The sequence below is a fragment of the Symphodus melops genome (genome assembly GCF_947650265.1).
Source record: "Symphodus melops genome assembly, chromosome: 16".
Lineage (NCBI taxonomy): Eukaryota > Metazoa > Chordata > Actinopteri > Labriformes > Labridae > Symphodus > Symphodus melops.
This window is the reverse complement of record NC_136706.1, coordinates 16,443,440-16,668,031: the sequence shown is the minus strand read 5'-3', so window position 1 is coordinate 16,668,031 and position 224,592 is coordinate 16,443,440. Positions and strand designations below refer to the sequence as shown.

At 38.1% G+C, this 224,592-nt stretch overlaps 1 protein-coding gene and 1 long non-coding RNA gene across 4 annotated transcripts; one reads left to right on the top strand and one right to left on the bottom strand.

Annotated features, from left to right (window-relative positions):
• Window positions 1-3,514: 3,514 nt before the first annotated feature.
• Window positions 3,515-218,232, bottom strand: cntfr (ciliary neurotrophic factor receptor). 3 transcript variants are annotated; one of them, XM_079363681.1, is made up of 11 exons: window positions 218,011-218,232; window positions 185,101-185,141; window positions 133,384-133,465; window positions 101,110-101,343; window positions 44,642-44,759; window positions 42,148-42,314; window positions 32,482-32,645; window positions 18,117-18,185; window positions 17,819-17,939; window positions 8,000-8,126; window positions 3,515-5,129 (listed from the first exon to the last, which is right to left on the bottom strand). In XM_079363681.1, coding segments are annotated over exons 3-11 (1,083 nt in total). In that variant the 5' UTR covers window positions 185,101-185,141; window positions 218,011-218,232; the 3' UTR covers window positions 3,515-5,128. The 3 variants fall into 3 exon arrangements, with proteins under 3 accessions (XP_079219807.1, XP_079219806.1, XP_079219805.1); XM_079363680.1 differs by lacking the exon at window positions 3,515-5,129 and having other exon boundaries at window positions 7,264-8,126; window positions 217,912-218,232; XM_079363679.1 differs by lacking the exon at window positions 3,515-5,129 and having other exon boundaries at window positions 7,264-8,126.
• On the top strand, window positions 8,004-9,419 carry LOC306836540. The gene is made up of 2 exons (XR_013780795.1): window positions 8,004-8,090; window positions 8,250-9,419. It is a non-coding gene; the product is annotated as an uncharacterized lncRNA (long non-coding RNA).
• Window positions 218,233-224,592: the final 6,360 nt, after the last annotated feature.

Here is a 224,592-nt window from a genome sequence, read left to right as displayed (position 1 = left end):
GCAAGTTGAGTGTTTAAAAAGGCGAGAGCCAGCCGCCAGGGCAGAAGTGAGAGTGGAGGAGAGATCGTGTCACTCATCCAGTTATCAGCGAAAGGTCAAACTGGTCATTAGAGCAGAGCAGGGCTGCTGGAACTGACAGGTTCAGATGGACACACACAGACACACACACAGAGAGAAAGACTGACAGACACACTTTCCTATATTTGAGGTTATAGTGTATCACACGTGGTAGAAGTTAAAGCATGGCTTAACCTTTCAGTTGTTATTAAATGGAATGTGGTTGCAGTAAAAAAAAAAAAAAAGTAAAAGGTTACAATTCTATGTATTAAATATCATTTTTCTTATACTTAAAACATAGACAGCTATTATCTATTTTCAACACACAAAAAATGGAAATGACATCAGCTTGTTGTTGTCTTTTTACCCTCCTTGTTCATGTCATACCGTGTCATTGTTAATATTTATCGGATTCTTATCGACAAGCTCATTTAAAAAAGAAAGGATGAGCTAATGTAAGCAAGTGAAGAAGGGAGGCAGGAAAGAGTAATGAATGCAATACCCTAAGCAGCAGCTACACTCTAGTCAGCAAACCAACACACACACACACACACACACACACACACACACACACACACACACACACACAGAAGACTCCAGCTGACAGCTGTTAGATGGTGTATTGATTTGTCCTCGCTCTACAGAACAGCCTGCCAGAACTTGTCAGAATATTGAAGGAAAGAGAGCTTGAGAAGGAGTGTGTGACAGTGAGACAGATTTAAGAGAGAGAGAGGCTCGGAGAGTAAGCACTAAAGGTCAAATAGGAAATCTTGACCATACATGTGTAATTGAGTCATATTTTGTTATTGAATGTATGATAATGAACATCAATATAGTATTTAAATGTGACATGTTAGATGGCAACACATGTCTGGCCCTGCAGTATCTGTGGGTTTACAGAGAGGAGTATGATGGTTAACCACAGCTTGAATTGTGCTTTTGCCTAAGACAGACCTCTTTTCCACAAGGCTTAATGACCTCATACTCATCAAGTTTACTGCTTGGACGTTGAGATTTTAAACAAAGCTTTAAATACCAATCTTATTGGTTAGGGAAAATAAACAGTAAACATTTCCAAAACGTTCTCTTGAAAGTATTCACAGTGTCAAGGTCAACATTTGGCTTGTTTTAAACCTGTTTGATGATGTGAATATATGTGTCTGGCTCAATTAGAGATCTAAGACCAAAGCTATTCAGAAATTATGGCCAAAGCAGTATAAACGATGACCAAAGTCCCAATAAAGCACAATTATCCTTTCAGGTTAGGCAAAGACCGTTAAAATTCCAAGAGGCACACGCATGTCCATGTGTTTTGCAGGTGTTGGGTAACAAGCAGGAAGACTATAAAAAAGAAAGAATGACTTCATGCTGCTGTCACATCCTCCTTTTGTATGAAGTGAGCCTGACTGACAAGGCTTGGTCAAAGTCTGTCTTCATCACTGGAAGAAACTCTTGTAGTGCACTCTCTGTATAAAACTAGGAACCTGAATGCTGAGAACCAAGTTAAAAAGCTACAGAATATAAGTTGTTTTTACTCGATGGGAGCAGTAGGGATTCTTGTGTTTTTAAAAAGCTCAGAGTTTTTGATGCATTCACGAACAGTATGGAGCTGACTCTCCTGTTGTCTTTATTATTGAACTTACTTCTCAAGCAAGCTATTTTTTTTGGCTCACTACAAGACTTTGGGAGTTGCAGACAGGAACAGTTTAGACTTGAGTTAGGACCCAGGGGGTTGCAAGTTTAAATCCTAGCTGCATATGGAATTTTGGACTTACTGTAGCCTATCATTTACTTCCCAAGTGCTGCCGAATGGACTTGGTATTTTGTGAATGGACTTGAACTTGTGCAGCACTCTATGTATGGTTGTGACGACTCAAAGTGCTTTTTTACACCACATGTCACACCTACCCATTCACACACTTATGGCAGATGAGAAATGGTTAATCCTTTCATACGCCAAAGACCATGCAGTGGGACCAATTTGGGGTTAAGTGGATACCCCAGGCCAAGGATGCATTGGACATGTTGCTGTAGGAGCTGGGTATCAAACCCTCAACCTACCGGTTGAGACACGACAACTGTACCTAAGCCTCAGTCTCCCCGAAGTGACCTTGTCAAAGGAATTCAACCCTCGACTGCTTGGGGCACCAATTCCTGTGCAGCCAACTTACCCTGATCAGTCACATCTATAGGTCCCAGTTTGTGCTTTCAGGCTCTCAGGTTTGAGTTTACAAAGCCCGTCTCACAAACAGAGTGAAACTTGTCATTTCTCGTGGGATTAATAAAGTGTATAAAATAAAAATGGACTTGAGCTTGTATAATTTCTTCTAGTCTTCTTACTACTTACTAAATGTTTTCACACCACATGCCAGCTGCTTTGCAGGACCAGAAACGTGTGTCTTGTCCAAGGACACTTGAACATGTGGCTACAGGAGCTGGGAATCGAATCCACAACCTTCTGGTTGACCAACTCTATACCTGAGCCTGAGCTGCAACTGAAAATGTTGTCACAGAAATATCGCAACAACTGTTTAATGCATTAAGTGAATTATGATGGACAGTCATATTCATATAAATAAAAATATGATGTCTTTCACCCATCATCAGGTCAAAGCGGCCTTTTTAAAATACAACCTTGTACTTACAAAATGATTGATAACCCCATTTGTTTGTGTGTGTGTTGTGTATGTAAGCCAATTTAGCATGCTTAACCTGAGGCATGGTATTGATTGTACCTGCTTAACATTGTCACTAATTGTAAGCATGCCATCACACGGTTAAAACATTTGCCTCAAAGCACAGCTGAGCCTAAGAACAGCCTCAGTTCTTCCTAAAAGCAGAGTACGATTTAACTCTAAGAACCGTCTTCCACAGTAAGCTCATGTTTGCTTGACATTATACATCTCACACAATGATTGTTTGAAGAATAATGAAATGAGTTGAAAAGAGTAGTAGTTATACCCACTGGAGATATATCTCAGGTGTCACAGTGAAACAAAGAAGTAAAGAGAGAATGATGCATCATGCTTAGAGTACTTAAGCCCAAAAGATAGAATCAGCCTTTCTGGTAACCCTTGAAATGCCAATATTGCTTATTTTCATCTGTAAATATACTTTCTCACCAAGAAAAAAAAAAGAAAAGCTAACCTTCCCTTCAAGCTTACAAGTATTGATTTTCATAATTAGAAAAGAAGCTGATTTGTTGTCGGGCAGAACCTGAGAGGTAATCAATGTGTCATCACCGTTATTAGACTGGGAAGTAATTGCACCTGTGACTCCTTGTCTATTTAAAAAATGAACATCCTTTAGCCAACCTAAAGCCACTCTGCCTCCATGAAGTGTTGCATGTTTGAGGAAAGAAACTAATTAAGATAACCAGTTGAGAGCAGCAAGAACAGATATGTTGTGTTCTTGATGAGAGAAGGGAGGACGGCAAAATGAGTAAGAGGCCAGCATGTCATCGTTCATTGTGAAATGGTCACATTTAATGGTTGAAACCTGTCATTGTATATACATCTATAAAAAAGACCCCAGGTACAGGTTACGACATTCTACTGCTAATACATACATTATTATTATTATTAAATAATAAACCTTTTGTTCAATGTTAAAGTTACATATCATAGTTTACAAAATAGGATCAAGGAGAATTAAGCCATTATGAATGTCTGAAAAAAAACTAAAATCCTCTATGTGTTTTTAAAAATAAAATTAAAAACAATAAGACACATCAAAATTCCTTTGAATAACATAATATTAACGAGTGATATTGGCTATTGAAATGTAAACTGCAAAAAGACTTCTTTAAATGTTTTTTAAAGGCTTTAGAAAGCAAACTGTTTGTGTTATTGTATTTTACAGCACAGAGCAGAATGAAAAACCAACAAAGCTTGTAAAATGTTCCGATTAAACAACTTCGTCATCCTTATTACAAAGCGGAACCGAAAACAATGTGTGGGAAAAGAATTGTTCAGTCTCAATTCCACTTTATTATTATTATTTGTACAATCCAGGTCTTCCTTTCCAGTTGCTGAAAGCAGAGTGTAAAGCTAACTGTCTAAATAAGCCAAGCTATGGTTACTGAATTCTTCAGTGTTAGTCCTCATATTAAAAAAAAAGAAGACTCGCTCCGTCTGTTTCATTCGGTCATCCAAGTTGACAGATTCAGTCAGATTGAGTATTTCTGTGGCCTCTTTGATTAATCTTTTATACAAACAGGAGCTGCAGAGTTCCTCGGGTCCATCCCAAGTTTCATTTGTATCCCTTGTGAGTTGATGGCAATCAGGTGTCAAACACACACACACACACACACACACAAACATACACACCATATACGCACTCACTCACACAACTTTCTTGGGTTTTTTTTTTAAACCCATGATGAAGGCAGACACAGGCTTCAGGAAGCTCAGTGAAATGTTTGGGAATCTTTGTTGGGGGTTAAGTTGAGTCTTTGGCATGATGATTTAGCTGTATGGGGACTGCTACGGTAACTACACACACAAACACACATGCAAATGCTTGTAATAGTGTGTTTGTCTGTACAGTGCTGAAGTTTCAGAAGAAAGCAAAAATTAAGACTAGCAATTAATAATGAAAAAAAATAAGAATACAAAGGTCATGAAGAGATCTTTTTCCGTTGCCTCAGGAGTTGATTTTCTTGTTCCGAAGAGGAGATTCCCAAACTGTTGTCTGCCAAACAAAGTCTGCTGTGGCCCATCAAAACCACCAGAGGGTATTCTAAGTCTGCCTTTACTGCACACTACTGTTGTTACGGTTGTTGTTGCTCCTGTTGCTGCTGTGTTTGTAGTTCCGGATGATGATGATGATGATGTTCATGATGATGGCGTTTCCAAAAGTTCCTCTGAAGAATTTCTTTGTCACCAAAATCAAAAACTGCTCGATGGCATTATCATCGTCTGATTTTATGTCTAAGTAATCTTGGTGAGTAACGGCAAGTAGGACAGATATGATCAATGCACTGTATCCTTGAAACATGTGCAAAATAGAAAGAATAGCCTCTCCCCCTCCTCTTCTTCCTCCTGCTCCCTTCAGGAATACGGCATTCACATCTGGAGAAGGAGACAGAAGCACAAATTAGGCACTCCATCAAACACTCAGTTCTTTCTATCTTTTTTAAAGACATTTTTGGGCTATTTTGCCTTTAAGGAATAGGACAGCTGAAGAGGAACAGGAACCGCTAGGAGGAGAGGGTTCGAGATGATATGCACCAAAGGGCCAAGGTCGGACATGAACCCATGGCATCTGCGATGAGAACCTAAGCTCCGCACATGCGGCACACGACATGATGCCCCAATTATTTCTGTCTTTTAAAGTTGTAAAAGTCCAAATCAATTTTTGAAATTTACTTATTCTGCCAAAATGTCCCCTATAACCTATATATTATCAATCCTTCCAACATGTTTTTTCTCATTTGGGCTCGTAGGGTCCTGGAGCCGATCCCAGCTCCCATTGGGCGAGGGGGGTACACCAAGGACTGTTCCCCGCTCATTCCCAGGGCTGACATGTAGACACAGACAAATTTCCACATAATATTAAAGCTATTATCGTTTTTTAAATCCTGTCCTGAAGACTGGGTCATTTGAAAATGACAGGACCATGTTCAGCTACACAGTGTACATGCTGTGGCGACTGGTCATTAGGGGCAGGTGGGGCACAGCCCCACCTATTAGCGTCAGAAAGAACTGTGCAAACAAATCAAGTTATCATTATTTGTTACATATTATGTCATAATGTATTAGCTATGATAAGCATGTTCGTAATTTGTATCGGATTATTTCTATTTTATTTCATTCTTAACTAAAAATAAAGTTTAAATACTCCGTTTTGTGAACTACGCTGGCTGAAGGGGTTGGTACAGTGCAATGTGTATTACACAGGGAAAGTGCTAATACACATGCACAGAGTTTGTATATGTAATGTAAATCAGATTAAAAATATGACAAGTGGGGCTCACAGCTCGTAGCCCCTCATGTTCTTTTAGATTTGATTGGCTGACTATTCAGAAGGGACCAAATGACTGTCTGTCTGTGACTGTATCGATGAATTAGTCCGCAAGCGGGAGGATTTAAAAGCTAGCAAAGTTGTGAAGATAAATAAAGTGGATTTCCTATTGGAGCGAGAGAAGTTGGAGGTAAAATGCAATGGAGCATTCCAACCGATGGATATTGTCATCAACCAAAAACAAATTGCGGATTTAATGTGGACTGGTTCTCAAAGAAAAAGTGGCTAACAGTTAGCTACCGAGAAGAAGGCGCTCTACTGTTTTCCGTGTTTGCTATTCGGCGAGGATGGGGTTCAAAGATTTGAAACATCTTTCTGAAAGGATCTCAAAACATGAAAGCAGCGGGAGTCAGCTGGACTGTGTGCTGAAACTGGGAGTACTTCGAACGGTAAACGTGGCCGCTCAAATTGACAGGGTTGACAGGCGTTACAGGCGATCCATTGGGCAGCATAACGACAGGTGGAGGAGAACAGGTATGTGCTCATTCGGATAATCACATGTATTAAACTTTGTAGAAAATGCAAAGCTGCATTGCGGGTCCATGACGAATTGGCGGACAGGCATTTTCCGTTTTATTTTTGAGACCATGAGTGAGGGCGATTGGAGGCTTCAGAGGCACTATGATGCTCAGCCCATCTTCAAAGGGACATCCAGCACCATTCAAAACAAACTGTTAGACTGCATGTATGAAGTGTACAGGGAGGAGACAGTCAAACAAATAAGCGAGACATCCTTTGTTGCTGTAAAGACTGACGAGACAACTGATGAGAGTGTGAGAGAGAGTTTGTGTCAAAGAAAGAGTGTGTATATGAGGGTTTGTGTGTGTGTGAGAGAGTGTGCTGTTTGTGTATGTATGTAAGATTTGACAAGACACTATGCATAGTATTTTTAAAACCATAAATGACCCCTTGACATGTGTGAAATTAAAAGAAGGGCATCAGTCCAGAGAGTAATTCAATTTCCTTGTTTATCTTATCATAATCGGGTTGTGCCCCACCAATTTTTCGCACACAGAAACGCCACTATGTACGTGTATAGTGCCCAAGCAGTAAATTGATTTAAACTTTTCCAGAAGTTAAGAGAGATTCATCTTTTTTGTGGCATTAGTTTAAGCTTTACTGTGCATGGTACCTTAGTACCTTATCATGTTTTTTTTGTCATTTGCAATTCTTAATGACTAAATGAACTATTTAACTTAATTACTTTAAAGTTAAATAGCATTTAGCAATTAAGGAGCAAGAAAAGGGCAGTACCGTGTGGTACTCTCTGTTGCTGTGTTCACATTTAAATGTTACTGTTTCAAAAACGATACAATCAAAAATGTCTTTCATTATCTGGAGATATGATCTCCAGATAATAATATGATCTGGAGATATGACGTTCTAAGGAGCAGCAGGTGTTTAGTTGGATATGAATCAATGTTTAATGTCATTTGGCTTAAGATCATTATAGTGTGTTGTTTGTCATGTTTCTTCTTTGCTTTAAAGGTGCAAAAACCAATCCCTGTTTTCACACGTTTCCATAAGATTTGCTTTGACATTCAGCTTTTCAGTATTCATTGTTCGACATCTACTTCCTCGACAGCACACGTACTTTTACAACATGATTTACACTGTAGAACTATAAAATTAATGAGATGGGACAGCTTTGAATTGGATTTTACCCCAAACCCTTCAGGGGATCTGCAGAGAAATATGAAGAAAGACTCCCCGCTGGGTCATAAAACAAACTCACCCAATCGTTGTTGCTCTTGTTAATATTAAACCTGCTCTTGACATCAATAGACATGCATGGACTTGCCAATATGTGACTGAATGGCTGAGCTCATAATCAATTCAAAGATGAGGGTTTGCAGACTCATTATAAGTGTTGTGTGTGTGTGTGTGTGTGTGTGTGTGTGTGTGTGTGTTTGCTCACCACATGAACAGCAGCAGCATTCCTAACAGCAAAGGGGAGAAAAATGTGAGGAGTCTTGCAGCTCTGCCGACTGGAGGTTCAGCTTTTTGTGGTGCGTTGGAGGATGGTATGGGGGAGGTCTTTGTTTCTGGAAAACAATCACAAAACACAATAAACCTGACTGAGCATATTTTTTTAATAGAACCCTGGCATCAAATTTTACATCTTTTTCTTTTTTTCTTGCTGTGTTGCACAATCGTTTGTCCCTAAGGGATGAAGCATCAACCAAAATGTCGCTCTGATGAATGGCCGCCGAAAAGTGCTCATCATACAAGGAAGAATCCAGCAGAAAGGAAAACACAGCACAGAGTGGAATCAATTCTAATCAGCAAGCAAAATCAATACAGGACTTATCAAGGCAGTTATGAAGTGAACTGGGCAAAGAAATCTCTTTATTCTGGAGCCGCAGGGAAACGTAGGCAGACAGGAGGGAAGAGACTGAGCAAGAAAGACTTTTCAGTTATGGAGATTCAAAAAAGAACAGTGAGGAGGAGGTAAAGAGCCAGAAACCATATGATTAGAGGTCGAGTCAGAATATGAACTGTGACAGTCACGTTCCATGAAATTGTTATATCCCAATAATTTTTGACAGAGAATACAAAATAGTATCAGTCACAATCATTACTGTCGACTGATTTCTGCACTGCCCGAAAACTTGGCACAATTACAACATCACAAAAACTGACCTTTGAAGCAAAAAGATTAATTCTATAATTGTGACTTGTTAAAACAGTAAACATGTGAAAACATGTATTATTTAAGACAATGAGGAGCAGTTAGGGTCCAGCTAGCACTATCATGTCTTTCAACTTGACGTATAATGCAGCCCAAATAGACCTGAAACTGTATCCACAAATACTCCCCACAAATCATTAAAATATATACGTGATTTATATTTGTATGTGAGACATGTATACAAGTTTAAAAAAAAAAGTTCCACTCTCATTCATATTCTGTGGATACAATCATTTTCAAGTTTATGAGGTTGGCTCCACAAAGCTTGCGGCTAACATAAATATGCTGAAAATTACAATGTGCTCTTCCTTATGCTGTTTCTAGTATTTCAGTGTGGTTTAACATTGCCTGACAAATAAAAATATCACAGTTTAATGTTTTATAAAACAGGGCTATTGCTACAGCTGCAGGCAGCGCAGTAGATATTAACTTGTGCACACTGTATTCAGCTTAGTCGACAACCAACTGAATTTTTTTTTTATAACTGGAGTGAGAATATGATTTCCCTATCCTTTCAATTAATGACTGCACTGCAGCACAGTGTTGGGAGTGGGGAGATATTAGGAGAAAGCAGCCAGGTGTGAAATAGCTATAGAGAGAGAGAGAGAGAGAGAGAGAGAGAGAGAGAGAGAGAGAGAGAAAGAGAGAGAGAGAGGGAGGGAGAACTACAACACATTTAACTTGATCAGCATCTCAAGTGCAATACTTCCCTTTCTGCAGAAAAAAAAACATTTTGCTTTAGAGAGGTGGAGAAAATAAAAATTATGCATGACAAATATGATGGTGATGACAAGAGACAGTTATTGGATGCCATGTTCATGTTACAAGCTCATTGGGGACGAGAAAAGACAGGGCGACAAGACAATGATGTCAGGAGGAAAGAGGATTGATAGAAACAATAGCAGAGCAGAAAAATATGTAAAGGAGCAGGAAAAGAGAAGTGAAGGGGAAATCTGAAACATTTTGATGGATGAAAAAATTGTGCACATTGTGAAAGGGGAAGTAATATGATTCAATCCAATGAATGATTTGAACTTCAACTACCCTGCCTGTTCATCTGTTCTTTTTTTGGCTGCTATATGATGTTTTGATTCCATGTAAGTTTCGATCTTGCCATCATTGTCATTCAAAGATGACGTCTAAAAAGCACAAAGCTAAAGGAGCTACTACACTACAGGAAATTCCATTTTCAAGTTTCAAAACAGATAAACAGTCTGTTGCATGGCCGCCGGACGTGGTGAGAGGGAGATTTGTTTTTTTAATGTATCAAAAAAAATTTGCACAATTGATCAATTCCTTATGAATATTTTGGTAAATGATTTTAACACATGTAGGCTATTATGTGTGTTTTGTTTTCAGGCATAATTAGCACAGGTACACGGATACGTTGGACACGTTTACATTGTCAATGTTAGGCAGGCTCGTGGTCACAGAGTAAAGTAAAAAGGTTTCCCGCTCGCTCCATGCTCCATTCTTATCAGCAGCAGGCTAGTAAATTGTAACGACAGAAATGAGGAGGAAATATGGCACAGAAACACATCTGGAAGCAGTTACCACAAGCTTGCAGAGTGCCACAGCAAGTGCGCAAGGTGCACCGGAATGCACGGGTGTGATGATAGAACAAATAGCCACACTTTGGGATGATGTTGTTGAAGACGGGCTGATCCACAAGGTTGAATACTGCGCATCACAAACCTCTCTGAAAATGCCAGACACCACCAGCAAAACCCCAGCTCGCCAAAAACGAGAGAGCCAGAGGCAGTGGTGCATGGCGCACAAACAATGGATTGGCGACCTAGCTTTTTCGAGGCTAATGGTTGATATCGGAAATGGACAGAAGATTTGATCAAGCCAGTGTTTAACTTGGCGCAAAGTGAGAGCGGTCTGTTATCAAAGCAGCAGAGGGAAAGAGCATCAATCTGGAGGCCCTTCATCTACCGAAGCTGGCTACCGAAGGAGTTTGACACAGACCGCCTTCAACTCCAACTCAAAATGCTTGGACCAGGGATCACCAAGCAGCTTGTCGATGTCACAAAAAACAAGGTGGCTCTACGTGTGTCACAGTTTAAGGTGTAGCATCATGTTTGACAAAGCTTCAGTCACTTAAAAGAGCCATGTTTTCAGAGACAGAAAAATTGATTGAGTTATGTCTGTGCCTACCCGTCTCTGTGGTCTCATCCGAGCACACTTTCTCAGCCTTGCATCTTTTGAAGACATGGGTGCACCAGCATGCATCGGTATGCATGCCCGCACAGACATTTTGAACTCCCTGGACATTCGTCCCCTTATGAGAGACTTTATCTCCACGACCCCAGAGCCCGTCTCAACATTTGGACACCTGTAACCAGGGCAACCTGTCTGTAGCTCAAAGTAAGCTCATGGTGCCACAGCGCTCTTTCATATCCATTCATGCAGTTTAACATCAAACTGTAGTATTTTTGCAATGTGGTGGGGATGGAGATGGAGAGTGATATTTTGATCGTGTGTTCTGTGCATAATGGATGTGGAGAACTGTTCAATGAAGTTTAAATAGTTAGAGATTATTTCCTTGTGGTTTTGTAAAAAGGTTGGAGACGGAGAAAGAAGAGTGTTATTTTGTGTGTGTGTTTGCGTATAGGCGATGTGGAGAGCTGTTCAATAACATGCTGAAGTTGTCTGAAATTATTTCCTTGTGGTGTGCGATATAAATAGGTGCAGTGACTCGGGTTCATACCAGCTGACCAAATCTATTGCATTGTAGCGTTATTGTTTAAGTAATACTATATTCCTCTGAGAGCTGATGATGTCAGTGTGTTACAGACCCTGGCTGTGTGCACTGAAGTGTATAAGACAATAGAGTGGTGAATCTCAATTATTTTCAACTATTTAAATGTATGTATTATAAATGTATTTTTTTAATAGACCTATAGGCTCGTATGTTTTTTTTTTGTCTAGCACCCCCTGTTCAAAATTACTTCCAGCAGCCATGCTCTGTTGCATGACTGAAATACACTGTAGGTGTATTTATTTTCTCTGGGCAAAAAGCTTTTTACAAACATGCATCAAATGACAGGATTATAAAAGACGCAGAGCTTACAGGTCAAGAAATATGAAAAAAAAAAAAAGCTCTGAGCTGAGGATGCCAATATTTATCGTAATGAATCCATACAATCAATTACATAAGTGGATTATGTGCAATGGATGCATTTAAGAAAGTTTAGAAAATGCAGAACTTAGACTGAGTGTGCACGTGATAGTGCTTAGAAAAAACATTCAGATTCTGCTTTTCAGAGTCATTGCCATATTCTGTCCTTGTACTTTTATGTTGGATTTTATTTTTTCTTAAAAAATAAAGTTCTTATCAGATATAACAAAATTCTCCTGTCAATGATTGAGCAGGACCAATTCATGCATGTGCAGTACTTTAGATTGCTCATACAATTAAAAGCACCTTTTTGTATTTATTTAGGGTTTTAATTGCCTTTATTTGAAGGGACCCTTGATAGAGTAGGAAATCGAGGAGAGAGTGGGACATAATTCGCATGCAGGAAAAGGAGCCAAGGGTCTGAACTGAACCTGAGCTGCCTGCTTGGAGGACTCCCTACATGGAACGTGACCTAACTGCTTGTCCACCAGCGGCCCACACCTCATACCTTTAGAACCCTCAATGTCTAAAATACTGTATCACCTCCAATTCAACACTCCATGTCTTAATGAAAAAATAAGAGATTTTTTCCCCCGATGGATTAGATCCAGCATACAGCAGAGGCAGAACCTTAACACAGCTCAGCAGAGAAGGGGACTTGAACGAGCAACTGAGCACTTATAAATAGTTGTCGACATTGAGAATATAAGACATGATATCTAGTTTGGTGCTAGACAGTATCCACTTTCTGTCTCACAAAGTGGGTGAGGCTGATACTTATATGTTTGATGATTGCAACATTTGGGGTGGCTGCAACTTTTTAAAGCCTCAACTGATCTACTTTATACTTCCTGGAATGTGGTTGCTAAGCAATAGTCCTATAACTGAGGATGGGATTTCGAACAGTCGTCCGTCTGTCACTGTGTTATCCACTTGATGTGAAATGAGGTTGTTGATGCCAGGACACAGAACAGACATTTAACTACAAAACAGCTACTATTTTTGTTCATCTCCTTTGGGTAGGGTGAACTGCTGTTACTGATATGAACTGAGAAAACAAATTAATACAAAAGATGAGGAAGAGGCAATGTGGCAGGCTTGACAGGAGAAGGACAAGGAGAAAACAGAGAATGTGTACCTGTGTGTTTTTGGACTGTAAGCCACACAATCAATAAGTCACAGGAAGTCTGTTCATTTCCTATGCGGCTGAGTGATCAGGGAATATTGGTCAGTGTGGTAATGTTAACAAGCTGGTCAGGTGAAAAAAGTTGGCCTGACTGGACTGTTTGTGTTTATTGGACAGAAAATCTGTTATTTTCACTGTTTCTCTGCTGACGTGATTCTGCCTCACATATAATTGTTTTATTTGTCGAGTGCATACTAAAATATATCTTCATTGATTTGTATTTTTCCATCTAATTTGAAAGTGTGTATCACTTTAATCAACTAGCTTTTAAGCAAAACATATTTAAAGGGCATATCATTACAAAGTTAATTGAGCACCGGAGACTCAACAAAGAACTCGGGCAAATGTTTGGCCATGAACAAATAATGTTAAAGTCAGTTATCCTCTGATATGGCAGCTCTATTTATCTGTAATGACTTCCTGGTAAAGAGGTTGCAAGCAACGTTTGTATATAAGGATGCCTTGTCAACTATGACACGAGTGTCTACTAATAAAGCACATCTCTGTGCCAGCGCCAATAGTCTCGCAGTTGTATGGTGCACCCCTTTTACCAAGGGCTACTGTAATGACATACAAGATTTTACGTTAGATTTTTTTGACAATATTTGTTAAACAATTTTCACAATATTGTTTGCATTACATTTAAAGTGCACAAAAAAAATGCTTGGTTTCTATTGTTTCTTACTCTTCTCATCTACCTGGACCAGGTTGACAAAATCCACATTGATAAACTGCGTCCTGAGTTATGGAAACTGCAGCAAATCCTGAAGTCCCTTAAAACTGATATTAACAAAACAGTTGTACTTTTGTTTAGGCCTAGGAAAAGAGATAGATACAAAGCACGAGGTGACAAAGTTAGAGAAAGAGTGATGGATCAATAGAGAGAGAAGTCAGAGGAAACGGAAAGGACAAAGACTGAAAAGGTGAAAGAGAGAGCTGCAGGTTAAAGAGAGAATAAGATGGAACGACAGAACAGGACAAGCAGAGAGAGAAGGGAAGCAGAGAAGCCGCAGCTGGATCGAGAGGATGCATGAGGAGAATCCCAATAACCTCCTGTTCTTGTGCTGAGAACAAGACAAATACACTGGGTACTGACTCAGTGATAGCGTGTGTGCGATCACTTGTTTGTGTGTCAATGTGATATTATCCTGGATGTGTTTTTTTGTGTCAGGCAATATTAAAGCAGGCTTCATTTTCTGTGCGAGCTGTTTAGCGTGTGTGTTGTATGTTTCTCAGCATGCATGGGCTGTTTCACTGAGTGCTCATCACGTGTGCAGTACACCTTATGACAGATAGGAGTCACTGTTGCACCTTAAAACTGTTGAGACACGTCACTGATCAGGTAAAAAGACAAAAGAGGACAGGTCTACCGGGGATTTCAAATTAGGTTCAGATTTTAAGTAAGTCATGATTTTGAGTTAGATTTTTTTCATCTTTGCTGAGCTATTTGATGTGAAATAGTGTTGCATAGTTGAATAATAAAAAACCTCAGCCCATGCTAAAGTTACTTTCAATGTGTGGTAATACAATGATTACATTACTCACACTGAGATAGAGGCTTTCATCAGTGTACAAGTGCAACAACACAACCATTTAGCAAAATCCGGACAACAAAACAAACACAAAAAGGCCAAAAGTCTGAAGTTTGTGAAGTCTGAATTTTGTTCCTGTTTTTATTCTGTATATATGGCCAACTATGACATTGAACAACAAAATTCACCAACAAAATGTTTTAAGGTTTCCTTTTCATTAATGAATTGACCATTTGGACATTAGATCCACTTGGATGCCTGAGTGACAATAATACTGTGGCGCAGTCTGCAGAACACAGTCATACATTATGGGTTTTTAATTGTAACAGTAAGATGGGCAACAGAAGAGACAAGATGTAAATCTTTAGTTAAGAAGTTCTACCCTGTATATGAAAATGTAAAAAAACTGTGAACTGTTATGTGTCTAAGTTATTGTCAGATGTGGGCTGTACTCGGCCGATTGCGAGCCAGAAGGGATTTATTTTTGACATACTGACAGATCGTAATGTCGGACATTTTTAAACTTGAAGCGGTCAAACAGATATTTGACCGAAGATTTATTTCTCCACATATGATTTAAAAATGTTTTTTTTCCCCGAGTAAAAAACATTACAGACAAGAGTTGCATGAATCCCAGTGAGAATGTGGGACATGTTTTAAGATTCAGATTTTCTTTTCTTTGTCTTTCGAAAATGGAGAGAGCAATCAATTGTCTAACTTCCACAACTTGAAACTCTCAGCTTTTTGATGAAGAAACGTGTCTAGGGGGTGGTCCCAATTAAACCACTGTTAGATTGGCTTATGGAAGAGTAGAGCAAACTGCAATCCTTAAATCACTTTATAACCATAAACACAGACCTTCATGTTCAGAAACAGTATTTTTCATTAATATACTTCTTGCTGTTTCAAAGTAAGTATTCAGCAGCCTGTTATGAAGATGCTGATGCTGAGCATGAACACTCCCACATTCGCAAGATCACAGCAGGATTGCAATTTAGAAAGTGCAAATGAGTCAAATTCACTTTAAAAACTGTCAATCTATTTTCAGTGTTTATTCATTCAAATGATGTCCTTCCATTCGGGGGTTACTATTCCAGAGTGGTCAGAGAGACATGCTCAGAAGAGTGTTCAGGCTTGGAATGGATGTCTTATTTTTCAGAGATCATCAGTGCGTTGAGAGATTTCGATTTGACAAGCGAGCCGCCCTTGATCTCTGCCACATGCTGAAGGGGTGACAACTAGATAACTCCCAGAGATAGCTTTTGTGTTTGTGTGGTTGTATGTGTATGCATGTGCATGAGCGTGTGCATGTGTGTGAGTGTGGTGTGTCTTTGGAAAGACTTGAAGATGTAAAAATCTACAATGAATTTAAGTAAGATTACCATTTCTCATGCATACAAAATGATAGAAAACGTGGTGTTGTTGCAGTGTAAGTGAGCCAATCTCAGCTTGTAGGAGAGACGTGAGCATTTTTAAAAAGATGTTTTTCCCTGAGGCGATGTTCAGGCGCTCAGGTTGATGTGAGCCGATTTGTCTCGAGGCTGCTGGATCTTATTGCTCAAGCTGCGATAAAAGTTCAAGGCTATCAAACGCTTAACGTGTACTCAATTTAATGATAAAGAAAGTTATTAGCTAAACTTAATTTCATACCTAAGTGGTTTAGGAAATGTAGTGTGTGACAGCTGCAAGCACAATGAACAATGGTTTAAAAAACAACAACATTATAGTGATTTTTACAGCTGATGGACAAAGGGACAAAAAATGAAAATGATCAATTCTGCTAACTCTGTTGATGTCTTTTCCTCTAATGTCACGTTTCTAAGCTTTACCATTGAAACAGACATACATCTAGAACCACCATCAATAGGATAAACTCTTACAAGTAACTTGGGGTTCACATAAACAATTAACTGGACAGTGCAAGCTGTTCTTCCGGAAGAGACTCAGATCTTTCAGTGTCTCCTTAAGACCTTCTACCATGCAGAAGAGTGTGGCCAGCACTCTTCTTAGATGTGGTGTGCTGGTGGGGTGGCATAAAGACTGGTGAGGCAAGCAGGAAAAACAAGCTGATTAAGAAGGCCCGCTCTGTCGTTGGCCTCAAACTAGACACTTTGGAAACACTTGCTGAGAGGAGGATGAAGGACAAAATCATCTCCATCCTGGATAACTCCTCATACCCTCTTCACGACGAGCTGCAGCAGATGAGCAGCTTCTTTAGCCAACGCTTCGTCCTCCGGAGTAAAACAGAACGCTTCAGGCGCTCCTTTGTTCCGACAACCATCAGGCTGTACAACAGCAGGAGGAGTGGGTCTGTTTTCAGCATGAATATGAACATCAACCCCATCATGCCAGACCACGTAGCTAACTAATATTGTTTACAATTTATTGTTACTACTATTATAAAACTCTAAACTTTATACATTGCACTGTAGTACATAATGTTATTTATGGTTGATAATGTTATCATACTATTGTATTATATTTTTTATTATATTTATATTCTATACATTGCACTGCAGTATATAACTGAATATTGTATCTATTGCACTATATTATATGATAATGTTGTTTACATAACTCAATGCTTCTGAAAACACAACACCTTAAATCATAACTGGCTTTTCCCTAATCAATACATTTTCCAACCTCTATGACTTAATACCGGTAAAAACCACAAAAGTAATATGGTCAACCAGTTTAAATGTCACCGGCTTAGCATTAGCATGTTAGCATTGTCATTTTTCAGAATACTAGCACTGAACTAAAGTCATCACTGTTCTGAAAATACAGCACAGCAGCTATGTCAGAAAAAATGTGCCTCATGTTTTTGTATCGTTGTTCTATTTTCATTTTATTATAATTTTGCAATGTGAATGGAAGGCATTTCTGTCAGCCTGACTTTTTTCCACAATATTTCTTGACTGAAGCAGGGTGATTTTGAAAGTAGATACAGTATCTTGTATGCATAAAACAAAACTTTATCCCTGAGAGCTCAACTAAAAAAAAAAAAAGAAGTTCTTTGTAACATTGGCAGTGAGGACTGAATGCTGTTTCCAGAAATCTGAATGTTCAGCTCTGAAAGTTCTGGTTCCAAGAGTAATAACTTTCTTTGCATTTATTTTGAGGCTCTAAAAATATGTAGCTGGGCTAACTCACCAACTTTAAAAGCAACCCTTAGGCAAAAATAAAAAGTAGAGACCTACCAGTAGGAAAGTCCACTTCAGTTGTTGAAGTGATTGGCAGAGGATCTTCAATCCAGGGTGTAGCGTGGACAGCCACACTCCAGTCACTCCATGTTCCAATCTCTGTGTCCTTTGCAGCCACCTTTTTAACACCAAAAGAAATCAAGTAAGTTGATACCAGATTCAATCTATGGAATTAAAAATCTATTTTAGATTGAATTCATTGGTGATTCAAACAGTTGGGTTAAAGGGTGACATTCATGCCATTTTATCCCTCCCTTAGCTTTGACAAGCTAATTTTGAACCAAACTTTTTTCACCTGGATAATGTACTCCTTCCCAGCATAGGCATCGGTTATGGTATGGAAGGTGCTATCAGATAACTCCACCTAAACAACAGATGAAAAGAGATTGTGTGGTAAGTTTAAATCAGGAAGAAGGATACTTTAAAGTTTGCAATACATTGGCAAATTTAAGTTATCCTTGAAATTTTAGAGTAGTAACAGTGACAACATAATTTATAACTTAAATTAACTCATTTCATAAGGCTACAGAGCGACCTCTATGTGGGATCCATGGTTCTTTTAGGATATCAAAAGTTCCATCATGATCAATTATAAAAATTGTTGGCTATAAAAGCAATGCAGTCTGGAAGTCCAACCCTCAGCCCATAGAGGTCTAACCATAAATTATGTGCTCAGTATAGCATTCCTAGCCTGAGACTTTAATGTTTTATGGGTGGTGGATGCAGCTGCGCAGTGAAGGATATGATTTTATTCAGTGTTCATTTATTTACCACACACCCTTTATTATTGTCCGAGCATAGTTCAAGTTTGTTACTTTATCCTTGCAGCGTTTTACATCTTACTTTTCAATTGATTAAACATCCTTGGCCTTGCAGCCCTTCACACATACAGTACCACGACTCAGGCACACATACAAAATACCAGTGGCATAATTGATGATTATACCAGAAAGCCTTGGCATCAATGCTACATAATTTTGTAACACAATACAATGCATGCCAACATTTAAAAGCCTTTTGTGCACACTTTAATTTGCAGAGCGCAACATAGAATGAACTAAATGTTGAGTCATCGAGAAGAGCATGGGAGAATGATTTGCTTCCTCCCTGTAATTTATGGTTACTGGTGTGTGTGTGTGTGTGTGTGTGTGTGTGTGTGTGTGTTTGCCTTAGGCCCGTGTCTGATTGACTGGAGGGAAAAAAACGGAGAATGACGGTGCTGCCTTTCTACTCCTGAAGTTGTATTTAATGATTTACTGACATGCCTGTTGCCTCCTGCAGTCTCCCACAGCCGGAAGCATGTGCGCGCGCGCGCACACACACACACACACACACACACACACACCTACACACACGTCTTGGGTATTTGGGCTGATTCAAGAGCCTGGAGTTATATGTAATAATTTACTGTTTTAACTTAGGAAGATGTTTGTTTATTGTGTCAGCTGGACAAAATTAAATGGGCACACACACAATCAAGCATTTTCAACATTTAATAAATATTTTAACATTTTACTGACCGGCAGTGGTGATTGAGGTGTTAATGTGACTGAATCACTTTGTTAAGTTATCTTAGATTATGCTGCTTAATGTAATAGTGTAATGCCTTTTATTACATCAACTAATTTCAAATTCTTGTATGGCTCTGCACGTGTTCTTCGCATTGACGGACTGTGAACAAAGAAACACGAGTTATAGCTTTAATTTTCAGTCATAATTTGTTCTCTTTATCAGAGAACAAACAAAGATGGTGCCCAATTGGTAACTTTTTCTTTAGTCTTAACAAAATGTAACCCTCATTTTACTAGATTTCTCACTGTATAATGACATCCAGCAATTTATTGGATGAAGTTGTTTCTTTTTAAACCTTCCCATAACTCCAGACTTTGTGGGGCCCCTGGACACCATTTTTATTGGTTATAATAAAATGGTGCCCTACAGGTCGTAAAAAAGCAAACAGTTCAACTAGATTATCCTACCTGCGTCGTTTGTTAGTAAATTGAAACAGAGAGCCCATTAATGTCTCTAATTATACCTTGTTGTATGGATAAATCTCACCTGCACAACTGTAGTAAATACAGTACAAGAGATTCAAAACAGCAAATATTGGACTTTTACAACTTACAGTTTTGGTCAAAAGAGTGATGAAATGTAAAAAGAATGATGTAATGTAAGTAATGTATATTATGGAAACTACAACAACGTATATAAATGAATCCTTTAAAGAATAGTATGTGATTTGATCCAAAAAACTCCACACCACTATCTGATTTTTTCCAACTACCCTCTGTAACCAAAGCCTCCAACTGGAGTTTCCCTTTCAGCTGTTCAAAATGCAAATCTGGAGTAGATCTGGTAAATAAACCCTCCGTACATCCCCAGCATCTGTGCTTCCTCTGTCTTCCTGTAATCTTTGTCTCATCGCTCACCCGCTCAGTAAACTTGACCGTTCTTTTTTCAACTCTGCCTTGATCTCTGCAGCCTCGCTCGATCTGCTGTAATTCATGTCTCTCACCGTCTCTCTCTATTCTTGGAAGGAAGTTCAAGCATTATCTGCCTAACAGAGCGCTACATTAACAGGCTTAATTTCATTAGTGGAATGCAATAACAGTGTCATACGAGCATGTGTGCTTTGCATGTTGGTGTTGAGCACATCGTGCATATCTGGATGCACTTTTGTACACACAGTGTGTGTAAAAGTGTGTTAACAAGCAAGGTTGCAGCCTTTGAGGCTAAATCTTCCACTGTTTATGTGTAGTCCAGTCAGCGTATCCACCCATAGCTTCTATCAGCATTCCTTTCTGCTGTTATGTGCATGTGTATGCAACGTGTGTGTGTGTGTGTGTGTGTGTGTGTGTGTGTGTGTGTGTGTGTGTGTGTGTGTGCGCGCGTGTGTGTAATGTGTGTGTTTGCATACCAATGAATGTAGTGTTGAAGCTTGTGAAAGTTAAGCCAAACACGTTCATCTGATTCTGTTTGTTCACCTTAATCTGGGAATGTACCTTTGAGTGTGTGTGTGTGTGTGTGTGTGTGTGGAAATATGCCTCTCCACACTTGTGTTTGTGATTCTTTGTATGCACATGTTTACACTCATGTCAATACAAGTCTGCTGCAGTGTGTTTTTTTTTGTCTGCATTGCTCAACTTGAACTGGCTTTTGTGTGCTTGCACATGTATGTGAGTATATGAGGAGGAGTATAAGGAGTAAACAGCTTGTAGATAAACATTTCCAGAGAGATGGATGTGCCACTACATTGCTAAGTGGCTAAACAGGGAGCAGAGAAAGCGGCACTTAATATCACGTACTGGAGAGTGGGAGTCAAGGTGAGGGTGTGGGGGGAGAGATATAGAGACAGCTGCCAACAAAACAAAAGTGAGAACTTTCACACTGCAAGACAAAGCCTGTATGTTACTGCATCGGTGTCGAGATGATGTATATACACTTGTTGCACCACTTGCGTATGTCTGTGTATTTATGTTTCATATGTGTCTATAGCTCTGATGAATTGAAACCTAAGCTGATGCAAAAAGCTTCCTTTTATTATATGAAGAATTGTGATTATGCATTCGCATGTTTGACTCATTCGCATATACACATACACAAAGAAGAGCAGGCAAACACTCTCAAACACATTGCCACTCTTCAGTCACAAATATTTACATTGCCATAATCTCATCCCATTGCCTCGGAGTAAATATACTGTTTACTCAACCCAAGGTATAATAACAATAACAAAGATGAAACCAATATGGAATCACTGCAGTTTGCCGTTTCTAAGTAATGATCTTGAAATCTCTCCACCCATGAGAATCCTTCTCAGAAAACACATAAACACCATATGTCAGTAGGCTTTAAACACCATATGTGAGCATGAATATTTGACAATAAACTGGAGAAGTCAATATATTTAGGTGTGCTGCAGAAGTACAGAAATAGCACACTTCATTCATCCCAAGGTCCGAATTCAATAACTTAAAAACGAACAACTCATACCCAAGATGCTGCAAAGGAGTCTTGAAATGGTACTTGGATAAAGATTACTCTCAGCTCTAGACTCAACAGCTGCTATCAAATTTAGTTAGCTTCAAATAACTGAATCAAATAACAAATTATTGCAACAAAACTGCTAAGGTAATTCTTATCAGCCGAGATCTCATTCTGCTGAAAGGAGTTTAAGACTGTTCGTAGATATCTGGGCTACTGGAAACAGTATTTGTGATAAAGGGTAGAAAATATATGGACAGTACATTTTGGGTAACTGTGTTATTTCCAAGTATGTTGGTACAGGGCCAAGATACAACACTGCTCCAAAAACACACAGGAAAAAAAAAAACGACTGGGAGTGAGGAAGATAAGGATGAGAAGCTTAGAAATTCACTCCACACCAACACGCCACACAGAGCCTATTGCTATAAAACGCACACACTCACTTGTACACACTCCCCAAGAGCCCTTACACACAAGACCAGACAATGTGAGGGGCAGAGAGAGGAGATGTGAGCATTCCTCAGGGATTGCATAAGGAACTTTGAGAAAAGGAAGTGACCCTTTACTTTTCACACTTCCTTTTTTTCCCTCCCCTGCCATCCTTCCATTTTCTCTTTCTCACTCCATCTTGATTTTATCTCAGCCCTCCATAACCTTCTTTTTTGAAGTGTTTACGGTTGCAAAATTCTGAAAAAACGTTCCCCTTAAGACCAATGAAGATTCTTCAAATCTTATCTCTAAGAAAAAAGCCTTTGCTGTGATGTTGTCGATAATATGGAAGAAAGGAAGGATAACCAATGGCTGGTCTCACCAAAGGTTCAACACTCCTGTAATGAGATTAAATAATTTAATCATGACTTTTATCAGGCGCATAGAACTTGATATACTTTTTTTTAAAATATATTTTCTTTCCAATATTAACGAGAAACACATTCTTGGTTGAGAGTGGGAGGGGACAATGAGCTCAACAAACCAGTAAGGACTGATGAAAAACAAAAAGAACGACTGGTAATTCGGGGAAAATAAAAGGCAGACAAAATATAGAAACAGAGATGCAAAAAGGAGAGAGCCAAAGAAAGAAGAAAAAGCAGAGACACTTAGACATGGAGAGAACTGGCGTCGGTGGTCAGATCTAATCCAGTGAGCATGTCTGTTGTCCTGGAAAGGAAACCCAATTATATGGCACTTCCACTGGCCCGATGGTGCTCTGTGTGTAAGTGTGTGTATGTGCACGCATTGAGAAGGTTGGTCTCATTAGGTTGACTGACAGCTCCCATTTTTCCGCTCTGCGCACACACATATATATGAGCACACAGAAATGACAAATCCAGGGGTAATTTCTCAGACAGTATTTCCCTCTGTGAAGCCCCAATTGCCATAGCAGCAATTACCGTAAAAGGAAGCTAAACCCCCAGCCAATCCAAAGTCCTGAACTAGACCTAGCACCCTTAAAACACGTGTGGTAGCTTTCAACAACACTGACGTGTAGGTGTCTCTACATTAGCTCTGGTTTGTGCTGTCACGCAGACATGTCCAAAATGTCAGACATGAAAGCGTCGAGAGGGATAAGAATCAAATCTGGATTCAACGCCTACTTCCATCTTCCTCTTCCATAACAAATTTAACATACTGCAGCAGAGATACAAACATTTATTTTCCTTCTGATGACAGCTCCTTGGAGAGGGATATGCAGGCCCTTTTGAATGTATTTTACGTTTAACCATTTGGTTTGAGGAGAACCTCATTAAAAAATTAATTAAAGGTCCCATATTATGCTATTTTGGTGGTTCCTATAATTTATACTAAAGTATGTTCACAATCGCTAATGTTTGAAAAATGTGTTTTCATGTACTGCCGCTCCATGCAGCCTCTCTCATCTGCCTGTATTTTATTTGTTCTCGGATATGTCCCGTTCCTTTTCCCATTTTGGGAATGCTACAGTCAGTCCGAGGGGAGCTTGTGCTTTCCACAACGAGCTTGAGAATGGGCTTGGATCAGTGACATAATGGGTTTGTTACATCACACCCATTTTCAATGAGGGGGGCTAGGGACCAATCATTACATGCAGCTATTGCTAATGCTAACAGTAAGAGGTAAGAGAAGCCACCTAAACAGGCATAAGACACCTGGAAAACACACTAAAGAGCATATAAAACCAGAAAAGGGTCGAATATGGGACCTTTAAATTCAGTAATGATAAAAATGAATACAATAAAATTATCTGATGTTTTTATGCAAACAGTCCTCTATTGTCCATTAAGTAAGCAAAGAATTAACAAGAAAACAATGTAAAGAATGACATAAAGTTGACTCAAGCGGATAGTTACTTGGATCTGTGATTTTTAACAAAGAAGTCTTTCTTAAATATTCTTTTATGATGCTGTGTTCAAGTGGTGGAAAGAAAGTCTGACGTCCAGGACTTCTAAGTGGATGTCTAATTAATTGCCGTTTTAGGCAGATAATCAATCCCATAAGACAAATGACAAAGAACATTAATTGTAATAGATTGTGTTGTGTAATAGGATGTCAGTTTGATAAGCTCTAAAAGCTGGAGAAAAAACATAAATTAAATGAAAGAAGATTGAATCCAATGAAAACAGCTGGCTACAGCAGAGTGAGCACTGTGTAATATCGTACTGGGGCTGAACAGGCTCACAGTGGTAATTTCTACTCAACGGTCTCCAAGGCTGTGTCCTCATTTCAATCATTTGTGAGGAAGACTCTAACACAATCATTAATCTCTTACCCAAATCACCAGATAGACATGTTCTAAAATACCCTCCCACCCCCTTGTTGTTTCCTACAGAACTCTGCATGATAAAGATAAAGATGACGCTGACAGACCATGATGGGCTGTGAAACTGCTGTAAGCCAGCTGAACCGCAGTTCTCCAACGAAAGCTCTGCTGCCCAATGGCAGCTGGCACTGCTCATCACAAGTTGTTGCCTTTGGGCAAAAAAAAAAAAAAAAAAGTTCTCTCATTTTTTTAAACATGTCTTAAAAAAGTAGGTCATTGTTTGCACTTTTAGCATTTAAAGGCAACTTTTATTTGCAGATTTCTTTCAGGATACGTTATATGCATTTTCCCCATCAAATGGGTTCCCTTTTGTTCAGCTAGGGGACAAAATTATATAGACGATTTAAATCCTGGTGAACCACTTAAAAACAATAATTAAATAAATATTGCATGGGAGAAACTATTTAAAATATCCTCCAGTGTTTTCTTGGAAGAAGCTAGCCTTGTAAGTCAAATCTTAACAAGTGCTTTTAGTCTTTCCTGTAGTGTCTGCAATGTTCATTCTATCAACATTTTATTGGCCATGAAACACAAGCTCAGACAGGGATTATCCAAGCAGTGCATGTGTGTGTCCTGATAGTGGATAAAAGAGTATGACAGCACCAAGGATTGACATGATGATATAGGAATCAATAGAGGCAAAGGAGAAGGAAGTGCATCCATTCATCTTCATTCACCCTTACAAAACCAGACATCTGAAGCAGCATAAAAAGTAAACAATGACATATCCCAACTGCAGTGTTGAGAAAAGACACAGGGCAGCTTTTTATATAATGATTTCTAACAGAAAGAAATAGTCCCTCCATGTTGTTCTTGATTCCTGCCTTTCAATATTTTCTCCTACTTTGGCTCCCTTCTCTTAAACTCCTACAGCAATTATTTATACTTTCCTTGTGACTTAATAGTAACAAAAAATGTATTAACATTAAAGGATTTATTTTATATATTGTATTAGATGCTGATCACAGTATGCATCTCAATGTGTATGATTATGTAAATGTGAAAGACACAATTCAACTTTGATCTATCTTGACAGCAGCCCTAAAAGATGGCGGCTTTCATATGTGACAGGATTGGATTTGTCGTGTGTGTGCATGTGTATGTGTGTGTGTTAAAAAAATCGGCTATGATAAATGATCTGTCTTTGGCAGTGTCCTTTCGATGGGATGTTTTTCCCAAAACAAGGTCTTTGCATTTATCATGTTCGCCCACAGTTATAAATGGATGGCTTGAGAAACGGATGGTTAGATAAGCGTGCTGCATGGACAGATGGATGCATGGTTGGAGGGATGGATGGTTGGATGGATGGAAAACTAATGTTTAAGCCATAAATGGCTGATAGATGGAAAAGAGGTAGGTACTGGTAGAGAAGCATATGGAAGTGAAAAGGAAACAACGATGTGAAGAGATGAAGTGAGAATGATAAAAAGATGAGAAGGAGAGAATTAGAGGCACTGTTTTACTTTCATGAACGTCAATGTCAGAGTGAGTTGAAAAGCCTCCTATTCAGGGTCAATCTCTGCTTTTACTCTGCCATGATAACAATTTTGTTCAAAACATTGCACAATACATACGCACACAACATACACAACCGTAAAAAAAAAAAGAAACAGAATCCAAAAGCATGCAAAAAGAATTACATAGGGACACACTTGCACACATTTACATTTGGTTGTTTTTGGTTGAAAATCTACTTATTATGATAAACACACACACACACCTACACACACACACACACACACACACACACACACCTACACACACACACACACACACACACATAGAGCTCCAGCTCAGCATTGATTCATCTAAGTGCTTGCAGGATGAAAATTAATTTTGGCAAACATAAAAAGACCTTTATGGCATGGAAGGAGAGAGAGATAAACCATGTGTTGGAGGGAAAAGAAAAGAGCGATAGGAAAGTGAAAAAACAATGACAAAGAAAGGAAGACATGGGGAGAGTGGATGATGAGGGAGATACGTACAAAACAAGAGTGAAGGAAAATGATAGAGCGAGAAAAGGGACAAAGGCAGTGAGGTGGGGGCGGGAGGGTAAGGGAGATTGATGGCTGAGGGAGGATGCAGCATGTCAGACAGAAGGACAACAGAGAGAAAATGTGGGACAGAAAAATGAATGGAAGGCTGTGATGTGCTGGCCAAGCAGACCAAGATTAAAGAAATATCCTGAGCCCATCTCCCTTCCCTGCTCCGATTGATTAATAGTGTCTCTCTGTTTGTCTGAGTTTTTGTAGGTCTTACGTTATACGTACATTTCTTCTGTTGTGCATATACACAGTGTGTATGTTTTTGACATCTATGGGCATACTGTAGGAGGGCAATTATACAAAGATGTTCTGTGTGGGTCTGTGCATATACCACATTAAAAACAATTTCTCGAGTAAAGTAATCGCCTAGAATGGTTGCACTCTCGAATATTTTCAACACAAATCATTTGTTTCAATCAATTTAAAAAACAAGAGCAAGAAACTTTAAGAGGCAAGACAAAAAAAGTTGATCACCGCTTAACAACTTAGTAAATTCAGATTGATGGCATAACTTTTAAAAAATCCCTGGCGTTGGAAAAAAAAAAATCATCCATGCAAATACAGATTTATGGCGGACGCTTGGGACTCTGTAATGACTTAATGAGATTTAATGACATTTTTTTGGATGCTTCTTTTTTTGCATACATAGAATGCCTGTTTACATAATATGGATAATCTGTGACTGTGCGTTCATTGTTTTCACATGTACACTCATGCATATGCATGTCGGAGCATTTGGAAGCATTTCTATGTATATTAATCTTTACAATTAGAAGAACAAGATTGGTTTCTGTGTACATGCATCTTTGTCTCTATGCATATGATTATTTTTGAGTATAAACATCTGTATGGGCATGTGTCTATTTCTGTCCGTGCATATTTTTGTTCGTGTGAAGATCTGCAAGAAATGTGTGTGTTTTCAGTGGGCTGGAGTTCAGCATCATCCCCAAAGGGCAATTACTGCGTAGCAGATGTAGTTTCATACCACGCAGAGAACGTTGAGCAATCTGAAATTGTTCTTATCATAGTTACTGGACCATCGCTTTAATTGCAGTAAGAGGTTGAATTCTCGCTCAGTGAAGGGAATGCAAGGGCGAGATGGAGACATCACAGCACATGACCATGGGAAACAAAACAAGTGACTAAACCTTTACAAGGATGTAGATTTATCCTGAAGGGATCATTCTTTTGCTTCTTTGTAATTAACTCTCCATTATTCAATAACAGTTCATGGCACAAGAAGTGCAAAGTCATACAGAAAAAAAAGAGTTTCCTATTGAATGTGGGGAGACTGGCTGCCTGTCTTTATTACATTATGTTTATGAATCATTCAAGACAAGGCCTGAAGAAAAGGCATCATCATCTTTACCAAGTTACCCTTTTTATTACTCACTTGGTGGCAGGTAGTGTTTCAGAAGAAATCAAAGTATGGCAGCTGTGCTTGTCTTGGGATTAAATATGATGAAACCTCCCCATGTTTCTAAGGCATCACACACTGGAAGAATACAACCATAGTACTGAAACTGAGCTTGTTTAAACAAAATACAATTCCAGCTGGGCTTAGAGTAGGGGACAAAAAAAAAATCCAAATTCACAGACCTTTGTTAAATTAACTAAAGCTGTGTGACATGGCTAATGACTTTGTGATCATGTTAGTGATATCTGTGTTTTCACCATCCACTATTTTATGCTGATTCCACATCTTCTGTCAATTCCTTATCTATTCTCCTCTTGAACAATTCATTCATCTTCCTATAACGTGAGCAGCATCACATCACAGCATATAATGTGGGCATCTGGCTGTGGTTTTTTAAAATTGTGCTGAATTTCTAGGGTTGTGTCGTTAATGTGGTTTTTCAATGTGTGCGTGATTTTATATGGCCTTGGCCTTGTTTCCCTTGTAAAAGATTAAATCTCAATGTTGCCTCCTTAGTACTTTTTGTCGTTACTCTTGCTTTCCTCCATTTCTTTTTTCCCTCCATACCTCTCATCTGCCATCTATTCCGCGGTATTCTATGATCAAAGAATGTGTCTCAGACTTACATAGATTATTAAACATTACATCTTTTTTGAATGCAATAAGCACTTTCCTTCCCTCAATCCTATTCTTCATCAATCACCTTTGACACTCCATAGCTTAAGTCCAAATGCTCTCAGGTATTAATGTCTGTCATTATACCGCTTCTCTCTCTTTACTTCATCTACCAGAGTCTGCTATCCATTAACATTTTTCTCCTTATGTGATGCACTCCATCCATCTCAGCTTCAAACTTTCCCATATTTTCTCCTTCTGTCTGACTCTCCATCACTCTAAGTATCTGTGCCAGTCATCCCTTCATTCCTCACGAGGATAGATGGTTTCCTCTCAAGATCAGTCTGATCACACCACTGCTTTCATTTCTGACTCAAAACATATTTCAAAATGTTACATGTGAAAGCCATTCTCACCCAGCTCTGTTGCATCTAACCACATTAAAGCTGAATTCCTCAGCAGTAAAAACCACTTCAATTAGCATTCAACCTCTAAGGCTATAATTAATGAAGTATATATGGAGCCAATAAACAGTGTATCTTATTTTGGCAACCTCATTAAACTCCACTTAATGATTTATGTCACGGCTTGAAAGTGTTAAGCTGAATTTATTTTTTTTTTTTCCCCCAAGCAGCAACTGGAGTCAAGTATATACCATGTGGTTAACTGTATTTAGCTATCATGACCTCCAATAGCGTGCACTCACAAGCTGCCATAATTAGCTTAAATGAATGTTGTCCTCTCAAAGTAGAGCAAAGGTACGCTTGATGTTTTAACAGGTATTTGAAAGAAGGAATTATTAATTGTGTGTATTCATCGTCAACTGATACTGAGTTTGCTGATTTTGATTTCTGGTAAAGTTGGATCTGTATATGTTATATCTGATATAATTTATATTGACATAGAGGCTGCAGTAGTAGCAAAGTGCCTTTAGGGAACATAAATATGCATATTTGAAAAGCCTTCTATGACTCAGGTGTACATACAGGGTTAGCTCAGTGGCTCAGTCAATAAACTTGGCCTTTGGAGTCTTCACTGAAAGTTGGTCCTCCACTAACATAGGCTGATGCAGAAATATATGTTGTGGAAGGGGCCACAACATATCTGTATACTTTTACATCTGTATATTTTTTACTTAAAGTGTCCTTATTAGCTTCTACTGAATGTTATTGGCTGTCAGTAAGCACAACATGATTAAATGATTAGACGGATCGACAAGTAACAAGAAAATAAACTTTGTCAGTTGCTTCTAATATATAATTCTCACAAACGTGTTGCAATTGTATTTAGAAATAGTTTACATGAACTTGAAAGTGTCAAATTCAGACCAATTGAACATAGACATTATTTAATTATAAGCAGTGGAGCTATTTATCACTTCTAACCTGTTATTCAAGTATGGAGTTTGACAAATAAAGATTTTCCCTACTCTGAGCCACACTGCTACAAAAAAAATTAAACATGCATGACATCGAGGCATTCATCAAAGAACACGTGTAATGTACAAAAATGTACAATTTTCAGCTGTCATTTATGGCATTTGCTAATTATGTGTTCTTACCCAATCCAAATATTGACTTAAAGTTTCCAACCTTTCACTTAATGCACCAGTTCACATATTGATTGATTAGTCGCGAGGGCAAGAAGGGAACCTGAGAAGGTGTGTCACAGTTAATCATTGAATAATTGACTTATACTGCAAAGATCTAAGGTGTTATTATAACAACCTTTGTATGTGTGTCTGTGTGTGTGCGTGTGTGTGTGTGTGTGTGTGTGTGTTGAGAAAAGGTGTATGTGTGTGTGTGTTGAGAGAAAGTGTATGTGTGTGTGTTGAGAAAAGGTGTATGTGTGTGTGTGGAGAAAAGGTGTATGTGTGTGTGTGTGTGTGTGTGTGTGTGTGTGTGTGGGAGAGGTGGGGAGGGGAAACCCAGGGAGAGCAAAACATGCATATATGTACATGCATAAAGGTTGCACATGTTTGGCCTTTAAGACATTACTATCACACATCTGGAGGGGACAAAATAGCGTTCACTTTGATCATTATGTCAAAAGAGTCAACAAGCCAGTAGCATATAAAATCTAAAGAGGAAATCTACAGATTTGACAAGAAAGAGCCGGTTAATCCTGATACCTGATTAGGCACTTGAGTAATTCAATTAATCATTTCAATAGCTGTACATAATGACTTACAACTTTGTTTGGACTGGGGTAATACAAAAGAAAAGTGGTGATTTTTAATTTTATTTCTATTTTTTTATTATTATTATATTTTGTGTAGTTTTGTATTATCTGTGCTAGTTATTGTCGATTGATGTGTCTACTGAAACCTCATTATTTTGTTTTAACTCATTTAATTATTTTCTATTGTATTTTCTATTGTGTAACTGTTGTCCTATGCCTTTTCTGTTGTGTATTGTCTAATCCCTTCTCCTTGTTTTTGTACTTTATTTGTCATGTATATCTCACCAGTTTGTCACATTTATTATAAAAAGAATTATAATTTAAAAAAAAAAACTTAACAGGAGAAGATTCAGAGAAAACAAAACACAAAAAAGAACAGTGAGAAAGAACAACAAAAAGGGGGATCACTTGATAATTCATGTCAGTGCATGTGTTTCCATTCCAGTACCTAAAACAACACCTTTACAGACCATTGACGTGGATAATAATAATAATGATGCAATGTTAAACCTTGCAGCTTTCATCCCAGGAATCCTATAGTGGACACATGTGCTTTTACTATAGGAAGGCCCCTAAGGAACTGAACCCACAAGAAGTCAACTACAGTAACATACACCAAAGAAGCTGAACGATTATGTCTGTCTCTGAGGGGATCAAACTGAAACATCTACAGGTTGGAACCATTTACTTATAACTGCTTCTCAGTGGCACATCCACAGATACTGTTATTATCCTCAAATTTATTTCACAAAACACAGCTAAAAATCTTATGGTAAATCTAGATTTACTTCCAAACAATTCTAAAAGGAGTACAACAAAATATAATAACAAAACAAACCTGATTGTAGAAATTTCCCATTTCCTTTAAAACAAAAAAAATACTACAGGGAAATCTTGGATGGACTAAGGCCAACACCACTTTTAGGAAAGAAATACCTCACTTGAGGTTAGGAAATACCAGATAACAAATGATACTGTAATAAGGGGTTTGCAATGTTGACTTACAGCTTTTGGTAATGGAGATGTATCTGGACAAATGTTCATGACCATTTATAACTGTCTCTATTTTTGGCTTAGGAAACACTCATTACAAATGTCAGCCAGATATTTTTTTCAGAACTAGCTATGGTACTCATTAGTAAGAGGCTAATTCCAAATCACTGAGCTCCTTTAAATAAGGTGTGATTAATGTGCGTGTGTTCAGTTTTCACAGGAGTTAATTAGTAGGCTCAGACATATGATTTTATTGGCCCCATTGGATCAAATCTTGTTTTTTCTGACTCAGACTTTTACTCCTTCTTAACTGGTCGTAAATCATACAGATAATAATAATAAGTGATTTTTCTTTGCATGAAATACTAATTAAGCTTAATATGTCCCATCTGCACTCAATGTTCTGAATCATGACCTCAAAGATGAATGCCTTACACACACACATACACACACAGACACACAAACACGCACTCACTCACACACACACACACACACACACACACACACACACACACACACACACACACACACACACACACACACACACACACACACACACACACACACACACACACACACACACACACACACACACACACACACACACAGCAACAGCATTACTCACATGCTGCCACTGTTCCCGGATGAGTGGCCGGTATCGAAGGAAGTATTTCAGGGGGAAGTTGTCGATGTCAGGCCACGTGGCAGGGCTGTGCCAGGAAACCTCCAGCCTCCGAGCGTTGAAACGGATCGGAGTCGCCGTCACACGCTCTGGAGGGTCTGGTTTGACTGTTGGGTGACGAAGAAAAAACAAGTTGAAGGGGCATCCCATAAATTTAACAGATAAAGGTCCTCACACTTGTCATGAAGAGTACTACTCAGACAGTTAACGAAATGCCTAATGTCTTCTGTGGCTCTGGAGGGAGAATTCTGAAAAGAATAACCGTGACAGTGTCACAATTACTTAAGACCAAAGGATTTAAGGTTTATTCAGGCAAAGAACACAAGTCCTCGTTATTTGTTCACTTTTAGTTCAAAGAATTGATCTAAGTTCAACACATGTAAACTTCTGCTGCAGCCATGGCAGCCAACTGAGCCATCTCAACACAGCTCATACATAATAATTGAGCAAAGACAGGCTGTTTTCCCATCTAAATATGCCGTAAGGTTTGGAAATTCGAGTATTTAACAAAAAAAACATTGAAAGAACAAAAAATTGTCTCATGAAAGAGGCTATTTAGCACACTCCTGGGTTAACTTAAATCAAACTTTGTATAGCCTAGCCTCTAATACAATGGTCTTAACCATTCTTCTTTATAAGTATTTTCTTTGGTTATCTTTTGTTAAGGCTATCCCGTTTACTAATGGAAACCATTATATAGAGGTTGAATGAGAGTAACATTTGTTAATAGATAGCAAAATTAGGAAAAGAGGACAAAGAAAGACATTAGAGAGAGTTGTGGCAAATTTCAATATGAAAGATTATCAGCCCTCATGAAAGGTGTGTGTAAATGGTGTGTGTCTGAATACATGTCCATTGAGGTAGACAGACATAGAGCTTGAGAATACAATTTGTTGCTTTTCAGGACATATTGAATGACCCAACCTTTGTAAGATCTTCCCCACCAGGAAATACACTGTCCTGCCAATTTAGGTATCCAAAGCAGATACACACATAGCATTACAATACGAAATAGATAGCAGCAATTATAATCTTAATGTCTGATAAAAACAGATATAGATATATAAACCAGATGGTGAAATCCTCTCAGTTCAAAAGCAACTTAAGTACACGGCATGTCAACAGACAGCACACAGGCACAGGAAGAAGCAACAGATATCTCTTTCAGTGTGACCTTCATAGAATAAATGATTATAAATACAAAAAAGATGAAGAAGATAACACAGATAAAAGCACACAGACAGCTTTCTCCCTTGAGAAAAAGATGTTAACTCATTGTGACCTTCTTCAAGTTAATATAAGAAGGAAGGAAAGGACAACAGATAGAGAGAATAGAAAAGAGTCTAAAGACAGTGTGAAACCAAAGTCAGAGGAGACCACAGTTCAGAATGTCTCATCTTTGTCTGCATCCCCTTTGTCCAACAGTGAATAAGAGAGAAGAAACATGTGCAAGCATGGAATAAAACAGAAAGAAATCTGTATGGGTTGGGTGTCTCAACGGCTTTTGAAGTATTCATATCACTTGAGTGTTAGCTTTGTGTTGCATGAGTAATGAACACATCCTTCTTTTGATGACCTGCGGGGGGCACCTGGAGCCTGACCAAGCACTGCTCATAATACTAAAGTGGAAAGAAAGAAGAGAATTTTCTCTTAACCAAGGAATTTAAGATCCAATGAGACTATAGGGGTCTCTTCTTTAGCAGAGCAGAAACCCATTTCAAGGAAATAAAATAATGCAAATGTGCAGAACTGTCCAGGAACAGATCAAGGACTTAAAATGTATAGGACCTGATTCACAAAAGGATTGTGCTAAACTTGTAAAAAAAATTTGAGAAACAGATGGCATGCAATCCACAAAGCACATGCAGAGGGTGAAATGCATGCCAACGTCTGTGAAACCCATGTTTCCGCTTATTCAAATAATCTCAAAAGGTGGGCACATGCCTGGTGGTAACTATGCCACTGTATTTCTCAGAGATGTCACACACAAACTTCAGGTAAAAAAATTCTGTGTATTACTTTAATTTAACTTATTAAATGATACTGTCTATACTGTTAAACTGTATAAACACTATATGAGTTTGGCATTACTATTCTTAATATATCTGAGAGTTAAATTAGTCTTTCAGCAATTCAAAACGTTATCTTTATGCTTATCGGGGCGGCTGTGGCTCAGTGGGTACAGTCGTCGTCTCAAACCGGAAAGTCGAGGGTTCGATCCTCCTGTGAGCAACATGTCCGATGGGTCCCTGGGCAAGACACTTAACCCCAAATTGCTCCCCCTGCTTCATCAGGGTGTGTGCTGCTCCTGTGGTCGACCGCATGGTGCGCTAATTGCCCCAAGGGGATAAATAGAGCTTCAAAAAAAGATTTTAAAAATCCACATCTTTGGAGAGGTTTGCAGCAGTTACGCACAAGGATGAGAGGTTTTTTTTCTCTTTTTTCGAAATGTCCTTGCTTGCTCCATTAACAGAGGAAGTGAAACTAGTTTTACATTTTTCATGTCTGACATCAAAAGAAAAAGTTCCCCATCCACTCCTAGCTCATCCTCTTTATGTGGAAAAAACAGCTATGTTGGCATGAGAGCTCATCCTACACTGGGTAGAGGTGCATACGTTTATTCTCCACAATCATTTGCAAAACAAGAGAAAAGAGACACAACTTTATGGGGGTGTTTGCCCCTAATGTCATTAGCGCTATACTGTATGCTTTGTGAATTACTGTCAAGCCTAGGACAGTGATTTCTCAACTTTTCTTGGCTCATGACCCAAATTTGATTTCGCAAAACTCTGGCAACCCCATACATCCAAAACACATTGCACATTGCAAGTACAAATGTATTTTAAAACACATTCAGGTTATTTCTATTGATTATTTTTATTGATAAAGTATTTTGTAAGGGAGGCGGTTTCACATGTTTGTGATTACTGTAATGTTAACAAAAGAAATGTGTTAAATTTACAACTGTAATTCAATGGGCAGTGTTCAGTGCGTGATAATGCCTGTGATTTGATGAGAGTGTGAGTGGTTGGTTGTGTGTGTGCCTTCTGTGCATGAGCATGTGCTGAGCCATTGATGAGAGAGAGACAGAGACATTGGCTATGGCCCAAGTAGCCTGTGTTCTGTTTGACAATTAAACCCATGCTAAACTTGATAAAGTCTTGTAGCTTCATTGAAGCATAATGCAACAATATGTTTTTTTTATTGATCAATAATTAAATCTTTAAGGCCAACTCCAAATGAATTCCATGCTTGGGAATGCCTGCCTTTAGACAAAGCAAATCACTGGAACAAATGACACACGTTTTTTTGAGCAATTAGTGGCTACAATCCATTCTTAGTAAATAAAGAGTTTCCCCTAGACTTACGTATACATCCCCAAGAATTGATTGAAAAAAATGTAAGTTAAGTCACAAACTATTGCAGAATGAGAAATCACAATGGGAAAGGGGCCTATTGTCCAGCAATGATAGCCCTCGCAATTGCAATTTCACAATCTGGCAATCAACATTAAGTCTTCCCAAGAAAGAAAATAGTTTTCTATTCCTCATCAGTAGTTTCTCTAACCAAAGACGGTACATGAAGCGAACACAACACACGTCTTTGCAGTCTTTGGTTGCACTGCAAACAATTGGTCAACACACAGCTCAGTTCTAAACAAAAGCCCCGGAAAATTCTAAATGAGGGGGAAAATTGTAAAAAGATAATAATAGAATATGGTTGGTTAGAAAAATAAGAAGAACAAACTGTATTCCATTGAGGCATACTTTTAAGTCATCGGGTTGATGTTTTTGCCCATGCTTGGCTTTAGTGTGTTTGTCATGCCTCCCATAGCTCTGCTAAATCAAATTTACATCAACAGTACTGTTCCTCTTTCTTCCTTTTAGTCCCATGTTGCAACAGTCACTCCAGTCCATTCCCACTCTTTGCAGGTGATGCAAGTGAAAAGATGTATGAAACATAAAAGTCTAATCTTTCAAACACGTACTTGCAAGACTATTTTATGCATCGTCTGCTGAGAGTGGAACAATCATTTGGGAGGGAGAGTGGCTAATCTTTCTTGCTATGAGGGAAGAAGACCTTTAAAATCTTTCCTTGTGGCTAAGGACTTTGCAGAAAGCATGCAGTCAAGTAGAAAATACCTGCACAGAATATGTCTTCATTAAGAATCCAATGTACCAATGTATGCCGGAATGGTAATATGAACATTTGATTACAGTTTTTGTTAAACAAGAATTTTGTGTTATGTAGTAATTTCCCTAAATGCATCCAGGTGTGACATTGTGATAAAATTCAGAAATCAGAAATGCTGCACTACAGCTTTCCCCTAGACCATTGGAGAATAAACCATATCCCCATTCACATGAATGGGATTCTATCATGAAAGAACACAAAACACTAAAAAGTGGAATCATTTTAATGTTCTACAGCAATGCAGGTGCAGACTAGCAGCTTCTGACTGTGAACTTGAACACATGGAACCAATCAAAGGCAGTATAACATGTCTGTCTTGAACTGAAATAATTTAATTAACAATTTAACACAAATTGTGAAAAGTGCAGTAAAACTGTTATGTGTTGTGTAAGTACAACAGAAAAGCTACTCTATACACTATTACAATGCCTTTACTCTTTTAAAAGACGGGGGTGAGGGGGCTGGACTCGATCACAACTGTCATTGGGCGAGAGGCAGGGTTAACTGTGGACTGGCCACCTGAAAACCTGTCATACCAGTGGGCAATTTAAAGCCACCAAATAACCAATTAACAACATGTATTTGGACTGTGAGAGGAAGCAGGAGTAGAAAGAACCCATCCATGCAAAATCCATACAGAAAGGACCCTGGGATTCAAACCAGCTGTAAGGCAACATCACTAATCACTGAATCACTGTGCTAGGGTAAAACCCACAAAAGTAATGCCACTGGTAAAATCCCAAATTAAAATCCAACATTAAAGCCTTTAAGTTTAAGTGCTACTTAGCGCTGAAACGATTCCTCGAATAACTCGAATAATTCGATTACAAAAATTCATCGAGGAATTTTCGCTGCCTCAAGGCTTCGTTAAGTTTTTTTTTTTTTTTTTTTTGCGTCATCAAAACTTTGGTATGAGTATAAAACACGTTTAATGTAGCTGCAGCTACCTGCTCCTCTCTCTGACACACAGACACACAGACACTTCAACACGCACACGCGCGCACACACACACACACGAGCGCGGCGCGCCCCTTTTAACTTTTAGTCAGCACACAGTTGATCCGTGATCCATACGACCGAGTCGGGAACACGTGATCCGGTCAAACGTTCGGCTTTTCTCCGTTCACTCTCTCCGTGTTTGCAGCTAACATAGCGATAGCAGCGTCCTCTCACAGTCTCTGTCATAGACACGTCTATGGTCTCTGTAGTCTGTGAGCGCGCTGAATGCATGCGCTGCAGGAGCAGACAGAGATACACTTTTAACAATATACAGGCTGATTATATGAAATGTCTAATGTCTTCAAAGCTAAATCAAGACAGAACTTGTTTGTGGAATAATAATTTAGCAAATATATATTTAAAGTTTCTCAATTTCCTTATCTGACATAATGATTGATTCTGTGATTGATTCAACAGAACATAATGCTTTCTCAATTAAATGTACTGTAATAGATGTGTAGGCTACACAAAACAGTATTTGTTATTTCAGCCATTAAAACGTGTTTGGCCTGTATTTTTAATTTACCTGCCGCCTTGACCAGTGAATCAAAAAGTGAATTTGGGACTCTGTCAGTAATATGGTGAGTGTCAGCAGCTGTAGAGCAGAGGTGGTTGGCTGTAACAAGCAGGCGTTACCACGGTAACTGCAAAGAAGCAGGTTTGTAGGGACGACCCAAGACGAGTTAAAACTTAATTAAGCAAAAGTATGATTTATTCGATTACTCGATTAATCGACAGGATATTCGATAGAATACTCGATTACTAAAATATTCGATAGCTGCAGCTCTAGTGCTACTGTAGATGCATAATCATTTTATGTCTCTGGGAAAGCTATGGTTTGTGCCTTTTAGTGATGAATACATAAAGCATATCAGTGTTAGATTGGCAGCTCAGATGAGTCATTCCTCATTAACCAATATGACACAAAGTCTCACAATTATAGACTTTAATGCTGAGACTTTGATTGTCCCACATCCGCAGCTTATGTAAGATACAGATATAGAAATCAAGGAAAATAATTTTAAGAAGCAACATCTCACATCTTTGCTTTAATGAAATGATAGATTACAGTCCTGATCAAATCAGTTGGGAGACATAAAGACATTCGCCTGGCCTTTATCTTCTGACTAAACTACAATGTGATTCTGAAAAATTTGAAAATAAAAGTAAGAGGTCAAAATCTGACCTTCAACATCCTTTCATTTATTTTTTATTTTGGAACTCATATAATTGGGCTGCCTTTTGCCTTGTGGTTTTTAACATACTGTAGGTTTAAACAATGGTCAACCTTCTCTTAAGGAATCCACTTTTTACTGAAGTTGTATGTTTCATGTTTGGGTATGTCCCTTATTAGTGCATTTCTTAGTCGATAAGCCTCTGCCAAATGCAGTTGTGCTTCTATGCAAGTGCTGACCTCTAAACTCCCGAACACAACAAACTTTTTGGGCAAAATAAAAAGCCTTGAGCAACAAAACAGTTGGTCAGAGCAGTCTTGCCAACGTATTTGGTTATTTCGGGAAGAAAGGTGGAGAGGGCTGTTATATATAGAACCAGGGCGTTATTATTACTTATTGAAGTATTTTTAATTGTGCTATTAACACCCACACTTTGATTGAATGAACCCTTTTATTGGCTGCTCCCAGGACAATGCTCACAGCGTAACCTGTATTATATCCCTCCACTTTGTAAGTATTAACTGAAAGGATGACAGAAGTGACAGACGATTTAATGGTGCTGATGAAAAGCTTGTGCAGCTACGTTTACCCTTTTGAGATTAGGTCATAGTTTATTCATTTTAATCACACTGAATGAGTAATGCAGACCTGGATGACAGCAGTTGCTCATCTGGAGGAATGTCAGAGTAAAAATAAAATCATTGTTGAAACGCTTTAACTGTAGAAACCTTTACACTTAGAAAGCACCAGTGAGTGTTTGATCAGCTTGGCACTATAAAGCTTTAAGTCATCATTTAATGAGTCTGGAGGCTTCTTGAGGGTTCTCTTTGTAACCATACCCACAGCATGCACATCATGTGAGGACACACACACCTACACACACACACACCTACACACACACACACACACACACACACACACACACACACACACACACTATCTCATCTCATCTAATTTCAATCCAGCTTTGGTTGGATGAACAGGGACAGTTGAGAATCGTCTTACTCCCACACAGAATTCAGAAGTGCACCAGGAAGCATGAAATTGTTTTATTTATTTACGATCTGCCTCGTTGTCCCTGATAATGAATGTGACTTACAAGTTAAAATGGCATGAGAAAGACTTTCAACAATGCAGAGAGGAGGGGTTGGGAGGTGTGGGAAGGCAAACAATAAAAATAGAAACAAAAAGGCGAAACAGAAAAAAGCTGGACTACTTATACAATTATTCCGTCTACTTTTAGTCTTCTATATGGCCTTCTTGGTTATAAAAACATCTCTTCAAAGAACCTCAGATAGACTTATGTAGGGTCAAGCCATTAAGTGTGAATAAAAAAAAGTTTCACAGACCTTGAACTCTCGCTGAGAGCCTTTCCATTTAAGACCAGGTGATGATGTCATTTTATTGTAATTAATTATCCAGAACAAAAACAAGTGATCATAAGGCAAGAGTAAGCCTGTTCAGTCCTACCGGTTACTAAAGTCACCCATATAATTGATCAGAAATGTGTCATACACTGTATTACTATTGGACAAATTTTCATAAATAGATAAAACAATTACAAAAAAAATATGGAAATGTTTTTCACTGATCAATTTGAAAGATTACAGTGTGGACAGTAGACGTTTTGTTGTATCACTATCCTTTAAAATGTTATGTGAGAACATTTGGCTGATGAAAGACAAAAAGACAAAAAGACAAAAGGGAGGAAGAAGGACATGAAACCAAAAGAACAAAGTCACCAGAATACCATGCAGGACTGAAAAGGAAATCAAAGGGGAAGAAAGGAACAGTGGGGTATTCTGCTATCACCAATAGTTGAAGGATATTTCCTGAGCCAAGGCGCTAATCCGGCTAGCATTAACATTTTCATGAGTCCTGTGTCCGGGGTTTGGCAGTGCATGTCACTGCCTCATTTGGTTACATATGTACACGCACAGACTACAGGCTACACACACACACACACACACACACACAACAAGAGAAGATTTTCTTCTCACTCTCTTTCTTTCTCTCTCACTCTCTTTCTCTCTCTCTCTCTCTCTCTCTCTCTATATATATATATATATATATATAGAGAGAGAGAGAGATACATATATATATATGTATATGTATCTCTCTCTCTCTCTCTTTTCAATACCTTACCCTCTCCATAGACACACTGCACATAAGCGCTACAGCCTCATTGGAGTCTGTGTGTGTTTATGCGCCATGCACACCCATATCGCACTCTTAGCAATACAACAGAGCCGAGGACCGCTGGCAGCACTTCCCTTATCTATCAAAGTACTCCTCATTCCTTCTTTAAAATGAATTTCTCCTCTTCACTGCTTTCCCGTCTGAGTCACTCATGAATTCTAAGAGTCTTGCTGTTATTATGTGGCCTTCTGCAGCCAAATGAACAACAACTTCAGCAAACTGCATTTCTTTAAACTACTTACCAAATAACCATGAAGGCTGGCTGTACTTTCAAAAATAGGCAATGAAGGTACAAACTTATAAAGCTGATGTTTTTTTCTACATTAAACATGGGTAAAGGTGTGCTTGTATTGCAGATGAGTGTTTATTTGTAGCTGGCCTTTTCACTGAGAAACCAGTGAATTCATGTGGGATATATATTTACTTTTAAGCATTAATTAAATACTTCTAGTGCAGAAACAGTTCAGATGTAATTCCTTGTTTTATTGTCCAATGTATTTGGCACTGGCAGGGTTGCACAGTCAGTGGGTTTCTTGCTAATGGACTATGCTGTTGGTTAAAGACAGATCCTTTCAGCTGGGTAACATTTATTTGGCTGTTTCAGATTTCAAGGTTCTTTGTCTTCCTGGCACTAAACATTTATGCAACAAATCTGAAAATAGAACAAGAAGTGAATCATCTGTGGTCAAACAAAACCATTAAAGCTGCTCAACAGTTGGCAAAAATGAACTTGAATATGTAGTTGATCTTTGATTTAAAAAACATAGTTTTTGAAATAATTATTATTTTGCAGTCTGAGGATACAATTCTAACGTTTTAAAAATGTCAATGACTTATTTAAACCCTTTGAATTTAATTTTTAGAAAATCATCCAAAGGCAGTAGTGCATGTCTGACTTACGAACAATCTCTTCAATGATAAATTTGTATAAAATTTGATTGGAAAAACAAACAAATGACTCTACATAAAAGTGTTACAGGTGTAGAAAGGAAGAATAGAACAGGAGAAAACCTGTAAGCATAATGGCGTATAGCAATCTTACCTATACTGGATTCTTCAAATATTATGGTGGTAGAGGCTTTCCCCAAGGCATTGACTGCTGTCACATTAACTTTGTAGGGGAAGCTGGAAAAGACCTCAGGAAAACGTACACGACAGCGGTTCTTGTGGTCCGGATCTTTCTGCACTTCTAACGAACGCTGGTTATGTCTGGAGAAAAGAAACACAGAGACAAGCTTATTTCAAGTCCACAACGTGTAATGTAAAATGTTTTCTGTGCTTGAAAATTAGTAAAACTATTCGATTGAGCAATTCGATTTCCTTTTTTTTTTTTTTTTGCTTTTAAGACAGTCTGGACGAGAGATACAATAAAATCTTTTGAGTTCCAATACTAAAATTGCTGACTATGCTTCCTGCTACACAGACAAGGGGTGCGTTCGGATTGTCGCTCCTATCCACTTTCACCAGAATTTTTTCCTTTACCCCAGAAGCAGTTAGGTGGCGGCCCTGATTTGAGCGGTTTGAATTCCCTAAGAGTTAAGGGAAGGTGGCTCATTGCTTCCTTTATAACCTCCTTTAGCATAGGAAACACTGGACCATCCTTTACGAAAGGAGATAAGAAAGTGCCGCCCAACAATTCATTGTTTAAAGCGTCTTGCGCATCAGACCCATATCTGAGCGTTCACGAAAACTAGCGATCTGTCAGAGAAGAAATGTGGACACAATCTGCATATTGATTTGTATATAGATGTGACTTATAATTAGTTACAGACTTTGTATTTGTTTCATTTCTTTTTATTTTGTGTGTGAAGAAGGTGAACATTGCTTTTCTACATCCTTGTATCATGTTTGTGGAGATGCTTGCTGTTATTTGATGATGATTTAATATGAGTAATTGTAATATAAAACCTTGTTTATGAAAAAGAAAAGGAAAAGGGTCATAGAAGTTAGCGCTGCAATAATTTGCCTTAAACAACTTGAACAATCTTAAACCCAGAGGTGAACTCTGAACGTGCTGTTGATGTTATGAAACCATTAAAGTGAAATTTCCTGGTATCTAATAAAGCCGACCTTTTATTTTTTGAAGATTATTTCAATGGTAAGAGGGCAAAGGGGAAACATTTTTAGATGAGCTTTTTGTAGTCCATTTTCTGAAAACTGTTGTTCCACCACAGCAGACTCGCGTCACTAACCTCCGCCGCCGTCACATTATTATTACGTCACCTAGTGAAAGTGCGGTCAGATTGTCAAAACAACGTGATCACCTTTTCCTAAGTTCTTTATGTATTCTCCTAACACCTTTACTTAACCCTGTGATGTTTTCATGGGGTTAAGGTAAAGTGGATAGTGAAAGTAGATAGGAGGGAAAATCAGAATGCACCCAAGGACAGCTTGGATTTGGGACATAGGCGGACATGAGTTTTATGGTCGGATTTTATCTTTTGTGCATTTTGGCTCACAGACATACATGGGCCTTAACAACTTTATTTTGCATTTTCTTGAAGGCTAAAAGCACATTTGAATCAGGCACTTTATTTATCATGGGTGAAAGCCAGATGACAGCAACTCTTAAGGACAAATACAATCCTATCCTTAGGGAAGAGAAGAAATAAAAAATAAATACAAAACAACAAAAAACAGGTTAATGTGATGCTGATTGGCTTTATGCTTGCTTATATTTTATTCTCACTGAACAGACACAAGCATGCAAGCACACATACTTCACACACGCACGCACGCACGCACGCACACACACACACACACACACACACACACACACACACACACTGCCTTTACAGTAAGCCTTAGTCCCAATATATTTCCATCTAGCTCTGCTTCTCTTTTTCTCTTCTTATTATTATTCACAAAGCAGAATACAATTGGTGTTACAACATTAATGAAGACGCTGTCTACCTGCTGTGATTTGCGCTGTGGGAGTGTGATCTGGGAATATCAAAGAGAACGTGATGGAGAATGTCCTGCTGTGTTTTCATCCACATTCTGAGTATTTAAGATCTGCCTACTGTTCAATCACACCTGTACATTAGAGGACAGGTAGACAGAATGAGGGGAAATAAAACTAGTTTGTTTCCTCTTCTTCTCTTCTTTATAATTTACATTTCATTTTTTTGTACAGAACCACTAAACTGTCTCAGTGTGGTGTCTTTCTCTCTAAATTGTGATTTTTAAGAAAATATTTCATTATGGGTGATCTGGAGAAAAAAAAAATTTCTTAAACATATGTGGAAAAAAAAAGGTTGTATTTTTTTTTTTCCCAGCAGGTTGACTCCATTTTTGAAACGCTGTATCAAACGGGCTTTGTCCTTGCTGGTCCAATCCAAGTCCTGTAGTCCTGTAAAGTAGCTATGGATGTAGAACTGTGTCTTCATTAATGACACCTGAAGTTATAATATCCTCAGAAAGTGTTCATCAGACTTACACTATAAGTATGTGTGCAATGTACCAATGTAATCGTAAATGTTTGCACTTAGATGTGAATCCTTAAGTTACAACCAGAACAGAAACAAAAGACTTACTGCACATCAACTTCAAAGGTAGTGGGGATGTAGGTGGTGTGCAGCTGATGCCAGCTGCAATAGAAGCCTTTAGGGTAGGTGTTGGATCGACAGATGACTGTGGGTTCCCGAGGAGGAGCTAAAAATAGAATCAACAAGAGACAGGGGGCAGACAGTTAACTGAAACGTACAACTCAGTATGCAATGCATTTAAGAAATAGAGGAGAATACCATAGTTGGGGGGTGGGGGGGTAGAAGTCAACATATCTGAGTAATACAGATCACATTCATCAAATGCAGAGCAGCTGTTCCTAATTACACATTTCCTTAGTGAATAATTCATCCTTGATCAACTATTTTATTAAATACGTCACTGCTACTCACGTTAAATTAAGTTGTGTTCTATTTTTAATAAGATAGGCTTTTAATTTGTTTAGCCTTAATTGTCTCAGTTTTTTTTTCAGCACAAACAAATTAAAATGTGATTCAAAGGGGACGAGTAATTAAAATGTGTGTGTCTGTATGTCCATACTGAAATAAGTTGTTTTATTCCTCCATTATATCCATTATATTCAGGAAGACCTTAAAGAGACAGAATATCTGCCTTGTTTTGTAAGCATCAACACCAGATGCAATCCAATGTTCTGGTTTCATTCAGTGACTCAGCATGAGTAAATGTCTGTTTTCTCATGTTTCAATTTCAGCAGTTTGTTCTCTTGTTGTCCATTGTGACTCATTTTAATTTGATCTGAAAAAGACACTAATTTGCATTAACATTTCTAATTAGTTATCTTAAAACTGCATATGTGGTGCAAATTTCTTCTAGTTAAAGAATAGCTGTGACCAAGGTCAGGCAATTGCAAACATTGTGAATTAGAGAAAAAAAAAGAGATAAATGTGAAGGAAAGAAGATCTGGAGAAACTGGGGGACAGAGGGAGAAAGTAAAGAAGTTGGAAGGGAACCTGCTGTGAGGAGAAAAGAAGGATATTTGAAGCAAAAGAAGAATAAAAGAGGTTGGCCAGGAAAAGTGATGTTCTGCCAACTATGGCCTCCTCTGAGATTAGGGTCTTTTCTTCACAGCAAATCAGCCATGTACTTGTCTACCACTCCCTCTGTCTCCCCATAGCTTTGTATGCTTGTATCCTCACTAGTTCTGCGATATGTAACTGTGACAAACACAGATATAAACACAAATACACATTTTATTTTTTTAAATGTCCGACTTCTTCTACACATATATAGTTCATTATTTGCATGAGTTGCTCCAACATTTAACATTGCAATTTATTTGGGGTTTGCAACATAATCAAATAATGTAAATGTCACTGATATTCATATTTTCTATTGTGAACACAAGTTTGCTGATAACTTCTACATTCAATGGTTTCATATTTAATTTCAGTATGGTACAACATTCAACAAAGTCAAATGGGTGGGATGGGTTTCACTGTCTTGAAGAGCCTCTAACCCATTCAGTGTGGACATGGGAAAAACTGCATATGCTGCTCAGTTGAGCAACATAGCTCTCCCCAGTGGGAAAAATGATAGCTCCTTATGTTTTTGCAGGCCATGGCTTCCAAGGGATGGTCATAGGTAAACATTTTACTGAGGAATATTACAAAGAAAGGATTATTACTTGCTGTACCTCGCGTAGTCAGGAGAAAAACAATACTCTGAAATAATTGTTTTTCCCCAGAGGTTTGATAAAGTTACAGGTAAAACTTAAAGGACACTGCTGGATCCTAGATGTTTAATCCTTTGGGAAGTAAGTGTAATAAACCTTTACTTTAGAGTATCTGTACTTTATGATGTCTAAACACTCTAAAAACACTCTAAAGAATGCTTTGTGCCGGAACGTGTAAGAATTTGGTTGTTTATGATGTGAACCAATAAAACTAGTGAAATATTAGTTTTTGTGCCCTTCTTAATTTGGAACCAGAGATGTGCTGCCTTTATATACTGAATATTTATTTATTTTCACATTTGCAACATAGGTTTAGCACTCTACTGAGAATCATCCTTGCCTATGTACAACCTCCCCCTCCAACAAAGGCAAACAATGTTTATTTAATGCATCTACTGAGAATGCATTACAGCTAGGAAAGTTCCATTTTGGTAGGGATGTTCCTCATACTGACTTCAATCACCCTTAAAAAACACAGTTTAATTCAGGCAGGTCAACTTGACTAAAGTTAAGAAATACTCAACAGTCAACATTGAGCACAATTTATTTAACAATGGTAAACACACAGCATATGTGGTTAAACCATGTCAGTGTTTCTAACATTTTCAGGGCGAGCAAAGCCATGACTGTACGTGGATATAACTTACAGCCTTCATTCAGTGAGACATCATTTTAATTTTTTTGATCAATATGTGGCCAAAACATGGTTCTCCTACAAGACAATGTCCATTCACTGTCCTTGACTGCATCTGCTTAGTGAAGCATTATGGCGGTATGACAGAAGCTATTAACCTAGAGCTACAGTTCTGGCTAGTGGCAACTAGCAAGGATGTCAACTCAAAGTCTTAGTCTAATTGTGGACATCTCTAGTTGCAATTATATTATATTGTTCTGAATATTAACACACCGAAAAAGTCTTCATACACTGTAGCTGAAGCTGTTCATGTCCTTTGTATTATGAATTACATCATTTGATGATCCTGTTCGAGTAGATCACTTGAGATGTGTTTGGTAAAAAATACACACACACACACACACACACACACACACACACACACACCTGCAAACAAAATAGGCTTGATTGGCTGCTATGGGGTCATTTCACTGTCACCCAAGATCAGCTGTGTTTAAGCAGTCACCATGGCAACTAATTATCCTGTCAATAACATCAGCATCGAGGTGCCAGAGACGACATCCAATCACACTCAATTAATCACAGACTAATTGGGGCCGTATCAATCAATTGGCTCCTCATCTGAGAGCTTCAGTCAAAGTCACAAACACAAAATGTGGGAAAACAAACACACTCACACTAACATTAGACCGCCAAACACACACAATTTTTATTCTGAGGCTTTGTAGAATTGGCCACAATCAATCAAACTAGCATATTAAGAGCTTGGACAAAATACAAGTTCAACACTCACAACAGCAGATCATGGCTTCAGCGAGAAGGAAGACACAGAGAGATTATCAAAACTCTTTAAAAAAAATAAATAAAAGAAGCAGATTTGTTGGACTTTTACAAGTTGGAATTGGATGAGCCAGTCATGTTTACAAGGGTTTATTTGATGTCTCGAGAGTTTGATCTTTTATTTCAGCTCATTTTGCCTTGCACGAGTAGACACTACTCATTATTTGGATTGATTGACACAATCAACTAACTCTGAGACGCCTAAGGGCACTTTGCATTCCAGGGTGACTAAAGTGTGGTTTGTTTTAAGGGCAGTGATCTGACCCGATAATACTCAACAATTCTAAAACAGATGAGTTTGCGTGAACAAGGATAGAGCCGCTGACAAACTGTCAAGGCTAAAATTTCAGAGAGAACAAAAACAAAACAAACAGACTGTGTCCATTTGATTTTGTGAATTAGCCCTGCATAGCTTGTATTGACTATGTTCAAGTTAATTGTTTAAATAAAGTTAGAAATTTCTTTTTTATAAGGTCTTCATCATTAATGCCTGTTTGAACCTGAACAGAGGGGAGTACTAAAGCATTTTTCATCATTCATCACTAATGTTCTCCTGAAATTCATTCATGTGTGAATGCAAAATCTACTGCTCAGCTGCTTCAGTAACAATAAAAGTTCAAAAGCTTTCAATATATCTGATGAAAATGGAGGTCAAAACAGGCATGCTGTAAACAAAATAAGAGACGATGCACCTGTAGATGAAAAACAGAACAAAAACACTATGAATATTGAAACAAACAAAACAATAACTCAAATTACAATGACACTTCACATGCATGTGGTTCTTTTCTGTCAACCACTTGTGTGGTGCGACCTGAGTCAGCAGCAGAAAGGGCACTGCTCATGAATAAATGTTATTTGATATTAGTGCACTTTCATCATCTGGTTTGCATTGCTAAATGCTGAATGTGATTTTGAAGATGCTCTTTGTTCGCCTCATGAAACAGACACCTGAACATGTGAACATGTGCATGTGCACAAGTGGTTGTTCAGACTACATTTAAATGCTAATAGATCATGAACTGAACTTACTGAACACTGCAGCTCATTACTTACAAACCCACATTTGGTTAATACTTAAATTCAATCATTATTAATATTTCTATCAATAATTAACAAAAATGCCACAGGACATTTTGGATATAAGATAAAAAGATCAATGCCGAGATGCAATTTTGTACTAACTTTGCTCTCAAATCTCTCAACTTTCATTGTGCCTTCACAAACCCTTACCACAAGTCATACTTCCTTTTCTTCTCTACCGCTATTTTTTTCAAAACCTGTCACACAAACACTTTGAGTCTTGCAAAAAGAGGATCTCTGTGACAAGAGGGCACACACTGACTCACACAAACACGGGCGCACACACAGAAATGTGACGAGGGACAATGACATCCAGTGGCCTGGTTGCTAGGCTGCAGATGCTGTAGTAATAGCTATTTGGTTGTGTTAGCAGCCTCCCTGTTGCTTTGTGTGTCTGTGTGTGTTTCTCTCTGTGTATGTGTGCATGTCTTTATTTTTCAAAATGCATCACTGTGTGTGTGCACATTAATGTCCTTTGTTGCTTGTATGTGTTTGTGGTTGATTCTCTTGCAATGACAACAAGCATGAACGCCTTTTCTTGCCTTGCTCAAAATTTTCTATTCATGCACTTTTTTTACAGCAGAATCTGGGCTTCTCAAATTCAGACTGGACCAACATCGTCCTCCATGCAAGCATAAACAAATCCAACCCTCTTGGCTCAGATTTCCCATTCATGCTGTCCTTGACTCAAATTTTAGTTTCATGGAATCAATTTAACAAACCCACAATCTTTCCCAGACACCACTAAGTGTCAGAAAAATAAAGTAAGGGAGTGGCAACAGCAAATCAAGCATCTCCCTATCTGACTTATTATCATCTATTAACTTCACTCACAATCATGCTCTTTATATACTAAAAATCCTACTCTAAGGGGAAAACGTAGATCCTCTTGGAGTCTATGCTCTGAATGGCATAACTCATTTAGGCAGTTGGCTTTGGTCTTCAGTTCTTTCAGGCTGCCAACACTGGGTTTGCTGCATTTCAGATTAGCTTAGTCATGTGTCATGGAAGAATGAGGAATGTAAATAAAACTATACGACAAAGTCATAGAGAGACAGAGACGTTGTGGTGCCTTTTTGTCCAGACCAGCAGTCGTGGCAAAAAGTAATGTAATTGTGGTGTAATATTTTTATCCGGAGCTCTGAAGCTAATCTGAAGCATGAATGCAGATGTGAGAGTATGTCTAACTGTATGAAATTTGGGGGCTTACTCTAACGGGAATATGCATTTTTAATGTCTGTGTACATTGTACATGTTTAATGTCATGTATATGTGAACATAAATGGGCATGTCTCATTAAAAATATGGATATGGATGCCTATCTGTTTAGAGGGCCCATAACTATATGGATACTTTATTGTAAATAAGCTACATTTTGACATTATATCATTTCACATAAACTCAGAAGGGGAATTCTGTCTCTATAGAATTTTTGGTGCTGTTTCAGCAATATTATGTAGGTACTTTGATTTGATATGCCTCGAACAGAAGGACGCTGACTGTAAAAAACATAGTGCTGTTACGCCTCCCCTTGATAGAAAATTTGCATTTGTTGACAAGCAGAGAGTGGTGAAGAGGAGCTTTTCGTCTGTTGAGAGATGCTTCCTTTGAAATGTTAAACAAAGGTTTTATTGTAGTTTTTAGAACATGCTTCCAGATTCCTTGCAGTTTGAATGCAGCAGGTAGTGGTGTGAGTCTGTACATTATTGGACATGGGATATGGATAGCTTCTGCTATTGTTTTGCAGTATGGTAGCATGTTTGGACATGGCAGAACATCTGGACAGAAAACAAGCAAAGACATTGTGAGAAGCAAAAGAAACATGTTGACTGCCAAGGTCTAATATTTACTCTAGACTTGCTTCTTGCACAGTCAGTCTCTCTTTTTCATGTCTTAGCTTCATCCGTCATTATCCTTTTAAATTGCTTAACCATAGCTATTGTTTCAAAAAGCACAGAAACCGGCAAACTAGCTTCTCTTGAGTTGAACTGTGGATTAGTGCATAAAGACGTGTGTACTTCTCACGTTAGAAGTGTGGCCTATTGCCAAAATTACATAGTGCTGACAGCAGGCGACCTGGGTTATTCTACCATTAAAAGGACTTTTGAAACTTAATTTAAAGTTATAAAGTTACATATTCTTGCTCTAATTAAAAATGAAAATAATAGAAGAAACTGGGACGTAACAGCAGCTAAAGATAGATCTTGGACTTCTGTCAGCTCTGCATGCTGTGTGCAAATGCAAATGGGTGTGCCCTTTAATGCAATACTTTTTGATTACACAGAACTTCCAGTCTGGTTTAAACATTTTCCAAAAATGGATGTACTGACTCAACACTTAAGAATTTAAAAACATGCAAATACACATAAAGCGCTCCTTTCTTCCTTTTGCTTCTTTTCTACTTTTTTTTTCTGTTTCCTCTCTCTGTTGTCATTGGTCCCGAGCTGCTCTTCAACACTAGGGAGCAAACAGGGGGGCAGTGAGTGTGCATGCACACACATATACACACTCTGCACAACACAATGATGCCCTGGCATTCTAGGAATGTCTCCGGGCCAATTGGAAACAGCCGTGTGAGAGATGAATGAATGAAAAGAGGATGAATACCTTATGAAAGCATCAGGAGTGATTATGGGAGAAAGAGACTGAGAGAAATGTGTAAGAAAATGTTAAAATGATTAAATTAAGTGAAATTTGGCAAATGAGCTATTCTTGCTTACTGAAGTTACAATGATCACCAATGTTGAGACCTCTTCAAATAAAAAAAACAAGCTGTATTAAACTGGAAGGCTCCTTTTAAGGGACTGTTGAGACTTATGAAGGAGTTGTTGAAAGGTTTGCATTGACCTCTCCAGCTTGGCAGGTCAGACACAGGAAGGCGACCATTATACCTGGACACATAGATTAGCCCCAGGCTTGTCTCTCACTCTCTCTCTCAATACAACCATGCTCACTTAGCCACCTGACATCACAAATCTGTCTCAAAGCTCAGGGATAACAGCTTATGTTTCACAGGAAATAAAACAAAATTCTCAAGCGGTCTTGCACGTAAAAAACACAATCTCACCTCAAGCACTTATTTCAACTGCTTCCTTCCACACATAAAACCTTGGATGGTAAAGGTTGCTAACCCAATTTGTGTGTGTGGATTTGATAATATTATTCAACTTCAAAAAGAGAAATGCTTTCATTCAAGAATACTGCCCAACAAATAAACATTGCCAAATGTTCAGTGTTTAATATTGTATTACAAAACTGAGTTTCCAAGTCCTAACTGAGGCAAGGGAGTCTGAGTTTGTTTGTTTTTTTGGGAGACAACTATTACCTCTCAGCAGGAGACCAAATTCTTTCACCGCTCCCTAACTACTTTTCTCTCTTCCCTTTTTCTATCTAAGTCTCTGCCATATTTAACCTGTTCCCTTTTCTTTCTATTTTACCACCCTATCTTTCTTTATTATGTTCAGTCAGTATTATTTTAATGAATTCTTCACATCAGAAGGCTGCTATATGAACAGGGATAGGAAAAAATAAATCCTAAATGCCTTTCAGACAAACAAATTAATTTGTTGCTGTTTGTAATTTGTATATGATTAGGTCCTTATGACTGTGCTTGATTTGTCTCAGACCTGTGCACAACCTTGAAGCAATGCATAAAGGAGCTTAAAGAGAGGCAAGGCATTCCTTCTACGCTACTTCATTCTAACCATTTCTCATTATTATTTGACTTGACAGCATGCTGAAGATTGCCAGGAAAGTTGGGAAACAGCACAGTGCCATTCATGAGTGATTTGTTCATTTAAAAGTAATCTTCTTAGTGAAACTGGGAATTTGATATTTGAAGCTGTAGCCTCACATACCCGGACCTTTCTTCACACTTTGTTTCAATCTCTTTCTACTCCCTGCATTATTGCCACAACAAAGGTCTGGCATAAGCCATCGGATGGACAATTAAACTCAATATAAGAAAAAATCATCTAAGAGTTTTGTTTTTCTGACACATAAGCCATAGTCAAGGAGAAAATTGTCTTTAAACTTCAGGGATCAAATGGGCTTTCAATCCCTCGAAATTGGGCCGAGTTAAGTCTTAATTGCATTTTTCAGGGGCACTGCAGCAGGACAAACATTTTGGCTAACAGGGGATCAAGTCTAGCACTCTGTCACCTTGTAATAGAGGGAAACATTAAAAAACTAACATTTCAGTGGTCATTATCTTTCACTTTCCAAGCGGGACATGAAGGGCATGCCAATTATTGCAAGGTATATGACCAATCCTTCATTTTTCTTTGAGGAGGGAGCAGGTCATGTCATTGCACTTACTTTCCCTCTATAGAACCTGGAAGAAAAACAAACTCTCCTTTGAATTTTGCCTCAGTACAACAACATCAGTCACACTTTCCTCAACCCACTGATGCTGATAAGAAACTAGGAAATGTGTTTCTTTTTGTGAAAGGAAGGGAGAAAGGGAAAGCTATTGAGGTTGAAATAATGCCAGCACACTAATGAAACTAGAAATTGGCATTCAATTACAGACAATCGAGTCAGTTATTTTAAGCAGAAGGTAGTGATTTACCGTGCAAAATTGAAATTTGAGTGTGTTAAAGCTGTTGAGTTGAGACGTCTCTCGTTTCACTAAGAGGTAAAGCTCTATGTCACCATGGCAATAATAGCCTGAGGCTCTGTCACAGCCGCGGCAATTGCCTCTTAGCTGCAGTGTCCATGATGGTGACATGAGTGACAGGCTGGGATTGACCAATCAGAGGTGTCAGTCTGCCAAAAGCACAAACAACAATCTGCCATCAGTCAGAGAGAGAGAGAGAGAGAGAAGACAGGCAGGTACCACCCGAATCCCCAACTGAAACAGCTGACTGCTTTAAATTTAGCTGTCAGATTCAAAGCTAGACAGACAGACACACAGAAAGACAGAGAGACTGAGAGAAATCAAAAGTGTCTGGTCTGTAAAGCTTGAGGCCATCAATGTGAATTCAGCCAGCTGCTTTGTGCAGGAGCCCTGTGCTGTCTTTTTACATGCACCATGTTCTCTTTTTGGAGTTATGAAAGGTGTCACATTACTGAAGAGGAAAAAAGACTCGTCTGCACAGTCTGAAACCTTTAGATACACATATCTAGTGATAGAGAAAGGGCAAACAGGCAGCTGCACACACACTGTGACTGCCTTGAAGCAAAAGAGTCGGCTTGGCACCCAGGCAGTTCACAACAGAAAAAAAAAATCCAACAAATAAAAACAGAGACAGTATGTGGGCACTGCAGTTCTGTAAACCTATAACTGCTTGTCTGGGTAATACAGCTGTGTGATTTTAATGGAATGTGTGCCAGAGACTCTTAGCTGCATGGTTTCAATAAGGTCCTCCACACACCTGCTTCTATTAGCTGATGTCATCTAGGTTACCCGACAGAAATTTTACGTCTTAGCTCTTTGTGATACGAAACACAAAGAACTGAAAGCAAAATGTGACACTCACACACTTAGCAGGGTAAAGAAGAACTAGCACATAAGATATTAAGTGCTATCTTCATATGAGTCAGTCAGTTAGCTGGAGATACAATATGAGCTGAATTCAGTTGAACAGCGTATTTAGAAGGCTGTATTTTTACATCAGGGCTGAAGTGAATATATTAGAAACAATAGTAGCCACTGTATTTTGCATTTACAGTAGTTTATTTGGACCCACTTGACAAAGTAATGTGCCCCTCTGTATGTAGGGTCAGGAAGTAAAATTTTACAACAGGAAAAAACAATCCAATCTGTGCCTTCTGAATCCTGTTATATTATATATTGTATGTTTGCAGGAGTTATGTTCAAAACTGGAATGGAATCATTGTTGCCTTGATAATCTTTTCTCCTATTTACACAGAAAGCTTATTTGTGTCTCGTAACAAAGACACCAGGGTGAAAAGATGGTGGTAAAGGTTCATGTTCATGTTCTTGGTCTCAAGCTAACTGCTTTTAATGAACTGAGTAGTTAAAGGTACCATCTTAAATATGTCTTATCAACTTAGCACGTAGAAGATTGTAGACCCTAAGCTGCTCTTTCTTAAATGGGACAGAAACAGCCTTCTCTGTTCAGGGAATCAAAATGGGGAATGCCTTACCTGCAGCGTTCAACCCGTATATGTGCTGGGATCATTTTAAATTCAAACTGAAACTGTTTTTAAAGAGGACTCAGTCCTGTAGTCATGTATGATCTTGTGCTGCCTGGTTTACAGTTTTTAACTGAATATTTGGTAAACTTATATTCTGTCTTTTTTATTGTTGAGCTTGTTTGCTTGTTTTTTGTGCATTTGTAGTAAAGTTGTGTGAATTTTAAAGGGACGGACATTGCAAAGGAGCTTAGGCTATAAATACTGTGTTGTCTGCTAATGGTTTACTTGCTTCATACTTATTACAAAACCTTATTACAAATAAACAGTAAACAAAGAACTTTCTATGCATGATTGTATGTTTGAAAATAACCAAAAAACCTAAACAGAAAAGTAGAAATTAAGTCAATGTACAGAAAAAAAATGTATCCCTGTGAAATGGAAGTTTTGATGCTAAAATTAAATGTAAACTTTTCCCTTCATAGTTGTGAAATTCACTTCAGCTCGGAGCAAAATGACCTGGTCACTGCATCACAGATGTGATTTATTGCTTGTCAACAAAGAGCAAGCTTCACAGCGAGGAAATGACAGCATGAGGGATAAAAGATGCATCCCATCTAATACGCTGTAACATGTCCTCCTGTGAAGATTCTTAAGCAGATAAGTAATCATAATCATAAAATTCAATTCCCTCGTCCTTGAGAGAAAATGTCTCTAACTTTCCAGTCCTGGAGGCACAGTTCGGAGAGAGGGGGAGCTAAATTGAGGCAATAAAGCAAGAAGGAGTTGGTCTACATGGTTAAATGAGGGAACAAACAATGATCTCATCCCTCTGCAGCATTTTTGGCCGAGGCACAACCACAACAGGATGCTCTTATCACACCTATCCTCATTCCTCTGAGTCCTGTTTGGATTTCACAGCCAAGAAACACAAACACACAAGCTGATGCCTTGCTTTTGAGGTCTGAATCAAAGTGATGGTTTGAAGTGATGTTAACTTTTTTTTCCCCCTTGTACTTTTTTCCCCCATCTCTGTCAGCCAAAGCCATCTCCAGGGGCTGACTTTGTGAAATATCAAAATGGAAGTTTGAGGACCGATCGGAGCAGAGAATAAATAATTAAAAATAACACCAGCTTTTTTTTTACTAATTTTCCCTAAAGCATGTCTTATGATGGATGTAGGCTTTTTTTTCTCAATCAAATGAATTTTTAGGGAACCTTTTATTGACTTGGCTCTTGGCCCTCAAAAGTGCATTAGACATTGTTGTGTGTATTACATGAAGATCCATAATTAACTCTCAGATTCAGGAAGGAAGACAGGGAAGAATGTCTTATACCTCAATCCATCTTGCTTTCCTGTGTCTTTTATTGTTGTACATTTTTCTCTTGATTTGTCATCCAAAACTCCCCCTCCCTCTTTCTCTTCCATTCCCACCCTTTCTGTGGTGAGTTTAAAACATGGGTATCATCCAACCTCAACCTCAACCCTCAGAGCTATCATTAGAAAATTACAAACAGCTTTATTGGCACTCTGTATCTCGACTACAGCATTTAGAGATGGCAACCACAACCCGTCATCATATATTACCATTCAAGTTGTTTCAATCATTAGAAAATTATTCTAATCTTTTCAATTTGTTTCTATATTATTTTTGAAAGACTATTCCTTGAGGAATGTCGATGAAACCATTGAAAGAGAAGATGGGGGGTGTGTGTGGGGGGGGAGGGGGGTTAAAGATTAAAAGCAAGGGACTGAGCTAAAAGAGAAAAAGCTAGTAGGCAAGAAAGAGAAAGAGGATAAATGACACTCATTGTTCCTTCCTCTTGCTGTCAGTTCTCAGTAATGCTAATCATTAGGTTAATCTGACAGGATGGTACACACACTCACTCTTACACGCACACGCACACGTGCACACACACACACACACACACACACACACACACACACACACACACACACACACACACACACACACACACACATGAACACCATGTCCTCTGGCCCCCCTGTGCTGCATTCCAGTTCCCAGTGTCAATGAGACGGAACCGCCACATTACATGGCTGTTTGTTCTCTTTGTACGCTCTCCTGCAATGCTATTAGGATCAGTGTGTGTGTGTGTGTGTGTGTGTGTGTGTGTGTGTGTGCATGTATATGCTCATGTGCGCGTGTCTGTCTGTGTGTCTGAGTGCACACTTGGACTTAGCAGTAAATAGCTTACATTTCTAATTAACTTAAAGCGGATATATGGAAGATCATGGGGTTAAACCGATGTTTTAATTTTAATTTTTTGCTACACACTGATATTATTTTCAATACTAAATTGACATTGTGTTTAACTTTTTTAAAGGATGATGCTATTATTCCATCATGAGAATTTGATTAAAGTCAGGCTTGGACGAAAACTGTTGTCTGACTTCTGGCTTTGTTTTAATGAAGGAAGTTATTTAATTAAAAACATTCATGATTTTTTTCCCCTCCTTTTATTTCCTTGAGAGTTGTGGTTTTTGAACATAAACAAGCTTTTAATCTTAACTCTACTGTGCTTTTATCCATGCTCCTTGTCTGGAATGTCGGTAGGTTTAATTCTGTCCTTGCAGGGGCGCTCTCGGTGCATTGTTTGGCTATGAAAGCAAAGAAATTAAGGAGGGACTTCAGGTCAGTGCATCCTCTAGAGTCTGATTTTATTAAAGGAACTCATGTTCTTCATGAATTATTCTACAGCAACAGTGAAAGTCTACCCTTATACGATTCAGCATTTTTAATCACTTCTTATTTTCTACAGATAGAAACAAACTCAATAGAAAGTTCTTAAAAGTCTCCATGGTACTGAATGATTCTTGCTTTCAGTGAAAGTTGAGGAGGCCACACAATCTTGGGCTTAAGTGGGATGCACTACCATTAAATAAGTGTGTGTCCATGTGTATGTGTTTGCATGTGTGTGTGTGTATCCTGAGGGAAAAGAAGGATCATGGGATAGAATAGGTAACAGTGGAATGTAATTGAGCTGAAAATTGAAAAGCGAAGCCGTAGCAAAGCCAGGCTGGTGTGCACGTATGTGTGTGCAAGTTAGAGTGCACGTTTTGCAGGTATACTTTGGAATGTGCATGTGTGTTTGCATTTGAGTGCATGATTTTCTGTGTGTGTATGTGTGTTTGTTTGTGTTTTAAAACCAGAATGGGATGCCTGTGTAATCCTCACACAGCTGGACCCCCAAGGATAACAGACTTTACTGCTGCGTGGGTGAGCCACATAGGCATGAATATGTTAGCACACCCTCACACACACATAGCCAGCCCCATGCCAACTACCTGAGAGAGTAAAGAAGAGTAGGGATGAGAGCCTGCTGAGTCCCACTCTCCTTCTCCCCAGAAACACTCACTTGGAAAATTGGAAAGAGCTTTGCGTTTTCCTCTGGGCATCACTTATTATGGTTCATTTTACAAAGTATATCTATAATATACTGTGCATAGAAATATGTGACATATACTGTCACCTTACAGAACATAGTTAATAGACCACACTTCCAAGTTGGTCTCTTAAATAAATGAATAAATAGCATCATTAATCATAACAAACTACACCCCAATGGAAAACATTACACGGAAAAAGAGCGATTTAAATAAGGAAACTGAGTGAATAGAGAGGGGGCTTCTAGCAGATTTGCACTGAAGAAGTAAAAGTAGTAGACTGAGATAGATAGGACAGTGTGAGAATTTGTTACTGAATACTGCCTTAGTGTTCTACTCAGATAAGCGGATCCTTAAAATTCAGTTACTGGATACCTTGACAACTCTTCTCAGAATGACACAGTGTAGGTATAATTGGTTTGAATTGTTCTCTATACGAGTCTTTTTCTGACACTATCACTAGCAGTAGGCTACCTGAGGCCACACATGTTCATGGACATGTGATTTACAACTTCTTCAGCACCTAGATTTGCAATCAAATGTTTTTTTTATGTATGTAATTAAAGTATTATTTTAGGAACTGAGAATATAAAATGAGGCATGAATCGGTAGCTACATATTCTCACCTCAAAAGGGACAATTAAAGAGCAGCCACCATAATTACCTGTTGCAAAATGAGAGGCAAAGACCGATAGTCCTAACCATGTTTCTTTTTTTAGGTAAATTGACTCTATTGACTACGTGTGTGAGTCAATAAGACGTGTAATTTACATAGCAGTATTCTTTGATTTCCATGCACTTTGAAGGAAAATGTGTGCTGTCAACTGCAAACAGCCTAACTATCAACTTGTGTAATGTTCTGGAATAAGATGTTTTGGTGGTGATGCAGTAGTACCAAAAAGGGTCTTACATTGAATTCCTGCAAGACAGAAGTCAAATCCGGGATGGAGCATTACTTCCATTGGCATATCATAATCAGATTTTTTTTTCAGACGTTCTTTGCGTTTTACTGCTTATTAGTTACGCAAGTTTGACACTTTTAAATTGGGCACTGTGCATTAGCTACTTCAAGTCTGTTTGCAGATGACAAGTAATGCCTCATCCTTTACTTCTGTGGAGAAAAGATGCCTCAAAATACACTGATGCTGTTTTGTCACCTCCCTCACGCTCTCCACCCACATTTCCTGTTTCTCTTCATCCAATCTGTACATCTGTCCAATAAAGGGCCCATGAAAGTATGCAAAATATTTGGATGCATCCTTGTCTTTAGAAGTCCATGGTAATGCTTGGCTTACAAACTGCACACAAAAGAGGATGTAACGGACAAATTCAGTGCAAGCGAAAAAAGGTGACACTCATTTCATGGGTTATAATTGGGGCCAGCACTGACTCTGCCATTATACTTGACAACTGATGCAAGTGGTAACCCCCCCCAACCCACCAGGAAGAAACAATCTGCTTCTCTATCCATCTCTTCTTCAATTTACCCCTGTTTACTGATTTCTTTATGGCTCACCTTTTATCTGGTTTGCTTTTCCTCTTATTCTGTGTGTCTCAGTGCTTGTATCTGGGTGAGATTGCGCCTGCTATTTGTGTGTGTGCGTGTGTGGGTGTGGGTGTAGGCTGTCGGGTGGGTGTGGGTGTGCGCGCGCGTGTGCGTATGTGGTCTACAGAGAGGGGCATTTGACTGCCTGATAAGTGAGACACACAGGCACTGACAGCTTCATCCATCAGTGTGTCTGTCTGACGGACAGGCCTCTGTAGAAGGGTCACACTCCACTCGCATGTGTGCGTGTGTGTGTGTGTGTGTGCCTGTATTTGTGTGTGTGAACAGACATACATATCCCTCTATTGGGTCATAAACAATGACTCTGCCTTAGAATATCAATGTGATGCTCTGCTCTCCTATGATGTTAATGTTCCTGTTTTTAGTTGCTCAATGTCTGATTAATATATTTGAGACTTTTCATTACTTCACCACTTCTTTTTTGGTTTTGTCTTGTCTTCTACACCTGACCTATTCGGTCCTTTCCTATGTCTCTTTTACATTGTGTTCCTCCATCCTTTTCAGCTGTTTTTTTGTACCATATCACCCTAACTTTACCCTCTCACTTCACATCAGTTCACGTGAAGAAATCTATGCACCCCATCTGTTACTAACGTGTCTTGCTGGTAAGTGTTTTTTTTCATTCAGCAACTTGACAACCTTGGGAACTTTGTATCCCTCACTCAAACACTTGCACACACAAATGACAACATCGGTATGTGACAACATGCATACCAGTGCAGCGTAGGAAGAAAGACCGCTGTCACTCATTTACTCAGAGGATCAAAATAGTTCCCAAACACTCGACAAGTTAGTGCTCCCTGGCAACAGGAGCTGCTAAGTAGGAAACTGACCCCTAATTTTCAGACAAATTGACCTCCAATTATTTTGAAAGATCTTTGAATGCATATTTCTCTTTCACAGACAACTTTGTTATGGGAACGTGAGGCGTACATAGCAGATACATCATTGTCAATGTAAGATAATGCTTTTGAGGAGAAAAGACCCTTAAGGAACACAGCTCGATCTCATCTAATAACAACTTAACAGAGAATTAAGCCAACCATTAAATTCCAGTACATTTCAGACCATGCATTACATTAAACTTTACCAGTTTGTTGCTTTCTTTGTTTTGTTTTTGTTACGTTCCAATAATTGCACCTAACATCAATAACGTCTTCTTTTTTTCTTTGTCACCTTGGACGAAGTAATATGTAAAGTGGATTTGACAACACCTATCTATCTATGCTAGTACCTCTATGCAATGCAAAGAAGTACAGATATATTTATGGATGCTTGGATCAAATTGATTCCTAAGAAAGAACAATTAAAATCGAATAAATATCTATCTATCTATCTATCTATCTATCTATCTATCTATCTATCTATCTATCTATCTATCTATCTATCTATCTATCTATCTATCTATCTATCTATCTATCTATCTATCTATCTATCTATCTATCTATCTATCTATCTCTGTCTGTCTGTGAATATATACTGTATATATACATATACATATCTATAAATTACATTTTTGTATTATTCCGAGGAATCCATTAGCATGCCTGCATACTATTTACGATTTTGAATATTTTAACATCATTTGGACATTCAAATGAACTCATCTCATCTCTCTCATGCCCTTGACTAAGTTGACATTTTGCATGACATTTTATCTCCCAGTCCCTTTCTCTCTTTAACTTATCTCACCCAGTCCTGAAATTTCTCTCCCCCTGCACCATCTCACTCTCTCTTAGTCAGTCTCACATTCCAGGCAAGCTTGGCTCCTTTGTCCTGAATGACATCACAGACATAAGGCCATGACAGGCAAGACAGGAGGAATGCAGGGAGAGAGAGGGATAGAAACCATAAATGAGCGAGAGACAGAGAGAGAGAATGACCAGATGATGGAGAGAGAGAGACAGAGAGAGAGAGAGAGAGAGAGAGAGAGAGAGAGAGAGAGAGAAAGTAAGTCTGTGAGGGAATGAGAAGAAAAATGGGAAACCAGGGAGAGAGGGAGAAAGAATTCCATTGATTCAGTAGGGCATGAATGGACTTCACAGAGGACTCCCAAACACATACACGCACGCACGCACACACACACACACACACACACATACACAGCTCCCACCACTATAACCCTCCCACCCATCCACTCCCTCCCTTGCGTCTTCCCTCTCATCCCTCAGTCTGTCCCCTCCCTCTCTGTTTGTACTCCTTTCATTAATCTCCTTTAGAGGAATCAGACAAGACCAGCCCCTCCACAAACCCAGACTGAGAACTTTTTCACACATGCAGCAGTTAGTGGGTCCCACTCTGTAATGTTTATGACAACACATAGAGGTCTGATAGGTGTGTTGTTCTGATAGAAAGAATACAACTACAGTCATATTTAACCGACAGTCTAAACGATACTTCTCAGAATGTTGTGAGACCAAACTTTATTTTCATCGAGAAAGATAAACTATGATTTAATAGGTATTTCATTAGAATAGAAAAAGTAGCTGCAAACAATAACTATTATAATCTAACATCTGTTTAAATAACAAAAAAATCAAATTGGAGAATTTACTTTGTTTCATGTCATTTTTAAGTAAAATATTTCAAAATGATGGCATATTAATGGACAAATGTTTACCAATCCACTCACATCTCCTCATTTGTTTTTCCAATACAATCAAAAAATGACTCTTGCCTTGTACACAAGCTGCTGACTTGAGGGCGGTTAGTATTTTGATTATTAGCCGAGAAAACCAAAGGGTGTAACATCTTTAAATATTTGTAAGAGAAAAGGCAAACTTTTACTTCAGTCTGAGCTGCCAGTGGCCTTTTCTGACCCAACAAGCTGATCTGTTGCACAATACAGAATACAGCCTGTGTAGGTATAGGGTTTATGGCTGAGGGGGAAATAAAGAGCTAAAGGGCTCCTTGACTGTAAGGTAAAGCAGTGACAATATTCTCCATATGGCCTACACTTAAAAGTGATATTGATTGTTTTATAGGTTAGCTTTTAAGGCAGGTATACTATGTTTTAATCTTAAAGTCCATGTGGGTGTTGCGCCTGCCTTATCCAAACAGAAGCTGTGCTGACCATCGATCAGGTGAATGTAACACAGTCTACTCACAGTACCACAACGTTACCAGAACATAACACTTGGACATAGTATTAAGACATTGGCTTTAATCAAAGAAAGCCCAATAAACACTTCATGCATAAAAGGTGAAGTTCAAGGTGCGTTCCTGCAGTCCAAACACCTCACTTATTTACATCATGCCTTCGATGCAAACAACTTTAGAAAGCACTTTGTGTAATTAAAGAAGGACACCCTTCAATTATACAAGTTAATCACACATAATATGCAACACATTGAGAAAAGAAAGAAGTCCAGTCATGCTGAACGCCAACAGAATGAAATGATTTAAAGCAAATCCTAATGTGAATTGCCTCAATTTCTCAGAGTGCTATATCTAATGCAACCCTGCTACTCCTAAACTTCATCCTCATGCAGAATTATTTGGAAACAGCTGCGATAATCATGGAGGATAGCTGCAGGATATGGTGGCCTTCCGCAGAGGTTATATGGTAAAGAGAAGAAAAGTGGAATAGATGCAGGATGTGGGGACTGTTACTATGGCTAATGCTGTATGAAACTTTAACTTCTGACCACAAAATCATACAAGACAGATTGCTTTCCCATGGATATCTCACACAACCACATCAAAGTCTGTCATTCTGACGGGGAGAAAGAGAGGGAGACTTACAGAACAGTCAGAGGCCTTTAGGCGCAACAGAAAGTTACTGTGTTTAACAAAGTGAAAATAGAGAAAGAATCATGTCACGCACAAAGTATCAGACAGGCTTCCATGGTGACAAATTAATTTGCCTCCGATCAATAAGTCATTATCACATTTAAAACAGATCTGCACCCACATTCATGCACTGAACACAATGACACACACACACTCTGCAAACACAAAGGGAGGATGCACAAAAAGGACACCGATTTACTGCAGTCACATGCAATTGTCGACACACAGATCCTAACACATACACGCACACAAAGCGTGAGGTTTGAGAGGCTGAATGAACATTTCCAAACCTCTGTGCTGATGTGGTGAAATCATTTCACCCCATTAAAAGCAGCAGAGCAGCCTTGGCAAAACTAATTATTGAGAGTTCTGTCAGACACAAGCTTACAGGGTGGTATATAAAATACTGTGTGAATGCTTTGTGTGTGTGTGTGTGTGTGTGTGTGTGTCTGTAAATGTACCAACGATGAGGTCAACATACACAAAACCCTATAGAATTCCTTCTACTGCAGAATTAAAACCAATAGAGTCCATAATATCTGCAATCAGCATGAATAATCTAAACCAGTCCTCCTTCGTTTTCCAATCAATAACACTTTCCACTCAATAAAAATCTACACAAAGGCTAGGGTGACACAAAATCAAGGACATGTAGACATAGTTGTCAGATAGCGCATTGACAGATGCTAATCTAATCAATAAATACAATGATAAATACATCTTAAATTGGAAACACTAAAATAATTTGTCAGTGGAGGAATTAGCAATTACACTTAGTAATCAATACATACCTTATCATTTCATGGGTAGCGTTTTCATGGGTAGGTTGTAAGCTAAAATGGTAATGTGAGCCTAAGGTGAAAGGTTTATATTTGAATATTTTTTGTAGAAAGTGAAAAAAAGGAGAAATACAACATGTCCCTTAAAGGACAAAAGCCTATTTTATTACAACCGCTAAAGGCTGAAGGCTCAGCACCTCATTCAATGGAGCAAGCAAGCAAAATGGAAATGGTGAAAATGAATACATACACAATCATATCAATGATTTAATCACTCTCAACAGTCCTGCCATGCACCGTGACATATGAATACAAAAACTTCTGCAGTGATATAAAAGTGTGCAATTCATAATGCAAGAATAAAACATGAACTTTGTTTCCATATGTGGGAAAGAGACTGAGTTGGAGAATGAATATGTTCTGTTGATGTGGTGTGTCTTGCGTAACACAGCAGAATACCGAGTCATAATCTCTAAATGTAACTGGATGCTTTGTTGAAGCTTTATTTCATTGTGATTTCCGAAATCTAACACAGTGTTTCGACACACTGCTTTTCAAAGAGGCTGCAAACTACCAACACATCTGTCCTGCTGCTATTGGCCCAGTTCGATGACACTGGGAGAATTGTGTGTGATACTGTTAGACTAACCATTTACATACACAATGCTTTACTCACGTCCTTGCATTAAATGTAACTTTTTTGCAGGAGGTGTTTTAAGCCTTGTTCCACATATACTGCAGAAATAACTTTCTTTTCAAGTTGATAGAATCACTGAAGTGACGGGGATTATATGATACAAGAGAAAAACATTGCTCTGAGATGTCATCTTGTATTTGGTCCGACAATGAAAATGATTTGAAAACATTCCTTTCTACCAAATGCAGCAGTGTAACTACAACAGACCTTCAATACAGACAAATGACTTGATGATTTATATTTAAACACAGTTCTACAGACTAATCATCCATCTATGAGTGATGATGTGTTGTGTTTGAGCAGAATCTTTACTGGATTAGGGCCTAAATGCAATAACAGCGACAAGCACTGATCAACTCCACAGTCACAAATCTCTTTTTCTGCATCTATGCCCGCCACTTTGCCTCTATTTGTCACTTTTTTCATCAACTTCTTTGCTCGCCATCATTTCTGTTCCTCCCGCCTTCGAAATGCAATATCCTCCTTTCAGACTCACTTATTGCCTCTCTTTTTGTTAATTGCTTTGTTGCTCCCTCTTCAACCCTCAAATAGCGTATTTGCTGTGATTTGTAAATCGTTCAAGCCCATTCTCACCTCTGCTTTCAGCGTCTGTTTCAATCTGCTGTCTTCTCCCTTTCCTCCCATCTTACACCTTTCTAATTCCTCTCGCTTTTTATACCTCATCTGCCCCCTTTTTTTTTGGGGGGGGGGGGGGGGGGCATTTTCTAATTCTCTTTTTTATGTGTCTTCTAAGTATCCCCCTTGGATTCTTAATCGCATTCTCCTCCCTTTAGACAGACATCTGGTCCATTTATTCCATCTGATTAATTTGATCAACCAAAACACACCCACCAACACAGCACAATTTAGGGGGGGTACGCACGTTGGAAGGACAAAGACTGTCTGTTTGTTTTAGTTTGTGATTTGAAATATTAAATATTTGGTTTACAATAACGTTAAGTGGCCTGGGCCTGAGTTATGGTGCCGCGGTGGCTTCTCTGTTTGTTTTGTTGTTTATAGTTCTGAAATATTAATCTTTTGTTGTAGACTAATAAGGCTAAGTGGTCTTGGGGAAGGAATTATGGTCTGTGCATCAGCTGCTGTTGCTGAAGCATTGGTCACATTTACATACCCACAAGTTCATGTCCCATTAGGGTATGTATTTGAGACGTGCTGTCTGCATGCATTCTCGTGTGTATTTTGCCAATATTCATTACCATAGGACAGTATCAATAACGCTATGGAGGCTTGGATGCAGCTGTAAGGTTTTATCATACAGTTTAGTTTGTGTTGATATTTAATACATCTGAAATTCAAACTATTTATTCACCTATTCTGCAGCTCCTCTCATGTTTACTTGGTGTTGACCAAATGACTTCCCTCCCCTGTGATAATACACAGACTAGCCAAAATAATAATCAAAAGGCTTTCCACTGACATTTTCCCACCAGGTAAACTTGATTAAACACAAGAAGAAAACGACACCTTGAAGAAGGAAGTGGCGAAGAAACGCAGTAGGAAAGTGAGGTGTAAATGGACAAAATTGCTTTGACATTTTAAACATTTCAAAGAGCATTTTAGTTTTAGCAGAACAACAAACAACTCAGGCTTATCTCTCAAAATTGGTTACTGATGCAAAGAAAAATCCCTGCCCGCTTCTCTCAGCTGCTGACAGCTCCAAAAGCCTCTTTAACACCCACTCAATATCAAAGTGATGAGTTCAAAGTGTTCTTCAGAGATAGAAACATAATTCGGGTTGATTTATGAACATGTATTGTGTGTGTGTGTGTGTGTGTGTGTGTATGTGTGTGTGTGTGTGTGTGTGTGTGTGTGTGTGTGTGAGAGAGTAAACATTTTACCATCTGCCAGAAAATTGAGTTCTACAAATTTGCTTTAACAGAAATTCTAAAATAAAAAAAAGGCATTTCAACTTTTCAAACTTTACTCCAATGTTACAATACTTCCATCTCTCAATGTTTCAGATGCTTAAATGAAGCATACTCAGTTGACGTGTATGTTCTTTTGCAAATGATTTATTTATTGAATCAAATCATTAATTGAAAGCACCTGGAAGCACCTTCAATACTAAATGTGAGCGTCGTTCAATTTGAACAGTGTTTCAGAGACATTTCAATCCTGTTTTTGAGATCAATACATCAAAAAGAACTTGTTAGTGAATAAAGCATGTGCCCCCTAGATCTATCAGTTTCTCAAACATTGCCTGCGTTTCTCTCTCAAAATAAAGCTATTTTCTTTCAGCTGCTGTGCTCCACGAGTGGCAAGTTGTATTACTCTGACTGCATGGCAAGCATGCAAGTTTAAAAACATACCTCACTTCTCTTTCAGCTGATATAAAAAACGTATTTCTTCAAATAAAGGTAATTTTTAACATCTTAATTTATTTCCATCAACCCCTTTACATGATATTAGAATCATAGAGATAACGAAAATCTCTACCAATCTCTACCAATCTCTACCCTTCCCCGTGTGTATAAAGACTTTATTTACATTTGATTTGCTTCATCTGGCATGTTTGTGCAGACCTGCAGATGTCATGCATTGGTTCCTGTCTGTATGTGTGGTGGGTGTCTCTCGGGAGGATTATAGCTGAGTCGAAAAATGGCTGTGTGATAATTAATTGGATTAACAGATTTGACAGAAGATTACAGCTTGGCTGTTTTCATCATTCTTTTATGTGAAATTGACAGAGAGACAAAAAGATTCAATAAATAAGACTAGAAGATAAGTAAAGATAAAAGTCATGAATTGTAAAAACTGCGGCTTGGATTGGTATTTTTCAGTATCCTAAATATGTTCTTTGCACAATTAAAAAAGTTGAAGAGCTTATCTTTTTTATTTAGAATCATATTCAGAATTCATTTGATCATATGCCACTTGAATCTAGCTATCCTCTATCAATCTATCTATTCCAGAATTCATTAAGTCAACATAACATTTAAGTTTTGAAAGGTGTTGTTAAAGTTCTTGTACAGCTGCATTAATACGTGGATTGTATTTGAATGTCGACTTCTTTTTTGGGTGGACATTCCCAAAAAATGTCTCTGTTTCTAAATTGAAAGTCAGGTTTCAAACTGAGACTAATAGTGATATTGTCCTTACAAAAACCTCACTACTAGTATTTTAATACTCTAATACGTATAGAACTTGTTTGTTGAGTTTATAAAAAAAAAAAAAAAAAGTGGGGGGTGCACTGTGCTGTTTAGTGCACGTAGTGATTGAAAATATACCGCCTTCACTACTCATACTATCAGACTTGGCATTTAACATCTGGTGTGAACCCTGGGAGACCTCACTAGAGTTTGATTGAAATGAAGCCCTGCTCACAGTGTTGAGGCGGACAAGTGACAGCTTTTCTGCACAGCATCTGGATATGACAACACCTGTCACATTTCACCAAATGCACAAAACCCTTGGAGAGGACTGGAAAAAATTCTACCTTTCCAAAATGTAAAAAGGACTTTATAGATTTGGCGAAATGCAGACAGCCAAGGTCATTTTGCATTTGTCATAATACTTGTATTTCATGTAAATCCTGAATAAAATTCACCCTACTTACTTGCAGGCTTTCTTCTAAATGCAATAGTTATGTTCTGGCAAAAACATCCTGCAGGAGTTTGTCCTCATGTATTTTTGTCATGCTAACCCTTTATTAAATTTTCATTTTTTTATGGAGCTTTGCCTATCCTACTTTGGGAAGTTGTTATGTTGTTGTTTTTCCAAAAAGTCTGCACTGGATATGGAATACACTGAGGTCTGTGGTTTCAGTGCCCCTGTGGCAAAACACTACCTGCTACCATTAACAACCACTGGAACTAGATACAACCACAACCACACACACACTAACACACACACACACACACCCACACCCACACAAGTATGGTCAATCATTTACCCACACATGGGCAGACTGGACAAGGCCATGGGCAGACCCAGCAAGGCCACAGGTTAACAGATCTCTTGTCATAACAACACAGCATCCTGCCTGTAGTCACACAGGATATGTGGTTATTTTGTCAACTCTAAACATATGATAGACTGTGGTTGAGAAAAAGATTCATTTATTTTTATACATTTTTTTATCTTGATGTGAACCAAAATATTACAAGTAAAATCGGATAATATGGAGGTAATCCTCGGCCACAGCCAGAAAGAATGTAAGGTCCTCTTTTTGGCAAAATGTCATACATGGGAGTAAAAAAGGGTAAGCACATTAAGAAAGCAAACATTAGTAATGATTCACTTGAAATTCATTCTTTGTGACATTAGTCATAATACATTTGTTCCTCATTATAAACACATTAGAGTGTTTCTGGCAGGATGAGAGCCGGTCTGCGTCTGCTCCCCATTACACCGAAACTACTGAGAGAGAAAAGCTCATTGTTCTCAAGTCCACTTACATGCAGAGAGAATATATTCATAATGCACTATTGAAAAGCTTTAATCTGACAGTGAAAAAGAGGCTCAAAAAGGGAAGGGGTAAGAAACTTTGAGAAGAAAGCTTTGAGGACAGCGGACTGAAAAATAAAAGGCTGGATCACATTACAAATGTAAGTCCAGGAAAGAGGAAATTATTCAAAAAATAAATAAAAATAGCTTACAGCCAAGGTGGCACTACATAGAGACGAAGATTTTACTCTCTCTTACAAAACTGTAAATGTTGAGCTTTGCCTATATTGTTTTATTCTTAATAGTATGCTGACTTGTTTGAATGAAAAAAAACAATAAATGCTTAGTATTTCTCAACAAAACACACTCAAGAATGAATTTTCCTCCTCATATAACATTTACAAAGAAAATGTTCAGCCTTGTTTTCTTTGTGCATCCTATAAATCCATGTTTATATTAGCAAACAACGTTTCGTTCCCCACAATTTACAGGCATATTGCCATTCTGCTTAACAGTCATGATGGCCCGTTGACCACTGCCATGGAGAAAAGTGGAAAAAATGAGCTGCATACATAACACATTTGTATTGCTGGGCTCTGCAGTGTATTTCATCACTTGTTTGCTTGTGTGTATACATGTGCGCTCTTGTACTAGAGGTGGTAGGGCTCTTGAACTTGAGCTAATATGCTGCTTGTTGTTCTTCGGTGGAGTGACAAGTTATTTAACCAGCTAGGTCCAGCTCTGTGTATCATGGTATTCATTTTTTTGCTCAAAATAAAATAATAATCATCCTCCTTTCCTCATGTCTTTATTAAACACTCGTCGCTCCCTTTTTTTTGGAAAGAATAAAAAAGGGATATGAAGTCAGTGAGACAGAGGGATGTGTGAGTGTGAGTGTTTCAGCGTATCAAAGGGCAGTCTATGGCGTAAGCTTAAGGAGGAAAGTATGTGACACAACAAACCGCTCTGTGTTGTAGCCCAGAAATACCACCAACGTCACCTGCGAGAGGACCTTTTCACTCCCGTCTGCAATCTCACACACGCCCACACAGAAACAAACCTATAAGACCTACACACCATTACACAGACCACAGTGAGATCACACAGAAACAATCCCATAGCTCTGGAGGGTCCTCAGTCAGAGCTGTGCTGCTGTTGATTGTGCGGTTACTTTGAAGGGCAATTTCATCTGGCCAACGGAAGTGTCTGTATGTGTGCGAGAGAGTGCGCAGAATGTGTGTTTTTTCTGCACTAGGGGGTCAGTCACCTGGGGTGTGAGGGAATTTTCTATCAAAATATCCCTGTGTAATTGTAGAACTCTGTGCATATAGCTGCATGTGTGCAAGTGTGTATGTTCATGTGTCTTTCTTTCTGTATAACCGGCAAGTGCATGTCTGTGAGACCTTATGGGTTGTTCAGAGTGTGTGTGTGTGTGTGTGTGTGTGTGTGTGTGTGTGTGTGTGTGTGTGTGTGTGTGTGTGGCATGAGGTCACAGTGAATAGGAGACTTGTTAGTGTTTTAAATGTCTTCTTGGATCTGACAAGACATGTGCAGGCATATAGGCATGCCAATGAGGTGTGTATACCTGTTTGTGTGTGTGTGTGTGTGTGTGTGTGTGTGTGTGTGTGGTGGAGAGAGAGAAAGAAAGAGAGAGTGTGTTTGCATTAACTGTGGAGAGATGAAGGAAGCCATTCGATCATTCACAAGTTCTTATTGTCCTCTGAGTATGTGTATGTGATGTGTGTGTACAGTACGCTGAGAGAGCCGCGGCAGATGTTAAAGATTTCCAAGAACACATCTGAGTCATTGGTTTGAAGTTTCATTTCAGAGAAAAAAGCCTCATGCACTGACTGCTTTTACATTTCCATATTGTTTTTTAAAAATAGGGCACTTTAACTTTCAAAATTATCCTTTGATGTGCTGCATACAAAGCCAGTACTGAAAGAGTGCTGCTCTTCACTACTTTCCATCAGACAATTTCTGGTGATAATAGAAATGTGCACAGGAGTAGTAGTATATCTAATAGGAATGACCTTTTCATTTCAACTAGGTAAAAAGGTTTGCAAGGTTCCTCTCTGCCTAAAGAGCTAAATTAATTCTATAAAAGCCTGCAAGATTTAATAATTGTCTTTTTTCGTCTCGTTTAAATTATTTTTTCAAGCAAAGTTTGTGCATTGTTTGAAAGGTGGTTTAAGTAGAATGAGTTTTTGTTCTGTATTTTAAGAAGCAAGACAATTTCCACTTGTGCCTTTTTACTAATTGTATTCAAGATTCAAGATCTTTATTTGTCACATGCTCATACAGATGTATCTGGCTGTAACAGTGTTAGTGTTGCAAAGACGCTTAAAAGCATTTGTGACACGCTCTGCTCAGAATAATCTTATGGAATCCTGGCACATATTCAGGTTTCCTTTAGAATTACTGCTTCTTCCAATCACAAAAAAATCTATCTTTCATTTCAGTATAAATTCTTCAAAAAAACAGAAATGTTTGCATGCAACAGCAGAAATGCAATTTCACTGGAAATAACGTAATAAATTGAGTTTGACACAGTCTTGACTGTGGGAGGTTAAAAGGTGAGTTTTTCCAATATCTGTCATCCATAACTGTTTGTAGAATATATAGAAGCTCTCCCTTTTTGTTGATTGCATGCCTGCAGTTATGGCACCAGTAATGGTTTTCTCCATCTGCAACATTTAATTAAAGGGAAGAGGTTCATAAACTCAAAATCACTGTAAATGACTTAGTTGCTATTTGTACCCAGATCACACTTGAAGCAGCTGGTGGGGATTTCTCTTTTGGGCTTTTTCAGCAAAAAAGGTCATGTGTACCTTAGGTAATTGTCGATTAAGGATTCAGACAGAATCAAACCTAGGCATTGAAGTTGCACGTATACAAATAATGTACATCTGAGTAGCAAATAGCAAACTATTATGAATAAGAAAAAAAAGGTAAAGAAATGTGTAACATTCAGGAGAAAAACGTGCACTGGTCAAGTTTATTTATTCAGATTTATTCACCCTTTCAGATTTTAACATGTTTTGAGCCAATACAGCGCTCAAATTTAAGGTGCGTCCAAAACTGCCATCAGACTAAGATGCAGGAGCAAAATCATCAACACCAAACTCGATATACTTGGTAACCCAACAGGATGGAACCAACAAGTAGGACGGTAAAGGGCATTAATTTGCGAATCTTTCCCGGCTTTAGTCTATGGAAATGCCATATAATGTGTGTCGTACTGAGACGAACATATTGTGTTCTTGGTGATACAAGACAGTTTGTTTTTGAGCATGACCTTGTATATACTATATACACACATCTGAAGTTGATTACAATAATCAGGTATATCTTCAAAGAAAGAGAGATAGGGAGAAAAAATGAGAGAAGGACTGACCAGCCTCAAAAAAATGAAGACAGAAAGGGAGCACAAAATACAGGCAAAGAGGGAACACGATAAGAATTTGAGCGCCAAAGTCAAGAGCCAAGGAAAAGAGATGAAGAATAGAGATAAGGGCACAAGTGGTGTTAACCCGCAGAGAAAAGAGAGGGAGCGCATTGACAACGGAGAATGGAAAAAAGTAGAGAGGGCAGAGAAAACACAGTGTGAAGAAGGCTGTAGGAAAGACATGAAAAAGAAAGGGAGCATGGGAAAAAAGTAAGGAGGGGCTGAGAGAAGAAGGAGGAGTGTTTGAGGAAGCTTTATGCAGCGCTTGGGTGATGAAATCATGAATGACCCCCTGCCGTGGACCACTCTTTGAGGATGCGTCCCCTCTCACTCACAGACACACACACACACACACACACACATTGATGGACACAGATTTGCAGACAAACAAACACAAAGACACAAAAGCAGGCTTAAACACACAGAAACCTCACTAATGTATACATCTCCTTTGTGCATAATGGTCAGAAGCACACACATTCACACATGCACACGCGAAACCTTTAACACCAAATCCCGTCTCAACCGCCAACCCAACTCCCAGACTGTTTTCTGGCTTTTTTTTCTCTTTTCCCTCATGCATAGCTTCCTCCTCTCCTCTGCTTCCCCTTCACTTATTTTCCTCCTCCTCATCGCTCTTCACACTAAACCTAAGGTGACAGTCCGTAGCCAGAGCGGGATAGATCTGCACAGAAAGAGAGAAAGAGGAAGACCAGAGGGTAAGCAACCTCTCCACAAGAGGGAACGGGACAAAGAGGTTTAGTTGATGAAATATGGAGGCCAAATCGGGAGACTGCTGCAAAGTTCCTGCTGTGTTTTTGTCCCACTCATTTGTTCTATATAATAGAATTCCCCTGGTGTTTATTTTATACATTATACACACAGCCTGATATGAAAACAATCCCAACTGCAGGTATTTCAAAAAGTATGTTGACACCCATGCTCATGAGCCCTTTTCTGTAAAAGCTCTTGCTTAAAGATTTTGGAGACTGGCAGCAGTTATTTAACAACAGAGAGTCTTTAAGGCAAGCGCCTTAGTGTTCCAATTTGTATGCCGAGCATACGCTGTACGATTGTAGAATAGTTGTGGTGGAATGTCAGCACACACACTCACGATCAAAGCTCACGATTTATGTGCTCACACTGTACGATCCGTTGACAGGCAAAAGCTGAGAGCTCACCCTGTATGAGTAAAATAGGGATGGAGCATTCACTGTTGTCAATATAAGTCCCACAGATGGAGGTGGATTTCAGTTGTTTCATATGTATGGCTCAAAAAGCGATCAAATACGCTCTCACTCTCTAACATACGTGATCTGCACCACCTATAAACAGCTTATTAAAAAAAGCTTATTAGCAGCTAAATCACAACAAATATCCCCTGGAGGTCCACATGTTTCTTTCGGGATCAGAGGGGAAAGACTGTTGTTTCTATAATAATTTCAGACGCTGTCAGTCAGTTTGTGAGTGGAAAATAATACCAAAAACACACTGTCACATTGTCCACAAATCTACTGCAGTTGTACGACCACAACATCAAACAAAAAATCATGAGACTGGTCGGGAGCAGCTGAATGGGCAGTGATCAGCCGCTGCCCGTGTTTGAAGCTACACGACTTACAATGTACGACCAGGCTGAAATTCGGCTCGACTTCAAAATCAGCCAAACAAATATCGGTTCTGAATTGGTTTTGAAATCGCACCGTACAACTGGCTTCAGTTGATGAATGGGGTTGAGGTCAGGTCGTTGAGCAAGGCCGCTCGACTTCTTTCACAGCATTAATCTAGTGAAAACATTTGTTAAAGTCTTTAATTTGTGCAAAAAATCAGGGCCCTTCCTAGTCAATTTGAATCTCACCATAGGGTGTGAAATGGTCCCATTAAATTTTATAGAGTCTTTATTTGGAAATATAGTAGGGATAAAACGGGGGTTCAAATCCTATACCATAAGATTTATGGTGTATAAACTTGCCATTGCCAAAGCCCACCCTTAAATGCTTTAAAAAATGTGCTTTCCACTTCAAAACCCATTTTGTCATATTATATATCTTCGTTATTGTCAGGAGAAGTAGCCAACTGTAGATGAGCTAACGTCAAGATAATTCCATGTCAGCTACACTGGAGTTTATCTCCTACACTGTTTTTCAACAATAACAAGAGAAATCCATCAAAAGAGAGAAAGAGATACCAATTCCTCTGCTTACAATGCAGCTGCAGCCACATCTTGCTCTTTGAATATGAGACTCACTTTCTCTCTACTGGAAAAACTGCTCGATTTATTGCTCGCCCTGTCTAAATATGAAATTTTCTGCTGAATGGAATACATTTGCATATTTTTCTGTGGACTGCAAAGAGGAATTCTGGGAAACATTGGAGAGCGATAGACAAAGTAGAAACAGGTTGAGATGGAGTGTGTGTTCAGAGCAGCCTGACTCTTCTGATAAGCTGCTTAGCTAAGTGCTTAGTACATTACCTCATCACCACATGGCCCAGGAACATGGATAAGGGTCCATACAACAGATGGAATATTCAATTATGGGCTGTATCATAGGTAAAATTAGAGAGGAGTCAGGGAGGAAAAGGAGGAGCAGGAGAGCGATGTGCTGTCACACGATGAAGAGAGGGAGATGTTCCAGTAATGCATCATGGGAAACCACATGCAAAGTCAATAAATACTAGGCTTTCTCAGACAGCAGCTCCTGGGTTTATGGCGTGTTACACTTTCAAGCATGATTAGGAAGTTTGATTTCTTAAGAGGTGGTTTTAACTGAAACACGTTCCTGCAGCTGTGTGATGTTTAAACAGAACCCCTTCTTATGTTACCTTTTGAACGTTTTGAGTTTTTTCAAAAGAGATAGCCATAACTTGTCTGAGCTTGTGGGCTGACATGGTCAGCTGACAACCTCAAGTAGACATCCCACACTTAATTATTAAAATATGGACGTTATGTGCATATATCTGCATTTCTGAATATACATTAAAATAACATGCACAATTTTAAAAAATCATACATTTTAATCTGTTAACATCTTTCAATGTTAATGTTTTTGCTTTTTATGTTAAATATGAGGCAGTTTACATTTAAACATGTCTCCATAATTTGATTTATTTTAAACCTTTTTCTCTTTCTTCATCGAAGAGAGGTAGAAAGTCTATCTTATATAAACCTTTTTATATACTCATATTCTGCTTGTGCAGTAAAAGCAAACAAGTTGGAAGGAGTAGATATGAGAGATTGTAGTAAAACATGGTACCCAGCTCAGTTTCATGTTTTATGATCTACCATCCTTTCAGCTCATAAAAACAACAGCAGCCATTGTCCAAACTAAATCCAGAATATCAATACTGTTTTAAAGAAGAATGGAAAAAAATAAACCAATGTTAATATGGACAATTTTAAGTAGAATAGAGGAGGGAAACAAAGATTGATGTTTTGTACATGTTTTGCCGTCTTAAACCTCTACAATCCTCTTATCAGACGAACACAGACACTGAAAAGACTTTTTATGAGGTATAAACAACAGCATACTAGGTTAAAAAAAATAAAAAAATAAACAGCTTTAATACACCACCAGTGCTGTGGAGTTTAGTGAATGTTTTTATCTTGTTCTCAGGCCTAAAAGGGGTATTTCAGTCGATTTATATTCAGCTTATTTTCCAACAGGGTCAAATGTCTTCTTAAGAGACTCCACCTGCAATATAAATGATATGATCTTTTAAGAGTAATCATGCAACAAACTAAAACGTGGAAGCCAGTGAGAAAGTAAACTGCGTTCATTGCTTTCCTGACCCACAAAACAAGAAAAGCAAACAAACAAACAATGGCTTAATTAAAATGGTTGAACAATTTAATGTATCTAAATGTGCGCTGGCAACGGCTCACAGTCAGGGAAACAAAACTATGTCTGGATGTCTGTTTCAATGTCACCCCTTGCTTAACACACTTCACACAACTGCCAGCTTCCTTTCTTGTGCTTTTATTGCTTGAGTCCATTTTATTTCTGGAATTCAAAGGGTACATTTTCAGCTGTGCTCATTATTTGGAGATGACGATGGTAAACAAATTACCATGGCGCCATTTCAAGGTGTCTGAACCTTAATTACTTTTTTAATAAACTCCCTGGCATGCTTGTGTATGGATGTGTGTGGCTGCTTTTGAGCACAAATTACCCACTAAGAAAAGCATTTTATGTGTGTTTGTGTGGTTGTCTGCTTTTGAGAAAGGGTAATTTGTGGACACAGTCACAGTAACACACCAACAGACGAACAGATACACAACATGCACATACAAACACACACATGCATGGATTGCCAGATGCTAGATGGGCAGTATCTGCTGAACTCTAAGACATGGTGATATTGAAGCCTCTAATGGCCATCATTAATCACATGATACTAAATCACTTAGAAGGTAGGGAGGGAGGGGGTGGGAGATAAGAAAATAAAATGGGAGAGAAGATAAAATACAAAGGTAAGAGAGTGTGTTGTGTGTGTGTGTGTGTGTGTGTGTGTGTGAGAGAGAGAAAGAGAGAGAGAGAGAGAGAGAGAGAGAGAGAGAGAGAGAGAAAATTAATTTAAAAATGAGGCGAACAGAAAGTCAACAACAGAACAGAGAGAGCTGGAGAAAGAGCCTGATGTAGCACTCTGTGAAATGATATGTGTAGCTTGCGAGATAAAAAGACAACCCAGTCTTAAATTCCTATCACTTACAAAAAGAGGAGCACAACACATTGTTACTCCTACTTGTTCCTTCTGTTCACCCAAAACCAAATAAGATGTAGGTGAAGATGCCTTCAAAATGTATCTTTAAATATTCATGCAGTTATAATAATAATAATAATAATAATAATAATAATAATAATAATAATAATAATAATAATAATATATATATTTTTAATTTAAAGTAAATACATTTATTTTCAAGGGCCAAGATCAGCATATAGCTGTACACTGTCAATGCACCAGTGTTGACCAGAGAGTAATTGATTCGGAGGCCTATTTGCAAATGTCCATGGGTTCAGCTTTTCAAAAATATTTCAAGGTTTTCTTTTCAACTGTCTGGATTGCATCATAACTGCCATCCAAGAGCAACATATAATTTAATGTTCACTGTTTTCTGTGATGTAGTTCCATTTTCAGATTATTATTAGATTCTATTTTTGATGTTTTATTTTTTTGCTGTTGCTCTCTTCTACCCTTTTCATTTTCTAAACCTGCTTACTACAGTTTGATATACATGCCTTTTAGATACCATTTCCACTCTGTTCAGGTTGCTAATTGGATCTTTCTTCTCCACAGTGGAGGTTGCAACATTGTTTCTGAGTTACATAATAATGGTGTAAATAACACAAGATATAAGATTTTTAGTCCCTCATTTATAATTTAAGTGGTATTACCATCAGCCATATGATATTACACCAACAGTTTGAAATAGAATACAACATAATATGACAAAATACAACAGACAGAAAGACGAGATTCTCTGTCTTTCCTTTCTCCAGCAGCTTGTGGTTTGCCGTTTGTGTGGCAAGACTAAAGACAGCACCCATCATTAGTCGTGCAGACGTACGGACACATCCCATTTATAAACAGTCAACAACACTGAGGCAAAACACTTCAGCCTTGAATCTGACCCAAAAACCAAAAGGCACACATCAGCATGGCTACAGTCAGAAGACTAGCATCAATGTGTGTTTGTGAGCACATCACATAACCACTGTGTGAAGGGTAAATGACTGGTTTTGATAATGCCAAGGGAAATTCCCCAGTCAGATTATATACAGATCAACTTTCATGCGGGTTTTAGAGGTAACCAAACGTAGCTATGCATTTTACGTGGCTTGTGTTGAGTAAACACAAGTATACTCATAAGCACTTATACATCACGGGGAATATGAACACTGAGACGCACATAGTTTTTTTGCCTTGGACCATATTAGGTAACCCAAATCCAAATCATATTCTATTGGACTATTTTTATTATCATTTACAAAGATACACCTTTTTTTCCCAGCAATCGGTCAGCAATTGGCCTCATTTGCAAAAAAGACATCCCTCTAACAGGCAGAAAGCCAAGAGCAGAACAGGACTCATGGGTGGAAAGCCATCTACCATGGCTCTCCACCATATGCCTCAAGGTCAGCATCTCTGACCTTGAAGCAAGAGGGGATGGTAAGGCATATTTATGTTCATTCAAACTGTTCTAATACTGGGTTTTTTACAATAAGTTACAGAGGATCCGTTTCAAAGTTATGATTCATAATGGAATCGAAAATTGTTTACTTGCAATAACTTATGATAAATTAAGAGTATAAATCCATCACTACAAAACTGTCCTTTGTTTTGAATATAACTGTTTTGAGAGAGGGTTAAATTAAATACTCTCACCATGAAAGTCATTGAAGTTCTTTTGTTGTGTCATTAAAAACTGTTATCTGTTTGACCTTTATTTCTAACGAAAATCAATAAGCTAGTAAACATGGTTATCACAAATGAATCCTTATCAGTAGCACATCGTATCACATGCATATAGATGTTTGTACTGTATATGGTACACAAAAGATACTATATAAGTGATCAGTAACTGCTTTACATTTGCATTAGCATTGTCCACACTGAGTGGATGTTGCTTACACAGGGTGATTTACAATGAGTGTAACACAGAGGCCAGGTAGGAAAATGTTTTTGCTTTAAAGACTAAAGCAAGGTCAGGTGCAGTGGGGATTGGATGGTAGGGGAGAAGAACGTGAAGTGATTCTTCAAGAGCTGCACTTTCTATTCATGAGGGAAGACAGGGAGTGAGTGTCAGTGTGACTGAGCAGAAGAGACGTTCCCCCACTGGAGAGCAGCAGCTGAGAAGAAGTGGAGCAGTGACACAGTCACTACAAGGGAGGTAGACACAAGTGTACAAAGGCAGCAGAGTGGAGCTTTGATTTCACTACAGTACACTGTTGCAACTCAGAAGGCTTGTCTACCTCAACAAGAGCTGTGAATTTGGCAACATAGGGCAAGCAGACGACCCGTAAAGGGAGGAAGAGAAGGTTGAATTATTAACAACAAAAGGTAAAGGTTTTATATGTGGAATCATTATAAGGAACCATGCAGTACAGTATATGTACAGTATATCTGAAATGTTTCATCATGAAGACGCCCCTTCATGTCAAGCAAATATTTTGAGTAACGGTCTGAATTCATTTTTGTCAAACACTGTCTTGTAAAAGTATCTTAAGAGGTTGTAAAAAACAAAAACTGTGGTTTAAGGCATCAACTGAAAGAAGATTGTCTACATTAGTACCAAAATAAGAAAAACAGTGGCTCAACAAATGTGCTGCACTTTTACCAACAATACCGCCCTAGCTCATATAATTTACATTTAAATAGATATACAACAAGATTGAGCATTTGCTATATGTGATGGAAGTCAAAACAGCCATTAAAGCAAAGATCAAATGAATAATGACATTCTACTCCACATTACCCTGGTACCTTCACCCCATGACACCAGTATGTAATCAAATAAATTATGTCCCATTTACCCACGAGGCCATTAATCCCAATTTAATGGCTGAGCTTTGCATCAGCATTCACTTTCAAAAGCCTATATTACCTTCCACCTTTGAGGACAGAGGGGTAAGTCTTGCAGGCTTGATTCCACGTGTTTCAAAAGCTGTACACATTGCCCTTGACTTTGCTATAGCCTGTATTATCAATTTTATAATAGGCATCGACCTGGCTTCCAACATCTGAAGGATGTCTGTAGATATAAAAAAAGTTGTTGCCATGTAGAAACCTCAAATGAATAATTCATTTTTTTCAAACTGCAATATACAGCTGACATCTCCTCCCTGGAAATGTATCTTGAGCCTGGAAACAAGTTAGACCACTGAGATTGAATTCTGTAATGACGCTAGCAGCCAGATCTAATAAGCTCTTCTAATACCATTTCTAAAAGGGTATTTGATGCTAGAGGTGTTTGACGTTAGCCAGTCATTAACCTGGAGGTCACAGAATCAACGAAGTAAGGACAAAGCAGGAATTTTCTGCAGGTGCAGGACACCATGTCCAGAGTGAGGTTGCTGGGTGAATACATGCTTTATCTCTGCTACTTCTATTTCACAGATGTCATTGTTGTGTTTAGTTTGCAGATTATAATTGAACATGTACAAATGATCAGTTAATATGATTTGCTACATTATGAAAAGCTCTAACTCTGAGCAATGCACGGCTTTTACTTGCACAAAACCCCTTGTTTTTATTGTCAGATTGCGACTTTTACTTAAATCAATGTTTTAGCCATTTATTACATCTTACAACTGTTTGATTTTAAGACTTATGTGATACCTCTTGTCATGAGAATTATAGGTATGATAATAAAAGGCCTCTGCACTAGTAATTTAGACACCACATCAGTTCAGAGATATCTCTTCAAAGATGTTTTGTATTTCAAAGTCAGATTTTAAGTCAGGTTCTCTTAAGAGATCAAATATTTTCCACATCTACCTGTAATTAGCAGAATATAATTGCAGGGGGGATCTATAAGAACAAATGGGTATATGTTTAAGTGTGTACACTGTGGGAATGGCTTTGGATGAATTAGTTCTTATGTGTGACAACATGTGCCCAAAACAATCTATCAGAAAGTCTGCTTTGTATTCATACATCTTACATACTGTGTGTATTTGTTCTCAGTTGTGTGTGCGTAAGACTCAATTTGTGTATGTCTCCCTGGGAGTGTTATGTATCTAATTGCTGTATCTTTAATAATTTACATTCCCTACTCTCTGGTGCTTATTATTAAGAAATGAGGGAATTACCCCCAGCTGTGTGTGTGCAAATGTACATGTTGTGTGTGGTAGTGTGTGTGTGTGTGTGTGTGTGTGTGTGCTGTTTTGCCTCACACATCTTCAGGATAGTGTGTTTGAAAGTGAGTAAATTGTTAGAAACGTGTGTTTTTGTACCTTAATAGAGTGCATATCTATCTGAACACATCATCACTGTGTTGCTCTTGAATTTGTATGTTTGTGCATGTGTGTGCATGGATCTCTTCCGACCATTATTGTAAGTGTACATTATTTATCGTAGCCTGCCAAGATCATTGTCAACAGAGTGCAACGATGGATAAGGGGAAAATAAAGGCTAAATGGAGGAGCAATAAAAGTGAATTTTGTACCGTTTTGTGCCTTTCACTATGAACAACTCAGCTTTATTATACATTATTCTGTATTATTAATTTGTAATTACTCGAACACAATAAAATAAATCACTCTTAAATCTGCGCTCAAATCATTTCCCCTTTATTGTTTGACATAAGCTGAGTTATGCCAAATAGGAGCTTGCAGGCAAAGAAACAGGCAAAGTGTTGTTTGTGACAATGACCAAACTGCATGTTGAGCCGAAGTGTATTTAAACTGTAATATCTTAATTTTTGCTATTCCACCAACAAGCCCGAAGAGATATGGTTCATTCTTTGATTCTTTCGCCCTTCATTCCTGCGATATTTCTTCATGATTTCCTTTTTTTTTTTTTAAAGTGTTGTCTTTTTATACTCATAGAATAAGCATAGTGGGCATGCCATTTTTATGAAATAAATCAGAATCAAGCGCTAGGGAAACATGGACAGGCTTTGACATCAGGTGGGTAAAAAATACCAATATGACTCACATATCCACAGGAAAACAAGGATTTTAACATGCAAGGGGAAACAACCTCGCCAAGGATTAATGTTGAACAGATGTTTATGTGGGTCTGGATGTTTTCTCTTTTAATCTCACACTAACACTGAAGAAAAGTATACAAAAAAATAAAAAATCTCCTACACCTTCAAGGAAAATAAGTGCTTAATAATAGTCTCAATAGACCTTTATAATTAAGATTTTAAGTAGAAGGGAAACCAACCACTCATATCATGTAACATCAATACAATAATAAAATGATGGTAAGCACATTAGGTTGTGGTTAACAGGTCAAAAAAAGGGCTTAGTCCATACGTTCATATTTATTGCTTGTGGAGGATCCTACGGAACTTTATTTACTAGAATCAGGGAAGGCTTTCAGAAATGTTTACAATGTTCACATCATCACTCACATTTAATAAAATGAAGGTTCTATTCACGCTTTTGTCCCTGTTCCTTTTATGCCTTTGCTATGTATTTCAAATAAGCAAGTCTTGAACCATGCTATTTTAATATGGTGCATGCCCAGTTGAACAGTGCAATATTAATAATAATTGTGTCTTCATTTCCCAGGAGCATTTTCACATTGTCAACTATCGCTCCTTTTATTGTAAGTCAGTATTATAAAATACCACTGGGAAACTCAGCCTTAAGCACAAGTGAATTAGGTTAATTATTTCTTAATAAGCTTTACTGAGATAATGCGGCTAACTATTGAGGCAAGACAGTGTTTTTCAATTAATGCTTCAGCTGCAGAAAAATCCATAGAATATTACTGCGATTATGAGAGAGATAAGAAGGACTGAAACAGGCCAAGACAGAAAGAGAACACATATGATGTATTTAAGATGACGAAAAAGATTCCCACATAGAGAAATACATAAAAAGCCCAGGCTAATAAATCACATATTGAATCTAATCTTAAATGTTCTGTCTTGCATTGTAATTAACAAACAACTTTTCATTTGGGACATAACACAAAAATAGTAATATATCTGCTCGGTGCTTGTCACTGTAAAAGCACAAGCGAGGATACGTAAAGACAGCAGATGATTGATTAAAGAGTTTTGGTTCTGTACTGTGGATTTGCGTTTATTTTGTGCTCGCATTTTTGAATTGAAATTTTGAATTTTTTTTGGTAATTGAATTTTTGATTGAAATATTAAACGAGAGTAAGATTGCTTTTGTAAAAGAATACATGCACAGAATGAGGCAATTAAAGGGCTTCTCATAAAAACACTGAACACACATACCATTAATTTTTTCAAAGTTAAGATAAAAGATTAGGCAAAAAAGATCCTAAATTAAGAGTAGTTTAGGAGGTCTCTCTGAAAAGAGCCGAACTTCCCATTACCACTGCACAACAGGCAGAGTTTTTTCTCTTGTTGGCTGTACTTTCATTAAGAAATGTAGAAGTCTGATTTAACAAATCGTTGTGTACTACGTTGCTCAGATGTTGGACAAGTAACAAGCTTGAATGGTGAAAGATACATAACAGACAAACTAAGGAATCGACAGGAAAGACCCTCAGAGAATGAGAAAGAGTTGTGTGTAAGAAAACAGACAGGCAGGCTTGGAAAATGGATTGAAGGTGAAGGGTGCAAGAGAAGTGAGAAAGCTGACAGACTTTCATGGCTGTATTTTTAGTCATGGCTGTATTTTATATGACTCAACATAAGTCACAAAGTAGCTTTATGTTCTCTGTGTTGTTCTCTGATGTGTGGACGCGGACTTGACTGCACGTCTCATTTTAATTTTTTTTCTTGAGTCCACCTGTTTGTAAACTGAGCACGCCTCATCATAACGTAAAGCCAAAGTCATCTATGGGTTGTATTATGACACTATGTACAAGTTACAAAAAAGTAGTATTTGAATTATTAAAGGAGAAGTTTCTTGTGGGATGTTAAAGGTAAACTGTCCCTTGAATCAGTTAATAACAACTAACAACTTTCAGCAATAGATGGAGTAACAAATGGTCTCTGCAAATAGGTTAGTAAAGATAGCTAGCATGAGACTTAGAATGCCTACATTTTAATCTGGCAATGGTGAACAACACTTTTAATGATAATGGAAAATGTTCTGAGGTTTTGCTGATTTTTCAGCACAGTATTATAAGTTTCTTGGCTTAGTACGAAGATCAGTAGTGAAAACTGTAAAGTGAATGAAACTAAATGTCCTCGCATTTTTCAAAAACTCAAAGTCGATACATTTTTGTGTCATAAAACAGCAACACTCACGTTGTTAAAAGAATGTTATGTGGGACATTTGTTGAAAACGAGTTAAAAATGTTGAGTTGGAGCTGTGGGAACAAAGTGTCTTAGAACAAAAAAAAAAGAGGTTCTCCATGCCCTGTTTCCCTATTAATCATTTTGGGAGTGCAAATGTGTTTTTCCTCCCTCACCCCAACATGCTAAAAAATGATATGCAGATACTCACTCTGACAGTGAATCAAAGAGTAGTTTCACACCTTTGATTAGCAACAACAGACTTTGGGGGAGCAGAGAGGAAGACATTCCTTGCAAGTGCTGTCAAAATCCAAACTGACAGATTACTTGTTATGTATTATTGAGCAGGCTTTTTCATAACAATGTGCTGTGGTTGGGAATCATTTTCTGAAAAGAGTTTGGGACTATAAACATCCTACACTTATGGTTCAAAAATTAGGACTCTCAACAATTTGCTAGATAAAGAAGTATGACCGTCTTGTCACTGCTTAACATCCATTAGTGTTTTGTTTAATTTAGATTTAACTTTGTTGTTTTAAATGAGTGTACAGTGTGAAGGATGCATTTCGTATCAGTGACTCGGCTTTCATAGGATCTTACAGTGAATTGTAACACATGTAACCAATCAGATCACACAGAAACCAGAGCTTGAACCACATGAATAGGAGTCATGTTTGCTCTTTGGTGTGCCGAACAAAACAAAACCATTTTAAAGGGCTAGGGTGCCAATTTTGGGTTTGGAGAGGAGGAGTTTGAAGAAGAGGTGGATGAGGAAGAGGAGACAGGGGCAAAGGAATAAGAATGGAAACTAATTGTAATGCTGTAAACTTTAGATTGTCTATGTCCTGTCATCTCAAGTTCAGCACAGAGAGCAAATTAACGTTATTTCCCCATTGCATTTGTGTCTATATTTACAGCATGCTACACATTATAATGCTAGAGATGTTTAGTTATAGTGTTTTTATACTTTGTATGTCATAACAAAAATAAGATGTTAAAAGAGTTTGAGCTTGAGCACAGCCTTGAGCATTTGGTGGTGGAACGATTTATTTATTCAGCGTTTGTGTGTAAAGTACAGAAGCAAAGCATAGCCTTCAATGTAGTGGAAGGCAATGCTTGGTTTTGAAAGAAATGTAAATGTTAAGGATTGTGTGTGCTGTTTTGTTTATTATGTTTTTCGTTTTCTGTGTGTGGAGTTTTGAGAAACAGGGTATTAGTTTCTGGAACTGTGTTTTTGCATTAATTAAAAAATGCTCTATTACAAGTATGTTCTTAAAAAATAATTAATTAAGAGCTTATAAGGAATTAGATGAATTCAAGGTAAAAAAATAAATAAAAATAATTAAAGGTTTAGCTTTTCTTTAAAGTTGAATCAGTAAACACTACAAAGCGTTAACTCCACAGTAGTGTTCTATTTGATCAGCTTTTGTTTGGTATGACCTCCCTAACTCAATCCAATCCAATCCAATCCAAATTTAAACAACAAAGAAATGTCTCCAAAGTGCTGTACATATGATAATAAAAACAATTAAACAAAACATTTCAAAGACGATTCCATAAATAAAACAATACAATCAATAAAAGACATAGTAAACTCAAGGCAGCTAAAGGGGAGCTAAAGGGGAATTTTAGGCAGTAAAATGAGCAGATGTGCTTTAGAATGTGAGGAAATAACAGCAGGGGGTTACATGACATTACCTGCTGATTTTTTTTATTGAGAAAAAAGTAATATAATAAAGAGAATCTGACACTGAAATATTTAAATACAGACAACGAATACAGGAATATGGGAGCTAGTGATTAAAAGAAGAAAGAGGAAAAAGTGCACATCCAGGGATGCACACTTCACAATGTGCCTATAACTGCAATGTTCACACATTTCAAAAAAATGTACAATAGATAATTAGGCTTAAACTTCCTTTTTCAATATGTGTCTATGTGGTGGCTGGGATGCGTGTATGCATGTGTGTGTATGTGTATGTTTGTCTGTGTGTGACAGTTTGAAGCTAAGCCTGCACAAATAACTGCAGCACAAACATGGACTTCACTCACGCATACTGAATGCACGTATGCGCGCGCACACACACACACACACACGCAGCACCAATACAGTCCACATTCTTGTCTAGCCAAGACCAATATCTCTATGTTTTTCCACAATAAGAGCAGCTCATTCGACACAGGAGCTATGTTTGTGCGAGACTTCTTTCATCCTCCCAGCGCAACATGTGTGTGTCTGTAAGTGTGTGTGAGCATGCATGTGGCTGAACATCCAGAAGGCAGTGTTTGTTTATCCGAAACACAAGCCGGGTTTCTACTTCCCATAACCCTCTACTTCACATCATGCACCTCAGGCCTTTCTGTCTATGAAACATTTGTGTTAGTTATTATCTCTGGTGTTAGTAACGAGTATTAATAGTAATTGTTCAATCACATTTTAGATACAATGCCAATGTTTTGTTAATAACTTGTGTTTTCTTTTTATTATAACTTTGCAGCTGTCTAGTGAATTTGACTCTTTCCTTTTTCTCCTTTCCTCTTTTTCTTTCCTCTATCCTTCCTTCTTTCTTTCCCATGCTGTTGTGTTCTGTGGGTATATAAGTCCTTTGGGACACGTCCCATTCAGCCACAGTCCATGCTTGCAGCTGCCTGGTCCCCAGAGAGTGGACTAACAAGCTGGTGTAATTGAGACATCTCCAAGAGGATAGGAGTGCTGCAGCTACCCCGAAGTCCTTGGGTTTTTACAAAACACAACAGTCTTTCATTTATCCTTGACAAAGAATGAACCTACACTATTACGGCTCTTGTAAGGGCATATCCAGAGGGGTGGCATGGGACCCAATGAAATCTGATTGGCCACCCCAGATGAATCATAGAGGCGGCTGTGACTCAGTTGGTAGAGTCCTCATCTCTCAACCAGAACGTTGATGGTTTGATCCCCAGCTGAGCAACATGGGCGATTTGTCCTTCAGCAAGGACACTTGCTTTGCTTCCGCTGCTTTGGTGGCGCTGTATGAATGGATTACTTACTTCTGATGGATGATACTATATAGCCATCAGTGTGTGAAAGGGTATGACTCATTAAATAGCTTCCATTAGTACTGTAACTGGTACACATTACTATATTGTGCTACCCTCAGTGTTTGGATGCAGAATCATAAACACTTCAAGTTTAACACTATTCATCGAATTCCTCAGATGGAATAGCTACTGTTGTTTACATTGTTTATTGTGGTAAAATTGTAAAGACAGCTTGATACAGCAGCAAAACATGAAACAAGCTTCCTATTACAAGTATTAAAGCTAGCATATGCTGCAGGTCTTGTCAAGTGCATAAAAGGTGATTATTATGTTGTTTTCATCCTTGTAAAACAGAGGGGATGTGTTATTTCAAGACTAATCCTCTAAGTCAGTCACCACCGAGCAATAACTGCCTGTGTTTATCTGCCATGACATATAGTTTACAATTGCATTGTTATTACTTGCCAACATAACTCGGTTGCAAAGACTAAACTCAAACAGACACTGTAGTCTTGCTCAAAGACACTTTGAATCAAAACATGATCTCTAATGACATAATATTGTCTGTTACTTGGCTACAGTTACCACAGATGTTTTTTCTTTGCTCCGAGAAGTGGTTTGTTGCAGAAAGCATGCCTTCAGCACATCTTAAAGGGATAGCAGAGTGCCTGTATATTACCATTGCTTTAACAAGTCAGTGAGCAAGTAAGAAACAATCTTCTTGGGAAGTGCAGATTAGTTTGCTGAATCAAATCGAAATGGCCGAATATAGACCAAATGGAGAAGTTACTTTTATCCTGAAGCGTGAAATGATGTAAGGGAACACTCCATTACACACATATAGGAAATATACAGAGACAGACAGTGACCATGCTGTTCATGGATGTTCATATATGCTGATTTCTACATGAACACACACACATGCACACAATTGATTCCCTTACTTTACTCTATTAAGTATGTTCATTTTCTTCCACCTTCTTTCCCTTTACACAGACAGACATAGGCTGTCTTTGCCATACACTCCCTTTGTCACACATATGTACCTCCAATCACACCACAGGTTCGTTTACTCCCTCTATCGGGTTTCCAGCTAGAATTCAGAAGGCTTTATTAGGGCATATATGTGCTTACTTGTCCATATCCTACATTTAAATCAGCAATAATAATTTAAACATGAACTTACAACTTTGACAAAGAGAGTGAAATATTTATCTGAGTGCAATAGGAACATATTTTGATGAGTCATGCGCAATGTCTTATGTGGGGCTTGCCAATTGATGCAATACAATTTCAAACATCACAATGATTTATGTCTTTTTGGATAAGTTTCCCTGAATATGAAATGTCATAAAGTCAAACTTCCACCATATCAGACCTGAACAAGATGTCTTTTATTTATTTTCCTGTAACATCAACTGACCTTAGCTCCTCATCACTAGCTTTTTAAACTGCCTGGCAACAGTCTAAAATTACCCTATAGATATATGCTACCCGAAGCTGCTTCACAACCAATGTGTCTTAAATAATAAAAAATGCACATTTGTCAGCATATTAACAGTACTATTATTCACAGGAGGTTTTGTTTTCTCTCCGAGTATTTATGCAGCTTTATTTATAACAGCAAATTATGATTTAGATTTTTTCGTATTTAATTCTATTTAAGTCTCTGTGCATTCTGAATGTCTTGTTGCAAACATTATACTATTTTAAGGCATGTTGTGCCACATCAAAATATCCCTTTATGTCTGCATAAATATAACAAGAAGAAAGAAGGACAGATAATTTTTAAAGATGTCATAATTTTGGTGAGAAATATGAAGATTCCAATGTTCTTCAATAGTCTTAGTCTCTCTCTCTCTCTCTCTCTCTCTCTCTCTCTGTATATATATATATATATATATATATATATATATATATATATATATATATATATATATATGCACACTCACACACACACACACACACACACACACATTTTTTCCCCTATTTTTACTGAACGATAGTTCTGTAAAAAACTTTATTTGTCCCTGGGGTGGCAATTCAAAGGCACACAAAGAAGTAAATGAACGACAGTGCAGCTATACTTTTTTTTTTTTTTTACCAAAGAAAAGTGTCAACGAAAGAATCAAGTGTCAAGATACAAGTATAAAGTAGAAGGTATAAGTGGACATATCTGATATATCTGTTCACTGCTGCATATGTCTGTTTACATCTTTAGTCTGATCATTGTCCACTTATACCTTCTACTTTATACTTGTATCTTGACACTTGATTCTTTCGTTGACACTTTTCTTTGGTAAAAAAAAAAAATAATAATAAAAAAAAAATATATATATATATATATATATATATATATATACATACATACATACACATTATAGCTACACTGTCGTTCATTTACTTCTTTGTGTGCCTTTGAATTGCCACCCCGGGGACAAATAAAGTTTTTTGAATTGAATAAAGAAAAGGACAACACACACTCTCTACATAAATATGCATTACAAGACGTTTTTTTGGGGGGTTGTCAGTGCATTCATTTGACCAAATGTGTCAGGGTTGGTTGAAAGGGTTCAGCAAGACTGGTCTGTTTCACCGCTTTAAACCTTTGATATTTGAATGTTTCTTGAAGCCACATATACAAACACAAAAATGGCCGGTGAGCATGTTTTCATGGATATCTGACCATTTCTCAGTAGCTTGACGTCAATAGAGAAAACTGCTCAACCTCACTGCTGGACACTGAACCAGGGGGAATATTTTATGGTCAAACGCTCTCTTTTCCTCCGTTTATCTCTTTGTCACTTTCTCTCACAGACACACACAGAAAAATACAAACAGAGGATTGTCAAAGTGTTGAGATGGCAAAGAAACGTGTATATGAGTGGACACTAATCAAGAAAGAACAGGCCTTTACCTTCTTTGTACACACATAAAACACACATTGACAGCTACTGACACACAGAACCACACATACGCACACAAAAATGCAGCTGCAAATGTTGGCATAAACAAAGAAGTCTACACACACCCACAGGGACAGAGTGACACATTAATGTGAAGCGCACAACAAAGGCACCCACAAGCAGCAACACATACACAACCAATATATATACAGCACACTCACACAAGGCGCAGTCATTTCTGTTTTGCTGCATGTCAACTGTAGGAAAGCGGAGCGAACAGAAGAGACAAGATAATAATACAGTCAGTCGGTTTATTCCACTACCTCTGGATGGGTAATTAGAGCCCAGAAAGGGAGGGAGACAGGAAAGAGAAAGAAACCGAAAGAGAGAGAAACAGAATGAACCCTTGCAACCTTCAAATTGCCAATTATCTTAGTTTTTCTATATTAAAGAGCTTTTTTTTCACTTTTTATAATACACCGAAGTAATGTAATTTATTTAGTCCTGTTAAACGTATCACTTCAATGTTGGTGTAATTATGCGAAATGAAGAAGGGTTCTACTGAAATGACAGGAAGAACAAGAAGTACATTTTAAAAACTGACACAGAACTAAAACAAACGTGCTGGATAAGTATTAAAAAAAAGGCTTAGGATGGCAACATATTCATCTAACACTACCAATTACCACATACACTTCCATGGTTTTGTTTCATGCAGAGCATTTGAGTGGAACGGAGCTGGAGCATTGCAAATTTAATTGGAGCAAGGAGCAGCATATCAGAAGACGAGATGTGATGCCTCAGCTGCTCAAGTTCAACCGCTAAAGTTTGCTCTGATAGGCTTTAGTGCCACCAAAAACAAAACCCATGAGCCTCATGTTTTTGACATGAACTGTGGGCACTTCCCAGAATGCTTAAGGCTGTCCAAGTTTCAACTTCAGTCTTGTCACACCAGATTCACACAGACACAAAAAGCCAAGCCTTGAGGGGTAGATATGTTAACTTTAAGGGTGTTCTCAAGAGAAAGTAATCAAATGTGTTTAACTTTCTCCCTCAAATATTCTTATTTTTTTAACTTTTAAACAGCTATATATATTTTAGTGCACAAGGTCAGTCGGTTAGAACTGTTATATGGCAACAAAATGTGCACATCACCGCTCTTTGTGTTTTAAGTCTAACCCTCTCTGATCACAACTATGTTTCTATGTCTGGTCTTCCTTTGGTTTCATAATTGCACATACATGTTAGTGTTTGTATTATAATAATATATTTCATATTTGTTTTCTCATCACCACGTCCACAATCACATTTTTTTGCTAAACCCTCACAAAGATCCTGAATCCTACCTTTGATCTACACTGTATCCTGTGTTGGGCTCCTGTTCCTTAAAATAAGCTCATCTGTCTTTAGCTGTGCTTTATCTTACTTAAGTCTCCCTCAACCTCAACTTCTTCCCGGGGAGACTTTCAGTATAGCCAACCTGATCTGCAGACTCCTTATTAACTTCAGCTCTACAGTTTAGCTTCTTTCTTTTTTTTTTCTTCTTTTTTTACCTCTCTGCACTTTAACTCTTTTACACTTGTTCAAAAACGTTATATTACAAATCAGTTGACAAGATATTTACTGTATCAGCATGGGAGCTATAATAAAAATGATACATCCTCTGAGATCATTTTCTGAGTTTTAGATTGAACACATTGAAGAATAAAACTGATTCATTGATGCTCAAAACCATTCATGCACACTGTAGATGGAAATTATTGACATACTTATAGACATTACAGCAAAAGCACACTAGACACAGGTTGTGATGTCACATGAGAATTTGATTTGAAGCTTATATTCACCAAACTATTGAGAGAAAGATGAGAGGAGAAGAAGAGGGAAATATGGGATGGTCCAGGAAGCAGAGTAAGAGGATTAGAGTAGGAGAAAGGAGGGAACCAGGGGAACAGGCTTGCTGGGGCAAAATATGATACATGGTCGAGAATAATGGATGGACAGACTGGTGGTGGGATACAATAAAGAGTGATGTCAAAAAATAAATAATTAAAAGAATACTGGACTCAAGTTTTGAGAAAAGACAACCTTGGCTGAGCTTCAAAGCCACTGGATGGATCCCTGGTAAAGTGCATGAGTATCTGTGTTAGCTAACATTTACTCCTTGATGGTTAACATCTTATCCACAGCAAATGTAGCTTTTAGCCTGATGGGTAAATTTGTATTTCTTAATGCCTCCACATACTTATTTTGCAACCCAGTCTCTCTCTTTGTTGCTCAGAATCAGAAACAACAACAACAACAACAACTGAGAGGAAAAGCTAAACAATTTGTCTTACCAGATCATTCCGGATACCAAACATGCATACCGCAACACATACTTTTTTGGGGGGAAACATTTTTGAGTTTCCCCCATGGCTTCCATTGACTTCTCAAACCAGGCCCATTTTAGCATTTGTTACGGTTGTCTGCTACAGTAAAGTGATGGGAGTTGCTGTTGTCGTGCAAATAGAGCAAAAATAGAAAGGAAAGGAATTGGCGACATGGAGCGGAACAAAAGAGGAGAAACTGTTATGGTAGGAGAAAGACAGAGGGGAGAGAAATGCAGTGACAATATTGCTGAGGATGAATATGCAGAACAAGACATAAGAAACAGAAGACAGTAAGGCCACATTGCAATGGATATCCATTGGTAAAATTAACTTTTGTCAAAAAATCACTTTTTGTGATTGAAAAACTGCAACGTATTGCTACTCACATTACAATTAGCTTTAAGACTCTTCCAGATAAACAGTGTAACGTTACTGAATAATGTGGGAAAGTCATTTTTTCCGTTCATACTTCCCAGGTCAGATATAAAGTGATCTCTGTGGATTATGCTGAAGAAGGCCTCTATATTGCAACATGTCTTTTGACTAAACTTCATCCAAACTAAAAAAAAAAAAAAAAATGTTTAGAAAAGTATTATTGTGAAATTAAATAAATCTGGAACCTGGTCAAAGTTTTGGCCTTTCACTGCATAAAAGGGGCAAGATGTAAATTTCCTTAAGGTCTTTATAAACAAAAGAAGGTTATTCAGGCTTTATGAAGGAATTTCTTTCAATGTGCAGGCTATTTCACAAAACAAAACGACTACATGCTTGCATCATTCAATCCTCCAGGTCTTACCTTTCAAATATGCAATTTCTTTCCAGCTGATATAAATGAAAGCCAAGAGAGCTGAGGGGGACATACTGTTCAATTAGATGTTAAGACTTTGTAAACTGTCAATGTAGGTATTTTCTATTTATTATGATTGACCGAGTACTGGGACAAGCAAGGAAGGTAATTAAAATGGCAGCTGAGTAGTTCTAGCTTTGGCCCTACATGTGAGGCCAAATTCTTCCTGGTTTAAACAGGTCCCAGAGGAGATAGAGCTCTACGTATTCACCAACCTCCATAGTGATCTGTCTGCAAGGAGACAAGACAATTCCATTACCCAGAGATGTAGCACATGTCCCCTGAGTGTGTATGTGTGTGGGGGAAGCTTCCACACAAAAACAAGCTGCCTTGGGAAAGGAAATAGATACCAATTGGTGTTTTGTGTGTGTTTATGTGTGTGTGTGGAAATAAGTTGCCTGAGGGTAAGAGATGTGCATCAATCTAACAAGAGAACTCACTCCTCCTTCAACTCATCCTTAGTGAAGCTCAAGGCGACCAATCAATGTGTGTGCGAGTGTGTGCGCACGTGTGTGTTTTTGTGGTCTTAGATGGACTGCATTTGAGGATAAACATTTGATTTAACCAACAGAGCAGGGATAGATTATCTAAATGTGAACCTAATTAGTGTTCCCAATTTAATTTCACTTAAATGATATCATTGGGTTAAGATAGGAGTCCGGGAAACCCACATATTACTTACAACCAAAGAACAGGGCCCCAGGGAGAGGCCTATACCAATAGGCTGCAGTATCCTTAGATTACACAAAAAATGTGATTGCAGCCTCATTGTTGTTTTGTTGAAATGTTATGTTAATGCAACATGTTTAATGGTGTTTCTCATTTATTTAAAACAAACACAAAAGATAGAAGTTCTCTCAATTGAGGAAAACAAAGACAACTGTTTTCAACAAATTATTTGGAGGAAGTAAGTGTTTCGTAATGATTCCTTTTCTAGCAGGCTGACTCATAAGCTTAATATAAAGATAAGATATCCTTATTGTCACTGTACAAGTACAATGAAATACTGTTAGAGCAATCCTCTAGATGCCATATCAAACAAATATATATACAAAATACAATAACCACATTTTCAAATAAGAAAATAAATATGGATCAATAATGCAGTATAAATAAATAGTATCCATTTAAAATATACAATGAGTTAAAAGTGACATGTGCTGAATAAATATATAATAAACCCTAACAGCAGCTCCCATCAACTAGCACCTGAAGTTATAAGTCTTGCAGGCTGACTGTGTGACAGGTCACAGGGGCTACTGGACGGATATATGAGCAGCTGCAGTTGATGTCGTGTAAGGATAAATATCTGGATGGATCTAAAACATCATGTGATGCTATAAAATGTCTAGCTGTCAGCCATTGAGGATAACAGAGATAGAAGAATGGACAAAGCTTTAAGGCCAGGGCAGTAATAACTAATGTTGTATTTCACTGAAGCACTTCAAGATTTTATGATTGTTTGCTTATTCAATTGTACTGTACCTTTTACCGTCCATGTATTTCCCTTTTTTTCACAGTCTGCCACTTTCTATGTCCCTGTCTGACATCTGTTAAATTTGAAGATTGAGTTCGAGAATGTCATTGAAAACTCTGGGGCTGGAGTGTTTTATTGTGTGATTGTATATGTGCAAGTCTGAGAAGATTGGCACTTTTTCAATATCTAGAGCAAACAAACTTAACTTCCATCCATATATGATCATCATTTCAATTCAAAGTGCCTTAATAAGGTTTTTGTAGTTCATACTTAAGAGTAGCTTTCGTCTACAGTGAAATAAAACAAAAAGTAAGAGAAACAGACAATTCTAAACTCTAATACCCTCAGAAACACGTACTGTGGTCATAGCTATTATGTTGACACAATTCTGGAGAAAGCTCACAAGAGCACTTTCAAATGAGTGTGAAGGGGGGGATAACACAGATACACACAGACACTTTTGGGGTCATAGTTTTACATCCTGTGAACCTACAGAACTGTAAAAAAAACCCAATGTAAACACTCTGTTAACAGATGCTGCTACAAACTACCAACCAAGGTACGAGAAACAAGACAGAGTTTGAGGTAGGTGAATGTAGAATCCAAAGGGAGCATTTTGAAAGATAAGACATAATGATGATGATGATGATGATGATGATGATGATGGGGACAGAGACAGAGGCAGGGAAATGGATGGGTTAAGAGAGGGGAAAGGGGAGGTGGGGGGAGATAGATGACAAGTCCGCAAAGTTTGAGAGAAAAAACAGACAGAGTGAAGGAGAAAAATGAAAAGGGGATAGACAGATGGCTCTGTGCTGTTCTCCTGATAACACTTGTACTGTATTTGTGTAAAACATAACAAGCCCCTAGTGTAAGTAATAAACACTACATAAAATCAAACTATCATCATGATGCTAATCAGAACAAGTGTAGCCTGTTAAGCTGTCATTATTATTATTGCGTTCTGGAAGTTACCACAATGAAAACTTCAGAAAACAATTGTGTGAAAGACAAAGACGGGAGACAAAGAACAAAATAGAAATGTACAAAAATATCAGGCTACAGAAAGGTTGTGATAACCAATACAAAAGACAAGAATGAGACTATGACACATACATCCAGGAATAGTTCTACAAAGATGATCAGTCATTGTAACACTTTGATTTCTCAAACAAAAGAAAGTGACAAATCGAAGCTATGTGTGATTATAGAAAGCATTCCAGCATTTTGAAAGCAAAATAGGCAGGACAAGCATAACGTAAAACCTACATTTACATTTAATACGTCAAGCCAATAACTTCCTTAGCTCTATTACGACATACTGTATGATCAATATGTCTTTAGTGGCAGGACCACAGCCATGTAAAGTAGCCATAACTGAACCGCTTCTTAAAAAGCCTACTCTTTTTTCAGGAACTCTGGCTAACTATAGACCTACCTTTCTTTATTCAAAGATCCTGGAAATAGTTGTAGCTAGAGTCCACCATGGCAATAAGACTGTACTAGTTAAAGTTGTGAATGGCCTTCTTCTAGCCTCAAACAGGGGACTAGATCTGAGTGCTGCTTTTGACACAGTTGCCCATTAAATCCTGTTACAGAGACGAGAACAATTACCTAAAATTACAGGGACGGCTTTAAGTTGGTTTAAATCCTATCTATCAGATCGATCTCAGTTTGTGCCTTTTAATGAGTCCTCAATGCACACCAAAGTTAGCCATGGAGTGCCTCAAGGTTCAGTGCTTGGACCAATTGTCTTTACATTATATATGCATCCCCTGAGTAATTGAGGAAACATTCCATACATTTTCATTGTTATGCAGATAATACTCAGCTGTATGAATGAATTAAGCCTAATGAAACCAATCAGTTACGTAAACTAGAAGGTTGCCTTAAGGACATTACGACTTGGATGACCAGAAAGTGTTTGCTGCTTAACTTAGACAAGACTTAAGTTATTGTACCTAAGAACCTCAGAGAGACTTTTTCTCTAATGTTATAACTGCCCTAAATGTAATCAGCAAAACGATGCATAAAAGTTACAAATCATATCTTTTTCTGGGAGCTCCTGACCCCTTTTAGGTTCCTTGAGAATGTTTGGTGAGGAATGAATTGGCACTGTACAAATAAAGATTGATTAATGGACTACTTGCAATTTCTGCAAAACTGATGTTTCAAGTGGTGGTGTTGGAACAACAAATTCAAGAATGCACTGCAATGTGAGCACACCCACTGAATGCTTCTGTGTTTTGCTGACACACGAAGCGTGGAGAATGCAAGTTAACCCGATTGCACTGCCAATATTCACTTACATCGTAAACACGGACACCTGCACTCACAAGGAAGAGGCAGTGCTGTTTTATCAGTGACAAAGCAAGCTCTGCTCGGAGTATCCAAGTGAAACATGAAAGAATACCCGGGGACTCAACTAAGCCATTGTCTGTGACAAAGCCCTTATTAATGCTACTTTAATTCACCCCCCACTGTGGCCGCTATGCCGCACAATTGGCGATGCCTTGTGTGAGCACTATAACCAAATAGCAAAAATCCATGTTGTGGCAGAAAGTTACACCAGCACAGTTATTGATAATTGTTTACCCCCCACCCCCACTTGCATATAAAATGCATCTAGTAGTCAACAAGCGGTTTGCTGTCACAGCAGAGGGAGACTGATGCTATTGTAAACGTTACACATATTGAAGATTTGGATCACAACATAGTCAGTTTATATGTAATTATTTAAACACAAATGATTCGTCTCATCCTCTATAAGAAGAATATAGGTCATAGTATATCAGATCACAACTCAAAAAGTTGGAGAAGTGCAGCTTTTTAAATCCTCTAATTGTCCACACATCTTACATGTCATCAAATCAATTCGGCTCAGCTTCAGCTTTAAAACATGTCCCATCCCCATCTGGGTTTTTAAGGTTTTATACATGTTCGCCTGGAGAAATAACAGCATCATTTCCCCCATTAACACTCTGTCCAAAAGGCCAGAGAGACACAGTGAAAGAATATGGTAGTATCAGTTTCTGTACTTTGAAAGATAGAATTAAAGTCAATGTTTCCCCAAAGAGTGCCTTGTGTCATAAAATCACCAACTGTTATCGAGGTAATTATATTCACAACCAGGCTAAACCCCAAAGGCATTCTTCTCACAAACATGTAATTGACCCCAAAAGAACAGTTACACAATGCAACTCTGTTTCTCTCTGTCTCTCTCTCTCTTTCTCTTATGTACACACTCACACTGTTTGAGACCACCAAAGTGTCATTATAAAAGAGAAATTACTAATCGTAAAAAAAATTAAAAAAAAACAACCTGCAGACAAATGCATTAGCTTCAACACTGACATGTGGTTCCTTCATCACTTTCTGTACCTGTTTTACTCACACATGCACAGACACACACATACACAGACGTGTGACATAATCTAAGATAACATAAAACTCTGATTAATGCAGTACTTTTTAAGCATTAAGTAATTCATCATTGGCAATATGATTAACCTAACTGTCACCCTCGCATACAGTCTCATTCATCAAACATTTGCATGGAAATGTTACATTTAACATCAGCCTGAAATGCAGCGGTGATAGGTGGCTCCTTAAGCTTTCTTTCTGTTTCTTTCTTTCTGGCAAGTGGACTGGATTACAAGGGGTGGTTCCCTGCTAAACTGAGGAGAATGCACTCCTACACTGCTTTGCTGTTTTTATTTACACTGAAATGTTAAATGTATTCGTATAATTAAGTAATCTTTAATCTTTATTATAGACCTAAGGCTTACTAGAACAGCTTGGGAAAGAAGAAAAACTGCTATAAGCGGACATTTTTTGATGCCAGCAGAGTATCAAATCATGTCACTTTTGGCTCTGTTTTGGGGCCTTCCATAAAATGATGCCAAAGAGATATTCACTTCCACCTGCTAACCAGCTAGCAGTGTGCAGTTAATTTTTTAATTTTTGCTGTTACTTTGACTGCCAACATTCTGACATGGACAGAGATAGAATGTTTTCTCCACTGTGTGAGGAATTGCTGGCCAAAACATGACTTTGAAGACATTCAAACCTGTCAGTTATAGTAGAAGAGAAAGGGAGCTATCAGTCTTACAGTATTAACATTGCATATTCATATAGGTTTGAATTAGAAAATAGCATGTGAATTTGAACACATACTGGTTTAGCCTTCGTTGTAGCCCATGTTGCTTACTGGACTCCAAATGGTGAAATCATTGAACAGACTATTTAAAATAGCTTTAAAGAAAAAGTGTAATAGTGTGAACACAATAATAAAGGTTTGACATTCATTTGATATTACAACAAGCCAAGCAACATCAAGCAATAATAAATTAACACCTTTAATTAATGACCATCAGATAATTTCAGTCCCTGAGTGCTTTTGTAAATTTAGTTTGTTTGCTTCTCGAAATGTTAATCCACTAATTAACAACATCAGTTTAAGGCTAGATTTAAATCCAATTATCTGTAGAGGTACTTGTCGTAACAAGTCTCTTAACACCATTATTATACACCGGCTCAGTGTATAAAACCTTTACCAGAGTATATTGGGTCCCAAAGTGTGCAATTGCCTAAATAAAGTCCATTGTGACACGCCATTAAAGTCCTCCTCCTTTAGCTTTTATATGATTATTTAAATAAAAAGCCATTTCTTTTCTTTTTCGTCATTCTACATTATCAACTGGCAAGCGATCCTTCAATCAGGGTAGCTAATGTGAAAATTTGTGTTTTATTTTTTTAAATTCAAAATGTGATTAAAAAAACTCCTTGAGGTATTACAACTTACAATTAAGTGGCTACAGTAAGGGCTTGATTTTTTTACATCAGTGTTTAATATATGATAAATTATTATGACTCACTTTAACAGTTTCAAGGAATTTTGGTTAAGCTATGCAAAGCTATTTAAAAAAAAAGAAAGTCCAAATGTATCATTTTCAATTTAAAGTACACACCACTATATAACACTATGAGGCTTCACAATGTATACAAACAAACAAAAAACGTAAATAAAAGTAACAATGGTTTCTTCAGTTGAGATGTCAGAAAGGCCTATGGCTGCGAAGAGTAGGCATTTAATTGAAGTCACATCTTCTATTGTCTATAAAAGTTAAAGCATAAAACCCAACTATATGTCCAAGCTGAGCTTGGATTTATTTTGCAATTTACCGATACAAATCTGTGCAGGAAACTCATGGAAGACACATCAAATAATTATGGGCATAACATTACCATTGTCCTTGAAGTAACCACAATTAATAACTGCTGCAGGGCAAGTTTTTTGTTTTTGTCTTTCTTTTTGCACATACTGTACAAGCTGAAATCCATAACATTTCTCATTATTAATACATTGGTTCCGTTCTTTTTGAGATGTAATTGCACTGTGGTAATTTCTATTCTGCCTTTCCTTTTAGTCTGTACTGCTTTAATGACCCAGTTTCCCCTTTGGGATAATAAAAGATTCATCATGTCATATTTGAAGTAATATTCGGCGGGCAATTGTCTGGCTACTTACTGCCGATGTGGAGGTAGATGGTGTCACGTCTCTCTCCATGCGGGTTCTGAAAGCAGCTGTAGAGTCCATTGTGGCCCAAATCTACTTCGTTCAGTATCAATCTGGGACCTTCTAGACGGTGCTGGGCCTTAACATCTGTCCCATTCACCTTCCATGACACTGATGCGTCATTGTCCAGGGAGCCGCACTGCATGGTCACATCACTGCCTATCCGCTCATACTGGTTCCTAGCAACTGGAGACAGACAGAGGCAAAGTGTTAAGGATATTTCAGGAGCTTACAACAAGTGAGAGATCGGTGATTAAAGTACTGCCCTCTGTTCACTTGGCTTCTAGCAATTGTGTGAGGGAGATTTGTATTGATTTAAAGAAACAACACCGAAAACCAACACACGCTAAATAGACAACATATAAATAAATGAAATACGAAAGTATTATACATTAAGCTCGACGTTAAAAAAAACCCTCAGTATGAGCCCCAACAAAAAAACCTTGGACCAAACTGTGATGCTTCTATTTCTTTATCTGTGAACTCACAACACATGTTTTTTGTAACTGGGATAAGAACAAGTTGTAGAGGTCATAACCCCTGGGGCAGAGTGGTATGTGCAAGCTGAATGGGAATTTAAACCAGGGTTAGTAATCTGTTCTGTTTGGAAGTCCCATGGGCCCTGTCATGACCACATGAGGTGAAGACCTCAGATTAACACATACACACTGAGGATCAACAGCAAAACAAAGAACAATGATAAAGTATTGATTTCCATCTGAGGAAAAGTCCTCATCTTGGTAGAAAAGAAAAAAAAAACGCCCCTGTTGCCCTGGGATCAAATGCTGTCAAGTTCTTTGTCTTGATCTGATGTCTCCCACCCTGTCTTTTCCTCTTGTCTTTGTCTCCTCCCTCCTTTCTTTCTTACTACAAAGCCTCTTTGCTGATTTCCACTTTATCTAGCTTCCCTTTCTCGGTCTCCTTAGACAGGCTCTTTAATGCAGCTGATACAGATGTCAACCCTGTGTTTCATGTATATTTCATGTCCCATACCAGAGCCATCTATATTAAATAAGACACGATTCCTCGCCCCATTAACCTGACAGTTTGTTCTCTCACTGTCTCCGTCTCTGTCTGTCGTTCAGTGCCCTCCACCTCCCCATGCCCTGCCTCTGACTTCTTTTCGTACTAATCTTGTTTTTTTGTCACAACTCACATTTTTTCCCTCTGTCCATCCTAGTTATAAGTAAGTAGTTGTCACCAAGCCACCCCTCCCAATTTCACCACGTCCAAATAATGTTGTGCATATGTGTGTTGGTGGCAAGATACACCAGTTCCCTTTGATGTCATCTGTCCAGTTTCTTTGAACGAATGTGATTTTATTTACATAAAAACTTATTTCAATCTTAGCAAAATGACTTTGATGTTAGCTTTGATGATGCTGGAGCCCTTGTGCTTTATGTGACAAATAAGTGTAGAAAATAAGAGCGAAGACATCAGAAACTTTGTTGCAGTATTCTTGCTATTATAAATCACTGAAAATCCATTCATGCAAAGTTTTTAGAAGAAGAAAATCCTACAGGATATAGTTGTCATAGATGTATATACAGTTCCTATACATTATTTTAAAACCTAAGTAAGTCAGAAAATGTACCTTTCTTCATTTTTTTTTTAAATCACCGGGAGATGAAAGAAGGAGACTGATTTCACAATGCTTAATCTGACAAGCAAGCTCCCTGGAATATTTTGCTAAAATGAAGTGTTTCAGCTTCTCCTTGTGGATGTCCTTGAGAGTGTCAACACAACACTCATTCTTTGACCTCCTCTTCTGCCCCTGTCGGCTCCCACATCCCATCGTTCTTATCTTCTCATGTTACATCACTCCTTTTTCTCTAGCTCTGGCCTTTCTAATGGTGATTCATCTTTGCTCCTTGTCCTTCTCTCTGCATTCAATTTCTGTCTACTACCAAAACTTCTTCCTCTCCATGCCGTTTTACGACATCTACTCCTCTGTGGTTCTTTTATCCAGTGTTCTACTTTCAACACTGCAGACACATTAATATCAGTTCATACCGTTCTCTTAACAATTCAAACATGTATGTAAATGTGTGTTTGAAAGATGGTTTGTAAACATATATATCTATTTTCAATAGTTAAAACTAAACAGTACATGTACAGATTAAAAAAGGCTAAACACTCACAATGAGACATTGGTCATTGGTTATAAAAGTGGGAAATAAGCAGAGCATTAAACGGAACTGACACAGCACATATATAGCCAGCTAACATAAAATCCCATCCCAAAAGTGATAACGTTTATAATATGCAAACTAGCTATAAAACAACAGCTATTTCAATAAAGAGACAAAGCCATTACACTACGAAAACATTACAAAAAAACATGAGAGGCTGTATTCCTCATTGGCCAACTGTGTTAAGTGTATAACATTATATAATTATTCTCTTTTCCAACAATTGCAGAACAATGTATTTCCTTCTCTGGGATGGAGAGATTACTTGAATGCCCAGAAATCAGAAAATGATGTATCAGAACCATGGTTTGCAGTGTTTTGATATTTCATACTGTATAGTCCAGACGCCTTTTGGATCCTTCTATATGAGCACCGACTGCCATTCGGGGAGTGGCTTAAGTGTTCCTTCTACTGTATTATTTAGAAATATTTTGGCAGCATTTATTTGTTTTTGTTATCTGTCTTAGAAATCATGAACACCAGATCTTATCTATAATGTCAAGTGTATTTATAAACAATGTGCAAAATGTTCCAAGTACACAACCATAAACCATAAAATTGACTTATTTGCTTATTTGCATTCCATTAGAAAGCCAGAGAATGTAGGTTTGATGTATTCTAACTTGTCCAAAACCCAAAGACGACAATGGTTTACTTAGCTTCTAAATACTTTCTGGCTTACACTAACTGTGGCACTTAACCCAAGCTCATTCATTTCAACTTGCAATATAAACTTAAAAAAACCCCCAGATAAATAGAAACAGCCATTCCCCCCCCCCCCCAAAAAAAAAAAAAAAAACCAACCAGCTGTGGCTTGTTTACTAAGCATTATGGCCAAAAAAGGAAATACATTGAGCTTTTGTTCAAGACTACTTTTTGCTGTGGATAGATGTGACTTGCCTCCCGTATGTGTTTTCAATAATATTTGGACAACAATGAAGCTTTAAGGCAAACAGGAATACGCTTTCAGTGGCTGGACAAACACAACTTACAAGAAGCTATGATTCATTGTTAGTTTTGGTCTTTTCAAATCAAAACTGAATACTGAATAGCCTTGGCTGGCAATTGAGAAGGAATCTTAATGAACCAGAACTCACAATATTTTAAGATCTTTAAGGTTCAGAGATGTGTGTTGTTCGCCATTGCACATTCAGGCACAACAGTTTCTGCTGCTGTTATCATTTGATGTTACCTTTGTGTGCCCTCTTGTCATTCTCAGTGTCAGTGTTTTCCTTATCTCGTACTCTCTCTGTCCTCACCTTTACCACCACCCTCTCCATCAATTTCTCCCCCTCTCACCTTGAAACTACTCACTCCTACTCTCTCCACTGAAGCTACAAGCATTCATCACTGGCATATCACTGATCATAAGTATTCTGCACACATGGCACACATGCATAATACACCTTATAGCAACAGTGGAAACCAAATCAGATACTCTTATGAGTACACTCATGTACTCACTTACACATGCGCTCACACCACTCCTGCATAATGTCCTCGTGCCTCATCACCATACAGACAAGCAGGCCTAATAACCATAATGACATTCAGCTCAAGTGCTATTGATCTCTTGGTAATACACAGTGTTCTAACACTACTTACAACGCCCTGTTATTCCCTACCTCAGAAAACTGAAAATCATCAGTGTCCTTCACTAAGATTTCACATTACTGTTTTTGCTTAATTTATTTGTGTTTATGCAAACTTAAAGGTCCCCTAAGGGAAGAGAAGAGGAACTAAGGGGAAATCATATAATAAAATGTATTAAATTCATATTCAAATTGTTCAGTGGGCAATTAAACATTCATTTAAAAAGGCTATTTAAAATCATATTTTGTGCTTTAGATAAAGAAGAGATCTAGTAAGAGACACCAGAGGTGAGTTCACTTTTAAATACAAAAGAAGGCAATGATTCCATTGAGTATGCAGTACACTGCTGCTGCTTAAAATGTTTAATAATTAATGTCGACTAAATATGAGTTACTGAGTCCAAGCTTTTGACCAAGCTGGATAGTTTTTTTTCCCATACCCTTAAGCTAAATCAATCAATACACCATTTTTTAGACCTCTACCTCCTTAATAAGGTTTTTTTTTACAGCAGTTTATAATGCAATTATGACTAATTCGATGTTTGCATTCGTCACTTGCTCATAACCGTTTAATACTGATTAATGATAACTAAAAACTGATCAAGCTAGAAATTAAATAAGGAATATTATTGTGTGTCAGGGAAATTTTAAGACAGCAAATAAGCTGTGAAACAAAGATGAAAACAACAACAAAACAGGCAATAAAGGCCAAAAGGAAAAGAGGAAATAATCTCAGAGGGGAGAAGATGAAGCTCAGATGTCATTGGGCAAGAGGCAGGGTGCACCCTGGACTGTCCGCTAGTCAATCTCAGTGCTGACATATAGACACAGACAACCAGCCACATTCAAATTCACACATACGGGCAATTAAAACTCACCATTTAACCTAACCAGCATGTCTATGGATTGTGGGAGGATGCTGGAGTACCAGGAGGGAACCAATACATGCAAGTGGAGAACATGCAAACTCCACACAAAGAGGCCCTGTCCGATGGGGATTGAAACCTCCCCGCAGTGAGGCAACTGTGTTAACCACTGCACCAACTCCAGAACTCAAAAAAGAATTTCCTGACAATTATTTGATGGTTTAGGCCTTAAAAAAAATTGTTACTTTGAAAAAAAGCAAACATTTTTTCTCTCTAGAATAGTGTTATTTTTATTCCTTATAACATTCCGCTGGGCACTGAGGGATATTGTGCTGTTTTGTGTTGTGTTTTCGCCACTGTGGAAGCATTCTGAGAAAATAACTTAGTCATTCTGTGAGGTCAACGGGGCTAAGACCTGGGACATAACAAGTGCACATCTTTGTCCTGAAGCTATTTAAAGAATAATGTACATGTGCACATCCACACAATCCCACGGGCAATGAACTGCATATATGGCTCCATGGGCTGTTTACTAAACTGACATAAGTGATGAGCCACAAACCCACAATACACAAGCTCCTATGCACATCTACACAAGGACGCATAAACAAAGGAAAACTCATGGGGTTAATGTTAAGATGTATGGTATAATGTCAGTTACATATGTGCACTGACTAGCAAGTACACATACACACAAAACACACAACATGTACAATGCACATAAAGAGACAGAAACAGAAGAAAAGAAACAAGGATAAAAGTGAGGAAACAGCTTAGACTGATGATGATTTGAGACGAAGACACAAATGTAGGTATAGATTACTGCGAAAAGATATCTGGAAAAATAGATGCCATGTTAAGTGAATTAATGTTTTCATTCTAGATTAACATAAATTAACCCCCCCAAAAAAGAGAATCAGTCAAACCCTGATTTAACATTCAAACATATCGTTAGACTCATTCTTCCACAACTTATCAGACATTCACACAGACTCAGGCATTCATATACTGATATCAATCATACAATTGCACAATCCATAAAGCAAATACAAACATCAGATAACAATGTGTGCAAGCCTCTCATTTTCAGGATATCTGCCTTGTGTGCTTCTGTATCTGACTTCTTTTGCCCGTGTATGCATAGATGTGTTAAAATGTGTGCTGTGTGAGTAACCAACACTAAATTGTGATTTTTGCACAGCAGTAGTGTGGAATTAAATAATTCCATTGTTTGGCATTGTGATTTACTATTTGAAACTGTTCTACTTCCTCTGTCTGTGTGTCTGTCACAGATTCCAGATGTGTTTGTTCACCACCTTATTTGCCTCTATGAAGGTATATTCTCTGATGGGCCCACTGCCCAACAGACATTTAGTTTTGCTTAATATGTAAATTATGTAATCTGATTCTGTGAGGTCAACATACAAACATGCCTGTCACAGGCATGTTTGTATGTTTGTCTGTGACAATGTGCAATGTTCTTCGTGTGTTGTAGCCCTTCATTGGCATGTGTGTGTCAGACTGTGTCACCTTCCAGCCTGGTTGTAACTCAGTGGCACTTTTATCAGTGAATCTCATTTGTATTCCTAAGGGGAATTTTGCCTTTTGAAAGTCCAACAGTGAAGTATTAGATTTGCTGACACACATAGATAGAGCCTGGGAGAATTATCAGTTTAGGTTGAGAAGATCACATTTTTCCACTTGGTGGTCTTTCTTGCTGATGTTGCCTCTGTGAAATAACCTGATAGAAATAAAGAAAATTCACATAGCATGGTCAGGGATTGGTAGAGCAGTGGTTATGGATCAACATCTTCTTTTTTTTGTGATGAATTTGAAAGCCTAAAATTGATCTCTTTAACGTTTTAATAAAACAAAGAGCTACTGTATGTATTTTTTATAAGATATAGACCCTGGGCCATTTTTAAGAACTATCTATTTTTTTTTACTAAGACATTAGCAGAGCCCATCTTTGAACTCTTTCATCAGATAATCAGCTTGATTTGCATTCTTTAGCTTTGTCCAACCATTAACATCTCCCCCATCCCATTTTCAAGCCCAGCACAGTTTAGCAGATGGCTGTTCCGTCATGAGCCCGGGTCTGCTGAAGATTTCTGCCTGTTAAAAGGAAGTTTTTTCTTGCCACGCCATGACGGATTAAGCTGGGCTCTTGTAATATAGCCATCAGTAAGGTCCTTTACCTGCTTTTTGTAAACATAACAATGAGCATGGTCTTGTTACCTGCCCTTTTGTTAATGTTAACAGACAAACAGTAAGGTCCTTTACCTGCTTTTGTAAAGTGTCTTGAGATAACGCCTGTTATGAATTGACGCTATATAAATAAAGATTGATTGATTGATTGATTGAACATAGTGATGCATAGCTAACTGATGGCTGGTGATTGGTGTTAATGTCAAAAGCTTTTGGTCAAAGGTAAATTACCTGAAACATCCTGTATGGAAGTGGAAACATAAAGCTAATTCTCAGAATGAGCTTTAAAAGCTCTGTGAAGAATTTATCAATACAGCTAACTTAACATAAAAATTGTCATGAAATGTCTTCTAATGATACTTGTTTCCACAGACAGAGCTGTTTACAATACTGTGAACTGTTTAAATCAATGCTATTCTCAGGAATACAATGGCTGACAATGACTGATTGGGATTCCTCTGATGAACATCATATTAAGAAGACAAATTAACTTCAAACACGTAGGAGAAGAAGAACATCAGTTTAACTAGACTTTCATGTTGTTAAAAAAAATTGGAATGGATACTCTCTTCCATTGTTCACACACTAGATCAAGGAGCTGAGTTGGATGCTTATAACAATCAACATACAGGTGGATGGTTCTGGTGTGTACAATTAAGTACAATCCTGACGGTGCCACTGCTGGTTTTTACAACACCAATTTCTGTTGAGAAATAACATATCTAAGTATCTCTCAAAAAAACAAACAAGTTTTAAGATTTACATAATTTGAATGATGAGGGAGTAAATAAAACATTTGGAAGTGCTGCAGTAAGGTTAAAGTTCAGATGTTTAGTTAGCATGGCTAAACTAAACAGAAGAGACAAATAATTTACGGGATCACATGCAGATTTTTCATGTCTGATTGGACTGTTGCTCTGGGCCTCAGTTTCTTCACTTCCCCTGCAGGTTTGGCCTTCACTTGTCTTTTCCTTTCCTTGTTAGCACAGACATGCAGTCATTGGTATCATATCTACAATAACTTCATAACATCGCCCAGCAAAAGCCATCCATATTTATTATTTCTGTGCAAATGAGGCTCAGTCTCTTCACCAGCACAAAAGGTTTTTTTTTCAATTTGAATAGCAAGGCAGTAGAGTTAAATGATACAAAAATACAGGCAAAAGAAGAAGGTTGGACATTAACAATCTAGTTAAAACATGTTGACGAGAGATGCAGAAAAAAAAAGTAATGTGGTAGAATGTTGCTATTTTTCTTACTTTTTCGTGTTGCTGAGTTTAATACATTTCATATTCTTAGTAAGAAAAAATGGTCAGCTTTTGTGACTCTAATCGGGATTTTTCTCCATTTTTGACATGTGAGTCACGAGAGGATTCATCAGTTAAATAAAATATTACAAAGTGATGAATGAAAATAATTATCGCTTTCAGCCCTAATAACAAATGTTCACATTAGTATCTGACATTTTTATGCACTGAATAGTGGAGGTTATAATGTGTGCATATATTAGGGTTGGCGCATGATAATTCACACAGGTACTTCTTTTCCCCTGTGTTATAATATATTTATTTTAGAGGCCAGATAGATTTTCTTGCCTCAGTCAGCATTTGGCAGAGCTGGTTAGGCAGGTTCCTCAGATGTTTCTGTGAGGTACGACACAGTAAAATGCTAAATCCCCCCCCCCCCGTGATTTATAACACAGAGATCCGATTAACTGCCGTATGACATAATAAGCAATGCAATAAACTGCTGCTGGCGTTTACATGGTAGTGCACACATTAATACACTGATGCAGTTTCTCAGTAGATCTGGGACCACATGAAGTATATGCTCACAGGCACATTCATACAGGCCACACAGGCGCCAAAAAACAAACTTGGATGGAAGTATGCACGAACATACACAAGTCTGCACCAACCCACACACACGCTCTCACACATACACTTCCTCTGCAAACATCTTGGAATTAAGTTATCACTTTATCCTCTCCTGTCTCTCTTTCCCACAGAGAGATTAACATTCACTCTCTCTCTGCATTTGCCTCTCCTTTCATGTGAGCACTGAGGCAGCTGCAGCTGTAGAAGTGTTGGTGTGTGTGTGTGTTCTGTGCATGTTTGTGCATGAGTCAGGGCACCAACGCTCAAATAAATCAACTTCCTGTTTCCTGCCATCTTATCTCAGCCCCACAGCACATGTACAGTATTGTGTGTTAGTGTGAGCGTGCAGGATTTTGTGTCAGCCTCATAATTTCCCTCATCATCTGGCTTGCGACCGCCACCGGAGAACACTGAAAGATTTGCAAGCGACAGGGTTAATTGATACTTCACATTTTAGATGTCTATGTTCCGGGAGGAACATGGAAGCATAAAGATACGAGAGAGTGTTAAAGGAAAGGAAGAAGTGAAGGAAGTGAGAGATGGGAGGGAGCAGTTAGAGGAAAGGGGGACAGTGCAGGAGGGAGGAAGAATTGTTGAGAGAGAGTAGGGCAGTTAATATTTTACAAGCCTGGATTAGAGGGGTCATGAAATGAGGAATGGTAGAAGGATTCCTGAGAGTCAGCTACAGGAAAAAGGAGCAAAAAGGAGTGGGACAGCTGGATAATAGTGCTTTGATCAGAAACATCTGTAGGTTTTGTGGCAGAAAAAGAAAAACAGTGAGTGGTGAGAGAGACATGAATCGACCCTGCTTTATCTTCATCTGTATGTTTGGCAAGGTTTTAGCCTGACTTATAATTCATGTCCGACACCTTCATTTACTCTTTAACAGACCAAATTAATTATTTCAGGAGCAGTCTTGTGGTTTTGCATGTTACAAAGTACAAATCTCAGATGTATTATTTTTCTTTTAAAATTGTAACAATGATGTTTCCAATTGCAAGAAGAAAATGGTGATGCCAGTTTAAAAAACTATTAATCCTTAAAAATAACTGACCCAAAAGAAAAGATGAAAACAGAATGAAAAACAAAACAGCACCGAGTCTTTTAATAACCCATTTTCACCTAGAAATTGATACAATCATTATTTATCAGAATGATAAACTAATCTTTTTCATCTTTTTATGATTAAAACCAGTTAGACTGAGGCTTGCATAAAGCTTGCACTATGCTGTTGACCTTTTCCCAAATGACACCATAGGTTTTTAAATGGATTTCCAATCCAGAAGGTTTTTTTTTTTATTATTCTTTCCACTATGCTATGAGCAATAAGTCCAACCTGACACTGGTTGTCCACCATGGAACAATTTGCATATCCATTATTTCATCAAATCGAGAAAGTAGCATGCTAAAAGTGTAATTTAGATTTTGTTGACCCATCAGATGTTGTCTTGGCCGACTGGCTGTCTCAGCTCACAGCAGACTGTAATTGTTTGGTTTTGGGAGAAATGTTAGAGCCAAGGCCTCCCTTAGTATCGTGAGATTATTATATAACTGAACCCTGGTGCACCAGAATTTTGTAGACACATATACGTACATATACTGTATATCCTAAAAGGTGCGCTGGAGATCTGTAACAGGACACATGGAATTAGATTGTTCTTAACTGCTTCAATATTAAACCGTGTATCTCATAAATATGTTTTCTGACTCCTCATGGCAAGACTGTATAATGAAGATAATCACACATAAGCCTGTAGAAACCTCCCTGGCAGTCCTAATCTTATTGTTTAATAACATTGCTAACATCCCCCTAAGCCTTCCCAGAGAGCCAAACTCTGAAGGTCAGTGCTAATACCAGGCCGCTAATTTAGAAAACCAAATGGGAAAATACAAAGTGAGATAAAGCAGTTAAATCAAAAAGATAAAAAGAAGTAGAAATAGTGAGGGAAGATGGACGCTGCCAGAGGAAATAGAGAGAGAAAATCGAAGAAATAACAAAGAGAGCAAGAAGGGCGAACAGAAATAGTAAAAGGCAAACGAGAAGGGTTGTGAAGGAAGTTAACAAGTGGAAAAGACGTAGTATGAAAAGATAAGTGGGTGAAATGGGAGATAGAGGAGGGCTGGGTTTCAGAGGGTGAAATGAGAGGAGAGAGGGGGAGGGAAATTGCCACCTTAATTAATGGACTGTAATATATGACAATATTCCTGGGTTCCAAGATAATATCAGCAAAAATTACTGCCTTCATCACGGGCACACTGTGCAAATATACCGTGACCTTGAAAGAGGCTGTGAAGCGGCAAGCAAATTTGAAAAACTTGACAGGAACTAAACGTGTCTTGCCTGCGATAAAAAGTTATGATAGCTCCAATTATGAAAGAGGTAGATAAAAAATGTCGAGCCCACCATCACTATGGTGAAAAACCAGGCCAGCGAAATGTTCTGTTTAAGTGCTGTCATTGGGCTTGCCAAGTTGAATTTAATACATTTATGACAGATTTTTGTATTTATTTATTTTTTGTATTTATTGACCAAAGTCATTTTCTCTAAAAGAGTCAGTGACATTTTTAAAAGGAAGAAACCTGACTTTGATTTATATCTATATAATGGAATAAGTATTCCATTAATGTCCATTTCAGCAGAAGTTTGTCCTGTTCAATCATACACTTGTCACGTAATTTGTTGTTATTTTGGAAAATCAGTTTCGTTAAAGCTGGTGTCTTAATCTGCTAACAAAGTTGTTTGATGTGAAAGTGTGGGAAAAAGAGTTTGAGTGAGGGGTGGGGGTCTTTTGCATAACTATTACAGCTTGTGTCTCTTTTTAAACCATCAATATGCTGCCTATCTGCTTAGAATCAGATCCAGGATTAAAATATTAGCAACATATCTCTCAGATAACAGAATTCAAAAAATATGTAAAATGTACACAATTTATTATGGAGTAAAATCCTGTCCTAGCCTATAAATTAAAATGTACTTGAGAATTGTAATTTAGGGGCACCATACATCCCTAAGCTGTCACTTTGTGTTAAAGTCCTCATTACAGTGGCCGTAGGTTCAAATCTGACCTTAGCTGAATGTCATTCCGTATCCTTCCAACATTTATGTTTCTAATCAGTTGTCCTATCCGGTAACGGCAATAAGGCCCAAAAATAGAACAAAAAAATAATTCTAAATTAGTATTGAAATTGGTAAAGTGAAGAGTAGCAGAAGTGAGAAAATAACCTCTGAGTTTTTTTATGAAACAGCACATCTTTGCATGTGGAAAGCAATTAAGTGATTTCTGCCCTGCTGCTGAACTCCAATGAGCAACCATGAGCCATCAATCACCCGACACTAGGAGCAGCAACCAGCCTGGCTTGCCAAGCTGTTGCTGCGGCAGCTAAATGGAGTGCAGGCACAACTCGACCACACAACAGTGGAGCTTCCAGCATTATTTTCATTGTTATTTGAGTCAGCGATCAAAGGGCCACCATTCCAAGTGGGACTGGAGGCTATTTCCCTGTCGCTGCAGAGGTTCAGAGAAATTCAAGAATAATTTTTCCATGGTGGTGTGCTTCCAGTGTCGGCTGTATGACTGTTTTCCAAGTACTGCTAGCTAGCGAGGGACCTGCACATGAGTAGCTCTGAAGCTGCAATCAATCATGTGTGACTGTGGAAATGTAACAGCCACACACAGACATTACACGCAGTCTATGTACACCAATGTGCAGAGAATCACAGGCACACACACAGATATACACACACTACAACATGCTTAGATGTGTGCATTTCCACCTGCTTTCCTTTTTCCTTGATTCAGTATAAGTGCACTCAGACACACACAACAAGCAAGGTATGATGGGGGAAAAAAATGCTGTCAGGTTCGGTGGTTTCGAAACACACTGTTGGATCTGCAATCCAAGCAGTTGAGACAGCACAGATTACTACACCCTTTCCCGAGCATCAGCTGGTATGAAGGACAAAAAAAAGGTGTTAGACAAATAACTTTAGAGAAGCCCAGCGGTGCAGGCAAACAGATTTATTTAAACTGAAGTATACCCGCAGGGTTGTTGCTTTGTCCTTGATGCTAAAGTTTACTTACAGTTTCATGCTTGTCATTTGTCAGAGGAAAACTAATAAAACTGAGCAGTTGCCATAATAAAAATCATTACCAGCGAGCAATTCAAATCCACCAATTTTTCCAGCAGCCATCAAGCCTACTTCAAAGAGAGACGACACAGAGTAAACAGCACTCGTTCAACTCTTCTTATGGGCTCAAAGGAATGTAGGTTAACTAATGCAACAGTTTATTATAATGACGAGGAATAATGGCTACAATTTCAGATTCCTCAACAAATACAACAAAAATGCATGAGTTTGTCTTATTGGATCACTTAAGGAAATGACAATACAGTTTGATGGTTACATAAATAGTTTGTGAAACATGCAGTTGTGGATGAGTAATAATGTGTGCTTTCCTATGTGTACTTCAGCAAGAACCTCACTAGCACGAAAGAAAGCAACACTTAGCTGTAGACATACAGTACAGCCCACATTCAAAGCATGGGTAGACACTTCACCGTACACTGTCATGTGTCTGTAGGCATCGTATGTGTGTTTGCATGTCTGTGAATTTTGCCAGCACACAAATATGCTAATGTAAAAAAAATTCAAAGTTGTCCATAAAAACACACATGACTATACACAGAACTGCATCAACAGTAATGCATCTTTACACCTGCAGATGTTTTGAGTCAAAGGCATTTTGTCTTCTTTTACCTTGTCCCAAGTGGGTTTGGATCATTGATCACAACCAATCTCCTTATTCGACTTGGGAGATGGGAATAGGAAACATTTGCATTTCATTTTCTTCATCAGGATATATGAGAGTTAATTAAAACATCTTCCCAATGTCCTAAAAATAAACTATTCAGAACATAGCCAGCAGCTTTGGTGAAACAGTGGAGAACAGATGGTCAATAACAAGCGGAAAGAACCAGCCAGTTCAGACACAGCCAGAATCAATAAACGTATTCCTTAATGTAGCAAAAGTCTGTTGTTTCTTCTTTCTATTTGTGTTACTTTCTTCCTCTCTCTCTCTCTCTCTCTCTCTCTCTCTCTCTCTCTCTCTCTCTGTATTTCTTTTCATAAGGCAGGTGGTCCGGTACTGAAAATGTGTCACAGCCACCAAAGGTCTGTGCAATATTATTTTGGCTGGTATTTGTGAGAGTTGAAAGAGCAGGGACATATTAGCACCACAGCATCATCATCATTTTAATCAATGTGATTTCTGGCACAGCAGATCTACACATGTGAAAAAAATCTCTTAATTAACCTTCAGTTTATCTATCTACAATACACACACCTTACAAACACACCCATGCACACACAAACGCAAGATACACACACATTGAGAAAAGAGAGAGAGAAAGAGAATCAAAGATCAGTCTTTTGCCACAGATTGAAACCACACAAATGCCGAATGTCAGAGCTGTAACAACAGGACAACCAAATGGGACAAATTAAGAGGCCTTGTTTGTGCCCAGAAAGAATGTCAAAACACACGTTAAAAATGAGTTTATAAAGTGAGGGCTTTTTGAGTGAGAGAGAGAAAGAGCAGGAAACAAAGTCAAAAGAGAAGTCTAACTGCAATCTAATAATGTCAAAATTATATTCAAGTTAATACACAACAAGTTTCATTTTATAACTAAATCTGGATTTTTCTCTATTGTTTGATCAGATCATTTTAAAACCTGACTAGACTTTATGTTCAAAGTACTTACTTTTAAAACTGACCATATCTTCATCCTAATATTTTGAAGCATATAGCATCAGTGAAATGGCTGTATTTCACAAGTGGTCATAGTTTTATACATTTAAAAAGACTTACATGTATGTGCAGTTTCTTGAATGAATAAAAAACATATGTAGTAAGACTGACATACACAAAGGATTAGTCAGTGGCCCCGTAGCACCAGCAATAAGTCTCTTTGAGTTCTAGCTATAATGACATCCAGGTATGTTTGCTCTACATTTTCATGGCTCATCGCAGCTCCAAAACAAAATATAAGCAAACAGAGATTGCTGCATCTTCATGAGGGTGTGTGCATGTGTGTTTTTGTTTCTTACATGTAGTGAGGTAAGTACACAAAGATCACTGTATCATGTGCACGTTTGTTTGGCAGTATGTACATGTATGCAGCTTTGTGTACACAAAACATACTTTAAATGTCGTTGTTTTTTATTACACATGAGCTCAAGTGTAACTTGTGTGTGTGTGCGCGTGTGTGTGCGTGTGTGTTTGCATGTGTGCGTGCAGAAACAATGTTGCCCACATGTGTAGACAGAGCCTTCACCTCATCTTGTTGACATTCCAGTAGCTCGACCTCTCCGTCTGTTCCAAACTCTCTGTTCATTCAAAACAGACCTCCCCTCTCTACTTTTTCCTTCACACTTACACACACACACAAACACACCTTGATACGTATACACTCTTTTATTACCTTTCGACCTGCTTATTGAAAACACAACTTAGACATAAAGTGCACAAGTTTACCATGTCCTTCATCTGTACAGTTGTGAGTATTAATCCCTGAGTGAAACTAAAGCAGAGTATCTGCTGCACTGTACTTGGATGAGACTAAATATTGGCATTATGTCAATTTCCCTGTTGCCTTGAAAAATGTTAAATTCACTTTCAAAATCCAATATGAAACTATATAAGCAAACCTTTAGAGCGTGCACAGTTTTGGTCACTTTTGCTCTTTAATTTACCCTGCAGTTCTCCCTCTGACTCACAAGACTTTGCCTGAGGTATAACTACTTCAAACAGAAAAAAATATTTCCCTTCTTACTTGACTAACACAAGATAAGATGTCACCAAAATTAGAATCATGCCATTCTAATATGAAACTGGTTTATACCTCAAGCTTAATCTTGATTTTAAATTGAAAACACTGGTAATCTTGTTACAATAAATTAATCCATGAAAACACTTTAGTAATCTCTTTGATTACATGGTCTAAAAATGATTTTGATTGTTTGATCCGTGTCCATGTATTTGTAGCTATGGACAACTTTCATACTTATCATAACAGGTGGCCTTTAGGAATACATTTACAAGACACTATTTTTCTCACAGAAGAAAGGCATGCCCATCCACCTGCTGCAAAGGGTTTGCACACTGTATCATAACACTGACTGCATGAGCGCACATGTTTTTAACCTGTAGCTGAAGACATGAGCATTCATGTCTCCTGTGCTTGTTGAAGAATATTTCCATTCTCCTGTGCATACTAGCACCTGCATGCTTTACCTAATACTTACACTTTTACTTACACTAAAGGTGGAATGCCATTGAATAAAGTTTAAATGAGAGTAATAAGGTGACTTCCAAAAGAAATCCAAAAGTATATAACAAAAGACAATCACAAAGTCAAGGGTCACAAAGTGGCATTGAATACAAGCAATTAGCAACATTAGAAAACTAAAGCTTATAGAATTTTTTTCATTTTTCAACACTAATTCAAATCAATACCTGATTTTCAATGTAGAATTAAATTATATGCACTGTCATTTTATCTAAACCCAAAAGGTTGAATCTGCCAAATGCTTGTTTTAAAAACAGGCTTTTAAATACACTGCTTAAAATGTAACTTAATGAGTTGACAAAACCAACATGGTTGGCTTTCAACAAATGAGATGTTAAAGCTGCAAATAAAAAGAGACAGGTGTGACAGGTGTGCTGAATTTGTGGTAGCAGGTTTGATGATTAAAACCCCAGTGGTCAAAGGGAGCTTATTGTTCTTCTGTTTAGAATTTGAATGACTGTCTTTGGAGAAAAAATGGATGTATGAGCTGTTGTTGTTTGTGCATGAATTGCCTCAAAGTGGACCACACTCTAAAGAGACAAAAGCTCTTACCTGTTGTGTAAACTGCATGTGTCCTGTTTCTATCATGTCCATTTCAGTTAAGTGAGACAGTTCACTTAGAGGATGGGATGAGTCAGAGGAGTCCCACAAAGATAATGCCGCTCAAAGTCAAGAAATTACACGTCAGAGCTGCAGCTTCTAAATGTCAGTTTTTCCATATGAAAGCTGTGATCCACTGTCATAGCTGCTATTGTATCTGTTCTATTATTAAATTTCAGGAGGGTGTGAGAGTGTATAAAAGTCAGGGATTAAACCTGGGGCCTTTTTCATGAAGACCTCATGACCTTCTCAAAGAAGTGAATTTAATGTATGAGAGGGAAAGAAAAGCATGAAGAATGTTGGAAAGGGTGAAAGAAGATGTACTGCATGTCAATATGTGGAAGAGGGCAGAAGCATTTCATGGCTGAATTTGCACATGAAAAGGCAGAAATTGTCACCAAATGTGGGAAGAAATACCATAAAAAGATACCAATTGAGAATCAGAGTGGCCTGAATGAAATGTAAAATGCATTTTTGTATCTGAGAAGAAATGTAACCATGCACTTCAACTTTCACTTTGTATTCATAATTGTATTTTTTTTAATTAAAATGTGTTCACAACTTCCAAACAGGTAACTTGCTTCAGCTTTTCATGCCTGATAGGAAACGTTGGATCTGGTTTCTGAAACAAAATTAATTGATCTCAAACTATGAGAGGAAATAAAATAAAACACGCATAAAAAATAAAAATAAAAAATGCATAATAAATGCATAATTAATTAAGCTCAAAATGATGTTGATATTATGGTCACTCTGTGTGTATTAAGAAAACAAACAGGTGGTCTGACAAATGCAGGGAACACAAGCAGCATGAGACAGTGGGCACACTCACAAAAAGAGAAAATCAATGTTAAAGAGTTAAGCTGGAGCCACTTTAATTCTGTACTGTGTCCGCTTTGTGTCCAGGTTGCAAATAAACATTTACTGCTAAAGACTATTCGTCTTTTTTTTACACTTACGCACGCCATACATGCACAAACAGTCATTCATGCACAAATTTGGTTCAAATTCTAGTTTGAAAAACAACATTTTCCAATGTAAGATTTTGCTTTTTTCTATCATTACAAATTGAGTGGTTCTGTTTTTTTTGCACTGATATAAAAGAAGCAAACAAAGATCTCGCCTTTATGGGAATACGTTTTGCAACATGTATTAAGTTGAAAAATCATCATTACTTACAGCCCTACATCCGCCCTTGCCTCATTTTATAACTTTCCTGCACTCACAGAAACACACAGATGAACACACACACCTTTCAAGAAACACAAGCAGATGAAAACATTATTTTTTAAGGTCAACAGTCTGGGTTTTTTTTCCACATCATATGTAGGATCATAACATGCAACATGCCTTCTTTAGCATAATGAACATGTTGGATTCCCCTTTGGTTATTGTGTATGTTTTTGTCTGTTGTTGTGAAAATGTATTACAGGGAGACAGATTGGATTTTAGCAATGCTGGCCAGCAGTGATAAGAAAAATAAATCCCCTACACATTCTCACATGGATAACCAAGGATATAGGCTTCATCATAAATTGTATCTGCCGTTGACTGACACTGAAGGAGCATGTGGAAGCATGTGGTACACGTGTGATGGGTTAGCGTTAGGTTTTATTTTTCAAATTTAATTTTAATTTTCTTTATCAAGGAAGGAAAAAGTATTAAGCGTAATGATTATCAAGGCTCCAACAACTTCTGATCATTCAATTATGCCCTTAAAATCAGGCTCTGAGCAGACAAAAACAGGGGTTAAAAAAGCAGAGTTCAATTGTGTCCTTACCTGCTGATTCTCATACTTGGACACAAACACACTTGTACAAGATTAGAAAACCACATTTGCAGTGTGTATGAGTGATGAAAGAGCCCTGCCTCAATTCATCACTAAGCATGAACCATGGGTTTTGACACATTTTGTGTGGGGAAAGAGGTAAAGAGAACGTCAGGCAGAAGGTTAATGCAGCATTTACTTGATTACCAAACTGCACAGTTTGTGTCATTGTGTGTGTGTGTATGTGTGTGTGTGTGTGTGTGTGTGTGTGTGTGTGTGTGTGTGTGTGTGTGTGTGTGTGTGTGTGTGTGTGTGTGTGTGTGTGTGTGTGTGTGTGTGTGTGTGTGTGTGTGTGTTTGTGTGCATGTAGGTGTGTGTGGCAGCACTGGTAAGACTAAGACGTTGTCCCTTTAAAATGTAATGTTGCATTAAAACGTTATATGATCATTCTCTATATTTTCTCTTTGATTTTGTCTACCAATTACGGATTTTATGCCATTCTGATTATATATTATATATAGATATAATGACCGTTTTTGCCGATTTAGTTGGACAGGCAGGGAATAGGGGGAGAGAGAACAAGTTCACAAGCCAGGAGTGTCAAACCAACCACATTTGCTTCAAGGACATTGCCTCTGTGCCATCTGAGCTTTAGTACTAAGCATTAATTTCCTTATAAGAATACCATCTGTCTTTACAAACAAAAACAAAAAAAAATCATTTTCTGGGGTTGCAATGGTATAATAACATAAAGGCAGAGTAGGTAGTATGATTTTGAAAGTAAGTGCTAAGTGCTCCGTCTACAATCCCCTCCATGCTCTCACAAAAGCCACGCCCCTCACTTAAATGCACAAGCGCAATTGCTCCAGAAGCGGTCCTCAGCTCATCGCTTGCATTGTGTAAAAACTTTGTCATCTCATGTCTCATTCAGTGGTAGGGTTACAGTTAACATTTATCATGAAAAAAATTTGATGTTTTATGATGTTTTAATGTGCCAGATTTAACCATGCATGCTAATTTTCATCTGCAGTCCCTAGTGTGAGTTAAAACATAACAAATACACAAGGAAACAATTGATAAAACAGCACACAGACATGTGTAACATATAGCACGTTTGAATTCACAATCACTAAAACACAGACAAAAGCGCCATGAACAAAAAAGGAGCATACATTAAGAACAGGCAAGGATAGGCATATACAGGCATATACAAACAAGGAACATTTGCACACAGAGGTATAGGTTCATCAAATTGGAACCTCATGGCCGACATTGGACAAAGTTTTTATATGCTACAGATGATGATTCATTTGTTCCTTTTTCAGAGCACATACACTATTGATTTCTGACGGGACCATATGTGTGTGTATCTGGAGAAAATTACCAACCCTGCCTTTAAGTATGCAAAAAGGAAAATCACAAACACTGCTCCAGATGGAGGAAAATAGGGACTAAACACTTTGTTTCCATTCCATGATTTTATCTTAGTTATTTTACGTCTTTTATTTCTAATCATAATTTATTCTATCAGTAACTAATTGATGATGACTAAAGCTGACAAAGCGAACTTCATGTTGGCAGATATCAGCCAGTTCCAAACATGACATAGTTTGTCATTGTCCCACGGCTGGTCACTTAGAATATGACAGGACATTATATTGTATAAAAGGCTCTTAGCCCTGGTGTATTATGCAATGCAGTATCCCAAGGCAGAGCCTCAGCTGCATGTCTGACAATGACGAAGCAGGCTGGGCTTCTGAGTCCTCCTTAAAGGCACATGGTTATTGTACAGAGCCAGCCTGTTATCTATTAATAATAGAACAATCTCCCAAAACATGCTGCCACTATTAAAAACTGAAGGCAAAAACACTTACTGAAAACTCAGCAACCACTTTCATGTTCAAAAATGTCATTATTTGTGTGAAGTAGTAAACAACTTCCTCTGAATAGGCTTTTAGTTCAGGTGTCTTTTTTTTTGTTTCTATTATTGTAGAAAAAAACAAGTGTTTAAAGCATAGTGCATGAAAAAACACTAAACGTGTGACGATAACAGATCCTTTAAGTGCCACTCTTTGCCTTAAATCTATTGGTGTGATTGAAAGGTTCTCATAAAGCATAAACACCAGAATAAATTAACCAAAAATCAAAAAGTGCACTGAAGGTTAACAACTATAAAATGTTTCTGATTCATTGCTGGATTGGCCTGAAAAGACTACTAATTCAAGAGCAAGAACAAAGTCTTGTTAAAGGTTATCTATCAATAAAGCTGTTCTGCAATGCAAATGCTGCCTATTGAATGAGTCATTGGCTGCACAATAGGTCATACCCAATGCACAGGCTTGTTTAGTAATTAATTCTAGAAAGCAAACCAAGCATGCATGTGTTTAAGTTAACGTGCAGGATATGTGAGCACATATTGTGTCCTATGAGAAGTTTATTGTCTCTGCTACTCTCTGCAATAGTCAGTGTTTTGTCAGAATGATGGACAAGAAAGCTTTGGGAATTTGAATTTGAAAGGAGTGCAGCCAGGCTATTGTCCCCAGACAATACAGTATGACGGTTAGGGGAGCTAATGGTTTTCCTCATATATCCATTTCTGCCCAGGGAATCACACTGCAACAGAGAGAGATAGGACCGTCCTTGCACAATGTCATGTTCAATAAATACAAAATACACCTACATTCACACAAACTCTTGAAGAACCACACATCTATGTGCACTTCTTCTGCTTTAGTCTCCTTTGTAGCTGCTACTATACAAGGGCAAACTTTCTTTCCTTCAAAAACATTAGTGTTGTATTCTATTTTTTTTTAAGTTCAGTCAATGCTTTTCTTTCTTTTCTGCACAGGTATTGGCTTAAAGCTGTAGAACAAACCTAAAAGACATCTTTTCAAAAAGTTTTCAAGAGACATAGAAAAGTGACACCGAAACAAGCACGAAGTGACAGCACAAGAGTTATTATTTCAGACTGCACTGGAACAATCCAGACACAAAAGAAACACCCAAAGTATCCAAGGATAGCATCAACTTTAGGTAATATTTCAAAGACATTTGACATTTTGTTGTTTTTAACTATTAAATGACACTCATATCTCAAGAGGTTAGCAGTTAGCGTTTTGCTGCCGTACCTAAAGCAATGTGTCCTTTATTTTATTTTACTTTTATTTTTTGGGTTTTTTGGCTCTATTGAATACGACAGCTGAAGAGAGACAGGAAAAGTTAAGAGGAGATCGCGGGGGAGACTTTGGAGACTTTGTAGGAGGGCCTACAACAAGGACATAACCATGAGGCCAACAGTGCTCCCCATGTGACAAGGCACTCAGCTCATCTAGCAGTTTTTTATTTACAAAAGGACAAACAATAGAGGTCATTTTTGAATGTATCCAATAATTATCTTGTAATGAACGTCACTACTTTCAGAATGATCATATGTTAACTACCCATGATTTAAATTGTGTATTTTAATGCATCTCAATGAGTCTTCAAAATACATCACATCCTCAATAATCAGTCTTCATGATATATTTATGATTAGAAGTAGCTCATAAGATAAATAATTTGACATTATTTTGTTTATTATTACTTTCTGTGACATTTGGTCATGCAGTGAAGAAGTAATCTTATTGTTCTTCCTGGGGTTTTGTTTTTAGGGATTAGTACCGTTTGAATGACTGACCTACTTGAACCTACCTGCATGTCCACTGAATGTGTGGAGAGAGAGATAGAGAGAGCACATATGCTGTACTCAAATACAGTAATTGTATAAACAGGTTTGTAAACAGCAACACAAGGATTTCTGTTCAGTTTGTGAAACTGTGCCCTGTTTTAAAAACATCAGAAGCCATTATCAGCATAGGTGAGTCTCTTGTAAGGGACTCCAGCGATTTGAATGTTTTGTATAACAGAAGATGCTCTACAACAAATGCATTAAAAGAGACCTAAAATGTACATCAATCCTCTCTGGTCAGCAGCTAAGACCTGCAACTGTACAGTATGTGAGGGCTGCAATTTAGGAGTGATCAATCACTTTGATCTTAAAATGCTGATAGTATGAGTGAAAAAAAACAAAAACAATTCTGGGCAGCCAAAAATATATCTGAACGGCCCACCTATTGGGGAAGAACTTTGCTGAACATGTTTCCAAGGCCAAAAAGTTATTTGCTCTTTAAGCAGTGCTGTGTGCTAAGCCAGGCACAGTGTAAAGAGTTAGTCCCTCGATACAGTAGGTATGCGTATGAGTGTCAGCTCTCATTCTCTTTAAGAGCCAGGTGCGATGGCAGTCTGGCTTGTTGCAATTTACACGTCAGATTTCAGTCTTTATTCTGAAAAAGACAGAACTCCAGCTGGCTCATTTAACTTCTCTTCTTTCATTTTGCCCCTTTGACATATAGAACACACGCAGGACACTGTAAGAAATATGTTGATGGTGGATTTACGTTATTTTATTGTATTATTACCACAACATCATAAACATTAATAAAGAGAGTGTATATGTCCGCATGAGGCCAATAAGACTGGAAAGGATCCATTTTAATTAATGTTCTGTGTGACCTGGATGTGTCCTATTTTAAAAAAGGCAAACAAACAAACAGTAACAGGTCTTAGGAAAAGAACACAGTGAAATATTGTGTAGTGAAAGAACATTTTATTTTAGACTGTAACATGTTTTTGAATAGTAATAATTCATGCAACATTGCACTCTATTTATTCATTCATTACATGCAGGAAAGGTTTTTACTTTTAAAATGTAATCCGCGCATCAACTACTCTTGCTTTATTGTTTATTTTAAGCATTCTTTTTTCATGTCCTTGTTTTAGTTTTTGTCTTGGTATCTATCGTTCTTTCTTTGTCCCACTCTCACTTGCATCATTGCACTCCTATTTTGTCTTCTCTCTGTTCACTTGAGTAAAGTAAAGTGACATAAGTTGAGAGGAATGACGATAAAGTTTAGCTGAATTGAATTAAACTGAAGTTCAAAGTGATAAATGGTAATCTTTTCCTCCTGCCACTCCCCTATTCTCTTCCCACAGTGCGGCGCAGTGAGGTCTTTATGTTCACAATAGATCAAATTAAATGTGTATATTTAGACATGTTGCAACATTGAGGGGGCCAAGACCCCTTTTAAGCCGTTAGGGATTCAGTTCCAATGCCCTGGAACAAAGTTTTATTGCAATTCCACATCAGCCAAAAACTCTGCTCAAACTCTCTGGAATTACATTAAGTTCCTGGCAACATTAACTTATTGAACAGTCTATCAGAAAGGATTGGGAGAACCAGTAGAGGCTCAGTGATTTTAATGGCACAAGTAAACACAACATGAGATTTAATAGGTTGGAATTAACAAAATGGATCTTGAAACAGGAAATCTATCCTGTAAATGGTCACTTAATTCAGTTGAGGGACGTCCTGTTCATTTACAATTGAAATTTATTTTTAATGACTGAAATTAATTGATTGGTTTTTATTTGAATTCTTTGAAAGTTCAGGCAGCTCTTTTGTTCCTAGCATCTACTCTGCTTTTACAACCTGTGTTGGACACAGTGTTGGTTATTTTATTTAAAGACCAAACAGTTTTTACAGGTTTGTTTAGTGTTGTAACCTTTAAAAACAAAAAAGCCCATGTTGTATTTATGGTGATTAACTTCACAGCAAGATCACATTTTAATTTGGTATCAATTAACATCCAAAAATCTATCATTTGTTTGTGTGTTTGTTGAGAAGGCCTTCCACACATGAAGCTATTCAGTAAGAAGTAAAGGACTGAGGGTTCTTTTTACCTGGAGTAGTAATTGAAAATTCAGTGACAGCATTAGAGCCAATCATATTATGTAAGAAGACAGGGTTTATTAACCCTGGGTTTATTAACTTGGTTCTTAAAATAAATCACTGTTTCCCCTTTGCCTCTATAATGCTAAAGTATTGCTACAAAGAAGTACACACTTACACTTATTAGCTGCAACAGGGTAGTGGAAAGTTAATCAGGGCATTATGACAACCACATGGAAAAGGTCACTGACGTAAAAACACAGCCATCATTACACACACACACAAACACACACACACACACAAACACAGCACTACACACTGGTGTTGTAACACTGTCATTACAGAAGATGCAGAAGACTAGAAACCTTTGGTGTCAGGAGTCCCAGACTGACCCATAAGCAAAGCCAAGTATCCACAATAATTAATCAGATTGATAAAGTCCTGATGGGATTAAAATGAGTTTGATTTAACAGCCGCTTAAGGTTGGAAAAACTGAGTGTGTGTGCAAACTAGCCTTAGGAAATATGTTTAAACTTTAAATTCATAATTTCATTGTGAATAGAAAACAATCAGTGTTTTACACAAATATGTGTGTCTTCATGACTGAAAATCTAACTCTCTGAAGCAAAATGTATTGTTTCATCTGAATATGCTAAATGCTGCATGACCTCAAAGCCGTTTGTGGCACTGTGTTCACTATTTATTTGTCATTAACCACAGGCTGGCTGTGACCTGTTGTAAGCCTCATTAGAATACCCTTCCATTAATGACTCACATTAGCAACACAGATAGGCACACGCACACACACGCCAAGGGAGCATCATTTGGTCCTTTTATTGAATTCCACAAGCCCTGAAGAGAGCATATCTGCAGTGCAATGCTGCTCAAGAACACTTTCACCCGTGTGTCTTCCTCGTCCTACCTCCACTTTCATCTTAAAAGCGTGCTTGAAAGGCAGGTAGAAAGATGAAGAAAAGGACTGAAAAAGGCCCTTTGCGCCTTCCACTCTCATGTGTTGAATGCCAAAGATCAATGAAGTTGCTTTTGTTTTTTAAATGTTTTGAAGGAGAGTGATTCTAAGAGAGGAGGGGTGTCGGACAGAGACATGATGAATAAGGATACAGAGTGGCGAGATTAAGCAAGAAAACAGGAAGAGGTTTGCTGCAGCTCTTATCTGTTCGTTGGAACTTCTTCTTTTCTCTTGGCCATTAAGGATTTGGTTGCATAGCCTTAATTTTGTTTTGGCAAGGCAACTTGGGTAATCAGTAAGCTGATAAAATAGATAATTACTCGATAAGATAATAAATACAGGCCTGTCTTTTCTGAAACTACCTCAAACAATAAACAGAGTGAAAATACCTAAAAACACATTTTTAACCTAATTTAAAAATCAACCAATTTTATCCAGATTGAGAAAGGAACTGGTTAAAGAAACCCACCCCATTAGCACCACAGACATAATAAAACAATTTAATGTACATAGTTAGAAAATGGTGATAATACTATCCAATCTTCTTAAAGGTTTTTACCTGCTACAGACTTATGGACAGAAGCCATCAGAGAGGGAGAGAGAGAGAGGGAACCTTGATCAAAGCTTTTACTGGGAATCCCTTTTAAAAAATTAATGATTCAAAGAAGCTGAACAGGACATACACACACAATCATGCTCTCCATGCAAACACTCTGGCTCAGACAATGAGATTCTGAGATTCCATATCTTAGCATAAAGGACTGTGATTGGTTGGAAATGGTCCATTACCAGACAGATGTTATCAGAAAGTCGGGAACACTGCGTCTATACTGAACCAATTATACACTATTCTCCACAAAACAACAATGGATTCCATTTTGTCTTTTTTTATGTCAGTCCAATTAATTTAATATGACACATTTTTGGAAGAAAACATACAGACTGATTGACAAATCTTGATGTGTGTGTGTGTGTATGGTCAGTCTTACCAAAGGGACCAATGTTTTTTATTTGTAAAAATGAGCTAAAATTTGATCAAATTTACCTGAGAATTACGTTAATGCCACTCATATAGCTTTTGGGTTCTGTCATCAGGTTGTGATACCCTCTACAAAATATGTCTCAGCAAAGTCAAACCAGTCTTCAAAGTGAAACACGCAATAGGGTTATCTCGTCAGCAAATCAGACAGGAACAAGGTAAACTCCATTTCTGTGTCAATAAACCTTCCTATCAGCTGCTGAATCTTCTGCAGTTCTTCTGCCATTAGACAGGCACCCAGTCGTTAACCTGCAGCTTGCAGCTCACTCTAATAGGTTGACTAAATCCTTTGCCAGCTGTCAATAATCAGATTATTAAATAATAATAATAATTAATAAATCACGCTTTAAAAAAATGCATACACAAAGTCAGATATCAGAATATTTTGTTACTTCTTGAGTTCAAGAAAAACATTTTTTTTTTTTTTTTTTACCATTTGCAGCAATTTATAAAGGCGTTGTTTGTATGCTCCCATGTTTGGGTTTCTCATTTCTTTTTTTCTTTTTTTCTTTGACAAAGTAGACATGTTTTTTCCTGTTTTCCTTGCAATTCAAAGCCCTGGCTGAACAGGATTAGTATTGCTTAAGTAGCCTCCCTGCCAGTCATCCAGTCAGTCTGACTGTAATCCATCTGCCAATCCAGTCAATCAATCATCTTGTTGAGATCCATCTTGAATTCAATAAAAACAGCGTGCCAAACAGAGACTGTTGATTACACTGAGTGCTACTCAGGGTAATGACTGTGATCAAGGTTTTCTGCCAGTAGATATGGCCTACACACAAAAGACATACAGACAGAGACACATTATTATTATTACTTATTTTAAGATGCTTTTTTGTTTTTGCTGACAGAGAGCAATGAATAACCCAATGAATAAGTTTAAGTAGTCTTGATTTGTTGTGTCAGTTTTCTTCAAATGCACACGCACGTAAATTACAAAGAGGAGTCATTTTATCATAGGAAATTTTAGCATGCTGTGAAACCTTCAGGGGGAATTGTCAACAATAAACCAATGACTTGGTCTTATTGAATTGATTTTCCCACCAAATTTTAATTTGAAAATCTTAAGCTTTCTTTTTTAGGTTCCTTCTGATTTCTCCAATCTCTTTTCCTATTATAAAAATAACATACAGTCAGTCAAATTTGGATAAAATGTTAAACTATTCTACAAAATAGATAATGCAACAGGAAATACAAAATTAAGATACAAGTATGGAAGCAAGATGCTATCAACATTCTACATCCACTTAAATCAAAAACTTCCCATGGGAAAAAAAGTGGTAGCAACTTGCTTTCAACCTAGGGGGATGGGGGAGCTGGGATCACAAGTATATAGTAGTGTGAGTATTAAACATAATCCATTTACAAGGATGTGGGTACATACTGCAGTGTAGCAAAGCCCTGCCGAGTCATGTTAGAAAGTCATAGCAGCACATGTCGAATGCTTAAGAAATAAATACAGCTTTGACAGCTGTAATACCATGGAATTAGTGTGAGTTAACCTCCTACTCTCTTGCTGTCTGTCATTTGCTCCATTTTCTTTCTGTTCAGTTTCCCTCTAGCTCCCCTGTTCCGTGTCATGAGATGGAATTAGTGTGAGGTAAAGAAGCTCGACAAATAGCAGAGATGAAAGACAAGTGACGGTGGCATTGCGTAGCGTCAGCGGCAAATGATGTCATGGGCAATAAATCTGCTGTTGACCACTTAAGAGATGGATTGAAAGATGTATGAGGAGAGATTTAGAGAGAGGAAGCAATTACTAATTAAATAAATAGAGGCAAGGGAAAAATAGAGGGATTGCATATGCAAAAGGAAAAAAGAAGATGAGAGCATGGATGTTGCAGACATTGAAGTGGAGGAGGAGAACAAAGAAGTGAGTGAATTAAAACAGAGATAACGGTACAGAGATGAACAGAGACAAAGAGGCTGAGAGAGAAAGAGGTGAAGGAAATGTTTTTGAGATGACATTTCTGTCTCAATCAGGATATGGACTCCCATAAATAGGATGCCCTCTCAACAGTATGACGTCACCTTGTTAACGCTCTTTGTCTCTTTCTCACACGCACTCACATTACAAGGCGGAGTCAGAGGTGGGTGTGGGGAGGTGGAGGTGGTAACAGACACAGCTTTGCTATTGCAGTCACAAAAATAATTGGAAAATGCACTCACTCTTCCAATAACTGTAACTGCACAATAGTGTGTTGCTCATTATGTGTTTAATTGTTTCAATACATCTTTAAGTTGGAATGAGTAGAAGGCACCGGTAGTATAGGGGTTAGTGCACGCCACATGTATGGAGGTCAACCAAGTGGTTGACTCAGGTTCCTAACTGTCCTGTGCCTCCTTTGCTGCATGCCATTCCCTGATTTCTGACTCTATTCACTGTCCTATCTCTCCAATACAGGCATGAAAAACAAAAACAAATATATTTTTAAAAAATAAGTAAGAGACAAAAAAATCTGAGAGACATGAAAAGATTAGGACGGAGAGGGAGAGAAAACAAAGCTAACATAGCCAAGCATGTGATCAATTTCGAGGTTCAGCAATTAGAATTATATCGCAATTATTATTATGTATGTTAATGTTATTTTAGATATAACCATTCTATTATAAAACTATTGCAAAACCGCTAACATGATGCTGAAAATCATATAAAAGAGAATATTGTGAGGTAAATTTGGTCTCTTGGTCAAATAATGTGATTATACTGTTTATTGAAGGCCGGAAAACTTGTAAATTCCGATAGCTCACCTTTTCACCATGAGTCTTCCTTGCCTCATGGCCTTGCATTTTAAACATGTACTTTTCATTTTGTTCTGCTGGCCCCATTGCCCTCAATCTGAGGCTAATGAATAGAAATTATGTTATTGATCCTTGAAGGTATTTTTTTCCTCCTCTTGAGGTCAGGCACAGAGGTCAAGGCCAGTAGCACAGCATGTCTAAAGATTAGCATCTAGTTCAAAGACATCTGGGAGATATTGAAGTTTAAAATCTGAATATCTTACTGAAACTTCATGAAGACAATTAAACTTTTTCTACTGGTTTGTGCTGGTGGATATGATAGTATTAGAACTGTTGTTGAGATGATGGCAAAATGTATATATTATTTGTATTATACCATAAAAACATCCATTCTGTAGTCATAATATCTGTCTTTTCCACCCACATATTATATTTCTTCTTTTATCTATTTCTCACTGGAAATCAAAAATCAAATTCCCATTCAAGGATGTGCAATTGGCATGACCCCAGAGGCTCATTCCTTTTCTCTCTGGGGGTTGCTAGCTTTCAATTATTATTTGTTTCCTCTGATGTTGAAATCTGTTATTAAGGTGTTGTCCTTTCTGTTGCTTGGACTCCAGTCTGAGTTTGTTGATCAACATGAATCACCTAAATGGCTGAGTCAGTATTAAATGAAAAAAGTAGGAGGGCTGGAGTGTTGTTTATAAAGAACAAAAAACAAAAGAGGATGTGAACACACCAACATGTTATGGTACACTATGTAGGCTCATAGTTTTTCAGACAACAATGCTATTTCATTCATGCAGTAAATACATTTACTGGTTTGTCTTTGGGGTTTGCAAGGTTGCAAGTGTTTCAGTAAATACTCTTGTTACACAATGTTTATTTACTTTTGTTTTTTCCAATATCTCTTCAAACAACTTTCGCTGTCTTTCATTCTGTCATGTCTTTGTCACAGTCCGTGCTTTGGCTGGCTCTCTTTTCAATATCGTCTTCTGCCAGAAAACGTTGATTCCAGTATATGTGGTGCTTGTATTTATTTGTTTGACTTTGTTTTTCGACGTTTTCTAACTCTGGCTATTGTTGCGTCTTTTGCACTCACTTTTAAATAAAGAAATCTCCATTGGATTTGATACTTTCCTAATACTGTGTGTGTGAGTATGTGGGTATGTACATGTGTGAGGGTGCTAGGATAGATAGATAGATAGATAGATAGATAGATAGATAGATAGATAGATAGATAGATAGATAGATAGATAGATAGATAGATAGATAGATAGATAGATAGATAGATAGATAGATAGATAGATAGATAGATAGATAGATAGATAGATAGATAGATAGATAGATAGATAGATAGATAGATAGATAGATAGATAGATAGATAGATAGATAGATAGATAGATTGGATGAGAGTGTACAGGCTGGTAATGCCTGTGCTTTTATGTTGTTATGCAGTGCATGTCTTGACATCTCTGTGCTATGTACATAAGTTTGTGCATTTATGTGCATGCATGCTTGTATGTATGTGGCATGCTGAGCATGAATACTATGACAATGACAGCTACACTGCAGCGATGAGACAGAACTGACAGTTATCTTCCTCTACTCCTGTTATTCATTTTATTCCTCTTTCATATTTGTTATTCCCTTAGGTGTTCCTCTTTCACCTCCCTCTATCCTCTATTTTGCCTGCTCCCTTTCCAAACAGTATCTTCTCGCTTAAAAGCATGTGTAAAAATAGACCAAAATACAGTTAAAGAAAGTTGTTAACTTAAATGTTTGAAAAGATTATATAAAATAATGGCCAACAAATCTATGCACCTGAATCCGAATTAAGAAAATTACTTTTTAAGAAACATTTTAAAGGGAAAATAAAACTTTTACCCTTAACCCATACCAATTTGTTTGTGGCGCAACTCTCATTTTATAGAGCTTTATCCTTTTTAGTTTTCCATCAAAAATCCCCTGTTACTGTTCCTGATTTTCATTCTCATTCCATCTGTTTCCGTTTCACTTCCATTCCCTCACTATTTTCTCAATTTCATCCAGTCTTCAACCACTTCTTGTTTTCTCTCCAACTCCCTTTTACACTTACCTCCTCTGCTGCTTTCACTTTGTCCCCAAAGACAACAAGCCCATTTTCGAACAGACTCTTGCTCTGTTGCTTGTGTGTGTGTGTGTGTGTGTGTGTGTGTGTGTGTGTGTGTGTGTGTGTGTGTGTGTGTGTGTGTGTGTGTGTGTGTGTGTGTGTGTGTGTGTGTGTGTGTGTGTGTGTGTGTGTGAGTGTCTGCGTGTGTCTGTGACACTCGTGACAAAGTGATGTGCGTCACTGGGGACTTATTGAGTCCTTTAGACTCTTTCTTTAGGTCAGCTGACTTAAACAGCCAGAGCTCGTTGGCTAATAAGCCAAGGCCACTCTCCACTAAAAGTCAAGTGACGTATTGACTCCTCTCTTAATCACACTCACCCAGACAACACACAAAAACCACATCCCATGTACACACTGGTCTAATTTAAGGTCATGCATCTTGTGTGAACTCTCGAAAGAAAAGTCACTGCATCATGAAGTTCTTTTCAGTATCTCTTTTCTCCCTCAAAACCTCAGTCCACAGATCAATTGAAACATGCTCATGATCACAATTTGACTGGCTTCTTTGTTGAAATCGTATTTACATTACAGAAGGAAAAGTGAATCTGACTGGGCTTCAACAAAGCAAACTAACTAATTTTCCTGCAGCACCATTGATATCCTGTGAACAACCGGCTGCGGGAGTTCAAGATCTCTAAATCATAGTTAACATCATATTTTCCTAGTCTAACTCCACAAGAGGTCACACTAATAATGTCAAAAGTATAAGCTAAAACTAAGAATAACACAAACTTATAAATACACTTTCATTGTTGTAATTAAAAACAGAAAACACTGAGCTACAGCAGAAACTTGTACATAGTATCATTTTAATAATGATATAATTAAAAACTTGAAGTAGAACCAAGTTGAGGTAGGTCAGAAAAAAGAGAAACGGTAAGTTTTGCGTGGCTAAAATAAATAAAAACTGACACTAACAAGTTGGAAGATTATAGAATAGCAGTGTACAGTGAAAGAAGAGTGACTTAACTGGTGTTTACTTTTCAAGTCTAATTAAGAACACAGTGGATTTGGGCAGGACAAGATAAATGTGACAATCCCCCATGGCCTCAGCTGAGAGGAGGTACAGTACAATAAAGAAGAAGATTAAAATGCATACTCACCAAGCTGACTGCGTCTCTGAGCGTAGGCTACCACCACCGCGGCCAGAACAACACAGCACAGCGATGTCACAAGGTTTGCCATCTGTAGGCACACACACAGCAAAGTCATCAGCGTGAGCGCGTGCAGGAGTCAGACCCGACCAGTGAGTGTGTCCGCCTGTTGCCTTGATTGACTGACAGACCCATAGACGCCTACAACACCATGTAAGAGATGGAGAGATAGCTGCTTCCTGTTTTCTCTGTATTTATCAATGTCTCTTTACCTCCTTTCAGGATTGTAAGCCTATAAGTGGGGGTCTTTAGTGTTTCCAAATCTGCAGACCCCCTTTTTCTTTAAAAAAAAAAAAAGGCAATCCTTTCATTGTTTTACTGTTGTTACACTTTTTACCCCCCCCCCCCCCCCTCTCTGTTCATTAGCTTAATGGGTCCTTCCTCTTTGGGATGGGCTATGGCCAGAAGCTCTTAAAGGTATAGTACACATCTGATATGTAACACACAAGTACTTGTGAGCATTCTGTTGACAAATGGGTTTTGCGAATACATTTTCTGTAAACAGTTATTATATTATATTATATTTTTAAGTAGAGATGAGAAAATAGATAAGCAGTAAAAAAAAATAAAACAGTGCTGTTGAAGCGTAAAGAAAATAGTGTTTTATTTTTGCCACAAATTGCCACAACATGGCAACAGTTGAGTTATTAGTCAATGTTATTAAATTGATTCGCTAATGAATGGATTGTCATTCCAGTAAGATGCCATTTTGAAGCAACACCCAGAAATAGGCTAAAGTAGCCTCCTATCATGATGAAGTAGCAAGCCAACAGCTAACCTGGCACTTTTGGAAGTCTACAAAAGCAACATATATGAGGCTAAGGACTTTATATAGCAGTAATAATGTCCATAAACCAAAGTGTGATTTAGTGAGCACTGACAATTGTCTCTGCTGTAAAAACTCTCTTCTGCTAATAAGTGTAAGGTCAGAGGTCAGAGTAACTTCCAAAATACTCTACAATCTTTGCAGCTTGTAGGGATATGTCATTGAGGTAGTCAAGGACTCTTGAGCTGGACAGATTCCTTCCAAGAGGGGGGCTTGAACTTGGAGACTCCCATTACATTTGTGGCCTCTTTCTCCATGTCTTTTATCCCTGCACCTCTTCTTCTTTCTCTGGGCTCTTCCTCTGTCCCCTACCCTCTGTTCAACTAAAAAAGAGATAGTTGGCTCTCTTACAGACAAAGGTTGTCAAAGGGTCTGCATGCTGCTGAGACATGTGGTGAGTAAGGTGTATGTGTCTGCATGAGGAGAACAGACTGAACACTCTAAATAGAGCCAAGGAGGAAAAGTGCATTTCCTTGTTCTTTTGATGCAACACTCCAGCTGTTACAAACTACTGTCTTCTTCAACTATCACATAGTCTATGTTTAGATTCAGCTTTTTTGTTTTCCATTTTAACCCCTTTTCCCTGCATCATCCTCTACTATCGTTCTCTATTGTCATTATTGTTTTCCTCCCTCCATTGCTCTCCATTATATGTTTACCCTAAACACCTGTCTTTCTTTGTTAAGGTTCAACATGAACACAGCTACACCATGTAAAAGCAGAGAGTTGCGTATCTGTGGTATTGCTGATTGTTCAATAACATGAAAAAGCTTTTACTGTCTGCCTCAAATGTCGCAAGGCTATAAAACAGTCAGGGACACTCAAGTGAATGTTTGCATAAAGAACCAGAGTGTAATGATGGAAGAGAAAAAAAAAACTTTACACTCAAACAGCAACAAAGTTTTTGAAAGAAAATATCTGCTTTATATGTCAAATCAAAACAGTAAATCATGTTTCTCCTTCAGGAAATTGAAAGCAATTATGTTTTTCAGCTACTGTAATTCAACATCATATTATTATTATTATTATTATTATGTATTCTTATTATATATGTTTTAATATTGTATCCTTCATATAAAATTAGTGATGTGGGGCGGCAGTAGCTCAGTCCATAGGGACTTTGGTTGTTAACCAGATGGTTGCTGGTTCAAGTCCCCATCCGGACCACAATATGGAAGTTGGTCTGGTCTGGTAGCTGGAGAGATGCCAGACCACCTCTCGAGCACTGCCAAGGTGCCTTTGAGCAAGACACTGACTCTGACATCTCTCCATTAATGCATGTCCACAGGCGTATGTGTCAGATTCTGGCCTTTGTGTGAGAAGCATTTTTCCCTCTGAGATTAATATAGTATACAAAGTTAAACAAAATAATAATAATTAAATGTAGTATCTTGAAATGAAAAAATAGCCTTAAAACATTCAACAAACATCTTTAAAGTTTAGAAAAACTAGCTTACAGCTATTCTGAATAGTTTGATTCCCCTATTTACAATTCTTCACTCTTTTAAAGTTTTAAGTGATTGTGTTTGAAACCCTTTTTATTTTATTGGGGGTGGCTGTGGCTCAGTAGTAGAGTCGTTTTAGCGCTTTTTCGGTCTTCTGACCACTTGAAGCGTTTTTATATAGCAGGTCACACCAACAATTCACACATTGACTCACAGATGGCAGAGGTTGACATGTAAAGTGACCATCACAAATAACTAATCCCATTCATGCACATTCATACGCTGCCAACAAAGCAGTAAGAGGAACTAGGGGTTAAGTGTCTTGGCCAAACTAACTGACTAAGCCACAGAGAGAGACTCTATTTAAGTTTTTAACATACTAAAAGATCTGTTTGCATGACTATGCAACTGCTAGTGTGACATTGGAAGATAGAATTAAAACTGGAAGTTTGCTTGTATGCATATATGATTGAAGGATAGAATTTGTGTTTGTGTGTGGGCACAGTTCTGTTTCCATTTGTTTTTGTGAGTGATTGGCAGCTCATATGTTTTTCATCTAAGCAGATATTGAGGAGAGTGACAGGGGGTGAAATTAAAATTGCATCCCCTGTCAGAGCATCACAATCCCCCAACTCTGCTCTTCAAGTTCTGGTTTGCCCATCAAAACCAAAAAGCTGTGTGTGTGTATGTGTGTGTGTGTGTGTGTGTGTGTGTGGGGGGGGGGGGGCCTATTTGGCTTCTCTGGGTGCAAATGTTCCAGAGTGTGTGTGTGTGTGTGTGTGTGTGTGTGTGTGTGTGTGCTTGAAACTGTGGGGGTATTTAGCCCGTCTATCAGAATACAATACAGTTTTGAAATCTGACAGCTTCAGATCGCTCACATAATGACAGCCCACGGCCGGTTAACTCTGCAATCACAGAAACTCAATACAAACCCTCCTCCCTTCATCCATCCATCCCTCTCCTAGCCCACCCATTTATTCCCTTTTTTTCTTCTCTTCTTCCATATTTATTTATTCATTTCTTATTGGAGGGGAAAGGGCTGAATAGGCGTGATTCTTTTGGCTGCTTAATTAAAATATATAATTCATCGCTGCGTCAAATGATTTTGCCTCTGCGTCTTTGTGGAGTCCGATTTGGGAACATTTGCATATAAATTGGAAAGCCAGGAGGGAAATACGCTAGGCGAGCCATGGTGTGTGTGAGAGAGAAAGACAGAAAGAAAACAAGTGGCATCCTTCTCTTAAAGTAATGCACATACAGTACATAGTCTCTTCCTTTTTTTTCTTTGGCTTTAATTCATTTTGAAGCATCCACAATTATACACGGAACATACTGTTATCAAAATGGTACAAGAGAATATCCTGTAACGTATAACTTGGAGACCTGTCCCTTAAAAAAGTATTTTGGTCTTCTTACAGTCATACTTATCACTCAATTTCACTTGCCGTAATTTGCTGATTACTCCATATCCATAAATAAAATGACCTAAAGATGTACACAGGTTTTTTTTTTCTTCCGATCTCTCAATAAAAACAAAAAATCCAAACTCCCTCCTTTGAGCAAGCTGTCCGATATAAAATACTTATTTACTAATGTGTCTACAAGGACATAAAGAGAAGCATCCTCATGGTTAATAAATTACCTCTTTGGTTTATAGCCGCAGAATTGTTGACAGCCCTTGAGAACATCAACCATACATTAGCTATCAAATGTACAGAAGAAGCTAACAATAGATGATTTCAATAATTATTCTTCAGGCCACCAAAAAGCTATATCTGTGGAGTTTTCTTAAGAAGTAAACCAGTCTTCGGCATCAGTCCGATGCCGACTTTAAGTCCTCGTAGTTTTGAAACACCGCGAATACAATGTCACCGATACCCCTTTATGGCGGGCGCGCCCCTATTAAGTTGAGCAGGTAGACGGAGAGAAGAGCGATGTCAGCAGTGTGGAGATATTTCAGTTCACAGTTTGTTAGCAGCGTGAGACAGCTACAGCCAACTTTAATGTCAAGAGACAACAACTTAAAAATAAGAGAAGCTCTGACCCATGTCATTGCTCTGGATCACCAGCCGTCGTCAGTTGTCGATAAATACAGGATTTTGTCGTCTTCTAAGTGATTTGGAGCCAAAGTATGATATTCCCAACCATCATTACAGACATCATGCTTGCTAATGTACTCGATCCGAGGTAAAGCACACACTAAGTGTCAGTCAGTCAGTCAGTCAGTCAGTCAGTCAGTCTGTCTGACTTTTATCATCTGATAAACTTAGTTATGCCTCCATTACAGTGGCATTAATAAGTACTCGACAACCCTAGTGGTATCGGTGCAAACTGTGAACTGGGGGGGGGGGGGTGCATCTCTAGTGCCCGGTGAGACTAAATGTTTACAACATAAAAACAAAACATATTAAATAACTTTTAAAGGTTACAGGAAACTGTCTTACTCAGCAACTCCTAGGGTATGTGCTGAATGGAGATTTATGGATCGTAAAGGCAGTAAAAGTGTATATGATGCAGTGACAGTGGTGCATTATCCTCCTGGGATGTAATTGGGGGTCACCTATTTTAAAGATGCTGAAACCAATGTGTCTGGCATCACTGCGCATGTTAAATAGTCTCTAAAATCATACATTCTGCTGCCTGCTTGCTTTATATTCTGACTTACAACAACCCAACTCACCATCTGGAGGAATGGGCTGTGCATACAAACAGGAAAGAGTGCCTTATATAGCAGCCAGTGAAAGTTAAATAGCAGAGCCACACAACACATCGCTTTATGCAAAAAGATAGAATCTCCTCAAGGATTAGTCCCTTTCAAAAGAACTACAGAACCCTGACATTTTCTCAAATGATGGGGAAAACTTGGGACAAGGAGAAAAGGTGAAACAACTCGTAGATTCTTTCAGGGAGGATATTATAATTTCATCATCATGAACAGTAATACCTAGAAAACTCTGACATGAGGCATCCTGTCCACAGGGTTGAGTCTTACATCAAAAGGATCCTCATTGCGGAAATAAGATCTCACTGTACAGAGCACCACTCAATGAAGTGTCTAACTGCCTTTTGAAGCATTGCATTTGCCCTACCTTGGGGCAATGATACACAGGCAACTTTCGAGCAGATGTGGAAGCACTTATTTCAGCATCTTCATATTATTTTGACATTATACTAGGACTAACATTTGAGTTTAAAAAAATTACTGCTTTTCACGACCAAAAACATGCATTTCAAAAAAATAATAATTCTGGTGTTCTCAGCATGAAATAAAGCAAAACTCCAACAACTCTATACTCAATAGAAATATGTTTTCAGAAGTAGTAACATAGTAATGTTTTGGTGGGAGGTGCCGATAGTGCTGTGGCAGTGCACGTGTCCCAATATATGAAGGCTACAGTCATCACTCGAGAGGGCTCAACTCCCTCTCTCTCTCCCTGAATTCTGACATTATTCACCGTCTCTCTCTCTAATAAAGGCAAAAGGCCAAAAATATATTTAACACAAAACAAATAAAATGCCCTAAGTAGGGTCAACAAAAAATATGCAAGTTGTTACAGAGACATGTCACAGTCAAAATTTCCTGTTTTTAATATTGAAAAATTGTATGTTTTTTTTTTTTCCTTTTTATAGAAAACGGTTCTCATTTTCATTTTGAAAATGGGTGTTGAATGGGTGTTGAAGTCATTCCTTCAACACCAAGGAGAGAATTAAGATTTATATTAGCCTCAGCAGCAGCTCAAGTTTACAGACAGGTGTTTATCCACACGGGAATGCGGTATTAATTAGCTCAAATGTTAATGGGTGTACACTTTTAGTGACCTGGACGACCATAATAACAGGAAAAATGAAAATGATGGCACCTCATTCATCAATAACTGTCCTACACATGATCCTTTTGACCAAACACACGCTCACATGAATACACAAACACATAATTGCACATAACGGGTTGCCATTGTAACCTTTAAAGTCATGCTCACGGTCCAATAATACAACTTCCCTATTCCCATAATGCTTTGCTTTTCTTGGCAACACTAATTCTCTCATCAATCATGCAGGATTGCTGCAGATTACCATCAAGCACCGAGTGGGGTGATGTGTTTGTGTGTGTATGTGTGCACGCGCCTAATAGTTGGCTGTTGGCATTTTGGTTACAGCTCATACACATCCAGGGCACACACACACTGATATGCACTGTTGGCATTTGGTTCAGAGTGTTGATAGCTGGATCAGCTGTGACCTTTTTCACAGCCATTGTGGCTATAATTGCTCACTAAAGACAACAGCAATTGTGACTCAAGAGGTAACAGGGGTACACGCCCATAAACACATATGCACATACACATTAATACACACACTTGTTCATTTGTGTGAATGACAGCACTTGGCTCCTGGTGATAAATTCAGTCATTGATCACATGTGACTGCTCTCAGCTGGCTGAGATTTAGGGGACCAGAACACGTCAGCAACTATGTATCATGTGTCAAGAAGCACTGCTGCAGAGGTTCTAGTGTATATGTTCTAGCAGCCAGTTAGAAGACAGTTCTGAAATTGCACACCTCAAGGGGCAGTGATGCAAGCTCATTCTTGGCAGATGGTGTGTGCAATAATCTATCATAAGCATGTATGTCATTAGTATCAAAACTGTAATATTATTAAATATAATGGATTAGAAATAAGTTGACTTGATTCTGATGCTGCATAAACAGCATTAACATCACCTGATACTTAACAGATTAATATGCCTCATCATTCTTATGTCAGGTTACAGATTCCTATGTGGATGTATGAGTGCACATCGTGTGTTTTCGCTTCTTTTTTTTCCATTTCAGCAAGAGTGTGTGTATTTGTGTGTGTGAGGGTGTTTTTTCTCCACCCGGCCATCTGGACCTCCTTGTGTGTGTAGAAGCAGATTTAGGTGGTTAGAAAGCTCTGGAAAAACACGGTGTTACCTCCAGCCCTCTCACCTTTGAACTCTATAAGTGTATCAAAGCTAAGAAAACAGAACACTTTGTGTGTCTGTGTGAGTGTGTATGACTACCGGTGTGTGTGTTAGATTGGTTGTGTGTGTCAGCATTCTTAAAGCCTATGAGGCTTTGAATGATGGGTGTAGACTCCCCTTTGTGAACAGGGAGGCTCCACAAGCTACCCAGCGTGTGTGTGTGTATGATGGAGAGTGTGATGTACGGGCTGTGATGTTCTGATCAGAGGTGTTTTTGCAGGGAGTTAATCAGAACCAGAGTTGAGGACTTGCCCACAGGAGGATGAAATGCGTGCGCACACACACACACACACACACACACACACACACACACACACACACACACACACACACACACACACACACACACACACACACACACACACACACACACACACACACACACACACACACACACACACACAAAAGTCAATGCTGTACTTTTCCTTAGAACAATATCACTGAACCATGGTAAAAAAGCATCCATTTTGTATGAAAAAGTTAAGTAACATCTTGACATATGTGCCATTGCTACACGTATATTGTAGATATGTAGTTTATGTATTTAAAGCTCCATTTGATCTGCAGAGGCCCTTGGTACCTTTAAGAAAAAGCTAAAAACCCAGTTCTTACATCAATAACTGTAACTGAAAATGATGATAATGGTTGTGATATTATTGATGATGATGCTAGGACAATTACCATTGTCATAACTGTGTGTCCGATTGGACTTGAAGCTGTGTGTATTGCCTTTTTAATATTTAACATTAACACAACATAAAAGGTAATGTGTTAATTTGCAGGGTTAAAAGCAAAGTTCTTTCAAATAGATTTTAGACATTGATGCAATAAGACCCTGGCATTCATTATATGCAGGCTATGAAAAACATACAATGGAATATGTAACCTAACCCATTTGTTGCTGACAAAAATGAAAGGGTAAGATTGACTTGAGCTTATATGTGACACTGACGCTCACTTAATAAAACACTTAATAAACTACTGCTCGAAAGATATGTAAGCAGACTTTGATATGTAAAATCATCAAGTTTGCATTTAAAAAAACAACATAGGCGCCTGGCTGATAAAGATAACATCACAAGGAACAAGATCACAAAATGAATATTAGAGGACAATGACTGCAGTGATTATTAACCTGTGAAAAGAAATCTACAAGGTGCATGTTTATACCTATTTGATGTCCCTTAAAAAATCATCAAGATTCCCTTTCACTCAATGGACAATCCCATAGTTTAATATCCAGTCAGCAACAAGCTGAATATTGACCTATGACCCATCCAAGTTAAAGCATTCACTTTGGCCAATGTGATGAACGGTTTTGTTTTCCATACCAAATGATGCTACATAGAGGAAAACAGCCCATTCCTCTGACCAGTGTGTTGGCCTCCTTCAACATGAGGGAGTATTTCTTCCTTCAATAATGAAAATAATTTCATCTGATATCTTGCACACGCTTCAAAGGGTCCAACAGGGTCCTGGCTTTCAAACATGCACATTCTAATGCTATTCTTGTATTTTCTTTAGCACAATTGCTGTTGTAAAGACTCTGAGGGATTACAAACAATTATCTTGGACATCAAATAGAGCCAGCTGTATAAGAGTAAAAGAAGTGTTTTGCATGCAAAAAACTAACTAAAATATAAACAGAAACTAATGATTTTGTAGTGCTGACGAGTGCTTTTCTTCTGTCCAAGTGTGTCTTTACATGCAAGGTCTATTGGTTTTCAAAATTCATTTACTACAAAATGATAAGGTAACCTTGACAACACAAGAAGGCACTTTAACCTCAAATGGATAAAAGATCTTTACATTAAAGACATGGAGCTGAATGGCCACTGTGTTACATGCAAAAGAAATGAATATAAGTCTCATCAGTGATTCCAAAAGCTTACCTGTTTGCCTATTATAAGCAAATGCTCTGAATCTTTATTTTTAAAGATACTTAATTCTAGGTTAAGTATCTTATAAATAAGGCTGTAATGGAGCAAACGGTGTCAACAGTATGCATGTATTAAACACAGACAAAGATTCTCATCAGTTCATTACCACAGCGGCATATATATATATATATATATATATATATATATATATATATATATATATATCAGTTCATTACCACAGCGGCATCTGCTTTAATCTAATCAAAACAAGAGGTTGTTGATTTCAGCTGTGATCAAGGCCTTGGGTAGGCTACGACAGAATTTGAGTGACAGACAAAATGAGAAGACAATTGAGAATATTGTCATAAATCCAAGAGAAATAAAATGTTACGTAGTGTACTGTCTTATTGCATGTGTGTGTGTGTACTCGTGTATGTTTATGAGAAAGAGAGAGGGTTTGTGTCGGCATGCTTCCCTGCATGTGTCGGAAACTAAAAACAGTGTGTTTATTCAACCTGTATGCCAAGCCTCTTTCATAAATATAGAGGATACAGTGGAAGCTGAGACTGGGCTTACACACCCACACTTACACACATGCACTAAAAAACACAAGTTGAACTTTCCACTGGTCTCCACCACAGGACTCTATTTGTAGAGTACATTTCTTATAGCCACCCCGTCTATTGGTTGGGTGGCCATTAACACACATGCAGACAAATATTGTAGAGGCACTAACACATATACATGCTGAAAAAGGAGGATACAATGTCAGTGGTAGATAAAATGCAACAATTATAAAAGGAACCTAAAACACACCCAGGTATACACAGTGTTTATGCATAAACAAGCACACTGTAGTTAAGCACAAAACCTGCATGCACCATAAGATGGGTGGCCCAGAACCTCAGTAACCAGAAAAACAAACTAACTATATGGGAGCATTCACTAAATACAGTTAAGTGTCTGTTGCTTCGTTCTAAGCAAATACGTGACTGAAATAGTCGTTTCTGTGAGTGTGCATGTTTTCAAGTGTGCGTGTGTGTAGGCTATGTGTGTGCTTACAATGACATATTCATCCTTCAAAAATCAGCTTGATATAAAAGTGGTGACGAAAATGTGGGTAATCCTGCAATCTTTGAATTTGTATTTTAATGTTTCACTGCAAGACAAAAGACAAGAAAAGAAGCAAAACAAAAACAGGGAAACAATACAAAAGAAACAATAACACCGAGCATGGATTTTTAGACAAAAACAAAATTTAAAGAGCAGTGGGGTAGCCTGGTGTGTGTTGATGTGGGATCATGAATTTGTATGTGGGGGATAGTTCTCCAGAGTTGCAGCCCTGTGTGCAACTGCTATCTGAATTAAAATGAAGTCCACATACAGTATCCACAAATAAAAGTGAAATGTCAAGCAAAAAGCATGGATTGAACTAAAGTTATAGACTACATTTTCAGCCCTGCACATAACAAGCGCACTGATGCACCTAAACCTGCTGAGCACTCAGGACATCATCTTACATCACACTTGTTTTTAGCCCCAGGAAGAGTCATCTATTGCTGAACAGCACTTCTCTGGAGGACTACTCTTACTCATCGCTGACTTAACACTGTTGTCATTATCTTAGATCACCCTCTGTCTAGTTTGTGTGCATGTGTGTGTGTGTGTGTGTGTGTGTGTGCGTGTTTGCGTGTGTGTGTGTCTGTGTTTGCGTGTGCCACTGAGGAGTATGTCATTCATTATCTCAGTGAACTCTCCATGTTCGCCACAAGCCCTATAGGCAAACATTCTGTCAACCATCCCCTTATTTTCTGTCTCCCCCAGTGAAGCTATATTTCAACATTTTAACTCGAGCTGTCTGTCTCCCTCTCCTTAGATCTCTGTGTCTCATACCACCTCACTTTCCACCTGCTGCCTATCCGTCATTTTCTCGACTTTTTCTCTGCCCCTCTCTGTTCACCTTTCCCACATGCCCACCTCTGTCATTCACGTTCATCCTCTCAAGTCCTGCACTTCTTTTTACCCTTTACCTCCCTTTATATATCTTTTTATCTCTCTCTCTCTCTCTTGTGTCTGCCAGTAAACGCTGATGACAGCATTTCCTATTTTCACACAGCAGAGAGCTATGAACTTCCCAAAGGGATTGCTGTGAAGATGATACACCGATGAATAAGTAGGAACTGTGACTATCTCTGAATGTAAATCTGTTTCAGAGAATTAAAAAAAGGTTAATTTGTCTTCATACAGAATGACTTAGCCTGGCTAACAGCAGACAGGGGGTTTAGTTTCAACGTCGCTGAGCCAAAATTGAAAGTAGATATTTGGCAATGAGCCCTATAAATTACTATTCACGAAAAAATGTTTTTTACTTTTACTTAGCTTGTGAGTTTGAAAGTTGAGCTTGTGTTAAAAAAGGACAATTGATGCCCTCTTACAAACAGGTCCCCCTCTTTTTTGCTTTTTGAGCAAGGCTTTAAAAAACCACCAACTCTCTTGAAGATTCATGACCAACAACAGAAATTTATAATCATGACATAGTTCTAAATTGTTGTTGTTAGTGGCATAAATACACAGAAAAACATGGTATTTTAATACCTGCTGAAATTGGCAGGCACAGTCACCATGACCTGAATCAATGTATTAACGTTAAACATAATCAATCTTCAATCTTGTGTCTAATTCTGTGTATGTACTGTAAGAGCAATGCAAATGTCGACACAAATCTCGCCATTAAAGCCCATTCTTTGAAATGGGACCTCTGTGAAAAATCCAGGATTTTTGCGAGTAAATAGCTATTTGCATGACATATGCAAATAAATTAATTGAAAAATGAAACACATAACTTCCTTTAGCACCACCACAATGTGCTCACCAACAGATCTTTATTTCTTTGATATTTTATATAGCATGTTGAAAACAAGACACTCTGTAGCAGTTTTGTCAGAGTGCATATGCACCAATAAACAAGGTTCATGTTGGTACTATAAGACATAATAATAAAATCAATCTGTATTCAGCAGATTGTTTGCTATCTGTTTGACAGTGCCAGGCCTCTTTATCCACATGCGCTATCATCTTTAATCTTTAATCAGTCATCCCTGTTTCTTCATCATCACAGGTACTTACTTTAATATTAGATTGCTAAGCTGTCCAACATGAGTCTGGTTCTGCTTGAGGTTTCTGGCTCCTGCCTCTCTTTTTTTCTTGCCACTGTAACATTGATAAATATTGCTTGGTGCTATGTTCATGATAGATTAATGTTGGATCTTTGTAAATAATATAACAATGAGTAAGGTCTTTTACCTGCTAAAGTATCATGAGATAACATTTGGTATGAGTTGGCGCTATGCAAATAAAGATTGATTGATCCTAAAACAAGATCTGACTGAACCCTTTCATTTGTGTATTTGTGTGTATTCATGCATAAATGGATAGTTGTGTTTGTGTTGCTGAAGGAAAACATTTGACTCATCAAGGTCTTGACAGAGCTATTAGAGTCCTCTTCCCATTTGCCTCTTTCTACACATTCACATATGCTCATGCAGTCACGCATACACACACACACACACACACACACACACACACACACACACACACACACGCACACACAAACTGTTGGCTTTATTTATGCGCTTTCATTGTTTATTAGGGAGGCAATCCGTTACAAAGGTTCGGCTAAACACCCGCACTGCTCGGCCCCCGAGGCACACACCTTGCATCCACCCTAGCTGCATCTAAATGACCTGCTGTGGGGAAATATCTTATCAATGCTGGTTCGAAGGTCGCGGTCACACTCTTCAGAAAAAAAAAGTCAAAACATAAGAAAATGAGGAACCATAAAAGGTGGTACTGCTACATAAAAATGAAGACAGATATCACGTTTGACAAAAAGAAAATAAGAGAAAAGACAGGGAAAAAAAGATAAAAAAAGAAGGATATGAAGATTTGTTAAGACAACAGGAGGGAGAAGAACTGAATTACTGAATGAAACAGCACGATAGAAAGTAAAGTGAAAAGACAACACCATGAAAAATCTCATCTCCTCACTCCAGCCTCCCTGTGCTGCTTCGAGTACAGTCACACAGCGGCTAAAGCTTATTCACAATCTCTGCAGCACGCACAAATACACACGCATGACCACACACACACACACACACACACACACACACACACACACACACACACACACACAGATGCTTGTGTGCAGTTTATGTAACTCTGTTTGTCTATCAATTATCATGAACTCATTTAAGACGGTTACATAACAGCACTAAGATATTCAACAATCAAATCATTTTTCTCTCATGGGATTTTGGAAAATCTGGTCTCCCGCATTGGTAAACAAAATATCTAACCCGTTAAGCTGAAACAAATCCCTGAACTACACTAACTGAGAGTTGAAACTTTAAGAGCAGGGTGATTAAACAAACACCAACCCTGAGTAGTAATTATAACAGCAATATTCAATCTTTTCCAACAAATAGTCTAAAGATCTGTGGCTGTATCTTATTAGCATGTAAATGTCAAAATAAGAAATTTTAAAAAAAGTTGTGTTGGGGTCTTTATAGTTCATTTCACATGAAAACCCAACACATTATAGCCATTTCCCTCCAGAGGGAACCACTTCTCTGAAATCTCTGGAAAACCATCAAAATGATTAACTGAGCTGTTAACTGAATAACATGGGTGTTACTCATCCAACCAATAGTCAGATTTTGCATGAGAGCATGCATATTTCCAGGGTTATGTACAAGTGGGAGCTTAGACAACTGTTGTCTTTCTTTCACTAAAAAGGAGCTGAACTCATGTCCTTAATTCCCAGACCCTAATGCACCTATACCTAACATACTTATGAAAATTGTTTTAAATAATCAAGTCCATTTTAATAAAGTCTTATATTGCTTGAGAAATGTGTCGTCATTATTGAAAATGGATTAGCCGAAATGATGTAGTTCCACTAAAATTTGTAATTCATTGAATACTCAACATGTGATAAGTTGTTCAACCACTATAACCAATTAATGATTTAATATTAACCATTTGCCCCAAACCAAGGTTAGTTGACTGACTGTGAATTTCAAGGAAAATAACAATTCAAAAGTCACTGGCAATTATTCAAATAAAATTGGAATTTCTCACGAATAGATCTGAATGTTCATCAGAATTTGTCAGCTTGAAATTAACACATGAATTACCTCTCTGACAGATCTATTGCTTTGCTTCGCATTATATCCTAATTCTGTTTCACTGTTTGGGGCGGCTGTGGCTCAGTTGCAGCAACACGTCTGTTGTGAAGTTGGGCAAGACACTTAAGCACAAACTGCTCCCACTGCTTTGTCAGCAGCCTATTCATGTGTATTAATAGTTACTTCTGATAGTCACTTTACACAGCAACTAAATTTGTGTTGTGAATGCATAGATGAGACATACAGTGTAAACATGCTAGGTAGAAGACTAGAAAAACACTATAAAAGCTCAAGTCCATCTACCATCATCTCTTATAATTACAATGGGCTGTATTTTTACTGTAGTTGACTTCACTTGAACTTTAGTCTAATGACTCTAATATCCTCGAGGTTTCAATGGCGGAATCACAGAGTTTAACGATGAAAATAAAATAAAATGTTTCACACAGTACTGTGGGATTGGCCTCAACGTGGGTTTGATTCATTTAAAAAAAAATCAACATTCTTCAAACCAAGTTTTTTGATAAAAATATACCGAGTTTTAAGCCCATTTGGTTTACCTGCAGCTTCTGACTGCTGCCCCTCTGCTGTCTACATTTACCTCAACAGAACACAGTCTGTCGTTTTCACAGTCAGTCATTTTCTGAGTTGGAAACACAAGTGATACTGTGAAATGGTAGTTTCCACTTCTCCCTGTTCACTTTCACCCAGTAAGCATCTATCAACAATCAGTAACAAAACATTAATGATGTTATCTAACAGCCTGCTGTAGTCTGCAGTTCTCTACACAGACTGCTAAACAGTCAAGCGGGCAAGTGGAACATTTTTTCAATCATTTCTTATAAATGATCCAAATATGTGATCTGATCTAATGGAACATATCATTAAACAAAGAATCTACCGTAAATTCCGTACTATTGAGCGCACCTGGATATAAGCCGCACCGGCTAAAAATAAGTAAATAAATGTATTTGTACATATATAAGCCGCACTTGATTATAAGCCGCAGGTGTCCACGCTATAACAAGAGCTATTTACACAGACGTAGGCTACCGGTAACATCCGCAAATACTGTAGCGTCCGTACAGACGTTAAAGGACGACGAGAGCGTTCAAATAATAACTTTTAATAACCCGATCACTGTCGGCCGTGACCACGCCGTTTACAGCAGAGAGCAACACCATAACTTGTCGTAACAATCCAACTCTCTCCCCCAGCGTTCTCTCATACAGCCACTCAACACGTTCTCGCTGGTGCATTCACTGACTCTCCACATAATCGGAATTATGAACACATTATCAACTACTGACTTTACAACATGAACCGTTACAATACGAAGCCTAGCCGACGGTGTCTGTAACACGGCTGATGAAAAAGATGACCGTAATATATTTCACAAGAAAAAGTCCATCCATTCACTGCCTCAGAATGACTTCATTACTCACTTCCTCAGTCTCTCTTGTCGCTGTCAGTGTCATCTTAACGTGCAGCAGCTCTGTTAGCTTCTTTGACAGCCGGGTCGATCGCCTTTAACTTGAAAGCTGCATCATATGTATTTCTCCGTGTGTTTTCCATCATGAGGGTGCGTGCATGAAGCGCAAAATGACTGATATTAAGATCCGACGTGACGAAGTCAAATGTTTTTGCGGCAGAAGCTCATTGTCCCCCATAAAAAATCCATGCATTAGCCGCACCGGAGTAGAAGCCGCAGTGCTCGAAGTGTGAGAAAAAAGTAGCGGCTTATAGTCCGGAATTTACGGTACTTCTTAAGAAAACAAAACATTAAGATTTCATTCATTAATGTTGATTATGGCAACATGCATCAGGTTGATTACAATTAAGTGGGATATTTTGCAAAACCTTGAACTAATCCATTCAAAGTGTACATACCAGTATGAGTTTCTGTTTTTAGTTAGTACTGCATCACCTCTCGTGTCCGTCTGCCACAGATGATGAGACAAAATTTATCCTCATGGACTGACATATTTGAGGAGGACTTTTGAGAGTGAACTTTCTATTTTCCCTTTAGTACCTAATTAGAAATTCCCTGCTAGGGGCTGCACACAGTTAGCTTTAAATATGGGTTCAGTTGGTTAAATATTAAATCCTTAATTGCCATAATTGCATTCCGCTGTCGTTTTTGTCAATTGGCTTACACTCGTGAACATTTCTTACTGCAAATAATCCATGCAAAACACCAGGCTTTAGAAATTCAATTATCTGCATTTGTGTGCTAATATATGTGTTGGTAGTGCAGGCAGTAAATAAATAGCTGTATTGGGGTTATAAACTGAAATGTTAGTATTACATTGAATAAGAATTAATGAATATGATTATATAAATGAATACAGACGAGAGAAAAAAATGAACACCTGCATTACAGGTTTAAAGCTCTAAACGGGAGCAGAACCTTGATAAACAACAAACCTGCAAATAGGGCTTTAAAAATGACATAAAAGGAACACTTAGAGATTCCACTTCATGAAAAATGACTTACAAGGAAATTCTTTGGTAAGAATGGAAACATAAAAGAATGACTAACGGCTGAACAAAAGTAATCTTGCAGTGTTGTTATCCGGCACAATAGGATGACAAACGTTCACTGGTGTAAAGCAATGTGGCTGTAATGGCTTTTATTGTTTGGAGGTTGCTCAGAAAGAGGTGATGCAGAGATGGATGTTAATCAAATGCTTTCTAGCTCCCATACACATACATACTTTATAAACGAGAAGAAGCATATGCACAGCTTTCTGGAGCTTCATTCGAGATCCTATTTCGCAGCTGTGTGAGATGACTGACAATCGCTGTCAAATTCCACTCCATTACTTGCGTGCACACTCAGACACACATCTATCGATTACTGAAGTCTGCAGCCTGTGGAGTGAAGCCAATGTGAGAAGGTAGGGGGAGGGAGGAGGTATACACACATATGATTACATTCATTGGGGCATGCAGGTGCTAGACAAGGACACACTTTATGCACCTGTATCCTGCCAGTCTAGAAATGTGCAGAGACTAACATGCCACACAGATTAAACTAAAGGCAATACCACCTTCTTGCTGTTGTCTCTTTGTATTGGTCACTTCAAAAGAGCAGCAAAGAGAATAGGGTAAATAAGAGGAGAGGTGAGGAGACTTCTTTTTCTATTAAACTTTACCTATCGAATCCTCTTACTAAGATGATTACAATGTAAGGTCAAAGGATTGCTGTAAGAGCACTTACACTCCAACTTTTATGTTTTCTATTTTTCTTGTATTGTTGGTGATCTACTGTAAGACATTCAGCTTTGTCTGCTGTTGCATTAACATCTAGCTGCAGATGGATAAAGCTGTCAGCTTAATGTCTCAAATCTAGAAAGGGAGGGAGAGGTGAAGAGCAAAAGACATGAGAGAACGGGAGAGGAGAGGATAAGATATACAACAAGATGAGAACAAAAAGTGGGAGTGGCAGCCGAAAGGCAGATCAATAATATGAGGAGATGGGTAAAGAAGGAGGGAATTTTGAACTCAAAAGACTTTTCTCATCATTCACCCTCCAAAAATCACAGGCGCTCTCACACATACATACACACACACACACAAAACCCTTCGGGAAGAAGGCAAAATGCACTAGCCACCCAACAATCTAGGTTTCATTTTCCTCCTCAAATCCATTTATTAGGATTCAGCCCTACATTTAAACCTTGTTTTGAAAACCTCTCTGTCACTATTCTTCAATCTATCTATATCTGTTGTCTGTGTCTTCCTGTCTTAGCAATGGAGAACCTTGGTTACACAAGGTGTGAAATGAGACTGTATTGATCTGTCTGCCTGTGTGGATGTGTGTTTGAGCTTGCATTTCTGTCTGCGTGGTGTTTGTGTGTATCTTCAGGTAAGTCAGTTTTTGGTCTTATTTGAGTTTGTGTGCCATGAGCACATAAAAGCCAAAAACAATGAGTCAGATAATGACATCAGAGACCACTAACATATAATATAAATAAGACTAATCACTCAACGAAGGCAGTAAAATCTGCATGCGACTTTGCTTAACTAGGCTGTACATTAGCTTCTAAGGATTGCTAATCTATATCACTAATGAGGTGAAAAATCTAGCTTATCATTTACCCCTACTAAAGCGTTCTAGGAAATCTAGTGAGTGTCATAGCCCACTTGCTTATTTGCCAGCAAGCTGCTAGGTATATTTACAATTTGAAACTGTGGGGAACATCTTATCTTTGTGGTTCATTAATTAAAGCTTCTCTTAACAAAATTGGAGGATAATACAGTCAACCTTGCGCTTAAGTAACTCAAGATGTAATGCAAGGCATGTCATGGTAATGAGAGTTCAGTTGGAAATTCTCTAACTTAGCTCACCTGAAGCCATAATATGAAAAAAAGTTCACCACACAACACAAATTATAAAATCTAATGGCCTAAAGAACTGCAGATTTAGCCTCCACAGGTCAAAAAAATTGGCAATATTTTTTAATGAGGTAAACATTCGCCATCTTTCTCAACAGCTGTGCTTACTTTAATTACTCCCTGTTTGTTCTCCCAAATCATTATTTTGAAAACTTTTGCCATTCCTGTCGTGTCTGCCTGCTCATTTAAAAAAAATAATCCTTCCCCCTCTTACTAACAGAAACTTTCCAACTCTGTCTTTATGTCTGCATTTGAGTTCTTGCTCCTGTTGCTGCCACTACTGAAGTGTGACAAATCTGTGTACAGTCTACTGGCTTGACTGTCACAATTGTACTTCCTTATACAGTCACTGTTACATGCAACCGCTGAAAGGCTTCATTAAACCTAGATTTTATAAGAGGATCAGTTGAAGTAAAACAAGGTGGACCATTCTAGTTGATTTTGAAATGTGCACATTTCACGTGAGCGTTTTAGGACAGTTGTAATGAATAATTTTATAGAAGAACAAAAAAACACTTGAATTCTTAATAAAAATGTACTCAGGATCTTACTCCTTTTGCATCAGAGTTTACATCAAGCTTCTTCTAGCCTCTCCTTCTTTGTTTCTATAACCATTCAGTGGTATTTTACAATTTCAATAACTCTCTACTTATTTGATTGTCCTTTAACTATATATATTTTACTATCCTTAGTAACTACCCATACCCATATATATACATACATATATATAGGGTTAGGGTTATATATATATATATATATATATATATATATATATATATATATATATATATTATATATATAATACTATTTTCTCCCTTGTCTACTCTGGTCAGCTATACTACATTGTCCTCATTCCCTTGTCTGATCCTTTACTTTAAATACATTATTATCTCTCCTTTCGTCTTTCCTTACACTCTCTAGCCTCCTCCCTCCATACCTCCTTTCCTTTCTCTCTCTAGTTCTACATCCTTCTCCACCCATACCACTCTGTCTTCATCCTTCCTCCCTTTCCTCCCTTCTTCCTTTGTAAGATAATACATTTGCAGCCTGAGTGATCTATTGATTCCCTGAACCCCAGCGCCCTTCAGAAAGGTAATTTTTTAAAGGAGGAAAGAAGCTTAGACAGAAACGCAGCAGATTTCAAGGTGAAAGGGGCTCTCCCCACTTTATTTATCGATGGAAAAATCTCTCCTTTTTCAAAAGGGTTGTGTGTGATGGGAAAAAAATGCAAAGAGCTTCATGTTACTTTTCTGTCATCCTACTACCCCTGTTTCTACACCTCATGGGTTTATTTTCCTATTTCCATGTTTCTATTTGTGAAAGAAAGTTTTATGAAATCAAAAATACACAAATTGGCAATGTCAAGCAACCTTTACAGGGTAGTATATTGATACTTAAATAATGTTCCTGATGACCCCATGTCTAGTCATTTAAATTCATCGGTTTCTCCATCTGTCTCTCTCTTGCTTTTACTTGCTACAATTGCCAGTGTTGGTCACTAGTAGATTGAGTTGGGTCTTTTTTAAAATAATGTTACAAATATTATGATGTGCTGATACTATCAAGTGTCACAGATCATTTTTGTTTCAAAAAGTAATACAAGTCTATGCCGTGGTAAAGTGTTTAAAATCCATGGTCCTGATGAGAGGGAAAGTATAGGTAGTCAACAGGTCTAAACCTAATAGGTCAAAGTAATTTAAATGTTAACCAGCTGGGGATATGGCAAAACTACTAATAAAATGATTTTGAAAAAGGATGGAATTTTAAGTAGATGTTTTATTTTAATGAAGTTTATGACATAGCTTCTTCTTCCTTTTCTTTTTTTTGTTTTTTTGCAATATACTGTATATTATTTTTTGTTTCCAAAATTGATAATCATTGATGGCTGTTTTATTCAACATTAACAACCATCAGCTTTGATACAGCAAAGATATGCAACACAACTTAAGGCAATAATGAATGAATTAATTTGTTCTTTTTGCAATCTTTTCCATCTCTGACATTATAGTCCGGGTATTTGTACTAACTTTTGGATGTCAATTTGATTGGCACTTACAAGTCTGTCTTAAAGCCAGCGGGCTAGCTATGCATGGTTTGGTTTCAGTTGAAATGTCCCAAATGGGCAATAAGGCAGAGTCAGGGAAAACAAGTCTCTTAACAGTGCATTTTTATAGTCCAAAACAATCCCAGAAATGGATGAGGGAAGCATGAAAGTGACCGGATGTGGGCAAGAGATGTAAACTGTAATTATTGATGCAGTCTTTAAAAATACCTACAACCACGTTTTTTTTAAGTTTAAAAGACAGAGCTCCAAGCAGTAATTAAAGAGTCAATAAATTATGAGTTGGTTGTAAACAGTTTTTACCACACAATACAGTACATGCCCTTGCAAAGCAACACCTTGGCAGAGTAACACAAGGTCTTATGAAATGCAGGTATACATTTTGTGTAATTGTGTTATGAGCCACATGTACTATTGTTGGAGGGGAATGTTTGTGAACCTTTTCACCACTATTTTCTTGGGTTTGTCAGTCAAAAATATAGAGATAGAGACTTTGTCAAGGAGTTTAACAACCCACTAAATAATATAACAAAGTAGAACTTAACATTTTTGCAAATGTTATGAAAAAAGAAAAAAAAAGATTACATTTAAAATGATAGAGAATGTGTCAGAGAGAGAACGTGTAATTTAGCATTCCAATCAATATATCTAATACCAATGAGAGCCTTCCATCACTCCCTCCATTCTTCTCTGTCTATTTGTTCTCGCTCAGCCTTTTTTCATCTCTCTCCTGGGGAGAGGGATAAGTCTTTATCAAACAAATGGGTCTTTGTGAAAATACTGCACTTATCTGTAATCGCAGGCAATCAAAGAAACTCTTGATGTTTTCTGTCAAGGGCCCAATAGCAACCATCTTGGCTGACTGTCTTTTGCTCTCTGCACCTCAAGAAAACTCTTCTTATTTTCTGTGGTTTTCTCAATTGTCCAGTGTGAATTTTATCGTTGACCTTATTGAGCTGTTTTCTTTGCCATTCAATACATCTTATTTCAAATATTACAAATCACATGTCATATCCTATATATCCGTATCTCCATATATCCTCTTTTTATTGCAGTTTAGTTCTCTTTCATTTCCTTTTACTATCCCTTCGCTGCATCACCCCATCCCCGAAAACAACCTCTCTGAGAAAGATATAACTGCTTAGCTGCTCTATAAAAGTAGCATAATGGATGTCATAACTCAATGATATTGTTGCTGCACACCACTTCATATTTACTCTGTGAATGGAGACATTTGGGTGTGTGATGTGCTTGTGTACTTCTTTGGAAAATAAATCATGAAGTAGGAAACATTTTGCACACAAAAAAATGGGTAAATAAGCCTGAGTTTTACAAGTTAGTGGGTTGATACTCACAGTGTCATTTAAATATAAAATATCTAGTTTTTATTGAGACAGTTTGAAGATGTCTGAGATTTTCTATTTTACCTCAGTACTGAAAGGGTGGTACGAATACCATGACTGTGCCAAAACAATGGTGTTACTTAATCAGACAGAAGCATTGAATTTATTGATGAAAAGAAAAGATGAAAGACTAAAATAAACAAGTGAGCAGACTAGTACAGCAACACAGAGAAGCAGAAAAAAGTGTAAAAGCAAAAATGAGAAACAAGGCACAAGGGGCAGAGTTAGAAATACAAAAAAAAAAAAAGTCAAGTGATAGGGGAAGTTGTCAAACACAATGAATAAAAATACGAAAGCTCAAATAGAAAAAAGAGACAATGTCAAAACAAAGCAATATGGCTGATGGCAGAGAACATAAATTTAGCAGATGGCTGATAATAATTAGCTAGGGGTGAGATCGACAGTGCACCACTGGTTTTGCCTAATTCACAATATGGTAGATTTCATGCACATATTCACTTCCACAAGGTCAATTAGCTTTCACACCCCTTGAGGGCAAGAGGCCTATAGATAACACAAAACAGCTTACGAGCAACCCGAGAGTTGAGGCAAACATTTTAAGAGAGAATGTTAAATGGTAAAGATCAGTGTACTTCATCAAATACACTTGAGATGATATCCCAAACGCTGCTGCCTGTGCATACATTTAATAAAGTGTTGTAACTTTGCAGTCTGACTTATTACCTGTTCTCAATATTAACAGATTTTTCTTCAGCTTAATCTGTTGCACATACAGGAGTGGTCCCTCCTTTTAATTGACATTATTACTCCAGTACATTACTCCTCTGTCATGATGCTTTTGATGTCTTGTGTAAAGCACTTTGATTTGCCTTGTTGTTGAAATGTGCTATATAAATAAAATTGCCTTGCCGTGCCTTACTTCAGGTCCAAGTGAAAAGTGACTAGAACTTCCTGTCTTCACAGATTATTTTTAGGTCACCACTTATATACCTATACTAAGACACATATTAGAAATGCACATTCAGACCATTTGAGAAAATGTGAAGGTACAAGTCTACCTTTCATTGCATTCCTTTACACTCCATAACACCCTCAAATTTACTCATCCAATCTGCTGCTTCTGTAACATTCTGCCTCTAGATTCTCACAATGATCATCCTCCCCTCCAAAACCACTGCCAGAATTAAAATTCTATCCAGAATTTAGCGGCAAGATAGCCAAACTTGAAGTTTTGAAGTTAGCCATTAAAGAGTTCAACCCCATCCCCCATCAACAATTTCAGATGGACTCTTCTGAAATAATGATTTACAGTATGTCTTATCAATAGTTGTCTGTAAACATAAGACAACCCAATAAACGAGCAAAACAAAAGATTGCATCAAAGATACTCTATGTTTGACACAACACAACAGTCCTTCTCAGTGATGCACGTTAACAAGCCCAAGGAGCGAAGCCAGCTAATGTGCACACAGATGTGTGATATGACAATTAAAACGCAACCTTTCAGAAACTAGTCCCTGATGTGGACCAGCTGGTAAATGTCAAAAAGTACAAAAAGTATTTGGTGTTGACAAGCAAGTGAAAATGCCAGTGTTTTCTACTATAAGTCTGTTTTTTTCTCTTTTTTTTACATATATATATCTGTGTTAAGTCATATTGCAAAAAAAGTCAGGCTCCTATAAGGTCTCATAAATAAATGTTGCAACCAACAACATAAAAAGAGTTTTACACCCCTGTTCGAGACTATAATACAAAGCAGACACAATAGACAACCAAATACCGTAAATTCCGGACTATAAGCCGCTACTTTTTTCTCACACTTCGAGCACTGCGGCTTCTACTCCGGTGCGGCTAATGCATGGATTTTTTATGGGGGACAATGAGCTTCTGCCGCAAAAACATTTGACTTCGTCACGTCGGATCTTAATATCAGTCATTTTGCGCTTCATGCACGCACCCTCATGATGGAAAACACACGGAGAAATACATATGATGCAGCTTTCAAGTTAAAGGCGATCGACCCGGCTGTCAAAGAAGCTAACAGAGCTGCTGCACGTTAAGATGACACTGACAGCGACAAGAGAGACTGAGGAAGTGAGTAATGAAGTCATTCTGAGGCAGTGAATGGATGGACTTTTTGTTGTGAAATATATTACGGTCATCTTTTTCATCAGCCGTGTTACAGACACCGTCGGCTAGGCTTCGTATTGTAACGGTTCATGTTGTAAAGTCAGTAGTTGATAATGTGTTCATAATTCCGATTATGTGGAGAGTCAGTGAATGCACCAGCGAGAACGTGTTGAGTGGCTGTATGAGAGAACGCTGGGGGAGAGTATTTGCGGATGTTACCGGTAGCCTACGTCTGTGTAAATAGCTCTTGTTATAGCGTGGACACCTGCGGCTTATAATCAAGTGCGGCTTATATATGTACAAATACATTTATTTACTTATTTTTAGCCGGTGCGGCTTATATCCAGGTGCGCTCAATAGTACGGAATTTACGGTACATTGAATAACTTCAGTACTGCCATAACTGTCTGCATAACTCTGTTGGATGTCTTTCTTTGTAAATTGGCAGCAGTGACTAAGTTCACTGATTTGCTTGGGGATCTAAATTGGCTCACAGTGTGGTTTGAGATATTGGAGTATTACCAAAAGCTTTCAGAGAGAAGACATGGGGGAACACGCGTACACAGAGAGACAGAGGACAACGAAGGAAGACAGAGAAAAGAAAGACCCGAAAGTTCAGTAAATAATTTGCATTTACTAAACGCAAACAGGAAGTGTGCAAGCAGATGATAGAGTGGGCAAAAAGTAAATTGCAATATTATAATACTGAGAAGCATTGGCTGCACTGACAGAATTAAGGCGAGCAATATGAAGCATAGGGAGAGCATAGCCTTTTCGAGCCCTAGCCCAACACATATTCCTCTACCTTCTTCTCCTCCTCCTCCTCCTCCTCCTTCATGGTAAGTGATAGAAGTTAGTACAAAATCGTAGAGCATGCAGTCTGACGGGTGGATTAGCTTTCCTGCTCTTCCGTCATTCTCAAAGCTTGATTCTACCTTGAGTTTACACCAGAAGCAGAAGGCAAGGAGCAGGCGGGCTGATTTCATGGCAGCTTCTTTCGGATTAGACAGGAAGCTGAAGAAGAGTGCCAAAAGAGTTGGGGATATACCTTTCACCCTCTCCATCTTACCCCTGGTGTTCACGTTGTCCATACTAGTGTGCTCAAGTCCCTCGTAATGTCTGCTCAGTTGATTTATATTAGGTGACTTTGCTTGTCTCTTTACAAACTGCAGCTCTCATTATTCCTGTCTCTCCCTGAGTCTCACTGTCTTCAGCTTTAAGACGTTTTTGCCACCATTTAATCACGAGGGAATCTAAATTTTAAAAAATTTAAAAAAGTGCAGTATTGAATTTGTAACGAGCATCTTGTTTCATTTGGAAAGGGTTCAATTGATTGAAATGATTCGATTGAAAAAATCATGCTGAATTTAAATTCAGGCTATTCAGCAATTTATAGCATTTTAACAGTGTGGTAAACAGAAAAATCCTTAGCTACTGCAATGGATGAGACAGTTTGAAGCCTTGTAGTTTAAGTGGTCTCACAAGTCTCACATACTTGCAGACATGTATGCACCCCCTCTGCACACCCTCTGTGAATCAGAGGAGTCTTGCCTGAGACACCGTAAGCTGAAAATCTCTCTTGGCAGGGCTGAATTTCACCTTTGGCTGACTTGTACATGTTTAACTTCCAACATGAGAGAATTTGGTTTGAAACGTGATCTTCTACTTACACTAAGAGAAGAAAGTAAAGTAATGACATAAAAATAAAAGGTTTAAACAAAACTGCTGATGTGAAATAGTTATAAATCAAACGTAAAGTGAATAAATACCTGAGGCCATGTTTACGGGCTTAATGCCTGGATGTTTTATATTCATTCTTGGAAAGGAAACCATTACCTAAAGTGGATAATTTAGCATAGCTAGTGGATCTAGGGCAAGGCTGTTAACATTATTGATGTTGACAAGAGACTTCAATTTCCTCTGTTTTTTTAAAATGTCCCTTTATAATTTATTTTCCTTCAGAGCTTTTACAAGTGAGTAGATGTCACTTTTTACAAATGATAAAAAACAAATTTCAAGAAAAAATCATCTGTCAAACATTTGTCTTGTGTTGTTTCAGTATATCAGCACCCGGTACATAGTACCAGAACAGTAGGTGATTGCACTTGGTAACAGTACTTTATTTTCTCATTTTAACTTGAATAGTCAGCACAAATGTAGCCCTTTACATTTTCTAAGACTTGCAAAGTCTGCCTGTTGTACTTCCAAGCTGATACTCTCATTTTTTAAATGATATTAATACACTGAGGTCCCTAAAGAATAATGCTCAAATGAGCAAATTAAATGTTTATCAGTTTCATATGACAAACACCTGTTATTCATAAGTTTTCCTTTTTACATGCCAAGAGTATCATATTGTTAAAAGCTGTCTTGTCCTGTTTACCAAATACATTCATTCACTGCTGATGTCTAAACATCAAAATCAAACTTCCAGGCATTTCTTTGAATAAAAACAGTATAATAGCCAGGATTAAATTACATTAACCTTCATTGTCTCCCGAACTATGGCAACTAACATGAAGAGTCCAAGTGAAGTTTAGACACATTTTAACTAGAATTATATTACAAGTTTCTCTTTTCAAGAGAAAACAGTCCTTATTTTCTACTTTGCCTTTCTCAATCATTGTACACTATTAAAAATGACAACTCAGCACTTTCTGCAAATATGTTTAAAACATTATTCACATTAATCAAAGCGATTAATGAATCATTTTCCAAGTGGACTTTTTGTTGTAGAACATTTTCATGTATCTTGCATGTATTGAATCATCTTAAAACTGGAAACTATAATGGGGAGAATAAAAAAGGTGAAACGTGGAAAAGGTATTTCCAATAAAAGAAAAAAAAGTACAGCCATTCTGCTTACCAATCTGGTTCACAATGTGTTGTATTTTTAACCTGTACATAATTTAGAACCAGTTCGCTAAAGCCCAGGTATAAAACTAATAACTTCCAACTGGTTGCTGGAGTGGTGCTAGTTCACTTTTGGACCAAGGTCATGCTTTGAGTAAAAGGGTTCCTCACTCGTATGTGTGTCTATCCAATAAAAGAGTTTAAAAATCCTTGGGGATTAACAGACTATTTCTAAATTTGTTCATACAAGTGGTTAAAATTGTATTAAATGATTTGGAGCTGTATAAAGAATCATGCTCACTTTGTGTTCCTATATTTTAGAGTAGCCTGGCCCTGTAAAAATTAAAATATTTTGTTGAAAAATGCCAAACCATAACACTATACATAATCTTTATACATAATGACTATACAGCTATAAAACTCTCTTGAACTCGATGCTAGTGTACCCTCAGCCTTGCCGAAAAAATGTAGCCTTGTCAAATTCATAGCAGAAAATTTGTGACAGCGTTCGCTTGTTGATAAACACGCACTTGTGTTTGGTTATATTTTGTCATGATTTATTGCAGATTCTCCGTAAACAGGCAACCTAATGACTGCAAAATATTACAAACACTGTCAGAATTGTGTAAGACTTAACTATCAAACAGACATGGGGCATGCACACACCCAAACACGAGAAAATGAATTCACTCATTCTGGAGTACACTCACTATTTCACATAGACACGCCAAAAACCCAGACACACACACACACACACACACACACACACACACACACAAAACAACTGCATGATCCAAAGTCAAGAATTCTAAGCTGACTATGTAAAGCAGAGGAAGATTTGAGAAAGAAAGAAAGAAAGAAATCAATATATAGCACACAATGCACCACACATTGTATTTATCATGTGCACATACAGTGTATTTCTGACAGGCCACTCCACATTACCGAGGAACATTGACTACAGCATTTGCATTTGTGTTATTGGGGCATAGCGTATCAGTATACATCAATAGAAGCCATTAACATCACTGAGGATGACTGAGGTTATATAAGGTCACTGTCTGCCCTATAATGGAGCAGTCATTTAAGGGTCAACCTGTATACTGCCTGTATTAAGTTATAGCTATGAGTGATGACGGTCGGGGTGAAAATTATCTGCTTTGGCCTTAGCATAGGTGTCAGGGACATTTTAATGGTTAGGTGCAGTGTCACTACAACTTTGGTGGGTTAAGGTCAGATCAATGCTTACAGCAGTTCTTTGGATGCAAAGATTTACTGTTGAGCCTTGTAGGAAAACTGAAGGTCTGATTTAACCAAACATTTATGATGCCCTCACAATGACCTCAGTGACAAATGTCTTTCTTTGATGAAAGATGAAAATGATTTATCTCCCAGCACAGCTATAGTGCCCACTTAAGGTAGTCAAGGGTTTATTTGAATACTTGTACCTTGGGCTGTCTTTGAACCTTGATGATCCAAGTCATTTCATGGAGTTTTAATACGGTTTAAAAGATAACTGTATGCATTTTCATTGATGTTTTTCTCTTTCTAAAGAACTACACTTATTAGCCAACAAAATATTTAAAGGTCTAAGTTGAGGACACATTTTTTTCTTTTAGCATGGAGCCTAAGAGTACCAACCTTGAATCTTCTAAGAGATTGTGGAGTAAATCATTAATGTGAAAATGTTTCAAAGAGGGTCTTCCATGATGCTCTTATTTTGACTCCTAATAAATGTGTTTTATTGTTCCTGAAGTTGGTATGACTGTCATGTGTTCTGCCCAAAGGGTCTGTCCTTAAAAGGTGAGCTAACAAAAGAGCCATTGAATAAGGATGATGATTTAAAGAAGCACATGGATGTTACAAGAAAAACACAGATTGTCAGTATGATTGCCATGACTAGCTGTGGACAAAAATCAGGCAACAGAGGTAAATAGAAAAATCCAAAACAAAATCAAAACAGCAGAACAGCTGTAAATATTCATTCATATGATTGTGTTTATATTTGGGTGGCCACACTGTTATGGCATGCAGCCCAAACAGTGTTTTTTTGTTCTTTAGGAAGCTTTCACTAACAAAGACAGACATACATTTTCTGAAAAATCCAGAATATATCTCTAGGCGTCTGGGACGGGTTAAAGTGTGTGTGTGTGTGTGTGTGTGTGTGTGTGTGTGTGTGTGTGTGTGTGTGTGTGTGTGTGTGTGTGTGTGTGTGTGTGTGTGTGTGTGTGTGTGTGTGTGTGTGTGTGTGTGTGTGTGTGTGTGTGTGTGTGTGTGTGTGTTCACAAGGGCTGAGGTAAGAGGCTTCTGTGCTATAGAGTGAGACGGACGGCATTAGTCAGATTTGACCAACAAAGAGGCTGCAAGCACACAGCCAGGGGATTAGACCAACACCACAGACTTTCATTAGCCTACAGAGAGGAAGAGGGAAAGAAGGAGCAATAAAACGGTGGAAGTAGAGAGACACTTGATTACAGACAGGAGGGGACTTCCATTAGTCAAGTGTGAGGGAAAGATATAAAAAAAGAAAACAAAAGCTGAGATGTAGGATACAGAAAAAGAAACAACATTGAAAACACCCCACCACTGGATTAGTCCAATACCAGGGGGGCTTACAATGAAATGGAAGAGGGAGATGAATGGTTGAAGAAGGAAAACAAGGGAGTTGGGGGAATAGTGGAAATTAAAATAAATGCGCACCCAGGAGATAAAGAGGATACTTGTAAACAAGTGAAACAGAAGGACAAAAAATAGATGTGTAGAAATAACACTTATATGACATTAGACAACGAAAAAAGAAGCGGAGAAAAGAACAGACATGTAGAGAGAGAGTTGACGGTAAACTGAAAGTATCAGACTGGAAAGGCGAGGCCAAAAGAGGGAAGGAAACAGAAAGGAAGAACAGGCAGAAAGTTAAAGGGGTTGTTGGGGGGATGCATTGATGTAGAACAACAAGTAGCAAGGATTAACCCCTCCAGTGCGCTGACAACACACACCACACGCACACAAAAACACTCAGGGCCTGGGAATATCGCTACTGTGCCAAACTAATTAGCTACTAACTCAACTATAGCTCACAAAGTTGTAGGAGCATTTAGAAAGAAGACCCGCAGGCCAGGTCTCGGAGGTGTGTATGTGTTTTTGTGTATGTGTGTCTGCATCCACAGAAAATCCATAGCATTATGTTTTATGCTGTGACTGTGTGTGGTTTTCTGTGAGACTGTGAGGTTTAGTATTTGTATGCTTGCTCTCCAATAAGACCATAACACACTAAACGTTTCCTCTCAGAGAGGCAAACAATCTACTCAGGCAATTACTGTTTTGTTTCTTCTACTCCCTCTTCCATAAGTCGTTTTAATTTGCATATCCCTCCGTCCTTTTTCTCAAAGCTGATTGAAACACTCATTGCATGCTTTATATTCCTTTTTTTCAGCCTAATTGTCGACAGCTGTATCCTTCTCATAAAGACATGATTATATTATCATTGTTGTTTTCAGTTAATTAGTCAATTGTCTAGTCGATTAAAGGTCAGTCACATCTCTTTAGGGCCAATGACAAAGGAGCATAATTTGGCTTATTTATGCATCCTTACTGGGAGGAAAGCCTGTTAGGCTTACATAGTGTGAATGTAACACCTTTCACCACATTTCACAAAATTCAGTCAAAGGGAGGACAAAAATGCAATTTAGGTGTGATTTTTGTTGATTTATTGTCGCAGGTGAGAACAGTACTGAGTGAGAGGGTGTATCATGGGGAGATGATTTTTATTATTATTATGATAAGTTTAGGGGATAAAAAGCAAGACAGTCTTCTGTTTATTTATGTATTTATTGTTGGGAGTGCCCACTAAGGGGCCTGGCACCTCTCCAGCTACCACACCAATTTCCAGATTTTTGGTCAGCAACGAGTGAGGGGGGGGGGGGGGGGGGGATTGCATGCATTACCTCAAAATATAATCATCATCAGAAATCAAGGCATGTTCTTGACAGTTAAAATGGTTTTCCAAAACAAGACTGTTCGGTGATTATTAACCATAGAATTGAATAAAGTACAGCATTTAATAAATAAGCAAAAAAGTTCACCCTTCAAATTAACCCTCGGTTGTACTTTGTGATTTCCAACAATACAGACCAATTCTGATCCCCATAAGGCAAAATGTCATAAAAATCAGAACACTCACTAAGTCAATACCAATTTTAAAAAAAATGATTGAATGACATCATCTGAAACATTTGCCAAAAACATTTGAAAACAATATATATTTACATTTTTAAATAACTAATTCAGCAGTAACAACAAGCATTTTTGTCTCGAATTATTTGATATTCTGGTAGAAAATGAATAAGATACATTTCAACATAAAAATGTATATTATATATTTTTTTGCCTAATTAAAATATTTAACAACAACATTTTATTAAAATTTACATCTTTTATTTCTCTAAACATTTAATATTGTACAAAGGTAGCAAAATCCTCATGATTCATAGGCTAGAACTACCACATGATTTGGGATAATTTTGCTTTTAAATGATCTATGATTGTCGAATTTTGTCATTGAAACATTTTCTGTTTATTCAAAAATCCAAATAATCAGTTAATATTTAGATACTTCAACTATGGTCTGCTGCTTAATGCTTAATGTGAACTTGTTCCTCTTATCAGTAATGTTAAACTAAGACTGAAACTATATATCTGAACTAAAAATATCTGATATTAGCCTCTTGACATCTTGATGGCACTGAACCAAAAATCTGCAAAAGTAAATATCTCAGAAATGGCATGTCTTCAGAGTGGCTTTAGTTTCCTTTCTTTTTAAGGCAGTTGTTATACTTCCCAAACATTTCCCAATCTCCACAATTTTCTGTAATTTCTTCGACAGATCACATCTGCATGTGATCTCCACCAGTGATGAAGATTCCTGGAAATTTCCAGCTACATTCTGTTGATATGATCTTGGCAGTGTCGTTTTTATGAAGCATAAACATTTCCTTCTTTCTTTCAGACAGTAAGATGGATGATAGATGAAGTAACATTTGAGTCAGCACACAATCATACATATACCACACACATCACGGACTTGTAACACAAAAGCACAGAAGATCAATTGGAGATATTTCAACTTCTACAGCTTTCCTTCGTCTTTTCCACTCCATTTTTTTGGAGTGAAACTTTTAATAATTTCTACAAATTAACTTTGAAGATATTGAGCGCCAAATTTCAAAAGCACAGGGTTTCATTTGCGCCCTGGATGTGTCTATAAATGTTAGTGTATCTAAATCTTACATCATAGGCTGATAACAACATTGGATTACCTAAAACTACATCATAGATTTGCAAATTCACCACAATGGACAGCTTGGGAATCACTGTGGTCAAGTCAATATGAGAAGGTGGGTTGAGAAAGTCTCTCACTGTATTTGTATTGCATTTCAAGAAAGGATTGTTTGGTTTCAAATAACACAGTTCATTTTAACTCAGTGTGAAGTGACAGCCATGCGAAGACAAGTCACAATATTTCATGGTTTAAAGGAAAGAAATGTCACACCTTACTTCTACCTGCACTGACAAAATAGTCAGTTTAATGGTGGGGCGGAAAGATAATATATCGCTTGTTCAATGACAGCTTTTTTTTTTCTTTAAAATACTTTTGAGAACATCAAACAACAATTTATTTTTGCTTCAATACATCATCACAGATTTTTATGATATATACCATCAACTAAAGTTTATTGCCTTTTGTCATGTGTATCCCTTTGAAAGCTATTCTAAATGAGGAGACACTCATTTAGATTAGCTGGCAACATTGCATTATTTCTCTGAATTTTTGTGTATATTCTCCATGTAATTTTCTCTCCTTCAGCTGTCTATCTATCTCTCGAGCGGTGAACTGGATTAACGCTTCAGACTACATTTGATGTTCTTGGTTTGGTTACCCCCCTAGGTGTAATGTTAAAACTTGTGTCATGAAGTAGAATACTGAAATGCTAGGGCACTTTGTAACAGTGAGGTTCAGCATGGAACTTTAATCTTTCCTGTTTTGCTGTCTTCAATTAGTGTAGGTAATTCAAATAGTAAATGGTAAATTGAATTAATCTTCACTCAAAGCACTTTTACACTACAGGTCACACCTATCCATTCAAACCAATTTACACACTGATGGCAGAGGCTCCATTAAAAGCAACTAAATCCATTCATACACAATCATACATCGCTGCCAGAGCAGCGGGAGCAATTTGGGATTAAGTGTCTTGGCCAATGTACTAGAATCTTAGAGAAAAGAATGAAACAGTGATTAAGCATAATGGCATCCCATTATGTTTTAGGGCCAGAGACATCACTATAATATTCAAACATAACAGTCTAAGTCATCTTCACTTATGTCATGTAGACAAACCTGACACTGTGATCCAGAAAGCTGATTAACCTTGACAAAAAGTCATACGATACAGACTAAAATTCTGCCAATCAGCCACGCATGCTGCACTGATCTGACAGCCAGACAGTAGCAGCGCCAGAGCAGATGTTGTCTTTTTGTGTTGTGCCATCAGAGAAAATTGTTCCCATTTGTCATTGTTTATTGGGTTTTAATCACTTTTTATGTGAAACAATCTTACCTTGGAAACGAAAAAAAACTAGGGGGAAGATTTAAGTATATTTTATGAACCTCAGTTGCTTGCAAAATGATGTTTTTTCCATTCCAAAAAAGTTTGTTACAACATGTTTAGATATAGTTCCCATGGCTCATTTTACAGATATCAGCGATATCAAAAGCTTCAAACTAATTTTTTAAATGCATGTCTGGAAAGCAAAAAACAAATACAGCACCAAATTCAAAGACTACTTTAAAAAGAGTAGAACATTTTGCAGATATCAGCTATATCAAAAGCTTCAAACTAATTTTTTAAATGCATGTCTGGAAATCAAAAGCAAAAAACAAATACAGCACCAAATTCAAAGACTACTTTCAAAAGAGTAGATCGTTTAAGAATAAAAGCAATTACTTGGTGGGTGTTTTCATTTCAATCTAAGCATCATCAAAAAATGCCATTTCCTTTTCTTTCTTGTTTGTTTTTCACCTTTCATCACTGGAATCAACTTTTGTGTTTTGCGACACACCTTTCATCTTCTGTGCATGTTCTGCTGGGTAATGTAGCTCTACACTACTGTTCAGCTGATGCTTTGAATGCACCGCCAGATGTTGTCTTTGTCATAATGTGTTTTTAATCACCATACTTGAAGTCAGATGCCAGCAGGCAGCTTCCAATCCGATTTGCATCACTTGTTTCCCCTCATCTCTCCTTAACAGCTGAGAGGGCTGCAGGCATCAATCACTCTTAACTAGCCACGCTGTTAAACATTTCTTACACCAACTTCTTGGACCCCACAGACACTTGCATGCAACAGGGAAAATTGGAATTCACATTTTCAGGATTTTATACAGAAGTGGAGTGCTGGTAGCGCAGTGGGTATCGCGCGCGTCCATGTATGGAGGCTAGAGTACTCTAAGCAGGTGGCTCAGGTTTGAATCCAACCTGTGGCTTGTTGCCTACATGTTAATCCTCACACTCTCTCCCTGATTTTCATTTATATTCAGTCCTATCTCTCCAACAAAAATCACAAAAAGCCCATAAATAAATCTTAAAAAGGATTTGATACTTAAGTTTTATACATAAATCAGATGGATATTGCTAACTACGTGTCCAACAGTAATGTTATACACATTTGCTCACAGAAAAAAAAATGTGGGTTTGAATCATAATTAAATACACATTTACAGAAAAAAAGAAAAAGTTTAATTGACAGAATTTATTTCTTCAATGAAAGTGTGATATCCTGGGGGCGCCAGTAGTGCGGTTGCAGCGCACGCGTCACCATGTTTAGAGGCTAAAGTCCTCACGCGGGTGGCCAGGGTTCTGTTTCCCATCTCCCGTATGTTTATCCCTTCTCTTTCCCCGGTTTCCAACGCTATCCACTTTCTCTCACGCTATCCAAATAAAGGCATAAAATCCCGAATATATATATATATATGTGTGTGTGTGTGTGTGTGTGTGTGTATATATATATGTATGTATGTGTATATATATATATATATATATATATATATATACACATTCTGATCACATAATTTACATATTAAGCAAAACTACATTTCTGTTGGGCAGATTAGAGAATAAACCTTCATAGAGGTGAAACACATCTGGAATGACCTACACAAACACAGCAATGGACATCATGTTCCTCACACCTTCACACCGCCTGGGACGCTATATATATATATATAATTTATTTATTTATTTATTTTAAAGTGTAATATCCTTAAAGTAAGACAAACATTTTGAAGTCTTTACTTCTGTCTGATTCTGACCTATTAGGGAGCACACTATCACAAACAACTATTTTGTTGTTGACAAGTCACCAATAATAGAAACAATCAACTAATCGGATAATGTTTTGTACATATATCTTAAAGTTCAGCTTTTAAATGTCACACTACTTTCAAACTCAAGATATGCCATTATTTAAACTTTAACTTTGTACCCTGAAGATGAATATCAAAGATGATTTGAAAAGACTGAACTTCTTCCAGATCATTTATTAATTCTCTCCTTTCATTGTGCCCCTGAAAACACAGGACAAACAAAGGACATTGTATGAAATACGTTGATGGCAGTTATGTTTTTGTTGTTTTTGATACGTAATTTATTTGGCACAACTGCATTGTCCAATTTTCACCCTCTCCTCCTGTTTCTCAGTTTGCTTTGGTTAAAATTAACATTTTCTTTTACATTATTACAATTATTCTTTAGATTTGTCGTTTCTTTTGATTGTCATTTACATCTCTGCAGGTTGCAGGGACATACCAGGTTTTAGGTAGTCTAAGGCACATTTGATTTCTGTGTCCTCAGGATAGGAATATGCCAACTTTTCTACTGACCACACCTATTTTTTTTTCAACAAACACTCCCCTAGTAACTTGGAAAGCAAGTTGACAACTGCGTCAGAGGCAAACAAGGAAAGACCCATGCGCTGCACACAATGACACTTTGCACTGACTGTATGATAGGGCCCTTCATGTTAGAATTATATACTGTTAGCACATTTTGCATGTATTTGAGTGTGTTTGCATGCTCTATAATGCATTTTGCTGTGTAAGAGTCTATTATAGCAGACAATTGCTCTCTTTTTCTTTCTTTCCTTTCATCTTTCAAACATGAATGTAATACTTCAAAGAGATGCTGTGGTGTTTCAGTCACATAGCGCTTGCTTCATCAGACAGGCAGAAATAGTGCTGGTTCCATTTAAAAATACAATAACAAAGAGTGTAGACAAAAAACATGTAAGGACACGAATGTAAACCCCTTCATCCTTTATCCCTTCATCATTGTCTTTAGTTGTCTACTTCTTATAGACACATAATGTCTATAATTCTTATAGACAAATTCCATTCCATCTAAATTGTGCAAAAAAAAGGAAACAAGGCACTACAAAGACAAAGTATGGATCATTTCTGGTTCTACTTTGGGTCCTAAGTTTCTGCTTTTAATGAAATGTATATCCTATATCCAAATTTTAATCAGAAATGTTTGCATAATGCTGCTAGAGTGTTGCCCTTCATGGAAATAGTCAGGGAAAAAAGGCAGATGCTGCAAATAATAAACATATGGGAGAGACCTATGACAAATGAGACCACTGAGACAGTCTAATAAACACCAACAACCTCCCAGGAAATCAACATGTCTCAAAGGTATTGTATACAATCACAAACCACTGACAGCTATCCTTGAAGAGTGAATAGAAAAGACAGAATTTCATCAAAACATATCTTTGGTAATCCTGGCCTGAAACTTGTTGGATGATTTGAATTCTTGTTTAAAAAAAAAACAAAAAACTATTAGACAATGTGTTTCATTGCAGCCAGCGCAAACCTGCATGTTGTTTGTACCCCTCTCACAAGGCTTTTTGGTTTGTTCCATTCAACAACAGTCTGCCAAACTGCATCTATTGAAGATAAGCACTTCACAACGGTATTCTTTTTATCCTGACTATGTAGAAATTCTAGCAAAGAGAGACACTCAACTTTACATTGATTTAAAACTAATGTATAATCTGCTGATTTATAATTACTGTTCATCAATCTTTCAAAGTGCAGTCGTCTTTCTTTGTTTGTGTTGATGTAACAACTCTATTAACTGACTAATGAGGATGCAGTGAAAGAAGAGCTTAAGGGAATTTAACGTACAGTCGTTCCTTTTCATTTTCAAAGCTCTTTAATCCCATATACCTTCCAACCAAAGCCACTCTTCTCTCACCTCTCCCCTCCTTTCTTCTCCTCTTGCTCTTTTGCTCCTCTAATTTTTTGCCCTCGGCCCCCCCGCACCTCTCTCCACTGGCCTCTTCAAAGGTAAGAGGCCGTCGGCAGGACTTCAGTAGGAGAACTACACCGCGATCAGACATGTCAGCACCTCCATCACACACACACGTGTCAGCACTTCAAAAAACACACACACAAACACACATGTGCACGTCAGCACCTTTAACACACATACACATGCACACACAAACTGGTTCACATGTCATTAGGGAAGTCCACATGGCTCATATAAAAGCCTGTCCAGCAGGAAGGGAGTGGGGCACAGAGGAAGGAGGGGGGTTGGAGGTGAGGGGTGGGGGGTGGAGGAGGGGTGGGGGGTGGGGGGGGGGGGGTGAGGCAGGGAGAAAGAAGAGTGTGTCAGAGCAAAGATATAGGGAGAATGGGGGGAGGAGGTGAAGGAGGAAAGTGTAATGGGAATTGGTGCAGCGAGTATGGGGAAGGAGAAAGAGGGGGCAAAGGAGTGAGGAAGATGAGACAGGATGTACAAAGGGGAAGAGTTCTGAGCATTACCAGTCGCCAGGGAATTTCAGCGGCCGTCACTGAAGTTGCTGTGTTTGTGAGTGTGTGTGTTCACTAAATCACTTCCTCCTGTGCCTGTTTTTACTGGCACAGCTCCAACACCTTTCACAAACAAACTACCTGTCGTTGCTCTCTGTGCTGGTTTCTTTCCGTCTATCCGACTTAATGTGCAGTGTTTCCTCCACCAGTTGGTGCCTCCTCATTGAACAACTACTTAAATTTGCTGGCATCACTAATTTTTTCAACCAATGTTCTCTATTAATCTGTTTAGCCTCCTCTCCCTGTTTCCTTTTGCCTTTTGAATTATTTCATTCTCTCTCTTAAGTTTCTCTGTGTTCAACTTCTCTGCTTACTTCTATGGATGGTGGGGAAATAGAATGGGGAAAAGGGAAGTTGAAGTGAAGTAGAGGGAAAAGCAAATAGAAAGAGAGATGACTTTTGGGTTAAGAAAGAGAACCAGAGACACAGTCAGGAGTGAGAGGAAACATGGTTACCAGATATAAGCTGGCAGAGAGAGTGAAGTAACAGAAATGGTCTAGAGAGAGTGATGATATGGAGAAAGAGGGGGTGGTAGATCACAGGGAGACAAAAACTACATGTAGGAGACTGGAGTGCAGATCCCACACAGAGTAGAGAAAGCGAGGAGTTCAGATAAAAAAAGGCAGACACAGCACAGTGTGGGATAGTAGCAAGAGAGAAAGGAGAATAGTGGCTGAGAGGGAGAGGAGTCTATACTCGGATCAATGGATGGTCTGTCCTCTGCAATGTCTGCATTTCCTCTGGCTCACTCACACAATAAGGTCCTCTCACTAGATCGAGGGGAGAGTGTTTATATGTGCGCATGTTTGTGAGGGAGAGAATGTTATTCAGAGAGAAAATGACCCCGCTTCACTGTGGTGTTCCCTAAATATTTAAGGTCATGGTTGGACTTCCAGTTTAATTTTCTATCAGTACAGCATTCTGTACTTGCACAAGGCCCAAAGGAAGTACATGTTACCTTCACAGAGTGGGATTTATCTCTGTCAGTCTGAATGACTTCTTTGACTTGGTTGATCAGTTAACTATTTCACATTTAGAATAAATTAATCCTAAACTAAATAATGTAAAACCACACCTATGATAAGGGATAGGATTCTAGGTGCCTTCTTCTTTTTTTACGTTTTTTATGCTTAATGCGCCAGTCCAAAATGCAAAGACACTGAAGATCAAAGATTGAGTCAATGAAAAACACATAAATCAATAGGAAGCCTAAATTGTTGATGGATATACGGATAGCGGTTTCTACTTCTGCAGGACTGTTTGTTCTTACAACTGGAAGTGCAAACTTAAAGCATTTGGATGACCAGCTGTTAGGGTTGCAAAGGGGTGGAAGTGTCATGGTTTGGTTTTGTTTCTGGTTCTTCTAGTTCCATTCTGTCCTTAGTGTACTTGTTTCCTAGTGTTGATTGTTTTCCCTTGTGTGCTTTAATGTTTCTTAGTCTTGTGGTTAACTTTAGTCCTTAGTGTGTTTCCCTGTGTCCTTGTGTTCTTCTATGTTGTCTGTAGGATTGTTTTCCTGTTACTTGTGTTTTCAGTTTCTTAGTTTGGTGTTTAATGTTTCCAAGTCTTGTCTTTAGTGTTTCCTGTTTTATTTTTGTAGATCTAGTTTTGGTGGTGTCAGTATCAGGTTTTACTTTGTACTTGTCTTCAGTGTTCTGGTCTTGTGTTCTTTGTTCCTTGTGTTTCCCGCCTTTCTGATTACCCTGATGTTCCTCACCTGTCTCGTTAGTCTCACCTGCGTCTGATTACCCCAGTCTATTTAGTCTCTGTGTTTGCCTCTGTTTCTTGTCGGTTCATTGTATTTGTCATGGTCTCGTGGTTTGTCGTGGTCCTGGTATGTGTTGCTTCTCCCTGCTCCCTGTGTTTTCTCCGTCTTGGTTTTTGGATTTTGGTTTTGCTAAGTAAGTTTTTGTTTTATCTTTTTGTTAAATAATTCTTTAGTTATTTTCTGCAATTGGGTCCTCCTCCCTGTATTCTGCTTGCTCGATCGTGACAGGAAGGTTTCTGATAAAAAATTCATGGGAAGTTAAATTTGGTAAATATTCAAAATCTGAAACTTTCCGTGGGAATTATGGGATTTTATGGGAATTTATGCAAATTTACTGGAACTAACTATCAAAGCCATACATAAATATAAACGTTTTGTTTTGTCCTAAGCAGACATCCATGAAAAATAATACATTTCAAAATAAACATTTCAACACATTTACATCACTTTTTAAAAATATATTACCACATAATATCATCCAAATTTACTTCCCTTTATTTAGTACATGGGCTTTAGGAAATCAATTAATTATGAAAAAAATAAGTGTCAGCACAATCAATTCGTAAACGCATGGATTACATGGGCAAATGTGGCTTTCTCACCAAAAGAAAGTTCTGTTTTGACTTTATAATAATACATGATCAAATAGTAACAGTTTATAATTCTTGCTAAATAACTTTTTTTGGTCTCATTTCTGATATCAAATCCCCTAGATCAACTCCCAGTTTTCTCACAATTTGATTAAAGATATCTTCCAACACAGATATTTTTTCAAAATGTACTGGTCTTCCACTGTTTAACCTCAACCAGGCCTGTAGCAATTGCACATGGCTTCAGTTTATTTTTGGAGACAGGTGATTTTCACAGACAACAGACTGCTTGCAGCTGCAAGGGCACAATAACACAAGGCTGTGTGGTGCTCTGGACATGTAGGGGTATCAACCTTACAAGGGTGGGTGTGTGTGTGTGAGGAGAGAGAGAGAAAGAGACAGAGAGATAGGGTGAGACATTAGGTGACGAGGTGTGTGCATTTGTGTCCTCCAGCAGCCATGATGCATTAGTGTAACCTGAGCCCTCTCCTCCCCTGTGAGCCCTAACCTTGAGTCAGACAGAGAGGCAGGTTCCAAAGCCATATTCTGTTATAAATGAGACTGTTGGTCGTCATCACTGAACTTGTCCAATCTTAGATAACCTAAAGCCTGTAACATCGTTATTGTCAGAAATTTGCTGGGCTTTTTGCAGTTGAGCGCCATTCATTTTCTTGTTTATTTTTTGTTGTTGTGTTTCATTGTTAAGTCACTGAATGTGTTTCATATTTCATGTGACTGATATTTAATAAGTGATAATAAGTGATTTAAATATACACTTGTCTGTGGATGTTTATGAATAAAATGTTTTGATAAAAGTTTCATGATGGAAACAAGCTTTAATATAATACCTAAAATCCTCCACTTTCTTTTGCTAATACATGTATCCTTAATGAGATGTGTAAATCTCATTGTTAATTCACATAACAGTCTAGTTTTCACAAATTGAGTCCTAATCCCAATTATAGTGCTATCTAACTATCTGCATTTACATTGACACTATTTGCACTATAGGTTTTAACAATTGTACCAAAACGAATTGCACTTTAAAAAACGAACCATAAAAAGAATACAATTGAACCTCACCTGTATGACTTTGGCTTGAGTCTCTTGTATTGTCATTAACAATGGTGACCCACTGATTAGATTCAGTAAATCATTCATAAAAAATATCTATTAAAGTATTAAATCCTCCTTTTCCTGTCAGGCTACAATCAGATAAAGCATTAGAGGGGAAAAGAAGTTTCATTACATGCCTCTAATTCATTGTGAAATACTGTGTTATGCCTCAGAGTCTTTTCTTTCATTAACGAACCTGGGTCATTATTGGCCCAAGTAGAATGAAACTCACAATTGAAATTATTCATCTTGAATACATTTAGTTGTAATGGGTATAATTCCCTATCTTATTTCCCTACATTAAAAAATACTATTCCCAGAGCCCATTAAAAAACTTAATCATCAGGGGCTGAAATACACCGTGGAAAGATAATTACAGTTGATGATATTCACAGATAAGTCACGTAAGATCAGATGATTTTTTTTCCCCGTTTTCTTTAATTTTTTACTTTATGCAGTTTCTTCTCTCTACCCCATGCTATCTGTCTCAGTTAAGGTTTTACAGTGTTGAGGAGCCAGTGATGGGGGGGGGGGGGGGGGGGGGGGGGGTGTCAGAAGAAGAAAGCGATAAGCGATGTAACAAGATTAAAAAAAAAAAGAAGCTAAAATAGAATAAAAAATATGGAAAGGTATAAAAATAGACTTGTGGGAGGCAGAACAGTAAATCATTTACAGGGTAAGGTCATCAGGGTTGAAACATTCATAATCAGTGTCAAGTCTAAGCTTGTAGATCTTACAATACGTTTTTATTCTCTCCTCATTTGATGTTTATATTTTGCTGAATTTTGCATTAAAATGAATTTTCTAAAGCCTCTTCGTTTGTTGTTTTTGTTTTGAAAAGGGGGTTCTCTTACATAATGCTGAAGCTTTCAGAGTTTAAATCCCAATAGAGTGCCCCAATAGTAAATGTGCATGGACCCAGGACAATGTGAGGCACACTGGGAATAAACAGAAGATATATTTGTGCAGTATAACAGAAAATACAGATGACATGTGAAAATATGACAGGTTGACATTTACCTTTAAGGCATTTAGTGCACATTGCACAACCAATAGCTACATAATACTTTACATGTGACATTTTGACACCCACTGGTTTTTTTAGGGATCAAATGTGTGATCTCTCATGGGATAGGGTCTCTATAATGAGTAGTTAGGTATTCATACATAGAGATCAGTAAGCAAAAGGTGGCTGTCCAGTCCAATGGAGGAATGCTAGGCTCACTTGTATCACATTACATTTATGCATATCATCATATTTCCTTCCCAGTCTTCTTCCTATTCTTTGCCTATTTTCTTTTTTTCCCCATCTATATTATTCTTTTCTAATCTCCATCCACATCCCATCTCACTTCCATGACATTGTCTACTGTCCATCCATCTAACATCCCCCTTTTTTCATTTTGCCTCTTCCTTTTTCTCTTTGTCTCTCTATTATGTTGTTCTTCCTCTCCTCCCTTTGCTGGGTGTCCTGTTCCCACTCTCTCTGGGAGTAGCAGACCTCCTGACGGCTTAGTATTGATCCCTGTATCTCTCCCTCTTGCTATCTGTCTTTCCCTTGCTCTCGCTTTCTGTTTTACACACGCAAACACACACACACACACACACACACACACACACACACGCACGCACATGCATTAGGGTGACAAGATAAAAGGGTTTGTATGCCCCAAGGCAACACGAGCTAAACATGAGACCAGAGGCTCTGAGCCAGTAGTATATGTATCAAAAACAGAAACATTTAACAAACCCCAGACTGTGAACACATTCCCATATCTCTGAACTGTCTCCCAATTTCCATTAGATTTATTTACAACAAGCTTATTTTTAAGCTCTCTGCATGTGAAATTTCATGAATCTTGTTGAATTGCTGTGGTCGAAACATCCTTCAACTGTTGCCTCACACAGCTTAAGGCAATCAGCACTCTCTAGTCTGTGAAGGAACATTTCCGGATAATAATGCTATTTATAACCCTTGCCTTTGGGGGAATACTTGACTAACTGGAAGAAGTTCCTTGTTTTCCTGTACAAGATTGTTCAGGCAAACCTGTCTTTGGAAAGTCTGTAATTCATATGTAAATATACTTATATACAGGGAGGAGGAAAAATTGGAGACGCAGATCTTCATTTGATCATCTGCTTTATTCCCATTATTTTAACTTCATCTTACTAAGAAGGACCTCAAAGATATTTGATTAAAAAATCTTAAAGTAGTGGGTTTGCAAGTAAAACATAAACAGAATTCTATAAGACCAACACAGTGCCAACCCAATAAAATGTTTTTTTCAGTTTGCCTGTCCTGTAAACTAAGCATGCTTCATAATTACGTGAAACCTTTCATATCAAATATGTTAAATTATATCTTATGAACAAGAGGTAAGCGTGCTCAGGCCTGGGTAGTCCTGGAGCAGTGTGAGTGCAGGCAGTGGGGGAATGGGGGGGAAGGCTATAAAGCAGCGTATTTGTCAAAGTCTGGTTGGAAATTAAATTGGGACCTGAAGACAAGCTGCAAAAAAGACAGTGAAATTATTGTTTAAAAAAAACAATATCAAGGAAAATGCATTTGATATTTAGAATGTATTTTAAAAATAAATTTGACCAAATGTTAAATTAAATTTGCCTCTGAAATAACATACTTACCATTTTAAACATTGTGTTTTGTTCAAAGCAACTCTCATCAGAGTAGCTACATAAATTTCAGATGGAAATACAAGACATAACCATAGCGATGCTATTCTCATGCCATATCCACTGCAGCCCAAAGCTAACAAGGCTGTCAGGAATCAATACCTGGCATGAGAAACGATGTGACTTTCAGCTGCTGTGGCCACATCAATCACACTATTACCATTAGCTCATCTCTAGACACCACCTTGGGCTTTTCTCTCCCACCCTCCATCCTCAGTCTACTTCCATGTCACTGTTTTCCCTCTCCTCCTCTTCAATCTCTTCCTAACTCTGTCCTTCTCTCTTTCCCCGTCCTAGCCAAGCTGCTCAGCGGATGCCCCATGTCGCAGCTCCTATTTCAGCCCTCTGAAGTTTCCTAATTGATCGCAATTAGAGCCACAAAGGGATAGGGTGTGGAGGGGCAGACAAACAGTAATGGGGAGAGAAAGTGTCTATGTATATATGTTTATGACAGAGGATCTCAAGAAGAGAGACAGTGAGCGATTAAAATCAATTAGCCTGTTTTAAGAGTGGTTGTATTAGCAACTGGACTACAATTTGACCGCATATTGTTGGGGTAACAATACAAGACACGGGTTATTACAGTAACACAGACAATAAGGGACACAGTTATTCACCCATAGAAACAACACAAAGTAGTAACGAAAGACACTTAGGTGACACTTAATGAAGGCTAAGGCATAAAGGGTTTAACAGCAGGTTGGAAATTGCATTTTTGACTTACACAATTAAGAGTAAAAACGCATATCACACTACACCATAACAAAAGCCAAATTTCAACCAGGTTGAACCGTTGTGGCAGTCTCTCAACAATGTGAGAGACTATAATATACTATATATAATTTTTTACCTTTTACTGTGGTGTGTATAGCATGTCTGAGATTACCTTCTTCAAATAGAAGTTCTGGATGAAATTACAATTGATGGAAGCATCTCATGGTCATAGTATCGGCCACTTTGTCAGCAAGTAGCAAATTATCCTACAATTCTGCTGTCCTTTCCTCATACATCTTTTCCACTGTACTTTTTCTGCCTTCTCCTTGAACTTTATGCAAGCATAGGAATATCCAGTCACCATTTTTCATAATAAGCTGCCTATTGTTCTCCACTCTTGTATCATCAAAATGCTGTGTTCTAACAGGGCTAGAAACTAATGTGATGTCAGACTGCCTGTTGTTTGTCTGCCTCCACTGGTTTCTCCTTGTGCTTTAAGCACATGTGGTTAAGCATCAAACTTGTGCTTTAATGATGTGCAAGACTACCACAACATATCCTGCGCTACATTTACACTCCTATTTTTATTTTTTATTTCCAGACATAACTTATCCTGGTCACAGTGGATATGGTGCACCTTTTGGATATATGTGTCACTTGAGAGTTAGAGAGCCCCTTGAGAGCTACCGTTGTTGTTATCTGGCTTCCTAGGCGGATGTGTGAATGTTGATCCAAAAATGAAGCCTTGGCCTTGGTTCACGATACGCTTCCCTCACAATTTATTTTACAAAGTAAGACTGTAGACAAATTATGACTGAAGAAGATTCTTTTCGGGGTTTCAAAAAGGGGAGGTGATTGGAGCTTGTTATTGTGATGTTAATTTAACGCTGCATCATGTTGGTTGTTCTATTTGTATAGTTCTCTGTCTTTTTGCAATATTTGCAAGAACTTATCTTCTCACCTCTTTCTTTTTCTGACTCAGGGAAGCCAAAACGCTTCCACACCTCTGATTTAAAAGACTGTGGTGGGTCCTAAATTTCAAAATCTTGATCTCCACCTGCCAACCACAGCTGCTGACTCTCATGAAATTATTATTGCGTATCACTTGGTTTTATAATGACACTGGAAAACAGAACTCAGTTGATTTGTTTGCTTAGCGTTTTTCTTTTAATGAACAGTCAGTGGTTTTTAATACGAAAAGGGATTGTTTTGCATAAAACATGCATGGCTTGTGATTTTTGAGAGCTAAAAGGAAAAAGGAAACTAGAATTGAGGGTGGAATGACACCCTTTTCAGACATGAGTAAGAGAGACGGAGAGCAAAAGATTTGTAATAGAGAGATAGAGAGACAGAATCACAAAGAGGAAGAATAACAATAGTGCAAAAGCCTCTTCCATCCTCCTTGCAAACGTCCCTGATCCCCGTTTTTCTCTCATTTAAATTGCTTTCCATTGTCATTGCAATCCATGCCTAACCCCCCACTGCCAGGCAAACACACACACACACACACACACACACACACACAGACACACACACACAGACACATGCACAGACAAACACTCATAGACATTAGAGTGCACATGCATTGACCTCCAGCAGAAGCCAGGGCGATCCCAGGGAGCCAGGCTACAGATCTTTGCTAATCCCTATCAATGGGCACACACATGCACACACTCACTGTGTTTGCTGGAAAGATAGGCTCAAGTTTCCCCAGACTACAGATGTCAATGTGACCCTAGCCATGCAAACATAGGTGTGGAATAGCAAGCAGCTTGTCACCGAGCATCCAGTGTCTTGTCAGTTACACAAGGCTAGACAGACAAATGCACATACTTGTGCCTTACCAACATGTATGGCCAATATTGTTAGCCCTACTTTGTTTCCTGCCATACCACATCCTGGTCAACAGTGTTTAAGACAACAGTGCACCGACTTGTCAGAAATGGTATCTTACAGAAAGACATATTGCTCTGCTTAGTTTATCCGGCAATGCCTTCAGAGCTGTCTAACAGGCCTTTTAAATAACATATTGTCAGCATGGTCAGGACACGGCTGGGTTAATACAATTCCTTGGCCTTTTCCTTGTCAGCACTTGTAGGTCACAGGGATGGCAACCAGCACTGATCTTAATATTGCCTTGTCAATGTGTATAGGCTAAATCTGGACTGTCAACAGAGATATGCAGTAAAATGATGCCTTCTCTGGTGGTAAGGAAGGACAATGTGTGGTATTATCCCTTGCCTTATTGCTCCCATTTTAACAACAAGCTGAAATGGCTTTGAAGAAAAACAAGTCTTCAGTGTACAGGCTTGTATGTAATAGTTTTTCTTCACAAGGATACTATAGCCATCCAGAATTCTCAGAAAATATCTCAATAGATTGAACCTATAAAAGTTATTTACAGTCACCTTGGGATAAATGTTGAAAAGATTGGGATGGAAAGAGCTCATTAAGACTCAGTAAATGCTATGCCTTACTGTATCCCTATACTTTCCTCATAACTCTAGGTTTTTGCTTAAAAAAAAAAAAAAAAAAACATAACAAAAGCTAAATACGGGTTATTTAGAAATGAGAGGAAAAGCCCAACTAAAACATATTGAAGCCTCACATAATGCATGAACACTGGATTGATATCATGTAATCTCAAATCCATTAAGAGAGAAAATGTTTTTACTAAACAAAGAGACCGACAAGCATATTCTCACGGTCACAACCCTGCACACACTTGGTAGAAATAAGCTGGCATGACGAACTCAAACACCGCCACATTCTAAAAAATCAATTATTGCCCAACTGCAATTGCAAAACAAATCAGGCTCTGGAACAGGGTGCATTAAAACAAGAGTGCATTCTCACATAAAAACAACAAGCCTATGTTTATGTGTGAGTTCTGCAATAGATGAGAGTTAAAGGGAGTGAAGGAGACTGACTGTGTAAAGGTGATTCTGGTGACAAGGCGACCCCAAGGGATCAAAGCTCATGGTCTCAAATTACTGATGGCCCCACTAACATGCACATGATACATATGTTGAACAAGTGTAGATGACATGATGGTGTCTACAAAGCTATGAGCCGACCTGCATACCAGTATAAGAAGTCAGAAAGACTGAGGAAGCTTTCATCTCTGAATGTGGCCTCATAGTTTTTGTCTGTCTTCGTAACTTTTTTTAATTAAATTTGATGAAAAGGCTTGTTTTGTTATGTCTGATTTGAGTTCAGACCGGAAAAACCTGACAGCAATGTAGCCAGATATGAAATTTAAATTGAAATGCATTTAGTGGAATAATGTCAGCAATGATAGGTTATTCTCCAGATGTTTTTGGCAGTTTGTTAAAGTTTATACAGTAGTTGGGAGTAGTTACTCATTGGGAACCTATAGCCATGCTCTAATGAAAATATCAAGGCTAAAAAAAAGAGTTTGGTAATATCAGATTACTTCAAAGTACAACACCGATAATTTTTTGGCCAAAAATGGTTCAACCACACAGTTGATTAGTAAATGATATATTGCAAAAACAATCATCTACTACACACCATTATGTTGACCAAAGAAAAGGAAAAAGTGCCAATTCAAAAGTTCATCAAAAGAGGTGAAACACTTTAAGGTCAGAGGAAAAGTTGACATTTCAGTTTTGAAAGGTCATGCTCTCCATCATGTTTTCTCTACACCATACCCAATCATAAATAAATATACTTTGCCTACCTTACTTTCTGACTTCATTAAGTCATAAAAAGACTGCTAGTACAATACTGACCTTTAAATGCACAGTAGAGATGCACTTCAATTGAGAAAGTGTTGACAACATTCCAGCAATATGAAGAAACATAATATCTGAACAAAATTGTTATATCCGTTTGGAAGTGTAAATTCTTCTCTTTTTTCCCCCAACTTAGATCACAGTTAAAACACAAAATAGTCTATCCAATAACACAGCCAATACTTTCACATAATGTTAAATAATGGATATTCTATCATGGCTTGAATAAAATGACTCCTGATATAATTGATATCTTATTCATTTGACATCTTCTTAACCTTCAACAAACTGATAGACCTACTCTCCTCCATTCAATCTCCTGGGCCTTCCCCCTTTCAAATATATTTAGTACACTTGTATCGGTCCTATTCAGTTCATTGGAATTTTCAACATAACAAATGCCCTTACTGAAGTCTTTGGGAAGAAAACATTTTTGATTCTCTAGTCAGTTACAAGTACAGGATAACTTAATCCTAGAGTAATTTAATTTCATTACACCAAATTGTCAACCGAAGTCTAACCCAGAACTTCAACCAGATAAAACTGTAAAAGGGTTTTATTCTGTAAATTAACCGGATGTTTTAATGTTTGTTTGGTGTTTTACTTCCTGTCCTGCTCAATCTGTACTGTGGTAAATTGATGCGCCATGCTCTGGCATCCGGCAAAAATAGAAGTCTTGCATATCAGCTGCAGAGGGGTCTGGACTGCTGGAGTTGGGATGCAGAGACACAGCACAGTGGAGCCAGTGGAAGCACACACATTGATAAATTATAAACCTATCAGCTCTGCTGCCATGCCGAAGCAGACCGAACACGCATCTGGTGGAAATTAGCACTGAAGTTTCTGCAGGTCCTTAATGTCTGTTTAGATCCCCAGACTGACATGGGGGGAGCGTTCAAATTTTCCTCATGCAGCTGTTGAATGGGCAACCATTTTGACCTTCTTATTTTGCATTAAAATATCATCCACATCTACTGTATGTATTAGAGTTATTTTCTAAAGGCAGAGTTAGTAGTTTTGTTCCTTCAAAAAATATTATAGACCTGTAATAAAAAATAAAATGCCGTGCAAGTAGCACTTATGGGTCTCCATAGATGTGTCGTGGTGACTCTGTCGGCAGAGACCCTTTCCTCTGCCTGTAATTTGATGGGTTTTGGATGACGAGGAAGGTTGGGCAGCGGGGGTATTTCCCCCAGCCAATGACAGTTTGCAGATGAGTTTAGAAGCGGATACAATTCAGAGATTGGCTTGATTCAAACCAGTGAATATGACGGGCACAGATGTAGCCCAAAAAGGAGAAAATAAAATCATAGTGAGGCTGAATGCCAAGCAGATAAAGCTTCTTCCAAAATGAGTGTCAACTTGAAGGCTTTCAAGTGTGAGATGCACCTGCTTTTTGTTGGTACCATCAAATGTAATGTTGCTTTTAGTTTAGCTACGGGCATTAGAAGTCCATGCCAAAGTCCTGCAGTGGGTGTGCTTTTAGTGGTGACGAGCCCAGGAGGCAAGGCCTAGTTTAAATTATGGGTTTACAAGCTGCAACGAACATTTCTACTTCAGCAACCTTTTAGATCAGATGCAGAATTTGATTTTTAAATGTAAATAAGGGTAATTAAACTCAACTGTTAGGTGTTTGTTTATGAAAGTATGTACACACACTATTAGTGTTCAAAGCGTTGCAAGAGGCATAGACTGTCCTGTAAGAAACCCAATAGTCCAGTGCTGTCAATATGGATGCATTGCAGTGGCCTGCATGGAATCTGGATATCTTTCTTCGTGTGTGTCCATTCCGTCTGTGAATTTCCTATATTAGATACTTAAGTGTCTGTGGGGTCCAGTCTGTATTTGCAAGCCCATATATCTAAAGTTTTGGTATCTGAACGTTAACGTGTGCGTGACGCAGGCATTTCTGGACAAGGGAACCCTATCCACCTCTACAGGGTCCTTTCAACACCCGCCACCACACATGCACAAACACACATCACACATCCTACTGCTGACATTTGCATGTCACCACGGCAACCAGATCTAGCCAAAGACATGCTACTGACAGAGAAGCACAGACCACCATACTCGCAGGCCACAGGTTCTCTTAACACATTAAGCCCAACAGCAGCTGTTGGTATCGCTTGGTGATTAGTGACATACATTTTTCTAGCAATATTCTTCAAATAAAACACAGAAAAAGACTGTAAATATTAACTGTTTGAAGGCATTAAACCAGGAGTCTCCAAGAGGGAGCGCGGGAGCTACTGGTAGCTTCCAGTAGCTTGCCTATGGGTTGACCGACTGTGTAAAAAGATTTTAAAAAATATATTCAACATCATTAAATGCACCTCTTCCCACTATTCATATATTTGGTCCATAAAAACAAGAAGAAAGAATTTTCAGTAACATAGCTCACTATGTGGCACAATAAAAAGTGTAAAATATTGTTTTTCTTTTTTTTTTTCTTTTCTTGGACCTTGATGTGAATTTAAGATTATTGATAAGCATTGGCTTATTGCAATTTCACACATGTACAAACAGTAGCCTAATTCAGCGGATGTGTGCTATGAAATAAATGCAAACAATGTGATGCAAGTAACTCTTGGCCATTTTATTATTCTCAAAGAAGCTCTCAGATGAAGACAGGTTGGAGACCTATGCACTAAACAGTCTTGTTGGTTGGATCACCGACAGTAGGAGTGTATTAAGGGCTATTTCATGACTAGCATGCTGCAGATTCACTGTTTATAATAGAAATGATGAGGAAAACATCATGAGAGCAACATTTTAGTCTATAAAAAATAAAATAAACAAGTTTTAACAGAGCCCTGGAGTGTAACACTACAAATAACAATAGCAGAATTTAAAAGAAAATAATAACAATGATTAAATTGTAGTGTGCATCAACTGAAGCAAAGTCATCTACAGTTTATAAAAAACATAAAAGAGAATTGAACTCACCTTGGACAGAACGAAATATCAACACGATCTTCCTCTTCACCCTGTCAAAAAATAACCTGGAGTTAGTGTTTATATCCAAAGACATTTTTAAGCAAATGATTTGAGTTTGGAACGTAACAATTGGAAATAAGAAAAGATTGAGCTCTCAATCAAAACGTAGGTTTGACAGTAAGTGACAGTAAGACTAATCCTCTAATTTTTGGACATCTTGCAAAGTGGAAATGACGCTAAAAAAGGCTGAAATCATTAAGTAATAAATTAGGAGGCAAAACCATATTTAAAAATAATGACCTATTTTTTCTATCTCCTGCTGCTCAATTGATCGTCATAGTTACAATTATCACTTATATTGTCCCTTTGACAATATATTTGAAATGATTTTATTAATCGGATCATATACTCTCTTTATTTGCACTCCCTTGCTGTATCTGACTCTTAAAATTCATGTCTTTCCTTCCTAGATCTCTCCATCTGGTTTCTATTCACTCCACCTGCCCATCAGTCTGCATCAAGGGACAGGTGCGCATATTACACGCTTTTCACTCTGTTACTACACACTCCTACATACGCACACCAAAACATACGAGCTCTGCTTCACGGTAACTTTGCATGCTATGCACATCAGCTAACTCTGCTGTGCTGTAAAACGGTTGTTACCACGTACACGTCATGCTCATGATGAAGTTGCTAGTGCCGAATAAAAAAGCTGCAAAAACTCCCAACACAAAAAGAGACAATATACAATAGAATAAAGCATCTGTGTTCAGCAATGTGATTATATATAATTAAAATGATGGATGTTTAAACTGAAATAAAATAACTATTGAGTGATATGAATACTTTTTTTTTTTTTATAAAATAGCAGAATGAAACCTGAATACAATAAGGGAGTTGCTTTTTGGTGACTTGCAACTGTGTCGTTGGTTTAGGACTTCACTTAAAAAAATGTCTGCCTAGTGATAACCTTGTGACAAATGAGATAACACTTGAGTGATGCCTTGGCCCTCTGGTTAAAGCCCTTGTATTTCAGTATTCTATTGTATTGCAAAATAAGTTTTGAAAAAAACACAAAAATGACAAAAACAAGCAAGGACAATGGCAGAGAAATTAAAAACAGAGTGTTGATGATCTGTACCAGCGAGTTCTCTTTTTTTTACTTTATAAAACCAATTAAGTCAAATACAATAATAATATAGCTTTTCAAGATCAGAGTAAGCCAGAGCATACTGAAAGTGTTCCGATAGACTGAAGTTTAATATAAAACATTGCAAGCTTAGCACCGCTGTGCACAGGGCACCCATTGATCCTTAGAATAATATTCTAATTATCTGTTTCCATTTTTATTGGTGTTTTTCACTTCTCTAGAGTTCTCAGTGGCTGAAAGGCTGTCTGTCTTTTAACCGAAAACCCTTCCTGTCTGCTTGGCCAGGGGAGAGTTAAAAAAAAAAAAAAAGAAAAGTGCGAGATTTAGTGATGTTGCCATGCTGAAACACTGCAGAATGTGCTATCATGTGAAACATCACCTCTTGTTTGGTCCTTATCTGTGTACCACTACCCTTGTCTCAGTCTCCCTTACTCTTTTTGCCTCTACACACGCACAAACACATTCAAACATTTTCCTTTTGTTTTCGCCTGCCTCGGGACCTTGACACCAGCTGTACTTTTCCAATTCAGCAGTTCCTCAACTCTCCAGATGACGTGAATATATTTCATACAAAGAAAGAACACAGAAATAATAATAAAACTATATAGAAAAACAAAATAGGCCAAAACAAATCCAAGTCAATCAGCAAAAACAAATCCCACTGGCCTTTGTGAAGTTCCAGATAGGGGGGTTAACAGTGTTAGCAGGCCGAACTAAAATTATTCATGAGTGAAAGCATCATTACCAAAGAAAGAAAGAACAAAATATACAATAATAACAGACAGAGAAAGCAAAAAAGGATGAGATGTGATGAACACTCAGCATGTATCTTTTCATCATCACCATACAAGGGGCCATGGCTGATCCATAACCACAGATGTCATAACTCTACATTTAATCTCATTTGTTTGTGAAACACAGTCAAAAACACTGTAGTAATGCTGCATTTAGTAATATTTTTACTTCAATGTGCATGTAGCCAAATCCTAAATAAATGTTCATATAATCAGTTTTCACATCAAAGCTTTTGTGGATCAGTGGTAGCGTTGGGGCTTTGATCCCTGTACTCCTATGTCAATCAGTCCTTAGTGAAAGACACTTTACCCCAAGTTGCTTGCGCTGCTTCGTCAGTCTTTGCCATCAGTGTGTGATGGCAATTTTAAATTATCAAAAAAATAAAAGTTGCAAAAATGGCCTGCAAATTTTATTGGGCAGCGCATCCAATGAGGCTATATATCATCTATGTATACGAAACACAGTGCAAGATTAAACTCTAAACTATAGGACTAACACTAAAGATTATATTCATAGGCCATTTGTCAATAAAGCATCACATTTATACACATACGAAAACCAATCAAAAAATGAATTACATGTTTTCATCATGACCACTTTGAGCATTGTAATTGTATGTCATGCCTTTTATGACAAAAAGGCTTCCCCAACTTTATTATCTGAGACCAACAGATTCTTAACCAGAGGGCCTTAAATTAGCAATACAACAAAAGTTGTTGTGTCTTTAAATCTGAAAATTATATTCAGGTCAGAAAGAATGTCCACACAAAAAAATACCTGTTATATCACTTCTTTCTAAAGTACTCACACATTCAGCTTTACTTTTTAAATCTAGGACACCACCAACAAATGCTGAATGTTAACATCACCTAGCACAAACAAACCAAAAATAAACTTGCTAAAATGAAGGGTTACCCAGCTGAATTACAACTTTAAATCAATAGTTGAAAATGTCCTTGGAGTCACTGAAGTGAACATTGCACAAAATCCACAGTGAATCCAGCCAGCAATTTTCCCAATTCCCCTCTTTATGCTTTGTTTTCCTGTCTGTTCTTTTAAAGCTTTCTATTATTAGCAAGCCAGGGAATCAGGTTAAGAAGATGAATTCTATAAGAGCACATAGAGACAGAGAATTTGACTGTTGAGTACATTTGGGGTAAACACTGAGGTGACCTGCCAGTTTATTTGGAATCAATTACCATAGAAATTTAAAGATACCATCTTGAAATGAAGACCTCTATTCCTCCAAAAAGCATGTATGCGGGTTGAATCTGCATGTGTAGTCACAAGACACAGACGAAAAAACCAGGCCTTCTCAGTTTAAAAAGAAAAAAGGCATTCTCAGTTTAAGCATCCCTCATTGCACCCATACATGTAATGAGGCATTGGTATTAGGTTTTCTGAGCAGCGTTCAGAATAACGCCACTACTTTTCCCGATAACGAGCTTATTTAGTTACTTTTCAGATTGAATAATGCCATTACAATTAATTAATTACAGTAATTGTTTCCTCTTCCACTGCAACATCGATTAGCAAAAATGAATGTAAAACTAAAGTTACAGTCACTTTCATGAAGCGGAAACTCAATTAGAAACAGTTACATAGATAGTAGTAACTAGTGGCAGTGAATAATTGGTAATTTTCATTAATTGGCCCAAAACTCGGTTTGTGCAATTGAGGGACAATTACTTTGTTTCACACTTTTTCTAAAAAAAACAAAAGCAAATATAGTGAAAAGCAAGATCAATGGTATGACAAAAATAGAAGGATCATAAAGCAAGGGTGTCAGAAGTTAAAAGAGCAAACTGGAGGCTGAAAGTTCAGACTATACGGCTCATAATCTGCTTCATAGCTGTCCTCTGACATCACTGCAGCAGATGCTTTATCTTGGATGCTCTGTCTGTCTGGGGTCTCTCTGTCATACTGTAATGTAATGAAAACAGAGTGGACAGAGTGAGGAGGGAAGAGACGGATGATTTAGTACAGCAATGTTCATAAAAAGGGAAGTGAGTGAAAAAAAGGTTCTGTACTAAAACAGAAAATGGAGTCGAGAAAGAGGATTCTTGGCAAGATATGTATGTGTGTGTGTGTGTGTGTGCGTGTGTGTGTGTGTGTGTGTGTGTGTGTGTGTGTGTGTGTGTGTGTGTGTGTGTGTGTGTGTGTGTGTGTGTGTGTGTGTGTGTGTGTGTGTGTGCGTGTGTGTGTGTGCGTGTGTGTGTGTGTGTGTGCGTGCGTGTGCGTGTGTGTGATGACCAATAAAGTCATCATACTACAGATGCGCTGGCTGTGAGGTAAGATGGGAGAATTTTGTGTTTACATCGATTGAAAGGCTTGGTATAAGTTTAAAAAGTATATATGAAGGACTGGTCTCTAGTAAGGTATACTTGCCTGATTGTTTTTAGTGTTCATAAAACACAATCATAGGGATTATTCAATATCATTTAGACATTTTTTTTCTCTTTTCTTTCTTTCTATTTTAATTGTTTTATCCTTTCAAGAGCCGACTGTGGACAAGTGTTGTAAATTATATAAAATTGGTACCTACTGTTCGAAGTTTTTACATACTTACAACTGCGGCAGATGACAGATATTGTTTGTTCCTTTTTCAGAGCACATGAATTATTAATTTCTGTAAGGACCTAAAGACAATTTTATTGTGAAGTCCAAAAACACTTGTAGCAAAGTCTGAAAAGAAATGAGAAATGGTTTCAGTTTAAAAGCAAAAGGAGAGACAAATACAGAATAGCAAAGAGAAAAATAATGAACCCTCAAGTCAGTGAAAAGGACAAAGAGAGGAGAGTGAAACCCCTGCGGGATGTTCAGGAGGTACTCACTTCTCTCATTGTATCTGTCCACCTCTGCACCAAAAAATGTAAATGCAGCAAAACCAGAAGGCAGAGAAAACATAGACAGAAAATGAAGCAGGGGGAAAGGAAAAAATCTAGATAGGGTGCTGTCCTCCAGCAGATTGATAACAGTTGTCTGACATGGTTTGAGAATGGAAGGGCAAGGGAGAGAAGGAAGGAATGATATGGGGTGAAATGAATTGAAACACTTCATCTAATAGAAAAAAAGAGGGAGGGAAGCTGACAGTTTAACAAAGATGGTCATATTTGGTGAGATGAAGATAAACACTAAAGGGAGGTGTGGGTTTGAGGAGGACCCAAACGAGCTGAAAGCTTCAGTAATGAATGTGACAGATGGAGTCTGGAAGCAAGTTAAAAATTGTTATTTCCTCAACTTATTTTCCTAAAAACTGCAAAGAAAAAGGAGGGTAATAGCGGTTGAAAATTCTAAATGCTGACCAGTCTAGATGACAAACACATATTATATAAAAAAAATACCATGTAAAATATTTAAATCTAAACATATGTATTTTAATGGAACAAAAGACAACAAAATTGAGATGTATGTATAACCAGCCAACAAATGTAATTTGGCTCATAGGTCACCTTTAGCAATTTCATAAATGTTTAATAATAATAATTGTTTTCTAAAATACACTGGCTACGTTGTCTTTAAAATCACCTGAACTGCTACAAAACATTTAAATGATCGCCTACTGAAAACTGAGTCCGTACGATTGAGGATTGTCGACTACAGAATATAAAAGAGTACGGTCTCGACCCTCTCTTTTTGCGTGTTTTGTGTGTGTTTTGTGAGTGTTTTGACAAAACCGTTGTATGAATTGGCGCTACACAACTAAATATTGACAGATTAAAGATTGATAGGCTGGGAGTGACTAGAGTGTACACGGTTTATAAACAGGAAGAAGGTACAGTGAGAGAGAAAATAAAGAAAATTGCGGGGGAAAAGGTCTGTAAGACACTTAATAGGTGAGGTGTTCTGTTAACATCAAAGTGAATTGTCACCTAACATTTGTAAGACAGCAAGAGAGGTCAGTGATAAGGAGAAAATAATAAATAGGTATGGGAAGAGCAATAAAGGGAAAGGAAATGAAAACTCAGATGTGGGCAAAGACCAAATAAGCAGGAGAGCGAACACTGTCAAAGTTGGCCAAAGATTGGAAAGATTGATCACAAGGCCAAGTGGATTGATACCAAGAAGGATAAAAAGAGCAAGATGATGAAAAGGGGAGTGATAAAGGGAGAACAGAGGAGCAGAACTGGACTAAAATGGGCTTAACTGTCTATGAAAAGAAGGGGGTGGGGGCATTAAGGGGTAAAGACAGCAGGGAGGGAGGGCACAGACTGAGAGACTGCAAAATGGTGTGAAATTGACATGAAAATGAGGGGATGCTTGGGGAAAAGCCAGTGCGCTGTGACACCTGAGGTTTGTAAGGGTTTAGGCTAGGTTGGCTCAGCAAGATAAGATAACTGCCACCTTATCTGTGGCCGTCAGACCGCTAACACACAAACTGACATATCAACACACATGCTGCTCACACAGTTTCCAGTGGCCAGAGGAAAGCAGACATGGACAAATCACTACTGGAAGATTGGCAGACAGGTGTTACGGGCTGTGATTGGAACCGACTCAGCTGTCTGTGTGTGTTCTTCGGCTTATCCATGTGTGTTGTTTTTTTTCTTTTGCTTATGTTGTATGTTTATAACAAACATTTAAGTACCTTTCGTTTTTAGTTTGAAATGTACATGTGGTGATATCATGCATTCACATATAGAAGTATAATTGAGCTGTTAGTTAGTTTGCTCTCGACAGCAAAGTCCTGTCAAACTTTCCCTCACAATAACATGTATGTGCTCAATGTTTCAGGAGTTTGAGAGAGGCAAGGCTGAAGGGAGGAGCAGAAATACAGATTCAAACAAATATGGTAAAAAATAAAGAAATAAAAACAGACTTAGAAAAAATGACCAAGTACAAATAGAAGTGATAACTATCCAAAAGAAGTAATTAAAAAGAGACTTACAAAGGCAAAAACTTGAACCACAACAAGAGTAAGAAAATAGTAACCTGTGAAAAGTTTAAGTACCTAATTTTATACCAGGGCAGCTTTTTTGAAGCATTTTTTAAGCATAAACTTCACCTTTAAAATGTGATACAAAAAGGTTTTAAGTTAAGGTATTTAATTAAAAAATACATTAGAAAATACCTTAACTTTCAACTGTCTTACTTGTATTAGTTCTCTCATTCAGTGTCTGTGCAAAAAGCTTTCTTTAAAAGCCTTCTGAAGATACAACTGATACACTGCCCAAGCGGACAAGCAGATACTCAACCACCTACAGGGAATCTTCTCTTTTAAACTACATTAAAAGACAAACCAACATCATGATTCACCATCATTACTTTGGCAAAGAGTCAGGGACAGAGATTAGATTTTTATACCCTGGTTGCTCTGATGTGAATGTTCTGAGAGCCAGTCTAACGATTCATTGCTCATCTAAGGCCATAAACGTTAATTAACAGCCCTAGCTGCTGGACGTTCATTTCCTGCTATGGCCATAAGGGAGAGCTCATAAAAAAAATGCATGTCACATATGTAAGTATGTACAAGAATGTCACTGTGTGTATCTACCTTTGTGTGTATGTGTGTGTCTATATTTGTATGTGTGTCAATAATTGCTCTTTTTGTGTGTATGTGCAGCATTATGTGTGACAATGTGTGAATGTCTGCATGTTCCAAGGACACACAGTGATGAAAACTGTCCCAAAGGCTCCTCTGTCCTTTTCTAATACAGTAATAAGCCATCAGCACAGACCATATCTAGCTAGTCACACCATGACACCATCATAAAGCTACACAAGGACAAAGTCAGGTTAAAGTCACGCCACTCTAAAAATTAAACATGCACAAACAAGCTACTTTAGGAGCATTACACTGGGACAAATAGAAGATCTATAAAACAGTAAAAACAACTACCGTACAGAATCCTTTCCGATGTCAATCACCAAAGTGATTTAAATGTTACACAATGACATCACCTGCCTTACATGTTCACAGCAAGATATTCACTGTGCTAGTACACAGATTTTGAAATGAAATCAACATAGCACCTAGGTCAAATACCAGCGACCAAGCATTTTTTTAGCAAGCAAAATAATAAACTGCTTTTTTGTGTCTCATTAGTTTCATTGAGATAATAAGGTAACATGTTGTTTAGAGCTGAAACAATTCCTCAAATAACTCAAATAATTCAATTACAAAAATTCATCGAGGAATTTTTGCTGTAGTTTAGTTTTTTTTTTTTTTTTTGGCGTCATCAAAACAATGCGATGAGTATAAAACACGTTTAATGTAGTACACACGATATCGGCATGCCCCTTTTAACTTTTAGTCAGCACACAGTTGATCCGTGGTCGGGAACACGTGATCCGGTCAAACGGTTGGCTTTTCTCCGTTCACTCTCTCTAATGTTGTCAAAGCTAAATCAATAGAGAACTTGTTTTGTGGATTAATTATTATTCTCTGATGGATTTTAGTTTTTAGTCTGCAATGTTGCGGTGGGAGGGGCAAGCAAATATATATTTAAAGTTTCTCAATTTCCTGATTTGATAGAATGATTGAATTTGTACTTGATTCAACAGAACATAATGCTTTCTCAATTAAATGTACTGTAACACAAAAATACTATTTGTTATTATAGCCATTAAAACTTGTTTGGCGTGTATTTTTCCATTTTTGTATTTTTCCTGCCACCTTGACCAGTCAATCAAAAAGTTTATTTGGGACCCTGTCAATAATATGGTGAATGTCAGCAGCTGTAGAGCAGAGGTGGTTGTTTGTAACAAGCAGGCGTTACCATGGTAGTTGCAAAGACCATAAGCAGGTTTGTAGGGACAACCCGAGACAAGTTAAACCTTAATTAAGCAAAAGTATGATTTAATCGATTACTCAATTAATCGATTGGGATATTCGATAGAATACTCGATTACTAAAATATTCGATAGTTGCAGCTCTAATGTTGTTTAAACTAAAAGAGGAAGCCAGAGTGGAAAAAAAAAAAAGATGAATGTGTGTGTGTGTCATTTCACTTGACATGCAGACAGCAGAGGATCAGGAGCACAATGCAGTAAAAACTTATCCTAATTATTTGAGTTGTGCAAAAGTGTATACAAGGGATAAAGCAATAAGTACAAGTGTTGAAGATTCAAAGCTATGTACCGAGTGCATGTTATAGAAGAATAATTTATGTATAAAGCGCAGATTATCAGAAGTTAAAGAAAGAAAAAAGCTATGTACAAAGCGCTGATTTGAAAAAAATAAGCAATCAGAGTAGTTTGTGGTATTCCAACAGTCAGCTCAGCATCTTTTGACCTGATCAGTTTCTGGTTGCATGCTATGATAAATAATAAATAATGGAGGAGTTGTCAGTGAGAAACAGTCCAAGAACAGACAAGTGTTTGACTTTCAGAGGGAGAAGTTGTAATGGTTGATGTCACTGGTAGTAATGACTTCCTGTGACGGTCTGTAGTCTCTCAAGGGGAAATCAGTCGAGCACCGAATGTGCTCCTACTACTGACCAGCACATTGTGGAGGCGGTGGAAAACATTGTCCAAGATGACATGCAACTTATACACCATCCTCTTACCTGACACATCTTCTGAGAGTCCAGCTCAAACCCCTCACTTGTCTTGTGGATCATTTTGTTGTCTCTGTTGGAGTTTACTACTCTTAGCTGACTTTCCCAGCACACAACAACAGACAAGACAGCAATGATCGGCACAGAGTTAGAAAATATCATTGCCTGCACATGTTAAAGGACCTCAGCCTCTTCAGGACATCTTGGTCTTTTTAATTCTGAAGATGTTAATCCAAGAGAAAACAATAAAACAGCTGATTTAATCATGAATACAATGGTATGTCTTTATTTTCGTCAAATCCTGTGTTGACAATGGATGTAGGGCTTCTCTGGAAAATACTTTTCTACTGTTTTATATATATATATATATATATATATATATATATATATATATATATATATATATATATATATATATATATATGTATACGCAATATGTATTGTAAACATCCTGCTTTGGGGTTTGTGACTGTTGTCACCTTCAGCTTTTTAAATTTTCAAAGAACATATACAATAATGCAAGATTAAATCAGTTATATACTTTCTTTGAAGTACCTGTATTGCTAGTTTGTCATACTGAATTATTTTCATGGTTAGTCCTTTCTTTCCTTTCAATTAATAATGCGGAAAACTAAATAATGAACCAGTTTTAGTGTTGGCTGGGAAAAAACAGAGCTAATGGAAACAAGCCATAACTATCTGTTTCCATCTCTCTGTTGATGCCTCCCATCTTCTCTTCCTTTCTCCTTGATGCCCCATCTATCAATCCATTTATCCATTTTGGCTCATCCTCCTTCTCCTCCTCTCTCCTCTTATCTATCTAAATGTATTGTATGACACCACTATTTCAGACTGATGTCATATTCTTACTATGATGATATTTTACAACCCCCATCCCTCTCTCTCTTTGTCTCCTAAAACCCCCTTCCCCAAACAGATAGGAGAAAAGCCCCCATGTTGGAGTCATGGTTCAGCAGTGAGTAATTATGTGTTCACTATTGAAGTCTGGTCAGAATATTTCATATAGACATATGAGAGGGAGTGATAAGAGAAGTAGGAGGAAATAAAGGAGGGAAGGAAAGACAGGGAGGCCAGAAGAAAAAAGAGTTTGAGAGAGAGAGAGGTGCTTTCCTAGAAAGCCATTAGTCTACACTGATAGACAAAAGAATTAAGGAAGATTAGAACAAAACATGTTGGTTAGAGCAGGGAAAGTTAATGGAAGTACATAGTACATACGAACTGTTCTAAAAAAGGTTTTACATTTATATTATAAATACTGTACCCAACATCTATTTAAGGGCTCCTACTGTGACACTTAATATAAATGTTTAATTAGGATTAGGTTAGGGTTGTTATTTATAAAACACTAAACCAATAAAACATTTAATAATTGTTTTGAATGTTTATGTCTTCAAAAACAGCTTGATCTATTCTATATATATATATATATATATATATATATATAAAACATCTCTTTAGATCTATTCCAGTAAATGGAAGTGCAGCTCTACTTCATTTACTGAGGGAAAGATTGCAAGCAAAACCAATCTCAGCTTTTTCATAGCATTGCAGCATTGTTTTGATCGACTTTCTCATGTAACTGCTCAACATTTACCTTGTGGGCAGATTCACAAACATAGGTTTGCCTAAACCCTAACCTACAGCTTTTCAATCAGACTTCTTAAGGTTAGCATGTCACCAGACTTTGCCTTTTCATAATTATACAATAATTAGAAGAATTATCTACGACCTTGGAGTTCAGTTAACTGTGCCACACACACACACAGGATAATGTGCACACATACACTGTGGCTCTTCTTGGGGCACTTAAATGACTGGTGTCATTAATGTTGGTGAGCGGTTGCCAACTGTAATATTTCCTGTGGTCATTAGACCATCTGGTGGCCTCACTCCTCTCATATCTCTATCTGTCTCTCTCTCTTTTTTCGACGCTTTTTATGATTCTTACTCAATTCTATATTTGTCTTAGTATTTCTTGTATATTGTATATTTTGCTTACACTACATCTCACTTAATAGTTGTTTCTGTCTGTCTGCCCCTTAAATCTAATCTAAATCTAAATCTATCAAATCTGTATGTGTACCCATGTTTTAAAATCATTTCCACTTATGCTCACCATCTCAAAGCCCCTCACAGCTGGTTGCCCTCAGCCACTTCACCTATCTCTCTGTAATGGAATCCCATTGATGTATTCAGCCATTTCAGTGTTCCAATATGTTAATTGGAGTGATCTGGAGCCTCATTTATTGTGGGATCAACATCCTTTCAAATTAAAGCTTAATCATTGCTGTAGTTATACTGTTATTGGGTACTATTATTTAACCCGTATAGTTAAATCAAAATGCTCGTGATTTCACAAAGGCTGCTGAGATTTCCTATTTTTAAAACCTTCTTTCCCAACCTTTTCTTCTTTAGAAGCCAGGCTGCACTGAAAAAAGGCAATTTCTGATATGTTTAAACTTACTGAAACAAATGCAATTATTTCCAGGAACACATCAGCTTCTTTTATGTAGTCTTCTGAGCTGATTGAGTTTGTTTTATTATTTTTAAATTTAAGTTGAGCATCAGATGAAATTAACTTACAGTTATACCTTCATTTACTGTGAAGAACATTGTAGCACATAACAGCTATAATAGCTTGAAAGAGAAGAAAATGTGCCCTTGCATGAAACTAGTTGGTATACACCTATATGTAGCTGTCGAAGAACGTCTGTTGCATATTCATTTAAATTTGTATAATAACCGTTAAAGCTTAGGCAAGCTATCACAATTATGGGGCACATAATGATGCCATCAATTTAATCATCCCTAGTAGATGTTATAATGGAAGCAGCTTTAATGTAGAGTCCATGATTAACATAGGCCTGATTTCAGTTATGTGCAAACTTCTACTTCAAGATAAAATCAGCAAGCAATATGGTAACATAAAGGACGTACACAGCAAATAGCCATGGACATTTATTAAGTAGGTCTGAGAGAGATCGAATCGAGTTTTGCAAAGGCAAACATTCCTCACCTTAGCTATAGCTTAATACACAACTTTCATTGATTTTTGTATTCAAATCAGTTAGTTAATAGCCGCCATGGTACATTAGTACCATTTGAATCAGGGAGTATATCCTATTTAGATTTTGTTAACAAATAAATCTGAAATACAGGAGAAAATGTTATGATATTCTGAAACTGGGATTATGTGCACCTGGCTATATCATCTCTCAATGCTGCTGTCATTGCAGTTTAAATTTGTTATTAACTAATCACTTTAACTAAATTAATTAAAAAAAAATCATTTTCCATCCAAAAGTTACTTGAGAAGACCAAAGATGTGTGAAAAATTAGCTTACTCAAATAAACCAAAAATAAATACAATTAAGCAGTAAAATACAGTGATGTATTCTGTAAACAACAGACTAGATAAAAATAAAAATAATAAAAATAGAAAAGTGTCTCTTTAAGTTTATGCAACATGGGCATCCAGAGGGCAATTTGTTCTTATTGTGGGCAGGGAAATTATTCTTCCCTTTTACTTAAAATGCTAAAATCTATAAAAGACTTAAGGGTTGTTATCTACATCGACAGTCCTTTCACCTCTGAGACAGCAGTAAGACTCACACCTGTATGCATCTTTCAGGTCCAACTAGAACAAAGTGCCAAAACTTAAGGCTATTTAAATTTATTTTCACAAGGACACCAATTGATTTGACAGTTGTCTTGCATGTGTTACTTCAATGGAAAAAAAACCCCAATATATTATTGTTATCAATCTAAAATGATTTTTATTGAAGTTGCAATGCTCTGTACAAGAAATTAAATCAGCTGCAGAAAGCTATATTCCCATAACTTTAAAATAAATTCTACCCAATAATCCCCATCCTTTGGTGAGTCTGGTCAAACATATATGCCTTAGCTTGACAGAGCGTCAATGTAATAATACTGCTATAAAACTTTGTACCTTTAAGACAACAATAACAAGCACAGGCTGCCTTGTATTGCTCTTATAGGCAGGATGTCCTAGGCTCTGTGTAATAAAGCTGCATTAAGGAAAGAATGTGCATCAAGTATATCCTTTTTTAAATGCCAGAGAAACATGAGTAAGAAGCGTGAGTCCCACCAGCTGTGTTGTTGTGGGGCCGTGTTTACATCATGTTTACATTGACGCAAACTAACTCACCGGCTGATTCACCAGCCTCGCCTATAAAGCTGTTTTAGGACTAGATAAAACTTTTTTTTTTTTTTTTACCAATTTATGAAAAATAAAATACTATGCATACAGGGCCTGCCCTGAATATAGCCATGATAAAAAACATTTTTATTCCTCACAGCGCCATCTGTTGACAAAGTTACTGTTTCTGAATTAGCACTAGCTACAGCTACAAAGTCCATTGTATCCTCCTTGTTGGTGTTCTGCTTGTTATTGTTGTTGTTTTTTTTTATAAGACCAAAGACGAATTTCCACACCGTGAACAATAAATGAAACTAACTAACTAAACAGGGGTGTGGACCCCTAAGACTGTGGCCATTCAACCGTTTCAAGCTCAAACATCTACGTCAAACACTTTCCCCGTACAGACGAGTCGTTCACCCCAAACAGAAAGTCATTTTTTGATTGGCACATGTGCCACACACACGATCCCAGTAGGAAAGTAAAACTTGTCATGTGGGTATACTAAGTGGGCGTGGCTAAACACCTTTAAATTTTCAAAAAGGCCTCACCACAGATGTTTTTTGTCCTACATGCATGACCATTTTTATGCACATTAACAATGTCAGGACTTAAATAAAACCATCTTACAAACATAGTCAAAACATTGACACGTTGAAGATCCAAAGTTATGTAAAACCAAGATTCTACATAAAGTGTCGTGGCCACGACATACTGTCAAACCTTGATATCTAGGTGCACCCTCATGAAATTCTTTCAAAAGGCCTGCTATGGCCCCAGCCACACCCCTTGTCCTTAGTTTGTGACTCACTTTTGTTTTGGAGTGTTTGTGTGTGTGTGACTGTCTAATTAGGACTAATCTTGATCACCTGGTGCTGCCTGCAGGAAAAGCAGGAGGCAATCAGCCAGTCCTGCAGCTACACACTTTAAAAGAACCTGGTCAGCCAGCAGTTGGGCCGCAGCTCTGTTTGTTTTAAGCTCGCCACTGTGCCTCTTTGTTTTGTCTGTGTGTTAATGTTTCTTTGAGTAATTTATTGTCTTTTGTTTAGTAACACTAGGTTTTTGGGGTGCTGTTTGTTTATTGTTCGATTCGGATTGCTTCTGTTAACTTTTATTTACCAAAAAGCATCTGGTTTTATGTTGCTTCTCTTTCCCTCCACGAGCCGGGTCATAACAAGGCCCCCCTCAAGAGGTTTTTTCCCATTTTTTTTCCTGCATATTCAGACTTATATAAAATGCTAGGGTGCCCTTTGTCAAAACTCTACAGGAAGTCCACCATAATTTTTTGAATATATAAATAATTACCCAATTTTGCATGTTCAGACTTCCTATTTGAACATACGTCCTTGAGACGTATGTTCATGCGATCATTGCCAACTCAATGTCAGCGTGTTCTAGACATGTACAGTATGTATCCCGTTATGCTCCACGCAATGCTACACAAAAAGGGCATGGCCCTCTCGCTGTTGCACTCCTGTGGTTGCACTCCTGTGGTCGCAACACACCCCGACATGCACAGGGTGCTTCAGGCCCTTCATCATCGCTTGCAGCTTTAATGTTGGAATTGAGCCCCGTTTTCACACAGCAGTATGGTACGGATTGGCACAGTTTGTTTAGGTAAAGCCTGATCCCGTTTGTCTTTCCGCAGCCATTGTGGCCTGTAAGTAGGCAGTAAGCCAGATGCCGGTAGCCGCGTCAGCTACGTGTCACATGATATCAGCTAATCGCTACCTAATAAATTCAACAAAGGACAAAAATGTGACACAAACAAAACCAACGCTGGAAGACATCCAGCAGTTCATCTACTCTCTCACTGACATGTGGCTCTTTATTACAAAACTCAATCAAGCTTTATTTCAGTGAAGGCTGTGGGCTGTGAGGACAAATGAACAGACGTAAACAATCAACTGTATATTTAAACACGTCTGGGTTTTGTTTACTGCTGTCACATGGGAAGTGACAATTCTTTTGACCAATCAACGGACTGCTGTGTTTAGCTGGACATTTGAGGAACAGCTCAATATTCTTGGCACCCCAACAGAAGGGTCCCCAAAAGTAGGACTGTACGGGTCGGTTATTTGGGAATCTTTCCTGGGATTTGTCTATAGAAATTCCGCAAAATGTGTGCCGTACTGAGGAGAACCAAACTGGACCGCTTGGTGGAAACAGGGCTTTGTAGTCCTAATGGGAGAGTCACAGTCCCATGAGAATCTCTTATGCTCTCTTATGAATATAAAGCCCTTCAAAAGCCTCTTGCGTCTGGAAAATGTTTGGGAGAGCTAAGTCAAGCACAGCCGCAAGCACAAAGCAGGATTTGTCATCAGAAAAAAGGTGTTTTTATTCCAACAATATTCATTATCCCCCCCTCCCCAGTCCAATGTGTTTTGAGGTGTGTGTGTGTGTGTGTGTGTGTGTGTGTAATTGTATTTTTAAACAGTGTTATCATGTACTGTACATCAAAAGTACTTTTAGGTAGCCTTGGGTGTATTAGTTGTCTAATGTGAACAATGTCAAAAAGAAAAAATATGTAATTTGCTTAACATTTCAGCTTTTTATTTGACTGATTTTAAAAGGCTGTGCTAATATTACTCTGACCCATATCCTCTGGCGTTTTCTATTGTTTTTGTCTTTGCTTGTCGCACAAATGATCTTCAAATAGCAGTGCTGATCTATAACTGGCTTTTGTCATATTGTTCAGCCCATAACAAGTTCCAGGCTATATAGATGGATAATATGTTTAGAGAATTCATGTACAGTCAATTAAATTGTCACCCAAGCTTGACTAGCATTTCAATATCAGTCAAATTAAGTCAGACCAAAATCCATCTATTAACTCTGAATAAGAAGCACTCTTATGGGTCAGTAACGTGTGAATGTTAAGACATTTGATATTAAGACCAGAGAGTTTAAGATTTGGGGTGGCTGTGGATCAGTGGTGGAGTCAGCTGTCACTGGACCAGAAGTTGGGTGGTTTGATCCCCAGCTCCAGCAGCCACAATTGACTTGAGTTTCCTTGGGCAAGACATTTAACCCTAAGTTACTACACATTTAGGAGCCTCTTTGCTGTGAGCATTGCGGAGCATACTGAGACACACCAACATACCTATTAGCGCAAACGCACACACATACCCACACACTGGAGCGGCATCCACCATGCACAGTGCGCCCATTTTAACTTTTAGTGCATCAGCACACGGCTGATCCGTGATCCATCCAGACCGAGTTGGGAGCATTTGATCTGGTCAAACGGTCGGTTCAACTTTTCTCCGTTTACCCTCACCATGTCTGCACTTAACATAACGATAGCAATGTCATCTCACAGCTTCTATGAATGTCTCGCTGAGTTACAAAGCCTGCAGGTATAGTGTGTGCTAAATGCACACACAGCAGGAGCAGTCAGAAACACACACACTCTAATGATGAGCAAGCTGATTATATTATGTTTAATAATGTCAAAGCTAAATGAAGCGAAAACTTTTTTGTGGAATGATAACTTATTATTTTCTGATGAATTTTAGGTTTAAGTCTTTAGTGTTGTAATGCAGGGGCGGTTCAAAGGGGAGCAGGGGGGTCTGGGAACCAGCTTTAAAAAAGAGCTTGCAAATATATTTTTTCATATTTCTAAATTTCCTGCTCTGATAAAAATATTGAATTTGTGACTTAAATCTGATTGATCCAACAGACCATAATGCCTTCTCAATTAAATGTACTGTGACAGATGTGTCATGATCCCATCATAGCAGGTCCCTCCTTCCCCGTTGTGTGTTGTTTGTATTCCCGCTGATTCTTCTAGGGAGGAACTTCACCACAGGATTGGAAACTCACGCCACACTCGGACCGAGTGTTCACCTCACCGTTGGGATCCCTGGATGCATCACCCCCTCCCCCTCACTGTCACTTACTTGTTCATTAAATTTGACACTTGCTTGAACCTGGTTTGCGAGTTGTGCTTTTGGGTCCGATCCAGTAGGAGATCGTAACAAGATGTGTACGCAACTCAAAAACAGAATGTTATATCTGCAGTTGAAAAATACCTTTGGCTGGTGAATTTTTTTCATCACTTTATCTGGTGAGTCAGAATGTTAATTTCGGACCCTGTGATCTCAATATGGTGAGCGTCAGCAACTGTAGAGCAAGGCGTTTGGTTATAACAAGCAGACATTGTCATGGCAGCTGCAGAGACCAAACCATAATAATAAACTGGTTCATAACCCTGCTTGCCCAAACGAATGTAAGAGCCAAAGAGATTACGAATAAGAGATAAAAAAAATTGAAGGAATCTTCAGTCATAATTTGTCTTTATTCTCATTTTGTAAAATAAATAGTGATCGTGAATCTTATATCAGGAGTTGAGTGAATAGTTACATCCCTACTTAATAAGCATTCTCATATTTCAGCAAGGTTTTTATGGAAAAGGTTTGAGGCCGTATTACTTCTAAGTGGGAAATTAGAGCAAACTGCTTTTGCTAATTTTGAAATATGGTCACTTATGGTAACTTCCATATGGACTTTTTTTTACATTTGTTATTTGAAGCTGCCATTCCTTGCTATATTGGAGGGTCCAACATTTTCTACAGATACAAAGTTTTAAATAGAAACATCAGTGTGATACACTCATACCAATGTAGAGAGCCATATATTCTATAATACACATAAAGGAAGTATCGTAAGCAGGCATGTGCGCGCGCACACACACACACACACACACACACACACACACACACACACACACACACACAGACGGATTTACAGACATGTAATTCGCCCAGTCGAGCATAACCGAAGGGCTTCAATATGGATTTCACACTTGAGCTAAACCTCCTTAACTTTCCTTAACATGGACGCCTCAAGCCATGTCAGTTCACCCACTGCCACTAAAACATTCACTTATTCTTCACAGACAACATTTTCCCTCTGGTTTTTGAGCTTATTTTAGCACACCATCTATAGAGAAAGGTCTGACGAATGTTTTAACATTACTTTATGGTAACATCTGTTAATCAGCTAAGATTGGAAATGACAGACATCATTTTATGAGCTGTCTAAAAACTATAAATGTTGCATCCATGGACTGACAGTGTCAACTTTTTTATATGTTAGAAGGACTTTTTCCCTATTCCTATTTTGACAGCAGTAGCATAGTTAAAATGGATAATCCGGGTAATTTGCAGGATTTCCCCTGGATATCCTCCTGACATTAAAAAAGCTTGAGGACATACTTTCTTCTTGAAAACAGTATTTACTGAACACTGTATCTTTTCAGACTTGTAAACTAAACATTTCTGGCTTACATACTGCACTTTCACTCGTTCTTTATTTCCTTTTTAGTTGTTCTTTATTTGACAATAAAGAACCTTGAACCTTGAACCTTGAACCTCACATAGACAAAAGCAATTTGATACTTCCCAGACTCGGAGAGAGAGAAAATGTTGGAGCATATAATGTCCATGACCAATAATGCATCAGGAATGTGTTGTGAGGAAATCGAGGAATTTGTCATGGGGAGGGAAGCTGAACGTGTGGCAGGAAATTAACTGACTGTTCAACATGCCTTCACAGTGAAATCTAATCCACTGCTCACACATGCACAGGCATCCAAGACATCCAAACACATACACATTCTCCTAAAAACACATGCAGACTTTATTTTTATATTCCACACAAGAACAAGTATACTTTCAAATTGTGCAACAACTGTCACATATTGTCATGATTTGGTCTTATTTAGTTTTGTATTTTTGTCTTTTCAGAGTTTAGGATTCCTTGTTTTATTTTCTCCTGTTTATCCTAGTGTTGATTGGTTTCCTTGTGTGTTATCTTAATGTTTCGTAGTTTAGTCTTTCGTGTTTCATGTTTTCACTTTCATGAATTTCTCTGTTCTAGTGTGTATTGTTAAATTCTAAAGTTCGCTGTGTCTTTAGTGTTTCTTGACGTATATTGTAGTTCTACTTTTCAGTGTTCTTTATTCCTGCCTCTGTGTTTCCCTCTAATTGTATTACCCTCATTGCCTTTGGCTGTGTTGTTAGTCTGACCTGTTTTATTACCTCATATCTATCAAGTCTCAAATTTTCAATTTTAAATAAAACAAGATTTACGGACTCGCAATCGTATTTTCCATCACATTAGCAATGTGACGTTAAAATAAGCACCAAACGAAAGACAAATCATCCTCAGAAAGCCCTCTACCGATGAAATAATCCTAATAACCACGAGGAGTGAATGAAAATATAAGGTTGTATACCAGGCTACTTCACTTTGATTGTTTTACAACATCAGCACCACATTCAGAGTTCATTTAAAACAACTTAGCTCTAAATTTCTTTCACATATGTTTACTGGATAGTTGTGTGTCAACAATGAAGAAAATGTTCTTAAAACTGAGATAGATGAGATTGGTTTTAGTTGTTGCCCGACAATAATGGTACTACTGTAGGAAGCTTTTGTGAGCTACAGTATCATTAAATCACAGATGGCGCATGTAAAGGTTGCATCTGGGGGGAGGACATGGCAGAAGGCTAGCAGCTGACTGCATGACTGCAGCTTTGAGCTGATGGGTCTATTGGTTTTCATATGTGGATTCTCTAAATAGATAAAATGAATCCTACAGTGGCAAAAATCCCCTGAAGATGGTTGGACACTATTTTTCAAATCTACATTACATCTTCACATCTTCCATCATATAGGAAGCACTCCACAATCTAACATTTACTACATAAGTCTCACATTGAAATGAGCTGTAACAACAAGATGATATGCTCTAATAAAACTGCTATGCATAACGGAGATGAGATGACAAATAAACCAATATGGCAGGATATTAAGGATAATAGCACTACTGATAATGACAAGGGAAATAAAAATGAATTAAAATACATATCCCTAATGAGTAGGATGGCAAAGAACAGATGGTGTGTTCAGCTGGTGCTTGGACCACAATTTTTATCTTCGAGGCATTGATTTGTTGGCAAAAGAACTGTAGCACTTCAGGCAGTAAGTCATACTCTGGCCAGTTTTCTTTTTGCCAATGGTGTTATTTATAATGCTGATTTGCTATAAGCCATAGCATACATAAGATATACCTGCTTCTTCAATGACATTACATTTTATCGGATGCTTTAAATGTTCAAAATGTCTAATGCTATGCTGTGTGTTATTCATATAACCATATAAAGTATGCAATGTACTAAATGATTACTGTAACAATTGTTGGTTCCTGAATAATAAGGAAAACGTTATATTCATGTTTATGATGGAAATGTGTCACATCATCATCATGTTGTCTCTACTTCTTGTCTGTCAAAGTCACTGGTCACTTTCAAAACTGGTCCCAATGTGTGAAAGTAGCAGAGAATTTAAATTTGATGGAAACTTTAATTGATATATATAACAACACATGTATGTGGTCAAATTTAATTTCTTTTTTGGGGTAACCACAATATATAAACAGCATATACATTGTACATATATATCAGAAAAATATGGCAATTTTTCAACTGGTGTTAAGCTCTACAATGCAATATGTCATTGTGTGTGTGTGCATATGACATCACGACTGTTGACTGTCTGTATTTGATGTCTCCTTAGTCGCAGGTGCAGAGATGCTGACACTGCTAACAGAAACACACAGTGCATGAGATGTGTTTATTTATCTATCTTTGTCTAGTTCACACACATACACAACCAGGGGACTTCAGGAGAGACAAACAAAACAAAACCTCATAGCTCTGCGGACAAACAAAGATACGTAGACTAATGTGCCAGCAAACAGACAAATAAAATGCCTTCACAAAATTACAGACATGTATCTGCACACTCACATCTGGGAGGAGTTTAGGATCTTAGGCACTTTGCCAAGGTAAATGGAAGAAATTGCCAGCCCTGACATTTTTTGGTGTAGAGCTAGGCTTCTCAAGGTGACAGCTTTCACTGCGTGTTAGTAGGAGATGAGGATTTGTGCTGCTTAACAATCAGCACACTGTCAGTGTGTGAGTGTTTGCGCTTGAGTGGGAACCTGCATGTGTAGTAGTTCTGGTTTGTGTGAACCTGAGTGTGAATGGTGTATAGGTTTTATGCACACAACCACTACAATCTCTGCGCACAAGATGAAACTGCTGCATTGTTTTCTGTTCACAAGTATGTTTTTCTCTTCTCTCTTGTTGAAGTTGTGATTGTCCATTGAACTATGCAGATCATTGATAAAAAGGCAGATTTTTCCATAGAGTCCTAAAGTAGACTCTGTTGCTTCTTCAGCAACTTCTGCATTGTTTTTTTTTATAATGTCTTGTCTCGGAGAGAAAAAAAAACTCTCATAAAGCTCATAGCACAGGACCGGGACTCAATTTATGTTTTCTGTCACAAATACCTCTATTAAGCTACGTTACTTTTGTCTACTTCCTAACGTTGCTTAACACTGCATAAAACAACTGCATTTGGCGGTTGGAAGATGCTCTTTTTCAGCCCTCGTCAGCATTGCTTATGTCCCGTCTCTGCATCGATGAGTTAATGTCATGATCATCATGATGCATCAATTAAGTTATTAATTTCTTCTGCCTGTGGCCTGTCTGGCTAGTTTCTCATTGAGTTCTTAATTACCACACACACTTCAAGAACAAGGAGGACTTTTTTTTTTTTTTTTAATTGTAACAAATCTTGCACTTCATGTTCTTATCTTTTTTTTTTCAAAGTCCTTTCAGAAATAATTTTTTGATTAACTATACGTGCAGGTGTGAAATGACAGAAATGTTACCTGAATATTGATGTCAACAAACACTTCTTGAGTACTTAAGTAATTGTAACCAACCCCCAATTTGAAGTAAGCTCCACTATCTCTAATTTTTTATTGGCCTGTTGGCACATTTTCTGCTTGGCTTCTCATCACTGTACTGCAAAAGCAAATTAGTTTAGTTTTCTTTTAAGACACATTATTTTTAATGAATGCTTTCTTCAATTTAAATAAATCAGCATCACAACAAATTTAAAGGTGTCTTTATTTTACCAACCTTATTATTATTAAACACTAAACAAATATTTGCTAAATGCTCCTGGAGCTCCTCCAGCAGAACTCCAGGTTGAAGTTAGACAGGGTTGCTTGTTTTTGATACACTTCAAAATGTAAGCTAAAGGGGAACAGTTCGGTAAATGTATACTAGGGTAAGTAATAGTTTCTACTATTGTACAGTAGTGGCGGGTCAGGGTCATAAGAGAATATTACTCTCTGATAGTTTTGCTTTATTTACTTACTCTCTTCCTCCTGTCTATTGACTTTGTCCTTCATTTTAATTCTGGCTAAAGACCTGGACGAGGTAACCCCCAGCTGTCCCATTCTGTCCTCCCCATTCTTCTCTCTTCTCTTCTCCTGCCCTTTCCCTGCAGTAGAGAGCCAATAAAGGATGTTGTTAATATCATTAGGCAGACTTCCTTCGGCCCAGTGCCCAGCCCACTCCCTTTCAGCCATAATCAAGCGTGCTCACTAACTATCAAAGGAGACATCGCTAATAAACTACCACAGCGAAGTGGAAAAACACACACTCCTGGAAAAAATTATGGTTAGTTTAGTGGGACAGAATAAATGTGTGCGCTTGCATATTGGCAAAGGGGACAAGCAGAGGGGCAGGGGAGAGAAGTGGGGGATGTAAGTGGGGGTTACCAAGACAACACTAATAAAGTATACACCAAAGAATAGCACAGTCTAATGCAAATCTGCCACTTAAGTAGACTTAATTAATTGGGGTTGAGGGACATGTACACAAGCAGACATCTAATAAAGTAGACTCTGAGAAGAGGCAAATACTGCCAATACAGTTTAGATGAAAAAGGAGGGGCGTGAGGACAAGTGTGCCTTCCTATTACACTTCACTCTTTTTCTATGAATCATGCCTAAAAAGGGAACTCCATAGCATAAATATGTTCTCTCTTGACAGCGGAATGCTTCAGTGCATATATCACCAGTTAAACACAGTCTAAAGGGAATACATGATGCAATACTGCAAGCAAAGAGCATCACATTAAAGAAGAAAAAGAGTAGTGGGAGGCCTATAAAATGAGACTGCTAATAGAGCATGCAGCACAAAAAGCACTGATCCTTATGCAAGCAGAGGTCATTAGCTGAATAAATGAAAGGATTTGGTGTCAAGCATAGGCATTTATCATCCTTTTAATTGAAGAGACACCAATTAGAGGGTCTCAGTCAAAGAAGTCACATTTTATTCACTATTTGTTAAATTGTTAGAGCTTTTTGATAAAAGAGTATAGCAGGATATTTTTAATTCACCAAAAGCGTATTTATCTCACTCAATAGTTAAACTGGGATAACAAGTCTGTCAAACTATGAGTGTTATGGATCATCGATTTACTTACAAAACAATTGGCTATTCTGCCTTTGGGTAATACTATATTGCAACTTTCAAACACATTTCCAAGAGCGAGGAACACCATGACAAAACTCAATTTTTAAAAAAAAAAGGAAAGTCAGGATCAAGGTTTGCTCACTTCCATTTTATACCCTTCACTTTTGAAGATCCATTAACTACCTAACTTAAAGTTGCTATTTGCAGTCAAGGTGAGTAAAAGACTTGCATGGCTCAATGAAATACAAATAGGGTAAATGTGTCTGTCCTCCCTAACATTAAACTATGACTGTCCAAACAATTCTTACTGCAGAAAAAAAGCCTATTTTAATATTTTATTATTCAAGCCTCTTATGGTCCATTTAAATAACTGTTGGACTTTATTCTGGCTTATATTGCCACTAAGCTCCCCTGTCATTCTTTATTTATCCCTTTTCCTTTTCACTGTAATGGAAATATAAAAAGGGTGCATTGATTAGTGTTTAAGGATCAGACTTTAATAGATGAAAAGCCCCAGGCTCTGAGAGATGCACATTCACTTTCTTGTCTGTCTGTCTGTCTGTCTGTCTGTCTGTCTGTCTGTCTGTCTGTCTGTCTGTCTGTCTGTCTGTCTGTCTGTCTGTCTCTCTGTCTGTCTGTTGGTCCTTTTCTATTTTTCTCCTACACTCTCTCCGTCTCTATTTCTATTTTTCCACAAACATACACACACAAAATGGTCAAATGTAATGCTTGCATACAGCAAAAAGTAAATATACAAATGTACATGAAACAGTTGAAGATAAACATCCAATTTTATGCAAAAGCATGCACACACACACAACAGCAGCCTATGCCTTTAACAGCCAGTATAAATTTCTCTCTCTCAATATCTCTGAAATAACAGAGAATGCAGATATCTGAATGTCACAACCACAATTCAAGAGCATTAACATTCCATTATCTAACTGGTGGAAAATTCATTCATTTTTAACTTGGTGAATTATTAATAACGTGGCAAAATCCAAGAATTTTGACCATTTTGTTCACATGGGTAGTGAGTGATGTCAAGTCTCAGAGTAAAAACGAAGTAAACATGAAAATAAATCTGTTTGGCCATGTTTCAGCATCCCACTGCTGATGCTGATGAGAGCAGACTTGAATATCATATGCTGCCAATGGAAAAAAAGGCAGACGGGGAAAAAAAGTAATTGTATTTTTTGGCTTAGTGAAATATTTAACAAATTTTACAAAGAACTGCACATAACACATACTGCATTGGAAGGATGTATTGTGTCGCAACTATGCAATTTTACGCATTTTGAAACACTCCATTCAATAATTAATTTTTGTATTTGTTATGTACCTCTGGTTTTTATCTTGCCTCAGTCACAATTGTTGTCATTTGAGTTTAAGGCTTTTATGTGTTCACCATCTTCCTTTGTCATGCCTCATGTTCTTTTTTGGTATTCTCTTACTACATCTCCTACTAAACCTCTAATATCCTCTCAACGACCCTTCCATTACTTCTGGTCTTCCTCTGCCATGTTTGACCACAATCATGTTTACTGTTGGCCCCTGCCAGGTCTCTGCTCTGCCACTGTCCATAGTAGAAACCATGCTTGATGGTATCATTCGTGAGAATAGTCTTCTGTTCTGTAATTGAATTCCTTTGTGTTCTTCTTGCCTTGCTCCTCTACTTTGACAACAATCACTTTTGCTGTTAGCCTAGTGCCAATCTCTTCTGTAGTTTCTTTAGTCTTCATGAGTACTAATTTCTAGCCAAAACATAAACGCGTCTTTTGCTAATCCTATCTTCCTTGTGTTATGTCAGGTCTTAAGAAGGAATGTTCCGAGACGACAAATGTCCTTGTCGGTAAACGAAAATCTAAACTCAGATTAACAGACAAGTCTAGAATTAAGAAAATACACAGAATACTGTAAATAATTTTTTTTTAGCATATTTAGAAAAGATGTCTGCAGGTAAACTTGTACTTCACTACACAACAGTGGCAAACATGCAGGGTCAGAAACACAGCCTTCTGTCCTCAAGCATTGCTCCATTGCTCTTAACATTTTGTTATGAATTATTTTAGATAAAAAATACTGTCATGACGCTTCTCCTACAAGATGTTTTCCATTCATTTTGCTTGTTTACATGAAAGGGTAGTAGAACAAGGGAAGCCCATAAAATGGAGCTACAGTCAGCCTTTGGCTACAAACCCAGCTATTGGCAGACATTTAACTGTTAAACCATTAAACGACTAAACGTCCAGAGTCTTTAATGTCTCAGAGCCCCTTCTATTCAGGAGAAAGTATTCCTGCTAACATTTGTCACTTAACCCTTGCCCCCCTTCAATCATCTCTCGAAGGACATGGCCACCTCCTTGTCTGCTATTAGCTTCAGTGACCTCTCCTCGTCAAATGTTTCAGTAACCAACTTGTCTCATATTCGCTCCACTTTAGAGCTCCAGCTATCGAATATTTTAGTAATCAAGTATTCTATCGAATATCCCATCGATTAATCGAGTAATCTAACACACACACACACACACACACACGTGTGTGTGTGTGTGTGTGTGTGTGTGTTAGCGCTGAAGTGTCTGCGTGTAAGAGAGAGGAGCAGGTAGCTGCAGCTACATTAAACGTGTTTTATACTTAAACCAAAGTTTTGATCACGCAAAAAAAACAAAAACTTAACGAAGCCTCGAAGCAGCGAAAATTCCTCGATGAATTTTTGTAATCGAATTATTCGAGTTATTCGAGGAATCGTTTCAGCTCTACTCCACTTCATCTTTGTTTATAGAAAACAGGCAGCATATCCCAGCATAATAATGAAAAGATGGTCATTTCACAATGAGGATAATCATCCTGCCTTTTCTTGTCCTTCCTGTTGCTACACGAGCATTTCCAAAAAAATGTTTCAATAGCCCAAGTGTTTTCAACTGAGGAAAGCACCCTTCTACATGGATGTATACTTCTATTAACCAAGAGATACAGTATCTAACAAAAGTGAGTACACCCCTCACATTTCTGCAAATATTTTATCATATCTTTTCATGGGACAACTCTATAGAAATGACACTTTGACACAATGTAAAGTAGAGTGTACAGATTATATAACAGTGAACATTTCCTGACCCCTCGAAAAAACTCAACATACAGCCATTAATTTCCTTTGACTGCTGGCAACAAAAATGGGTACAAAAAAAATCTTGCTATACATAAAGATGGCCTACGCTATAAGAAGGTTGCCAACGTCCTGAAACTGAGCTGAAGAAACTCGGTCACAGGGCAGTGTTCCAACATGATAATGACCCCAAACACAACTCCAGGATGACCACTGCCTTGCTAAAGAAGCTAAGGGGAAAAGGTGATGGACTGGCCAAGCATGTCCTCAGACCTAAACCCTATTGAGCATCTGTGGGGCATCTTCAAACGGAAGTTGGAGGAGTACAAGGTCTCTAACATCCCCCAGCTCCATGATGTCATCATGGAGGAGAGGAAGAGGATTTCAGTGGTAACCTGTGAAGCTTTGGTGAACTCCATGCCAAGGAGAGTTATGGCAGTGCTGGAAAATCATGGTGACCACACAAAATATTGACACTTTGGGACAGTTTCACTCACTTTTGTTGCCAGCAGTCAAAGGAAAATAATGGCTGTATGTTGAGTTATTTCGAGGGGTCAGTAAATTTACACTGTTACACAATCTGTACACTCTACTTTATATTGTGTCCAAGTGTCATTTTTTAGATTTGTCCCATGAAAAGATATGATAAAATATTTGCAGAAATGTGAGGGGGTGTACTCACTTTTGTGAGATACTGTAAAAGGTTAACAAGCACATTATGTCATATACGCTGTGTTCAAACACAGACAGTTCAAATGTGAATTAACAAAAAAGAGACCAAGACAGATTAAGACTTTAAAAACTGCAGCTAAAAGCTCCACAACGTATCAACCTGCTGAGCCACAACAATACCAATATAATATGTATACTGCCAAAAACCATGTTTTATCACATAGACCTGTGCAGCATACATACTTTGATATATTTTATGGTAGCCTGAAGGTTAACATACATGGATAAAATAGTATGTTTTTCAATTGCCTTGTGAGTATGTATGTGTATAGAGGGGCTAGTGTGAATGTTGATAAGTGATGCATATTCATAAAAGGGTTTCTCCATTTCTCTCCTTTCATCCCTCATGGGCTTTGATTAGAAAGTTGAAGAAGAAGTCAAACTCTTACATCACTTGAGATGCAAAAATGCTGCATAGCAAAAATGAATATCTGTCTAAAATCTATGCGTGTTTATATACATATTAAGACTGTCAAAAAATTGCAAACACAATTAATCAGAGGAGACTTAAGCCTCCACACTTGGAGCTTGTGCACTAAACACCAAGCCACAGACTTTTAGATTTTTAAACTTAAACATACCCTCTGGATTTTTTACATTGTGAAAATAATACTGATGCCTCCATATGACATACAGATGCAAAAAAGACTCAAAGAAGAATACATATTATTTCTGTTGTTATGTTAATGCTTGTTAGCACTGTTACCCGGTCAAATGATTTACATTATGCAAACTGGAAGGTTCTTTCTTAACAATTTCCAGGAAAAAGACTGGATGAGATATCTAACACAAAAAAATGCAGGACCTTTTTCTGGTTGAGAAAACTATGTATGCATTCACGGGACAACATCAGCAAAGAGATGATTCCCCCCAACGAAATTCCCCACCACTAACTAGCAAACCCAAATGAAAGTTTAGTAGAAAAAATGATGATACAGCAGATATTTGAGTATATTTAGACTATGAGCATTTTGTAAAACAATTTCACAAAGTACTATAATTTCAGACCTTGATTCATGTATCTAGATATTGACAATGGTTTAATATGTCCATGTCTTTTTCATATTTACAATGTACAGAGAAAGCACAAGAGTTGGATTCTCGAAATAAATATGTACATTTCCCCCAGAACCAAAATTGCAGCCAGACAGCAAAAGGACATCTGTATTCTAGTGAATATGTCTGAAATGCATGTGAGGCAGCTTAATTGGGGCAAAATCTTAACAAAATCTTGTAATTGTTTTTCACCCTGAGGTGCATTTAGATAAAAGCAGCCAGCAAGTTGCATACTGTATATAACTACAGAAAGAAAGGAGAAAGCATGGAAGCTGAGCAGAGAGCACTGGCTTTCTAATATCTTTGTTCCTGTTCAGAGGCTTGCTGTATTTGAAGCTCTGATGTGTGTTTGTTTCACAGAGTCATGTTATATATCAAAAACATATTTTCCCCTTTGCAACTGCCTATCTTTAATTTGCGCTCTCTCTACCCCTGTCCTTTGTCAATTCTGAATTCAGTAAACCAGCTCATCAAATCCCTATGAAACTGTAATTAAATCTAAATATGTTCAGTTGGTAACATAGATAGATAGATCGATAGATACTTTATTGATCCCAAGGGAAATTCAAGCATAACATTACAAGATAAATAAATACACATAAGTCATACTGACTGACATCTGTAATTATTTCGTAGAATAATAAATTGAAGGTTTAATGCTTTTTAAGTTAAGCTTAATTTAATTTCACTTGTTACATGCTGATTAAATGTTGACGGTTAAATTGTGTGACTAGAATGACTCTGACATTGATGTGACTTGATTATAGAGGAATTTCTCAAGGATTGAATCTTATCTTTGTCTATCTTGTTTAACTAGAAGCACACCGTCTGCTCAGGATTAGAGAGTAGTGATTCTTGTCATTATAAACAAGTACAGTAACTTTCTTAACGAAGCACATTTTCAAAACAACAGCGTCAACTGCTGAAATAACCATGATGTTTTCCATTCAAACAGCAAAAGCATATAATAAGTCTGCTAAAATGCCCTGAATGTTTTCTGAAATGTTACTTACAATAATGTGCAACAATACGTAACAGCCCTCCAGAAACGGTTATGTATTTAATGCCAGAATAGTCACTGATTCTGTCTACATGTACCTCCTCAATTGTTCTCCACACCAGCTTCCAATTTGTAGCATTTGTGTACAATACAGCATTGAGATCCGCCCTCAACCCTCCACTGATCAGGCCTGAGCTCGGAGATCTGTCAGAGGATGTTAACCCAGGCAGTAAGTATGTTTGAGGAAATATTATCCAAATTTTACTTTACCTTCCTTCTGCCTGAAGCATAAACAATATAGGGATGGTAAGAAAGGCAATAAGTCTTGACAGCTACTATAGTTTGTTAAAAAAAATCTATATACAGTTGACATGTTTGACATACAGAAGGAAAAAGACTAACACACGTGCTTATCATGTTTGTATCTTTGCTTTGTCAGGTGACCTTGAGAGTTTTGAAAGGCGCCTTTAAATAAAATGCATTAAAATTATTATTGTCATGCATACAAGGAAGACAAAGGCAAGTTTCCGTTTTTGCTGCTATTCTTCATGTCAACCACATAGATGCTCATACACGAACACACAAAGGCCTCTTCCCGTCTGGTGTTTCTTCCAGCCTAAAACCAAACCATGTGTGGGAGCTATCTTGCGCTTGCCTAAACTGTATGCCCTGTTGATGCAAAGTCCTTCCATTTCAGAAAGGGCTAGAAAGACATTTATTTTCTGTCTCACTACCATCACTCTGTCTTCCTCTCTCTCTTTGAGTATGTATAGGGCTTTGTGCCTCTCTGTATGCTTTTGACAGCAAGTGTCGTTCCTCTGTATTTTTTGCCCGGATACCCTTTTCATCTTTTGCCTATTTTGCTTGTTAATCATTACTGTCTACAGCCCTCTCTGCCTGTCTGCCCTCATCTGTCTGCCACTGTCGTTCCTATTTGTACCCCTTTCTCCGTCTGTCTAGCTGTCTTTCCCTCCGTTGAACTCTTTCTGTCAGCCTTTCAATTTTCAACCCCCTCCTCTTTTCCCCCCAACCCTCACCTCTCCCTCCCACTCCACCACCAACTAGGCATGAAAACGGAGCTCCATTAGGAGTGCCTGGGCTAAGCCCAGTCTGACACACACTGCTTTGATCAGCCATGAGTTGGGCTAAACACTTCGCTAAACTCCCAGTCGGAAGGGGGTGGGGTTGAGGGGGAGCAAAAGTAGTGAGGTTAGCGAGGGATGGGACCAGTATCAAAACAGAGAAATCAAATTGAGATGGAAACCCAATGAAAGGAAAACACTGAAGCCTGAGGAGAGGAGCACAATTTCCCAAGGTGTCCTACGCTTTCCCTTACCCCCCTTGTCTTTTATCACATTTTCTTTCATGTCTTTTTAGCTCTTGGTTTTCTATCTAGTGTCTTCACTCCAAAACCTCCAGGTAGCCACTGAGATGTATCACAAACAACCACTGCAGGTGCACAACACGAGGTTTCACTGAATGATTTACATTGAAGAAGTAATGGAAAAACACAAACAGATCAAATATCAGAATATTAGGAAGTCCCCCAACCATTCTTTGCAGAATCTTTCTCTGAAAGCAACTTGGCAGTCTTGTTATTTCAATATGTATTGCACACACTTTAACACAAACACACATGCTGTCAAGGAGAGAGAAAGTGAGAGTAAAAAAAAGACAAGCCCAGAGAGAGAAGATATAGAGACAAGACCTCCATAACTGACAACAGTAAAAAAAAAATGATAATATATAAGCCAGAGCTTTTTACATTCAGGCAGGCTGATACTAGCAGCAGCAAAAGGACAAAAAGCTCCCGTCTCTTCTCACAAGGAGAGAAGAGAAAAGGGATTTCCGCTCAGTGCTAATCAATCAGGCCGTGATAATGGCTCCCATGCCTAGCTGTCGACTAGAGGGGTCAAGGCATCCCGTGACCCAGCGCCCAGGGCCCAGGGGCCAAAGCCCCTCTCAGAAAAGCACCCCAGGACAGACTCCCCAGGCTAATTGTCCAAGCCAGTGTCAGCCTTTTCAATGCCCCCTTACCCCCCACCCCAATCCTTCCACTTTCTCGTTTAGTCCTCTCTCATTCTTGTCAATTTCCCTCCCCTTAAAACCATCCTCACAACTTTTTTTTAATCCTCTGTCTTTCTACACAACTGAGCAATCTAATATGTTTATCAACAGTTATATACCAACCTTAAAACCAGGCTTTATATCAGCATGGGGAGGGAATTGAGAAGGAATGCAAGGAGATGAATGAAAGAAAATAACACATAAGAGTTTAACAGGCATGGACAGGGCTGCAGACTAGAAAAAAGTTCATAAAAAAGGCAGAGATCTAAAAAAGAGCAATGCTCAAGCATTATGGAAAGTGCAAGAGCATGTCAGAAAGAGATCAGTGGCTGCAACAGCAATAGGCAGTGGGAAATCAGAAGTGAGGATGGAAGAAACAGACAGGACAGAAAATGACAAACATAAATTTATAGTTGGAAAGCGGATATAAGAAGGCAAGCAAGGACAGCAAGAATTTCCTCTTTCCCCAAAAACATAACACATATTATTGGAAACGATTGCTGTATCCCATTCCATCTGCAGATCAACGGGGCTCTGTTAATCACTGCCTGAGCAGCGTATGTCTCGGGGAATCTGTTCAACACCCGTCAGGTTGACCACTACAATGCAGCAGGGAAACAAAACAAAAATATATATAAAGGGGACATGCCACAGATACACATACACTCAAAGGAAAGCAAAAGAGTCTGAAGCAAACCCCACTCCAGCTCCACGCAATGGCATTCCTCTCATTCCAAGCGCACGCTGCTAATTAACAGCATTAGAACCCACAGACATAGGGACAGATTGATGGAGATGTATTGTAATGTTGCACTACCTCCACATCTCCGCTGTCACCTTTCCTCCTTCTTAGTAATAGCTCCCTCCATCCCACCCTTTTTACCTCTTTCAGTCATTGTCAAGTCCCGGCCACACAACGCTGGAGAAGAACAAAGTCCAAAAATCAAAATCAGAAAAATATGACATAAAATTGGCTACTCACAGGAAGCCTGCTCTCTCTGTTTCTTTTTTTCCTGATCAGTCACTCTTTATCCTCTTCTTCACTGTAGCAAGGGGAGTGTCTATCCCGGCGTGTGTGTTATGTCAGTCCGATTGAGGAAAGTTGCAATCAGCGCGCATGAGCATGTGTGTGCGTGCGTGAAAGAGAAACGGAGAGAGAGAACGTGTGCCTCTGTCTCTGTCTCACACTGCTCTGAGTAAGAGAGCCGAGGCTGTTTTAAACAGGCTGCTCTCCCCATGTGACCAGCCCAGCCACAGGCAGGAATACATTACTGAGACACACACACATAGACACACACACACCCGCTCTCTTTCCCCCTCCTTTTTATCTCTTGTCTATACCCACACTGTGTCCACAGTGCACCCCCTAGCCACCACTTAGGGTAGTGGAAGGATCAGCCAAACACAAATGATATATGCTCGAATGTTATACACATGCACAGAAATGCAGCATAACTCATCGACATAAACGAGGAAAAATAGCCCAGCTGGAGCTCAAACTTTACATTTTGAAGGTTATTCTCTCACAAACACACATAATTGCTGCTTTGTTTATTTTTTTTATTTTACATACTTCATAATCACAGAGAAGATTCTGGTTTAACACATTTTTACACTTTAACATTATTCAAACACACATAAGCACAGTATACACGCATGCACAAATAGGACCTATGGACATAGATTAATGGAGAGATGTCAGAATGGGGCTGCGCCTGGAGGTTTGTTGCCTTGCTCTAGGGCACATTGGCAGAGTGAACTGGCAACTCTCCAGCCACCAGAACAAGAGTGCTGATGCCTTTTGGCAACCTGAGAGCATACGAACACACAAAACAATCTAACACAATAAGGGACAATTTATTGAAAAAAATGTTCTTTCAATGTTTTTGAGTTTTCCATCTCTGCTCTGGCAGTTCTGCACACCTGCGAGCACTGACCTTTTCAGTAATGGGAACCTTTTAAAGTTAACCTTCAGTTGAAAGGCTGATACAATTGAAATACAACTATTACAACTTAAGTAAACACAAAGGAACACACAACATATTAAGTGTTTGCAATTAAATATATAGTGGTGGCCAAAAATATGCTATGTAAGGTAGGTTCTTAAATATTGCAAGGGAATTCTAAAGATGACAGAGATATATTGTCTTCTGAGGAAATGTTCTGGGGAGATACATCGATACTATGTCAAGGCTACAAAACATCCCAGATTCATCATTAGTCTTTGTAGCAACTCCAGTCAGAGCAGCATTCAGACAGTACGTGTGATTAATAGTTCATCAGCTGCTGGAAAATGTATCATTTAATGTTTAGAACTTTTAGCATCATATTGCCCTTGAGATCCTTGAGATGCAATAAATCACTTCTGAAATTAATTTATTATCAAAACAATATCCAAGAGGGCAGTCTTTTCTGGGGTCACAAGCATTATTCACAGCACCAGTTTAACACAGTACCTCCAAAGGATGAAACATCCAGGCCTGAGGCATGTTAGCGCTAGAGCCAATATAAACCTGCTCTGACTCAGTGTTTTAATCTGAAATTACTATGTGAGTTGCATTGTTAACTACAGTTGTTTCCCTCTGTTTCGTTTAGTCCAATACCTGGAGTTTATTTGGCAAACTCATTTAACCACCTTTGCCATTTTTGTAATTTTGTATGGAAACAAAAAAAACATTTTTTTTACTTGGCAAGGTATTAATGTCCTTGACAAAATCTGGATATTTAAAACAATCTAATTGCTCAATAATCTGGCCAAACTTCGTTCCTTTAAATAATTTTATTTAAGGCATGGTCCAAATTCTGACCACTGTGCAAAGAGAGAGTGTGTTTGTGCACACGCGTGTGTACCCTGCATGTAATTATGTATATGCTACTGCGGCTTTGACAGCATGGCATGATACTCGGTTTGAAATGATAGATTTGAAAGTGTTTTCCTGTTAGCTTCCCCTTCCAGAGCACTAGGTATTGTTGTGTTCAAGTGAGATAGATAGATAGATAGATAGATAGATAGATAGATAGATAGATAGATAGATAGATAGATAGATAGATAGATAGATAGATAGATAGATAGATAGATAGATAGATAGATAGATAGATAGATAGATACTTTATTGATCCCGAGGGAAATTCAAGGCATCCAGTAGCAGTATACAGACAGGCAGGACACAAGACATTAGTTACAATACACACCCGCTGTCCCCCCCCCCCCCCCCCCCTGTATACATTAATCCCCCAAACAAGATTTAGCAGCCCCTATGTGACTAAGAATAAACATAATTATATGTTAAACCTGTGCAGTTAGCATTAGCAATTAGACTTAAATCTTATATAGCATAATGTACATAACCTGTGAGGAGAGAAAAACATGTGCTGGTTAAAAGAGACCTGTAAACAGTTAAGGAACCTTAGAAACAAAGTGCTGACCTTTTGAGTCTTGTTGGAGCTGTGTGCTGAGGCAACGTCCTCCACGAGGCTGCGGCTAGTTGTCAATTAAGGCTGAGAGTAATAAGAAGTCCAGTTGGAGCAGCGTACACGTCGCTTCCATCTCTGATCGGCTCCCTATGCAATGGTTTGCCTCGGGACGAGGAACAATCGTGTACGAAGTGGTCTTTGAACGGCAGTATTAAACAAATGCTACTGCAGCATGGAGTGACCGCGCTCTGTAGCGGTTTTTGTTTTTTCTGAAAGTTTTCAATATTAGTGCCTACCAGCAGGCCTTTTTTAATTTTTTCTGTGAAATTATAAGGAGTGTAATCGCTCCCGTTTAGGTTAGTATAATTGATCACACCCTTAAATGGCTGACCTACGGGGTGAAAGAGTGAACCCGCTCCGAACCCGCTCAGTGCGTTTGTTTGGTGTCGCTTTGAGTATTAAGTTTTTGTTTTTTTTCAAGAAAATAAAATAAATAAATAAATGAAGTAAATAAATAAATAACCAACAGGAGAGAAGAAAGTGTAAAGGAGTACATGTTTATTGTTGAAATCTCAGCTGTAGAGACGTCTATATTCAACTTTACTTGTTTGCGGGAGTGCCCTCGCTCCTCAGCAACGTTTATATTGGACAAGATCTTCAAGTGATCGTGGTTGTTCATTTATTTATTTTGTCACTAGCAGAGAAGACAGTGCAGCCCAGTCTTGAGTGGGGGAGTGGGGGTGTTTTCATCCATAGCTCCAGGTATTAGTCTTCCACAGAACAGGAGTGCTTCCGCTCGCTGCCTTGATTATAGATTGATTTGACAGTGGGTGTGTCCTCGCCCCAATTACATGCCAGTCGGTCAGACCTGGAGTTAAGTTTGAAAAAAAAAGGGAACTGACTGAAAATGCTTGGGTTGCATGCTTGCAGTACTTGCATGGCCCCAATGCCAATGGAGGATGGTCACACTGAATGCCCAGCGTGCCTTGGGGTGGAGCACCTGAGAGCGGGTTTAACAGACAATCAGTGCATGAACTGCAGCTACATGCCTGCAGCCATGAAAACGGCCAGACTGGCAGAATTAGAGGGTCGTGGTGATTCACTGCCTCTATCAGGCATCACCAAGACCCCGAAAAAAGGTGTCAGGCTCAAGCGATGGGCGGCCCAGCACGGAAGAGGCGCAGGAGGGTTGACAATTTGGTCATTAAGGTAGTCATCTGAGTTTTCTCAGATTAAACGGCCCCTGCTCAATATTCAGCCCAGGAAAGCAGACAGGTTGCCAGATGATATCCAGCCAGTGGCTGGATCTCCCAGGCACCAGGAGGATGATGCCTTATCAATAAGTGCTTCCTGCAGCCAGTTCGAAGAGATTGGCAGGTCTGCTAGCTCCCCGGGAGCTGACTCCCAGCTCAGAGGTTATGGCTCCACCGAGGGCTCAGAGACGGGTCAGGACACGGTGAAGTCAATGATTCGCATGGCCCTTTCACACTTGGGGCTAGACAAGCCACAAGTGCCGCCAGCCCAGGCGAGCGCCTTCTTCAGGAGGGCCCCTCAGGCCAACACATTGGCTGTGCCTCCATCTGTCCCATTTATTGAGGAACTTCAAAGATGCTGGGCCAATCCCAGGTTATCTTTCCCACCACACAAGTGATGGTAGAGCTATGGCAGAACTCAACTAACTTTGGCCTGGACTGCATGCCGCCAGTGGAGCCTTCAATGGCAGCCATTATTGTGTCACCTGCTGAGGCATTGAGGTCTGATGCTCGCTGTCCCAGATCTCAATGCCGGGCCACTGATGATTATTTAGTAAGATGCTACAATACAGCGGCCAGCATGGGTCGGCTGGGTAATACTCTTTCCCACCTCATGTTGGCTCTTTCACAGTCACTGCAAGACCCCAATAGGGACCCCTCAAGTACTCAAGGTCTCACTGCAGTCTTTCACCTTTATGAGTAGGGAGCTTGGCAGACTTTTGTCTACTCTGACACTGACTCGTTGTCAGGTGTGGCTGGCCCAGTCTCCGTTAGCGGAGCCTTGCAGGGCCGCCCTCTGAGCTCTCCCAGTGATCCTGGGGGAGGTGTTTGGGCCTGCAGCACAGCAGACACTAGACTTAGACTTAGACTGAACTTTATTGATCCTTTTGGGATGACTCCCTCACGGAAATTTAGGTTCCAGCAGCATATACAATAAAAATAAAAATGTAGCAGGTAACAAAAAGTAACAATATAAAGAATAATATAGCATAAATAATAGAACACTCTTCCGTTGGAAAAAAAATACAAAAAATATGCATGGAAGAAGCAGAAAAAAAAATATATACAAAAAAAAGGCAATGATTATTATTGCGATTATTGCACTTGGTCGAGATTATTGCACATACAAGTGAAAAGTGTCCATGTGTTATTGCACAATGAGGGTAGAAGGAAAGACGCTCCAACTCCTACCAACTCCTACCCCTCTGTCCCGTGTGCTCTAGTCCTCCTCCCCCCAAGTGAGGAGTTGTAGAGCGTGATGGCACGATGGACAAAGGAGTTCTTAAGTCTGTTGGTTCTGCACTTGGGAAGGAACAGTCTCTCACTGAACCGGCTCCTCTGGTCACTGATGACGGTGTGCAGAGGGTGGCTGGCATTGTCCATAATATCCAGCAGTTTGTCCAGTGTCCTCCTCTCTGCCACCGTCACCAGAGAGTCCAGCTTCATGCCGACCACAGAGCCGGCCCGCCTGATCAGTTTGTCCAGTCTGGATGTGTGCTGTTTGGATATGCTGCCCCCCAGCATACCACGGTGTAAAAAAGCACGCTGGAAACCATGGACTGGTAAAACATCCCCAGCAACTTGCTGCAGATGTTAAAGGACCGCAGTCTCCTTAGGAAGTACATCCTGCTTTGTGTCTTCCCGTACAGGTGGTTGGTGTGTGTTGTCCAGTCCAGTTTGTTGTCAAGACACAGCCCGAGGTATTTGTACGATTCCACCGCCTCCACTTCAGCTCCCTCTAACAGAACAGGTTGCATCCTCTGTCTAGATCTCCCAAAGTCAATGACCAGCTCCTTGGTCTTAGAGGTGTTGAGCTGTAGCTGGTTCGTGTGGCACCATGCATCAAAGTCCCCCACCAGTGTCCGGTACTCCTCCTCCCTGCCATCCCTGATACACCCGACAATGGCTGTGTCGTCAGCGTACTTCTGTATGTGACACATAGCGTTCAGGCAACAGAGGCTAGACAACATTTTGCCAGCCTACAAAGGAGACCTGCCCCAGTTGTCGGATCGGGACCTCCCCAAACAAGGGGCATTGGCCAATGGCCCTTGCCAACCTGTCAATCAATCAATCAATCTTTATTTATATAGCGTCAATTCATAACAGGCGTTACCTCAAGACACTTTACAAAAGCAGGTAAAGGACCTTACTGTTTGTCTGTTAACATCAACAAAAGAGCAGGGTCTGGGCAGGCCATCCTCGTGGGAGGGGGCGTTGTTTGGGCAGGCCATCCTCACCAACAGTCCCAAGGAACCTAAGAGAGCTCAGGAGCTCCCAGAAAAAGGAGAGGTTAGAATATAAAGATGACAAGCAGTAATAAGATATGAAAGCTGGGAGAGAGAGAGGGAAAGAGAGATAAGAGATCCTGGTGCCAGTTTCCCCGGTAGTCTAGGCCTATAGCAGCATAACTATGAGCTGGTCCTAAGCCAGCCCTAACTATAAGATTTATCAAAAAGAAAAGTTTGAAGTCTATTCTTAAAAGTATCTAGTGTGTCTGCCTCCTGGACCCCGACTGGTAGACGATTCCAAAGGAGCGGTGCCTGATAACTAAAGGCTCTACCTCCCATAGTACTTGTAGAGACTATAGGCACCACGAGCAGGCCTGCATTCTGAGAACGTAATGTTCTTGTCGGATAGTACAGTACAATGAACTCTTTAAGATAGGATGGTGCCTGACCGTTTAGAGCTTTGTAGGTGAGCAGAAGGATTTTAAATTCTATTCTAGATTTTATAGGGAGCCAATGGAGAGAAGCCAATACAGGAGTAATGTGGTCCCTTTTCCTAGTTCTAGTAAGAACACGAGCTGCAGCGTTTTGGACGAGTTGGAGGGTCTTTAGAGATTTACCATAGCACCCTGCTAAAATAGAATTACAGTAATCCAACCTGGAGGTAACAAA

Bases quoted from the DNA above. Each gene is read 5' to 3' on its own strand.
- cntfr (XM_079363680.1), bottom strand. From the start codon at position 133,465: ATGGCAAACCTTGTGACATCGCTGTGCTGTGTTGTTCTGGCCGCGGTG. The intron at 101,344-133,383 runs GTGAGTATGCAT...GTCTGTCTCCAG, and splicing joins TCAGAGACGCAGTCAGCTTG to TTGCTAGGAACCAGTATGAG. The intron at 44,760-101,109 runs GTAAGTAGCCAG...TTCTATTTTTAG, and splicing joins CATCTACCTCCACATCGGCA to CTCCTCCTCGGGAACCCACA.